We start from the raw sequence: 222366 nt of genomic DNA on the forward strand, positions 1-222366 counted from the left end.
TGATAGAAGTAATAGTAATGATAGTAACAGTATTGACAGTAGTAACAGCATTGATAGTAGTAACAGTAGTGATAGTAACAGTAGTGATAGTAACAGATAGTAGTAACAGTATTGACAGTAGTAACAGTAGTGATAGTAACAGCATTGATAGTAGTAACAGTAGTGATAGTAACAGTAGTGATAGTAGTAACAGTAGTGATAGTAACAGTAGTGATAGTAACAGCATTGATAGTAGTAACAGTAGTGATAGTAACAGTAGTGATAGTAACAGATAGTAGTAACAGTATTGACAGTAGTAACAGTAGTGATAGTAACAGCATTGATAGTAGTAACAGTAGTGATAGTAACAGTAGTGATAGTAACAGTAGTGATAGTAGTAACAGTAGTGATAGTAACAGTAGTGATAGTAACAGCATTGATAGTAGTAACAGTAGTGATAGTAACAGTAGTGATAGTAACAGTAACGATATTAACAGTAGTAACAATAGTAATAGTAACAGTAGTGATAGTAACAGTAGTGGTGATAATAACAGTAGTGAGAGTAGTAATGGTAGTGATAGTAGTAATAGTAGTGATAGAAGTAATAGTAATGATAGTAACAGTATTGACAGTAGTAACAGCATTGATAGTAGTAACAGTAGTGATAGTAACAGTAGTGATAGTAACAGATAGTAGTAACAGTATTGACAGTAGTAACAGTAGTGATAGTAACAGCATTGATAGTAGTAACAGTAGTGATAGTAACAGTAGTGATAGTAACAGTAGTGATAGTAGTAACAGTAGTGATAGTAACAGTAGTGATAGTAACAGCATTGATAGTAGTAACAGTAGTGATAGTAACAGTAGTGATAGTAACAGATAGTAGTAACAGTATTGACAGTAGTAACAGTAGTGATAGTAACAGCATTGATAGTAGTAACAGTAGTGATAGTAACAGTAGTGATAGTAACAGTAGTGATAGTAGTAACAGTAGTGATAGTAACAGTAGTGATAGTAACAGCATTGATAGTAGTAACAGTAGTGATAGTAACAGTAGTGATAGTAACAGTAACGATATTAACAGTAGTAACAATAGTAATAGTAACAGTAGTGATAGTAACAGTAGTGGTGATAATAACAGTAGTGAGAGTAGTAATGGTAGTGATAGTAGTAATAGTAGTGATAGAAGTAATAGTAATGATAGTAACAGTATTGACAGTAGTAACAGCATTGATAGTAGTAACAGTAGTGATAGTAACAGTAGTGATAGTAACAGATAGTAGTAACAGTATTGACAGTAGTAACAGTAGTGATAGTAACAGCATTGATAGTAGTAACAGTAGTGATAGTAACAGTAGTGATAGTAACAGTAGTGATAGTAGTAACAGTAGTGATAGTAACAGTAGTGATAGTAACAGCATTGATAGTAGTAACAGTAGTGATAGTAACAGTAGTGATAGTAACAGTAGTGATAGTAGTAACAGTATTGATAGTAGTAATAGTAGTAACAGTAGTGACAGTAACAGTAGTGATAGTAACAGTAACGATATTAACAGTAGTAACAATAGTGATAGTAACAGTGGTGATAGTAACAGTAGTGATAGTAACAGTAGTGGTGATAATAACAGTAGTGAGAGTAGTAATGGTAGTGATAGTAGTAACAGTAGTGATAGTAACAGTAGTGGTGATAATAACAGTAGTGAGAGTAGTAATGGTAGTGATAGTAGTAACAGTAGTGACAGTAACAGTAGTGATAGTAACAGTAATGATAGTAACTAGTAACAGTAGTGATGGTACTAGTAGTATAATAGTAATAATATAATTAGCTGCTGTGCTGCTTCTTTCTTAAGCACTGATGTAAGAATTCGTTATAGGTCCGTTAATAATTGTAATGATTTATTGTAAGCGTGCGGCGGCGGTTAACATTTCATTACTGCGCCCGTGTTTAAACTCTGACCTGTTGTTGTGCTAGTCTGCTATCTGCCTCCTCACAATTAGCTTGAAATCTAATTCCTGGTCTAACCTCGCTGCGCGTAGCGTGTACAGCAGCGTGGTATGAGCAGCTAATGTGATTATTCACACCCAATTACTCACTTGTAATCTCACGGTTGGACTACTGCAACTCCCTCCTGGCAGGAGCTCCCATGTCCACTATTAAACCCTTGCAGCTCATTCAAAATGCAGCTGCACGTCTGGTTTTTAACCAGCCCAAACACTGCCACATCACCCCACTGCTGCGTTCTCTTCACTGGCTTCCTGTAGCTGCACGCATTCAGTTTAAAACACTGACGCTCGCCTACAAAGCCAAAAATGGACCAGCCCCAAGCTACCTTCGTGGTCTAATCAAACCCCGCTCTGTACCACGCAACCTCCGAGCCATTAGTCTCGCTCGACTTGATCCTCCATCCAGGATTAGAGGAAGACAAGCATCAAGGCTTTTCTCTGTTCTAGCGCCGAAGTGGTGGAATGAACTTCCTCTGTCTGTCCGAACATCTGAGTCTCTTGCTGTCTTTAAAAAACGATTAAAAACCCACCTTTTTATTAATCACTTAAGCTGACTTGTACTTATTTACTAACATTTTGTTCCATTCTTTTCCATTTCCACAAAAACAAAAAACAAAAAAAAAAAGCACTTTGGTTCTAACAGGTTTTAGCAGATTTGTGTTCTTTGACTGTTGTTTACCTAAACTTGAGAAATGAAATGTTCACTATGGAAGCACTTCTGTAAGTCGCTCTGGATAAGAGCGTCTGCTAAATGCTGAAAATGTAAATGTAAATTAAATCTCCAAAACTAAAAAAAATCATCAAGCTTCAGCTCACGGTCAGAGTAAAAGCTAAAACCGGCACTGATGCTCGTTTTAAATGTGGGTATTTAGATCAGCACTGGGTCACACGAGCTGGTAAAAATAAACCATTAGATTAATGCTCTGGTTTTCACCCTGTTTCTATTACGCGGCCAGTGTGATGCTGGTAATGGGATTAACTCCCAGCATGCCCGGCTCACATTAGCCTCTCTCTAAGGTTTATGTCTGAGGAAACATCACAGCAGTCTGATGCTGGACGAGTGTTAGGGAGGCGTAGGTGGGGCGTTTATGGCCGCTGAAGCTCTGGGTGTACGCGCTGGGTGTGTGGGTGACCACAGGCTTGCTTAGCTTTGGCTGTAGTGAAGCTAAATGCACGTCCACTGTTCCACCTGAAAACTGCCTAAACTGTCCCTGCCCAGGCCAGGGCTTCTGCATGCACATATATGGTGTTAAAATACAACCTCATTATTCATGGTTCAGTCCTGCATGATATTCTTTGGGGTGTATGGGGTGCTATATTGTATCTACACTGTCATTATGTTACATACTGTGTACAGGGATGTATTTTTATTACATTGGTCGTACAGTTAAAGACTGAATGCCACATAGTGTAGAACTATACCATTGGTAGTGCATCAGCTAAATGGCGTGACTGCTCGGCTGGCCGATAGCACAAGCTGAGATTTAAACCCATGTCCTGAGCGCCCGGTAAGAAGGCTTAAGAACTAACTAGAGGCAGTGGTAGCTTAGTGTTTAAGGTCTTAAACTAAGTTGCCAAGTTGGTACTGTTGGGCCCCTGAACAAGGCCCTTAACCCTCAATTGCTCAAATTGTATTTACATTTACATTTCCATCATTTAGCAGACACTTTTGTCCAAAGCGACTTACAGTATACAGTCTAAGCAACTGAGAGTTAAGGGCCTTGCTCAAGGGCCCAACAGTGGCAACCTGTCAGTAGTGGGGCTTGAACCAGCAACCTTTGGGTTACTAGTCCAATACCTTAACCACTAGGCCACAACTGTATTTCGAAGCTTCTGATTCTGCTAAATGCCACAAATGTTAATGTAAACGTAGACGCTCGGCTGGCCGATAGCACAGCAGAGATTCAAACCCATGTCTCATGAGTGGTGGACCGTCCGACACCCTAATGCCCAATAACGAGGCATAAGAACTAATTATGGGCTGTGGTAGCTCAGTGGTTAAGTTACTGGACTAGTAATCAGATGCTGCTGCCAAGTTGCCACTGTTGGGCCCCTGAGCAAGGCCCTTAACTCGTAATTGCTTAAATTGTATTCTGTAACAATTGTAAGTCAGGCTAATTGGCCCAAATGTAAATGTAGACGCTCGGCTGGACGATAGCACGGCAGAGATTCAAACCCGTGTCCAGGGGTGGTGGGGTAGCGTAATAGACCACTGGACACCTGAGTGCCCGGTAACAAGGCATAAGAACTAATTATGGACAGTGGTAGCTTAGTGGTTAAGGTACTGGACTGGTAATCAGAAGGTTACCAGTTCAAGCCCCAACAACAAGGCATAAGAACTCATTATGGGCCGTGGTAGCTCAGCGGTTAAGGTACTGGACTGGTAATCAGAAGGTTGCCAGTTCAAGCCCCAATAACAAGGCGTGAGAACTAATTATGGGCCGTGGTAGATCAGTGGTTAAGGTACTGGACTAGTAATCACATGGTGTTGCCACTGTTGGGCCCCTGAGCAAGGCCCTTAACCCTCAATTTCTCAAATTGCATTCAATCCTCATTGGATAAAAGCGTTTGCCAGATGCCGTAAATGTAAATTTGATCATTACGCTCTGAAAAATAACAGCTCGTGGGTAAAATGTCCTGCTGAAATGAGATGACGGCCGTTTTGTTGCCACCCGGACTAATTCGCCATTTTTCTAACCCCGTAAACGATTCGGTCGATGCGTTATTACGAAAACGCACCTCTATTTCTTCCTCCGGGAGCAAAAGCATTTGGGTTTGAAATGCATGTTGATTACATTCATTAAATATTAGTGGATTGGGAGATGTACTCGGCGGCTTAGGGAAATATTTCTCAGAGCCTATTTTGGATTTGTTTCAAATCATTGATTTTCTAAATCAGATCGAGATGAGGGTGTTTGTCAACAGGAAGGACCGAGTCGCCGGAGAAACGTATAACCCGCACCAATCAGCCCTGTCGAGCGCCACTGGGTATTTCTCCTCGCTTTTATCATCATCGTAGCCTCCCCCGAAAAAATGAATTTCATCACTGCGGTGCTATCGCCGAGCTATTAAAAGCCACTTTTCCCTCTCGCGTTGGCATGTAATTGGTCCGTGGTTTGTTTTTGTTACCCGAGCGATGCCCCGCGGGTCCTCCTGCTATTTCCTGCAGATGAATGCGCTCGTTTCGGAGGATGTAGAACTCTGGCCTGGTCAGGTGGCGCCGATAACATCACCCTTGTTGACGCACATCAGCACACCCCCCGCACTCCCAGCCCTCATTCGCCCAAACGTTCTGGGTTCGTTCTGACTCTGTCTTTCTGGTGTCGATGTAGGAATGATGAACCATCCGCCCATACCCATCTCCGAGCTGGCAGAACACACCGACCTGCTCAAAGCCAACGACAACCTCAAACTCTCACAGGAATATGAGGTGAGTACAGAATTAACTTTTACTCTTTTTTTTGTGACTAAATATTTGGAACCAATACGTCTTTCATAAGTTTATTATGGGTTTATTATAAAATATGAACATTTATTCTGTTGGGCCCCTGAGCAAGGCCCCTAACCCTCAATTGCTCACATTGTATTCGGTCAGAATTGTAAGCGGCTTTGGATATAAAAAAGAACGTCCTCCAAATACTATAAATGTAAACGTAAGCTGAGTAATTAAGGTACCTGAGTAGTAATCAGAAGGTTGTCAGTTTAAGCCCCACCACAACTACTAAGCTGCCACTGTTGGGCCCCTGAGCAAGGCCCTTAACCCTCAATTGCTCGCATTGTATTCAATCATAATTGTAAGTCGCTTTGGATATAACAAAAAAAAACATCCTCTGAATACTATAACTGCAAATATAAGCTCAGTGATTAAAGTACCTGTGTAGTAATCAGAAGGTTTCTGGTTTAGGCCCCACCACCGCCTGAACAAGGCCCTTAACCCTCATTCAATCACAACACATTCAATCACAATTAAAAGACGCTTTAAATTAAAACTTACACTAAATACTATAAATGTAAATGTAATTATCATGGTAATGTTTGGCAGCAGTAGCTCAGCATTTAATGTACTGGACTAGTAATCAGAAGGTTGACAGTTTAAGCCCCGCTGCCGCTTGGGCAACACCCTTAACATTGCATTCATCACAATTACAAGTCGCTTTAGGTATAAACATCCACTTAACGCGGCTAATTTGTATGTAGCTCTGCTATGCTGATACTCACCCCCAGTAATGGGTTTCTAAAAAAAATATGAACATATGAAGATCTGTATGGCGCACAGAGGGTCACGCACCGTTCTCCATTATCCCCCGTCTGCAGACGCCACAGATCAGCCAGCAGAGGTCATAATTTCAGCAGTCCAGCCCTTTCTTTCCCCGAGCCAATTGTGTCTGCCTAGCTGAGATTTGAACTCGGCGCTCGAGTTCCTTGTTAGTGATTTTTGACTAGCTGGTGACTTCTCTAAGTATAAATGAGGCTAGTTTGACTCCAAACATTGATCTCTACCCAGAAAGATACCACTATCTCATTACCAAGGCTGTCTGGATGTTTGAATGTGATCCGATTAAAAAAAAACACACACACTCACACACAAGGCCTACTGGTGCAAAACAGAAGCTCCTTAAAGGGGCGCATCAAGAAATCATCCCAGTTTATTAAATACTAAAAAAATAGAGAATCTGGGTTATTTTTTACAGCCTCCTGCTTTCTGCCAGCGCGAAACACCGAATCGAATGCGACACGATACGTTCGACCGATCGCGTAACTCTCCTCCCGACCTCGAGTGCGGATCTCATTCTCGCATGATGCCGCCTGCACCTGAGCTCATTAGAGACGGACCCCTGATCCAGGATTTCATAAGGTGCACTGATTGTCTCCCGAGCTCGAACCCGGGCTCGAAAATGACTTTTCCCACTTAGCCAAACGTATCAAACAAACTCGGGTCCAGGACAAATGAGAAAGCACACTTAAGAGGCAGACGGAGGCTCGACTGATTGAGGCGAGTAAAAGATCGAGTGTGTTTTCACCTGCCGGGGAAAAAACAAGCTGCTGGAGCACGAGTGACACCGTTCACATTCGAGCAAGCTGTGCAAAAAAAGAAGCCCCTGCTTCAGTCTTAGCCATGTGATCAGACATGGATCCCGTCACCGCCTGAACAAGGCCCTTAACCCTCATTTGCTCACACCGCATTCAATCACAATTAAAAGTCGCTTTAGATAAGAACGTCCGCTAAATACTGTAAATGTAAATGTAAGTATTGTGGTGACATTTGACTAGTAATCAGAAGGTTGCCGGTTTAAGCCCCACAGCCGCCTGAGCAAGGCCCTTAACTCAGTTGCTTGCATTGTATTCAATTAGAGTTGCAAGTTGCCTTGGAATAAAAACGTCCGCTACATACTATAAATGTAAATATAAGCTCAGTGATTAAGGTACCAGAGTAGTAATCAGAAGTTTGCTGGTTCAAGCCCCACCACCGCCTAAGCAAGGCCCTTAACCCTCATTTGCTCACACCGCATTTAATCACAATTAAAAGTCGCTGTAGATACAAACGTCCGCTAAATACTGGAAATGTAAATGTAAGGATTATGGTGACGTTTGACTAGTAATCAGAAGGTTGCCGGTTTGAGCCCCGCCGCTGCTTGAGCAAGGCTTTTATCCCTCATTTGCTCACACTGCATTCAATCACAATTAAAAGTCGCTTTAGATACAAACGTACGCTAAATACTAGAAATGTAAATGTAAGGATTATGGTGACGTTTGACTAGTAATCAGAAGGTTGCTGGTTTAAGCCCCATCACTGCTTAAACAAGGCCCTTAATTCTCATTTGCTTACATTGTATTCAGTCAGAATTGTAAGTCGCTTTAAATAAAAACGTCTGTTCAATACTAGAAATGTAAATGTAAGCTCAGTGATTAAGGTACCAGAGTAGTAATCAGGAGGTTGCCGGTTTAAGCCCCATGGCCGCCTGAGCAAGGCTCTTAACCCTTATTTGCTAAAGTTGCTTTAGATAAAAACGTACGCAGAAGTCATCAGAAGGTTGTCGGTTCTAAGTCCCGCCACCGCTTGAGCAAGGCACTTAACCCTCATTCGCTCACACTGCATTCAATCACAATTAAAAGTCGCTTTAGATAAAATCGTCGGCTAAACGCCGCTAATGTGAATGTAAATCTGTTACGCCGACGCTCACCTGCGATCGGCCCTGAATCAATCACAGGACCTGAAAATGTGCACCGGAGCTACAAGGCTCGGGCTGCATAATAAACTGGCAGGACTGTATACCGCCACGTTATATTAGCAGAACCCGCGCCTCTCCACCTCGTCGGGTTCACGCTAGGATGAGCGCGCGCCGTAAAACACAGTCACGCTCGGGATAGTGATACTCGGGGGAGCTCTGGCATTTCAAACACTTACTGCACCTAAACGTGGCTGTGCCGTGCGGTACGCGCCGTTAATCAACCTCCGCTTTTTACATTATGGAAACGGAAAAAAAATCTATAATGGTGCGATTCATAAATGTAGCCGAGCACATCTGAGTGCTGCAGTGAAATGCATAAAAGCAGCTATAAAGCTATAAACATGTCCTCCACTGGCGTACCAGCCAACACCCCGGTGCCTCAGCCAGCCTACTGAGAAATAACAAAATGAAAACATGGTAACGTTCATGTTAGCGCACGTATGGACTCGCTGTGTCTCCCCGTCGCTTCCTCTCAAGAAAAAATAAACGACGGAATTAAAGGAGAAGTGTGATTTTAATTCTGTTATTTAGGTGATGAATGGCTGCTCGTCGGGGCGCCCGTGTGTGCCAGGCGCAGCTCTCTGCTTACTGACAGATTGGTTTTTAGTAGCAAGCTGTGCTGAAGGGAAAAGATGAAGTGTGTGTGTGTGTGTGTGTGTGTGTGTGTGTGTGTGTGTGTGTGTGTGGAGTAGCTCTTTAGATAGGGGCGTGTTCAGTTGTTCACTGTTCAAACGCCTGCTCATGTTCATTTGACGATCTGACTCGAGTTGATTCATTCATCTGAACAGAATGGGTGCGACGGAATAGGGACAGATTCCCACAGGCACACTCCAAGATCCTGTGAAAATATTTCCCAGACGTTTGGAGGTTGTTCTAGTCCAAACTTTTTCTGTTGGGGGCCAGGTGGAGTAAAAAATACACAAACACGGGGCCACAAAGTCTTTTATAATAAAAACAAATAAGAGCTCCTGATTACTAACAATCCCACTCGGTGGGTAGCACTGTCCCCTCACAGCAAGAAGGTCCTGGGTTCGATCCCCAGGCGGGGCGGTCCGGGTCCTTTCTGTGTGGAGTTTGCATGTTCTCCCCGTGTCTGTGTGGGTTTCCTCCGGGAACTCCGGTTTCCTCCCACAGTCCAAAAACATGCAGTCAGGTTAAATGGAGACACTGAATTGCCCAATAGGTGAATGGGTGTGTGTGTGCCCTGCGATAGACCGGCGCCCCGTCCAGGGATAGGGTCTCTCTCTCATAACTAATGCAATTACGACCTCTGCTGGCTGATTGAGTGCTGTCAGGGTGTGTCTCTCCGTACACAGTGCTGACTGTTTTTACCCACATGTACGGAGGCCCAAAAATTCTGAATTTTTACTTATAAACCAAATCAGTTATAGTCCATTCATGTCAGTTTCAGTTCAGTTTATTCATCAGTGCCTACAGATTCATTGTCACACTAATGACACTAATGAAATCTCTTGAGAAGTGAATGTGTACTCAGACACAGTCGAGCTGTAGTGACGCAGCACGACCAGCAGGGGGCGTTTAGTAATTACTGCACTCGAAATTGTTCTATCAAACCTTTAACCGGGCCTTATTTAGCCCCAATTTCAGCCGGAATTGGCACTACATGAAATGAAAACATCCTTCAAGGCCCAGAGCTAGGTGAGAGAAAGTGGAACAGAGAGAGAGAGAGAGAGAGAGAGAGAGAAAGCAAGCCGTCGGAGAGAGTGCGGCTCAGGATCATAATGGAATACTAAATTACCTCGACGACCAATAGAATATTTATGCAGAAATTCTCATATAGGGAGTGCGACGGCATTTATCTTGCAAGCGTTAAGCCAGCGAGATGCCTCCTCCTCCTCCTCCTCGCCCCCCTCATCCATTTCCTCCCGGGGGGGAAGTGCACAATCCTTTATCAATATTTCTGCTGCTATTATTCACTGTCGAGGGAGCGATCTGTCTGAAAGTCTCCAGCTAGACGCTCCACAGTATGCGAGTGCATTGCGGCGAGCTTTTAATTACAGCCTAACGTTTCTGTCATTTCACTTCACCTGGTTACCTGGTTTATCTCTGCGCCGCTCGCTTTGCTCTCGTATCTGATATGAAATGACGTAGCTCATCGTTTTTTCTTCTGTTTCTTTTCTTCTTCCTCACGCAGTCGATCGATCCGGGACAGCAGTTCACCTGGGAGCACTCCAACCTGGAGGTCAACAAACCCAAGAACCGCTACGCCAACGTCATCGCCTACGACCACTCCCGAGTCATTCTGGCTCCCATCGACGGTGAGCGTCCACAAACCCACAGTCCTCCAGAGTCATCGTTTAGAAATCAGTCACAATCAAATTAGGTCATGATTATTTATAAAGCGCTCTCGGGGACATCCAGTCGTCCTAGGTGCTGTACGGTACAATCAGAACAATGATAAAATAAATCAATGATATTACATAATAATAATAAAAGACGTTTAGCAGAATAAATGTATCAATGTATATAACACTAGATAGAGAGATAGATACAGACAGACAGATAGATAGATACAGACAGACAGGTAGAGACAGTCAGATAGATAGAGACAGACATACAGGTAGATAGAGACAGACATACAGGTAGATAGATGGACTATAGATAGACAAACAGATAGATGGACAGATAGACTATAGATAGACAGACAGATAGATAGAGACAGGCAGACAGACAAATAGACTATAGATAGATAGATAGATAGATAGATAGATAGATAGATAGATAGATAGATAGATAGATAGATAGATAGACAGACAGACAGACAGACAGACAGACAGATAGACCCATAGGTAGATAGACAGACAGACATAGATAGATAGATAGATAGACAGACAGACAGACAGACAGACAGACAGACAGACAGACAGACAGACAGACAGATGGATGGGTAGATAGATAGATAGACTATAGATAGACAGACAGACACAGACATAGATAGATAGATAGATAGATAGATAGATAGATAGATAGATAGATAGATAGATAGATAGATAGATAGATCATTGCATCAAATGAATCATATGCTTTATCCAGCATGACAGGGTTTGATGAGTTTAGTATAAAGAAACGTGTACAGAGCTCTGACCTCAACCCCAACCTGACCTGACCTCCCAAATACTCCAGAACAAAGAGTGCAGGCAAATATACTCTATGTAAAAGTATTGGGTCACTGTATTGGCTAATAAATCTATTATATTATAAGGAATGATATGCTTCCAACTTTGCAGCAACAGTTTAGGGAAAGTCCTTTTATGTGGCCTGCACAGAGTTCTAACCTCAGCCCCACTCAACAGTTTTGGAATGAACCGGAACATCAGCTGAGGCTTTTTCGACCAGGGTCAGAGCCCAGCCATAGAAATACTGTCATATTTTGACTGAATGGGGACAAATTCCCACAGTCTTGTGAGGAGCCCTCTCAAAAGAGTGGCTGTTGTTCTAGCTGAATAGATCACATAGAGGTCACTCTATGTGTTTAATACCATTTGTTTTTTAAATGGAGTGTCTGACAAGCTCGTGGTCAGTCTAGGTGCAAATGTCGGGTAACTACAACGTTAAAGTCCCAACAAGCTCATGGTCAGGTGATCGTATAGCGTAGTTGTTCCTTACAGTGAAAAACCATTAAAACACTTCTGTTTGAGAGTACTGACTGTATTCAGCACAGGTCAGGACCTGCAGGCGTGCTTTTGCTAGACTTGTGGTTAAAAGCTTCTCCTAATTACATTAATTTGAGCAATAATACTTATTTTAATGTCAAACAAACTAAAGAAGCCAATTTCAATTACCACCCGTGTCCTGGCTAATTGGCTGTTAGCGGCGTAAGAGAAAACGGTTCTCAGATTTTTTGGACGGCTGCTTAAAAATTCATTATTATTTTCCTTCTGACTCAGACGTGAGGAAAACTTTAATGTTTCTTTTGATTAAAGTTTGCCTCCAAACGATCAGCGCTGAAAGACGTACCTGCTGTTTTTCTTTCCAAACCAATTACCAAAAAAAGAGAAAAACGTCTCCCACTTTCTATCAGGAGCTGAAAAGCTATCGACAGTTTCCTCCTCCCTGTGATTGTTATTATTTTGGGTTGTTTTTTTTTTCATTTCACCTTGATTATTTCCCACGCTGCACTTCGTGTCAGACCCATTAAGCCGAGCTCTGACACGACGCAGCGGAATCATCCAAACACGCCGCACGTAAACACACAAATTACTGGAGTTAAAAATTTTCATTTTACACCGCGCTGATTCCGCCATTAGTCGCAGCAGCGGAACGACTGGAGCGCGTTCTCGTCTTTTGTTCGCTGATCTGTGACTAAAGATCTACGTGGCGCCGGCGTTCTGTCAGACGGAGGCTGGGACGCTTTTGTTTTCTCCTCGATTGCTCGTTTTTGCTGGAGTCTCTGTAGCGTGCAGAATGAAGCCAGTCGGGTGTTTCATTGCACTTTGTTTAAGCACCAAAACAACAGTTTGTTGCGGCGGCCTGGTGTTTGCTCTGTTCCCGCTGTATAATTAACTTTGTTTTATTTTGCTCTGCAGACATTAGAACTGATGAGTCTCCACGTAATGGATTCATTTCTTTATATGATCACATTTAGATTATTTGGCTGTTATTTAGTAACTTACTTTGGCAGAATGGGATCATGAGGACTTAATAACCTGCTGATTTGAGAAGATTTAGGTGGTTGGAAGCTTGCAGGGGAAGGTTGGATGATCTGCACTCAAATAATATTTCTGCCTCAGTCTGTCAACTGTGGGTCCTTCGCCAGGGCAGTAGGAGCTCATTGGTTATCGTACTGGACTTGTTCAGTTCCCTCTGTTGATATTTTAAGCAAGACCTTCAACCCTCGATTTTTGTGCTTCCTTGGGTCATAATTGTAAGTAATAAAAAGGTTCTAGGTCATGGAGATGGGCAGCAGGGCTCAGTTATAGAATCATGTCCTTCTGCCTTGCCAAATATGGCCATCAGAGGGGGCATGGAGGCACAGTTGGAACAGATGATGTGTAGTTTGCTCTTCGCTGACAGTCACCTTCACCTCATTGAGTGTTAATTCGCTCCAGGTGGAAGTGTTTTGATTTATCATGGTTTCTTCCTATTGGGAGCTGCCTTTATCCAGAGCGGGCCCCATGTTTGGACCTTCGCTGGGCACAAGCTGTGCCTGTTGGCGGGGTGGGGTTGCCATTCATGCCTTCATGATTTCTAAAATGTTCTGATACTTGAACCCATTAGAATGCATCATCAGATCCCGCCACATCCACACCTTTATTGTCGTACCTTATTGCGCTGTTCCTGCTGTTCCTGCTGATCCTGGATCAGCGTGCCGCCCATCTCGTGGTCCGAGGGAATCAGGAGCGCCGCTTTAGGGGAGATTTACAGCTAGCCGGAGGTGGCGGGCAGCTGTGGCTGAGAGCCTGGTCTAATTCCGGCTTGTAGCACCACCATAATCAAACCGTAAATCACCACGCTGTGTGCCGGCGGCCACCAGACGAGAAAGAGCCAGCGAGACCGAGAAAGAGTCTCGGCCGTGATGGCTTCAATTGAAGGTTTGAATTATTTCCTGTGATGGATTTCCACTCAAACTCCCCCCCCACAACCCTCCTGTCCGGCCCTGCCTCGGCTTCTCACCGGCTTCCAGCATCATCGCACAACAGCGTGCCGTAACGACGTTCTTAACAACGGCTGATCAGAGCATCCAGGTGTAATGTTCTCTGTTCTTCATTTCCAGGCATCGCGGGCAGCGACTACATCAACGCTAACTATATCGACGGCTACAGGAAGCAGAACGCTTACATCGCCACGCAGGGCCCTCTGCCTGAGACCTTCGGTGATTTCTGGAGGATGGTGTGGGAGCAGAGAGCCGCGACCGTGGTCATGATGACGCGGTTAGAAGAGAAATCGCGGGTAAGATCGGTTAAAGTCCCACGTCCATGTTATTAGTGATGTACAGATCTGTGCGTGTGTGTGTGTGTGGTATGAACTTCAATCATTAAATCATTTTGACGTGTGTATACCAAAATATTATAAACCCGCCTGTATTGTACCGACAGCCGCACTGACAGGTATTTGGAAACTGTTTAAACCGTCGAGCACAAATCCATTAACGTCTTTTAGGGATTTTTTTCACGTTGCGATGACAAGCCCCCCGTGAAGAGCAGAAAAGTAGTTCGGTTCACAGAACACACGGCTACACATTATCTCCGCCGTAATGTCATCTCCGGTTGACTGAGTGAGAAAAAAAAAGGGACGTGGAGGAGAAAAAGGAAGACGCTCGGCCTCCGACTGAGCTGACAATTATCTCTCACTTCCGCCCGGCTAGCGAGGACCATTTAACACGTACGGAGAGACGGACCGACAGAGAGAGAGATGGAAAACCGAAAAAAAAATGGAGATTCCCTCAGTGGGAGGTTTTCCTTTCACCAAAATCAGCCATCCAGAATCCCAACCTGAACCTTCCACACCTCATTTACCTGATCCTTCAGCTTTCAAACCCTCCTAACGCCCTCTTTAGCATCGCCTAATATTATCTGCCTAAAAGCGACTGTCTACTTACATTATATGGTCAAAAGTATTCGGACACCTGACCACGAGCTTGTCGGACGTCCTGTTTCAAATCAAATAACAGCAGCCGCTCTTCTGAGAAGGCTTCTCACAAGACTTTGAACTTTGTATGTGGGAATTTGTGCCCATGCGGCCTCAGTTAGTGTTCCAGTTCATTCCAGAGCTGTTCAGTGGGGCGGAGATGACGTCAGGGTTCTTTATGTCTTTACTGAGCTCGCTTTGTCCACAGGGACACAGTCATACTGAAACAGGGCAGAATAGGACCTTCCCTAAACTGTTAATGCAATTGTTTACACCTTTTAGCAGCTGTGTCCCAGTACTTTTGTCCCTATAGTGTATTTTCCTGATAAACAGTGCAGTAAAATAACGTGTTTTGGATAATTAGTCGGATCTTGTCGCTGGGACTATTTTCCAGCTTGATTGACCTTGATTCATTCAGGGTCGTGCCAGAATTAGACGCGTGTGTGTACGGACCGACGGGCTCTTGCTGAAACGTCTAGACGCTTGTCAGTCAGCTCGGTTTGCTCCCGACACGCCCAGCATGGAGGGAAGGGGAGCAGATTCAGCTCGGTTTACCTGACGGGCTTGTTTTTAGCCTCTGTTATCTGGGTCATAGGGTTTAAATACACATGTGGTTATAAAATCAGTACAGAAATTATTTTACAGTCTTCAAATGAATTAGTATTTTTAATATTATTATTTTATGGGCGGCACGATGGCTCGATGGGTAGCACTGTTGCCTCACAGCATGAAGGTCCTGGGTTCGATTCCCAGGTGGAGCGCTCCAGGTCTTTTCTGTGTGGAGTTTGCATGTTCTCCTCATGTCTGTGTGGGCTTCCTCCGGGAGCTCCGGTTTCCTCCTACAGTCCAAACACGTGCTCTGGTGAATTGAAGATACTAAAGACTGTGTTTGACAATAAACTTGAACTGATGGATCTTGTGTAAGCAGTAACTACCTGTCCTGTCATAAATGTAACCAAAGTCTTTAAAACACGTTAAATCCTTATAAATAAATAAAATCCAGTCCACAGGTAATATTCACATATTTCTGTGTTCCTCAGGTGAAGTGTGATCAGTACTGGCCGATTCGGGGGACGGAGACCTACGGGATGACCCAGGTCACGCTGCTGGACACCATCGAACTGGCCACCTTCTGCGTACGCACCTTCTCCCTACACAAGGTACGACTCGATACCGGAGCGATAATAAAGACACGACATGTGACAAAATATCAGAACATAACAGACCGGAACAGGGAGCAGCTCGTCTTTACGGATCCGTTTTGTGGCTCCTAGATGAATAGTTCCTACCAGAGGAGGTTTAGGTGTCAAACTTTGCAAATAGATGGCAACCATCACAAAGGACAAACACAGTTTTCTTGCCATGTTGACTGCACATACAATTTATAAACAATGAGTTTCCCTCCAGGATTCGTGATAAAATAGTTGTGCGCTCTGTAGATACTATCCAGAACGGTACCCTGTACTGCTGTGGTATTTGCTTTTTTTTAGCTTGGCGTCAGTTAAACAACGGGAACGAAACGGCCACAGGTTATGATGACGCTTCCGGTGTGAACACGGGACGATAAGCGATCAAAGATTCGGGCGACAAGAGGCGAAAATCGCTGCCGGTCTGAGCGTAGGGTTACACTGCAGCTCTAGCGTTATTACAGAATATTAGGGGCCTCTTTTGAGTAAATTTCCCTGTATTAAGCTTATAATAAATTAAAATATACCATTATATTTATTTATAATATTTTTCGCTTACATGCATCTAGTTTTTCTTCTTCACTGTAAGCAAGTCTCATGCCGTTTACCACGGAGGGGAGACGTTCGTGCCACAGAAACACCTCCCCCACTTTATAATACAGCGGGGGGAAGCTCAGATTATTAGGTTTTAACACAATAAAAACAGCGTTCATCTCAAACACACACACACACATCTCCACGGGGGCCGACGCCTGTCTGCCCTGCAGCCGAGGCAGCAACCAGCAGAAACACTAGCAGTGAAGTGTTTTCTGAAAGGCTTTCTAATGTCCTGCCCTTTATTTACATCACAGTCCTGCTAACACACACAAATGCAAACATACACGACCTCCTTGTCGTCTCTGAGCAGAGGGACGGGCGCTATAGGTGACTGGCAGCTCGGTGCGGCGTAAACACTCAGCGGTCCAGTAGGTGGAGGGTAAAGCGTGCAGGTCACTGAGCTTTATAGTTACACACGAGCTGAATACAAACACGGGAATCAGGATTTTTCCTGAGTCCGTTGTTTCTGGGAAAATCAGCAGTGTACACTGTATGGCCAAAAGTATTTGGACGCCTGATCATGAGCTTGTTGGACATCACATTACAAAGGCAAATGGTATTAAATTAAAGTGACCTCTATGTGATCTTTTCAGCCACTCTTCTGAGAAAGCTTCTCACAACACTTTGAAGCGTTTCTGTGGGAATTTAGGAATCCAGTTCATTCCAAAGCCGTCTTTAAACCGAGCTTTTCTTCATGTCAAAGGGCCTTCCCTAAACTGTTGCTGCAAAGCTGAAAGAATGATTTCTCTTATATAATTGATTTATTACCCATGTTAGTAATTGTTGTGGCTGAATCACATAAATTCAATAATTAGAAAGGGCGTCCCAATACTTTTGTCCATATAGTGTAGCTAGTGCACTCACACTCACTCACTGTCTTGACCGCTTATCCAGTCAGGGTTGTGGGGGGTGCTGGAGCCTATCCCAGCTTTTCAATGGGCGCAAGACCTTCTTGTTGTGAGACGACACACCGCAAACACATTAATGCAATTCTGTAAATGAATTCCAAACCTTCTGAATGGAACACAGTGCATGAATGTGCGCAAATTCCCACAGACATACTTCAACGTCTTGTGAGAAGCCTTATCAGAAGAGCGGCTGTTGAGGTCACTCTAATTCAATAGCGTTTGTTTTTGAAAATGGATGTCCAACAAGCTCACGGTCACGTGTCCAAATACTTTTGGTCCTGTAGTGTATTTCCTGCAGAGACCAGCTCGAGCAGACACAGCAGAAGAGAGATCCGGAGTGAAACTAGGCCGAGTCGGGCGTAATTACCTTTTTTATTTATTCATGTATTCAGCGCGGTCTCTGTCGAGCAAACTTCAGCACCGAGCTGCAAAACCTGAAGGAAATTCCTGCTGCACAGAAACAGAAATTAAAAGCTCTCGTGTTTCTTTCAACTCAAATCTTCTCGTGACTGGAGCAGCTTGTTTATTCTACAGAGTTCTGGATTCTGTGTATCTCTCGGTCGATTGCAGCAGGTGTGTTGGTGATGTGAACAGCGTCAGTCTGTAGTTATATATACAGTTTCATTCATTATTTCCTGCTCTGTCTTGCTCTCCAGAACGGTTCCAGTGAAAAGCGCGAGGTCCGTCAGTTCCAGTTCACGGCGTGGCCAGACCACGGCGTGCCCGAGTACCCGACGCCTTTCCTGGCGTTCCTGAGGAGGGTAAAGACCTGCAACCCTCCCGATGCAGGGCCCATCATCGCCCACTGCAGGTGAGACACTTACATCATTCACCCATTCATTCATTCAGTGCCTGTTTTATCCCTTGGTCAGGGTTGCAGTGGGTCATTGGGTGAAATGTCGCCAGTCTATCACAGGGGAATCGAACCCAGGCCCTTCTTGCTGTCAGGCGACAGTGCTGTTCTAGTCCAACCGATACCAGTTCCGGTTCAGGGCAGTTGTAGCCTAGCGGTTAAGGTACTGGACTAGTAAGCAGAAGGTCACTGGTTCAAACTCCACCACTGCCAGGTTGCCACTGTTGGACCCTTGAGCAAGGCCCTTAACCCTCAATTGCTTAGACTGTATATTGTAAGTCGCTTTGGATAAAGTGGCGGGGCTTGAACCAGCGACCTTTCGATTACTGGTCCAGTACCTTATCCTCTAGATTAGAACACTCCATAGGAAACAACGGCGCAATGTCTAAAGCTTTCTTGGTCACATGACTTGACTTCCATCATTCCGTGTTCGCCCTCAGCGCCGGAGTGGGCAGGACGGGCTGCTTCATCGTCATCGACGCCATGCTGGAGCGCATCAAGCACGAGAAGACGGTGGACATCTACGGTCACGTGACGCTGATGCGCGCCCAGAGGAACTACATGGTGCAGACGGAGGACCAGTACAGCTTCATCCACGACGCCCTGCTGGAGGCGGTGGCCTGTGGGAACACCGAGGTGCCCGCCCGCAGCCTGTTCTCCTACATCCAGAAGCTGGCGCAGGTGGAGACCGGCGAGCACGTCACGGGCATGGAGCTGGAGTTTAAGGTAATTCATGAACTGATTCATTAACTGTGTGGCCAAATGTATGTGGACACCCAACCATGCTAAGTGTGTTGGATCAGTGTTCCAATTCATCCCAAAGGTGTTTAATAGGCTTAAGGTCAGGACTGTATGGACCTCACTGTACAGTACAATGAAAATCCACTGATCACAAGAGCCGGGTAAGCCGAGAGCACAAACAGCTCGCTCAAGGGCCCAACAGTGATTGCTTATAGTCCTTTTGTCCTTCTGATTGATCACACAGAGCTCTAACCACTGAGGGTTCTTCACCACTATCAAAACACCGTTTGAGTGGAGAGCTGTTGAGAGCTTGGTGTTTCCATCCATCCATCCATCCAGTATAGTTTGTCAGATCATTTAGTCATAGCCTCATTCCACCCGAGAGCAAAACGGAGCCCTTCAGACGTTCTTTTGTGCCCACTGACACACACACACACACACACACACACACACACACAATCAACTCAGAGATCCTTCTCCCACACCTTTTCCTGCACTTGACTTTACATTACATAAGACACACATGTATATATAGTATATATAGTGTTTTCCTATATAGTTGTAATTTGTCATACTGCTGTATAATACTCACTTTCTTAACCGCTTATCCAATCAGGGTTGCGGGGGGTGCTGGAGCCTATCCCAGCTTTTCAATGAGCACAAGGCACACAGTAACACCCTGGACAGGGTGCCAGTCCATCGCAGGGCAGACACACACACACACACACACACACACACCCATTTACCTATAGGGCAATTCAGTGTCTCCAATTAACCTGACTGCATGTTTTTGGACTGTGGGAGGAAACCCACGCAGACACGGGGAGAACATGCAAACTCCGCACAGAAAGGACCCGGACCGTCCTGCCTGGGAATCGAACCCAGGACCTTCTTGCTGTGAGGCGACAGTGCTACCCACCGAGCCGTCGTGCCACCCTGCTGTATAATAGTAATTGCAATTATGTAGTCAATATTTATTTACTATAGCCGTGCTGGAGCTGCTGTAACACGCGAATTTCCCCCATCTTATCCTATAGAACTTATTAGAATAGAATAGAATAGAATAGAATGCCTTTATTTGTCATATATACATTCTTTCTTTGCATATCCCAGCTTGTTTGGGAGTTGGGGTCAGAACACAGGGTCAAAACACAGGGTCAACCACCGTACGGCGGCCCTGGAGCCAAGTGGCTGCACGGCAGAGCTGGGATTCAAACTCTCAACCTTTCCATCGATAGCCTAAACCTCTCCCCACTAGGCTACCACTGTTCATTTTGATTCGAGCCGCTGTTTTGGTGGCTCATGGTGGCCCAGCACCCTTTTAGGATATTGCCCTTTGTCACTTTGTCAACATATACATGCCAACAGTCTCGTAAACATTACAGATTTTGATCAGGACAGATTTTATTTATATAAAAAGCATATATAAATGGAAACACAGCCCACCAGTAGCTTTTCAAATGAGCACTTTTTGTAAGAGACGTGACCTGTATCGTACGTCTGCTCTGTGGTGCCATTATACCCCACCAGTCTGGCTTTTTATAACCAGCTATACGATGAGAACGCCGTGAGGTTGTGAGCTTCAGTTCTGAAAGGTTCGTGTCTTTGTTGGACTGAAGAGCTGTTGACACGCTGCTACGTGATAAAACCCATTAAAACCCACTCGCATCCGAGCGGCTCTTGACCTAATTGCGCGCGCCGTATTGCACTACAGCGTGTAATCGTTTGTTAAATTACCCTCGGCGGCGCAGAGAGGCATCTGTCGGGCGAGGAGCGGCGGCGCTCAGCCCTCATCTCCCGGGAAGAGCTTTACCCTGCCGTCCCCATACAAATGATGTGAGTGTAGGAGCGGGAGAGATTCGGTGTGCCTAATAACAGGAGGGAAGGAAACGGCGGGAGGCTTTGATTATTAGCTGATGATAATGAAAAGACGCAGGAGGACGAGCGGGAGGAAATCAGGACCTGCTCTTATTAAGAAAAGAAAATTAGGGAGAGGCTGCAGACGTACTGCTGTTGATGCTCTAAAAGGGGAACAGTCGTCCCCTCCAGCCCTCGTCATGTTGGCTAGTAAGCGTGGGAGGGTGAGAGTGTATAGTACTACAGTACAGTGGTGATGATTGAGGTCAAGGGGCTCAGATAAAAGTAGTACTGTTATAATTTTGAGTTGTGACATGACAGCTAATTTATTTCCACAAGACTTCATTATAGTAAGGTTTTTTATGTATATATTTAAACTTTAGGTGGTTTAATTTGATTTTCTTTTAATTTTTACCTATTTTATAACCTTTGTTTGTTCCCGGTACAAGATTCAGCTCAGTGTTTGTGTGTTAGGAAGCTCATAAAGTCGTCGTTGGGTTCAAATGGTTCGTAGCCGTGCCATTCATGGTCATGTTGCCCTTTACTTCTCTCCACCCTCCACTGTGATTCACTGAGCAGCCAAATCACTGCAGTTACTGTGTGTGTGGTGTGTGTGTGTGTACACACGCGAGACAGATTGAAGAGTGGGACCGTGGGTAATTAAATCTCCAGCCTAGCTGCAGTGAGGAGGACTGGGCATCCCTGAGGACTATTTAAAGCCATTCCTGGGTTACACATACAGTGTATCACAAAAGTGAGTACACCCTTCACATTTCTGCAAATATTTTATTATATCTTTTCATGGGACAACACTATAGAACTAAAACTTGGATATAACTTAGAGTAGTCAGTGTACAACTTGTATAGCAGTGTAGATTTACTGTCTTCTGAAAATAACTCAACACACAGCCATTAATGTCTAAATGGCTAGCAACATAAGTGAGTACACCCCACAGTGAACATGTCCAAATTGTGCCCAAAGTGTCAATATTTTGTGTGACCACCATTATTATCCAGCACTGCCTTAACCCTCCTGGGCATGGAATTCACCAGAGCTGCACAGGTTGCTACTGGAATCCTCTTCCACTCCTCCATGATGACATCACGGAGCTGGTGGATGTTAGACACCTTGAACTCCTCCACCTTCCACTTGAGGATGCGCCACAGGTGCTCAATTGGGTTTAGTCCATCACCTTTACCTTCAGCTTCCTCAGCAAGGCAGTTGTCATCTTGGAGGTTGTGTTTGGGGTCGTTATCCTGTTGGAAAACTGCCATGAGGCCCAGTTTTCGAAGGGAGGGGATCATGCTCTGTTTCAGAATGTCACAGTACATGTTGGAATTCATGTTTCCCTCAATGAACTGCAGCTCCCCAGTGCCAGCAACACTCATGCAGCCCAAGACCATGATGCTACCACCACCATGCTTGACTGTAGGCAAGATACAGTTGTCTTGGTACTTCTCACCAGGGCGCCGCCACACATGCTGGACACCATCTGAGCCAAACAAGTTTATCTTGGTCTCGTCAGACCACAGGGCATTCCAGTAATCCATGTTCTTGGACTGCTTGTCTTCAGCAAACTGTTTGCGGGCTTTCTTATGCGTCAGCTTCCTTCTGGGATGACGACCATGCAGACCGAGTTGATGCAGTGTGCGGCGTATGGTCTGAGCACTGACAGGCTGACCTCCCACGTCTTCAACCTCTGCAGCAATGCTGGCAGCACTCATGTGTCTATTTTTTAAAGCCAACCTCTGGATATGACGCCGAACACGTGGACTCAACTTCTTTGGTCGACCCTGGCGAAGCCTGTTCCGAGTGGAACCTGTCCTGGAAAACCGCTGTATGACCTTGGCCACCATGCTGTAGCTCAGTTTCAGGGTGTTAGCAATCTTCTTATAGCCTAGGCCATCTTTGTGGAGAGCAACAATTCTATTTCTCACATCCTCAGAGAGTTATTTGCCATGAGGTGCCATGTTGAATATCCAGTGGCCAGTATGAGAGAATTGTACCCAAAACACCAAATTTAACAGCCCTGCTCCCCACTTACACCTGGGACCTTGACACATGACACCAGGGAGGGACAACGACACATTTGGGCACAATTTGGACATGTTCACTGTGGGGTGTACTCACTTATGTTGCCAGCTATTTAGACATTAATGGCTGTGTGTTGAGTTATTTTCAGAAGACAGTAAATCTACACTGCTATACAAGCTGTACACTGACTACTCTAAGTTATATCCAAGTTTCATGTCTATAGTGTTGTCCCATGAAAAGATATAATGAAATATTTGCAGAAATGTGAGGGGTGTACTCACTTTTGTGATACACTGTACATACACACACACACACACACAGACTTGAAAGCTGAGACTCACCCTGACGTGATGTGACTCATCAGTGTGATATTCATCCCATACCAGGATTCTCTGACTCAAACTGCTGAAGCAGAAACTGGGACAGATTGTGTCCATCATATCAGCTCTGACTGTCATACGTGGGTCCAGGTCCCAGTTTGGTTTAGAATACCACAGCCTTAGGGCAGTGTGTGTGTGTGTGTGTGTGTGTGTGTGTGTGTGTGTGTGTGTGTGTGTGTGTGTGTCAAATTGGAATATATGCAACACGTCGTTTAGCCACTTGGTCCCCAGAGTTGTTTCCTTCTCTGGGCTCTGTAAAATATATGTTAGTTGTACGTTGTATGTTTGACTGTAGACAAACTTTAAACATTTAATAATAACAATAACAATATCAATAATCATAGATATAATAGTAATATTAATAGTAATAATAATAATATTAATAGGGCGGCACGGTGGGTAGCACTGCCGCCTGTTGTCTGTGTGGGTTTCCTCTGGGAGCTCTGGTTTCCTCCCACAGTCCAAAAACATGCAGTCAGGTTAATTGGAGACACTGAATTGCACTATAGGTGTGTGTGTGTGTGTGTGTGTGTGTGTGTGTGTGTGTGTGTGTGTGTGTGTGTGTGTCTGCCCTGTGATGGACTGGCACCCCCGTCCAGGGTGTTACTGTGTGCCTTGCGCCCACTGAAAAGCTGGGATAGGCTCCAGCACGAATTTAACAATTTAACAATTCAGAAAAACAATGTATGGCAAGATGAATTTGTTTAAATAAAAAACAATTATCCACTAAAATGTGCCATAATTCAGTTTATTCCGTACAGATGATGTGAGTAAAACTCTTAGTTGCTGCCCTGTTTGCCCACTCACAGCTTTTTTTTATTCTGTTGTGCTCATCTTCGCAGAGACTGGCCAACTCCAAGGCCCACACGTCGAGGTTTATAAGCGCCAATCTGCCCTGTAACAAGTTCAAGAACCGCCTGGTTAACATCATGCCGTACGAGACCACTCGAGTGTGCCTGCAGCCAATCAGAGGGCTGGAAGGCTCAGACTACATCAACTCCAGCTTTATCGACGGATACAGGTACCCTGCAGCTACAGAGCATTTCCTGTGGTTTTTTACCTCCAGCCTGACAGAGCTGCACATCGGCTTAGCTATATGCAGCATCTGGGCAGTACTGGTTATAATAATATATATATAAACTGGTTATAATCTGACCGCTTGGATGCAGAATTTCATGTAGTGAATGGTTAGCATGATGCGTATGTGCTGGTGTGTGTGTGTGCAGGCAGCAGAAGGCGTACATCGCCACTCAAGGCCCCTTAGCCGAGACCACGGAGGATTTCTGGCGCATGTTGTGGGAGAACAACTCCACCATCGTGGTGATGCTCACCAAGCTCAGAGAGATGGGCAGAGTAAGTGTGTGTGGATGTGAGGAGCTGTGTCTCTCTTATAGTGACTAAATAGCCGAGAACCAAACGATTAGCTCCATGCGGTTAGGGATAATGTTATTATTATTATTATTATTATTATTATTATTATCCATTATATTATTATTATTTTTTATTATTATTTATTATTTATTTATTATTATTATTATCCATTATTATTATAATTATTGTTATTATTATTATTATTATTATCCATTATTGTTATAAATATAATTATTGTTGTTTTGTTGTTTATTATTTATTGTTATTATTTTTTTTATTATTATTATTATAAATCGTTATCATTATCAATCATGATTGTTATTTTTATCAATTATTATTATTTATTTATTAATTGTAATTATTATTATTATTATTGTTTATTAGTATTATTATTGTTGTTGTTTATTTATTATTATTGCTTATTATTGTTGTTATTAATTATTATCATTAATATTATGATTAATTATAATTATTGTTTATTATTATTATTATTAATAATTATTGTTATTTTTTATTATTATTTATTATTATTTATTATTATTATTATTTTTAATTATTATTATTAATTGTTATTATTATTATTATTATCATTATTGTTTATGAAGACAAATAATAGGAGTGTTGCCATTGTAGTATATTTTATTATTATTGTTATTACACTCATAGTAGGTGGTAGTACCAGTGTTGTTATTATTGTTGTTGTTATGTTTATTTTATCTTTTATTTAGCATATAAATTTTTTCTTCATCAAAGCTGTGGCAGTACGAGTGTAAATATTTGTCATGCCAATAAAGCACCATTGAATAGAATTGAATAGAATAGAATAGAATTAGGGAAACATTACGAAAGTCTTAATTTCCTGTCAAACAGCACAAAATCAAATATTGCTTTAAAGAAATGTGTTTAACTCGGTTCTGTTGGTTTATTTCTGGAAGCTCGGCTGCTTCGTTCTGTCTGGCGGCAACAATCTCTGTGCATTTGCATCAGCTTGTGTTAATGACTCATGAGACTGGGAGTAACTGTGTGTGTGTGTGTGTGTGTGTGTGTGTGTGTGTGTGTGTGTGTGTAGGAAAAGTGCCATCAGTACTGGCCAGCCGAACGCTCTGCCCGGTACCAGTACTTTGTAGTGGACCCCATGGCCGAGTACAACATGCCTCAGTACATCCTCCGAGAGTTTAAAGTTACAGATGCCAGGGTAAGTTATCAACACACACACCTTCAACACACACACACTTTTTTTGGCTGCTCCCGTATTTTAGGGTCGGGCTTGGGACTGGCTCTGAGCTCTGGTGGGTCATTGGGTGGTGGATCATTCTCAGCACCTGACATGGTGGTGGTGTGTTAGTGTATGTTGTGCTGGTATGAGTGGATCAGACACAGCAGTGCTGCTGGAGTATTTAAACACCTCACTGTCACTGCTGGACTGAGAATAGTCCACCAACCAAAAATCCAGCCAACAGCGCCCCGTGGGCAGCGTCCTGTGACCACTGATGAAGGTCTAGAAGATGACCGACTCAAACAGCAGTAATAGATGAGCGATCGTCTCTGACTTTACATCTACAAGGTGGACCAACTAGGTAGGAGTGTCTAATAGAGTGGACAGTGAGTGGACACGGTATTTAAAAACTCCTGCAGCGCTGCTTTGTCTGATCCACTCATACCAGCACAACACACACTAACACACCACCACCATGTCAGTGTCACTGCAGTGCTGAGAATGATCCACCACCTAAATAATACCCCTGTGGGGGTCTTGACCATTGAAGAACAGGGTGAAAGCAAGTTAAAAAAGCATGTAGAGAAACAGATGGACTACAGTCAGTAATTGTAGAACTACAAAGTGCTTCTATATGGTAAGTGGAGATGATAAAATGGACAGTGAGTGTAGAAACAAGGAGGTGGTTTTAATGTTATTAACATTATCGTTGGTTTACTGGTTGTGTAGTAACAGTGGATCTAAGAAGGAAGAATCCAGTTTTCATGCATTTGTAGTTAAATATTCTGTTCTTAGCCCAAAAAATAAATAAATAAAAAGCAGATTTACTTCCCACCGAACCTCCAGCTGCTGTTTCCTCCATCTGCATCTATTTTAAAGTTTTTAAACGAACGTGTAAAGCTCTCAGCACGGCACATTCCTCATTTGCGAGTTTTAAACTGATGCTTTTCTAATTATCGTCACTTAAACGCTTTGTTGAGGTTTTCTCCTGGATAAAAACACGCCAGTCATTTTTCACGTCGCCCAGCTGTATCGGGAAAACACCCGAGGTGAGCGGCGGCGCGCTAGCTGCAGCCGGCGCTTTAATTACCGTAGAACCGCCAGAGCCGGGTGGAAAAGTGGGCGTCCGGAGGGGAGGGCTTGGAGGAAACGGGAGGATGTAGATGAGAGGCCGCGCGGCTAAGAGCCGGTCACGTTTTTAATCGTGCGATTCGACACACTTCTTCCAAAATTCACTTCATTACTTTTTCAGCGTTTTTTTGCTCATTAAAGTGTGGACGGGAATTTAAATAAGCGGGAGCGATAGAGGGGCGAGACGGAGCGCGTCGTGGCTGGGCTTTGATTTGGGCTCGAGTGGAAATGCGTTTGATGTGTAGGGCGAGCTCGTGCTCTCCTCCGCTTTCATTTAGCCCTCCGCCGCCAAACTGTTCCAAACACATTTCAGCAAAATTGTTGGAAAATATCGCAGCACTTTTCAGCTTTTACTGTCTCCGTCTGTCTCTTTCACCTTCCTCTAAATTGAGGAGTTGGACTCAGACCTCTTTTTGATTTCCCAGCAGGCTTTTCTCTTTTTTTTACCTGTTTTTCTTCTTTATATTTTTCTGATGGAAGTTTTTGAGAGAGTGCATTTATTCGCCCCTGTCCATTTCCCGTCAGTGCCCAGCTATCGATCACCAGCCTTTTAAACGCTGCCTGAGAGTAGGATGCCCAACCTTGTATTTTTGTATTTCCCTGAACTCACAGGCGTACACAGACAACATTACTGTTATACAATCTCATTCTTTTTTTTACTTGATTACAAAGTATTAATTTAATATATAATAATTAGAGATGCATGAGTACCGATACTAGTATCGGGTATTTGCCCGATACCGCGCTCATTAACTTCGCAAACGAGGCTCCGATACTAAACATCCGATACCGTGAGCCTAGTGCACGTTGCTGCGTTTTGCCTGGTTCACACTACACGACTTTTGCCCTGATTTTCGCTCGGCGACCGGATCGAGTTTTCTAGCATGTCAGATATCTGAGATGTGCGACTGGGAATGAGTGACATGTCGAACAGCCAATGAGAACGCAGGATACGGTGTGAGGGGAAACGCAGGAGAGGAGTGTAAACAGGTGGGACAGGGGGATAATATAGTTTATATCAGAATACATCAGCACACACACACGTTTTACAGTATTTCTGACCTGATCGTTCTCTACAAAACATAACAACAAAACACCAACATTGCAAAAATATTTATTAATCTCCAACTCACTACAGAACAATCCATGCTATTCGTGTTGCCAAATCCACTCAGATTCATTTATTTTTCGTCCTTGATTTCATCACATCAGTGCACAAACACTTTGATCACTCGCTACTTGTTGACGTGCATTTTTGGACGTGGTATCATTAAACTTCTCGTCACTTCTCACGTGTGTTTTTGTTTAAAAAAAAAACGGTATTCTAAATAGGTATTGGTATCGGTATCGGTATCGGCAAGTACAAAAATACATGTACTTGTACTCGTACTCGGTTGGGAAAAAATGGTATTGATGCATCCCTAATAATAATATATTGTAATATAGTAATATATAATAACCCTTTTTCCTCCTCCCTCCCTCTCTCAGGACGGACAGTCGCGGACGGTGCGGCAGTTCCAGTTCACTGATTGGCCAGAACAGGGGGTACCCAAGTCTGGTGAGGGCTTCATCGACTTCATCGGACAGGTTCATAAAACCAAGGAGCAGTTCGGCCAGGATGGTCCCATCTCGGTCCACTGCAGGTGAGGGGGAAAGAACAGAAGAAATAAATAGAAAAAATAGAAACATATAAAGAAATAATGGAGGTTATACAGTGGATGTGAACTAACCAGTAAAGGTTGTGCTGTTATATAAACAGTGCTGTGATATAACCAGTGAAGGTTGTGCTGTGATATAAACAGTGCTGTGATATAACCAGTAAAGGTTGTGCTGTGATATAAACAGTGCTGTGATATAACCAGTAAAGGTTGTGCTGTGATATAAACAGTGCTGTGATATAACCAGTGAAGGTTGTGCTGTGATATAAACAGTGCTGTGATATAACCAGTAAAGGTTGTGCTGTGATATAAACAGTGCTGTGATATAACCAGTAAAGGTTGTGCTGTGATATAAACAGTGCTGTGATATAACCAGTAAAGGTTGTGCTGTGATGTAAACAGTGCTGTGATATAACCAGTAAAGGTTGTGCTGTGATATAACCAGTGAAGGTTGTGCTGTGATATAAACAGTGCTGTGATATACAGTGTATCACAAAAGTGAGTACACCCCTCACATTTCTGCAAATATTTTATTATATCTTTTCATGGGACAACACTATAGACATGAAACTTGGATATAACTTAGAGTAGTCAGTGTACAACTTGTATAGCAGTGTAGATTTACTGTCTTCTGAAAATAACTCAACACACAGCCATTAATGTCTAAATGGCTGGCAACATAAGTGAGTACACCCCACAGTGAACATGTCCAAATTGTGCCCAAAGTGTCAATATTTTGTGTGACCACCATTATTATCCAGCACTGCCTTAACCCTCCTGGGCATGAAATTCACCAGAGCTGCACAGGTTGCTACTGGAATCCTCTTCCACTCCTCCATGATGACATCACGGAGCTGGTGGATGTTAGACACCTTGAACTCCTCCACCTTCCACTTGAGGATGCGCCACAGGTGCTCAATTGGGTTTAGTCCATCACCTTTACCTTAAACTTCCTCAGCAAGGCAGTTGTCATCTTGGAGGTTGTGTTTGGGGTCGTTATCCTGTTGGAAAACTTTTGGAAAAGTTTTCGAAGGGAGGGGATCATGCTCTGTTTCAGAATGTCACAGTACATGTTGGAATTCATGTTTCCCTCAATGAACTGCAGCTCCCCAGTGCCAGCAACACTCATGCAGCCCAAGACCATGATGCTACCACCACCATGCTTGACTGTAGGCAAGATACAGTTGTCTTGGTACTTCTCACCAGGGCGCCGCCACACATGCTGGACACCATCTGAGCCAAAGAAGTTTATCTTGGTCTCGTCAGACCACAGGGCATTCCAGTAATCCATGTTCTTGGACTGCTTGTCTTCAGCAAACTGTTTGCGGGCTTTCTTGTGCGTCAGCTTCCTTCTGGGATGACGACCATGCAGACCGAGTTGATGCAGTGTGCGGCGTATGGTCTGAGCACTGACAGGCTGACCTCCCACGTCTTCAACCTCTGCAGCAATGCTGGCAGCACTCATGTGTCTATTTTTTAAAGCCAACCTCTGGATATGACGCCGAACACGTGGACTCAACTTCTTTGGTCGACCCTGGCGAAGCCTGTTCCGAGTGGAACCTGTCCTGGAAAACCGCTGTATGACCTTGGTCACCATGCTGTAGCTCAGTTTCAGGGTGTTAGCAATCTTCTTATAGCCCAGGCCATTTTTGTGGAGAGCAACAATTCTATTTCTCACATCCTCAGAGAGTTCTTTGCCATGAGGTGCCATGTTGAATATCCAGTGGCCAGTATGAGAGAATTGTACCCAAAACACCAAATTTAACAGCCCTGCTCCTCATTTACACCTGGGACCTTGACACATGACACCAGAGAGGGACAACGACACATTTGGGCACAATTTGGACATGTTCACTGTGGGGTGTACTCACTTATGTTGCCAGCTATTTAGACATTAATGGCTGTGTGTTGAGTTATTTTCAGAAGACAGTAAATCTACACTGCTATACAAGTTGTACACTGACTACTCTAAGTTATATCCAAGTTTCATGTCTATAGTGTTGTCCCATGAAAAGATATAATAAAATATTTGCAGAAATGTGAGGGGTGTACTCACTTTTGTGATACACTGTAACCAGTGAAGGTTGTGCTGTGATATAAACAGTGCTGTGATATAACCAGTAAAGGTTGTGCTGTGATGTAAACAGTGCTGTGATATAACCAGTAAAGGTTGTGCTGTGATATAACCAGTGAAGGTTGTGCTGTGATATAAACAGTGCTGTGATATAACCAGTAAAGGTTGGGCTGTGATATAAACAGTGCTGTGATATAACCAGTGAAGGTTGTGCTGTGATATAAACAGTGCTGTGATATAACCAGTAAAGGTTGTGCTGTGATATAAACAGTGCTGTGATATAACCAGTAAAGGTTGGGCTGTGATATAAACAGTGCTGTGATATAACCAGTAAAGGTTGTGCTGTGATGTAAACAGTGCTGTGATATAACCAGTAAAGGTTGTGCTGTGATATAACCAGTGAAGGTTGTGCTGTGATATAAACAGTGCTGTGATATAACCAGTAAAGGTTGGGCTGTGATATAAACAGTGCTGTGATATAACCAGTAAAGGTTGGGCTGTGATATAAACAGTGCTGTGATATAACCAGTAAAGGTTGTGCTGTGATATAAACAGTGCTGTGATATAACCAGTAAAGGTTGGGCTGTGATATAAACAGTGCTGTGATATAACCAGTAAAGGTTGTGCTGTGATATAAACAGTGCTGTGATATAAACAGTGCTGTGATATAACCAGTGAAGGTTGTGCTGTGATATAAACAGTGCTGTGATATAACCAGTAAAGGTTGGGCTGTGATATAAACAGTGCTGTGATATAACCAGTAAAGGTTGTGCTGTGATATAAACAGTGCTGTGATATAACCAGTAAAGGTTGTGCTGTGATATAAACAGTGCTGTGATATAACCAGTGAAGGTTGTGCTGTGATATAAACAGTGCTGTGATATAACCAGTAAAGGTTGTAGACAGTAGTAATAGATATTCATACACAACAGTTATATAAAAACAGATGAACAATTTTATGATTCAATGATTTTGTGGCTTTGAATCTGTGTACTGAAATGTGGGTATACATGTGGGTATAAATGTGGATATTAATGTGGATATTAATGTGGGTATACATGTAGATATAACTATGGGTATAAATGTGGGTAAATGTGGATATAACTGGATATAAATGTGGGTATACATGTGAATATAAATGTGGGTAAATGTGGATATAACTGGGTGTAAATGTGGGTAAATGTGGATATAACTGGGTGTAAATGTGGGTAAATGTGGATATAACTTTGGGTATAAATGTGGGTAAATGTGGATATTAACTATGGGTGTAAATGTGGGTAAATGTGAATATAAATGTGGGTAAATGTGGATATAACTGGGTGTAAATGTGGGTAAATGTGGATATAACTGGGTGTAAATGTGGGTAAATGTGGATATAACTTTGGGTATAAATGTGGGTAAATGTGGATATTAACTATGGGTGTAAATGTGGGTAAATGTGAATATAAATGTGGGTAAATGTGGATATAACTGGGTGTAAATGTGGGTAAATGTGGATATAACTGGGTGTAAATGTGGGTAAATGTGGATATAACTTTGGGTATAAATGTGGGTAAATGTGGATATTAACTTTGGGTATAAATGTGGGTAAATGTGAATATAAATGTGGGTAAATGTGGATATAACTGGGTGTAAATGTGGGTAAATGTGGATATAACTTTGGGTATAAATGTGGGTAAATGTGGATATTAACTTTGGGTATAAATGTGGGTAAATGTGAATATAAATGTGGGTAAATGTGGATATAACTGGGTGTAAATGTGGGTAAATGTGGATATAACTTTGGGTATAAATGTGGGTAAATGTGGATATTAACTATGGGTGTAAATGTGGGTATAAATGTGGGTAAATGGATATTAACTATGGATATAAATGTGGGTATAAATGTGGGTATAACGTGGGTAAATGTGGATATAACATGTGGGTAAATGTGGGTATAAAATGTGTTAAACGGTGCTCGGGTGGCACAGCACCAATGCTGAGATCTAAAGCTCTCAAGTTTGAATCTCAGCTCTTACAAACACCTGATTGGCTGTGTGTCTGTAAGGGGCGGGACGATGGCTAAACAGGGTTCCTCATAACTGCTGCAATTACGCCCCCTGCTGCCTGATCAGCAGTACCTGGACGATAATACAGGGGATAATGGAGTTAGTTGCGTGACTGTCTGTTCTGCACACTTGTCAGATACTTTGGATATGACTAAATTGGGGCAAATGTATAAATGTATACAAAAAAGCTTTAACTGTTGTGAATGAAATTGAGTTCATATATTATAATATACCAGAATTTCTGATTAGTTGCTTTTTTGTCCCGTGATCCAGTGCTGGTGTGGGTCGAACTGGAGTCTTTATCACGCTCAGCATTGTGCTGGAGAGGATGCGCTACGAGGGTGTGGTGGACATTTTCCAGACGGTCAAAATGCTGAGAACCCAGAGGCCAGCCATGGTGCAAACAGAGGTGAGACTCTCTTAAAAACCCATCAGGTGGCTCAATTTAACCCAAATATAGACGGACCCGCTTGTTTCTACGTTCTTTTCATTCTCTGCTGTTGTTACTGCTTTACAGGACGAGTACCAGTTCTGCTACCAGGCGGCTCTGGAATATTTAGGAAGCTTCGATCACTATGCAACGTAAAAAGCCATCCTCTTCCCCGTACCCAACACCCCCTCTACAGCTCCTGAGCCGCAGGCACCCGCTCCAAATTCGATCTACATCGACTGTACAAAAAAAATATATCAATCAATAAACATCTGAAAATAAAATCAAAATAAAACCCGTCTGAAGTGATGGGGGGTTCCAGAATATCAATCAAAACAGTGATCCCAAACAGCTGGATGGAGATCCAGATCAGATCTAAAGGATCCTTTTATCAAAGTTGGCTCAGGCTGCGGGGCGGGACGGCTCTACGTTTATGTGGGACTGCTAACCTGACCTCAAGTGTTCTGATGTGGAGGATATTAATCACCTGTACATGGACGTATGTCTTCAAACCAATCCTGTAAAGATACACCAGACGTAATGGACCCAGCAGGCATCGATCGTCTGTTTTAACAATCAGTTCGACTGGAAATTGAAAGACTTGCTGGTTCTGAGCTCAGATCCCTCCGTGTTTACACTGGACACCTGTGAACTTTCCTAAATTTGTTAAACAGTGAAGAACCTTGAGAAGATTGAAGCCTGGTCCGGTGATGGCGGCAGTATCCTGAAGATGACCACACAAAGCAGAACTTTATTCCCTTTATTCTGAAATTCACTCCGTATCACTTTCTGATCCACGTCTAAAAGCAACTGAAGGATGTTGAAGCTGTTACCATTCACAGCAAGGCCAGTATCTCACAAAACACACCTTTAATCAAGTATTCTCCAGCGTTCGAGGCGTGTCCGGTCGTTTTGGTGCTTTTTCGGACGAGCTAGCCAACGTTTTCAGAACACGCCAACGTAGCTTCGTCTCAAAATCGTATAAAAGCGAAAGGCATGACTTTCAAAAGCGCAGAATGGATCGTTAATACCAATCAGACATGTGAGGACCAAAGGAGTATTTGTATTTTTGGATTCCTAGAGAGGCGTAGAACGACCACATGGACGACGGTTCAATTCTGTCTTTAATGACCACACCTGAAAGCCTCTTTCTCGTGAGCAGCAAGATTCCCGTGTCCCACGGTCAACTCCAATGTCCAATGTAGTTTTGGACCAGTTCTTTAAAGTTTGTCAAATCTGAACGATGGAATTTCTCCACATGGTCCTTCTGAAGCAGTGAAGATGCTCCTCTTAGCCAGAACAGAATTAAAGGACTCTAGTTTCCTCATGAACTAAATTTCTTGATGCTCCTTGTAGTCAACAATGCCAATATCAAAAATCTGAGCCTGAAGTGTCATGTTCCTCAAAAATAAAACATTGAGATATTCTTTTACTTCTGCTTTACATTCTGGAGAAATTAAGGTGATCCTTCAAAACTCCAAGAGAGTGGACCTTTATTACATGGGCTGCTTAGAAGGATTTGTGATGGATGGATGGTATAATCTTCAGCTGACCCAGCCAATTTAGATGTTCCAGTAACCAACTGCAAATTTCCATCCAAATATTTCAACCTGTTTGAGAACCACAGCCTGGTACTGGTGTTTAATAATCAACCGCTGGGTAATCAAGGTCCTTCATGGATACAGCAATGTAAACTTCACCATCCGGCCTCATTTTTGCTTTAAGAAGAACGTCTAGTTCCTATCTGGTAATTCAAGCAAGTCAGGATGGTTCCTGATGGGTCACAAAACCATTTCAAAGTCGCAAAACGGATATATGGACAAATACGCCATGGTGAGACCTTCACACGGGCTCTGGTTAAGAGGTTTGAACGTCCCTTAAAGCTTTTAATTTGGATCCCCACGTTGTTTCATGGGTAATTATGGACAGTCTGGATATCTGGATATAGCAACCTGAACTCGACCAATAAAAAAACACGGTACGACCTGACCTAGAACTTTCAACCCATTTCAGTCAAGCGAGACTTGAACTTGTGTGTGTGTGTGTGAGGACAGGAGGAAGCCGTGAAGCTTCTCTCTCTTCAGACTTTGGTTGAAACGGTGTGTGTGTTACTGGAGAACGCTTGAAGTCGAAACCTTGGATTCTTCTCGGAGCTTTCCATCGAGTGTGTGTGTGTGTGTGTGCTGCCGAAGCAGAGCCGTAGTGTAACTAACCGCGCTGTGGAAGGAGCCGTTTGTAGTCTTTCTTATTTCCAAAAAGCCTTATCGTTGTCATAACATGATACAGAAAAAAAGAAAGTAAAAAAGCGACGTGTATTATTCTGATTCTTGTAATTTACTTTGATTTCTCAGTTTAGTTTTGTAACAGAGATAACGTACTCGTTTTTTAATTCGGAGGGAGGCCGAGGCGATGCTTTTTGTTCGTTACGTTAAAAGACATTCTATTTTTTCACTATAGAAACGAAATGTCGGTGTGTGTGTGTATACGTTTATGCACACACACTTACACAGACAGTATATTTAAATGCAGAATATAAAGATGTACCCAAATCATGTATGAATATGAATAGCATTTTTTCTGTCTTTTTTTTTACCACACGTGAACGTTTATTCTTTGTTTTTATATAATCATGATTTAAAGAAATGCAGTCTGGCTTCTGATAAAGATGTGAGCCCATCGTTTTTTATATTCATTATTAATTTTTATCATCAGTAGTCGTTTTTATTATTAGGTTACAAGTATTACTTTAAAAAGTTATAGAATTTTAATTGAATTGTTTTTTTTTATGAAATTAACCTTGGAAAACAAACATATCTTGATATCTATCCCCTTCTTGTTTTTTAGCATTTTTTTTACTTTTGGATTAAAATTATGCATTTGTTAAAGTTGAACAACAATCCTAAACATGACGTGTAAATAAACAAATATAGAATATATGTATTTGTATAATTTGACTCTCAATTTTTGTCTTAATAATAATGAAATTATGGAAAAATGAAAATCGTTCCCTGTCACCGTAGTAAGTCTTTTTCATCTATTTTCTGTTCATCTTTATTTTATTTCATTTAATTTCATGAATTTTATTTTATATTGGATTATATTAAATTTTTTTTATTATTATTATATTTTATTTTTTTTATTTTATATTATATATTTTTTTATTTTCACTATTTTTCTTTTTCTTTTATTTTATCTTATCATATTTTATTTCATTTTATTTCTTTTTATTTCATTTTATTATTTTATTTTATTTTTTATTTTATTATTTTATTGTATTATTTAATTTATTTCATTTTATTCAATTTAATTTTATTTTATTTTATTTTTATTTCTTTTTATTTCTTTTCATTTTATTTCATTTTATTTTACTTCATTTCATCTTATTTTATTTCATTTCATTTAATTTTCATTTCATTTTATTTTTTTATTTTATTTCATTGCATTTTATTTTTTTTCATTTTATTTTATTTTATTTTATTTTATTTTAGATGAGCGCTGCCTGTCGACCACGACAAGCTCAGCGGTCATGTCATGAAGTTTGATTGTTTTCTTTTTCATAAGTGCTTTAAGCAGCTGGTTATAACCTACAGTAAATTACTTTAACATTTTCGTTCCCCTTTGAATAAAATAAATTAGGTTTGATAATGAAACTGGGAAGGGCTCGTGCACTCGCTCGGTGTAGAAGCTCATACACAGATCTGCTGGTGTAGCTCAAAATACAGAAATACAGAAATGTGACTTCAGTGATGTGTGCGGTCGCATGATTAATTCCGCTGCGTTTTTTCACACTGCCCGTTTCCTCCGTCCTCTCGTTGTACCAGCTGCGTGCTGCTCTAAATCTGTACAGGTACGTACCAGGTACTGACCATCATCACTTTAGTTCTGTTTTTATTTTTCCTCTGCGGATCTTATTAAAGATGAAGAAAGAATTCGGAATCTGAAATTCCAGCGCTGCCTTTGGGAACTGTTCAGCTCGTTCTGGAGAAATAAAGACACTCATAAAATGATAAAACAAAAAATGGACACTTGTATCCGGATGGCAGAACTCTTGGACACGACACGACGAGACTTTCTGATTCAGTGTTCGGATTCCAGTAATCGTAACAACACCGGCCAAACGCCATCGAATACCGATCCAGTGCAAAAAAAACACAAAACAAAACAAAGTTGAAGGTATTGGTGAAACAAAAAGAAGCCAAAATTAAAGTGAAAAAGCGCTTTTGTTTGTATGGAAGCCAAGTGATTCTGCTTTCAAACTGTTACTTCTAACTGAAACAATAACTGGTTTGAGAACCACTGTGTATGTAGATATGTTGACTTTGTATTAAAGAAATGTTGTCTGAAACTTCCTCTCACTGGATGTTTTTTCTACCACATCACACATCTCATTATTGATTGCTTGTAACCCACTGTTTCCTTTAGGTACAATGTTTGATTATTGAATAATTACAGTTGGTCGTTTAGATATAAACAAGTTACGTTCCGAGTTCAATTTGTAGAGGCATCCAGCATTGTAGTTAGCCTACAGCAGAACCACAATTTGTTTATGATTTTTTATGCAAGCCCAGGCAACACAACACATCTTACTCTCTTTAAACAAGGTGTAACATAAAGCCTCCACAAGGGGGCGTTCGCGTACAAGTTTATTTGATTATTATTATTTTTCTCTGCGACCCATTTTTTTCTGAAAAACCCTGGTCTACAGCATATAGCGCTGTACGCTAATGAGGTTTTCTATCAAGATGACTTGGTCTTTGTACATGAATCGCATTGGTTCATTTCAAATAAACAAAAATCTAGGTGCTCAGGTGGCGAAATCTTCGAGTTTGAATCTCAGGTCTGCTGGGCACCCCTTAGCAGGTGTCTACAGCAGAAAAAATCGGCCACTAGTCTGCTGGGTGGGAAAATTCTGGACTAAAATAAGAGGTTGGGGTCTTCAACGCTCTGTAGGGACCCTGGTTAGTAGCCCAAGGCGGCTGTACAGAAGTGGAGGAACGTGGAGATCAGAGCATGACTCTCCATGTGCAAGACCGGCCTCACACATGAATCCACCGAAGTACGAGCGAATAAGAAGAGGTTGGTGGACAACTGTGAGAGGAAGCGTGTGTCAGGAATATACCCTCCTCAGACGTGATCAGGGTCCCCAGCAGTTGAGGACTAATTGGCTACAATTATAATTAAAACTCTGTAATTGGTGGTGGTGATAAAGTATATATCGCATAGAGTTGTATTTGTGCTAGATTAGGCTGTGCTTAGGAAACGTTTACTTATAGTGTGGGATCCTGTACGCCACCAACCAACAGAGACACATCGCCCTTAAACTTAAAATACTGACTATTTTACATTTTGTACTAAAATAGATTTTAAACAGAGACGAACATTCGCATCTTTGCAAGCTAAGCAAGTTGATGGTTTAAATGTAGAGGACTTACTATGTTGAGTACTACTACTGTGTCAGTAGTCGTTTTTATTATTAGGTTACAAGTATTACTTTAAAAAGTCATAGAATTTTAATTCAACTTTGTTTTTTTTCTTATGAAATTAACCTTGGAGGAAAAACATATCTTGATATCAATCCCCTCTTGAGAATTAATTATCGCACTTCTGTGCACAAAACGAGGTTCATTAAAAAATGGTTTGAATGGCACCGAAAGCTCCGACCTCAACCCAACAGAACATGATAAAGTAAAGAATGTCATTTATTCATCAGGTGTCAATATTAATGCCCATGGTTTTGGAATAGCGTGCTCTATATGGTTCAGCCATAACATTAAAACCACCTCCTTGTTTCTACACACACTGTCCATTTTATCAGCTCCACTTACCATATAGAAGCACTTTGTAGTTCTACAATTACTGACTGTAGTCCATCTGTTTCTCTGCATACCTTTCATGCTGTTCTTCAATGGTCAGGACTCTCCCAGGACCACTACAGTCATTCTCAGCATTGCTGATGGAGTTTTTAAATACCGCGTCCACTCACTGTCCACTCTGTTAGACACTCCTACCTAGTTGGTCCTCCTTGTAGATGTAAAGTCAGAGACGATCGCTCATCTATTGCTGCTGTTTGAGTCGGTCATCTTCTAGACCTTCATCGGTGGTCACAGGACGCTGCCCACGGGGTGCTGTTGGCTGGATATTTTTGATTGGTGGACTATTCTCAGTCCAGCAGTGACAGTGAGGTGTTTAAAAACTCCATCAGCGCTGCTGTGTCTGATCCACTCATACCAGCACAACACACACTAACACACTACCACCATGTCAGTGTCACTGCAGTGCTGAGAATGATCCACCACCTAAATAATACCTGCTCTGTGGTGGTCCTGTGGGGGTCCTGACCATTGAAGAACAGCATGAAAGGGGGCTAACAAAGCATGCAGAGAAACAGATGGACTACAGTCAGTAAGTACAGGCAGTGAGTGTAGAAACAAGGAGGTGGTTTTAATGTTATGGCTGATCCGTGTATGTAAAGATTTAACTTACATTTTTTAGTGTACCTTTTGCTTCTGGCTATTCCTGTAATCCAGTTGTAATTCAGCGGCGGACCCCTGGTAATAAATTCTTTCTTTTATTCTGACCAGACTTCCTTCAACAGCTGTAATCAAATCTGGCAACTTGACAGAACAATCTTCGTAATGTCAAAATTTTATTCAGGGTGGAAATTGATGGCATATTCATTCAAACACGTCGTGTTCAACGAGGTTCTCACGTCTGCTTTTCCTAAACGCTTCAGACACGTACTGATGGAAGTTTTACATTCAGATTATTTCCTTTCATGACGAGGTGTTTGTGGAAGGGTTATAGAAAATAAATAATAAAGGTTTTTTTCTTGTGTTTGCTTTAAGGATCTGATCTAATCAGCATTAATGCACGTGTGTGGGATTAAACCAGCGAGGAGGATTAAAACCCACACCTGATACCGCTTGTTAGTGCCAATCACATGGCCCATTAGTTTCGAATTGATCACACAAATGCCAGGTACATTCATTGCCAGTAGCGAAACCCTCGAGCCACATTAATTAAAATCAGCATCGTGGTGTTAGACTGAGAATCATTTGTGCAGGATCTGTTCTCGCTTGGTGTGATATTAAAAAAGAACAAAAAAAATCAAATGTCTGCTGCTTTTTGCTGAGGAGGCTTTGAGCTAATAACACTTGCTATTCTGTCAGCTCAGTGTGAAGCTGTCCAAATGCCAGGGGCCCCTGCTGCTCGTGCTCGAACCGTCACCTGTTGCTATTTACGCTCCCGTCTCCCCCGGGCTGAGCACATGGCGCTCGCGCTCTGCTAATCGCACCCTCCAACCGACCACATCCTCTCCAACTGAAGGAACACAAGAGAGGAGAAACGCTGCTCATTTATTATTAGTGATGAAAAAAAAAATAGCGGGCAAAGCAGGATGAGGACACCAGCCTAATTACGCTCCGAGCCTGGCGCTTGCTCATTAGCGCACCGCTAAGCAGGGCATCAGAGCCCAGTTTGTGACAGAAGACCCGAAAGCCACAGGAATTTATAATAAATGGCAAAAGCAATGAGCGTGATTATCCACAGCCCGAGGCTCGGCTACAGTTGACGAATCAATCGCATCGAGGCTGGAAAAAACTAACGCTCGGATGTGAGCGCTGAGGTGGGCAGGAGGAGAGAAAATAAGGCCTTCAAGCTTTTTATCCATCAAATCACGCCGTAATTACCATGTTTAATTCAATACACACATCTGTTTTTCTGAGGGATGTTTTGAATACTTGCTGATCCTCTTTAATGAACCTTCTGTGCTGGGCTGTGTTCTATTTGTAAAATATTAGAAACATAAATGTTGTTTTAAGAGAGCAGCATGGTGGCACAGTGGGTGTTTTTGGAGCAGCAGAGCATCAGACCTGGATACGATGCTCGAGTCTGGTCATGTCTACATGGCTTTTCTCTGGGTTTTCTGCTCCAAACTGCCTCTAGATGTGAATAAGTAAACAGCTGAGTGTGTGATGCACTGAAATAAATCAGCACCCTGCCTGGGTGTCTTCCAGCCTCGTGTTTCCCAGTAAGAAACGGTCTGGAGAACATGAGGACCATTCATGTTGCTGCACAGCACCCACTTTCTAATTGTTTACATTATTATTATTATTATTATTATTATTATTATTATTATTTGCTAGCTGTAATGATTTGTGTTCATCCTATTTATTCAAATTGTCCTCCAGGCCACCCAAGGAGGACGGAGGTCCATGCTGAGTCTGGTTCCTCTCAGCGTTTCTTCCTGTAATTTTAAGGATGTTTTTCCACTGTCGCCCTCGGCTTGCTTAAAAATTGCTATACAAATAAATTTGACTTGACTTTACTTGACTCTTACAGCTGTAAGTGTCCTGCTGTTGCATATAAACATTCATTCATTCATTCATTGTCTATTGTATCACCGCTTTATCCGATTCAGTGTAGGAAACACCCTGGACCCTCACACACACACTTAGAGTATTTCTAGTAGCTCCAATTAACCTGACTGCATGTATTTGGCCTGTGGGAAACCCATACAGACATGGGAAGAACATGCAAACTCCACACAAAAAGGACCTGGACCCAGGACCTTCTTGCTGTGAGATGACAGTGCTTCCCACTTGTGCCGCCTGCACATAAACTTGTTTTAACTATTAATTTATTGCCATCCTTAAAAAATCAAAATATAAAGAAATCAGTTTTATGCCCAGGTGGTGCAGTGGGATATTCCGCTAGCACACCAGCGCCGAGATTCTGAACTCCTCTGTTTGATACTTGGCGTTGCCACCGGTCGACTGGGCGCCATCTAGCGGGCATAATTGGCAGCAGACACATCTCTGCTAGGGCTGGATGACCCGACTATGTGGGTGGGGTCTTCAAACGCTGTGTAAGGACCCTGATTGGCAGATAGAGAGACATCTGGGCAGAATGCATGGGTGAAAAAAGGTTCCGCTAAGGGCTGCATGCGGGTCGGAGGAGGCGTGAGCAGCAGTATACCCACCTCGACTGTAATCAGGGATCCTCCAGCAGCGGAAGACAAATTGACTACGCTAAAATTGGGAGAAAATTAAAGAAAATGCATGAATGAAATAGTAAAAAAGAAATCAGTTAATCTGCTCCATCTTATTCTTTTTTGTGTAAAAACAAAAGCATCTGAGTAGATATAAATAATACATGTGTGTGCTATTCTACTAATTTACCGTCAGATGTCTCCAGACAGCTAAAATGACATTTGGTTTTCTGCTGCCATCTGCTGGTAATATTTTGACATTGCATCGTTAACAAATTATCGTTTCTGCAATGCAATTGTCACATAACAAAGAACAAGCAAAAGTAATTATGCTCACTATTATGTAGAACATAAGGCAGTGATAGACAATGTAATTTTTTAGGAGGGGGCAGAGGCTGGGGGATTGGACATTGATTATTTAAAAAAATAATAATTAAAAGCAAAGCATGAGGCCAGGGTTGCCAAAACTGATCCATCGTAGTGCCTCGGCTACCCCTTTTCCCCAAACCTAGCTATTCACATCTTTATGTAGATGCCTGACTGGCCGACAGCACCACTGATGATTCAAACCCTGGATCCCAGCAGTAGTGGGTTAGTATAATTTTCTGCTGCACCAACAAAGAGCCGTGGGTAGCACTGTCGCTTCACAGCAAGAAGGTCCTGGGTTCGATCCCTAGGCGGGGCGGTCCGGGTCCTTTCTGTGCGGAGTTTGCATGTTCTCCCCGTGTCTGCGTGGGTTTCCAACGGGAGCTCCGGTTTCCTCCCACAGTCAGGTTAATTGGAGACACTGAATTGCCCTATAGGTAAATGTGTGTGTGTGTGTGTGTGTGTGTGTGTGTGTGTGTGTGTGTGTGTGTGTGTGTGTGTGTGTGTGTGTGTGCCCTGCGATGGACTGGCACCCGTCCAGGGTGTTACTGTGTGCCTTGCGCTCACTGAAAAAAAAGCAGTGAGTATATGGCCAAAAATATCTGGACACTCTTTCTAATTATAGCTAACAGGGCGTACAAAATAAATGACATGCTTTTGATGACATATGTTGATGTGTGTGGTATGAAATGAACTCCAGTGATCAACACTGAGCCCAGACCTCAATCCCATTTAAGATCTTTGGGATGAATTAGAACGTTGATCGTGATTGTGTGGACTTATTATAGCTCCTAAAGCCTTTCTGAACGACTGGCCTCCACAACTGATGCCCATGGTTATGGAATAATATGTCCAACAAGGTTATAGTCAGGTGTCCACATACTTTTTGCCATAAAGTGTATATTACATAACAAGTGGCTCATTTTGTGTTTCCCCTCACGGTAAATCTGGAGAAGCAGATGGGAGGCATGAAGGACAAAAAGCAAACCCAGTTACATTGTGCATTCTCATTGTTCTCTCCTCTCTCCTGTCAGCATCGCCTCTCTTGATCTTGATTTCTCATTCTCTCTGTGTGTGTCAGTCATTATTTTTTAATTGTTTGCATCATGAAGAATTTGGAATATAATTTACAAGACGAGTCTGATACAAATCCCCATCTCTCTCTCTCTCTCTCTCTCTCTCTCTCTCTCTCAAAATGAACTGCAGCTTCATTCTTCATTTAAATGGATGTAATTATTCAGCTCCATGTTGTGTTGTGCATCTAAAGCAGATCAGACTAGTCAATGTGAATCTGAATGCCAATGCTGCCCCCTAGTGCTCAATACATGCAACATCATGTATCGTAGAAATCCATTCATATTCTGTTTTATCTCTTTATCCTGTTCATGGTCGCGATGGGTCAGTATTCAGATTCACTGGGCGAAAGGTGGGAAACACACACCCACACACACACACACACACACCTTTTGCAATTTTAAGCATCTCCAATTAACCTGATTTCATCTCTTCGGAGTTGTGAAAGGAAACCAGAGCACCCGGAGGAAACCCACAAGGACACAGAGAGAACATGTAAACTCTGTACAAAAAAGACTCGAACCCAGGTCCTTCTTGCTGTGAGGCAACATCGCTACCCACTAGAAATACAAAGAGGTCAAAAACTCCTTGTTTCTACACTCACTGTCCATTTTATCAGCTCCACTTACCATATAGAAGCACTTTGTAGTTCTACAATTACTGACTGTAGTTCATCTGTTTCTCTGCATGCTTTGCTGGAGTTTTTAAATACAGTGTCCACTCACTGTCCACTCTATCAGACACTCCTACGTAGTTGGTCCACCTTGTAGATGTAAAGTCAGAGACGATCGCACATCTATTGCTGCTGTTTGAGTCGGTCATCTTCTAGACATTCATCAGTGGTCACAGGACGCTGCCCACGGGGCGCTGTTGGCTGCATATTTTTGGTTGGTGGACTATTCTCAGTCCATCAGTGACAAAGAGGTTTTCAAAAACTCCATCAGCGCTGCTGTGTCTGATCCACTCATACCAGCACAACACACATCAACACACCACCACCATGTCAGTGTCACTGCAGTGCTGAGAATGATCCACCACCTAAATAATACATATATTTTTATTTTTGATGCTTCAAAATCAGTGGCGGCTCCTGCCAGATCTCTCAGTGGGGGCAATTGTTGCGATGATGGTCAAGGTGAGCGAGTTTAACTCGGTGGTAGAATGTGACAGAAACAAATTCTAACAGGCCGCCCATGTTCATAATTTGGTTTAGATTGAAGATTTAGACCTCAGAGCATTCCAGATTGTTTTGGAGACTGTTTTGGGCTACTTCTGGTGGCTTCTAATTCATGACAAGGCTGTTTTTATGGTACTGGCATCCCCATCCAATCATGAAAACGTATTTTCTTTTAGCTTAAACATGGTCAGTTTGGGTTTTCTTCCTAATCTTTGCAAAGAGACCACTGCTCCACGCACTTACAGGCAACTTAGTTTTATTTATTTATTAGGATTTATACATCATGTTTTTTTACACGTCATGTTGGTTACATTCAGGACAAAAACGGTAGTTACTCTTTACACAAGATTCATCAGCTCACAAGTTTAATGTCAAACAGTCACGGATGATTTTGTGTCTCCAATTCATCTCACTTGAAAATCTTTGGACTGTGGGAGGAAACCGGAGCACCCAGAGGAAACCCACACAGACACGGGGAGAACATGCAAACTCCACACAGAAAAGACCCGGACCACCCCACCTGGGGATCAAACCCAGGCTTGTGCAAGAACTCATATTCATGAACATTTTTTTCTTGAACAGATAAATTAATGTTTAAATCATTCAGTGACAAAGAAGAACAAATGCAGGAATCATGGACATTTCTAAGCCCTACAAAGGTGTGTGAACTTTGCTGAACCTCAAATAAGCCTGGTAAAATGTTTGTGCTGGTGAAGGTTGCTAGCACAATTATATGAATACATTTTTTTCTCTCTTTTCTCTCTTCACTTTCCACTTTGTTTACAGTGGCTGCGAGGCAGGTTACAGCCCAGATGATACTGACTCAGACCTGTTATGTGTTTGGGAGATGTGGGGAAAGGTACTTGAAATAAACCCATCCAGACGACAGACAAACATCAACACACTCCACAGAGACAGCAACCACCGCCCTGGGGCCACCTCTACCTGCTGTGATAATACCCCCGTCCAGAGGGTAAATTCACACTTTTATATCTTCTGTGTTAAAACAGACTCATTTCTGATCAAACAGGGGCTTTGTGCGGCCAGTCTGGGACACAATCTCATTTCTTTTTCATGTAGGCAGCCGTTTCATCCGTACATGACAGCTGACGGCTTCATTGCACTGTTAGCCGGTTAGGACCCTGAATCCACAACAGTGCAGCATTTCCTCGGGTTCGATTTAATCTGTGGTTCATGATGAGAGTGAATCATCGCGCTCGTTGTTTACCATCATTGTTGTTCTGGAACACAATTAAAGACAATTAAAGTATAATTTTAACCAATATTACAGAGAAGAATTCAATAGCTGAACTGTAGTGCATGTCAGGCACAAGGTAAACCTGGTACATGCTTATGTTCACATACATGATCAAGAAAAAGTACAAAAAAGTGAAACTTTTAAAATAATACAGATTTCTATGTTAATTACTTAATAGAATGTGGTCTAATCTTCCTCCTAATCAAAATAATATTAATATTATAAAGTTAATTCTGCTTAACTTAAAAAAGTCTTAATTAAATATAAAATAATAATAATGATTAATTGATTATTCAGTGGCGGCACAGTGGCTCTGTGGGTAGCACTGTCGCCTCACAGCAAGAAGGTCCTGGGTTCAATCCCCAGGCGGGGAGGTCCTTTCTGTGCAGAGTTTGCATGTTCTCCCCGTGTCTGCATGGGTTTCCTCCGGGAGCTCCAGTTTCCTCCCACAGTCCAAAAACATGCAGTCAAGTTACCTATAAGTGAATGTGTGTGTGTGTCTGCCCTGCGATGCCCGTCCAAGGTGTGACTGTGTGCCTTGCACCCATTGAAAAGCTGGGATAGGCTCCAGCACCACCACGCAACCCTAATTGGATAAGCGGTTAAGACAGTGAGACAGTGAGTAAGTGATTATTCAATGGGCAGCACAGTGGCACGGTGGGTAGCACAGTGCCCCACAGCAAAAAGGGTCGGGAGTTAGACTTCATAACCAGGAACACATTTAATAAAACGCGTGGTAACTTGGTGGTTAAGCTACTGGACTAGTAATCATAAGGTTGCCAGTTCAAGCCCCACCTTTGCCTAGTTGTCACTGTTGGACCCCTGAGCAAGGCCTCTAACTGTCAATTGCTTGACTTGTATATATTGATAAATGTAAGTCGCTTTGGATAAAAGCTACTATATGGCTGCTATATGCCATTGGAGCAGAGAGGGTTAAGGGCCATGCTCAAGGGTCCAATAGTGGCTGCATTAGAGAGCTGGGATTCGAACTCAGTTGCTAGACCAAAGCTCTACCTGCTATGTTTGGCTCTTGGCACCACTGTCCTGGTGGACTTGCAGAAAAATCTGTCTATTAGCTCATACCTAGGGTCAATATAGAGCAGAAAATCCACCTTCTGCATGTTTTCAATGGAGTGTGAGTAATCTGAAGTGCCCGGAGGGGACCGAAGGCGAGTATCGTGCCGCCCATGTTTACTATTAAACATTAAAATTCAAAACAAGGGCCCACTTGAGACATTTCTATCCCACCCCTTCCTTCCTGTGCCCACACCCTAACGTCACTACAGAATCAGGACCTGGGACACAGGGGGCACGCTGTGTACGCAGTGTGACTGGAATGAGTGCGATCATTCAGGGGTCCTGCGTATAAACTCCCACGGGACGTCGTGTCAACAGACTCCTGAAGCCTTTCGCTACGCTTCATTAGCCGGGCACATATACCGAGTGTGTTCGGGTGCAGGATTTTTACCCATCATGCACTGCACTAGGAGTCCACTGAATAGGCACTAATGATAAGTACAAGCATTTTCGATCTAGCCTCAACGTTTCCACGCTCGGATAAATCCACGCTGCAATTTTAATCTCAATTGTAATGAACTAGCAGCTGAACTCAGGACAGATCAGGTCACGTCTGTAGACTGAAGCAGCGGCATTATTACCTTCATTTTTTATTTATTCTGTCATTATATACCTGAAAACACTCACTCACTCACACTTAGAGTTGCCTATACACCTTTTGCGTGTGTTTAGAATCAGAATTAGGCTTTACTGGCCAAGAATGCTCACACATACAAGGAATCTGACTTTGGTTACACGGATGCTCGCAGTGCACACACACGTTCACACATTCATAGCTGTAAACATTAGCATGTGCAATTCACATTATGGGTTAAAAGGTGCAGTGTTTTGTGCAATATAGAAACTATAGAAAAATGTATAAATATTTATTTTATTTATTTATTAAGATTTTATTAGATTCATCAGTTAACACAGTATTTTATTGACGCATTTTCTCCCAATTTAGCGTAGTCGGTTTGTCTTCCACTGTTGCGGGATCCCTGATTGCAGTCGAGGAGGGTATATTGCTGCTCATGCCTCCTCCGACCCTTTTTCACCCATGCATTCTGCACAGGCACCTCTCCATCTGCTAATCAGGGTCCTTACACAGCGTTTGAAGACCCCACCCACATAGTCCGGTCATCCCGCCCTAGCATAAAGGTGTCTGCTGCAGGCACTGACAGTTATGCTCGCTAGATGGTGCCCAGCCGACCGGTCATGGACAAATCTGTATCTTCAATTCACCTCACTTGCACGTCTTTGGACTGTTGGAGGAAACCGGAGCTCCCGGAGGAAACCCATGCAGACACAGGGAGAACATGCAAACTCCACACAGAATTTTGAATCAAACCCAGGACCTTCTTGCTGTGAGGCAACAGTGCTACCCACTTAGCCACCTTGCCGCCCTTATATATTAATATGAAATGAAAAGTGAACGTGAAATACCAATATATGCATGATGTGTGTCATTATATCAATAAAATGGGTCATTTGTAGATGTACAGTGTCCCGAGGATTAACAGTTCAGTAGTGTTCAATTGTAGGGTGGTAGGACGGTAACCCAAGGTGAGGACCCCAAGATCCATGTTGCTGTGCGGCATCGTCTTTACCAGTGGTGTCACCGTTTAATTTGTGCTGCCACAGTGTCACAGCTGGCAAAGAAGGTGCCTCTGGTCTGTGAGGAGTTTTGTATGTTCTCTCAGTGTCCTCACACATTTTCTCCAGGTACATTGGTGTCCACCTATCTGACAAAAACATGCAGTAGATGACTGACTTGCTCTAACTTACCCACATACAGTGACCAAAACAGCTTGCTTAACTCTAAGAGATTCGTGGTGGTTCAGTGGGTAGCACTGTGGCCTCACAGCAAGAAGGTCCTGGGTTCAATCCCCAGGTGGAGGGGTCCGGGTCCTTTCTGTGTGGAGTTTACATGTTCCTCCCGTGTCTGTGTGGGTTTCCTCCGAGTGCTCCGGTTTCCTCCCACAGTCCAAAGATGTGCAGTCAGGTTAACTGGAGACGCTGAATTGTGAACCTTGTGAAGTGATGAACCTTGTGTAATGAGTAACGACCGTTTCTGTCATGAATGTAACCAAAGTGTAAAACATGACGTTAAAATCGTAATAAACAAATAAACAAGAGACTAAAAGAGACATTTAAGTGAATTATGTAATATTTGTTATAAAACAACCAACATTTATTCTAATTAAACTTTAAGGACGTGCCAGATTTCTATCTGCTTTCTCGTGACAGATTCGTTCAGAATCCGTCCTGCGCTTATGGTCCAAACTTCTGCACCCGATCAGTGAATGTGTGCAGACCTCTCAGTGGAATGTGTGTTTGTGTTAAAGAATAAGGCGAGAGGACTCGTCTGGATCTGGGACACATCTTACTAATCTCACTTCTGAAACACATTGATGTCAGTTCATAAATCAGAAATATTCATGACGGCGCGCCGAGCGTTATGGAAGAGACCGGGCGGCACGCTGAGCTTCAGACTCAGAATATGGAGTTTAAATTCCCTCCAGATGTGGACTCTTTTTGAAGATGTTAGGCAGCAGTCTCGGACGATAAGATATGGTTAGTGTAAAGAAAGGTGGAATAGTGTGCATAAACCTGAGCAGGACAGCATGGTGATCATAACACAGCTACATGGCAGGAGTTACATTAGCTTCTCCCGTTGTAGACCTTGAGATGAGTAGGCTGGATAGACGCCATGGCTGCGGTGAGCTACAGCTGTGGGTTTTAATGACATTTTCGATCTGTTCCTACCTCAGGCTTCATCTTTAGTTGTGAGGCGTAGCTCATATTGTGGCACGAGAGAGTTAAATACCATCTCAAAGCCAGAATACTGATTAGAGTTTAATGTGTGTGAATAGTAAGGAAACATTAGATGAATCAATAGGTGGGGGATCGAAACGCTTTAAATACAATTATTCGGGGCGCTTGAGTGGCACAGTGATCTAAAGTGCTAGCCCACTATTGCTTTGATCTCAAGCTCTGCTATCAGTCGGCTGGGCGCCTACACAGACATGACTGGCTGTGTCTGAGGGCGGGAGGGGCGAAGGTGTTCCTTATTGCTGCTGCAATTGTGGCCTCCGCTGGCTAGCACAGAAGGAAGTGTTATGCTTCTAACTTTGAAGCAACAGCTTGGGGAAGGCCCTTTCCTGTTCAAAGCAAGCCATTTAAAGATATGAAGAAAAGCTCCGGTGTCCAGCACAGAGCCCTGACCCGAACAGCTCTGGAATTAACTGGAGCATCAACTTTGGAATTGGAATCAAACTTTTTGGAATGGGATGTCCAACAAGCTTGTGGTCAGGTGTCTGAATTTTCTGACCCTTTGATCTGCATGTCCCAGCAGAAATCAATAATGACCATTAAGGTTACTGGTTCCAGCCCAATAACTATCAGGTTTCCCCTATTGGACCCTTGAGCAAAACCCTAAACCTTGACACTTGTGAAGTGTGTTTATTTGAGTAACTCTAGCCTTTATTTCAGCTTGCACCAGTATAGCCGTTCTCCTCTGACCTCTCATGTCTTGAGTCTTCTCATATCTGTAGATCAGTAGTTTTGGATTACTTAAACCACAGAAATGATCTGTATCAGGATCAAAGCACGTTTTACCTTTATTGTTGACTGGGTTCAATCATTGCCTCTTATCACGAATTGTGAGTTTTGTCTGTCTTCCTAAAGTTAACATGGGTTTCCTTGTGGTGCTCTGGTTTTTAACCTTTTACAAATCATGCAGAAGGTGAATTTGCTACTCTGAATTGCCTCTATGTGTGAGTTTTCTCCCTGCCATGGATTAGAACCCTGTACAGAGCGTATTCCTGCCTTGTATCCGTTCTTGGCAGGATAAAGCACTTGCTGAAAATAAAAATGAGACGCTTTTTACATATTTTTCTCACTTTCACTTACTCACTTTCTAAGCCGTTTATCCTAACCAGGGTCGCAGGGGGTGTTGGAGCCTATCCCAGCTCTCAGTAGGCACAAGGCACACAGAAACACCCTGGACAGGGCGCCAGTCCATCGCCAGACACACTTTTAGCATCTCCAGTTAACCTGACTGCATGACTTTAGACTGTATGAGGAAGACTGAGCTCCTGGAGGAAACCCACACAGTCACGGGGAGAACATGCAAACTCCACACAGAAAGGACCCGGACCGCTTCACCTGGGAATCAAACCCAGGACCTTCTTGCTGTGAGGTGACAGTGCTACCCACCAAGGCACCGTACCACCTTCTTACATATTTTTAAAACAAGTGAATATTGTTATCAGGGTGCGAATTATAAAGTACCAACTCGATGCGGCAACTTTATATATTATCTAACTAACAACCCGCAAATTGTGGTTTTACCTCTTTTTTGGGGGGTACAAGTATTAATTAGGAGGGTCAGACCATGTATTTTATGTAACTCAAACGTGTGCATTTCATTTTGGTCTGTACTGTTTGTTCTACTGATGGTGGTAATGTGATCTTACATAAAGCTGTTTGGACCACAGTGCAACAGTGGTTTGTTGATGAGTGCGTGTTAGTGTTATGCATTATTAAAAAGCATTGATGGCAATATTTCCCAGAACCAATTTAATCTCATTTAAAATTAAGAAATAGCCAAATAGCAGAGTGACCAACAGCCGCAAATGACTGCACGACACTCATAAATCATCCTGTTTTGATTATATTATGTTTTAGCGGTTATTTGTATGTAAACTGAGAGTTTCAGAACAAAGCTCTTTACCACAGTGTCCACACACTCCCCCAGCATAGTGCAGACTTACTAAAAGTTCTGTCCAAAGCTCCCCCCATACCTCTTTATCAGAACCTATGGGAGGCCAATCAGATCAAAAACGTTAGTATTTATACACTAAAAAGCATTTAATTCCACATGTAATGCCACACTGAATACATCTTTAAACCGTGTGTATAAAATTCACACTAACTGTGAGCACACAAACTAATTTTTCTATTCTATTTCTTATTTAAAATGTAATAATTATGTTAATCCAATGTTGTGGCAATAGTATAAAGAAGATTTCTTTAATGCTGCTCTACAAGTGCGACCTCTGGTGTCTGGTCAGGGTGCCTACACTAGTGGTGGATGAATTATATAGTGCGTAGTGTGTCTCTCCATTTGTGATACGGCCCTCTGTGAGACTCTGAAAAGATGTCTCAACACTCCTTGGCCAAGTGTGGGGCAAGAGGAATGCAGTAGGGGGATTGGCAGGAAAAAGGTGGGGGGGGGGGCTGTACAAAACAGTCAATAAAGAAAGAATGATCTGTTCTATACAGCAGAATACCTCCATATTACAAAAAATTTTTAAAGATATGTAATCTTAATAAATATTGTATAAATCAGAATAAATAACGTATAAGCTTTGGTAACATTTAAATATAGTTAATATAGTAAATATACTTTTCTAAAGGTATATTAGACCCCTGCTGGGTCTGGTTCCTCTCAAGGTTTCTGCCTGTAATGTTAAGGAAGTTTTTCCTTGCCACTGTCGCCCTCTGCTTGCTCAACAGGGGTTTTTGGTCTGTTGGTCCTGGAGTCTGTAAAGTTGCTCTGAGACAATGTCTATTGTAAAAAGCGCTATTCAAATAAAATTGACTTGACTTGACTTGACTTGTGTTACATCACCAGAAAAAGCATTAAGGGTGGCACTGTGGTCTATGCTGTGATATAACATGGTCGTGTGCCTGAGGGAGGAAAGTTGACCAGGTTCCTGCTTGTTGCCATTGCAAATGTGACCTCTTCTACGTTTACATTATGTTCATGTTTTAAGCATTTAGCAGCATTCTTTTATCCAAAGCGACTTGCAGTACTATGACTGTATATTGTCTAAGCAATTGAGAGTTAAGGGCCTTGCTCAAGGGCCCAACAGTGGTAACCTGGCAGTGATGGGGCTTGAACCAGCGACGTCTTGATTACTAGTCCAGTACTTTAACCGCTCAGCTAGAACTGCTCGGATAATTTTCACAGACGAAAAAACATTTGTGTGTGTGTGTGTGTGTGTGTGTGTGTGTGTGTGTGTGTGTGTGTGTGTGTGTGTGTGTGTGTGTGTGTGTGTGTGTGTGTGTGTGTGTGTGTGTGTTATGACCTCTTTGGCCTCCCATACACCGTTTATAAGCCGTACAGCGTTACAGAGAAGCAGCTCAGACTCAGACAGACTCCACCGACTCAGAGAGGATGAGGAGGTTCAGCTCCACTAAACTAATGCAGTCTGGGAGAAGAAACATCTGCTGATATTTTAAGAGGTAACAATAATCCTGATCTCTTGGTTCTTTTTACTTTTTAATTGGACATCTAGTCAAGAAAAGAGAAAATGCAATACTTTTATTTATGTTCTGTACAGAACTTTATAACTTCATTATTAACACGAAGATCTTCTGACTTTCTATAAAATCCGACAGTTGCGATCTGCAGGTTTACATTAGTAAGTCTGTCTGTGACATTATGAATGATTATAACCTGTATATGTACAGCCATGAAGCTGGCAGATCATGAAGAACATCAGCTCCTAACTTCAGTCAGTAACATGTTGATGTAGAATAGTTTAATGTAAATGTATTTTTTGTGTGGAGGCTCGTATTTGTCTTGTTTTTTGTTTGATTACTTTCGTTTTTTAGATTTGTTTTCTAGTCCTAAAGTGGCTGTTTGATCTTTTTAATCTTTACTCAAACTGAAGACCACATGTCTTCAAACTCATTTTAGAAACGGTTCCTTCAGAGTTCTTTATGGATCCAATCGTTCATTTTGCCTCAGAAAGCTCCTCTGTGTTCTGACGTAAGAATCTTTCTGATTGTCTCTGTTATTGCATGTTAGTTAGTCACACTGAACACAAACTCACACATCCACCCCCTTCCCCAATATTTAGCTATGCTCAAAATGTACCCCACAATATAATGATGTAAAAAATTCCATTCACAAGCTTTGTGTAATGTTGGGATTCGTCAGTGGTCCTATAATCTGTTGATTATGGCAGGAATGTCTTAAAATTGAAGGGCACCCCCGTTCCCCATCCCAGTAGATTTGGTCCCTCCAATGTTAAATTCATGGCTACAGTCTTTTTTTCAGATCCTCAAGCAATACATGATATCTTACTCCCGCCTTTTGTGCCAGTGAATCGGACCCACTGCGACCCTGAACAGGATATTGCGGTGGTAAAACGAACAATAAATGAATTATTACATGATGGCAGTTGCGTAACTACAGGAGGGGCAAGGGGGGCAGGTGCACTGGGGCCCATGGCAGAGAGAGGCCCCTCCAGGACATGAACTCAACCACCCACCTCACTGCCCCCCCATAGGCTGCACGTATTATGCGTGTATTATGGCAAGGCAAACAGGAAATATATAGCAAACACTGATATATATGGATAAATAAAACATTATATTATATTATATATATAAAACAGATTCCATAATGACATTATAGATATATACTGTAGATTACAGATATATATAATGACATTTGTTGAGTGGGCCCAAAATTTCTTTTTGCACTGGGGCCCATGAGCTCCTAGTTACGCCACTGCATGATGGAGACGTGCAGTCAAAACACAGGATTAAAATGTCATTATATTTATCTAAGAAACACATATATCCAACACACAAACTATTATTGTGAATGGAAGTCCTTACTGGTTACCCAATCAACAGATTTACCTGAATGAATTTAGCTAAACGAACGCAATATTCATCTCAGCATCCCTGTAGAAGAATAAACTTTACCATCAAGGACAAGACGTTATCTTAAAGTTTTTACAGAAATAATATCACTATTTTAAGAAAAAGTTGTTGTCTCTAAATGGAGAAAACTTAAACCATTGGTTAAAACTAATTCAGACGGCAGTGGATGGCAGCTGAAACCGATTTACAAGTTACAAGAGAGCCCATAAATATGTATAAGGAACCTCAGACATCATTATGCTAACTAAGAAAAACGTTAGTACGGAGGCATTAGCATTTCAGGAAAACAAACAAACAAAAATCCCACCTTGATTGCAGAGACATGACAGGCACTTCATGCCTGAAAGCCTTGCAGTGTGTCTGATTTAATGCTTTCTGCCAAGAAGAGACAGCTACATTTTCTCAACGGTGGTGTTGAAGACGTACAATCTAATCATAGAAAGGTTTTAGTTGCAGTTATTGTTAGTAAAGATGATGGATCCAGTTTTTAAGTTAAGAAAGCAGCTGCTGTTTTTACAGGGATATATAAATGTTGGATAATGTTGTTTCTTAACTAAATATAACTAAGTTTTAACATCATTTTGTGTCTCTGTTGAGTTAAATCATGTTTTCAGTGATTGCAAATAATTTACTATGAAGAATATGCAAGTGTCTGCAGTTCTATTATTATTAGAAGAGACTGGAATGGATTTTTGTTTGGTTGTGCTTACAGTCTAATAATAATAATAGTAATAAAGTGCAGATTGCTGTAAAATCCCCACGATTTACTCATAATGAGATGTAGGGACAAGTACTAATGCTAGTTGCTCCTAGGGGGACTTTAAAATCTACTTTTTCTTAATAAAGGGAGTCTTTATATTCAGAGCAACTCCAAATCCATCCTAAACGGCTCCCTGTCGGACCTTATGTGCAGCGTTTGGCCGTCTAAGTCATTAGTTACTACTTAGGGAAATCATTTGGGTTCGACTCATCATGTAGTGTACTGCTAATGCACTGTAGATGTGCTCATGAGAACTCAAGAGTTACTAAAACGTGGCATCGTACATTTCCTAAAAATAAAAGACATGTGTTTGTTACTCACCTCTCAGCTGGGATTGTTTGTCTTGGGTTGCGCAAGTCGTCTATTTGCCCAAAATACTGAATGCCAGTGGGATGAAGAACACCGACAAATCTCCGTTTTTGTATTTGTTAGATACAGTTTTAGCAGATACAGTTGATGTTTTTTTATTTTTTTATTTTATCATTTTCCCCCCCAATTTTTTCCCCTAATCTAGTCGTGTCCAGTTACCCTGAATGCTCCTCTATACTGATTCAACCATTCACCGCTGACTGAGGACGCCTCTCAACTAACATACGCCCCCTCCGGCGTGTACAGTCAGTACAGACTGCATTTTTCACCTGCACGAGTCGAGTTCATACACTTGACCTTTGAAGGGCCCTGTGTATGAAGGGCCACACCCCCATCAGCATTATTCCTCAGCCCTGTGCAGGCGCCATCAGTCAGCCAGCAGGGGCCGCAGTCGCACCAGTTATGAGGATTTATGATCTGACTTTTTACCCCTAACCCTATAAACAACAGCCAATGTTTAAATCTTATATCAGCTTGTAGGAGTCAGGGTGGGGTTTCAGTGATTTCGGTGACTGTTCAGTTCTTCTGATTGAATGATTGGAGCACAACTTAAACCAAAAAAGCAAGCGTTCAGTCATTTGAAAATAGAATATTAATAATTCATATACTTTAGACAGCACTTTTCTTAAGCTCAAAGACACTTTATATATTTAGAACATACAAATGAATATATACACACAAAAGCTACACCAGATTAGAATGAGGAGGACAGGACTGCATGGAAAGGTAGATTACTAGCTGCAATTTGGAAGACTTTTGCTTGAAAGGTTTTGCAGTAATGTTCTCCAGATTTTGGGAGCCATAATATCAAATGACCATGCCCACCCCCCTCTCTCACTGACCAGAGTTGAAACTGAGATACAGATAGCTTAAAGATGCATGGCTTAAGGATCTAAGGGTCATGGAGTGCAGGCATGAAGTAATTCAATAAGTAAGAGGGTCAAGATTGTAAAGAGCTTGTATTGAATGGGGCTGATTTGAGAACATCTGAATGATAAATTCTTAATAATGCAGTTCTATAATGTTATTTATACTGTGGCATGGCCCCCAAATTCCTTGAATGACATCTCTGTGCCCATATATATATATAGAGCTAATGGACTGTACTTAGTAAACAGTACATGGAACAGCGGTCTCTTATACAAAGAATGAAATCCCAAACTGTCACTGTCTGTGAGATGTAATCCAAGAACCACCAAAAACACTGTTTACAGTCAAACAAGCTCAAAATCATCATGTACGGCACTTTTATATTGTGGTTATAAGCTGTGAGGGTGTAGTAGGTGGAGGAGTAATCGGTCGTGTCCGAGAGACTGAGAGACGCTTATAGTCTGGATTTAGCTCCATCTGATTTCCACCTTTTTGGACGCTCAAAGAAGCTTTAAGGGGAAGAAGATTCTCATGTGATGATGATGTGAAAGCAGCGGCGCATCAGTGGCTATGAGCTCAACCAAAAACAAATTTTGCTGATGGCATTAAAAAGTTGGTACGACGCTGGAAAAATGCATCGGAAGGTGACGATGTAGAAAACTGATGGAGTTTGTTTTTAAAATTCTTAATAAATAGAGTTAAAAAGTGCAAAAACTTTTTAAAAGAACCCTCGTATTTTTGTATTTGTTCCAATAATAGACACCGTGTAATCCTCAGACTGCCTGAAATGTAAACTTTCCACTGTTGAGACGGCATTTCAGAAAGCCGTCAGATGACGAGACTTATTTTCTCTCCCCGAATAAAGAAAAGTGGAGTGAAGTGGATGGGTTACGTAAAAGAATCCTCAAAATAAACATTTCACTGCAAGTAAACATTACTAATGCTGAGGAAATGCCGTGTGTTCCAGAGCGTTGGATGAGTTTGGTGTGGTTGAACTACAGTGGCCTGTACAAAACCCTGACCTCAACCAAACCATTCGCATTCGGAATGAAATGGAATTTTGGGTGTAAGCCTGACCTGGCACAAACAACCTAAATGGGTACAAATTCCCAATGACACATTCCGGAATCCTGTAGCGAGCCTTCCCAGAAGAGTAAAGATTGGAACAGCAACTACATATCAATGCCCACGGTTGTGCAATGTGATTTCCAACAAGCTCATACTGATGTGTCCACATACTTGCGGTCACGTCATGCATTTTAATGGTTTTTACTTGTCCGAGTGGTTTGTTGATGAGTTGGAATGTAGACAGAGAGGTCCAAACATCATGTAGTAACAGATAAATCTGATTATTGACTGTAGGGCTGTAACTTTACCCTTATCAGATTACTTGAGTGCATGAAAGTGCCTGATCGGGGTTTTTTAACTAAAATCTTTAACTAAAAGTACTTTTTGTTGCACTGATTAGATTTTTCTGTTTGTGTAAAGTCGTTTACTGTCCATTGCTTCACATTATTCAGCATTATTTAATTTCATTTAGGCATTTTCCCTTTTTCTCTCAGTCTAGTCGTATCCAATTCCCCTGGTCGTATCACTCCTCGAATGCTGCGGACTCCTACTCTGGCCACATAGGGCCATACTTACAGCATTTAGCAGGCGCCTTTATCCAAAGCGACTTACAGTACTGTTATACAATCTAAGCAATTGAGGGTTAAGTTCCTTGCTCAAGGGCCCAGCAGCTGCAACCTGGCAGTGGTGGGGCTTGAACCAGCAACCTTCTGATTACTAGTCCAGTACCTTAACCACTAGGCTACAGTTGCTAATTCTTAACTAATGCCCCCACCGACACGTGCAGTTACCAACCGCTTCTTTTCACCTGCACGAGACAGGTTCACACAGGGATCAGTATAGCGTACGGAGGGTCACACACTAAACTCCATTATTCTCCGTCTCTGTGCAGGCGCAATCGACCAGCCAGCAGAGGTCGCAATCGCAGCAGTCATGAGGAATCCCTCCAGCCCTCCCTCTTGGCAGACCTGAGCACTTTTATATACAGATTATATACAACTAAATAAATGTATCCAACTTTGTGCAAACAGTATAGGGAAGGTCCTGTTCTGCTACAGCATGACTGTACTCCTGTGCACAACGTTAGCTCATTAAAGGAACTCCAATGGGGCACGCTGAGCCTTCACCTTAAGCTTATTTAACACTTTTGGAATGAATTGGATATTCAACTGTGAGTTCTTGACCTCACCAATGCATTTTTGACTAAAGTGGCATAAATTCCCACAGGCACCTTACAAAATCACATAGAAACTGGGGCTGATTTGGCCTCCAAAGGGCTAAATACATATTAATGTGTATTGTTCGGCAATCTCATGGGAGGTATCCACATACTTTTGGCCGTATAGCGTACACTACTGAGCATCCTATTTGCCAGTTGTTCATTATTCTTGTGTGTTGTGATTAGCTTGACAGATCTGAAGTAAGGACTACAAGATGAAGCCATTACACATGATGCTTCATTAGGAGGAACATTAGAAGGAACCAGTTTGGCACCATGATGACATCCCAACATTACAGCAGCAATGCCAGCACAGCAGAGTTCAACCAGTCGACTGGCATCTGCTTCTCCATCAACAGACCTCCGTTCAAGTTCAACCACACCATCGCCTCGGCGTACTTCTCAGCCGTGTTCAGCGTGCTGGGTCTGAGCTCCAACCTGTTCGCCCTGGTGGTGCTGGTGAAGTCGTTCCAGCGGACGCACAGCCGCTCGCGCTCCTCCTTCCTGCTCTTCCTGTGCGGCCTGGTGGTGACCGACTTCATGGGTCTGCTGGTCACCGGCTCCATCGTGGTCTCCTCCCGCATCACCGGCTTCGACTGGATGCGCCTGGACCCGCACTGCCACTTTTGCAACTTCATGGGCATGTCCATGGTCTTCTATGGGTTATGCCCGCTGCTCCTGGGTGCATCCATGGCTGTCGAGCGCTTCGTGGGCATCAACCACCCGTTCGCCCGGTCCACGAGCATGTCCAGCGGCAGGGCGTGCGGCATGGTCGTGGGCGTGTGGGTGACCGCCGGCTGTATCAGCCTGCTTCCTCTGCTTGGCCTGGGTAGCTACCATATTCAGGTGCCCGGCTCCTGGTGCTTCCTGAACATCAGCTCGGTGCCCCTGGATATGGCGTTTTGCCTGGTGTTCTCTTTGGTCGGGCTGCTGTCTCTGGCTGTGTCGTTCATTCTGAATACGATCAGCGTGGTCACCCTGTTTAAGGTCTGCTGTGGTCAGGATGCCAACCAGAGGAGGAGGGACTACGAGGTGGAGATGATGGTGCAGCTCATCCTCATCATGGTCATCGCATCTATCTGCTGGTGCCCGCTGTTGGTAAGTGTGCCCACAGTGTAGGTTGCTTTGTTAGGTGCATTAGAAGCCTTGAGTCCTTGTAATATTTATTTATGAATTAATCATGTTATTCATTCAGTTTTACCAACTACTTCATCCTGATCAGGGTTGTGGTGGGTCCGGCGCCACCCAAAACAACACACAAGGCAGAAATACACCCTGGACTGGTACTAATATTGATTATTGTTTTATTTTAACACCCTCAAGTACAGTACGCCCAATAAACTATATGGACAAAAGTCTTGGGACACCCCTTCTCATTTATTTAATGAATCAATTATATAAAGGAAACTACAGTATATGCTTCTAACTTTGCAGCAACAGTTTAGGGAAGGCTCTTTCCTGTTCCATCATGACTGTGCCCCTGTACACAAAGCAGAATCTATAAAGACAGGGTTTGTGATATAATTTGTTTTTTTTTAAATGGGATGACCAACAAGCTCATGGTGAGGTGTCCACATACTTTTGGCCATGTGGTGTAGACACAGCAGGTAGTGTAGGTGCTGCACAGCCCTGTGAACCCAAGTCTTGCCTCCGCTTACTGTCTGTGAGGAGTTGTGTGTGTTTCTTTTAGGTACTGGACAGTGCTCAGTCCATATCACAAGGCAACACACACTCACCAATTGTACTCACTCACTACTAGTGGACCCTGGACAGTCCCCCTCCGACACATGTGCAGTAGCCGACCGCTTCTTTTCACAGTCCCCCTCCGACACATGTGCAGTAGCCGACCACTTCTTTTCACCTGCACACTATGGTTCATATTGAGAGCCATATCGTGCACAGAGGAGGTGCAGGTACAGGTGCCAATTGCAACAGTTTAAGGAATCCTTACAGCCCCCTCTCCCACGGACCAGCCAGTCATTGTCCATGTAGGCGCCCGGCCGGCCATTAGCAGAGCTGAGATTCTAACTTGCGAGCTAGAGATGTCAGCTCCGGTGGGCTAGCAGGCTTTACCATTGCGCCACCCCAGCTCCCAAGAAAGGGGGGATTTGGACCAGCCAGTCCACGTTCGGCATGATTTTGGGAGGTTGAGAAATAACAGTGAGAATTTGGACACAGTGAGAACAGGAACAACTCCTTACAGACAGTCACAGGAGGTCAAGATCAAACCCAGACCCTCAGGACCCATGTTTTTGTATGGCCACCAGAGGATGGTATATAAGACAAAAATATATAAGTTTAATATATACGTTTTAGTGAAAAACGTTTTAAATCAACGATACTAATGCTCAGCTTTGACAGTTTTGACTCCCCAGTAACAGTTTGGCTCATTAGAAGTCCTTGTACAGGAAATGCGCAGCGCTCAGTACGTGCAGTGACATTACCGTGTTGGGTGCTGATAAGACAGCGCTGGAGGAAACGTCTCTGGTGGGAGACAGCACAGGAAGTTCAACCCTCCAACCCTGTACAGAGACGGCTTTCACCCTGCATGTCCAACCAAGACCTTAGACACAACAGCTCAGGGTCGATGAATCGAACAAACATGTGTTACGTGTCTCAGAGGACAAACTGTGATGTGTAATCAAATATAAAAGTTCAACACAAACACAGCATGGAGACGCGTGTACTTAAATGGACATGCTTATATAAAATGCTGCATAATCCCAAAATACACAATGCATTACCGTCGTCCAAAGTATTCCTACCAAAAATGAATATGAAGTCGTAAACTAGAAGCATTTCTTTAAATCTATCTATTTCCTCGGCTGCTCCCGTTAGGGGTCGTCGGCACATCGTGATCCGTATTATTGATTTGTCACAGTTTTTACGCCGGATGCCCTTCCTGACACGACCCTCCCTATTTATCCGGGCTTGGGACCGGCACTACAAAGCACTGGTTTATGCATCCTAGCAGCTGGGTACCTATAGGACAATTCAGTGTCTCCAGTTAGCCTGGCTGCATGTTTTTGAACTATGGGAGGAAACCGGAGCACCCGGAGGAAACCCACGCAGACACGGGGAGAACATGCAAACTCCACACAGAAAGGACCCGGACTGCTTCACCTGGGATTCGAACCCAGGACCTTCTTTCTGTGAGGTGACAGTGCTACCCACCAAGCCACCGTGCCGCCCAAAGCATTTCTTTAAGTAAATAATAATAAAGGACAGTTCAGTGTCTCTAAAACCGTTTTTTTCACTTGGATTGGTGGGTAGCACTGTCGCCTCACAGCAGGAAGGTCTTGGGTTCGATTCCCAGGTGGAGCGTGGCTGTGTGGGTTTCCTCCCACAGTCCAAAGACGTGCAAGTGAGGTGAACTAGAGACACAAAATTGTCCACGACTGTGTTTGATATTAATGAATCTTGTGTAACCAGTAACTACCTGTCCTGTCATAAATGTAACCAATATCAGCTGTACTATCAGCCGGCCGGGTGTCTACACAGACATGATTGGACTGTGCTATGTATGAGGAGGGACGGTGTTAAAGCCCTACGATGGGTTGGCACCCTGTTCAAGACAGTATCTGCCTTTCCGGTGGAACCTCACCCACCACGACCCTGACCAGGATAAAGCGATTGATGAAAAAGCCTTTTGGAAACAAAGTGATTTCTGGGTAAAATATGAATATGCTGTAGACGAAACCACAGAAAGACTGCAGGAAAGTGCTTTAAGTGATATAGTTCAAATTTAGAGTTAATTTTTTACTATCAAATAATTTTAGTCGGCGCTCAGGTGACACAGCGGTAAAATACACTAGCACACCAGAGCTGAGATTTCGAATACATTGTACCGCATCTCAGCTCTGCCATCCAGCTGGTCTGGGCGGCTACATGAACAACGTTTGGCTGTTGTTCATCCAGGGAGGGAGTAGTCAGATAGGAACCTCATAACTGATGCAATTACGACCTCTGCACAGAGTCGGGAATAATATAGTCAGGGTGTGTCTCTCTGTACGCAAAGCTGATCCACGTATGAACTCACCTGGTGCAGGTGAAAAGATGCAGTCGGCTACTGCGCACGTGTCGGAGGGGGCGTGTGTCAGTCTCGCTCTCCTCAATCGGGGCGGGGGTCAGCACCAGTAGAGGGGAAGTGTAACGCAATTGGGGAAAAATTGGACGCACTAAAAATCGAAGGAAAAAGGGGAAAAAATGCATTAAATAATAATAATTTTAGTCAAAATACAGCTACAGTACATTTATAAATGTAAGGCAGTTTGCAGATGTAATATCTCACAGTCTAATCACATTTATTTTGTTTGGCTAACACTGTAGCCCTCTGACTTTTCAGTCTGTGTGGCTGGGAAGTAAAACTGCTGACCGGACCGTTTGTGAACTCGGATTGTTTTGCCGTTAGCATCACCGCTAACCTCAGAAGCCTTCAGGAAATGTGTGGACGTTTTCCAGGCACTGACTAACCCTGTTTCCCCCGGACAGATATACATCCTGAAGACCGTTCTGTCCACCGGCGTCGTCGATCAGCATTTCATTCTGTTTTGTCTTCGATTGGCCACCATCAATCAGATATGTGACCCCTGGATTTACATCCTCTGTCAGGAGTCTAGACTGAGGCGAGTAGATCCAGACGACGGATCCTGATCCGGTTTAAGCACTGAATCCACCCGTTCCTGAGTTAACCGTTTGAACTGGACTGAGATCAGACACGCTGCAGATGCATTTTTGAATCCGCACGCTAGCTGCTAGCATTTTAAATTAGCTGTAGTGCTTTACGGTAGACTGTAGTGCTTAACATCTTAAATAATACTCTATCATTCATAATCATAACCCATAATGCTTGTTTCCTAATCTTCAGCATGTGCAGTTGATGAGCATTTTTGTGTGGCTTTTTTTAATTAAAATATGTTATATATTTATATATTAAAATTAATTAATAATGTTAATAATGTTCATCACTACATGAGAAGTCACATCTAAACGAATATGCAGTCTTCAAACCCCAAACTGCAGCTAACCAGGTGACGCAGCGGCACACCAGCGCCGAGATTCTGAACTCTTCACTTTGAAGAGTCTTCAGTTCGTTGCTCGGCATTGCCACCGGTCGGCTGGGCGCCATCTAGCGGGCATAATTGGCAGTGGTAGGACGGGATGACCAGACTATGTGGGTGGGTCTTCAAACACTGTGTAAGGACCCTGATTAACAGATAGAGAGGCGCCTAGGGTGAAAAAGAGTTCTGCTGAAGTGTTTTGTGTGCCCTTTTTATTAAAATGTCATTTTAATACTGTATATGTTACTATTAAAATGAATTAATAATGTTAATAACGTTCTTCACTACATTAGTGAACATCTAAATGAGTATGCAGTTTGGTACTCGGCCCATTGTTTACGTTAGCCAAATTAGCATGTAACTGCTAATAAACTAGCTTGCATTCATCTCAGATAAACACATGTTTAGGTAGGGTGACCATACGTCCTCTTTTTCCCTGACGCGTCCTCTTTTTTGGACCCTAAAAATGCATCCGGTTGGGATTTCTAAATCACCAAAAATGTCCGGGATTCGGATATGTAGTTTGTTTAGATCCTGCATTGTACTCTCTTAAAAATGCCCAGGTGCAAATGAAAATTCACAGACGAATTACAGAAAGAAATCTTGTGTTTTTGTCTCGATCGGGTCCTCGGGAAGAAGAATGCACGACCTGCAAAGCTGACGTACGTGTCAGTGTTAAAGGTGTGAGTTCAGCAAAACACTAAACTGCACTAGCACACCAGCAACACTCCTCGGTTTGAAGCTCGGCGTTGCCATCGGTCAGCTGGGTGCCATCTAGCGGGCATAATTGGCAGTGCCTGCAAGGAGGGATACCCGGTATATGTGGGTGGTCTTCAAACGCTGTGTTAAGACCCTGATTAGCAGATAGAGAGGCGCTTGTGCAGAATGCATGGGTGAAAAAGGGCTCCGCTAAAGGCTGCATGCGGGTCGGAGGAGGCGTGAGCAGCAATATACCCTCCTCGACTGCAATCACGGATCCCCCAGCAGCGGAAGACAAATTGACTACACTAAATTGGGAGAAAAGGCATCAATAAAACAGAAAAACACAAACCTGCAGCTAAAGGAAAGAGATCGTCAGGTAAAAACTGGGTAAAACAGAAGATGCAGACTGTCGAAATAGCTCCACTGATGGACTATTTTATTTGTTATTATTTTTGTTTAGAGCTAAACACTGAATTGAAAGATTATCTGACCATAAACACATTTGTTAGATGTCTTGTTAGAGTAAAGTAGCTGTTTATATATTTAAGCTTAATAACATAGTTGCACGGTTATAGATGCATTTAAATACAGCGGTACCTTGAAACTCAACGTCATTTGGTTCTGGGACTGGCGTTGAGTTTACAAGGTGCTGAGTTTAAGGGTATTTTTCCCATAAGGATGTTTGGGAAACCTGTTAATGCGTCCATGGTCCCGTGGAACTGCATATATTTTAGACTAATGTAAAATAACAGGGTTGTTTTTTGACACTTAAACACTGAACATCGAGCTGTAACACTTAACACGAGCTGTAAGTTTAAAAGTGAAACACTGAGGAAAATCCAGATAAACACAGATACATGTGGAGCTTTTAGACTGAATCTGATGCTTATTCCACACAAATGCAGATTCGTCTCATATTCGCACTTTGATGTCGTTTTGCTGCCACGCTCAAGCCGAGCGCTGAACAAAGCGACTGTTCATTGTAAATTTGAAATTAAATAAATACATTTTTAAAAATAAACTGAACACATTGAATTTAAGGGAAACGTTGAGTTTAAGGGTACAAATTTCTCAACAAAGTGCGTTGAGTTTCAAAGATTTTGAGTTAAGGGGACGTTGAGTTACAAGGTGCCACTGTATCAAATATTTAAAGCCATATTTTATACACATTGCCATGGTGTCACGAATAACATAAAATCCCCCCATTCCACCCAGTGCTGGTGTACGTCTGGCCCATGCCGCCATCCTGCCAAGTGTTCTCAAAATGTGGTCACCCTAATTTAGGTTTTTATTAATTACTACCCAAAATACACCATAGTAGCTTACAGGTCAGCTAATTGACTGCTAATTTACAGTCACATCATCATACTCTTAATCATTTGCTTATTAAATGCTGTAGGCTCACAGTACTACTGTATATTAATGACACTATTAGAAGTGCACCATCATAACAGTCCACTATTTAGTGCTGGAAAACTGACTGTGTTTTGGCACTGACCCGCCCCGGATGAAAAGCTCACATAATCCCTCAGAAATCTGCAGGTCTGCACTTAAGTGCTGATCAACCCTGAGATGTTTCTCCTACCTTAAAACGTTCTGGCACTTCTTTGTAAATGTCTTTCCTGGTCTGGTGAACAGATTCATGCATAAATAGAATGATCTACCTGCCCAAATATGGGCAAAATACCTCAGGAGTGCGAACACTGTCCAAAACTGTGATGTACCTGTGTGCTGGAGAATGAGTGCATGAATGCTTGGCTGGTGATTTGCATTTGCATGTGTTTCTCTGTAGATCGACCTGCATGTCATGTAAAATAATTCATATCTTTGAGTGTCTTCTACACTGTATGGCTATAAATATGTGGACACCCCTCCTAGAGATTAAGTTTAGGTGTTTAAGCCACACCCATTGTACAAAGTGAGGTCCATCAATATTTGGTTTGACAGGTTTGGTGTTGAGGAACATCACTGGCCTGTACAGACCCCTGACCCAAACGCTAATTAACAACTAAGGACAAATTGTAACCAATAGTGAGTCAGGTCTTCTCATTCAGTACCTGACGTCACGAATACTCTTTAGATAGATAAATAGGCACAAATTCCCACTGGCACACTGAAAATTTTCTGGAAAGATTTTTACTGTCCATGGTTTTAGAATAGGATATCTAACCAGCATGGTCAGGTGTCCACATACTTTTGGCGGTATGGTGAAAGGTCCAACATTCTGCGTGTCCTAAGTGTCCCTCTCCATCTCTCCACGCAGGTGTTTATTGTACAGACGGTGCTGTCGGCGTCGAAGCTCCACGCCTCCTCCCTGCTGCTCTGCATCCGCTTCGCCACCTGGAACCAGATCCTGGATCCGTGGGCCTACATCCTGTTCCGCCGTGCCGTACTGAAGAGGGTCTACCCCCGCATGGACTGGTCCCGCGGCTCCATCATCAGCCTCTATCCTTCCCTCTCCACCTCTCTGCGCAGACTCACTCGCTCCTCTCTGGGGGGCGCCGCCAGGCTCAACGGGCAAATAGCCGGAGAGCTAAAGCAGGAAGGTTCTCCACTGCCAGTGCGGATCGTCTCGCAGAATTCCTAACTTCAGGAATAATATACACGATATGACCGTGAGTTTGATGGACAAGCCATTTCAAAAACGAGCTGTATTAAAACAGAGCGACCTGTATGTGATCTTTTCAGCTAGAACAACACCAAGACTGTGTGGAATATGTGAGATTCTGTAGGAATTTGTGCCCATTTAGTCAAAATAGTGTCAGTGCATGTATGGCTGGGCGCTGATGTTGATTGATGTTGGTAAAGAAAGCCTTAACTGATGTTCCAGTTCATTCCAGAGCTGTTTACTGAGGTGAGGCCAGACCAATGGACTTTCTTTATTGCGCTTGCTTTGTTCATCATGGCACAGTAATACTGAGACAGAAAGTTTAAAGTGTGTAATTTCCTATATATAACTGATTTATTACATCTTAGCCTGTCAACTGTTGTGGATGAAACATATGAATTAAAAAATAAGAAGGGTGTCTCAATACTTTTGTCTGTATTGTGTATTATTTTTTAGTAATGACATTGTAGAAAGATTGGAGCTCTATAAACTGCATGCATTAAATGGAGTTAAATGACTTTTATGGGCAGCACTGTGGCTCGGTGGGTAGCACTGTCGCCTCACAGCAAGAAGGTCCTGGGTTCGATCCCCAGGTGGGGTGGTCCGGGTCCTTTCTGTGCAGAGTTTGCCTTTTGTCTCTGTGTCTGTCTTGTGGTGCGGCTGGTAGGATGGGTTATTTGATGATGCTGAAACAGCTGACTAGTTTGTCCTGGATGTAGATATGAATGAAAGTTTTCAGGTCTGGTGTAAGTGTTCGTTTCATGCGTGTTTTTATGAAACCTCAGCTGTTACACCACATCCAGCAGATCCACTGATTTACTGAGTCACTGTAGTTCCAGTACAACTAGTGCACATCAGATTTCATTTATTTCGTCTTTATATGGTATTTATTTAATATTCCATGTATTTATTTATTCTTTATAAATATATACTGTGCACCATGGATCCAGTACGTTCCGCTGTCTGAACGTAAGAACTGTTTGGTATTGGTGGTAAACACAGTGAAAACAGTTGATCTTCTGTGGCATGTATTTATTCCTCACATAAATATGTTCATGCTGAAACTATTAGATCAGCCCGTTGTGTAATGCTGCTTTTGTTTGGATGCCATTGTGAATCTGCTGCTGCGTTTGTGAGGATGAATTAAAAGCAGAATGCACATGAAAAGAGTGAACGTCCAGAGAGGCATGTGTCCACATGTGGAACGAATCATTACTGTAGTCCGGTAAGCCATCAACATTTTTCCGCTGCTTTGCTTTGAAGATTTAGCTCAAATAAATCAGATAACTGTGGCCCTCTCTGTGACCCTCGAAATATTTGATAACCTCTTGAACGAATGTATAAATTCAGCCCCTGTGGAAACACCTCTGGTTAATAGATAAATATTTTATTGGTAACTGAGCAACATGAGGTTCGGGATGCTGTACACTGTCAGGTCGTCACATCAAGAGTAAAGCACAAATCCATTACAGTACGTAAATAAAACACAACCAACCAACCACACAATGGTGCAGGTTTATTTTTCCACAGCTCTGTGATTAGGATGTTCTACTAATATGGTATGAATCCCAGTACCCACAATTAAAGACAAGGTCTGATAAATAAATACAAAAATAAGTTTGTGAACCCTTCAGAATGCTTAATGCAGTCAAATCCTTATCCATGTTATCATATGACAACACATTTAGTCTTAACTATTAAACTAACAACACGCAAACTATTGTACATATAATGTCTATATTGAACACACTGACTCTTTCCCTCTATATATACGTATATGAACATGTGATATGAGCTTGCTGGACATCTCATTTTAATACCAGTGGCATTAATACAGAGTTGCCCCACAACTCTTCATGGCCATAACAGCGCCAATACATATAAACACAAAGGACGACCTTCATAAGCCAAAAATAACATGAACCGACTGCTAGACTAATAGAAAACAAAATTATAATCAAGCAAAAACCCAAATAAACAAAGATTTTAAAAATATTCAGTCATGGGACACAAGTTCAGACTGTTCTGTTGTGTGAAGTACAGAGTTAATCATGCAGACTCTGGAACGTGTGGAATGAATCGACACTGAGGCAGAATAAATACACACTGATGCTGTGGAGTTTATCGAACACTATTTCAAGAGCAATGCTAACAAAAAACAACCCTCAGTTTAAAAAAAAGCTGGGACAGGGTGTTAAATATGAATTAAGAAGCAGGGAATGTAACTATCTACTTGGATTTGTATTTAAACTAAAATTATATACATAATTTACATTAAAGACTAGTAACAGTCCTTTATGAGTCCATTCTTACCACATTAGTTATCAATTGCAAGGATTTTTAAAGAATTTCACCCCCTACAGTGCATAATAGCTTCAAAAGATTAAAGCAAGGCCAGTCTAAATAGAAATTTATAATGTAAAATTGGGAATCATTTATTATTGGGAATAATTTCACAAACCCTAAACCCCGTTCATCTCTGCACTGCAAATGTTAACGACATCCAAAGACCCAGCCAACTTAAGCAACCTAAGTTTACCTAAAATATGGATTGTTTAAATAATTCAGATTGTTACTAGTGTAAATTTTAAAAGCCAGGGTCTGTGGGGGTGTATTATTGCCCATGGTGTGAGTAACTAACCTGACCACCGTGAGGCTGCTATTAACACTGAAATATATTTATGCATTGTTAGAGCCACTAAATAAAAATCAAAATAAGGAGGGTGGAGTCAGGAAGGGGATCCGGGGTAAAAACTGCCAAATCAGGTATGCGGACCAGAATGATTTGCTGTGGTATCCTTGAAATGTGGGAGCAATTTAAGACAGGTCAAACAGAATTTATAAATTAAATTACACTGTTTCCTGATTTTATTAGAATTTTATGTCCTGTCCCAACTATTTTAGCTATATGATTTGTATGAGCAGTCAGGTACAGAAAAGTCCTTTAGTTAAATTACAGATGGAGAATGTATACTTTGATTAGTACTACAGCTTTGATTAGTTTATTCTTTAAAAGTTTCTTCCTTCAGTTGTGAACTGCAGCTACAAGGCTTATGAATCTAACAAATAATTCATCTCTATCTTAGCTTAAATACATGCTCACAATAGAAGAATATTCAGAGAAAGTCTTAGTGTGACAATATCGATATCAATAAGTAAAAAAATAAGATGAGCAACATTTATCATGACTCTCTAAACTCTGCCGTTTTTAACATCCCCCAGAGCTCCCCAGACGTCAAACAGAAAGACATCAGGGAAGGCGAAATCTCCCAGGACTGAGTCAAGAGCCTCTGCAAAATCATCTGGGTTTTGCTTGTCCTTGGCGGCCTCCACGATGGTGGTTGCTGCAGAGGACAAATAAAAATGAGGTTTTAGGGACAGGTGGAGAATCAAAATACTAACACAAAACATTTAATACATCTTCAGGCTTAACCCATTACAGTATACATTATTAGAAATTTTATTCAGATTTTTAAAAATGCTTTGTACTGCACATGAAATTTCATTTTTTTTTCTCCCTTTTTTAGCACTTCCAGTTGCCCGATTGCGTCATGCTTCCTCTCTACCAATGCCGATCCCTGCTCTGATTGAGGAGAACAAAGCTAACCCACGCCCCCTCCGACACATGGGCAGCAGCCGTATGCATCTTATCACCTACACTTTGACGAGTGCAGTGCAGCTCAGCACTGTGTACGGAGGGACACACCCTGAGAGCACGCTTTTCTTATCTCTGTGCAGGCGCCATCTATCAGCCAGCAGAACCAGTCATGAGAGAGAGACCCCATCCAGCTTAGTCCTGCCCATATCTGAACAACAGGCCAATCGTTGTTCATGTGGCTGCTCAGCCTAGCCGGCAGGCAGAGCTGGGATTCGATACGATGTATTCGAGATCCCAGCTCTGGTTCCAGCGTGTGTTTTTACTGCTGCGCCACCTGAGCAGCCACTCACTCACTTCCGTAACCGCTTATCCAGTCAGGGTTGTGGGGGGTACTGGAGCCTATCCCAGATTTTTAATGGGCGCAAGGCACACAGTAACACCCTGGACGGGGCGCCAGTCCATCACAGGGCAGACACACACACATACACACACCCATTCACCTATAGGGCAATTCAGTGTCTCCAATTAACCTGACTGCATGTTTTTGGACTGTGTGAGGAAACCGGAGCTCCCGGAGGAAACCCACACAGACACGGAGAGAACATGCAAACTCCACACAGAAAGGACCCATACCACTCTGCCTGGGAATCGAACCCAAGACCTTTTTGCTGTGAGGTGACAATGCTACCCACTTTTTAATACACAATGCAGGTTTTATCATCTTCTCATTAAAAGCAAAACTGCTTTTCCGATGAGGACATTCCGATGAGCTCTGACTCAAAACATCAGATAATAAATTAATTACATTTATTTATGAGATTCCAACTCCAGCACGAGAACTGGTTTGGGCCTGTCTGATAGCCGTACGTGCTTTAGCTGCGCTCCCAACATAATAAATGTCACCACAGAATGTGACATGAGCAGTTCATGACCTTGACACCATACATAGTGTCGTCATCATCCAAGTTAGCTGCCCAGACATTAATGATTCAGGGGTTGTCAGTGTATCAGGGGCGTATCAGTAATATTTATTTAAGAGTTGTAACCAGAGCTTACTGGAAGAAACCATGGATGAAGAAATGCTTCGGGACATCCTGTTTTCTGTTATTACTGATGCTGTCCATGACCTGTGGGAATTTCTGGCATTTGTAATGGCCTTTTATGGAAAGGATCTGACACAATCTGGTACCTGATCTGATAATCTTTTAAAAACCCTTAATAAGAAGCTATAAAGCTATGATGGTTTTCACTAATGATACTGGTCAGGTCATACTACAAGAAGCTGGAACAAAACCTCAGATTGGTACACTGATATGTGCTCTTTTCCTGTTGTTACTGCTATTAAGGAAGAGTGGAAAATCCAGGCTTGACTGATTTAGAATCAGCAGTTAAACCCCTTAATGGAAAGGATCTTACAAAATCTGAAGAAACGACATCTTACCGAGTTCTGGATCCCGAATGCCCATGTAGCTCTCCAGAAGATCATCCACCTGTCTTATAGCCTTCTCCTCAAACTCACTCGGCTGATGGGGGGTAAATAAGATAAACTGATGGTTAAAAGCACTAAGGAGGTTCAAATTCATGTTGATTGTTGATTTCCCAAAACTGTGATGAGCAGATCATTGACTCACCACTTCCTGGACAGTCGCTGTTCCTTTCGAGCGCAGGCGAAGAGTTTCCTTCCCACTGACCATTTTCCCCTCGGTGGATTTGGCCGACCGTGTCCTCTGACCAATCATATCTTAATAAAAATAAAGCACAAACTCAGATAAATGTTCTACATTAAACGATTCTATCATCTTTACATTTTTTGGCACCTTTGTTGAAGATGGGACAACGATCACCATAAAGGCTTTTGGGTAATTTGCTCAATCTAAACTCTAGACATATGAGTGAAATTACCTTTAAGTGAAGTAAATTTTTGTTGAGACAATTTTTTTATGTATTTTCTCCCTTTTTCTGTCAATTTTTAGCATGTCTACTTTTTACCCAATTGCATAATGCTTCTTTTCTACTGGTGCTGACCCCCGCCCCTGATTGAGGAGAGAAAACTGACACACGCCCCCTCCGACACGTGTGCAGTAGCCGACTGCATTTTTTTCACCTGCACGAGGTGAGTTCATATGCGAATCAGCCTTGTGCACAGAGAACCACACCCTGATCGCATTATTCCTCTACTCTGTGCAGACGCCATCAACCAGCCAGCAGAGGTCGTAACTGCATCAGTTATGAGGTCCCTATCCGGCTCCCTCCCTGTATGAACAACAGCCAAACGTTGTTCATATAGCCGCCCAGACAGGCCAGATGGCAGAGCTGAGATTCGATACGATGTATTCGAAATCCCAGCTCTGTTGTGCTAGCGTATTTTAGACCAGACAATTTTTAAAAATCATTTTATTTTAAATACATGGTTTGATGGTTTGAATAAAGGAGTAATGCTTAGATAAGGGATGTTTACTACCTGCTTTTTAGTCCTAATACAATTCCTTTTACTCACTCACCCACTGTCTTAACCACTTATCCAGTCAGGGTCGCGGAAGTGCTGGAGCCTATCCCAGCTTTTCAATGGGCACAAGGCACACAGTAACACCCTGGACAGGGCACCAGTCCATCGCAGGGCAGATACACAGATATACACACACACACTCACACCCATTCACCTATAGGGCAATTCAGTGTCTCCAATTAACTTGACTGCATGTTCTTGGACAGTGGGAGGAAACCGGAGCTCCCGGAGGAAACCCACGCAGACACGGGGAGAACATGCAAACTCTGCACAGAAAGCCCAGGACCTTTTTGCTGTAAGTTGACAATGCTACCCGCTTTTTAATACACAATGCAGGTTTTATCATCAGTGCTACTCACCGAGCCACCGTGCTGCCCCAGTTCCTTTTATTTAAAGGTGAATAATTTTGGCTCTATTTTTTTCCTGCACAACTTTAGTAGCATAAAGCGCTCGCCATTTAGCCAACAAGATGTACTATGTTTGTATTCGTAAGCAGGCTCTTATAGTCGTGTCTGCACCATGACTACCAGAAGGCTACCAGAATATCACATTTATACAGTTGTTGACTAGAGCAATGTGGACTTTAAATAAATATTAAATCTCAGCAAAAAAACAATAAGTTGCTGAATTATTAAGAGTCAGGCATGCTGGGAGATTTATTCAAATCGGCAATAGACCCAACTCGGTTGGAGCCGTGATCTATTAAGCTAGACATCTTCACAGACATGATTATCTATATCCGAAAGGTGGATGGCCGAAAGCACTGTAATAGATTGGTGGCTAATAACGAAAGCTCCTGTTAATGCAACTCTTCCACCCAGAAATTAGGACTAAATATGCTTTAACCGTGTTCAACCGTTTAACCGTGTTTCATCGAAGCACATGTAGCACATCCATGATTGTGAACGTCCCTGCTAAATAAGGCACCAATAAAATCTATCCTCACCCTGTACACTCTCTGTAAGACTAAATATGCACAGGACAGAGTCATTACTTGCATTTAGCCCATTTAGCTCATGTTCAAACTTCTAAATATCTAATGCAGTGATGGTAATCAAATTCCCTTTAATTATTAAGTGCAGTCATTTTCTGTCTGAGAGAGCGGGAGCACTTATTATCACGGCATGCATAATAATGCTAATTCAGGTTTGCTTTTCCTACCAACCCAGGCCGAATGATTTAACAGTATAAAAAGAAGTCAGGTCTAGTCTAGTCAAGTGTATTTGTATGGGCCTTTTTACACTAGACATCATCACAAAGCAACTTTACAGCATCCAGGATCGAGGAACAAAATAACCCTTTTAAGTAAGCAGGCAAGGAAAAACACATGGACACAAATTCCTACAGACACACTTCAAAATGCTGTGGAAAGCCTTCCCAGAGTAGAGTTAACTGTGACATCAGTAAAGTGGGCACCAACACTATACTCATGCTCATGGCTTTGAAATGGGACGTCCAACAAGCTCATGGTTATGGTTACACTTTCCTGACTTTGAAAGCTTGTTCGTTTACAGCAGTGTGACTGTAGCATTGAGATTTTTTGTCAAATAAATTACAGTAATTTTCGTCTCCGGCTTAACAGGATGTGTTGGTGCTGACATCCTGTCTACAAGCAGTGTTGACGCTGTAATCAGTGCGAGCTTTTGGTACCTCATTAAGGAAACATTTCCATTAGAGGTGACCTTTCTTTTCCGTCTTTCCCACAAGTCCACAGTGTGATCAATCTGAGGGAAATCTCATTCTTGTTTGACAGGCTCTCATTTCCTCATGAAGTGCACAATATTTCAGGCTGCACAATGAATAGTACAATGATTGTATGTTTGTGTGATTAATCTTTCCTTCATGGCCCATTTTAATCAAAGACTTGTTGTGTAAGTATGCAGATATGAATGTTGATTGGTTGCTTTAGAGTTTAGACTGTAAACACTGGTGCCAGAGTGCAAGGTATTAATCTGACCACTTGGTGGCACTGTGTGTCCGTTTGTGTTACAGAATATGACAGAATAGAATAGAATGGAATAGAATGGAATAGAATAGAATAGAAAATAGAATAGAGTGGCTGTATTTGTCATATATACAGATGCATACAGATATTTTTCCTCATATTCCGGTTTGTTTTGAAGCTGGGGTCAGAGTGCAGGGTTGGCTACTGTACACCGCTGTGAGGGTTAAGGGTCTCGCTCAAAGGTCCAAAAGAATTATAGCTAGGATTAGGGTTATAGCTAGAGTGACAATAAACTAGGATTGTGGTAATTGCTACAGTTATGGTAAATTTGGATTAGGGTTAAGATAGGGTTATAGTCAATTTTAGGGCTATGTTTAAGATTTTAGTTGTTGGGCAAGGATTAGGATTACAGTTATGATTAAATTAGTTTAGGATTGGGCTACGATTGCAGTTCAGGTAGAGTGTGAACTAGGCTTAGGGTTAGAGCTATCATTATAATAGCTATTATTAATATTGTTATGATTATTAAGTGCTGTTGCATCATAAACAGTGTTCTTCTATATCTTCTTCTGTTTTGTTCTTTTATTTGGTTCTTCGGGCATTGTAATGGCTCATTCCTGTGTCAATCCATTTTGTTGCTGGCTGTCCTCTTCCTCGTTTACCTTCTCTTCTTTCAAGCATTATTGCTTTCCCAATGAGTTGGTTTCTCTCATAATGTGTCTAAAATCACAGAGCTTCAGTTTGGTTATCTGGGCTTTGAGTGAGAGGTTTGGTTTCATTTGGTTGAGGACAGGGTACTCTCAAAAGTCTTTGCCAGCAACAAAATCGAAAGGCATTAATATTCTTCCTGTCCAGCTTTCACATCCATTAAGAACCACAGAGAAGATCATAGTCTGGACATTTCTGATGTTTGTTTGGAGAAATAAATCATTACATCTGCAGCTTATTTCAAGTTTCTTAATTCTTTATCTACCAAGTGCCGTCGTATCTCCTGTCTACTGCATCCTTCTGCAGTTAATAATTGATATAAATAGGCACTGTCCACCACTTTGACATCTTCTCTATCAGTGGTAAAATCAGTGGTCTTTCATGTTGTCATGACTTTTGTCTTCTTCATGTTGAGTTGAAGACCCATCTTTTCACTCTGTTTTATTTATTTTTCTTTACAAGGGCCTTCAGGTCTTCCTGATGTTCTGTTACAAGTGTGTTTTGTCGTCATCATATCAAATGTTATTGATGTTTATTTCTACCAATCTTGCATCCTTACGCCTCTTCCTCCAGTCTTGCTTCTCTCATTATATGTTCTGAGCTACACTTACATTAATTAAAATCTTAGTTAATAACCCTAACCCTACACCATTCCACCAATCCTAATTTTCCTATTAACTGCAACCCTATGCCAATCCTAAATGTAGTCCTTAACCTAGCCATAACCCTAGCTCAACCCTAAATGTAAACCTAATCCTAATTGTAATTCACTCACTCACTCACTCACTCACTCACTCACTCACTTTCTTAACCGCTTATCCAATTAGGGTCGGGGGGGTGCTGGTGCCTATCCTAGCTTTTCAATGGGCGCAAGGCACACAGTAACACCCTAGACGGGGGGCCAGTCCATTGCAGGGCACACACACACATTCACCTATAGGGCAATTCAGTGTCTCCAATTAACCTGACTGCATGTTTTTGGACTGTGGGCGGAAACCGGAGCACCCGGTGGAAACCCACGCAGACACAGAAAGGACCCGGAACGCCCCGCCTGGGGATCGAACCCTGGACCTTTTTGCTGTGAGGCGTCAGTGCTACCCACAGAGCCACCGTGCCGCCCCTAACTGTAATTCTAACTATTCAAATAAAATGTTGAATCAATATTCCTGTAACTAATATTATGGTTTGAATAATGAGTAAAGTGACGACATGGTGATGTTAACACACTCAAAGCTGATAAGTATTATAATAATAATACTTACCAAAAGCTTTTTTCGGCCCCACCAGTCTAAGAGTGAACGGCTCTCCTCTGGGCTGCTCCTTCAGCATTTTGGCAACTTCATAGTGCCGGCATCCCACAATGCTCTGATCATTAATGGCCTCTATATGATCGCCCACACATACTGACTTTAGCAGGTCTATGGTGCTGCCCTCTTTTATTCTCTGTATAATCAAACAAGTAATGAATACTATTCAAACATGATGTTGGGATTATTGGAAAAGAATATCACAAATATATCATATATCGATGCTAACTGCAAAAACCCATTAACATTCCTCTTTGCTTTAAAATAAAAAGTAGAAGTCCATTTTTCGTTATCTCTTCACCACACTGCAGAAATACAAAAGAGTTCCACTTTTCATGTCAGACGTTGCTTTGCTCTGTCCTCACCTGACATATTCGCTGACATATGTGATCTATGATCTGATTATCTTTGGCATAGCTGCATGCTAAGAATAACTGTAAAACCTCTTCCAGGGACATTTACTGCAGTAAAGCGAGTGGAGAAAACTGTGAGTTTTGCAAATATTGATCATAGATAAACTTTCACACCTATACTGTGACTAATTCCAGCTTGATCAAATGATTCATAGGTTAAACACATCATTAGGTTCTAGTTTAGATACTAATAGAAGATCTAATCTAGATCTATTTTATAATACAGTGAAACCTCTCAGAAGTGTGAATAATTAAAAGATCCGTGTCTTAGCTCTTAGTTCAGCCAGAACCTATTTTAGACCTAACAGAAAGCAATAACAACAATATTAGGTTATATTTCTATTACAGTGTCTACAAAAGTGTTTATAGCCCCATATCTTTCTGATTTCCCAAAGCCATATAGCCCATCACACTTACTTCCTACCACTTCTGTTATTCATAAGGGTCACTTAGGTGTTTTTTTTTGTAGATTCTAAGCTTCCAAAGAAGCACTTGTCATTACATGCACAATTAATGTTGTGTAGGAATGTTTTAGATTTGTAATTAACCAAATATAATTATTGTTTCATTTTTAAAAATCTGTTCATAAAAATAACCTTCAAATGTTGGACTATACATAAATTTATATATAAACTAAATGTATTATTATTATTATTATTATTATTTTGGGCATTACTCAGGTGCTTTTTTTTACAAATGTCAGGCAAACACATATGCTTCTGCCGTATCTCTGTATGACTGTGTATTTGTTCCTGTGTACCTTAATGAAAGCATATCCAGTCCCGTTATCAGTGATGGTGAGGCCGAGGGCATCCTCCGTTTTGGTTACCTCCACCTCTTTCGTCTCACCTCTGACATGGGCGAAGATGAAGTCCTCCAGGCCGATCTGGCCTCCCAGGAGCTTCTGCATGTCCACTTTGTGTGAGTTCAGGGTGCAAAAGAGAATCTGGGGAAATTGGGTAAGATAACAGGGTAAGATAATGAGGGACATAACACCCTGGTGACTATGTGGACACTAAAATTTAGGGTGCAAAAGAGGATGTGGGGAAATTGGGTAGGGTAACAGGGTAAGATAATGAGGGACATAACACCCTGGTGACTGTGTGGACACTAGAATCAGGATAAATACTTTATATCATACTGTACATAACTTACACATACACTTTATAAAAACACTGTAACTATAGATATTTAATTTAAATCACATTCACATTTGAACTATGCAAATTAAAAATTGATTTTATAGGCTTTTATATATAAATAAAGCCTCCACTCTTCTGAAAGGGCTTTCCATGAGATTTTAAAAGCATGTCTGTGAGAATTTGTGACCACTCAGTTAAAGGAGCAATGTTGTGGTCAGGCACACAAGTTAGACCAGAAGACCTGGCCGTCAGAAGTTCTTCCACACCAAACTTGTCAACTAAGTCAGCCATAATCTTTAAGTCTAGATCTAAAGAGTTATTTATTTACTCTTTGCTTTTTGATTTTGCTGCTGCGCCTGCTGGTCTGCTAGCTAACAAAGTGTTGGACCATAGGGTTGTGCTGGACTTCCCATTATTTAGAAAACAAAGTTATATAACACCCATATCACACTTGATAACCACTTGTTAATGGGTAAAAGCAATAGTAGCTTAGTGGTTAAGGTAATGGACTAATGGTGAGAAGATTGCTGGTTCAAATCCGACTAATGTCAAGTTGCCACTGTTGTGCCCTTAATCAAGACCAATAACCCTCAGTTGTAATTAATAAATGTAAGAGTAAATGTTAAGCCTGCTTAGCTAATTCAACACAGCCTGGCTTAATCTGTGCCACCCATATTAATCTTACTCTTCAACCTTAACGTCAAGATCAGACATTGACCTTACAATTTGTACAGAAACACCATGTCCTATCTAAGCGCTCAGACGCAAATTCATTCAGGCGGTTACAAAATATCCCAATATAACAGAAAAACGCTAAAAGACGTGTAGATGTAACTCACAGTATAAAAAAGAAATGACACCACTGTTAATTAAGACTATCGTCACTGCTCGTCATTATTTGACAATTCTCAAATCTGAAGTACAGAAAATACAGCTTTTCATGGTAATAACAGTATATCAGTAGTCAGAAATGGCATCTGAAGTCTGAGAGTGTGTGTACATGGGGTACTTTGCTGCATCAGGACCCAAATAATATTAATTACTGAGGGAAAGAAAAGCTGAACTTACTAGAAGCAAATTCCTGAGGAAAATGATAGCTCATCTACACAAGGTGTTTAAACGGGTTATGCAACAGGGCAATAATCCATAACACAGAATCAAGTTCACATCTGAATGGCTTTTGGAGTTGCCTTTTTTTAGTCCTAACCTTAAGCCAGTAAAGATGTGAGGCCTGAAACTAAATATTATGCTCGAAAACCCAGCAAGGTGTCTGATTTACTACAGTTTACATTACATTTCTTTAAAAGTTAGTTCAAATAGGCATTAAGTTTAATCTTTGTTCCTAAATGGATGAAATTACGTTTTAACTTAATTTAACTTAATTTACGTTGTTTACTTAAATGTTATGCAATCAGACAATCAATAAAAGATTAATTACTACTTCAAGCCACTGTATTATTAAGCAATACAATACTTACACAATACTTATCTCGGCCTTTTTATCTCAGCCAAACACATAATTGTTTAAAATTATTGGCTACCTCACAAAAAGACATATATAACCCTACAATGCTATCAGTATTATTTTACAGGAGCTGTGTTGGTGTAAACTCTCAAAAATTAGGGTGGTTCGGATGGGTAACAGTTGAGGTCAAACCATTTGAAAAATCAAAGGTTCTTTTTGCTAAATTGGTTCTATTTCTTTGCTTGTAAGATACTTTTTTTTTTTTTTTTTTTTTTTAAATAATTTTTACCCCTTTTTCTCCCCTTTTAGCGCATCCAATTGTTCAATTAGCATCGTGCTTCCTCTCTGTCTATGCCGAACCCTGCCCTGACGGAGGTGATTGAAGCTAACCCGTATCCCCTCCGAAACACGAGCAGCAGCCAGATGCATCTTTGCCACCCACACATTGACGAGTTTGGCGCCACCTAGCGTTGCATGCGGAGAGACACACCCTAAGGGCACCCTCTCCCATCTCTGTGTAAGCGCCTCCAATCAGCCGGCAGAGAACGCGATCGCATTCTGACAGAGAGAGACCCACATCCGGTTCTTTGTCCCACCCCCCATATGAGCAACCGGCCAATCGTTGCTCATATAGCCACTCAGCTTCGAACCGGTAAAGCAAGGCTGGATTCGATACCACGTTCTCAGAATCCAGCCCTGGTTGCAGCGCGTTTCTTTTTACCGCTGCGCCACCTGAGCGGCGCTTGTAAGATACTTTGATGGTCTCATAGATGGGCAGCATGTAATGTGGAGGCTAGATCTGGATATTAATAATAATAATAATTTTTTTACATATTGAGCAGATAAGAAGACTCCAGAATCATCACAATGAAAAACTCATCGGTTTTCTCACTGGCCTACCTCAGAGGGAGAAATGTTGAACACCTCAGCGATCTTGGCGTACAGCTCCTTTACGTTGGTGAAACCATGGATGCGGCCTGTAGGACTTCCATGAGCCAGCTGGGTGTGAAACACCAATTTCGGCCTCAGGTATGGTGGTGACGGTGGTGAGTCGGGTAAGGGTGGTGCAGAGGGCACCGCACAGCTTTCCTCCTCCTGGGTCGAGCTCGTCGAGTCCTGTGTTTGAGGGCTCATGGCCTCTCCGTTCTGCATCGGTCCGTCCTCACACTTCTTCTTTCCGGAGCTTTCCTGCATACTGTCTGGCCAGGATGCACGTAGTGGCCCTGTGCAGGGTCTGGAGTGGTGAATTAGTGATGAGGGTAACTAGGTAACAGGGACAGGTGAGCACTGTTGGCTCTGCTGAGAAGAAACATGACACTACTGCAGCCTGGGATCTTATTATTGAAATAAGAGACGAGGCCAGGACAACAAATTCGGCCACATACACCAGCAAGGCAAATAGTAAGTGTACGATTTACTTCAAGTCAGCTTAAAGGTTCCAGTTTCAATTCACTCCAGGTTAGTTTCACTTAAAGTCATTTTAAAGCACCAGCTCTTAAAGTACAGGGACCAATTTCAACTTTAAGATGCTAATTTCAGATCACTCTAACCATGTTTGTTTTCAAGTCCTATTCCAATTCATTCAATCCTTTATTCAATTTTTTATTCCTCAATAAAAAAGAAAGCTGGGACAATTCATTTGTTTAACTGACTGCAACACAATTACACATGAAAAAGCTTGGCAACATTGTTGGCATTTACATTTTTAAATAGGTAAAAAAGAAAATTTAACCTGAAGTACTGAAACTATCGGCACTCAGCAGTAGCCAGTAGAAAAGTTTGGTTCCAGTTTTCCCTGCTTTGCACATAATGTTTCCAAGCAGACCCATTGCCACTGTAGTCAGCAGGGGGGCTGGATGCACAGATTGGAAAGCACTGTTCGCATTTACTGGCATTATTTAGTTCTGATTACTTGGGGCCCAGCTGGTAAACAGTGGCATCATTCCTGTGTTGTACCCATCATAGACTCTTAGGTTTTGTCCATTGGTGGCATGACAGCTTTACTTTTATTTTTTGTTTGCATTACTGTGTGTAGCTGTTACAGGAACCCATACTGGATTTGAGTTTTGTCCAGTGGTGATGTGGCAGCTTTTTTGTGTTTTTGCTGCTGACGGTTTGATGGTTTCCCCTATTTGTTCACCGGTGAGCATTTGGATTGTAACTTGCTGGTGGATTGGGTAGCTGGCGAGGTTGCACACCAGGGCTTCTTTTGTTTCTTATCCAGTCACACGTGATCACATGAAGTACAGTTTTTTCTGCTTCAGTGATCCAGTGTTTGCCTGTCCTTTTACTTCCTAAGACTTGCTTTGGGCTGCACTTCGGTTTGGTTTTGACATTAATACTGTATTTTGTAAATTCATTAAGTTTTTATTTTCCTTTTTGTTTGTTTGGCTTTTCAGTCACAGTATTATTCAGCCTTGGTTAAGCCTCCTGTGATTGGGTTCACTGAATAAATGAATGAATGAATGAATGAATGAATGAATGAATGAATATGTATTTAAAACACAGGGTAATGTATTCAACACAATTTAGTTTAACTAGAGTTATGATTAGTATTATTATGTTTTTGTTTGTTTCTTCATTTCATTAGTTCATTTAGTGAACCGACTTTATCATTTGGCTCGACCCTGAACTTATGGAACTGATGGATAGAGTCCAGCTGTAATTTACCTTTCCATGAATCCAGTCATATCTAATGCTAAGACCGTGATAAACAATTCCTCGCCTTACGACCGTCTAACCTTTTTGAAATGATCATCTATTCATACTATTGGTTAAATTCCTCCTTTTGCACCAAATCGTTTTACATCAAACAGTCAGTTTTATCTCAACCTACAGTATTTACAGGTCAAGGTATCTGTTCTGTAAAGCTATCAGCAAAGTAAGGCTGATAGTGAGAAAGAAACCTTGAATCAGATCATTTATCACATTACAAGCCTTGAACACACCTGTAAAGGACATCCAGCAATAAATATGCCTGGTACTTTAATCAGTCATTACCTTTTACTACAATTCTGTTTTACTTCTTACAGTTTCTTTAGAACCATTTCAAATATCATATATTAATTTACTTTGTAAATGGAACTAAATAGAACTGATGTTTCTCTGCCAAGTTTAGGGGGAAAACAATTGTGTCCAGAGTGTCAGATCTAATCCAAGAACCAAAAAACAGGACTTCCATTAATCAGAAGCTGTAAGAACAGGGGTGACACCGTCCACAGTCAAGTGAGTATTACATATCAATGGATATAGTTGCTTCTGTGCAAATAAGAAGTCTTTGCTAATTCCTTTAAACTGGCTCGGTGTGTGTACTGTGTAGACAAGTTGCAGAACCAGGACATTCACTTTGCATATATGTTTACCTCACCATACCTATAGTAATGAAGCTTCAGTGCCTCATCTGTGTGTCCTCATCTCAGTAACTGTGCTGTAATCTGAGATATTCCATCTTTACCAGCTTCTCCAGTATCATCATCTCTTAAACACATTCAGTACAGCACATGCCGGATGATCTCAGTGGGTTGCACAAGGTATGAACTTACATGTAATATTAACAAGACAACAGCTGAAAAAACACTTGCTTATCCTAGATCCAATACACACTACCACTGAGATCCGGGGATCTGGGGTTCCAATCTTTGCAGTGCTATCTGCCTGCCGGGTGTCTGCACGGACATAATTGCGTAATGTTTGAGGGGCTGGATGGCCGATCCCAAGCCTGAATAAAAATAGAAGGGTTGCGTCAGGAAGTGCATCCATAAAAACTGTGCCAAGTCTGGTATTCGGACCAGATCCGCTGTGGTGACCCTTAGTATCCGGAAACAGACCAAAAAATGTAATATATTGTCACAGTTTATGAAAGATGCCAATCATGTTACTGTCATTAGTACAATTATTAATGTGTGAAAGCAATGTCATTACACATCTCATATTTTACCTTTCAATAATTACGTGTCAATAATTACAATATGATATAAATAATTATGGGCAATCTTTACCATGTGTATGAAATGTGCTGTAAATAAAATCTCAATGTTTTACTAACGATGGATATGGACATTTTTAATGTGCAGCTATGTTTAAGCCATTAACTGTGTGTCTTTGTTTTTCTCTATGTTGATGAATGACTAAAGGGAATTTGGCCAGTAACTTGTCATAGTTATAAATTAACGAATTTGTAAATGTTAAATATAATATGAATATGCGTTTATTTATAAGAATTTCTATGAGTGCCAATAATTATTATGGCTTTTGACAAACAAAAGTTTCACACAGTCAGTCAAGGAAAAAGAAAAGCTGCAAACACCTAAAAATCCACGACTGCTGTGACGTACATAGTCTTTACAAATGTAGGTTAACTTGTGACCTCAACTGTATGTCCTAAAACCACAACTATTACACAGTATTTCACCCAACTGTGTAAACAATATCCCTGGTTTATGACACACGTCCATAGTGGACTTATAGCAAGAACCTTTTGTGTACAAAACAGACTGTTAGTATCAGTGCAGTATGACAAACATTAGATGTCCTTTGTAGAATCATTTACTTAAAATACAACACTCATTTACATTGCCAGCCTGAGTGCACAATTCTAGCTTTAATTCATTATTCTTGTTAATATTATGTTATTATGTTATTATTGACCACTACTGCTAATAAAGAGCATCTTCATTACATGATGCCATCGCCACCATATTTTATAGTGGTGTGGTGACCATTTTATTGGAGGTTGGAAGATCATGTTATGAAAATGCAACGTCATTACTGACCGCTTAAAATGTAATTGAAATTGAAGCCAATTTGCAGGGTAAAATGGGTAAAAATAAAATCTGTGGCCAAAATAGGATAGAAAAGGGATAGCGCAGAACTGAGAACTGGCTGTCTTGTTATGGCAAGCTGCTCAAAGTGCTTGTGGCAACCCAATTCTCGGAAAAAGAGTAGGAAGAGGAAACGCAGACCAAGTCGGGGACCACTATGTAAGAACAAAGGTTTAAGGAGGTGAAGAGAGGTGTGAGTCTGTGGTTTCCTTTGACTGATGCCCTATGTATGGTGGATTCCAGCTGATTCCGATTATTTCTCTCTTTTAGTTTCATATTAGGTTTCTGTATGTTAAGTTTCTACATTTATGCATGTATGCGTGTGTATCTTTTTTACATTTTAAAAGTTAAATGGATATGGAATGCATTACTGTAATTTAAAGAAAATGGTTTAAAGGTTTTATTTGTCTGTATAACATTATAATACACTCAGGCTATTACATGGGTGGTGCAACTGAAGATGCAGGGAACTGTATTAAGGATATGTGTACAAATGGTGGAAATTAATAAACCCTTAACTATTTGTTAATATATGTAAGGTAATAGAGAGTTTTTTGTGCTCCATAACAGCTTTACTCATTGTTGTGGTAATTGTATTGCTTCTAGAAACTTTTTTGCTGGCTTTCCTCATATTTATATCAGACATTCCAATGTTTCATGCATATCTATGGAGTTCTGTCTTTGTAAACATATCAGGTTCAATAATGGGCAGACAGTGTGTCTGCATGTATGTTGGTGTTGTTGGACATTTCTTATTAACTGGTTGTTTGTTGGGATTAAGTGCCCAAAATTACAATGAAGCTGTAAATTCCTGAACATTGAAGGTGTGAATTCCTTATTCTATCTATTTCTTCATCTGCTCCCGTTAGGGGTCGCCGGCGTGATCCGCCTTATTGATTTCGCAGCCGGACGCCCTTCCTGACACAACCCTCCCTATTTATCTGGGCTTGAGACCGGCACTACAATGCACTGGTTTATGCCAGTACCTAAAGGACAATTCAGTGTCTCCAATTAGCCTGGCTGTATGTTTTTATACTGTGGGAGGAAACCGGAGCTCCCGGAGGAAACACACACAGACACGGGGAGAACATGCAAACTCCGCACAGAAAGGACCCGGACCGGACCGGACCACCCCGCCTGGGGATCGAACCGAGGACCTTCTTGCTGTGAGGCAACAGTGCTACCCACTTAGCCACCGTGCCGCCCTGTAAATTCCTAATCTGGGTGGCACTGGAATCCTGACCATGGATAGTAAAAGAAGAGATATTACAAATAAATATTACAAATAATCATGTTACTTTATGGCCCAGACGTGCATATATTACTTTTCTGCACAAGATGTGACAGTGAACGTGTATTTGTCGTCTCCATTTTAAGTATAACTGAATATAACCGTCCATAAGTTCTCCTGAACTTCCAATGTGACGTAGTTCATGTGATATAACACGATGCACAAGTTCTCACAAGTTTAGTTCAAAACAAGACACTCCGTATGTGGACATGTGAGTAAAAACACAGTATTACAATAATATTTAATCATCACAAACACCAGCCTACAAACAGATCCTACAGTCAGCCATGTGCTGCAGCCACAGCCCACATGTCTACCCGTCAGTCTCCATAAAAGGAAGTGGGTGGAGCTAAAACGTCGAGTGGTGCGCGTCCATTGGAAGCTGCTCTTGACATGCGATTTTTTTTTTTACCTACGCTGTCTCTGATTGGCTAGAAACACTTGGTCCGATATTGTCTCATTAATTTGCATAAAGGTAGGCGGTGCCTGTTTTCCTGTTAACTGCCGCCTCACTTTCTGAAAGAAAGTCACGCCACCTGATTCCCGATTGGCTCATGATGCAGTCTTAGTGTCATGATTGGTTGTTGGCTTACCACCTCTGTTTTAGGATTGGCTGGTAGCACGTGGGTTATCAAAACGATTCTGATTGGAGAGCGTTCGGAGCGAGGTCGAGTCACTAGCCAATCAGCGCAGGAAGTGGGGCGGGACGATAATCCTGAGTAGAAATAGCGTATATCGGAGTAAATGGCATAACGGTTACATAGGATCCATAAGCGGCGGATTGAGAAACCTGGATAGAGGGTCTATTCGGGGTGTTAGAAATTAATACCGGTCGCTAGAAAGGATGCTTGAGAATAAAAAGGAAAGACTGAAGACATTTCTAAGAAAAATCGACGAGAAAGCAATTTACGGAATCAAGCATTTGATGAAGGAAAGGTGAGTCCGTTAGCTAACGGCTAGCTGGCATCGCTAGCACCGGCCAACCGTTTTATTCAATGATGCATTCAAGATAGTAATAATTGTGTGTACATATATGTTTTCAATGAAAGTGTATCTCGTACAATACTCGTAATACGTTCCTATTTGTTATATTATCTTTAAACGTCTGCTGTCATTTCATATAAAGTGTGTTATGCCTTGATTAATTTAATCACCTTTAAGTTTGAGTTGAAATTATAATTATTATTCGATAATATTTGCTTGTATCGATACCAGCTGATTCTGATTATTATTATTATTATTATTATTTTAGTTTCTTATTAGATTTTGTGCTCCAATTTGTTACATTTATATTCATGCATAGTGCATCTTTTTACATTTCAACGTCAAATAGATATAAAATGCAGTACAGTAATTTAAAGGAAATCGTTTTATTTATCTGTATAACATTATAATACACACAGTCTATTATTACATGGGTGGTGCAACTGAAGATGCAGTGACCTGTCTTTGGGATGTGTGTACAAAGGGTGGAAAGTATTAAAGCCCTTAACTATATGTTAATATATGCAAGGTAATATATATTAATCCCAGAGGGAAAGTCAAGTATTACAACAGCTCAAGGTACAATAGAAAAAAGTATTAAGTAAATAAAAGACTCAGTTAAAAATTATTAATTAAATAGGCTCAAGGTGCATAAGAAATATTAAGTAAATATTGCAGTACAATGTTGGTAAGTAATAAATATATATGCAATAAGTAATATAATAGAAAAATTACAAAAGTGTCTTGGCATTAAGTGTCCAGAGATGTGCAATGACAAAAACATTTGTTGGTTTCCTCAAATTTATAAAATAATCCATTTATATCAGACATTCCAGTGTTGCATGCATATCTATATAGCTTTGTCTTTATAAACATATCAGACTTAATATGGGCAGACAGTGGGTCTGCATGTGTGTTGGTATTGTTGGACATTTCTTAGTTATTGGTTCCTGGGATTAAGTGCACAAAATTACAATGAAGCTGTAAATTCCTGAGCATTAAAGGTGTGAATTCCTAAGTAAGGGTGTTCAGCTTTTGTCTTCTGCTTCCCATGTGATTGCATTGCTTAGTGGGCTGATTGTTCACATGCAAATAGGCCATCCACCCTGTCTATGTAACTAATTAAATTACTAGATAACATTGCATAATGAATTTAATTCCTTGCAAGAGTTTAAATCAACCGCTGTATATTTGTCTGTATACACAAACACTTACTGTATTTTCGTATCCAGTGGTTGGCGTTCTATTTTTATACCCACTGGGTGTAGGTCAGTTGTAGTTGGTGTGTCAAGAGAAGTCGTGTAACAATTGGCAGTGCATGGAAAAACAGCTGACCATCTAATATTTCTACAACACATGCTTTCCATAGGCCCCAGTGGAAGTATGTGGCATCAGGTGGGTGTCTGTCAGGATCCTGTGCAGGGAGTTTGTGACTGTGTGAACTTCAAATTGGAAATTGGCTTTGGTCTTAATCCCAAAGAAATCCGAATTAAAGTGTTGAAGCAGTTGTTGCATTGATAGGCTGTGCTAGCGACAGTATAAACTTATATATATATATATATAGTACAGAGACCACACTGGAGCAGACGTAATTACATGTGTAACAACATACAAAATTACAGGGCTTTGGGCCACACATGCCTCACATTGCTTCATAGACTCAGTAACATGTTCATGATTTCTCTGACCTAAATTGAACCAAAACAGAAAGTTAAAGTTTGTGACCGTTTGCCTTATTGCACATAGGAATTTATATATATTTAAAAAGCTTGACAGCATAGACACTTTTATTTTGTTTTACTACTTTGAAGCTAGTTGATTTTGAGAGCTATTGCTTTTGCATGTACGTGTGTAATTCTGTTATGTTGACTCATTAAAGGTGTGATAGTTTACTGGTATGGCTGGTATACCTTGATGAGAAGCTTTCAAGTATTTACTGTAAAGCTGCTGTAAAGTGTATTGATAATGGCATTACTGATGTATGTTTGCCCTAAACATGCTGTAGATCAGTTACTTTCTAAAGCAATGAGAATTAATCAAGGCCTTTAATTAAACTATAATAATGCAATTTGTCAGTAAGGGTGTGATAATATATTGGTTATATATTGAACAGCAGACATATACCAATTTTCTTTCCAAATCATTTACATTTATGGCTTTGATTCAGAGCTACTTACAGTTCTTAGCCATTGAATGTTTAGAGCCTTGTTTAGGGGCCCAATAGTGGCGATGGGGCTTGAACCAGTGACCTTCTGATTACTAGTCAGTTTCCTAAATCAGGTACAGAAGCTCTACAAGTAGGTCAAAACCGTGAATTGTATCAGAAAATTATATCTGATCTGATGTTGTTTAAATATTTAATGTCAATATCCTAAAGTTTGTGTACCAGGTGGGTTCCCTAAATATACAGTCACATTATGGAAACCCATAATAATAAAAAGTCAGCATTTACAAAAATACTTAAATCTAATCATTTACTTTTATTAAGCTATTTAGTTATATAGTTAGTTATAAAAGTCATAACACTGTGTAAGTCGTTATATATTTGGTCCTACTGGACTCAAAAAATCATGATTTATGGGCTGTCAGTTGTATAGTTGACTGCCCATGCCGTTCAACCCCTATATATAGCTGTTTCAGGATCATGTGAGTGTTGGGTGGGAATTCCAGACATCACATTGCTGTCTGTCTTGACCAGTTGGATGAATGGTCTCCTCTGTATTGAAAGTCAGCTAGAGGAAATCAGCATGATGCATCAGGCCACAAACTTACACCAACCTCCCTTCTACTGAGGGGCCGGACATTGGTCACAAGTGGTTCCTTGTTGTGTGGCATGAGTCTGATTTGACCAATTCGATGGGTTAAAAGTCAGTCCACCACATAAGGGTTGCTTGTTTGCTCATGGGGTTGTGGTAAAAACAAGGGTGGTTCTTTAACACTTGAAGTTTTTCAACTGACACGCATGTTTAATTACATGTCGTTGAGTATTTACTTTTATATTATTGCTGTGGTCCACATTCTCACGCTCCTTTACCTTCCTCTTCTCCTCCTGCCTGGCGGCTCATCCTTCTGCACATGCCCAGACCATCTCGATCCCAATATAAATCAGCCAAACCTTGCACTCAAAACATTGACTATTTTTATGCTAATATGGCATGAATTTACAAACATTATCATGCTGTAATTTATTCTGGTTTCTTTGTTCAGACCAGCTGTAGTCACACCTTAATTGTGCTATTTGCAAAGGAGGAGATGCCAGGCTTACTTAACTCTCAAGAGGCTTATGTAACATTACCAGGAAAGACCTTGAGAAAGATTGATTATATCCTGGACTGGTTTTATCGGCAGAGGTGTGATCCAGTTTAAAAGTGATATTACCTACTTGCTTTATTGTACTACTATTCATAAATATGAAGGTAGTTTGTAGTGGTATATGTTTGTTGTTTACACTGGTTTGAATATCCTGACTTTGGTATCTATCTAAGCCCGGATTTGCCTTGGAGAGGTACCAAAGTCATTTTGAGATGAAATGAATGAACATCTGAATTGTACATGTAAGAAGTTTTACTAGCAGATAGATTCGTTTTTTTCTCTTACTTGGAATTTATGTTAATTGGGTTGTATTCGTTAATGCTTATTCCACTGCATTTAAGTCTGTGGCTACATTTTAGATACTGTTAGATTTATAGTTTATAGTTTTTGATTTATACCTTTGGATTTATAGTTTACTACTATTGGCTGTGGAGTGTTTTTTTGTTAAACAATATGTCAAGTGTTTGTGCAGTAAATAGAAAGCTAATATGGGAACTACTTTCAGTGCAGTGAACTGCGAGTACGGTTCGTCTTTGTTACTTTATCCACATTTGCCAAGATGCCTTCATTTTACATTTTAGATTGCATAAAGGAATACTAATAAATAACCATGCTTATACCTAGTACATACAGTTGCTTAGTTAAGTAACATGTAGTTTTGTAAACCTAGTGTGTCGCAGCCTTTTGGTCAAAGTGACGCCAATAAATTGAGGAAACAGGAAACAAAAAAACACCATGGCACCTAATTGAGGTAAGAGGTAAGTGAGTGTTAATGTGGGTGAATCTGTCTGCCAGTTAAACACTAAGGATGGATAAGGAAGAGTAGAACTGATGACTGAGAGTAACTATGCCCCACATACGTCATGATTACCCACATAGCCTTACTTAGTTAGGCTGATTGTCACATTTTTTTTGTTTTTTTTAATCAGTAGTCTGAACTCCAGTCATTGCCTCATCATGAAGGCATAGTACAGTCTGTATCACAGAACAATTCCAAACACAACTCAGTTTAGGCAGTTGTGAGGAATTAGTGTTTTCCAAGCCCCCCAACCTGGTTTAGCTTTTTGTTTGTTTACTCTTTGAGATTACAGGGGACTTTGTGGCATTGTCCTATACCTAACAAAGGTTGCCCTGACCTTTATCAGATCCTTTGTGAGCCTCTTATTGTCTTCTTTTTCTTTGGTCAGACGCTCTTTACATTCTTCCGCTTTGCTTTGTTTGGTTCCTACATGAAAATGCGCAAGGGCACTGCGTCGTTTTCCACCACCCACAGATCCTTGCACAGACTCCCTGTTTCCAAGGAAACTGCACAGTTGGAGACTAGTATGGCATTCTGGGTAAAATCTGCTATGTCCCTGCAGTTCTCATGCTCTTTAGAAGCTGATAGTAGCCGCTATAAAAAGGACCTTTAGACCCGATGGTTTGCCTTCACACTGGATTGTTACTCAACAGATATAGATAGGGCTGTGTCTTTAGTCCAGACTGTAACAGAGGAAGGACTAGCAAGATCCGCTGGTCATGGAAAGCGAAAAGAACCTTAGACGGTTGGAAAGAGCCGACGCTGTTGAGGAGGAGGAAGTGGGGAGGTATGGAGGATTCTGTTTGGTTTTCACGAGGTCTTGTTAAGTCGTTTCAAGCAATTGATGAGGGACAGCTGGTAGATGGCTGTTGTCAGAAACTTGTCACTTGAGTTTTAAGATATTGTACTATTAGCAGTGTGCAGTTTATGAGGATTTTGTGGTTGAACTCCCTTAACAAATCAGTGTCTGTATTTTCTAGTTTCTATAAATCCAGTAAGTAGGTTAATTACATAATGATGAAACCATTACCGAAATCTAAAATGATTAATCTGATGGTTGCATATTGGTGGAAATCACAACAGACCTGTTTGCACATTCAAACCTTGTTGTGTCTGATATTTATTTTTGTAGTTAAAAGCACAAGGCTAATATAGCTGAGGTGTAATGGAAGTCTAAATCAACCACGTATGTGCAAACACTTCATATTCTAAAATAGCGTTTAGGTTTTAATTAGAATTTATGATGTTAGATTAATATCTACACATCTTCCACCTGTCCAGGGGGAATAATTAGAATAATAACAAATTGTGTTTACTAACATGATCGGTTTTTAGCTGGGTGTTTTGCTAGAACAGGATGTGACAGTGTCCTTTTACAAATTTTGAATCTCAATTCAAATTAGTTTTCCTTTAACATACAGCTTTATTTAGTCCTGGAATCAAGCCATTATATGGTGCTGGCTATCAATATTTGTTTGCATTGGGTTACCACCAAAGTAGTGTTTAGCATGCACTTCCTGGTTTATCCTGTTGTTTTTGCAAGAAGATTTGTATTTTCAGAGTAATAAAAGCACTATGTGTTTTCCTGTGAACTGAAAGTTTTGCTGTGTGGCAAAGCTGGTGTTTCCTGATCACCCACAATGAAATCTTTCTTACTCGTTTCCGATCACACATCCCACAGTTCTGGACAAACTGAGACAGAAAAAAACAAGACATGCGAAACTGTACAATATTAGTTTGATGTTTTGCCAGGACATTGTGGAAATGTCAAAGATCTCCTCACATATCCAACTTCATCCTTCCAGCAGGGTACATAACAAGTCAGGGTTTCTGGTGTGTCGCAGTGTGCATTTGTAATCAGATCTTTGGTGTACTCTGTACTTGTGGTTATGGTTTTGCTATTGATATGACTGGGCAAGAGAGCTGACGAGTTCTTCTCATACCCGTTTCTGATCATTAACAGCAGTCTGTTCTTTAAAGTTCTTCCTCAGCTCTAATCATAAGTTAAGAAAGGAGTGCTACAACATGTTAAAGTATAAAAAGTCCATGTTCTCTCGAGGCATTGTCATTTCTTGATATACTTATTTGATATACTCAAATATCTTTTTTTACAAGCGGTAAATTGTTTTATGAGCCTAGATAGAGTATCTCTTAGTTATTTGTTTTGACATGAGATGTTCTCCCAGCCAGCTCTTCTTACCAGAGCTGTTAAGAGCATGGTGTCAGCTCATGAGGTTCTCAGCTGTTTAGTCCCCCCAGGCATCAATCTGCTTCTGTCCTTACATCAGGAACCTTTCATCAGCCATGACCCTAAGCACTTTATCTCACCAAGTCTACATTTAGGCTTTAGGCTAATCTTTTGCTGTCACTTAAGTGGGCACAGGCACCCACACATTTTGGAAATCCCTGGATGGAAAATAACACACACTAGTCCTTTTAAGGTCTAGCAAACACACAACTGACATTATCAGACATTATCAAATTCGACCATCTAGACACTAGCAGAGGGCTAACAAGCTACCACTTCCTCTAAAAATTACCAATAAGTATTCTAACATTTTAGTGTTCGTATAATAGTTCAATTTCTCAATTACATGTGTAGAATATTCTCTATCAGCAATGTACCTGACCAGAACTTTTAGCATAATTTTGGAAATACTCACTCGTGTAATTATAATATTTACTCATAACTGCAATTCATGAAGTCTTGTCACTGTAAGCATGACAGTAATTAAACAGTACATGTACACCTACATTTCTGAATATTACCTTAAGCTTTTACTCAAAAGAACCATTTGATTAAGCAGCTGATTATTCAAAGAAACCAAAGTAGAATGATTGAGTTATAGCCTATATTTACATTTTCAGCATTTAGCAGACGCTTTTATCCAAAGCGACTCACACAATGAGCAATTGAGGGTTAAGGGCCTTGCTCAGGGACCCAACAGTGGCAACTTGGTGGTGGCGGGGCTTGAACCGGCAACCTTCTGTTTACTAGTCCAGTACCTTAACCACTGAGCTATCACTGGCCCCGATTTCTCACTAAACGTTAATCTACAATACTAATTTGAAAATGTTGAATTCATTTTGTTAATTAAAAAGCACACTTATTAAGACTTACAAGCTGTAATTGAAACTCATATCCACAGAACTTCCAGTTGTTCTAGGGCCAGAATGACTTTTTTGCAATTTGGTATTAATGTTTACACGTTTTGGTTAATCCTTTTGTTTTGTAAACCGGTTAGCTAGGCTGTGTGACGTCACTGGATGAGGTTCGAGAAGTTTTGTGGGCATGTGTTTTACGGAAAATATGTTGGGTGTGACAGTTGTATCACATCTTACTAAATGTTGAAGATGCAAAACTAGCTTTTAGTCCAAAAGTAAAGACGCAAGCGTCTGACTTACAACCTGTCTAGGCCGATCAACTACATTCGGGTGTAAGTGGGAAAATGATCAAAATTATTTTCACTAAATTATTTCCTTGAAGGAAATGACAATAAAAAGCCTGTATTACAAAACGACACAGTAGCGTCGTGATGTAGGAGCAGGAGACGGGACCATTCACACCATTCGCCCACCTGATTTGGATCTTCTAAAAGGAGTAGCAGTAGGATGCACAGGAAGCTGATGCTTACTCCTACTTTTTCCTTGGTCTTAGTAATTTTCTTCTCTGAGGGCTTCAGGGGAGAGCTAGTCTATCATTAGGTACTGCTACTCCACCCTGAGACTAAATCAGTGCTTTTCTTTTTAAAGTCTGCACATAATCCAGAGTAATGATTTATTATTTTCATGATTGCTGTATTATTATAATTCAGAACCGATTAGAGCTATAAGTTTCATTTACATTTTCCTGTTTCAAATTTAGTATAGGAGGAAGTGTAACAGAATTGGGCAGTACTGATTCAAACAGGTTTATACCCGTTTGCTTGCTTTATTATGTGCTTTTTTTTTAGTGGTGTTACATTTCATCACGCGATGAGGTGTCACACCTTTCAGGCTGGGGACCCACCTCTTTTAAGAATGTGTATTTACTAAGAGGAACTTGCTTTCATTAAGCAGTTGTGCTGTAACAGGACTGTAGGAGCATTATTTCTTTTACTAGCCCTGACCTGGTTTACTATTCGGAAGAATATATTAAGATGTTTGGAGTTAAACTGTGATGGATTAACACCAGACTTTTGCTGGCTTGCTGCTTGAAAGGATCGCGGTGCTATGAATAGATCTCTCAGTTTACGATTATCCAAAAGACTTCAGAATCATGTCTACAGGTAAAGATGATTACTGATTACAGAGGTGTTGCATTTTTGGATAGAAGTACTGTAAAAATAGTAAAAAGAGAAAAATACTGCAAAACAGTAGTTTGTGTTCTTTTTCTGCTTGTGTCTTGTTAGATTTAGACTTTAGTGCAATAATGAATTTACACCTCACAACTAAAGTCATTTGGATTTCTGTGAAAGAACAATCCTTGAGGGGTATGCAGTATGGAGTTCCAACAGTTATTCCATAATCATCTATAAGTTACACACTGCAGCTTTAAATAACCAAGTTTAAACAATATTATGACATTCCTGGTATTGGAAGCGAGTGAGTAATATTGGCTTATTTGCCAATATGACGTCTGTTTCTTGTCATCTGGGTCACAGATTTATTGGACTGCGTGCCACGGAAGGGAAAGGGAGCCTTTTGAATGTCATAAAGATATGAGTCTGTGGTGATATGCTTATACGTTAAAGATTGCCTTTTCTTTATAAGGGTCAAATGAATAGCTTTTTAACTTTGTGTCAGGTGAAATGGCCTTGACCAAGGCCACAAAGATAAAATATGCCTTTAATGCTCAGCAGGTCCGGACTAATGCTTTTGTGCTGTAGTTTCTGTTTCACTTACTATTTTACACTTTGTAAAGAAAACAGTCCATCATGACTGCAGTACATTTTCAGTTCTTAACTTAGCAGTTCTCACTTAAAAAAATAAACCAGATTGTTTTTCCCGCTCTAACATGCCACGTCTCCCCTGCAGTTACCCAATGGAGAGCGGGCTTCTCCCCAGATCGAAGAAGGAAAAGTCGAAGAAGGTTGAGCCCAAGAAGGCCCTCAGCCTGGAGGAAGCCCAGCTTGAGCTGCAGCAACAGAGCAAGAGCCAAAGCAGGCTGGTCCTGCCAAGGTAGCCCACCTTCAACTGGAAAATACTTTTGTGTTTATTAGCTGTTTTGTCTTGAGCCACATCTGACATGTTTACTGTGAGTCACCTAATCCTGAAATAAAAGATGAACTTGAAACAGTATTGAGTCTCCCAGTGATGACTGTTGTTAACTAAACAGATCAATAAGTGTGGGCATAGATTGGAATTACAGTTCAGACTGGTGACCTTCTGTGTTCTGTGTTTGTAATTGTGCATTTTTCTTCTTGTTGTCGTCGGCAGGTCTCAGACAATCGGAGGAGACAAACTCCTGGAAAGAAACGACAGCATTAACTCCAGAAGTGTAAGCACATATTGATTAAATCTGATTAAATTGATTAAATCATAACCAAATCTAGACATGATTTAAATTCTTGGTTTTTAAATATATTTTTGTTTTCTTGCCACAGAGCTTCATGAAACACAACAAAACATTCCATAAACTGTTTCCCGACATCCCAGAGAATGAGGATTTATTACACGGTAAGGCTTAAATCATATGACATATCATCGTCATAATTTATATTTACTTTGCCCTGCACCTAATACCTAATCTTTTATTATCAAGATCATAACGACTTTGCTGTCAAGCTATGTTTACTTTTTCCTGTGCGTCCTGTATATTGCTAAGATGACTAATGGTAAAAAGCAGCACTGCTTTGTTCTGTGCTTTGTTTGCTAAGGTGGCGCTGACCTTTAGCTTCATTTTCTGATTCCCAGTGGGCTGATGGGAAGCCTGTAAAATGGTGCCGATGTTAAACACTTATATTGTTATGTAAGGTCTTTCTAACAGTGTGTCCTGTGTGTGTGTTTGTCGTGTAGCATACATCTGCGCCCTGCAGAGAGAGGTGCCTTACCATGGCCGACTCTATATCACAGATAACAACGTGTGCTTTCACTCATCCGTGCTGCTCAAAGCCACCAAGGTAATGTAGGCTTGACCTTGACTGTAAAACTGTCAGTGGTTAAATAATGTGTGTTTTCTCTACAGCAGGTTCACAAAACTTTGCTACAGTAATTAAGCACAAGTTCACCTGAACTGCTGCACTAGCTGGAAATATGTAGTGTTGTATATTCTTAACTAAGCAAGAATCAGCCATTCCTGCAGATCAGGGTTTTGGTTTGACAAATCCCTCTCAACCTTTCTGCACAAACTGTTTTTTACATGTATGAAAGGAGAAGTGTGCTAAGAAACTGAAACACTGTGCTTGTAATACAGTTAGGCTTTTTTGAGAATACACTAAGACTTATTCTTTAGCATTTTTTTAAAATCTCACTTTGTTTTCTTAAATAAATGAAATGTTGATTTTTGACCTGATTGGTGTTCTATGGAAAACATCAACACAAACAACATTTTTACAGCTTTTATCTGAAGTGTTTTGAAACTTCTCCTGAAAAGCCAAGCTTGGTTAAAAAAAAAAGGGAAGTGTGAGTGGAAAAACACTATTTGTGGACTTAATTTTTGGCCAAATGCCATCATGAAACATGATACACTGTGACGTATTAAATGTTAGCAGAATTACAGGATGAATATGCTATGTATTTGCTGAAAGGGAAGACTTGTTATGTAAACCATGTATTTGTTTGGGTTGCAGGTGGTGATTCCCGTGTCTGTTATAAGTGTTATAAAGAAGCAGAATACAGCTCTGCTGGTACCAAATGCCCTGTCCATCCGCACCACCATGGGAGAGAAGGTCAGTTAAGGTGTTAAAACTGCACTTAAGCAGAACCTAATGCTTTTGAAAACATTTTTTATGTAAGGGAAATAAAGAGCTACAGAATGGTTTTAATAAGAATTTGTCACTGCAGTGCTTTTGCCACAATTTTAAGAAAGTGTAAAACTTAAAAGTGAGTTTTACTGAAACATGCTTTTATTGTGCTGTGAAATCATTATTAAAAAGAGAAAGAGGGGGAATAAACTCATCTGCAGTGACCCCTGACATGCGTGAGCAGCCGAAATAACTATAAAACTGTAAAACTATTATTAAATATGTTTAATAATAATAAATGTCCATTTTCATGCCTATTCAGATTGTGTAATAACCTTTTTGTAACTATTACATCAAGTTATTTATTTAATACATATTAGATAATACATTCTTTGAAAGTCCTTGAAGGCCCAGAATTTAATTCCAGTGCTTCTGTATAGACCGTTTCAAATGAATATTCATGAGTCCAGGAAGTGACGTAGATGTTCCTAAGACACTTCCGCTTGGTGGTAAACAGTGCTCAAAACAATAGCGATTGACCACAACTGCTTCGATTCTTTTGCGCTAGTTCAGGTGTGATTTATTTGACAGTATGTCTAAATTTAAGTTAGGACCATGTTGTTCGGTTGGCGGATGTTCCCTCAGGCTAGGTACAAACTTGCTTTATGGTGAACAGATTTCCAAAAGAACGCACAGTGAAACGCTTGGATTGCTGCTGTAAATAGAGACGGCTGGATACCCACCATCAACTCTTATAATACATGTAATATATATTATTTCATAATAAAATATTGTGAACAAATGTACTCAGTTGAACGCTGTTCTCATGGTGTCTTGTCCCTGACGTTTAGCTTAAGTGTATTAAAATACGCAGGCGCTTAATATTTGTATTAATAGAACAGAATAAACTAACATAAGCCTTAAAAAGTTTACATTCCCCTTATAATACTGTGTAAAAGCCATAAACTTGTCACTATGTGGAATTATATTAACAGCTTAATTAGCTGTAATAATTAGCTTAGCTTAATTATTAAATGACACGCAGACCTGTAAAGAAACATGGTTCTACTTTTGTAATACAAAAAGTAAACATACTATTTATGAATTTATTGTGCTTACTGTAAAATATTTCATGTATTTCCAGTTAGGCTATACAAAATCATTTTAGCATTAGCTAACGTTCTAATTCAGATGAGAAGTAATTCACTGTGGTTTGTCATATTTTTATCATATTATAATGGCTCTTAGCTCAACAGACACAAAAGGGGAGATGACACAATAATTATTTTAATAATTAATTGTATGCGTCCAAGCTGCGGTATGCTTTCACTGCCTCTCTGGTGTAAACACACTCCGTTTCAACAAGGTAGTGACACACGGCTGGGTACGTTACCTCAGGCAAACGTTTTATGTTAGCGGAAAAACACGGTCTTCTTAAATTCTCCTCAAAAGGGGGCTGGTAAATATACTTGATGATCTATCATTAATTTCTGCTTATATCGCGTTTGTTCCGCGTTCGGGAGACTCGCAAAATACGAGCTCGTCATGTTGACTGCTGGATGGATGTTTAAAAATGGCGCTACCGGAAAAGCGAAAGGAACAGACATGCGCAGTAGCATTGTTATTGTTTACCTCATTGAAACGGTCTATAAGGGCTGAACTTTAATTCCATAACCGTACAATATTAGTAGTTCAGAATAGCATAGTAAAATGTCCTTGTGCTTGCTCTGTGTATTGCAGTTCTTGTTTGTGTCTCTACGGAATCGTGAAGGATGCCACAACCTGCTGCGCTCCGTCTGCGCAGAGCTGGACAACTGCAGTGCCAACAGCAGCCCACACTTCTCATCTGCTGAGAACAGCTTTGATCAGTGCAAAATGGTGGTGAGTTTATCCATCAGCCTCGTATAGGAATCGGTGACCAGCCTCTTTGTGGTCCTGCTATTGTTTCTCCTGCACATGAGCAAAGTCCGAGCAGCCGTATGTGTTTTCAGAACTCCAGCCAGTCCAGCCTGACTGACGCCTACGAAGAGCTGGATGGACCAGGTTCAGGCCTCGTAATGCAGCCTCCTACCGCTACACTCGATAAAGGTAAGAGTAAGGATGCACATGCACTGTTAGGAGCACAGTAAAATCTTATAATAATCAAATTAAGCATTTTAATACCAATAGTAGATTTTTGAATTAAGTTTCCGTGTGTGTGTGTGTTCTAGGCTCAGTGCCAAATGGAAGTCCTACCACCCTGAGGGCATCTCCTAGAGAGCAGGATGATAGTTCAACAGAGGAGTACTCAAGTAAGACGCGCACACGCACATACATGTACATACACAATATGATATGTTTAATGTACAGTTATTCATCATTGCTGATTTGCATGTGTGTAGGGGGTTCGTGGATGTGGAACATGACAGACAGGGCCAGATCAGTGCTTATCCAAAGACAAGCCACCAACCTCAACATTCTGCTGCTCATCTACCTGTTGCTGTAAGTCGATCTTTAACACCCGACGTTTAATTGATCTCCCTGTGAGGCTGTGTGGGTACAAGGAGGAATGGAATCGTAACACAGCCAACAAACTGTATGAAATCAAGCCACGACTCGACAGGACCCCTATCCGATATCCAGTAAAAAGACACGACCAAACGGTGTTAACGAGATGCCGTATAGGACATTCAGCCTTAACGCACAGACGCCTTCTCTTGGGGGAAGATGCGCCAAGCTGCCAGTACTGTGGATCACAGTTATCAATAAAACATATCCTGACAGAATGCCAAGCCATCAACGATACCAGAAAAATATTTTACAAAGACACTAATTTTGTATAACAATAATTTAATAATAATAATAATAATAATAAGACAATAATTTTGACCTCCCACCAGAAGTATGGAAATCTCATCTGCAGCCGTGTTCAAAACCCTCAAAACATCTTTTCCAGCTGACTCAGAACTGTGCCACATGTTTGGTGTTTTCCATGTTTGTAGATGTGTATTTTATTTATTTTGCTTAGTAAATGTACAATAAAAATATAGAAAATCTAAGCAAAATAAATAAAATACACATTTACTAAGCAAAATAAATAAAATACAGTGTCCTTGGGTGTCATGAAAGGCGCTTTTCAAATGAAATTTTATTATTATTAATATTAAAGACCTCTTCGAACACAATAACAGACAAAAAATCCTGAATTTCTTGAATTACATAAAGATTAAAAGCCAAATATAGAACAGCAATTTTAATTTAACTTAAACTTCTAATGCCATGTGCGTAGCCTAATTGAGCTGGAATGGAAATAAACACAAACAAACAAACAAACAAGAGCGTTAAAGTTGGACCAGCCACAATTCAGCACAGTTCTCTTAAAGAAGGAACATGAGACATAAGGGCTGTAAACAAGATGTCACACAAGATGTTGTAAAAAGGGTCATTACCATACAAGCAAGTGTTTTTGTAGCTTCAGGCTGTTACAACATATTGTTGGATTAAGAAAATTCAAAAGCGTAAAGTCGAAAGTGTCTGATTTGAATATATTTTCACTTGTATTTATACTCTCCAGAGTGTAAACAATAAACAAGCACTAGAAACAACACACACCACCACCATCACTGAGTAGGTGTGAGATGATATGTTGATTTAAACAAAAGCCTGTTTGTCTGATGAGATGTGCAGTTACGAATGGGCGGTCGGACCCTTTACCGATCAGAGTCCGGTGCACTTTTTAAATCTCATTAGAAGCTCGTTACTGTGCCTGGACGGTACTGTGCTACTTACTATTGTGCCCACAGTTATGCATGTTTATTTAACAGCAGCACAGAGTAGGTGCTGTACAGTATGTCTAACAGGACTGGATTTAGTACTTTAAATTGCCTATAGGTGTGAGCGCATGTGTGAGCGAGTGGTGCCCAGGTCATGTTGCTTACCTGCCTTGCAACCCCTCAGAGCTCTGACCAGGATGAAGCAGTTAATGAGAGTAAATAATGATTTTAGTGTCTTAATACCGCGTAACTTTTTTTTTTCCTTGCTGTGTAATGTTTAGTGAATAGAACGAGTGACAGGTGAGTTCGGTATAACTCAAAGAGCAGCATTTAGTCAGGAATTCAGAGCACTTTGATGTGCCCAGGTGGCCGAGACGGCAGATAACACCTTTCCACAGCAGTAACTAACCTAAATTTGGCCGTTCCACAGTGATTAACCCATTTTAACCCTTTTCCCTGAGGCATCGTGACTGACAGCTGGTATGCTGCTTTTCGGGGTTTTTAAAAGTTCAATTTCAAGCGAACAAAATTAAGCTGCATTTACGTTTACGATTGGTGTTGATGGATTGCGTTTGGTTTTACTATGACCGTGTATAACTCTGTATGACTCCGTGTGTTCGGCTCTGCAGTGTGGTGCTGCTCGTGCTGTCCTCTGGTTATATCGGACTGCGCATCGCGGCTCTGGAGGAGCAGCTCGCCTCACTAGGAGCCCTTCCAGAATTCAATCTACACAGCGGGTAAGCGACGCTAGAATGAGAATCAGTGACATCAAGCTCATTTAGACTTATTTTCTCATGGGTTATTTGGACAAAACGATATAAAAAAATATTTATTTTTAACTATTTTACTATTAAAATAGTATCTTTAAGGTATGCTGGTGGCACATCTGTTATGATAGCTCACTGAATATCAGACATATCTGGCTATTATTGGCTATGATTGGGGAGAGGGGGGTGTTTGGGATGGCTGGCCAAAGACCAAGGATGGATTGGCGCCCTGTCCGAGGAGTACTTCTAAGTACTTCCGAGGAGTACTGCCTAAAACTTCTTTCCCCGTGCTAAAATCATAACAGTAACGCACGGCCTCTCGTGGCTTATTGCTTTTATAAAACGGCGGTCAACATAAAATATAATAAATACAACAATGTTTAATTCATAAATGTATTTATCGTGTATAAACTTACAATAAAGCATTCTTCCGCGACGCAAAATAGTTCGATTAACAGTGTTGCTAGGCAACATGAGGGCGAAAATAACATTAATTTTTTCTATTCAGTGGCGTATTAATCTGGAATGATGTGAGGTGGTCATAGGTGTGCGTTTATCGGGGATTTTACAACGGCTTCGAACGCGGCTCAGCCAATCAGATTTTAGGACCGGAACTATCCGTTTTATAATGGATGTTAATAAATCATACTTTCAGCATTTAGATTTTTAAAATACATAATATTGAAACACGTCTTTGCTCAACATTTGCAGGTACAAGGATACATAGAGCTGCTGCTTCTGAAAGGAGAGATGTGTTTTCTGATGAGCACGAGGAGGAAGGACTGTTCCCGATGATCTACCAAAATGTCAAGTTCACATTTCGGCAGAACTCGCACCCCCTGCAGAGCCAAAGCGTCAGCACTAGGATAGGTGCTCTCAGCAAGAAGAAACCAAAGGGCTCCGCGAGACCGATCGGGCCGGGAGTCCGAACCCTCCCTCCCTCCCTGCTGAACCAAAGACTGGACTCGACTCTGAAGAGCTAGCACTAATCAGAGATGAAAAACAGTCAAGCTAATTATCAGTGTGACCTGGCGTTACACTTTGTGATTAGTTCTTTCGTTTGTTTGTTTTTTACTTTATTGTTCTGATTCTTACTCGAACTCCTCTTGTGAAGATGATTTTTCTCTCTTTTCTAATCGGAGGGTTGCAGTATTACTCCCTGCTTTGGCATGATACACTTTTTAAATGATCACTGCAGGGTGACCAGCCCTGTTCTTTTTTTTTTTTCATACTTCTCGATGTATGCGTGTCATCTATGCACAAATAATCTAGTCAGGTTTTTAAATAGGTGATTTGGCTGCGTACGGCTTTTGCACTGTGCTTGAGGAAGTAGTGAACGCTTATTCCTGATCGAGTGTTAAAAGGAACCTATTATCTTAGCAAGGACACGTAGGCGGCTTTGCATAGACGAAACGGAGAGATAAGACTCCCAACCAGCATTATTTTAAACGTTTGCATGTCTGTGCCAACCGGAAGGTGCATCGTGTTGGGTGAAAATACTGAAGAGACCCCGGAGCAGCCAAATGAGAAAAATACTTGATCCACATTTCAAAGAAATAACCCATGGTCCAATATATGCATGGATTTGTTTGTTAGTGTGTTTGTTATTTAAGGTGGATGCTTGACACGAGGCGTGTAAATGGCTATACATTACTGTATAATGAGACTTGAAGTGAAATCTGCACCTTATCGTGTACAGACTGTATAGTCGGAGGCCGAGTCTGTTGTTATTTATTCTGGAGGTTTAGGCTGTCGTTTAACTGCGTAATTTATATACAGCTGCTGTTTTGCACAGTCCTATACCCAGAAATGTGTTCTATCTAGCTGAAGGATTCATTGGTAAGACCAGTATGCGGAGATCAGGGATAAAACATCCTTGCCTGGTTCTAGAACTTGGTGGACTTGGGGGTAATGGAAGGGGAGTGGGGCGGCCCTCTATGTCCCTGGAGGATGGAGGAAAAAGTCTAAAAAACCTTCTGGAAACATTCATTCATGTACCGGATTAAACTGAATAGGACTTTTTGTACAGGTATCTTGGGCTGGTGTAGGTAAAATATTTGCAAAGTGCTACAGCTATGATATTGGTGTTCAATTTGAAGGACCTGCACAACCGATACACAAGGCAGCCGACTTGTAGTTTAAATAAAATAAGATCAGCAATAGACGGTGCTTTAGGGCCTTCAACTCAGGGTCAGGATTGTCTCAATAATGTGCTGTGTGTTTCTACATCAGCTACACTGTTGTTTCTTAACACCAGGTTAGGAAATGTCATGGGAAGTGTTTGTGTATTTTCCCAGCTGTCACAGCTCACCAAGGGCTTAAACATCAGCTTCTACTTGTGAGTAAGGTGTGCTTCAGCTGGGAAACACATTTGCCTTTCTTATTACCCTGCATTTTTACTCTGACCTTCTTCTGCTGCTGCTTCTGTGTAACTCAGAAAATGCTGGCTTTATTGCAAACGTGAAGGCCTGTAAGACCTGGACCCGTAGCGGTATGATTGTCTCCTGTTCACCGTCCACAGTGGCTTTCTGATTCACCATGCACTGTGGGTGAATACGGAAGCAGTATTGCACACAGACTCAGAGACTATAACATTACAACGTCAGTAACTTGATTCCCTTTAACCACCGCGGTGCACGAGGGCAGACAGAGTGTATCACTTCTGTTTGCACTATTGAAGGGTTTGTAAATATTTTTTTTTTGTATTAATATTGCTTTAAAGATTCTTCTCTGATTTATTTATTGAATTCTGTGTAACCCAGTCGTCTCTGTGAGACTGACTTCAGCATTGTTTGAATAAATCAAATGATGGTTGGAACGTACACATTGTTTGTTTGTGTTTTATAAACCTTATTTTATCTTGATAGTTGAAATGTTTTGGTATTTTTGCTTAGCGCATGAGGACAAATGCATACCAACAAGCAATTTAAAGCTGCAAATTCACCTACCAGCATGTATTTGAGAGGTGGGAGCAAATAAAAAGTGGAGTACCTGGAAGAAGCTTTAAAGAACATACAAAACAACTAACAGAGATTGAAACACAAATCCCTAAGATCCAAGTTTTCAGTAAAACTTGATTGTGATCTGTTATATTACTGTATTTTGATCAAAGTCACAGTGGGTCCAGAGCCTAAACATTTTTGAGAGGTGGAAGGAGGCCACAGTTCCCAGACATTTACATTTTCGGCGTTTAGCAGACACTTTTATCCAAAGTGACTTACAATACAGTTACAGTATATAGTCTGAGCAATTGAGGGTTAAGGGCCTTGCTCAAGGGCCCAACAACAGCAACCTGGCAGTGGTGGGGCTTGAACCAGTGACCTTCTGATTACTAGTCCAGTACCTTAACCACTAGGCTGTGACTTTCCCAGACAAAACCCATTATTTTACCCAAAATCGTCAAACTATTTTCTGCCCTAAGCTACCCCGAAACACTGGGCAGACTGCAGAAATCCACCCTAGACAAGGTGTCAATCCCTCACAGGGACCTACTCACACATCTAATTATTCACAATTTAGTAATCAACCCACCTACTGGATATGTTTGGTAAATGTAAAGAAACCTAAGCGCCCAGAGTTAACCCCAAACTGACAATGGAGAGAACATGCCAATGAGTGGTGGCGTTTAAGCCCAGGTCTCAAAGACACTCCCAAGATGCTGTGTGGCATCCAGACTACATGCTGCACATCAATGACAATGGTAAAAGGGTTGTAAGCTGAATGATGGAGCTGAAAACAATACAGCATAGTGACATCTGGTGGTCAAGAGGATGAACTGCAGCTCCATAATCTGCAGGCTCACAATCAGTCATGAAGTGTCTGACACAAAATCTGCCAAATCTAAAACTGGACTGGATGTTTTGGAGCAGTGAAATACTTCATTATTTATGTATCTGTTTACTTGTGATGATTTTATTTTATATTAAATGAGTTGGAAGATCTAAAATGTGATTTAAATGCGACAAATTAGCAAAAAAACAGAAGAAACTGAGACGGGGTGAATACTATTTCACATCACTGTATTTCTGTTCCTTATACTCTTAGTTTCACTGTGCATTCTGGCTAACTAAGGCTGCAGGCTAGCACATGCTTCCTTCCGTTCTTCTGCCGCTCATGCCAGCACCTCAGCTGTACGGTGATGTGCGACCTTCCCTACCTCAGACACAGCCTTAAGTCGTATCAATCACCCGACTAGGCTGGCCCAGAACTCCAGACTCGATGGCGACACACTCACACTGCTGCTAAACTCACGTTATCACTTAAAAATCCGGCCAAATTCACATATTTCAGCTTCTCCGTTCATCAGAAACTCAAATCATGCCGAACAAAAAAACAATTTATTAAACCAGATCAACTCAGATTTGAACTCATCTTTCAGCATTTAATATGGATTAACATCTAAATGTGGATGATTTTAAACTTCAGGAGGTGCAGCTCAAACTTTAGGAGTAGTTTAGCTGTCCGAAATGTTTTGGGGTGCTGGTTCGGCATGGCTTCTCTGGTTGGCACAGATCTGAAGTACACCTGAAATAAGATAAAGAGAAAAATAAACACTTTATATTCGGGCTGTAGATTTATATGGGGACAGTTGTGGGCTAGTGGTTAAGATACTGGACTAGTAATCCAAAGGTTGCTGGTTCAAGCCCCACCGCTGCCAGATTGTCACTGTTGGGCCCTTGAGCAAAGCACTTAACCCTCAATTGTTTAGACAGTATACTGTCACAGTAATGTAAGTCGCTTTGGATGAAAGCATCTGCTAAATGCTGAAAATGTAAATTTATGGAACGCTCTGGTGTGGACGGGAGAGTCTTAAATTGACATTTGCTTTATTATCCAAAGCGACTTAATATTACGGCTAAATACAGTGTGAGCAATTGAGGGTTAAGGGCCTTGCTCAGGGGTCCAACAGTGGCATCTTGGCAGCAGTAGGAACCAGCAACCTTCTGATTACTAGTCCAGTAACTTAACTGCAGTGCCTTTACGTTTCTTTACATTTACATTTACATTTTCGGCATTTAGCAGACGCTTGTATCCAAAGCGACTTACAGTTATGACAACACAATTTTGAGCAATTGAGGGTTAAGGGCCTTGCTCAGGGACCCAACAGTGGCAACTTGGCAGTGGTGGGGTTTGAACCGGCAACCTCCTGGTTACTAGTCCAGTACCTTAACCACTGAGCTATCACTGCCCCTTTAGAGAATCAATGTGTCAGCTACAACAACTGCTAACACGTGTAATAAATCAATTATACAGCATAGACAAAATCATATCCTTCCAACTTTGATGCAACAGTTTAGGGAAGGCCTGTTCTGTCATGCTCAAGTCTGTTTTTATTCTTTCATGCAACAACAAACCAAAAACCTTCTACAATTTCTACAATCTAAAGCTCTTTCTCAAACGTTTCCCCTTATAATTCTACATTTCCATCCTTCATATGATTGAAACAAAACAAAAATGTGTTAATTTAAGCCTCAACTGCTTAATAAAGGATATTTAAAACCTAATACTGTGTTCAATGGGACAAATAACACAAGTGGTAAGCGAGACTGAAAGACGGATTGATATTTACCAGCAGCCAGAGCCAGGATGGTGCCGATCCAGCCGAGGATGTAGGACCAGGAGAATCTCCACTCGATGTAGCGCTTAGCAAAAAAGTTCACAGTCATTCCGGTGTAGATAGCCAAAGCTAACAGCGCAAGGAAGCCTTTAAAAGAAACTATAGTTAAAACCAGGAGGAAACTAATACTTTAACCCTAACCCTAACCATACACTGACTGTCCACTTAATTAGAAACACTCAAGTAGTATTGGTACACTTCCTCAGATTTAATGCCTTTTAAAGCTTTGTACTCTTATGGTCAGAACCCCCACAGGACCCCCACAGAGCAGGTATTATTTAGGTGGTGGATCATTCTCAGCACTGCAGTGACACTGACATGGTGGTGGTGTGTTAGTGTGTGTTGTGCTGGTATGAGTGGATCAGACACAGCAGCGCTGCTGGAGTTTTTAAATACCGTGTCCACTCACTGTCCACTCTATTACATTAACATTTTCTGCATTTAGGAGACGCTCTTATCCAGAGCGACTTACAGAAGAACTTTTAGACACTCCTATCTAGTCGGTCCACCTTGTAGATGTAAAGTCAGAGACGATCGCTCATCTATTGCTGCTGTTTGAGTCGGTCATCTTTAGACCTTCATCAGTGGTCACAGGACGCTGCCCATGGGGTGCTGTTGGCTGGATATATTTGGTTGGTGGACGATTCTCAGTCCAGCAGTGACAGTGAGGTGTTTAAAAAACTCCATCAACATCGCTGTCTTCCACTCAGCACAACACACACTAACACACCACCACCATGTCAGTGTCACTGCAGCACTGGAGGTGGTTTTAATGTTATGGTTTATCTGTGTATATTTTACTTTTAAGAAGGTGGAATTCAGGGTTCACATCCCAAGTGGTGCTATCAGCCAGTCAGCCAGTCATGACATGATTGGCTATGTCTTGTCCCATCCTGGGTGTGTTACTGCATTGTAACCACTGATTCCAGGGAAAAACTGACTCACAGCGACCCTGACCAGGATAAAGCAGTGGTAAAACATGAAAATGAATAAATAGTTATTTTATTTTAGAAGGTAAATCTAAACCCTGCACTTCAATATTTGGCCTGGAGTACCGAGAGAGGTTCAGCTGTCGAGTAAAGTCGAATTTATTTGGACAGAGACTTTTTTTACACTGGACATTTGACAGATTCCAGGTTTAAACCCCCTCATGAAAGGAAGAAATGCAAGGAGGTGTATACAGTAGAAACTTTGAGATGAACCAGACTCGACAGGGACCTCCATCCTCCTTTTTGTCATTCTTTCCATTCATGAAAGCAGAAAAACAGTTTTTTGCTAATTTTGCATTTCATTCTGGCCAGGGTTGTGGTGGGTCCAGATCCATTACAACACACAATCAAACATTTTCATTTACATTTTTGCCCTTTAGCAGATGCTTTTATTCAAAGTGACTTACAGTACAGTGACAGTATACAGTCCAAGCAATTGAGGGTTAAGGGCCTTGCTCAAGGGCCCAACAGTGGCAACCTGGCAGTGATGAGAATTGAACCAGCAACCTTTTGCTTACTAGTCCAGTACCTTCACCACTGGCTACAACTGCTTGAAGGGAATTTCCATTCACTTACTTAGTAAACAGGAGAACCCAGAGAAAACCCAACATGGAGAGAACATGCAAAATGTTTTACAGACAGTGAACAGAGACATGAGTCATACCCGAGTCCTTTAGGCTCATTTTCAATTAAAGCTTGTAATTTGAAATTTTTTTAATTCCTTTATTTCATTTGTAGAATATTTGTTTAAAAAAATTATTATTTTACCAGTCAGAAGAAAGGTGATGCCTCCTGTTCTCACTCTGGTGTTCTTGGTTCTGTTGGTGAAGGCACTGACACCCAGAACAACACCGACAAAGCAGCTCAGCACAGACAGCAGCATGAAGGCCCGGGTGGCATCCCAGAACGCTGTGGGAGGCAGTCAGTAACTGTATAACTACAAAGTGCAAACGTTTGATAAGTGTACCTAATAAAATACCCAAGTATAAACCATCCTTCCCTCTGGGTCACGCCCCAGCTCTTACCCACGGTGAGTGTGTGAGCATGGCACTTGCGGTTGATGCAGAACCTCCAGAGACCCTGATTGGCGAAGTTCCCCGAGTAGCGATACTGCATCCAGTAGTCAGTCGCAGTAGAAACGATGAGGAGCATGAGGGCAGCCACGCCGCTCAGTGTGCCCCCTCCCGCTAATGTGTAGATCATGGAGGACAGGCCCAGGAGAGAGTCCGTTCACAGACCCAGAAAATGCACACCGTACTCCTGCAGAGCGAGAGTACAAAAAGAGTTAGATCAGTTATATAAGATCCAACACTCCACACTATGTAAAATAATACAGTTTTACATTCACATTTATAGCATTTAGCAGACGCTTTTATCCAGAGCGACTTACAGAAGAGCTTCCACAGTGAGCATTTTCCTACTCTAGTTTAAGTATAAGAGTGTTAGTAAGTACGTTGGTTCTCAGCTTAAGTGCTTAGTAAAGAGGTGATAAAGGTTTTTAATCGTCTTCTGAAGACAGCGAGAGACTCAGATGTTCGGACAGACGGGGGAGGCTCGTTCCACCACATGGGTGCAGGTACAGGGAAGAGCCTTTATGCTGGTCTTCCTTGAATCAAGCAAAACTAGAGGCTTGGAGGTTGCTTGGTGCAGAGCGGGGTGTGATGAGTTCTCTAAGGTAGCTTGGGTCTGGTCTATTTTTGGCTTTGTAGGTGAGCATCAGTGTTTTAAACTGAATGCGGGCGGCTACAGGAAGCCAGTAAAGAGACGCAGCAGTGGGGTGATGTGGCAGCGTTTAGGTTGGTTGAAAACCAGACAAGCAGCTGCACAAAATAATATAATTTCTGAAAATAAATGTACTGTGTAAATGATGCTTGGTAAAAAGATTAAAGGCGGTAGTATGTTTACAGCATTTAACAGCTACTTCTATCCAAAGCAACTTCCAACTATCAGTAAGTACAATTCAAGCAATTGAGAGTTAAGGGTTTTGGTGGGGCTTGAACCAGGGACCTTCTGATTACTAGTCCAGTAGCTTAATTGCAGACCTACCACTGCCCTACATAGTAGAAATGATCTGCAAAAAATCTGAACAATTCGTTTAATTCTTGACCCCACAAGCACTGGGGGTTTAGCATGGGAGTCTGCCATGTTTGAGTGATGTAGGGCATTCCTTGACATGAGGAATGTGAACACAACAAAAAGTCAGCCCAGACCTCTGGGAGTTTTTTTTCGTAGATGGTTTAGTACTTATTCCTGAAACCACTTTATCCTGGTCATGGTCGCAGCTGGTCCGGTTCCACTGGAAAACACTGGAAGCAAGGCAGGAACGCCAAACCATTGCAGGGCTTCGGCCACCCACTCTTGTCGGACGCAGTCAATCATGTCTATGTAGATGCCTGATTGGTCAAAAGCACTGCTGAGATTGGAACACAGATCCTTTTAGTCGTAGGCTAGCTTAATATACGTAGTGCTTTTCCACCTGAGCACATGAGCGAAAGCCAGACCCGCCGAAGCTTCCAAACGGGGATTAATCCGAGTTTGATCTCTTTCATACAGAGAAAGTACCAGAGAAAGTAAGCCGTCCACTGACTGGTCAGCACATTTCAAACGCATTCCATGATACCAGACTGGTCACTAATAAATGAGAGCGGGCATGTAAATACGAGCGAGTGGCAGAGCCAGTGTCGCTAATTTACAATTCAACATTCATCTGTAAAATAAAACCACTATTCATGCAGAAACAGAGAGAGATACGCTACAGCAGATACAAGAACAGAGAAAACAAACCCAGTCTTTGTATACAACTGATCTCCATATTCATCACAGTGTTTAGCATTCTGCTCTAAATCAATACATTATATATACAGCTCAGAACAGGTAGATTTTCATTGTAATAAAGATCAGATGAGAGATGTTATCTTATTAGACAGGTTAACACTCCTCATTTCTAATCTAAACTTATGTTCCTTCTGTACTCTACGGTTTATTCTATAGTTGTTTACTGGCAGATGCCTTTGCACCAGACCTTTGGGATTTTTTTTAAATAAAACAAGCTTTACCTTTACAAAGCTGTCAGATTATGAGAAAAAGGTTTGATGTTTACAATCAAGGGCACAGAAGATAGATCAGAATGAATTCACATTTATTTTTAAGAAAAAAACAATCCTCCATGTTCCTTCTTTTTCCCAGTAGTTCAGAGTGGAACTGGGCCCACTGCAGTTCTGACCAGGATTAAGCAAGTAGTAAAAATAAGTGAAAGGTCTTTTTTTGGGGGGAAAAATGGACACCGTGTGCGCCGGACCAAAGACGAAAAGGACCATCCAGACTGTTATCAGCAACAAGTCCAAAAGCCAGGGTCTGTCATGGTATGGGGGTGTGTCAGTGCCAGGTTCTCTCATGGTATGGGGGTGTGTCAGTGCCAGGGTCTGTCATGGTATGGGGGTGTGTCAGTGCCAGGGTCTGTCATGGTATGGGGGTGTGTCAGTACCAGGGTCTGTCATGGTATGGGGGTGTGTCAGTGCCAGGGTCTGTCATGGTATGGGGGTGTGTCAGTGCCAGGGTCTGTCATGGTATGGGGGTGTGTCAGTGCCCTTGGTGAAGGTCATTTACACTTCTGTGATGCAGCATTAATGTAGTAAAGTACATTGAGAACATGTGCTGCCTTCAAGACATCGTCTTTAACAGACATCCAGCATTTTTCAACAAGACGATGCAAAACCACCTGCTGCACACATTACAAAGGCGTGGCTGCAGAAGAAGAGGGTATGTGTACTGGACTGGCCTGCCTGCAGTCCTGATCTGTCCCCAATAGAGAACGTGTGGAGGATTTTGAATGTGACAACGATGAGCCCCCGTACTGCTGCACATCTTAAGACGTGTTTGCAGGAAGAACGAGACAAAATAAAAGCTGAAACACTAAATCACTTGGTCTCCTCGGTGCCAAAACGTCTTTTAAGTGGTGAAAAGGAACAGCGACATTACAAAGTGGTAAATGCTTTACTGTCCCAACTTTTTTGGAATGTGCTGAAGGCCTGAAATGCAGGAATGGAGGTTTATTAATAAATGAAATTGAGCAGATAAAACATGAAATATCTCCTCATCCTGTCTGACATCAAATAAAAGTCAAAGTAAATGTAAGAAACTCCGTGTTTTTATTTTATTTGCATTTTCCATACTGTCCCAACTTTTTCTGACATGGAGTTGTATTAAATTCAAGTCAGGACTTTGACTAGGTCACTCCAACACATTAGCATTAATGAGCATTTTGTTTTTGTTTGTTTGTATATTTTGATAAGCTTTTAAGTTTGTCTCAGTTTAGCTCACAAACAGATGATCTTACATCACAAAAACCTTATAACAGTAGAATTTATTTCCTTAATAACAGCAGTTATTACTGATCTAAAATCATTCAGTGTGATGAATACCTAATCATAAATGATCAGAAAGCTGGAAATTACTTTGCCACATCAGTGTACTAATTTATTCACTGTCTTTTGACCACTGCTTCATCCTGGTCAGGGTCACAGTGGGTCATATTCTTGGGTCGATAGACAGGAAGCACACTGGACACATACTTTTTCACACACATGCAGTTTGAGCAATGTTAGTAGCTCCGAATGTCTGACTGTATGTCTTTACTGTACTGTACTTGGCGAAGGAAACCGGAGTACCTGGAGGAAACCCACATGGACACAGGGAGAACATGCAAACTACACAAGAAAGGAATCAAACCCAGGCCCTTCTTGCTCAGTGTACTAATGTTTGTTTGTTTATTAGGATTTTAACGTCATGTTTTACACTTTTGGTTACATTCATGACAGGAACGGTAGTTACTCATTACACAAGATTCATCAGTTCACAAGGTTATATCGAACACAGCCATGGACAATTTAGTGTCTCCAGTTCACCTCACTTGCACGTCTTTGGACTGTGGGAAGAAACCGGAGCACCTGGAGGAAACCCAGACACAGGGAGAATATGCAAACTCCACACAGAAAGGACCCGGACCTCCCCACCTGGGGATCGAACTCAGGGCCTTCTTGCTGTGAGGCGCCAGTGCTACCCACTGCGTCATAGTGTCTCCCCAGTGTACTAATGAATGAGTAAAAAATGTAGGTAAGAGATGTAAAGAACATACAAATGATAGCAGAAATGCCCCAAACTGCCAAAGATTAATGAACAAACACAAACAAGAGGATTAAGGCATTGAAGTAACTTGCATTCTTTGCTGCATTTAAATTGACGGAGGAATGTGAGATCTGTAACTGATTAGACTTTTAATTAGGCATTTAAAAAGCTGCGTTTATTAGTTTTTTAATGATTTATCTTAGATCTCATAGTCTCGTTTTTTGTTTGTGAGCAGACACTCATTTGTGGAAACTGCACATTAAATAGTAGCTGTTCTTCATTTATACTAATGTAAGAGAGCAACTGGCAATTCAGGCACAAAATGACAAGTACAAAAAATCCAAATCATACTGCTGGAGCTCAATACATCGATCGATGACATTATTTGGACATCTAATTGCTTTGATGTCTTGTATTTGTGCTCTATTGCACAGAAATAACCCAAATCACAAAGTATATAGACGTAGTTTCTTTAATATAATATTGTTCGTAAATAATTTTTGGTGTTTTTTAAATTTGGATAAAAGCATCTGCTAAATGCCATAAATGTACATTTTAACCCTTTAAATTGTGACCCTAAATAAAACAGTACTAATAAAACACACATAAACTAACTGTAGCATCACTTCTGCAGAATAAAGTCAGGACAGTGTGTGTACTCACTGCGTCTGTAGTGATGTCAAAGTGAAAGTCTGGGTGTGTTACAGCTCTGTGTAGGTGCCGGTGGTCTCCCCTGATGCTTAATGTTTATGTGCTTGACCGGTCCCTGCCGATTTAAGCTTTTTACCCTCATCGGTCATTGTTAAAGTCACAAAGCAGAGAATGATCCAGCACAACATGTGAGATGTGAGGTAATCCCTCTCTTTCACTGTCAGCCTCATCATCACTACATCTTTCGCTCCCTCCCACCATCCATCCATCCGTCCGTCAGTCACCGGGTCGAGTACAATGACACCAGTCTTCTGCCTCGACTGCCTTCCTGACCATCTCAGAACGGTGCCACGGCTCATCTGACGCAGCCGTTTCTCACAGACCCCATGGGTCCCTTCATACGTCAACGGGTGGGTGAAGCTCCCACGGCCCGTTTACATTCCCACTCGTCGAATTGGAAGCAGGAAGAATGCAAATGTAAACATTTAAATACTTCTGCGCTAATTTTGCGAGTAATAATCAAGCTGAATCAGGCTTACATGAATACTGTTTTTATTCTGCTGCAAACATCCATAGCTGTAAAACTGTTTCTAGTTCTACAATCCATAACATTATGGACATAATATACAAAATATATACAGGATAATCAAGAGGAAATCAGAGAAATCAAAGAAATCAACTTAAACCAAAAGTACAGAAAGAAACACGTCTAGAAAAGCAAATACTCCATTATTACCCCTCTCTGAAAGAGATGAATCACACAACTCGTAGTAAGTTCCTCAGCACCACTAAGTCACTCACACTTTTTTTTTCCTCATTTTCATGAGGTTTTTACAGGCTGGAGTCAGATTTGAAACGTTCTCTGTTTTAAAGGACGTTTAAATAAAGGTTACAAACAAATAAACACCAAATGATGAGCAAAAAAAAAGACAAAGCTTCAGAATGACATTAGAAACTGTATTTACATAACCTGGGTTGCAATCACACCATGGATCAGCTTGAACAAGAAGCTTGTGCATGATCACGTACTGAAGTCCATACAGATGACCACCTTGAGTGTGACCAGCCTTGCACACTACATCAAGGTCAATACGGTGCTGTAGTCCATACAGCACGACCCCACAGCTCAGCCCATTATCAGCAGTCCCACAGGGTTTTGCCCTCTCACTTCCTATTCGGACGGCCTTTACCCGTTTTAGCCCCTTTACCACCTTTACCACCATTGCCACCTTTGCCTCTGTTTCCTCCTTTTCGGCCCCCTTTGCCTTTGTCTCTCTGCTCCCTTTGCTTGCCCCGCAGGTCTTTCTTCATCCGCCCATCCACCACACGGAAGATGCCCTTCACCCCCGGTGGACGGCGGATTTTACGCCCGGCGCCCTTCTTGGCCACCATGTAGGTGACCTCCCTCTTCTCCTTACCCACGCCGGCCTTCTTGTAGATGCTGGGCAAAAAAAACACAAACAGAAACAATGGTCAGAAATCCTGAAAAATAATAATTCAAGCAAATTATATATTTTACAGTGAAACAATAGAATTTTGTAATTCCCTTAGAATAATAGTGTCTGATGTTCTTTTTTTTTTTGCATTTTTCCCAATTTTCCTCCCAATCTTGTCGTATCCAATTCCCCGATTGCATTACGCTTCCTCTCTACCGATGCTGATCTCCACTCCTGACTGAGGAGAGCAAGACTGACACACGCCCCCTCCGACATGTGTGCAGTAGCCGACTGCATCCTTTTAACCTGCATGAGGCGAGTTCATATGTGGATCAGCTTTGTGTACGGAGAGCCACACCCTGATCAACGCATCATCCCCCGACTATGTGCAGACGCCATCAATCAGCCAGCAGAGGTCGTAATTGCATCAGTTATGAAGTCCCGTACGGCTCCCACGCTGTATGAACAACAGCCAATCGTTGTTCATGTAGCCGCCCAGCCTGTCGGATGGCAGAGCTGAAATTTGAACCGACAAGTTTGAAATGTGAGCTCTGGTGTGCTGGCGTGTTTTACCGCTGCGCCACCTGAGCATTCTATTGACAAATTTAAGGAAAAAATCGAAACAGACAAGTGGAGGAACGTAAGTGCAGACGATTCCACACAGGAACGATTTTGGCTGGAGGTGGCACTACAAAAAGAGCTCTGGAGTTCAAATCTCAGCTCTGCTATTGGCTGACCAGGAACCTACAGGCAGAACATGATTGGCTAACGTCGTTTGGGTGTAAGGGCAAAAGGGATTCCTCGTTGCCTCTGCAATCACGACCTCTCCTGGCTGGTTGATGCCGCCTGCACAGAGATCGCGATCCGTGTGTGAACCTGGCCTCTGTTTATGTGGGCAAAAAGAAGCTGACCCTCCTCGGTCAGCGTAAGAGCAACAGGGTAAGGGTAACAGCAGGATGTTTTGTGCCAAATGGAAAAAAATGTGCATTCTTATTAGTAGGTTGAATAAAAATGATCTGAATGTGTTTTAGTGGGAGAATGAGATCCTGTCGCTGACCTTCTGAGCTGTGCCATCTTCTCTCGTTCTGAAATATCCACCGTATTCACCACGGCTTCAGCTTTCTTCTTGGCCTGCTCCATCTTCTTCAGCGTCTGCACACAAACAATCATCACGAGTGAATTTTACACGTGTGCTCAGATTCCTCTCCGCCTCTTTCCTCCCAGCGTGTTTCGGTCCCTCACCCTTCTCTTCTTGCGCGCTTTAGCCTCAGCCAGTTTCTTAATGGGGCGGCTGTTGATCTCCTTCCACTTCTGCCTGTACTCCTCCACCATGTCTCGCGTGACTGGAATTGGCTTCTTTCTGTGCCTCTTCTCGTCGTCTACGAACCACATTGGGGCCTCGCTGGCGTCCTCAGATTTGGCAAATCTAACGCAAGTGTGATAAGTATGTTAATCACCACAACCAACAATCAGAATCTATTAAATACATGGTACAAGAACAGGGCATTTCACCTGTGAAATGAATCGTCTATCAGGTCCCGGCGTCGTTTTTTGGACGTGGAGATCTGAGCACCCAGAGCCAGACCCTCGGGGTCCAGAATCCGAGCACGTTTACCTGAACAGAAACGCAAAACTAATTTTAAATCACAGTCGACAGAATCAAAGATAAAACGTTAGTCTAAGATTAAGAAACCTTTGTTTGTAGTAAACAAAGGTTTTGTAGGCATTTGTAGCCTAGTGGTTAAGGTACTGGACTAGTAAGCAGAAGGTCGCTGGTTCAAACCCCACCTTTGTCAGGTTGTAACTGTTGGGCCCTTGAGCAAGGCCCTTAACCCACAATTGCTTTGGATAAAAGCGCCTGCTAAATGCCAAAAAATTTAAATATAGTAAACTACTGTGGCATCATAGCAAACACAGGGTCTGTCTGAAAACCTGGTGATCTCTCTATATAGATGCATTTTACATCGTACTACACTCCTGAGAAGAGGGCGTGTCTAAATCCTAAGCTTCCTTAAAATGCTCCTACTGAGGCGCCTTAATTCTGAGTGATAATTTGACTGAATGACGAGGGAGCGTCCGACGCCTCCTCAGCGTTGAAGGCAATCCCAGCATTCAGTGCGCCACAACTTTTCTCACAAAAAATGACAAACGTGGCGGACGAATGCGGAGCAACCAACGGAGTTCTTCTTATTACTTTTTTTAAATTTTCTATTTTCCCAACCTTTCCCCCCCTTATCTAGTCGTGTCCAATTACCCCGATTGCATCCTCCACTGATTCAACCCTCCACCGCTGACCGAGGACGCTTCTCAACTGACACACGCCCCCCTCCGACACGTGCTCAGTACAGACCGCATTTTTCACCCACACGAGTCGAGTTCATACATACCGATCAGCACTGTGCACGGAGAGCCACACCCTGATCAGCATTATTCCTCATCAATCAGCCAGCAGGGGTCGTAATCGCAGCAGCAATGAGGACCCATGATCCGACCTGCCCCTGACCCTATGAACAACAGGCCAATCGTTGTTCATGTAGCCGCCCAGCCCAGCCGGATGGCAGAGCCGAGATTCGATACGATGTATTCGAAAACTCTACCGAGGTACCTCACTAGGTTTTCGGGCAGACCCTTTTTTTTTTTTTTTAACCACCTCTTTATACTGGTCAGGATCTAATGACCATGCATCAAGGGACAAAATGCAAAATACTGTAAAATAAGTGTATATGATATCAAATCTAAATGCTATTAGACACCCAGAGAAGACCAATCAGAGAACAGTGTAGGTGTGATTAAATATTCTACAGAGCATCCTAAACCGAGCCCCAGTCTCCCCCAGTCTCAGCTACGTACTTATGCTCTCGACCGGAACCACTTGGAAGTCGTCTTCATCGTCGCGGTGGTCACTGGAACCAGAGGCGCTCTTCATTCTCGCGATTTCTCTGTTCACAAACGAAAATATGCTTTAACGATAAACAGCCGACAGCAAAAACAACAAACCGTTCGTATTAACAGGCCCCTGTAGAGGCTGTAGGGTGCAGCTAAAAATAACATTTACTGCTCATCATCGCTGCTGTCGTCATCTGAATCATCATCATCATCACTGTCCTCCTCATTTCCTGCTGCCTCTTCTGCCTCCTGTATGGGTGTGTCCGCCTTCACCTCCTCCTCCTCTTTATTCACACCAGGTTCTGCCTCCTCCTCAGCCTTCCTCTTTTTACCCTTACCTGAAAGGAGAAGGGATTTCAAATGAGGGCTGAGCAGCACGAACCCCAATACAGGTAGAGATTTTGCAATAAAGCTAGATCATTAACTTCCTCGATCTAAACAGTGGTGGAAATCTTCAATCAATACGGATCATAAAACAGGGATAAAATGTCCATTTTTATTATTAATTCATTTTTATTATACTGATCAGGGTCATGGCAACGAGAGCCAATGGGAAATAGTGGGTGTAAGGCAGGAATACCCAAGACAAGAGGGTGCCAATCCACCACTGGGCTTCAGCCACCCCCGTTCCCACTTATCCTAATCATGTTGTAACCCAACTTTAGGTCCTACAGACTAGCAGTAGGTTTAGAGATCAGAATTGTTATGTAGGGGTCTTCTTTGTTCGCGCCATTGTTCAACTGCATTGTTCAAGTTCAAGACTTAATACAGAATAATAAACTTAATACAAATACAAAATACAAACAATCTTGGCATCAGAATTACCTGCAGACTTCTTGTTTTGGAGCAGTTGGGTCTGTTCGAGTTCCTTCAGTGCATCTCTGTCTCCATCCAGGTCCAACTCAGCAAAGATATCCTAAGATCACACACGTCTGATTTTAAAATGAATGATCGATTGATCGATTTTAACACCGTATCAGCACATTGAGGCTGTTTATACGGCGGTACACAGGTTGCGCTGATTTTAAAACACGCTCAGATTCAATACTGATCATCTGTTTTGAAATGATTGTACTCTAAATAATGGTGTATGTGCAAGTCTCTTTTGATCTAGCTTTGTGGCTAATAAAGCATTTATAATAACGAACGGTTGTGTGCTCAGGTGGCACAGCAGTGAAACAGGTTAGCACTCCAGTGTTGAGATCACAAGCTCTTGAGTTCGAATCTCAGCTCTGCTATCAGTCGGCCAGGCACCTACACAGCCTACACAGCCTACACAGACACACGACTGGTTGTGTGTATGCAGAGGGATGCACAATTGATAAAAAGGGTTCCTCGTCTCTGGGGCAAGCGCCGACTCTACTGACCAATCAAGGTGCCAGTATCACAGATAGCAGTGCGTGGCTCTGCACACCCGACCCTGGCAGGCAAAATGGGTGCATGACAGCCTCACCCAGCCTCAATCAGGGGTGGAAATGGTGGCAGCAATGAGAGAGAGAGAGATAAACAGCACAATTTCACTTTTTTATTCCATTTAGTCATAGCCAATCTCTCTCTCTCTATTAATGAATGGAACTAGTTCTACCCTCTGTAATAAAAAGGATCTGTATTATGTACCAAATATAATATATTAAAGCCCGACACTGTGTGTTAGGTATCATTACACCCCTGCTACTCTCCGTAAGCTATACAGAGCTTCAGCCAAACTTCAGGTCTTGACCGATTAGAGAACTTCACCCACCTTGCTAAACCACATGCTGGTCTCACGATTTCTCCTGTTATCTTTTCCCTCCAAATCCACCAGCAGCACATTTCCCTGACCCTCGTCATCCTCTTTTTCCTCAGTGAAGGAAACTCTGGAGGAAACACAGGTACATGTATACCAACATTAAAATCAAATTTGTGTGTTTTCATGCACATGAGGTTTTCATGCTCAGGTGGCAGCATCCAAACAAGCTGTGATAAAGCAAAACATCCTGTCCATCTGTATATGTATATATATATATATATATATATATATATATATATATATATATGTATATATTAAGGGCTTTCTATAGCAGTAAAGTATATGTATATGACACAACGGTCTGATGCACTAGCCCGCAATTGCTGAGATCTCAAGAAATGATTGGCTATGCACAAACGTTTGTTTGTTTGTTTATTTATTAGGATTTTAACGTCATGTTTTGCACGTTGGTTACATTCATGACAGAAAGGGTAGTTACTCATTACACAAGATTCATCATGGTCATCCGAGGTTATATCGAACACAGTATTGGACAGTATTTAGTGTCTCCAATTCACCTCACTTGCACGTCTTTGGACTGTGGGAGGAAACCGGAGCACCCGGAATAAACCCACGCAGACACGGGGAGAACATGCAAACTCCACACAGAAAGGACCCGGACCGCACCACCTGGGGATCGAACGCAGGACGTTCTTGCTGTGAGGCGACAGTGTTACCCACTTAGCCAACGCGCCGCCCTTGCTGGTCAACGTCGTCTGCACAAAGATGGTAAATAATAGAGATCAGTGCGTGACTCTCTATAAGTCCTGCTCTCAGGGAGGTGAAAAGAAGCGGTTGGCTACTTCCTAGGTCAGGAAGGGGGTCTGCAGCGGTAAAGAGTGATAAGGGGAACTAGATACGACTAATTTAATCACGCATATTTATTCCTGCTGAGTTGTAATCCATTATATGGACGTGATAGCATAGGATGTGATTTAAATAGTTAAATTCATGCAAAGTTAGCAGGGGCGTCTCTGTGGACGGTGGGACGTGCCACTCACTTTTTCTTGGGAATTTTCTTCTTCAGCTGCTGCTCTTTCTCCTCGATCTCAGCCATGTCGTCCTCGTCCAGGTCCGAGGCCAGAGAGACAACGTCGCTCTCGGGTTCAGAGACGTGAACATCATCGTCCGGCTCCTCGTCCACCAGGGCATCGGCCGCCTTCATGTCCCCGAGTGCCAGTTTATCCAGGTCCTGCAGGAGAGACAGTGAAGAACGCAATATTACAGTATTCGGTGGCATAAACAGATTGGCAGATAAACTTGATCCGTGTCGAGTCTGAAGGAGGCCCTAATCTGATTATTTACGTTTACATTTTCTGCATTTAGCGGATGCTTTTATCCAAAGCGACTTAGTCCTGTAACAGCATATTGTTTAAGAAATTGAGGGTTAGGGGCCCTTGCTCAAGGGTCCAACAGTGACAACCTGGCAGTCGAATCACCACATGTATTCAACACGTGTCAAAACTGCGGCCACTTCTTATCACCTGCCAGTATTTTGTCCGCACACAGATGTAAAATGTATGGAGAGGCACGCTAAGCCCCATGTGACCCCCACACTACCACAAGCGCTTATACCGTTGAGGGAGCTGGCAACTCAGTGGCAGTGTACAAAACTGAAACCGTGCACCACAGCTACAGTTAATCTAATGCAAGTGTAGACAGCGCAGTACCTTGGCTTTATTGATGGTGCTAAGGGAGAACATGCTGGATTCCCCAGAATCAGCAATAGACACTCCAGGCAGGTCCATCTTCAGCTCCACTCGCTCTCTCTGCTTTTGTCTTTCCTTCAACAGCTTCTTCTTTTTGCTACAAACACAAAAATATCAGCATTGCAGGATAATTTATATTGTGAACAACAATAATACCACATTAGAAACAAATCAGTTCCATTTTATGTACAGAAATACACAAGAACATGTTGTGCTAGTAATTCTACTGAGAACCATGGGAAATCAATGCAAATTACTTATAAAGTGAAAATGCAAACACTGTTCAATTTAAAAACAGACCAGTAATTACACAGTGGTACATCACGCAAGCACAGTACATATCTCATAGGCGCTATCGGCTGGTCAGGCTTCCACACAGACAGGTGGCCGAACAGCCTAGACGTTCGAAGGTGCGCTTGTCAGTGCGCTCTCAGTGTGAGTCCCAAGCCTAGTTGTGTCAGGAGGAGCACCCAGAATAAAAACTGTGGCGATCCCTAAATACAGGACCAGCCAAAGAGGGGATGAGGGAGGTACCGCAGTTTATGATGCATATTTGCATTTAATTTGCCCTGGTCAAATCAGAACTGCATCAGGCTCTTCTACGTGAGAATTCATCTCCAAATCTCAAATTCTCTCTAACATGCGGTGTGTTTACAGCACTGGTAAATAACCGACAGTTTAATGTGTATTTATGTGGATATATTCTTGTTTCTTTTGGCTCAGCACTGAATTAATCGGTTCCCAGTTCGACTGCATATTTTTCCCCCAAATAGTACCTGTCAAATTCGTCCAAAATAAAGACACCCTACAAAGAAACGTGTTCTTAAACCTGTCCTTAAACCTTAAATTATTTTAGGTCTTACACTTCTTTGATTTCTACTCGTGTCCTCATTCCAAAAAGAATCTCAGAGATGCATTTTTTCCTATTTATTTATGCATTTTCTCCTTTTTATCCCGATTTAGTGTAGTTAAACTGTCTTCCGCTGCTGCGTTCAAGGAGGCACACGTACGCGTGCGCAGTCCTAGCAGACTCCTTCTGTACGCCCGTACTTCTGCACAGGCACCTTTATCTGCTAACCAGGGTCCTTACACAGCGTTCGAAGACCCCATCCGCTTAGTCCGGTCATTTCCCCACCCCGCAGACACAGTGGCCAATTTGAGTCTGCTGCAGGCACTGCCAATTGTGTCCGCTAGATGGCGCCCAGCCGATCGGTAGCAGAGCCGAGACTCAAACCGGGGTGTTCAGAATCTCTGTGCTGGTAAGCTAACAAAATATCCCGCCGTGCCACCTGGGCTCCCTGCAAAGCATATTTTATTATATTAGACATATATGTTATTTATCCCGAAATAGCCATTTATGAAAAATGTACCGTTTCAGGTCAGCGATCTCCTGTCCTTTCAGCTCAGCCAGCTTCTTCTCCATCTCCTCGTCCTCATCTTCCTCATCATCTCCTTTCTTCTCTGTGCTTCTCTTTTTGCTTTTCCTTTCAGTATCACTGTCGTCATCACTAGAGTCGAGGCTGAACCAAAATAAAGAGACACAGAAGCTACTTTTCACGTCCGTCTGACAGAACATCGACGTCTGTTCCTGTTTAGATCGACTGTCTGAAGTACCTGATCTCCTGGTCCAGCTGCTTGGCTTCCTCTTTCAGCTTTCTGGCCAAGAACTTCCTCAGCTTAGACCTCCACGACAACAACAGACTAACATCCGAACACAGATTGAAAACGTTAAGCCAAGATCAGAAATATATGCTGAAATCATGAAGTAAAGAGTTACAAATACAAACAAATACCAACCGGAGCTCCTTCCTCCCCAGGACCTTGATATCCGTGCAGCATTCTTTAATCTCAGGAGACGTAGCCGAGTGGGACTCCAGCACTGGATTATCAAAGGTGATCTGAGAGCAGAAGGGAGTAAGTCACTCAAACAGAGCTAAAGCTGGTGCACAGAGACCTGAAATTATCCCCTATTGCACCCAACATTAGTCCCTGACCTCACAAATGAACTTGGGACTACATGTGCATGAATTCCCACAGACGCACTCCAAAATCAGTTGGTTAGTTATTGTGTTTTGCCACCTTAGCACATATTCGGCTCTATTCATGTCATATACCGGTTACCATCAGAAACAATACTTGTGTGTCCGAATTACTGCCCGCGGGGCATTTGTGTCCCGTTACCCTTTCCGAAACGATCCTAGTTTGATCCTAGTCTAAAACACTCCACATGTCCTTTTCTCATAAAACAATTATCATTTATCTGCATTAATGTTCCTGAACTACATGGCAGCTCCAAAGATTTTATTTTATTTTTTTAAAGGGAAGTGTGTATTGTTTAATGTCAGAATACAAAATTTTGGAGTGTAATAAAAGGATGTGTTGTTTACAGTAAAGTAATAGGAATTTGTATTAATTTTATTGCACAGAGGCCGTGGCACCCCTGGATTACAGTGTTACATTAAGTGTTTTATGTTTTGATCATTCATAAGGTCCGGAGTCTTTTTGAAAGGGTTCTTTAGGTTGTTGTCTGGAGAGCTCATTGAAAAATGTTTTAGTGTTGGGATATATCACAGGTTTGCCAGACCGATGCGTTTTTCCGCTCATAAATGATGATAAAATATGTTTGTGTGTTAGGTTCAAGTGTTCACACTTCAAAATCTAGTGGAAAACCTTCACAGAGAAGAAGAGGAACAGGATGGTTTTGGAACAGGATGTCCACAATGAGCTCATGGTCAGGTGTCCACATACTTTGACCATAAAGTAAAAGTTGTGTTGCAAGTTACACATTTTGCAATTTGTGCTGCAATAAAAAAAAACCTTTAATGACCCACATTTTTTATGGCCATGAGCAGAACGTGCCAAAGTCGTCACATACTGTAACCAAAGACAAGTCTGAAACCCAGATCTCCAGAATCCTGTCTCCGAAAAATCAAGGGGTGTCACTAATAAGGACCGCTAAAATAAAGCTTTTATAACAGAACAATTAGTGCACTTTTGTGCCGATGTGTACGCTGCTCAGGTGCCAGCCTCTGCCATAAAACCAACAGTGTCACTGTATATTGTACTGTAGTTATTTAGATCGTACCTCATTGGCTTTGCTCAGGAAGTCCACCGGGTTCTCAGCTCGCAAAAACTCCGTAACTGAGAAAGTGTGATAGAGGGTCAGGTCCCCTTCGTCATAGCCTTCCGCCTAAAAAAAACAAACACACACAGAGCATCCCAGTTAAACAATGTATCGTGATCATTTGTTGACTTTGATACGTTATCAGGTTAGAGCTCTTACTTTGGGTTTCTTCACAGCTGCTAACTCTCTCACCGTCTTCACCTGAACCTCCACCTCTTTGAAGGCATGTTTAGGGTCAAAGAATTTATTATCAATCTTGTCTGGAGCCTGAAAACCTGATGAGAAAGAAAATCTCTCAAATTAGGAAGAACTATACAGGGTTTTTAGGCAAACATCTGTGCGTTCATTAGCAGAAACAGGTACGTTACTTTGGCAGACGACGAAGATTTCGGCAGACTCGTTACGGGACGCCTGTGGTTTGGTGGCCTGCACTTTTTTAAAGAATTGCTGGAAGATCCACATGAGGGGCTGGTAGTCCTTGGAGCGGAAGACTTTGGTGATAAAGGTTCCTCCTTTATTAAGGAACTCACAGGCCAGTTTCAGAGCCATTAGAGTGAGATGAGCTGAGGAGAGGAACAAAACAATTGCATCGTTATTCACTGTCGTTACTTAATATTTAGTTGTTATTAGCTCTCTCACCACTAAGTTGTTCATGTTTGGCTTTTATGCTGCTAAATTAAGCTGCCAGAATGGCTGACAGGGATGTTCAGAGTGTTTGCTATGGCATTTAGCTTGTTTTAACAGATTTTGTTCCTTCACCTTCATACACAATCATTTCTTTGACAGCATATTAGGCAGGTTTTCACTCATTACCTTATGTGTATATTTAAAATAGATATATGTACTAAAAGTTTGTTTAATAACAAAAACTAATGTGGGTACATATTTCCCCCTTTAAAAACTGAGCCACCGTACCGCCCTTATTTGTACTAAAAGTTTGTTTAAACTATTTGCTCCCCCTTCTGTTTCAAATAAACACCCACAACGTCCCCTAAAGCGCCTGGGTGACACAGCGGTGAATTACATTAGCCACCTACCGCTGGAACCCAGACCAGGATAAAGTCACTCCTGACTGTGATAGCCTTTACATGGCAGTGCTATCGTCCTGACTTGAACCCCACTGAACATTCCTGAAATCGTTGTTTATCATGCATACCTTGTGAGAAGGCGTCATGCTGCCAGTTAGCCCCCACGTTGGGCGCTCCATCGTTAAGCACCACGTCCACCTTCCACGTCTGCAGCTCTTTCCTGAGGGCCTGTTCAACAGACATGCGTTAGTAAAAGCAGCACTGTGTTTTAAGGAAAACAACCAAAGACAGGATAGTCGTATCAAATACCACAAATACCTGTCTGCACTTTTCTGTCGTGATGTCCTCCTGCAGGGTGACCACGTTGGGAATGGGTCTGATCGGAACCAGGTCCACTCCTGATCACGGGAGGAGGACAGGGAGTCAGAACATATAAATAAATTCATAAATTGAAGCTTAAAAGTGAAGCGTGCACTTACCAATGATGAGACTGGATACTGGCATGAACTTGGATGCCACTTGTAACCTGTAGCAAGTAAAATGGCACAGAAATGTTGAAGAAAACGAAATAAATGGCCAAAGGTTTGTGAGGAAAGATGTAGCGAATAAAACTCACCATCCTCCTGGAGCAGCACAGAGGTCCACCAGAGCCCGGGCTTTCTGTAGAAACTGGAATTTACGGTTCAGCTGGATCAGCTTAAAGGACGAACGAGATCGATAGCCTAAAAAAACACAAACACATATTTAAAGATCTCTTTTACCAAATCTAGACCTTTGGTCATGTATAAAATGGTTTGCATGTATATGGCATGTATATGACATGGATTGCATTATCAGCATTTTCTTGCCCTGTCACCGGTCATGCAAAACCTGAATGAAAAGAATGTTAAAACAATAAGAGATTGATTGCCAAGAGACAATAACAGTGGTAATAGTGGGACTTATGATACAACATTGCATGGGTCTGATGGCAGTTGGGATCTAGATTTGGTCACATTTATCCAGTTTGCACGATGTACTAATGTTAGTTAAATTAAACCATGCTGATTTTCGGCAGGTATTATTTGTAATAATGATAGTGTGTGTAATGTTTCAGTATTCATCCCTACTCAAAACCTGCTAATGTTTTAATAACATTTATTCATTTCCATACCACGCTTGATTATATTCAGGTTATAATATATGAATGCTTAGTCTCAGAAAGATTCTCATTTCTAAAAAATACATTTAAAATGTGATGCATAACTTATATGAAAATATAAACGTAGTTTATTTGGTGGTATGAATAAACAGATCTATTTAAACTGCTCTATACAGCATGCTTCAGTTAGCAACTGGCTAATCAGTTATGATCCGATAGATTTTACTATAAACACACAACATAGATTTAGAATTCTTACCCGTCTCTTTAGCCAGATGATAAAATTTATCCTTTCGGGTTTTTCCAACTTTTAACTTTTTGCCCATGTTGGCAGATTTTATGTGTTTTTATTGAAGAGTAAAAGCGGCGCTACTGAACCAGCACGAGCTCACACGTGCACAGCCGGGGCGCGTGCTAGTGACGCCAGTGACGTCATCGCACCTCCTCTCCCGAGGCTGTCAGTATTTTATTAATATTATTTAAATATTTATTTGTTTATTAGGATTTTAACGTCATGTTTTACAATTTGGTTACATTCATGACAGAAACAGTAACACAAGATGAATCAGTTCACAAGTTTAATATCAAACAGTCATGGACAATTTCGTATCTCCAGTCCACCTCACTTGAACACCTTTGGACTGTGGGAGGAAACCGGAGCACCTGATGGAAAAAACAAGCAGACACGGGGAGAACATGCAAACTCCACACAGAAAGGACCAGGACCGCTCCGGCTGGGAATCGAACCCAGGACCTTCTTGCTTTGAGGCGACATCGTGCTGCCACATAATTTTATTAATTTTATTACAATTAAATAAAAAAATTAGAAAAAACTAAATAAATTGATGAATATATATTAATTATTGATAGTAAGACATACTTAGTCCTACTAAGATTGTAGGTCATATAGTTTTTAAACATATGTGAATATAATATATTTTAAAAAGAAGCATAAAATGTGAATATTAATAAACCTATAAATAAATGAATGCAAAAAAGTTAATAAAAAGTATGTAGGCAAATAATAAAGAAAAGTCGATGTAAATACATACACACAAACGTACAGTACATACACAGTAAAAGAAAGTAAATATGTGAGATTTAAAATGTGAGATTTAAAAGTGTAAAGTAAAAAATAAAGTACCAAAGAAAATGTTCAATAACACCTGAATAGCCTAAATGTTTACACAGACAGTAGTGTGTCAATACCATTAAAACATTAACATTATATGAACAAATAAATGGATAGCAGGTAACCACTATATAAATGAAATAAATAAGTTATTAAATAACTAAAAACAAGGTAAAAACGCGTGAGGGTAAACAAAACAAATAAACCGAAACAACAATGAATAAACAACTGAGTATTTAAATGAATAAAACTGACAAACATGCATTAAAAGATATAAAATATAGCAATAATGAATTAATATGAACGTTATTGTTTTTTATGTATTAATTTTTCGATTTTATGTATTTATTTTGTTAATGTTGTGAGCCCCTCTTTAAACAAGAAGTGATGTAGATTGTTAACTTCTTGAAACACTTAAAATAATGCTATTTCTAATAGCATTTTATATGTTCTGCTATTGGAACCAGATTCCTTATATGATTTGTAATTCCTCTAGCTTTGTTTTTTTTTTCTTTGATATTTTATTAATTATTGTTGTTGAAGGTATACTGGTTATTGTTGTATTAATGTTAAAGCATATTTTTGGTAATATGTTCATATATATTAAGTGTACTGTTATGTTACTGCTTCTTTAAATTAAAATGTTAAAGTTATTTATTTATATATTTGTGTCATTATTATGAGGAGGATCAGATTACACACCTGTTTGTTTGCGCTCCTTTGTTGATAAATAAAACCAGATAAAAACTCTTATTAACAGATGTGAGAAACACATGAAAGTAAACAAAACAAATAAACATAAACAACAATGAATAAACAACTGTATATTTAAATAAATAAAACTGACAAACACGCTTTTAAAGATAAAAAATATAGAACTAATAAATTAATTTGAACGTTATTGTTTTTTATTCACTTAATTTTTAGGTTTTATTTGTTTGTTTTGTTAATGTTGTTATTTATTTATATATTTATGTTATTATTTTGAGGTGGATCAGATTGCACACCTGCTTGTTTACGCTCCTATAATTAACATATCAATGTCTGAGTAACAGAACATTAACTAAATGACTAAAAAAAGCTTTTTAACACAATTAAAAACGAATGAATAAATAAACTACAATGACCTGGTGTGTAAACAAACACGTGTGACGTCATCAGCGGTAGCCGGACGTTGCCGAGCTCTCTGTGGACGTTTCGAGATGAACATGGCGGCCTACATGAGCGTGTGTGGGAGATCCAGGCAGGTCTACAGGAACATCTCAGTCCTGTGCAGGAACAACATCCGTGTGTTTAATAACCAGGCCGATACAGTGAGGAACATCTCAGAAGATCTGAGGAGCAGGGTCAGGACATCATGGCTCCGTCACACCTGGAGCAGGACCACCGGGGGGTTCCATCCTGCAGCCGGGGATGCTCTGAGAAGATCAGGATGGTTAGTGGACCAGAGGAGGTGTTTCTGGGGGAACAGGAGCAGTGGAGCTCCAGGTCAGGATGGAGCTGAGAGCGGGGGATCTGATGGAGATGAGACCGGGGGAGATGGAGCAGAGGGCGGATCAGCAGCTCCACACATCACCGCTCTCACTACCATGATGGTTCCTGAGGTGTTTCCTCATGTTCCACTCATCGCTGTCAGCAGGAACCCCGTGTTCCCCAGATTCATCAAAATAATCGAGGTAAGAACGGTGGTGACGTGAAAAGTTATTTATTTATTAGGATTTTAACGTCATGTTTTACACTTTATGTTCCATTCATGACTGGAACGGTAGTTACTGCTTACAGAAGATTCATCAGATCAAGTTTTAATGTCAAACACAGTCATGGACAATTTAGTATCTCCAATTCACCTCACTTGCACGTCTTTGTACTGTGGGAGGAAACCGGAGCACCCGGAGGAATAATCCAGGTACACAAATCCACAAAGTTGAATCAGTTCATCTGGACACAAGTTTGTTGTAGAGAAACGTTTCGCCACTCAATCCAAGTGACTTCTTCAGTCTGAGCTGGTGGTGAATAACCCAACCTTATATGCCGTAATAGGAGCTATACTCCAATCATGTGTGAAAGGCACACATGGCCATCGGGCGCTATGCAAATCGGCTGTATATAAGGTTGGGGTTATTCACCACCAGCTCAGACTGAAGAAGTCACTTGGATTGAGTGGCGAAACGTTTCTCTACAACAAACTTGTGTCCAGATGAACTGATTCAACTTTTGTGTACCTGGATTGCTGAGCATGCATCAAGAGATCCACACAAATAGGACCTGGACCGTCAACCTGGTAATCGATCCCAGGACCTTCTTGCTTTGAGCCACCGTGCCACCCTACACTCCTCCAAAAGAGGATAATTTGTGCATCATCATGCGGTTTTCAAAGGATAGCTACAAAATAGTGAGTGGACAAGGACGCACAGTGTCCTTGATGCAAAGCACCAGTGTGATTGGTATTCCTCTGCCTGCTGAACAAACTGTTAAAGTAAAAATTTGCATACAGCCACTCAGGTGGCGCGGCGGTAAAAGACACGCTGAACACCGGAGCTGGGATCTCGAATACATCATATAGAATCTCAGCTGAGCGACCACTCGTTGTTCAGATAGGGGTGGGATATTAAAAGCCTGATAGGGTCTCTCTCTCATAACTAATGCAATTACGAACTCTGCTGGCTGATTGATGACGCCTGCACAGAGACAGGTAAAGAATGCTGTCAGGGTGCGTCTCTCCGTACACAGTGCGGATCCGCATTGCACTCGTCAAAGTGTAGGTGACAAGGGGGCGTGGGTTAGCTTCGTTCTCCTCAATCAGAGAGGGGATCGGCATTGGTGGAAAGCAAGAAGGACGCAATCGGGCAATTGGACGCGCTAAGAAAAAGGGAGAAAAGAAAGAAAAAATGCATAAAGAAACAAAAAAAAATTGCATACACTTGTAAGGAACGTGTAGGTTATGAGTCTTGGGCGCCATCACAAAACGGGAAGCTGCTTGATCTGGGATGATGCCGTGCACAAACAGGCAAACTTTTTTTATAATCAAAAGACGAGTGAAAACCATCTCTTTACTAAACACTTAAGCTGAGAACTAAGATGTACTTACTAACGCTGTTATTCATTAATTATTCTACAAAAAAAAAATGGAAACAGGTTTTCAGCAGATTTGTGTTACTTAAACTAGAGTAGGAAATGTTTACTGTGGAAGCTCTTCTGTAAGTCATCTGCTAAATGCCGAAAATGTAAAACCCAGAAAGGGTTGAAAGGGCAGCCTCAAAGGGTATGGCAGTGGAAAGCTTGCTTGATAATGGTCCTTGGATTGTATATCTGGTCATCCAGATGAATTCCGACTCAGCATAAGGTGACAGTTAAGCTTTGTTTCTGATTTTGTCATAGAGACCACTATCATAGAGACCACCGGTCTGCAGTGGTCAGTATCTATCAAAAAGGGTCCATGGAAGGAACAGTGGTGAACCGGCAACAGGGTCATGGGCGGCCAAGTCTCATGGTTGCACATGGGGAGCGAAGGCTGGTACGTGTGGTCCGATCCAAAAGAGCAAACTGCTGAAGAAGTTAATGCTGGTTCTGATAGAAAGGTGTCAGAATACACAGAGCATCGCAGTTGCAGGGCTGTTTTGGCAGCAAAAGGGGGAACAACACAATATTAAGAAGGTGGTCATAATGTTATGCCTGATCGGTGTATGTGGGCGCAAAGAAGTCACCATTTAGAACCAATTATAATTCTTAACAAGAACATCAGAGGACATGCCACAGAGTAAAATGACTTTAAAGAAAAGACACGATGTAGAACTGTGGAGTGGATATATCTCCTGAATGCTTATTAAATAATAAAAAGATAATAAAAAAAGATCACTATGTGTCCTAACCAGAATAGAGCCAAGACAGTGTGCATTCAGGAAGAAGCTTATTTACAGTTGTCATGTTACACTGTGTCCAGGTGAAGAACAAGCAGCTGATGGACCTGCTGAGGAGAAAAGTGCAACTGGCTCAGCCCTACGCCGGCGTCTTTTTAAAGAAAGACGACAAGTACGAATTAAAATAAAATAAAGTTTCATATCGAGCTTTTCTGGTTCTGTGTGTCTGTGTTAATGCTCAGTGTCTGTGGTTTTTATCAGTGACGAGTCTGACATGGTGCAGAGTTTGGATTCTGTCTACAACACCGGGACCTTTGTTCAGATCCATGAGATGCAAGATCTCGGGGATAAACTGCGCATGATCGTAATGGGACACAGACGGTAACGCTTTTACTTCATCTCATTTTAAATCCAGCACTTAAGTAATTGCATAAAAATTCTAAAACTTGCTTGTTGTGAAATTCAGAGAGACTCGTTCCAAAACCACCCAGGCCTTCAAACAGTTGACTTATTTTACTTAGCAAGTTACACATGGCTATTCATTTCCAACAGCTTTACATCTCTGAGCTGCACATCTGGCAACATCAGCAAACTAAATGTCAAGTTATAACTAATGAATTTATATTTTCTTAACTTAATGTGACCCAATTATGACACCTACATTATCAAATGACCGAATCCTGTTCATTTGAACAACATTTTAATGCAACACAACACAATACAATATAATAGACGAAGCCGACAGCACTGCTGAGATTCGAACCCTTGTAATGGGTTAGCGTAGCTTGTTGATATGAATTGTTTGATGGGATTAATGATGCTTGTATCAGGTAATACAAATTGGCAACATTTACATTCATAACAGTGAGCGAATCATATTGATGTCTAGGTTTCTTTTTATTATTTTTGTATGTGTGTCTCTGTCCGGGCAATCATTTCTGTATGGACTTTGCATGTTCTCCCTGTGTCCTTGTGGGTCTCTAAGTGCTACAGTTTCCTCCCACAAGTCCAAAGACTTGCAGTTAGGCCAATTAAACTAAAACCAAAAATAAAAAAATACAAATTGACCTAAAAGTGTCAAAATAGCTGCCTTTATTTATTCAAACGCACCAATTTAGCATGAATGGGTGCATCATGCTTCTTATTCTGTATGATAAAATATAAGAGAAACCGTAACAATAAAAAGGAGGATCGGCAGAATGTGAGGGACTGGACCCAGAACTGCTCTGATGAATGAATAGCATCATCATTTCCTTCTCTGATCATGTGCAGGATTCGAATCAACAAGCAGCTGGACGTCGAGGATGAGGAAACGCCCCCTGCGTTGGAGCTCGACCCCGAACAGTCCAAAGCTCAGCGCAGGAAGCCGAAGCGCGCGCGTAAGGACTCCGTATCTCTGGCTGATGAGATGACTGAGAGGGTGAAGGAGGCTGAGTTTGTGGTGGGAGCTGTTCCTCTACCCACCAACGAGGTGCTCATGGTGGAGGTGGATAACGTCGTGCACGAGGAGTTCCAGGTCACCGAGGAGGTCAAGGTACTGCTGCTTAGTCGTATATGAAGCTTGTGTTGTGTTCAGGAGTTAGTTTGGGATTAGTTAACTGGATCTTTGTGTGTTGTTTGTTAGGCTCTGACTGCAGAGATCGTCAAGACCATCCGTGACATCATTGCTCTGAACCCTCTCTACAGGTGACGCCGGATTTTGACCCGAATATAACAGTTTTGTATCTTGATTAAAGTTTCAGGTCATTTCTAACTGATATTTCGGGATTGTGGTCGACAGGGAGTCAGTTCTGCAGATGATGCAGGCCGGACAGAGAGTCGTGGATAACCCCATCTACCTGAGCGACATGGGTGCCGCTCTGACGGGCGCCGAGTCTCACGAGTTACAGGACGTCCTGGAGGAAACCAACGTAAGCATTCAAAATTATCCTTAACCCTTTCTTTAAAGACGTTTTGCCCCCCCATCCTATAATAGATTTAACGTTTTGAAAACGTTTCAGATCCCGAAGCGACTGTACAAGGCTTTGTCGCTGCTGAAGAAGGAGTACGAGCTGAGTAAACTGCAGCAGCGCCTTGGCAGAGAGGTGAGCGAAATCTGATTACAGGATCAAATTTACAAAAACATTCATTCATTCATTCATTCATTCATTCATTCATACTTCAAAAGGTTTCCACACTTTTTACACTCTATTTATTAACATAGCCAGTGATGCAGCGCTGCTTTCACATCATCACCACATGAAAATCTTCTTCCCCTTAAAGCAACTTGAGCGTCCAAAAATGTAAAAATCAGGACTATAAGCGTCTCTTAGACAAGACCGATTACTCCTCCTACTACACCCTCACCGCTTATAACCAAAATAGGAGTAAAATTGAGGAAACTTTTTAAAGATCCTTCATATTTTCAATACAAGCTTCACTCATGGTTCAGGGTTGCAGTAGGTCTGGCACCACCCAAAAACACTATGAGCATTGCAAATTAATCACAGGACAGCTCACACTCCCATATTGACCTACACATTTACAAATAGTGGCACTTTAAAGCAGCCGATCCAAATTCTGCATGTTTTTAAGAGTGTGAGAAAGCTGGAACCCAAAGGACACCCAGCAGGTGAGGGGAAACCTTACAAATCATCCTACAGACAGTGACTTCTGATAAATGTCGAACCCAGGTCTTTAGAACCCACTTTTTTAGCTGCACCACATATTTTTACATCATTACTAAATAAATCTATTGAATTTATGTTTTTAAATCTGAATTTATAGTTAGTTAGTTTCAGCCACAACAGTTGCTATCAGGTGTAATAACTCAGTTATATAAAGGAAATTCTGTGCTTCCAACTTTGCAGTATCAGTTTAGGGAAGGCCCTATCCTGTTCAAACTAACTCTATAAAGACATGAAGATTTAAAGAAAATCCAGTGGCCTGTACAGAGCCCTGACCTCAACCCCGCTGAACAGCTTTGGAATGAACTGGAAATTAATTGAAACTTTCTTGACCAACATTAGTGCCCAGTCATTTGACTGAGTGGGGATAAATTCCCACAGATATACTTCAAAGTCTTGTGAGAAGTTGAGAAGTGAGAAGATGTTATAGCTGAAAAGATCACTGTATTTGGACTACACTCTGTGTCCAAATACGTTTGGTCATATAGTGTATTTTATTTCACTGGCTTCATAATACTGGTGAAAACCTTAGTGGATCAGGTGCCACTGACATGAAGGAACATGTGAAACTCCTTACAGGTTGAGACTGGAGGAGACACAAGTCCCTTGGCTATGTGGCACCACTTTCCCAGAAAACAATAACAGTCTGTAGCACGTTAAAGTCTCTTCCGTTTGAATGATCTGTGGAACTACATGATTCGACGTCTCTGCTCTGTAGGTGGAGGAGAAGATTAAGCAAACCCACAGGAAGTACCTGCTGCAGGAGCAGCTCAAGATCATCAAGAAGGAGCTGGGGCTGGAGAAGGAGGACAAAGAGGCCATCGACGAGAAGTTCAGAGAGAGGCTGAAGGAACGCACCGTACCCCAACACATCATGGAGGTCATCAACGAGGAGCTGAACAAACTCAGTTTCCTGGACAACCATTCATCAGAGTTCAAGTGAGGAGCTACTGGGGTGAAATTGGGTTTAGGATTTTACTTTTACATTTCCATTTTCAGCATTTAGCAGACGCTTTTATCCAAAGCGACTTACTGTACTGTGACAGTATACAGTCTAAGCGATTGAGGGTTTGAGGGCAACCTGGCAGTGGTGGGACTTGAACCAGCGGTCTTCTGATTACTAGGCCAGTACCCTAACCACTAGGCTACAATGTCTCACAAATCAATTTCCAAGGATAAAGGTTTCAATGATCTTTTTATTTTACTTACACGTTTAACACCTCTTTATCCTGGTTAGGGTCACGCTGGGTTCACTTTCACCGGGAATCACTGGGCGTGGTGCAGCAACACACTTTAGACAGGAGGCCAGTCCATCTCTAGGCCATCCCCCATAAAGACACAGCCTATCATGACCGTATGTAGACATCCGATCGGCCGACAGGTTCACCTTTGTGGAGCATTATATTGTAAAAATCATTCAGTACAATAACAGAAGCAGTCAGAAAGAGGGGAATCACTTTTTACACCATTTAATGTCTCCTGGTGCTCAGGTAGTGCTGCAGTAAATTTAATAGCACACCACTGCTGGGGACCAGGGTTCGGATCCCATCCGTGCTATCGGCTGAGGTCCCGTAATAGATTGGCATCCTGTCTGGGGTGTGTTACTGCAAAGCGCCCAGTGATTCCAGGGAAACCGGACCCATCATGACCCAGACCAGGATAAAGTAGTTGTAAAAAGATGAAAATATAAAAGTAAAGCTTTTCTCCTGCTTTTAATAACCTTCAATTTGCCTCACAGCAAGAAGGTCTTGGGTTCAGTCTCCAGGTGGGGTGGTCTGGGTCCTTTCTGTGTGGAGTTTGCATGTTCTCCCTGTGTCTGTGTGGGTTTCCTCCGGGAGCTCCGGTTTCTTCCCACAGTCCAAAGACGTGCAAGTGAGGTGAACTGGAGATACAAAATTGTCCAGGACTGTGTTTGACATTAAACTTGAACTGATGAATCTTGTGTAATGAGTGACTACCTGTCCTGTCATGAATGAAACCAAAGTGTTACATTAAAATAAATAAATAATAAATAACCTTCAATTCTCTGTTGTTTTTTCCCTTTAGTGTAACGAGGAACTACTTGGACTGGCTGACCTCAATGCCGTGGGGCACCAACAGCATGGAGAACCTGGAGCTGTCCCGAGCTAGAGAGGTTCTGGAGGAGGATCATTACGGCATGGAAGACGTGAAGAAGCGCATCCTCGTAAGCTGATCCTCTGTCTCGGACATTACGACTCTTTACGTTGGTTTTCGGAACTCACTCAGTGACTGGTTCGGTCCTCTGTTTGCAGGAGTTTATAGCCGTTAGCCAGCTTAAAGGAAGCACACAGGGCAAGATCCTGTGTTTCTACGGGCCGCCCGGCGTTGGGAAGACTAGCATCGCCCGCTCCATAGCCAGAGCATTGAACCGTGAATACTTCCGCTTCAGCGTGGGTGGCATGACCGACGTGGCAGAAATCAAGGGCCACAGGTGGGTGCTGTGGAAATCTACTTATAGTTCATCACTGCTGATTTAAGGAGTTTTGTTCAGTTATGAGACCAGAGACCAGGGCAGTGATGGAACAGAGGAATGGGAAGCCACTGTTGGTCCCCTGAGCAAGGTGCTTGACTTTTAATTGCTTGTAATGTACAAAACTACAATTGCTTTGGATAAAGGCGTCCGCTAAATGTCGTAAATAAACCACAACGTGAAGCAAAGCCCCTTTTCCTAGGTTTTGTGCTTTTGCATCCTCAAAAATCATTAATATTAATTTAATTAAATATTATTTTAGCCATAAAGCTGGTTGCTTTAGTTGAATTGCACATCAGCTACTTTATATTGCTCCTTTTAGATTTTTTGTGGTCGTGTTATACCTTTTTTGATGTTAAGTGTAGTATATATTATTTGCACCATACAGGAGGACGTACGTTGGAGCGATGCCTGGTAAAATCATCCAGTGTTTAAAGAAGACCAAGACGGAGAACCCGCTAGTTCTCATTGACGAGGTTTGGTGATGTTAGAATTGCACTCATTTTAGAAATACACCGATCAGCCATAACATTAAAACCACCTCCTTGTTTCTACACTCACTGTCCATTTTATCAGCTCCACTTACCATATAGAAGCACTTTGTAGTTCTACAATTACTGACTGTAGTCCATCTGTTTCTCTGCATGCTTTGTTAGCCCCCTTTCATGCTGTTCTTCAATGGTCAGGACCCCCACAGAGCAGGTATTATTTAGGTGGTGGATGATTCTCAGCACTGCAGTGACACTGACATGGTGGTGGTGTGTTAGTGTGTGTTGTGCTGGTATGAGTGGATCAGACACAGCAGCACTGCCTGAGCTTTTAAACACCTCACTGTTACTGCTGGACTGAGAATAGTCCACCAACCAAAAATATCCAGCCAACAGCGCCCCGTGGGCAGCGTCCTGTGACCACTGATGAAGGTCTAGAAGATGACCGACTCAAACAGCAGCAATAGATGAGCGATCGTCTCTGACTTTACATCTACAAGGTGGACCGACTAGGTAGGAGTGTCTAATAGAGTGGACAGTGAGTGGACACGGTATTTAAAAACTCCAGCAGCGCTGCTGTGTCTGATCCACTCATATCAGCACAACACACACTAACACACCACCACCATGTCAGTGTCACTGCAGTGCTGAGAATGATCCACCACCTAAATAATACCTGCTCTGTGGGGGTCCTGTGGGGGTCCTGACCATTGAAGAACAGGGTAAAACAGATCAATAATTGTAGAACTACAAAGTGGTTTTAATGTTATGGCTGATCAGTGTATGTACTGTATATCATTTTAAACCAAACAGGTGGACAAGATAGGCAGGGGCTACCAAGGTGATCCATCATCTGCTCTTCTGGAGGTTCTGGATCCAGAACAGAATGCAAATTTCCTGGATCACTACCTGGATGTTCCTGTGGATCTGTCTAAGGTAAACCAGCACTTATTTAACCCAACATTTATTTACAATGTGCAAATCTTTATATGTCTAAATATCCATACACTGTATTTCACTTGGGAGGGATGGAACAATAGAACATTTTTAGTGCATTATGGAATCTCAAGACAGTCGGAGCTTAAGTTACGTTTCTAACGCGTTGTTTTTTTTTATCCAGGTTTTATTTATTTGCACCGCCAATGTGCTCGACACCATTCCAGAACCACTGAGAGACCGGATGGAAATGATCAACGTGTCTGGCTACGTAGCTCAGGAAAAACTGGCCATAGCAGAGGTATCAAAGAGCAGAATACTGTACTGTTTACACCTCTTCTATCTGAGGAACAGGCACGTCTGTGTGTCAATAGTTTACATACACCTGTAAGGGAAATGTACACTGTTTGGCCCAAAGTATTTGGACACATGATCATGAGCTTGTCTGACATCTCATTCTAAAACAAATGGTATTAAAATAGAGCGATGTCTATGTGATATTTTTTTTATTAGCTGGAGCAACAGCCTTGTTTCTGGGAAGGCTTTTCACAAGACCCATTCAGTCAGTAGATGTTTGTATGGTTGGGCTCTAATGTTGGTCAAAAAAGACTCCGTTGATGTTCCGATTCATTCCTTTAGCTCGAGACACGCCAGCCACTGGAGTGTTTTTAAACAAAGGCCTTCAAATTCCTCTGGTCACATGGATATCCGCCAGGTTGCTACTGTTGGGCCCTTAAGCAAGGCCCTTATCCTTAAATCGCTCGGACTGTATACAGTCCCAAATATAAGCCACTTGATAAAAGCTTCTGCTACTCCTTAAACATAAATGTAAATGAGTGACAAAGACGTGCAGTGGGATGAACTGGAGATACAAAATTGTCCATGACTGTGTTTGATATTAAACCTGAACTCATGAATCTTGTGTAACCAGACCTGTTTTTGGTGGTTCCTTCATTAAATCTCACCAAATCTCTGCATAAAAGGACAATCTGGGTGTACCTTGGGTCACGTGGACCACTGTTCCATGTACTTTTAAAGAGATGCAGATGCAATTTAGCCCTATTGATATGGGAACAGAGCATTCACCAGCTACAGTCGTGCATGTCCCTTACAAGAATATGTAAACTTTTGACTACATGGTGTAAACAATGGGCAGAAAAGTCAGCAGGAGACACTTTACTGTAGTCCAGATATTATATGTTGTTACATCGGCATGTGTCATTGAAGCTGTGATTTTATTTAATATAATAGAACCACCATGTTACATTTCCTTCTTGACCCCTTTACTCATCTTTATCAAGGATGTCGATACCTCTCACACAGACTTTGTATTGTTTTGATCCCGTTGTACGTGCAGACGTACCTGGTGCCCCAGCTGCGGACGCTGTGTGGTTTGGATGAGCAGAGATCCAGCATCTCATCAGAGGCTTTGAACATCCTGATCCGACAGTACTGCAGAGAGAGCGGCGTCAGGAACCTGCAGAAACAGGTGGAGAAGGTGAGCGTTACCTGCAGCTTTATCGGACGACACCACGGCTTGTTTATGGCAAAAGAAGACAGGTAGAACTATATGGTCAGCTGGATGTTAGCTTCTGTGTCAGGCTTCGGCCATTATCCCTTTTCCCTCAGACATAGCAAGTCGTGTCTGTGTAGGCACCACTGAGATTCAAACCTGGATCTCAGCAGGCTGGTTGTTAATGCCATTCCAAACCATGGCCAATAATATAAAGTTTCTCCACCTTTCTCACCATTGACCCTCCACTTTATTTATTTATAGACCTGTTAGCAATGGGTGTGGCTGAAACACCCGACCTTAATAATGAAGAGGCGTGTCTGCATACCTTTGCCCATATGATACATTCTATGCAATTTTCGTTCTCTGTGTGATTCCTGAATCCTTGCAGGTTTTCAGGAAAGCAGCGTTCCGTATTGTTAACGGCGAGGAAGACTCCGTCAGCGTGACTGCTGATAATCTCCAGGACTATGTTGGCAAACCTCTGTTCACAGTGGATCGGATGTATGACGTCACACCACCGGGCGTGGTCATGGGCCTGGCATGGACATCCATGGGTAAGTTTCTTTTAAACCGACATTTTCTTCGTGTCTTTATAGAGATTGCTTTGCCTAACTTCCCTAGACTGTTGCTGCAAAGTCGGAAGTGTATAATTTTCTTTATATACTTGATTTATGACATCTGTTAGCAATTGTTGTGGCTGAAACACATGAATTCAGTAATTAAAAGCGTCACAATACTTTTGTCCATTAAGTTAAGGCCCCACCTAATTCATGGCTGTGAATTTTTAAATCGTGTAGCGTTCAAGTGTCTCACGTTTACTGGTTAATTGCACTATGAGGCGTCCCAGCAATCCTACGGAAATTCAGTTAGCAGTCGCTTAGTCAAAATGTTCAAGATGTCGAAGTCTAAATCAGCTAACAACACGACTCGGGGAACTGAGTTTGGAAAACTAACAACCAATTCTGTGGATGCTGGGGGTGGGGGGTCAAAACATGGGCGAGAATTTTCGTCTTTGAGACAGAACATGAAGCCTTGCATCGTCGCTGGATGTTCTAGGTTTACATTCAGCTAGGTAGCTGTGCTGTGTATTGCAGCCTCTGTTTATTGTATCTTATTCTATATTTATGCTAACACCACAACATACTGTAATAGCACAATAAAAATAAATGACATGTCTGTGTGACACTCGTAACGTAAACATGAACTTGATAAATAATGATAAATAATTTGGCCGTTATGAAACGTGACCTCATCTGTCCTGTTTGTGATGTTTCCTTCCATAACATGTCAGGCGGCTCCACGTTGTTTATCGAGACGTCTCTGAGGCGCCCGAGCAGCTCGAAGAGTAAAGACGAACCCGCCGAGGGCTCTCTGGAGGTGACCGGGCAGCTGGGAGACGTGATGAAAGAGAGCGCTAAGATCGCTTACACGTTCGCCCGCTCCTTCCTCATGAAGGAAAAGCCCGAGAACGACTTCCTGCTGGGTTCCCACATCCACCTGCACGTACCAGAGGTACGACCGTGTTGTAAAAAGCAGAGTGTTTTGTATCTGCATCAGCTAATACATGGAAACATGTAAAATGGGGTGTTGCTGTGATGTGTTTGAAGTGAATGCAGCATCATCGGACTTGTTATAACCTTGTAATTGCGTGTGTTTTTTCTGACTGTAATCAGGGTGCGACTCCAAAAGACGGACCAAGTGCAGGCTGTACGATCATCACGGCTCTGCTGTCCTTGGCCACAAACACGCCAATACGACAGAATGTGGCCATGACGGGAGAAGTGTCCCTGACCGGCAAGATCCTTCCTGTCGGAGGCATCAAGGAAAAAACCATCGCTGTAAGTATCATGCGGGGTGCACGTCATACTTACAGCACCCTTGACAAAAAACAGACGAAACACCACGTCATTTGCTTACGTAGGTTTTGTACGGACTGATGTCTGTTACTGTAAGTATTATGCCCAAGGTACATACGAGGGATCTTCAAAAAGTTTCCACACTTTTATATTTTGGTTATAAGCGGTGAGGGTGTAGGAGGAGGAGGAGGAGGAATCGGTCGTGTCTGAGAGACGCTTATAGTCCAGATTTAGCACCATCTGATTTCCACCTTTTTGGACACTCGAAGCTTTAAGGGGAAGAAGATTTTCATCTGATGATGATGTGAAAGCAGCAGAGCATTAGTGGCTACACGCTCAACCAAAAACACTTTTTGCTGATGGCATTAAAAAGTTGGTACAGTCGTTTAGGTGGCGCTAGGTAAAATACGCTAGCACACCAGAGTGGGGTTGGATGGATGGATGGATGGATGGATACTTTATTCATACTGATGGAAATTAAGGCCTCAGTAGCAAGTTACATTGATCAAAAGTAATAGTACACACTATAAAGATTCACATTATACAAACAAGTACCTGCATAATAACAACACACTACAACAGCAGGGTCTGTGGGTACATACAGTGCTGGCCAAAAGTATTGGCACCCCTGCAATTCTGTCAGATAATACTCAATTTCTTCCAGAAAATGATTGCAATCACAAATGCTTTGGTATTAATATCTTAATTTATTTTGCTTGCAATGAAAAAACACAAAAGACAATGAAAAAAAAGTCAAATCAATTATCATTTTACACAAAACTCCAAAAATGGGCCGGACAAAAGTATTGGCACCCTCAGCCTAATACTTGGTAGCACAACCTTTAGACAAAATAACTGCGAACAACCGCTTCCGGTAACCATCAATGAGTGTCTTACAATGCCCTGCTGGAATTTTAGACCATTCTTCTTTGGCAAACTGCTCCAGGTCCCTGAGATTTGAAGGGTGCCTTCTCCAAACTGCCATTTTGAGATCTCTCCACAGGTGTTCTATGGGATTCAGGTCTGGACTCATTGCTGGCCACTTTAGAAGTCTCCAGTGCTTTCTCTCAAACCATTTTCTAGTGCTTTTTGAAGTGTGTTTTGGGTCATTGTCCTGCTGGAAGACCCATGACCTCTGAGGGAGACCCAGCTTTCTCACACTGGGCCCTACATTATGCTGCAAAATTTGTTGGTAGTCTTCAGACTTCATAATGCCATGCACACGGTCAAGCAGTCCAGTGCCAGAGGCAGCAAAGCAACCCCAAAACATCAGGGAACCTCCGCCATGTTTGACTGTAGGGACCGTGTTCTTTTCTTTGAAGGCCTCGTTTTTTTCCCTGTAAACTCTGTTGATGCCTTTTCCCAAAAAGCTCTACTTTTGTCTCATCTGACCAGAGAACATTCTTCCAAAACGTTTTTGACTTTCTCAGGTAAGTTTTGGCAAACTCCAGCCTGGCTTTTTTGTGTCTCTGGGTCAGAAGTGGGGTCTTCCTGGGTATCCTACCATAGAGTCCCTTTTCATTCAGACGCCGACGGATAGTACGGGTTGACACTGTTGTACCCTCGGACTGCAGGGCAGCTTGAACTTGTTTGGATGTTAGTCGAGGTTCTTTATCCACCATCCGCACAATCTTTCGTTGAAATCTCTCGTCAATTTTTCTTTTCCGTCCACATCTAGGGAGGTTAGCCACAGTGCCATGGGCTTTAAACTTCTTGATGACACTGCGCACGGTAGACACAGGAACATTCAGGTCTTTGGAGATGGACTTGTAGCCTTGAGATTGCCCATGCTTCCTCACAATTTTGCTTCTCAAGTCCTCAGACAGTTCTTTGGTCTTCTTTCTTTTCTCCATGCTCAATGTGGTACACACAAGGACACAGAACAGAGGTTGAGTCAACTTTAATCCATTTTAACTGGCTGCAAGTGTGATTTAGTTATTGCCACCACCTGTTATGTGCCACAGGTAAGTAACAGGTGCTGTTAATTACACAAATTAGAGAAGCATCACATGATTTTTCAAAGGGTGCCAATACTTTTGTCCACCCCCTTTTTTATGTTTGGTGTGGAATTATATCCAATTTGGCTTTTTGACAATTCTTTTTGTGGTTTTCCATTGAAGACAAATTAAATGAACATTTTAATATCAAAGCATTTGTAATTGCAATCATTTTCTGGAAGAAATTGAGTATTATCTGACAGAATTGCAGGGGTGCCAATACTTTTGGCCAGCACTGTATGGAGATGTTATTTCGGTATACATCGTAAGGCGGGTATAGATTGTAAAGTATCAGCTGTAAATTCAAGTATAAGTACAAGATAAAAAATTTAAAAACGACTTTTCATCTAGAAAATAAAGTAATTAAATATATAAATGAATGAATCTTCCACAGGCGAAGAGAGCTGGTGTGAACTGCATCATCATGCCTGCTGAAAACAAGAAAGACTTCTCCGACCTGGCCGAGTACATCACCGAGGGTCTGGAGGTGCACTTCGTCGAACATTACCACCAGATCTACAAAATCGCGTTTCCCGGACAGTGAAGAACATTACAAACTATTTTTATTAGCTATAATATCATCACAAGATCGTTTAGCTCAGAACACGACGGCTCACAGGGACGGACGTCTGTAGTGGTCACTTCTACCAGCCGTGACTGATGTGGAGTCGATGTCATCCATTATCTTCAGTACAGAATGCTGATGCCCTTGATGTCAGTGAGCCAGACACCAGAGGAGTAATCAAACCTGTAAATCTCAATATGTATGAAACTGTAACTATTGGGATGAAGACTTTGCTGCTGCGCAGCCGTCACACCGTTTCATTTTGTTACAGGTCATGTTGCAACAGCAGAAAAAAGCACTTAAGAACCTGCACGTGTGTTTTGTTTTGTTTTCCTGTTACTGAAGCATTTAATACAGACAGACGTGTTGATGCTTGGACTTTCCAGCAAGATGATTCCGAGCACACTTTATTTATTAGGATAGCACACTTCGGTTACATTCATCAGTTCAAGTTTAATATCAAACACAGTCCTGACAATTTTGTATCTCCAGTTCACCTCACTTGCACGTCTTTGTACTGTGGGAGGAAACCGGAGCTCCCGGAGGAAACCCACTTTTATTCATCGCTTAACGTCTGTGTAGTCCGGGTTTTCTCCCACAGTACAAAGACGTGCAAGTGAGGTGAATTGGAGATACAAAATTGTCCCTGACTGTTTCGTTTATTAGGATTTTAACGTCATGTTTTACACTTTGGTTACATTCATGACAGGAACGGTAGTTACTCGTTACACAAAGTTATATCGAACACAATCATGGACAATTTAGTATCTCTAATTCACCTCACTTGTCTTTTGACTGTGGGGGGGAAACCCACGCGTACACGGGGAGAACATGCAAACTCCACACAGAAAGGACCCGGACCGCCCCGCCTGGGGATCGAACCCAGGACCTTCTTGCTGTGAGGCGACAGTGCTACCCACTTATCCACCCGACTGTGTTTCACATTAAAAACTTGAACTGATAACCAGTAATTATCTGTTCTGAAGGTAAAGCGTGTGAAACATGTTAAAAATCCTAATAAATAAATAATGTCTGTATAAATTTACTATTACAACTAACTTATAACTTACACGACCAAACAAACCATTATTTTTATATGAACCTTGTTATTAAATACCACACATTTGATACTGGACCACAAGTTGGAGAAAATAATGAGAAGTGAAGAGCTTGGGTGCCAACAGAGCTGAACTCACACCAAATGCCTTAAAGCTACTAGAGCTTCAGGAATTTGACACTGTGCTAGTGCACATGACAATGACTAGTGGTGGCTTAGTGTTTAAGGTACTGGACTAGTGATTAAAAGCCCCATTGATGCCAAGGTGCCAGAAACCATTAATTGCCTGCAATGTATTTAGTCACAATTGTGAAGCCACTTTGGATGAAGCGTCCACAAAATGTAAGTCTGATTTCCTGTAAACGAGTGTTCTTGGTACCATTCTTATTTACTTTCTACCTTCTGGTTAGTGAGCAATGTCTTTATTACTGTGTTAATAACTTCAACAGGAGGTTATGGAAAGGTTTAACAGGGCAGTGATAGCTCAGTGGTTAAGGTACTGGACTAGTAAACAGAAGGTTGCCGGTTCAAGCCCTCGCCACCACCAAGTTGCCACTGTTGGGCCCCTGAGCAAGGCCCTTAACCCTCAATTGCTCATTGTGTTCAGCTCATTGTGTAAGTCGCTTTGGATAAAAGCGTCTGCTAAATGCTGAAAATGAACTTATACAGGATTTTCTTTTGCTGTAGTGTGAACACGTTTGCCCTCCTTCGTATATCCACAAGTGCTATCGGGGATCACAAACTGTTGTACCAACATGCTGTTTACAAACCTTACGATCCTGTGCTGGGCAGTTGGTGTCAGAATTTCAAAACGCTGGTACACGACGACCTGATATAAAGCTTCCATTTCATTTTCATACCGGCTAGGTCATATCAGAGCCAATCAAAGACTACAAGAGAAAGTTTAATTGGAAGCTCGGCATTACTTGCTGCACCCACCTATAAAAAAATAACCAATATACACAACCACATACACACAAATCGTTTTACAAATTTATTTATCGAATATTACAGGCTACTCCTTCTTGGCAGCAGCCTTTCTCATTGCAGCCAGGATGTTGCTGAGCTCTTCCCTCTTTCTCTTGGCACGGATGTGAGTTCCAACCTGCGCACGATGAAAGCACATTATTAATACACCAGTATAACCTACGCAGGTCCAGTACTATAGTACCAACATCGGAGCAAATACGCCTGAATGTGGCCACCCACAGACCCAGCGAGTTTACTCCCTGTACATCCAGACCTGAGCGGTGCTATCCATTATTAAAATCTCATTTACCTGATCTTATTAGCAGGTGATTATACAGAGAATGCAGAGACGTCACCATTTAACACCCTCTGGTCTCCTGCCCTCAATGTTTTACGTATATTTACACATTAAACCACCCTCAAGTCAACAATATTGCCGCCAATGATGTTCAGTTATAGGAAAAGGCGACTGCATGTTGATAAGAATAAGGATAAGGATAATCTAGGGCACATTGTACTGTTTATATGACAAGTTGTTCAATGTACAATCTTTTAAAACTGGGATCAGAGCACAGCAGCTTTGGGTCAAGGGCCTTGCTCAAGGGCCCAAACAGTGGCTGCAGCTCTACCTACTGTGTGTAACAACTGTTGCTTTTATCACTTATTATCTATTCACAGTGCTGGTTCTGGAGGATCCCTGCACATTTTATTACTTTTTTTCTACAACACAAACTCATTAAGCATCGGTTAATGATCAAGTCTGAGTTGTAGATTGTGAGCAGGTAGGTGTGTGTGTGTCCACGCTTCAGAACCAGGATCTAGGAACACCAATACAGATATTTGGTTCCTCTCAAGACTGTCTGGTTCGTCTTTCTCCCAGTAATTTTAAGGGAGCTTTTCCTTGCCATTGTCTTGGTCAACAAGGGGTTTCTGGTCTGTCAGTCCTGGATTCTGTAAAGTTGCTTTGAGACAATGTCTACTGTAAAAATCCCCAGATAAATGTATTTAATTTGTCTTGATATCTATACCAGGAAAATGGAACATGTTGCTCACACTATGCATCATCTAGTTGCCATCAATACAGCATTCCACAGAATCAGTCAGATCAGTTCTATAAAAACACTAAGAGCATGAGGACTGATGGCACGGTGAGAATCCACACTTACCCTTTTCTTGATGAACTTGAGGGCACGCTTGTCTTTGGACACCTTCAGCAACTCCATGGCACGCCTTTCGTACGGGGCAAAGCCGCACACCTCGCGGATCATGTCGCGCACAAACTTGCTGTGCTTGGTCAGACGCTGCACACAGAAAGGTCACCGTCAGAGGATCAATATTTTATAATTCTGTTTTATCACCAGATTTGACGAGGTTTACTACTTCTGATTAGGGAAATGTAAACAAACCAACAAAACCCTGAAGAAATCCTTTAAGAAGAAAGGCCAGGTCTGTTTAATCAACCTGAAATTAGGCTCGATATCATATGGCTGCTTTTAACAGCGATATTACAGTAGGATTAATCTTCTTTTCCATTATTTTAAGCAGTGGTAGATCAACCAGTGCCAGGCCGCCACCGTCAGGCCCTTAAACAAGCCCCTTAACCCATAACTGCTTGGACTGTAGCAGCCATTAAAGACCACAAATGTAAATTAGATTTGTGCAGGATGTTTTGGAGAAACACTGGAGACACCGTACGGTCACCAGGAGTCAGAACCGCTTAATAATAAAAATCTATTTCAGCTATTAGCGCTTGAGCAGAGCAAACTAAAGACATGCATGTTGTCCCACTTCATAGCTCAAACAGACGGTGGTTATAAATGAGTTAAATTCAAGTTAATGCTTCCCAGTTCTGAGGTCAGTTCTAAGTAAAATGCAGAAATAATCTATTAATCATGTGTACCATTATTTATGTTTAACATTCTAGGGTACAGCACCAAGCGATAAAACTTATAAACTGAACTAAGTATGTTTGTGTATGTATATGTGTGTATATATATATGTATGTATGTGTAGTTAAAGTGCATATAAAATTTTTATTTGTGCTATTGTATTAATGTTTTTATGTCACTGTGTAGCTTTTATGATTATAAATTTTTGTGTTTTTATTGTATTATACTTGACCGCATTGTAAAGCACTTTGTGGCTTGGTCCTAGAAAAGCGCTATATAAATAAACTTTACTTACTTACTTACTAAAAGATGCAGCAAAGTTAGATTTCTACATCATATTGTTCTACCCAAGTGGTTTTATTGGTAGGATATAAAGAAACACTACTAGTGGAACCTGATTTTGTCTCGTTTATGCATAAAGATTTGAAAAAAAAAAAGCAAACGGCAACCCGTCCTTACCCCTCTCCTGCGGCTGTGCTTGGGCTTGCTCACGTTCTTGGTCACTGGGTGGCCCTTTTTCAGGCCGACCGCCATAGGATACCGAACAGCCATTTCTGTTCAAAACAAGCCAGATTAGATAGTGAACATTTTTAAGTATGCATAACTGACTAAGCACACAAACATCATTGAATCATTACATCAGAACCTTTATTAACCTGGATACACACACACACACACCTGTAACTATAAGCTTTAAGTATGAAAGAAGCACAGATTCACCACTGGGGTGTAATTTATTTACATTAAGTGCCAGACATGTTAGTTTTATGAGGAAATTGAGAAATTTTATGCCATTTCTGTTTCATTAGTAACTTAATTCAGTTATAAAAGAGTGAATTTTATTTGTTTATTAGGTTTTTAATGTCATGTTTCACACACATGGTTACATTCATGACATGACAGGTTCATCAGATCAAATGTTGAATATCAAACACAGTCTTGGACAATTTAGTGTCTTCAGTTCACCTCACTTGCACGTCTTTGGACTGTGCGTGGAAACCGGAGCTCCTGGAGGAAACCCACACAGACACGGGGAGAACATGCAAACTCCACACAGAAAGGACCTCGAACACAGGACCTATTTGCTGTGAGGAAACGGTGCTACCCACCGAGCCACCACAGGTTTTAATGAACTTTGTATTCAAACAGAGGTCAGTACCGTACTGAGGGAGGTGGGTATGTCTAAAAAGAATCCCCTACATTTATAGTTCATGAACTTAAATCTGGACAAACAAGCAAACTGCACAAGAGCCAATAAGAACAAGCTCAGTAAATAAACCAGACAGCAGCATGTGGGATCAGATACAGACCGACATGTACTGTTAATATTATGATTTAATTATTAATAATAATAATAATCTGTATATACTGACGCGTTTTACTCATTAATTTCATACCAAAGTATCCAACACTAACTGCATTACCAACAGCTTCACTATATTAACCCTAAATAACTCAATTACAGTGAGTTTATTCCAGTTTTGACCGGATTTCTGGAGCCATGGTGACAGTACCAGTGTTCCCTCAGCCTCCATTTCTCACCCAATCTAACCTCATAATCACCGCTCACATAACTACAATAACACTCAAATACACTCCTACAGAAGCTTAACATGCAGTTGAGGTGATATTTACAGATATAATTACTCAGATGGCGCTGATACAGACACGATTACAATTTCTTTAAGGCTCAAACGATTCCTACCTGCTTTTCTAATGGCGTCCAAACCGGAAGGAGAGTTGTAGCGCGGAAACAGAGAATTCAAGGCGCTGTGCTACTGAGAGCCGTTACAAATAATCACAGCGCCTCCTGTCGGGCGGTATAAATACATCATACATATATACTGTACATACATACTGTACATACATATATCTCTATAACTATACATCTATCATACATATATACATACATATACATACTGTATATCTCTATAGCTATACATCTATCATACAAATATACATACATATACATGCTGTATATCTCTATAAATATACATCTATCATACATATATACATACATGTACATACTGTATATCTCTATAAATATACATCTATCATACATACATACATACATACATGTACATACTGTATATCTCTATAACTATACATCTATCATACATATATACATACATGTACATACTGTATATCTCTATAACTATACATCTATCATACATATATACATACATGTACATACTGTAAATCTCTATAAATATACATCTATCATACATATATACATACATGTACATACAGTATATCTCTATAACTATACATCTATCATAGATATATACATACATGTACATACTGTATATCTCTATAGCTATACATCTATCATAGATATATACATACATGTACATACAGTATATCTCTATAACTATACATCTATCATAGATATATACATACATGTACATACTGTATATCTCTATAAATATACATCTATCATACATATATACATACATGTACATACAGTATATCTCTATAACTATACATCTATCATACATATATACATACATGTACATACAGTATATCTCTATAACTATACATCTGCCTCCGCTGGTCATACACGGCTCCACAGTCAGCAGAGCCGAGTCCTGTAAATTCCTGGGCACGACCATCCAACAGGATCTTAAATGGGACAGGCATGGCACAGCAGTTATGAAGAAGGCCCAGCAGCGCTTGTACTTCCTGAGACAGCTTAAGAAACTTAGACTGCCCCAAGCTCTGCTGGTTCAATTCTACACTATCACCGTCTGGTTTGGCTCGGCGTCTCTGCACACCAAACGTAAGCTACAGCGTACAGTGAGATGTGCAGAGAAAATCATCGGCTGTCATCTTCCCACCCTAGAAGATCTACACTCCTCTAGGATGAAAAAGAGGGCAAGGAAGCTTATGGCAGACTCTTCTCACCCCGGTCACTCATTTTTTTAGAGGTTCTCATCTCAGCGGAGACAGAGAGTGAGAGCATTAAAGACTCGTACAAACCGCCACCTCCACAGCTTCTTTCCCCAGGCAATCAGCTTACTCAACAAGGACTACTCCCACATCCCTCCATTTTAATAAATGCTCATGGGTTTCACACAAGCTTCCCGCATTTTAATAGTTAATGCACATATGCACCTTATGTGTAAATAATCTCTATTGCACAATTTTTTATCACTACTATATTGTTTATTTTATTCTATGTATATATATACCATTGTTTATTGTTTATTATACGTTTAGATATAGTGTACCTTTTACTATTTAACTTGTATGTATGTTGACACCTGCACCTAAAGAAATTCCTTGTACATCTGCTACTTGGCGAATAAAAAAGATTCTGATTCTGATTCTGATTCTGATCTATCATACATACATATATACATACATGTCCATACTGTATATCTCTATAACTATACATCTATCATACATACATGTACATACTGTATACAGTATCTCTATAACTACACATCTATCATACATATATACATACATGTACATACAGTATATCTCTATAACTATACATCTATCATACATATATACATACATGTACATACAGTATATCTCTATAACTATACATCTATCATACATATATACATACATATACATACTGTATATCTCTATAGCTATACATCTATCATACAAATATACATACATATACATACTGTATATCTCTATAACTATACATAAATCATACAAATATACATACATACATATACAGTACAGTATATCTCTATAACTATACATAAATCATACAAATATACATACATACATATACATACTGTATATCTCTATAACTATACATAAATCATACAAATATACATACATACATATACAGTACAGTATATCTCTATAACTATACATAAATCATACAAATATACATACATACAGTGTATCACAAAAGTGAGTACACCCCTCACATTTCTGCAAATATTTTATTATATCTTTTCATGGGACAACACTATAGAAATAAAACTTGGATATAACTTAGAGTAGTCAGTGTACAACTTGTATAGCAGTGTAGATTTACTGTCTTCTGAAAATAACTCAACACACAGCCATTAATGTCTAAATAGCTGCAACATAAGTGAGTACACCCCACAGTGAACATGTCCAAATTGTGCCCAAAGTGTCAATATTTTGTGTGACCACCATTATTATCCAGCACTGCCTTAACCCTCCTGGGCATGGAATTCACCAGAGCTGCACAGGTTGCTACTGGAATCCTCTTCCACTCCTCCATGATGACATCACGGAGCTGGTGGATGTTAGACACCTTGAACTCCTCCACCTTCCACTTGAGAATGCGCCACAGGTGCTCAATTGGGTTTAGTCCATCACCTTTACCTTCAGCTTCCTCAGCAAGGCAGTTGTCATCTTGGAGGTTGTGTTTAAGGTCGTTATCCTGTTGGAAAACTGCCATGAGGCCCAGTTTTCGAAGGGAGGGGATCATGCTCTGTTTCAGAATGTCACAGTACATGTTGGAATTCATGTTTCCCTCAATGAACTGCAGCTCCCCAGTGCCTGCAGCACTCATGCAGCCCAAGACCATGATGCTACCACCACCATGCTTGACTGTAGGCAAGATACAGTTGTCTTGGTACTTCTCACCAGGGCGCCGCCACACATGCTGGACACCATCTGAGCCAAACAAGTTTATCTTGGTCTCGTCTGACCACAGGGCATTCCAGTAATCCATGTTCCTGGACTGCTTGTCTTCAGCAAACTGTTTGCTGGCTTTCTTGTGCGTCAGCTTCCTTCTGGGATGACGACCATGCAGACCGAGTTGATGCAGTGTGCGGCGTATGGTCTGAGCACTGACAGGCTGACCTCCCACGTCTTCAACCTCTGCAGCAATGCTGGCAGCACTCATGTGTCTATTTTTTAAAGCCAACCTCTGGATATGACGCCGAACACGTGGACTCGACTTCTTCGGTCGACCCTGGCGAAGCCTGTTCCGAGTGGAACCTGTCCTGGAAAACCGCTGTATGACCTTGGCCACCATGCTGTAGCTCAGTTTCAGGGTGTTAGCAATCTTCTTATAGCCCAGGCCATCTTTGTGGAGAGCAACAATTCTATTTCTCACATCCTCAGAGAGTTCTTTGCAATGAGGTGCCATGTTGAATATCCAGTGGCCAGTATGAGAGAATTGTACCCAAAACACCAAATTTAACAGCCCTGCTCCCCATTTACACCTGGGACCTTGACACATGACACCAGGGAGGGACAACGACACATTTGGGCACAATTTGGACATGTTCACTGTGGGGTGTACTCACTTATGTTGCCAGCTATTTAGACATTAATGGCTGTGTGTTGAGTTATTTTCAGAAGACAGTAAATCTACACTGCTATACAAGCTGTACACTGACTACTCTAAGTTATATCCAAGTTTCATGTCTATAGTGTTGTCCCATGAAAAGATATAATAAAATATTTGCAGAAATGTGAGGGGTGTACTCACTTTTGTGATACACTGTACATATACAGTACAGTATATCTCTATAACTATACATAAATCATACAAATATACATATACAGTACAGTATCTTTATAAATATACATCTTTTAAATCTATCTATCTATTCATACAAATATACTGTACATACATATATCTCTATAAATATACATCTTTTAATTGTATCTATTCATACAAATGTTTGTTTATTTGTAAATATTTGTAAATATTTTTAGAGTTTTTCTGACTTTTTATTATTATTGTTATACATTGTACTATTTTTATTTTTTATCGTCTATTTTTTGTACTGAGTGCTGTACTATCCCTTTGCTGCTGCAACAATGTGAATTTCCCCACTGTGGGACTAATAAAGGATTATCTTATCTTATTAGGATTTTAACGTCATGGTTTACACTTTGGTTACATTCATGACAGGAACGGTAGTTACTCATTACACAAGATTCATCAGTTCACAAGGTTATATCAAACACAGTCATGGACAATTTAGTGTCTCCAGTTCACCTCACTTGCATGTCTTTGGACTGTGGGAGGAAACCGGAGCTCCCAGAGGAAACTCACACAGACACGGGAAGAACATGCAAACTCCAGATAGAAAGGACCCGGACCGCCCCAACTGGGGATCGAACTCATGGCTGAATGACAATAAAGCTAAGTCTGAGTCTGATATACAATATTTTTTAAAAATATACCTTGTTTGGGGCAGTTGTAGCTTAGCGGTTAAGGTACTGGACTAGCAATCAGAAGATTGCTGGTTCAAACCCCACCACTGCCAGGTTGCCACTGTTGGGCCCTTGAGCAAGGCCCTTAACCCTCAATTGCTTACACTGTGTACTGTAAGTTGCTTTGAATAATATATACGTATACATATATACAATTATAATTCTATATACCTTATATCTAAATATCTTTAAACATCTATAAAGTATATGGGTGATTCTTCAATTGGGGGAACTTTTACGTCCCTAAGTTATAAATTTGTGTTAAAAATACTTTATTACAAAACAAATATTTTAGGTATTAAAAAGATCATTCATTGCATCACTAAAAAAATTACATACCAAAATAATTATGATGTTCATTTTTTATGATGATTTAAACATCAATAACTTGCTACTTTGGCCTTGTCCCCAACCCAGACTTTAAAACTTCTCTGCTCTAATAAAATGCTAAAAAGTGATCAATTCATTATAAAAATCACAATATGAGTTTTATAATAACTTAAATAAGTATATTTATTCAGCGTCATTACCACTTACATCAGTATGGCAGTACTTTACCAAAAAAAAAAAGAAATTTACACATTATTTATATGTATTTAAAGTGCATCTTGTACTAGCTGTTGACTAGCTTTAGCAAATCCATGGCCTATCTAGTTTTTTTCTTAAAAAAAGTAAAAATTGTCATTACCGCAACACGTCATTACCAACACATAATGACATTTTGCTATGCCACTTCGCAAAAAAAATATGAAATATTAAAATTCTATATAAGCTCAATTGTAGCCATCATTAAGTCTTTGCTCTAGCATTATCTTGACATCATTAAAACTAAATTATTCCTAATTTTATTTTTCAAAAGTTAAGATGGTCAAAAGAGCCCACAGTTGAAGATCTTATAGAACCCATATATCTATATGCACATGTTTAAGAATCACGGTTCACTACCGGGGTTAAATAATTGTTAATTTATTTATTGTTTAAATTATAAATACTTTATATACGTACATTTGCTTCAAAATCTATCTCTGCAGAAAAGCTTAGTTATACTATTATAATATTGAATATTTGAAAAAATGGAACTGTACATATACAATATTTTAAAAAATGATCCTGTTTGTGGGGTGTGTTACTTAGCATTGCACCCAGTGAGCAGGACGCACCGCGACTCTGCGCTGTGGTAAAACATGGAAATTAAATTTATTTATGTGTTATTTATATGTATATGTACATTTTGACCGTAACTTAAGTTTATTTCATGAAACTTCTGTTTTTAACACAGTTGGCGCGATAGAACTACAACAAGTACTAAGAACTACAAATCCCAGTGCTTTTGTAGTCCGACTCTTTTGGCGCCTTTTTACGTTAGCCCCGGCCATTTTGTTTTTGCACTTCTTTCAAATCTAGCCAACCAGGAGCGGCTTCACTCACTCACACACAACAAAACTGTCACTTTCATTCACCATTACAGAGCCGCAGATCTCAGATCAGAGCTCAGTCTGATCCACACGCCGGATCTTTACAGCTTTCACCCGAACCTGGACTCAACCCGGTCAGAGAATTCATCAGTTAGCGGCTGCAGGTGAGGACATGGCGACTGTAACCCCGAAACGCGCTGCAGCGGCGGCGGCAGCAGCAGAATCCGGCCGGAGCGCCTCATCCACCCCGCTCTCCCCCACCCGCATCTCCCGCCTGCAGGAGAAAGTGGAGCTGCAGCACCTGAACGACAGACTGGCCGTTTACATCGACCGAGTCCGGTCCCTGGAGCTGGAGAACAACCGCCTGTCTCTCAAGGTGTCGGAGCGGGAGGAGGTCGTTACCAAAGAGGTGAGTTTTGTTTCTCTTTGCTGTTAGCATGCTAAGCTAACGATTTAGCACAGCACTAACTGGCTAGCATTGTTGCTAATGCTAATATTTGAAACATGCAAACAATCGGATCATCTTCGATGCAAAGTTAATATTAGCACAGCTGATTATTTTAGGAAATATATGTTTATAATTTTAGCTTTGGACTGACCATGCTTTAATATGCTTCAGTTGTTCCATTTAACTAATTTTATGTTATTTATTTATTATTTATTTGTTTGTTTTAAAAACATTCTACTCATTTATACTTGCATCTAAATTATTTACTTATTTATTTGAATTGTTAACTTTGGGTAACTTGATAAACTGGTTTTAAAATAACTTAAATTTGCTTTATTTACCTATTTAAATGTGCTTAATTTGCCTTATTTGTTATGCTTTTCTTATTTATGTTAGTTAACGTTTTAATTATTAATTGAATTAATTTTATTAATTGAGCATCAGTAAGCTCTTGGTGGCTTGGGGAGGGGGGTATGTCTAAACAGAGTCCACTACATCTATACTTAAGCTGTATTAATGAACTTAAATGGATTATGCTTTTATATTCATAATTTATTTGAATATCTAACTTTGGTTAACTTGATAAACTGGTTTTAAAATAACTTAAATTAGTTTTGTCTATTTAAATGTGCTCAAATTTGTTCTAATTTATTTAACGTTTTAATTATTAATCACAATGTGTTCTTAATTGTTAAAAAATAGTTTTGCTTTTATTACTTGAGCATCAGTGAGCTCTTGGTGTATTTATGTGTCTGTGTATATTTATTTGTGTGGACTGGGGAGGTGGGTATGTCTAAACAGAATACACTACATTTATTTATTATTTATATATAAAAAGTTTAGCTGTATTAATGAACGTAAATGAATTATGTTTTTGTATTTATAATTCATTTGAAAATTTAATTTGTAGATAACTTATTAAACTGGTTTTAAAATAACTTCATTAACTTTAGTTGTTAATTAAAATGTGGGGGAGGGGGGTATGTCTAAACAGAGTCCTCTACCTTTATACTTAAGCTGTATTATTGAACTTTTGTATTTATTATTTATTTGAATATCTAACTTTTAGGTAAGTTGATAAACTGGTTTTAAAATAACTTGAATTTGTTTTATCTATTTAATTTGAGTTTTAATTATTAATTAAAATGTCTTCTTAATTGTCAAAAAATAGTTTTTCTTTTCTTACTTAAGCATCAGTAAGCTCTTGGTGGCTTTATGTACCTGTAGATATTTGTTTATGTGTGTAGGTGTACTGGGGGAGGGGGGTATGTCCAAAAAAACCCCACAGCATTTATACTTAAGCAGTTTTAATGAATTTATCTTGCTTATGTTTGTGTATTATCCACATGCACAGCGGTCACTTAAATAATATACAAGTCATGCATGTTGAATAAAGATAATCTGCATTATTTCACACAAACTGTAAATCTTTGTTTAGCATCAAACTGAAACACTCGAGTGGCTGATCTGGCTATTCAAGCTCTCCCTGATTTCACTCTGGACATTGTTTAATATTGACACAGTAGATCCTGATCTTCAGAGAAACAAACCCGTCCTAAACAGGCTGCAGTGAGGAGTTTAGGTTATATAGGAGCTTCTCGCACAGAGACTTTAAATCACACAAACGTCGTTATTTACTATTTGACCTGTTCTACATCAAAGCCTAGTGAAACACCGGCCCCACCCTCACTTATATAACTGTTTACTCAAGTCATTCGTAGAAGACAGGAGGGGGAAGGTACGGGCTAAGATTTTAGCATCCAGTAGCTTGTTTTTAAGGCTGAATGACTGACACTTTAACCCATTAAATTCCACATTTTTTTCTGTCGGAACATGTGAACGTCCTGTTTACTGACAGATGGCGTTACCAGACGGTTTAAAGTACAGTACATGATCCCTAAATGGGAATTATGGCGGTTAATGGGTTAAATAAAGTTGTATAGGGCATAGCTGGTGACTTTATTGCTTTGGATTTTTTGGGGGGTATGAGGAAGCATGCAGACTGAGGTTTCACAATGCTGACGCAGCGCGCCTGCTCGTAGATCTTACCTGTCTTATAAAAATGTGTGTGTGTGTGCAGTAGCAGCTCAGTGGTTAAGGTACTCGTAGTGATCAGACGTTCGCTGGTTTCTGAGCAAGGCCCTTAACTCTCAATTGCTTATATTGTTTACGCTCACAATTGTACGTTGCTTTGGATAAAAGCGACGGCTGAACGCTGTAAATATGTTCGGGAATAAAACTGGAACCCGGATGCATCGGGCTGCACACATGGCGAGTAATGAAGCTGCATCAGTTGACGAACCGAAGTCACATGTCTCAGCTACACACAACTACCAAACCTCACGATTTGTAAAACAGAGTGTAAAATATATTAAATGCTTACTTGTAATCTTTATACTTCTATTTTTAGGTTTTTCTTGCACCCTTATTGGCAGTAATTATTTGCTTGCCACTTTCTCCTGACTGCTGGAAAATATTCAGTGCTGAATGAATGACTGGCAAACACTCCTAATGCAACTCCAGCTCAGGTGTCATGTGCACTTGGCTCAGTTTGGCATCTTTTGACTCTATGGCAAATGGAGTCTGCGTGTGTAATGGCATTAATGCAGAGTGCTAAATGCACTTGTGTGCATGTATTTGCATTCGGTTAAACTTGCTCGGAGCTCTTGTGAAATAACGCAGCCAGGAACGCTCACACAGCTCCGGACTCGACTGTCTGTAAAACTGCCTTCTGATAGTTGCAGTTCGAGTGCTTTGCATAGAAATCACATTAAGCACGGTTACATTTCGATTTTCTGCATTTAGCGGACGCTTTCATCATCCAAAGCGACTTAAAGTAGCGTGACGGTATACGGTCTGAGCAATTGAGGGTTAAGGGCCTTGTTTAAGGGCCCAACAGCAGCAACCTGGCAGTGGTGGGGCTTGAACCGGCGACCTTTCGATTACTAGTCCAGTACCTTAACCGCTGAGCTTCCGCTGTTGATTATTTATTTGTTCTGAAATCTTTAAGTTTGCACCCGATTATATGTGACTCTTTGATATAAAACCTGACCGGTGGTTTGTTTTCGTTTTATTTCTCCTCACAAGGTAACTGGGATTAAGTCTCTGTACGAGGCAGAACTGGCCGATGCTAGACGCGTTCTAGACGAGACCTCTCGAGACAGAGCAAAGCTACAGATTAATCTGGGCAAGGCCACCTCTGAGCTCGAGGAGCTTTCTAAGAAGTAAGTAAAGGTTACGATGACTTTTTTCTGGCCCAGTTTCTAATTAGAAAAACTTCGGGAACACAGGAGCTCAGTGTATTTAAATTACTTACCATTTGAAAACCATTTGATCACATTTCTGACTTTTTGAACAGCCTTTTTACACAATTTTTACCTCTAGACCTATAAGAACGGGCACATTGTAAAATAAAAGCAGTAATTTATCAGGTAAAAATACTGAGGCTAGTGACTTTAAATGTTAATGCAGTCACTATCTTTATTAATCTCTGTATCAGGGGTGTGGTGGGCCAGAATCCAGTACACCAATGAACAGTACACCAATCCATCGCAGGGCTTCCTGCTGCCCAGACTCTAACTGGCCTATATGGACACTTCTGATCTTAATTTTGTTCGCTATGGGCGGCACGGTGGCTAAGTGGGCAGCACCGTCACCTCACAGCAAGAAGGTCCCGGGTTCGATCCCCAGGTGGGGCGGCGCAGGTCCTTTCTGTGTGTAGTTTGCATGTTCTCCCCGTGTCCGCGTGGGTTTCCTCCGGGTGCTCCGGTTCCCCCCAACAGTCCAAAGACGTGCAAGTGAGGTGAACTGGAGACGCTAAATTCTCCATGACTGTGTTCGATATAACCTCGAGAAGTGATGAATCTTGTGTAATGAGTAACGACCGTTCCCGTCATGAATGTAACCAAAAGTGTAAAACATGACGTTAAATCCTAATAAATAAACAAACCAACCATGAACAGAACTCCAATCCATCGCAGGGCTTTAGCCACCCCTTCTCCCTGACGCCCAGACTGTAACTGGCCCATGTAGACACGCGATATTCACACTTCTGATCTCAGTTTCATTGGTTATGTATTACTCATCACTGCATTTTAAACTCACCCTGGTTTGGTGTGTAGTTGTGTAGGTGGATAAGGCAGAAATTCATAACGCCACATATGACTTGGAAACCTTTAGCAGGCTGATGCTGTAGTTGTAATTTAGTTACGGGACATTAAGTAAAGTAAAAATGCAGCTATTCCGATCTTTTTTTTCAAGCCGTTGGTCGTTTTATGTGCAAGTTGGCACATGATGTGTACTGGGTTGTGTGAAATGTGTAAAATTGTGCCATGTGGTCAATTGCACTGTCATTTCCAAGGTCTTCAATACAGTATTTACATGTGGGTTGAATATAAGGGGCTGAAATGGATGCCCCACTTGAGTAAAACCCGACTGCTTGTAAAGCGCTCGTGCAAGTAAATCCGAAAACCTCCCCACCCGCCTCACCCACGTTCATTTTGCTCTTTCCTTTTGTGTGCGTCTGCAGCTGCAAGCTGTGGCACCTCCACGTCTGCTTTGTTATTGTTATTGTCTCCTAGTAACAGATGAAGGGCTTTTCTTCCGAATTTTCTGATCAGTTTGTATTGGAAGCTGAATACGAGTAGATTTGTAGACTTGTGTTTTAGCCTGACTAAGAAATAAGAAGTAAGAAATGTCCTGATTGGTTAATACAGCCGGCCTGTGTCGGTTGCTATTGGGCGTGCCGTGGTATCTGTAAAGCGCATGTGCCAATCGTGCCCTGTACGTATGCTTTCTGTTCATTTCACAGGCAGCCAAGACTCTCCAAATTCTCAAAACTATATTAGTAACAACTATGTGTGTGTTTTTATTTATTTAACATGATTATTAGGTATTAGTGGGCATGGCATTACTGACCTAAAGTTTCCAGTACCCAGGCAATCCGTGCAGTACGTCTGTCTTTCTAAATCCACATTTATTATTTCTTTTCTTTTAGACAGCAGCTCGTTCACCTGCCTGCTTGTTCTCTTGCTGTAGATGTTTTTGGTTGTCCCTTGTTGCTAGTTAACACAAGTGAACAGGAAACCCGAGGCTACGTGATCATGAACGCTTGCGTGAGGCTGTGACCACAAGGGAAATGCCATATGAGTATTACACGCTGGCGACATACTTCTTCGTTCTGATTTTACACGCCTGGCACCAGAGCTCTGATATGTAGGGTTTTTTTTCCTCTACCGTTTACATTCAACAATCTAATCCCAATGTATTTAAGGCCTGTTTAAAAGTGAACACTTTTTGGTTTGTATTTAAATGCTGATAAATGTGTGTTGTTCTAAATCTAAAATGCTTTCATTTATACAGGGTTTAGTTTCAGTTAAGCCCTGGTGGATTTTCCCAGTTTGGTCCAGATGTTCTCTGCATTTTTGTTTGTGAAATGCATTATCTGAAGTGACCAAATGAAAACTACCTTAGCAAAATGTGTTCTAAATAGCCAGGCCAAGGAATGTGTGTTTTATCACAAAATACTAGAGATGCAACGATTTACCACAATACAGTTAATGACCGATTCAAAAATTCTACGATTCAGATCGATTTGACATGTAAAAATGAATCGATACTCACTTTACACAGCGGAGGGCGCCGGCGCTATTCACCTCGCCTTGTTGACCTCACTGGCACTATACGCCTGGTTGCCAAATTCGGGTTTTTTAGCCAAATTGGGCTTAATTCAAAATTGTTTTGCATAGTTTGTACCTACCTTAGAAATAAAATGACATTAATTATTCAGATGAATAAAAGTTAAGCACAAATACAGGATTTTATTTTATTTTTTTAAGAGAAATAATAAAAGGAAACTTTGTCTTTAATTTCAGTTTTAAAACATCGGGAAAAAATCGTATCGTGAATCGCATCGCATCGTGGGTAGAGTGTATCGTTACATCCCTACCGACAGGATACACTCTACCCATGATGCGGTACGATTCACAATACAATTTTTTTTTAAACAAAATGAAATTGAAGACACATGACATTTCCTTTTATTTTTTCCTCTTTAAAAAAATATAATAAAATACTGTATTTGTGCTTATCTTTTATTTATCTAAATAGGTAGGTAGGTACAAACTATGCCAAATAATGCTTATTGTGTAAATCCAACATTATATAAATAAATGAATAATACAAATAAAGAAAGTATCCTCACATTAATAAATATGGCTGGAAAATCCCCTACCTGGCAACTTTGTGAAGTGCCGTCAACCAGGCGAGGAGAATAGCGCCAGCGCCCTCTGCTGTTTAAAGTGAATATCGATTCATCCTAAATGGATAATCAATTCGAATCGTGGCACATGTGCACCGATTTTTAACTGTCTTGTGGTGCATCGTTACATCTCTACAAAATACCAATGTAACCAATGAAGAATATTTTATCCCCAGCCTGGTCCATTTAAATCAGTATGTGTGAGACCAAATTCAGTGTATAACGACTAGCTGGGAAGAAAAGCAGAAATGTTTTTGTCTGAATTATGAATCACCACATTTCTCTGTAGCAAACAGGAAACGTTTAAAAGTTAATAATAATTCAGACCAGGCAAACGGAGAGGTATCTATGTGCCTTAATTCAGCACGCTTGAATACTGACATAGTTTATCACTGGTGTCGTAACCGTTTTACACCTTCCTGTGTATTCAAGCTATAAAAAGAAGGATGGAGACCTGGCTTCAGCCCTGGCCCGTATCAAGGAGCTCGAGGCCCAGTTTAACCAGAACGAGGCAGCTCTCAACACCGCTCTTGGTGAGAAGTCTGCACTCGTCGCAAATCTCGCCGACCTGAAGAAACAGCTGGCTAAGGTACGCACTCCAGTCCACTTCTCCTGTCTCAATTTGACTAATCTAGTAGTGAATGTTCTGTTAACGGACTGCTGTCTGCTTCAGGCTGAGGATGCTCACACTGTGGCTAAGAAGCAGCTGGAGGCAGAAACTCTGATGAGAGTGGATCTGGAAAACCGCTGCCAGAGTCTGACTGAAGACCTGGAGTTCAGGAAGAGCATGTTTGAGGAGGTGGGTTTTCATATTTCTCATAAGACCGTTGCGCTATAAATTGGATGAATTTTGAGATGAGGTCCTCAACTCAGAAATCAAGCTTTGGTAGCAGTGGTAGCCTAGTGGGTAGAGCTTTGGGCTATCAACCGGAAGATTGGCGGTTCAAATCCAGGCTCTGCTGTGCAGCCACTGTTGGGTCCTTGAGCAAGGCCCTTAACCCTGTCTGCTCCAGATAGGCCGTACGTCGGCTGACCCTGCGCTCTGCAAAGAAAGAATTTCATTGTAATGTACAACTGTATATGTATATATGACTTAAGTATATCTTCTACACAAGTATATATATATATATATATATATATTAGGGCTGTCGAAGTTAACGCGATAATAACGCATTTAACGCGATTTAAAAACATAGTGCCGTTAACGCAAATTCTATACAGGAAAAAATGGACCTATACAGGCAGTGAGTGCCATGTAGAATTACATCACGAAGACCCGCATTGTTATGTTTTGTACTTAACCACGAAATACAATTGACACTAGTTATGTGGAGAACGTGTTGTCTTTATTGCTTAATCCACAACTTGGAGCATCACACTTAAACATAACACGCCGTTACCCGCTGCTCACCTGATACACATATCAGCTCAGTGACGTACAACACACAGTGGTAACGTGATACGCAGATCACGTAAATGATATATATCACACGCATGATAATCATAAGCTTTTTTCTCTCTTAATTTTCCCTGACAAGTGAAAAACCAAAATATAGCAACCTTAACATTATGAGGAAGAATTTCAGAGATATTCCTTTGCAATACTTTATCATTTCAAGAACATGATACAGACTGACCAACACACTTAAGCCAAATCAGCATTGAAAATTGACTTTACTTTTAATAACCTTCTACAATGCTGGTGCTTCTTAAAACTGAGTATTTTCTTTTAAACAGAAGTGTTATTTAAATGCTATTAAATTGTTTTCCAACAAAATCCGCTCAATTTGGCGGATAACCGCCCAATCTGGCAACACTGGAACGCGTTATCATTATCGCGTAAACTTCGACAGCCCTAATAAAAAGGTATTCTGATATCCAGTTAGCAGCGTAGGGTTTATATAGCAGCAGGTAGAATAAGGTGAGAATAAGGTGCAAAAACAATCCAATATTGTGCAAAGATGCAAGTAATATAGTCACTAGTGTGAGTTGTCAGAACCCAGGGAACAAGGACTGTTTTGATTGTGAATGAGTTTTTGTGTATGTTAGTGTATGTACACCGATCAGCCATAACATTAAAACCACCTCCTTTATAAAAAAAAAAAAAAAAAAAAAAAGCGATTAATCGTGATTTAACTATATGAAATTCTGAGATTAATCGCGATTAAAAAATTTTATCGTTTGACAGCCCTTATATATATATATATATATATATATATATATATATATATATATACGCAAGTATATCTTCTTGTTCTTCTTTTAAGTTGCCAGAGTTTTGTCAGTTATGCAGTCTGTGTGGACAAGAATAAATACCACAGTAATAAATACTTTGTTCTGTGGAGTAAAACTGACTACGTGAATAAGAGGGATGGCAGAAAGAATAAGATGAGTTAAGGTGGGGTCTGGTGTACAAAGTAATCGAGGGTGCAGGCAGGGTGGCGCGATTTGCCATTGAAGCTTACAAGGCAGTAGTGAGGCTTGTTATGTTCTATGGCTTTGAAGAGGTGACACTGACTGATAGACAGGAGAGGGAGATGAATGAAGATGAAGAAGGTGAGATTGTAACTGGGATTGACGAGGATGGACAGAATCAGGAAAGGGTTTATTTGAGGGGAGACAGTTAGGGAGGTGAGATTCATGTTCAGAAGGAAGACGGGTGCTGAGGGGGAGAGGACTGGATGTGGTGAAGGAGGACTTGCAGGTGGCTGAGGTGACGGGAGCATGATTAAGACGGAGACGAGTGTTCCGCTCTGGCCAACCCTAATGGGAACAGCCGAAAGACGAAGATCTCCTAGTTTAGTCATTTCTAATTCCCCATCGTGAATCTGTTGCCTCTTGCACAAACCCCTGATCTGATCAAGGATAGCTTGTCAAAGGTCATTGACTGCTCGTGCATAATGATAACTAGTGAACAAGAGGGATGGTGGAAAGAATAAGATGCAAGGTGGGGTCAGGTGTACAAAGTAATTGAGCGTGCAACACGACCGGGTTAATAAATATCAAAGCATTAAATATGTGAGCGTTTGTGTGTGCGTTAAGGAGGTGCGTGGGACAAGAAAGCGCCACGAGAAGAGGATGGTAGAGGTGGACTCCGGAGCCAAACAGGATTATGAGTACAAACTGGCCCAGGCTCTGCAGGATCTCCGAAGGGAGCATGAGGAGCAAGTCGGTTTCTACAAGGCTGAGCTGGAGCAAACCTTCCAGGCCAAGGTACTTTATTTTACATTCTCAGATACACTTGCTGAAGTAAATGCATTATTATGTTTTTAAAAGTAGAAAAACAAAGTAAATAAAGTGCATGTTTACTGGACCTTTAATTCTATCTATTCATCTGTGTAGCTGGAGAATGCCAAGGGGTCTTCTGACCTCAACGACAAGGCCATGTGCTCAGCCCGAGAGGAGGTGCAGGAGGCTCGTGTGAGGATCGAGAGCTTGAGCTATCAGCTCTCTGCCCTCCAGAAACAGGTAGAACTTTTACTTCATACCTACTCATCTATCAGGTGTAGATCCAGGTTCCAATCTGGAGTTCTAGCCTAGTGGTTAAGGTACCAGACTAGTCATGTCAAAGGCTGCCAGGTTGCCACCGTTGGGCCTTCGAGCAAGTCACTTAAATGCTAAAAATGCAAACGCAATCTTGGCAGTGCTGGCTTCACATACAGGATTATCTATGTCTGAGAAGGGGGGTTAAGGTCCTGTGACAGATTGGCGCCCTGTTCAGGGTATTCCTGCCTAGCGTCCAGTGTTTCCTGGTAAAACCGGACTTACGGTTGATTGAAATTAATACATTAATTAAAATAAACTAAGGGTCAGAGCATAGGCAGTGCAGGATCAGAAATCTGAATGTACTGGACTCATGTGGTGTTCTATATTGCTAAATTACTTGCACTCAATTTTAAACAAATTAAAATGGTGATGTTCGGGGATATTGTAACTTTGACATGACCAGTTTGAAGCCTTATTTGGCTTACTGTCATTAATATGGTCCCACTGAATGGGATCTTTACCAGTCTGTCGATACTTTGCAATTTGCCAAAGCTGTGTAAACACACCAGTGTGTAGGGAGCCAGGGAGATAGAAAGTGTTACCTTCTGATGTGGTAACAACACCTAATACATTAAAAACCTTTAACATTTATCTTATTTGGCTGAAAGTAAGAGGAAAACAATTCTGCGGCCCAGTTTTTGGTTTAATCGGTGTGGGCAGCAGTTATCAAACATAACCGATACAAGTCCAGGAAAGCCACTGAGCTTGCTTTCAAGCATCCGGCTGCATCGATTCAGAATGGACTGTGTTGGCCAGTCACACTTGTATGATCAGGTGGTGTATTTAAGGTCACAGTGTGAATATTCAATGCCTGTCAAATGGTGCGCTGTTTATAATCAGTGAAGCATGGAGATTGTTGATATGAAACTGCAAAATTTGCATCCCTATTCTTCTTGCCCTGATATGAATGTCAGCCATTTAAGCCAATTCTTCACAGGGCTTTGCCCACCATGAGACATAGCCCATCATTTCTGTGTAGACACCCACCTGACCGATATAACCACTGAGATTCAAACCAAGGCATGGTACACCACTGACCACGTTATAGCTTTGAGGAATCTATTGCAGTTCCAAAAACTACCTACATTTCCTCACTCTAATCACTATACACACAAATAAAGAAAGCAAATCGACCCTCTACTCTGATGTTTAACGACTGCGTCTATTATTCAGTCATGATAATAGCCATAGCAGCTGACATGGCATTGAGAATTACATAAACAATCAAACCTACCTTTCCTGCCCTGAATATAACCACTGTGTAAGCATGACGTTTGAGATACTGGCTGCGTATTTTGATGGATTCACATGTACTAGAATAACAACCAGTACAAAACAAATGTGATGCTGAACTTGTTCTGCTTATGCTGATAACCATGTTGGTTTACTACTTTAGTAATGGGTCATTGAAGGCTCGTCAATTAATGGTCAACTAATAATAGTCATGGGAAATAGGCAAAATTTGCATCTTTATTGATAGGTCTAGGATTCATGGCTTCTTAATCACACCCTTTATAATAAATTATTTACACAATGTGCCAGATCGAACAGCATAAGCGCAATTTTGAATCCCCTAATTCGGCGAAAACTTCCCTCAAACTTGCCCTGATTCTGGTGCGTGCTGTCCTACAGGCCGCAGCAGCGGAGGAGCGCGTGCGCGAGCTGGAGGAAATGATGAGCAGCGAGCGTGACAAACACCGCAGAATGATTGATGGGAAGGAGCGCGAGATGGCCGAGATGAGAGAACGCATGCAGATGCAGCTTAACGAGTATCAGGAGCTGCTGGATGTCAAGCTGGCCCTGGATATGGAGATCCATGCCTACAGGAAGCTGCTGGAGGGAGAGGAAGACAGGTCAGTGCGGTCACAGGCGTCAACACTAATAGTAACAAAAAGAAGACCGGTGTGTGTTTGTTTTCACCACCCAGATTGTTGTAAACATTCTTAAGAGTACTCCTTATCTTTAATCGTCTAGACAGGGCTGATTTATTATTTTCACGTGAAAGTCACAGCACAGAGAATATATTTTTTTATTATTTATTATTTTTTTATATATATTTGCTTTGTAAATATCGAACATTGAGGCAATAAAATAAACAAATACAAATAACATTGATACCAGTTTAAACGTGAATGCTGTGCTGTAAAATCATAAATACTTTGTTGAAGGATTCTGTCCCTGTTCCTTACCCCTACTGACCACTATAAACAGAAGAGTTTGCTCTGCTGGCCCAGCCCAGCTGAGATCAGAGTTTGAATCTTGGCTTAGCCAGGGTGGCTAAGTGGGTAGCACTGTCGCCTCACAGCACGAAGGTCCTGGGTTCGATCCCCAGGTGGGGCGGTCTGGGTCCTTTCTGTGTGGAGTTTGCATGTTCCAAAAACATGCAAGTGAGGTGAATTGGAGATACTAAATTGTCCATGACTGTGTTCGATATAACCTTGTGAACTGATGAATCTTGTGTAATGAGTAACTACCGTTCCTGTCATGAATGTAAGCAAAGTGTAAAACATGACGTTAAAATCCTAATAAACAAACAAACAAATCATCCAGCCGGGCGACTACACAGACATGATTGGCTGTGGTTGGTGATCTATCCAGGCAGGGAGACGATTGATATGTTGTATTGTATTTTTATTTAAATAACTGAAGGGTAACGTCGCCATATCGTGTCACTTTCTTTAAGCAGTGTATGTTATTGAGTTTCATTACAGTATGATTGTGATTCTTTGTGGTGGTATTTATTTGTTCTGTTGAACCGGATATTACGGGTTCGTATCAGGTAACATGGAGCGAACGGTGAGCTTTTACTTCATGAACTAGATTAATCGAGGTTCTACCCTACCAATAGTAACCAGACTAACTTAAACACTTTGGACTATCATTTAATAGCTCAGTTTTATTGATTCTGGGTACACTTGCCTACTCATTTTTAATGTACAGAGTAACATAAGAATAGAATTTTAAAGTTTTGTCTCTAGATGGCGCTGCATGCTCTTTTATTGTACCAGTAAGCCGCTTCAGAGACAGTAAGATTAAGTAAGGCTGTGGGTACCCAGTAGCCCCATTACATTACCACTCAGGAGCCACAGAATGCGAGACAGTAATTATACCATTATAACCAATTATAACTGTAAACAATAGCAGTAGAGACAAAAGGAGAGTTTCTGATTTGGCCTGCAGCCCTTGTTTTTGGTCTTGCGATGCAATGGTTTTTTTTTTTTTTTTTACCTCTTATACAGCCTGCTTTAATATGCATGGTCACTGGTCCAAATGTATCTTGATGATTAGGTACTGTACAGGTACCTGAGGCTCGGATGGCACAGCTTTACAACTCGCCAGCCCACTACTGCTGAGATCTTGAGATTTGGAGTTGAAATCTCAGCTCTGCTCTCAGCCGGGATTCCTCATTACTGCTCCAATTTTGGCCTCGGTCAGCTGGTTGATGACGCCTGCGCAGATATGGAGGAACAATGATGAACTGTGTTGTCTGACATGGTGGAAAAAAGGAGTTGGCTACTACACATGTCAGAGGGTGTGTGTGTTAGGTACAGCCCTTTTCAGTCAGGGTTTAGGTCTGTAGTAGTAGAGGAGATATTTTTAGGTAATTTAATACAACCACACTGGAAAAATTAAAAACATAACGTACCAGTATGCAGTAAAACTGAGGTTTTTATCACGTGCATAAGGTCACCTCTTTTAATACACACTAAAACATCCGAAATGTGATCTTTCCCATAAATTCCCTGTAATTTCAAAATTTCCCAGCAGTCTGTAGTAAATCTGGTGGCCCGTAGAAGTGCTTGTACGATACGTCCGTCAGATTCACCGTGTTCCCCTTTCCTCCAGGCTGAACCTGTCCCCGGAGTCTGCCCCTCGGGTCACCGTCTCCCGTACCGTGGCCTCCAGCAGCAGCAGCAGCTCCTCCCGCTCGTCTCGTGTCAAGAGGAAGCGTGTGGAGGTGGAGGACGAGGCGATCAGTGCGAGGAGCGGTCCGATTCTGCGCAGCTCTGCCACCATGCGCGGCTCCGGCGCCGTCCGCAGTGCCTCCAGCGTCCGTGTGAGCCAGCACGCCGAGGCCACCGGATCCATCAGCGTAGAGGAGCTGGACCTCGAGGGAAAGTGTGTCACCCTGAAGAACAACTCCAGCAAGGTTCATTTTATGTTTCCTACATTCAATATTTAGGACTTCTAACCAGGGCTGTCGCGCTAACCGCAATTTTGAAATATCGCGGTATAGACCAGGCCAACCGCCAAGCAACCGCATCACCGCGATATTCACGTTTTTTCTTTCTTCCTTCTCTTTTTTTTTTGCAGGGTCTATTTTGTTTTATACGCTTACATTCGGGCATAATAAATGTTAAATAAATTCATAATGAAAATGAGCTAAGAGCGTCATTTTCCCGCAACCTGTTCTCATGCGTTGCTGCTGAGTGTCAGGCTTTGTGTTTTAAAATGTAAACAATGGCAACAGGAATTATAGGCAAGTTTATTAATGATTAAATTGAGTTCACACTCAATAAATACTTGTAATTTAGACTATATTTAAACAGCGTTGGTGTACTAAAACACTTAATGAGGGTTAATATGGCATTGCAGCCTGCAAATATTCTCTTGCTTGCTTGCTGGAATGATTTAAATGTATTTTTTCGTTGAATAAAAATGTATTGAAATGAATAATAACTTAAAATGTAGTATATATTATGTTAATTATAGCTACTAAATAGATAGTTAATAGTGGCGCAATAACCGGGCTAGATTTCCTCTGCTCTGTATTACTGCAACGTCGGGAACATCACTACCCCACTCAGATCCTCTCTAAACCACATCAGGTGAACATGTTGGTTCTTCTAGCGCGCATGATAACGCAGGAATAAGGTCTTACAGACTTTATTCTTTATTCTATTTTTTTTTTTACCATATTTTGATTAGATGTGCGTTTTTAGCCTAAACACTTTTTTTTCATTTCCCAGTGTATATCTAGCCTAGGCTAGAAGCTAAATTTAAACCTTTTTTTAATAGAGAAAAGACGCGCATCCCTGCTCTGTTCTGTATTTAACAATAAACACGCATTTCATTGGTCCTAAAGCTGTCTCATCCTCGTCTTTATAAAGCAATAATATACCGAATCATAGCCTAACAATAAAGCTTATTTATATAGCTCTAAAATCCAGATCAATTAAGTAATTTTCAAAAACCAAAAAAAAAGGGCGATATTACCACATACCGCTATATTGAGACGGGCTGAATATCGCAAGGGGAAATTCTTTCACCGCGACAGCCCTACTTATAACCATGTTTTGCGTGTGCGCTCCTTGGCTGCTTATCTGAAGTGCTTAGGTGTGCAGATCTGTTTTTATTGATGTGTTATGTCTGCATGCATATTTGCTTTTGAAGCAAATGTGAGGGAGAAAATTTCCCTTTAATGTTCCTTGGTATTTGCTCTTAATCTGCAAATCTAGTTTCTGAAATGTACAACAAATGGACAGCGGTATGTAAACACCTGACCAAAAGTGTGTTGGTCATTTCATTTCGAAGCTATGGCCATAATTTTGATGTGTGCCCACGGGAGTTTCATTTACATTTTTAGCCATGTAGCAGATGCTTCAATCCAAAGCAACTTAGATATACAATGCAGGCAAGTGAGGGTTAAGGGCCTTGCTCAAGGGCCCAGCATTGGCAGATGTGGGGTTGGACCAGCGACCTTCCAATTATTAGTCCTGTACCTTACCCACGGAGCCATCACTACCCATCGGTGCCCACTCAATAACAAACCAAACCCGATGTGGCTGATACGCCTGAACTGAGCAAATTTCAAGTCCATGCTGTGATTAGGTCGCAGGAGGCTGATCAGCGCACTGATACTCAGATTGCTCAACCTTGAGTGTGATATTGCCTTTATACAGCAGTTATTAATTATAGAACACATAATGGTTTCCTTTTTCCTTTAATAATTTCTTTGACTCGGTGAATGCAGATAGTTCTGGACTGTTGCCAGGCAACACCAGCGTAATCCGGCTGCTCCTTTGTACCGTGTCCGTTTATTTGTACACTGATTTATCATTCATCCAGAAAAATATTAGTCTGTTGACAGTCGCTTGTGTGATTCCAGTGAGTCAGGCTAGTCAGACGGTACACTGCTCGATCTTTTCCTGCTCTCCGTCTATGGTCTTCAGTAACTCTCTCCTTCTGTTCGTCATCTGTTGACCATTCCTGTTGTTGTTAATGTATGTAATTACCAGTATTACGCCTGTAAAGTAGTCCAGATTGAGACACCTACTGTACTTAATGAAGACCCCTCACTTTGTAAAGAAAGTCAGACACCAATCACCATCAAACATCTGAATGAACGCCCGAAGTTTAACAGAGAAAGACCAACATATGAGCGATCTTCAAAAAGTTTCCTCACTTTTATATTGTGGTTATAAGCGGTGAGGGTGCAGTAGGAGGAGGAGTAATTGTAGTAATCGGTCGTGTCTGAGAGACGCTTATAGTCCGGATTTAGCTCCATCTGATTTCCACCTTTTTGGACGCTCGAAGCTTTAAGGGGAAGAAGATTTTCATGTGATGATGATGATGATGATGTGAAAGCAGCGCTGCATCAGTGGCTACGCGCTCAACCAAAAAACATTTGTTGCTGATGGCATTAAAAAGTCGGTACGACGCTGGAAAAATGCATCAGAAGGCGACTGTAGAAAAGTAATGTAGTATGTTCTTGAAATTCTTAGTAAATAGAGTTTAAAAAGTGCGGAAACTTTTTGAAGAACCCTCGTATATGTCATACAAGCATAGAAACACTGAATTATGCCGCAAACGTCACAAAATTGATAATGTGGTGTTATAAAAATAAACAAACACCTGTAAAGTGGAGTGATGGGTGTAGTTTACATTTACATTTTCGGCATTTCCAGAGCGACGTACAGAAGTGCTTCCACACTAAACATTTCATTACTCTAGTTCAAGTAAACAACCGTCCAAGAATATACATCTGCTGAAACTCTGTTAATAAAAAAGTTTTTATTATTATTTTTTTAAAGAAACGAATGTGTGTGTAAGTAAGTAAGTACAAGTCAGCTTAAGTGTTTAGTAAAGAAGTGATGAAGGTTTTTAATAGATTTTTAAAGACAGCAAGAGACTCGGATGTTCGTACAGACAGGGGGAAGCCCGTTCCACCACTTGGGTGCCAGAACAGAGAAGAGCCTTGATGCTGATGCTCGTCTTCCTCTAGTCCTGGGTGGAGGATCAAGTCGAGCGAGACTAGTGGCTCGGAGGTTGCGTGGTACAGAGCGGGGTTTGATTAGACCTCGAAGGTAGCTTGGGGCTGGTCCATTTTTGGCTTTGTAGGCGAGCGTCAGTGTTTTAAACTGAATGCGTGTGGCTACAGGAAGCCAGTGAAGAGAACGCAGCAGTGTAGTTAAACGTCCCAGTTCTGCTATTCTGTATATCAGCACTCCTCCGGATGCCTTTTGTCCGTTCAGATGATTTGGTCGGAACTACCTGTTGTGTAATTGACATGTCGTACATTTTAACACAAGGTGCATATTAATAAATCCACCGAGTGCATTGTGTGAACTACCGAGTCTAAACTCCTGACCCAAATTCAAGTGGTAGCTTTGGAGTGCTGCCGTCTATGCTTTCAAACACAGACTTCTGTGCGTCATGGTTATTCTTCTAAAAATCTAATTTAATAATATTGTGTGTCATTTTCTTATAGGATCAGTCTCTGGGAGGCTGGAGACTGAAGAGGCAGGCCGGAGAGGAAGAAGAGATCTCCTACAAGTTCACCCCGAAATTCATCCTTAAAGCAGGCCAGACCGTTAGAGTGAGTGGATTTGGGGTCGTCTGAAAGGTCTTACAGGTAGATATCGGTGTGTAGGTGAAGCTGGAGCTAAGATGGGTGTGTTTTTCGTGTGTACAGGTTTGGGCTGCAGATGCCGGCGTGGCTCACAGTCCACCCTCAGACCTGCTGTGGAAGAGTCAGAGCAGCTGGGGCGCCGGAGACGAAAGCGTCACCTTGCTCGTCAATTCAGATGGAGAGGTGCGAACTTGTATTTTATGCATCTTTTAACTTTTAAAGCTTTTATGAGGCTTTATCGTTCTTTATTATTATTATTATTATTATTACTTTTTAGCAAAAGAGTATTAAATTACAATTATTTCTGTAGAATAGGCAGCATTAGTGGTTTTGTGTCGTAGTTTGAGTGTGAATAAATTCAGAATGAAATTAGAATAAAACAAATCAGAATTGATTATAAAGGCGCCCAGGTGGCGCAGCGGGATATTCCGCTAGCACACAGCGCGGAGATTCTGAACTCCTCGGTTCAAAACACGGCGTTGCCACCTGGGCGCCATCTAGCGGGCATAATTGGCAGTGCCTGCAGCAGACACATTTCTGCTAGGGCTGGATGACTTTAAACGCTGTGTAAGGACCCCGAGTAGCAGATAGAGAGACGTCTGGGCAGAATGCATGGGTGAAAAAGGGTTCCGCTAAGGGCTGAGCGCGGGTCGGAGGAGGCGTGAGCAGCAATATACCTGCAATCGGGGATCCTCCAGCAGCTTAAGACTAATTGACTACACTAAATTGAGGAGAAAATGCATGAATAAAATATGGGAAAAACAAACACACATTTGCTGATCTGCCCAGGTTTAGTGTCCTCAGTAGATCTGCGCTTTCATGTCCTAAAGTAACCCTGCAGTGAAGTGTTTACAGTGTAGTCTTTAACTCGGGTTCTTTTGACCTTATTCTAGACCCCCCCCCCCCCCCCCCCCCCCCCCCCAGCCTTTGAGTAATTTGATTGTGCAGAATGTGTTACGAGTAGCTCTTGTGCTCCGTACTTTGAATCTGTGAGTGATGGAGGGTGCTGTGAAGGCTTCTTGAACCTGTTGTGTCAATTAACCTGCATAACCTTGTTGTGTCGGGTAATAAAGTAAAACAGTGTGAGCTATGGGGAGAAGTTTAGTGGTGACTTGGGGTGCAACGTTACAATGAAAAGTTTTTAAACCCTGCTTGGATGGATCAACAGCAAGGTAAAGTGGTCTTGGTGGAGAGGTTTTGGTTGTTATGGTTTATATATATACATGTGTCTGTGTGTGTATATATAATGTTATATATATATTTTATATATATATATATATATATATATATATATATATATATATATACCGATCAGGCATAACATTATGACCATATTCCTAATATTGTGTTGGTCCTTATTTTGCTGCCAAAACAGCCCTGACCCGTCAAGGCACAGACTCCACTAGACCTCTGAAGGTGTGCTGTGGTATCTGGCACCAAGATGTTAGCAGCAGATCCTTTAACTCCTCCTCGTTTCTACACTCACTGTCCATTTTATCAGCTCCACTCATCACTTTGTAGTTCTACAATTACTGACTGTAGTCCATCTATTTCTCTACATGCTTTGTTAGCCCCCTTTCACCCTGTTCTTCAATGGTCAGGACCACCACAGAGCAGGTATTATTTAGGTGGTGGATGATTCTCAGCACTGCAGTGACACTGACACGGTGCTGGTGTGTTAGTGTGTGTTGTGCTGGTATGAGTGGATCAGACACAGCAGCGCTGCTGGAGTTTTTAAATACCGTGTCCACTCACTGTCCACTCTATTAGACACTCCTACCTAGTCGGTCCACCTTGTAGATGTAAAGTCGGAGACGATCGCTCATCTATTGCTGCTGTTTGAGTCGCTCATCTTCTAGACCTTCATCAGTGGTCAGAGGACGCTGCTCACGGGGTGCTGTTGGCTGGATATTTTTGGTTGGTGGACTATTCTCAGTCTAGCAGTGACTGAGGTGTTTAAAAACTCCAGCAGCGCTGCTGTGTCTGATCCACTCGTACCAGCACAACACACACTAACACACCACCACCATGTCAGTGTCACTGCAGTGCTGAGAATGATCCACCACCTAGATAATACCTTCTCTGTGGTGGTCCTGACCATTGAAGAACAGCATGAAAGGGAGCTAACAAAGCATGCAGAGAAACAGATGGACTACAGTCAGTGATTGTAGAACTACAAAGTGCTCCTATATGGTAAGTGGAGCTGATAAAATGGACAGTGAGTGTAGAAACAAGGAGGTGGTTTTAATGTCATGGCTGATCAGTGTGTATACGGTGAAACGGCGCTGGTGATAAGAAGCGACCCCAGGCGTGTGGTGATACGACTGTTCCTGATCAGATCAGGAGTTGGGTAACAGCAGCAGCAGATTCACCAGAGGAAATTGGAAATGACAAGATTGGGAGATAAAGGGGTACAAATCCCCGAAAGAATCTTTTTTTGGGGTAAAATTTGTACAGATTAAAAAAAGCAGAATGAACAGAATGATCGATCGGCAGCCCTGCGATTTATTTATGTAATATCTTTATAATCTCTAAATGCAGGATGAAATAGACACAGTTTATTGAGATAGGAAATGCCACAGAGTAAAAACCTTTTTTCACCCAACCTGTCTGCAGGAGATGGCAAAGCGCACCGTCACAAAGAGCATAGTGACCGAGTTTGAGAATGGAGATGATGAGAGTGGAGATTTTGGAGATGAAGATCTGTTTCACCAGCAGGTAAGTTCCATCTGTAGATGCAGTCTGAACTGATTTAGATGTGATAAGATGCATTAATACTCATGTTTACCTGGCATTGCATTTACACTTTCCTTCTTTCTTTCTTTTTTAGGGTGATCCAAAGACCCAGTCCAGGGAGTGCGCCGTCATGTAAAGGGAGCTTTAGTCGCCACAGTATATTCCTGTCTATTTCTTCATAGAGCCACTACTTTTGTATTCCCTGATCATGAGTTCTTATTTCGCTCTTACCCGTCTTTGCCAGAATATGACTGGCGTTTTTTTTAAACGGACCTCGTTTATTATTTTTTAAAGCCAGGTAATCATAAACTGTGTATTGAGGGTTTTTTAGTCTTGACTATCAAAGCGTTTTTCATCACTGGCATTTTTTAGAATCAGATAGAAGCCCATGTGTTCCAAATACATGCAGCTTCTCAGTAATCGAGGTCTTTGAATATACACGAACAGCAGGAAGTGCTGTTTCAAACGTTCGGGATCGTGTACCATCGTTGCTTATTGATAGTCAGATGTTTGTGCTTTAGGCAGGAATGAAAAACGCTTTGAGATGCGGCGCTTTGACTCGTTATGTAGTTTACTGTAAGCTGGAACTGACAGCTGTCGCTTCGCTTTTGTTTTCGCTTCGCAACGCGCGCAGATGGATGAACAGGGTGGAAAACGTTAGACGGGACACTGATCCCTTTTTAAAAAAAAAAATAATGAGCACAAAGTGCAAAATCATGCCGGATTTAACACAGCGATGAGTAATTTACATTTTAAAACTCTCTGCTCTAATACAGAACAGACCTTTTAACGCTGTGCGACTCGCTTCAGCTCTCTGGTTACTTCGCTTCATAGTTTTACATCAAATCATGCAAATAAAACTGCTTTTGTGCTGTGAGGTCAGATACACAGCAGAACCAGGCCTTAGGCTCAGGGCTGAACTCTCCGTTACAGAAGGTTAATGCGAGAGTGTTCTGAACGATCAGGATTTGGTTTCGTCTTGAGCTAATTCTTGGTCACGTCGTCCAGGCCGGACGCTTTAATCATAATGTGTGCGGATACAGAACGCCGGACTGACCGCATCTCTTTTTCGGACTGATAAAATGCTTAGGATTTAACTTTGCTTCAACTTCAAGCAATTGAAAAACAGACTAGACGTTTAAACCATTATAAATAATTCATAAGCATGATAGAGTTTACAGTGTTTGTATTATGTCATGAGCAGGAAACTACTAGAATGGCTGAGAAATGGTGCTACACCTTTACCCTCATTAAAATACCCAAATCTATAAGCATTCGTAAATATGCAGTTTGCAATGCTGAAATCCTGCTCTGTATAATATCAGGCTGTCAGGCTAACTGCTATTATACCTTGTTTGCTTTCAGTGCAAGTCACAGATACAATGAGTAGAATTTTAATACCTCACGTTACCTGATTTATTCCATATTTAAAAGCAGCCCGAACCTAAAACTCTTAACAGTATTAATATTTAGCATGCTCTCTTTTCCATACGAACCCAGCATTTCTTAGTGGGCTTAACAGTACGTCAAATTAGTGTAGAATGAAACTACACTAAACTGCATTAGTGTCGTTACTCTAGTATGAGTATAAGGTTTGAGGTGCAGCCTTTTTGTTTAAGGCTAGCCAAGTTCTTGTGTCCCAGGTTCATCAGAATATCTAAGTACCAACATTTAATCACAAAAATAAAAGAATGCACAAAGTTGTCGCTCAGGTGGCGCAGCGGTAAATACGCTAGCGCACCAGAGTTGGGGTTTCGAATACATCGTGTCGAATCTCAGATCTGCCCTCCGACCGGGCTGCACGAACAACGATTGACTGTTGTTTACAGGGTTAGGGGTAAAAAGTCGGATCATAGGTCCTCATAACTGGTGTGACTGCGGCCCCTGCTAGCTGACTGATGGCGCCTGCACAGGGCTGAGGAATAATGCTGATGGGGTTGTGGCCCTCCGTACACAGTGCCTGTCAGTGTCTGAACTCGACTCGTGCAGGTGAAAAATGCAGTCTGTACTGACTACGTGCCGGAGGGGGCGTGTGTCAGTTGAGAGGCGTCCTCAGTCAGCGGTGAATGGTCGAATCAGTATAGAGGAGCATTCAGGGTAACTGGACACGACTAGATTAGGGGAGAAAATTGGGGGGGGATTATAAAAAATAAAAAAAAGAATGCACAAAGTTAGGAAGGTTAAAAATCTGTCTCAGATTTCAGGACTGACTAAATAATAGGTTAAATGTTTAAAAAAATAATAATAAACTAAACTAATTTGCACCAATAGCTCAGCTGTCTCCAGTGCCCTCTCGTGTCGCCTGTATCAGACCAGCCCCTGATAATGCAACCCACAAAAATCATTTTCCCATACTCATGCTAAGTGCATGTTTTAAAGCCAGACGTTGTGCTTGGTTCGTACTTTTCCACCCTGTTTTTCTCTGATGCAGCTAGATGATGCATTTTAATGCTTAATAAACGTCGTTTTATTCTGTTCTCTTTTTATAAATGTAAAAGCGGTCGTAGACTTTACGCGCAGTTAATATTTTTCTACAGTTTTAATCACAGGGCGGGGCTTCCGGGGTTCCATTTAAAGAAAAAACAACAAAAAAAAGCTCTCAGCACTCACAAGTGCAGATTTCTCTTGTGTGCTCGGTGGCTGAGATCAGTCGGTAACAAAACAGCACAAATAAGTCATAATTGTTATTAATACTTTAAAAAGCTTTTTTTCCTCCGAGTTCTCCTCCAGCACACAACAGAGAATCTCAGCGGTGCTGAAACGCATTTCATATACATTTGAAAGTGTGATGAATTATTAAACATTGAATTATTTGCAGAATTCGATGTCGGATGCAGCCTGTTTTCATTCTGATTCCGGCCGTGGAGCCTGATTTTAATAAGCTGAATAATAGAGCTCTGCATATAGAATCATTTTCTCGGGATTTTTGAAATCAGGTTTACATTCTTAGTTTGAAGTTGAATTTTTAAAGACTGGTTTTACTCGAGTGCAGTGATTTATACGTTTGGTTTCACTGTACAGATCTCATTACAGCCAGTACTTGTGGGTAATAAACTCCTTTTTAAGTCTTTTATTCTAAGTGGCAACTTTTAAACACTCCACATCTGTGAATCAAACGGAGTTGGTTTTTAGGATTTACACTGGTCGCGAGCATTTCGTTTCTTCAGGTTTTATTAGACGTGACTGTGATGTGTAACAGATGCCGAGCGCTTCCTGTTTTCTGAGCAGCACTGCTGGATAATATAATACAGATATACAGTAATGCCCTACTGTAACACTGCCATCCGATGTGAAACGGCAGCGCCGACTTACTGATTAACGTTTGAGCCGAGTCTAATGTGAAAAGTAAAACTGTAATCAGGGTTTCTGAACTGCAGTCCTGTCGGCACACTGATCTCCAGCTAAGGTTGAGAAACCGTGATCTAAAGTGATTAAAACTGAATTCTTTCCAAAAAGAAAAAGAAATCTTGTTTTATATTAGGATTAAACTTTAAGAGTGGAGGCCAAATTTCTCATGACTTCAAACTTTGATTTTTACTTTTTTGTGATTTCAATTGTTTTGTATGCATAATAAAATAAATGTTTTGCATAAGAACGTTGGCTTACGTCTCTTATTCTTCTGTAAGGCTGAGTTAAAACTGTGATTGATATTGAGGTGGGTGGGACTTTATTAAGCTGGTGTTTGGAAATCTGTACATGGTTTTGTTTCTTACAAGCCAGCAAGCATCAGTAATAATACAGTAGTTTATAATTTATATTCCTTTCAGCCACTATTATATAGTACTACAGTTAGAAGTGAAGAACCTCGGTGCAGCTTATCTGGGTGAAGCCGACGCCGGGTACTTTAATGAGGAAACCGAGCTCTTTGTGTGATTCTGAAGTGTTGAGACAATCACGCAAGTGGTCCTTACTGAAGAGACTGACTGATGGATACGTGTACCTGAGATTCTGTTAAATGTCATCAGTTAACAGTAAATGTAAGCCATGTTCACCAGCAACCTGGTGCCCAGAGTTGAATCTTCGCCATTGATTTATGATTGCCTATGTCTGAGGGGGTGGGGTGGCCAAAGTGGTGTGATGGATTGGTGCCACGTTCTGGGATTTCTGCCTTGTGCCCAGTGTTTCTGGTCATTTCCCAAAAACATGCACAATGTGGATTGTCGGCTGTAAATTGCAAATGTTCGTGTATGTTGCCCTGGAATGGTTTAGTGGACTAGAAAGAGCTACTACAGAAAGAGAAACTGAAGTCTTTTTTTATTATTTTATTAGAATAATGCAGGGAGAAGTTGGTCGAACATAAAAACCCTCAATTAAAAAAAAAAAAGCATCACAGCTTAGCACATGCTTTCTACACTTTAAGCTTTCAAACTTTTTTTTTTTTTTTTCTCCCCCTCTTTCACCAGCCAGCTGTGGTTTCTTACAGAGTTTTGTTCTGGATTCCTTTGCCGTTCATGCTGCCACCACATGTTGGTTGGTTTTCCACCTAAAAATCTTATGATCGTATGATAATGCTTGGACAGATTGAATTGTATTTTCTTAATATAGAAATTTTGGTGTTTTTACAAGAATTAGGGTGACAGTGGCTTGGTGGGTAGCACCGTCACCTTACAGAAGAAAGGTCCTGGGTTTGGTCCCCTGGTGGATCGGTCCGGGTCCTTTCTGTGTGGATTTTGCATGTTCTCCCCGTGTCTGCATTTTGATTTCCTCCGGGAGCTCCGGTTTCCTCCCACAGTACAAAGACGTGCAAGTGAGGTGAACTGAAGATACCAAACTGCCCATGACTGTGTTTGACATTAAAGACTTGAACTTTCTTGAATCTTGTGTAATGAGTAACGACCGTTTCTGTCATGAATGTAACCAAAGTTTAAAACATGCCGTTAAAATCCTAATTAATAATATTTTCGGCCAACCTCCCCCTACCCTCTAAAAAATAACTTCAGTTTCTCTTCCTGTATTAGCGCTCTAGTAAAAAAAAAAACTTGATCATTTCCAGTTTCTCATAGTAGTTCCACTACCACATACATGATCCGTAAACCGTCTAGCACATGCCTTCAAACTCCTCAAACTGTTTAACCTCACTAGCCAGCTGGGGCGGCACAGTGGCTAAGTGGGTAGCACTGTCACCTCATAGCAAGAAGGTCCTGGGTTCAAACCCCAGGTGGGGCGGTCCAGGTCCTTTCTGTGTGGAGTTTGCATGTTCTCACCGTGTCTGTGTGGATTTCCTCCGGGTGCTCCGGTTTCCTCCCACAGTCCAAAGACATGCAAGTGAGGTAAATTGGAGACACTAAATTGTCCATGACTGTGTTTGATATAACCTTGAGAAGTGATGAATCTTGTGTAATGAGTAACTACCGTTTCTGTCATGAATGTAACCAAAGTGTAAAATCCTAATAAACAAACAAACTAGCCAGCTGTGGTTTCTTGCAGGGTTTTGTTCTGTATTCCTTTGGCATTCATGCTGCCACTTCTGGTTTGTGGGTTTTTTCTTCCCTAAAATCTGGTGTGGCATTGCTTGGACAGATTGGATTGTATTTTCTTAATATAACATGTTTATACATTATACATATGATAATATAATTTGGCTTCAACAAAAAAAATACAAATAATGGAGTAATAGTGAGCCAAATATCAGCCTCCTAGTTACAACCGACGCTCCACATGATTCCTGTGATTTCTCACGGTCACTATAACAGGTCAGGAGTCTAATCTGTCATTGTGTGGATTTAAAAGTCCATAAATTAGTGCATGTTTGGCTTTAAGAATACATTTCTGTCTCTGACTCTCTCTTCATTGTTGCTATTTGTTCTTCTGTCTCTTCGCTGCCTAATTTAAGCTGCCCACCTGCCAAATAGCAGGGTCATTACTGTCCTCTGTCTTGTTCTTGCAGCCTGTCACACTTTCCTCCACACACTCATTGTTTCTACTGTTGGATCCCCAGTCACACATATTACACTTTATATTTATCATGATTCAGATTCCTGTCTTCATCTCTTCCCTGTTTTTGAGCTCCTGGTTGACAGCATGTTCTGATCTGTCAGTTGTGCTGCTTTTTTTACCTGCGTGATCGTTCTAAAATATCAGTTTAATCTGTTTTACCGATTCCTTTAAGCTGTTCTAATGAATCGAACAGTGCAGTTCAACCAATTAACCAATGATATAAAACCTAAAACCACCTCCTTGTTTCTACACTCACTGTCCATTTTATCAGCTCCACTTACCATACAGAAGTTCTACAATTACTGACTGTAGTCCATCTGTTTCTCTACATACCATTTTAGCCTGCTTTCACCCTGTTCTTCAATGGTCAGGACCCCCACAGCACCACCACAGAGCAGGTATTATTTAGGTGGTGGATCATTCTCAGCACAGCAGTGACACTGACATGGTGGTTGTGTGTTAGTGTGTGTTGTGCTGGTATGAGTGGATCAGACACAGCAGCGCTGATGGAGTTTTTAAATACCGTGTCCACTCACTGTCCACTCTATTAGACACTCCTACCTAGTTGATCCACCTTGTAGATGTAAAGTCAGAGACGATCGCTCATCTATCACTGCTGTTTGAGTCGGTCATCTTCTAGACCTTCATCAGTGGTCACAGGACGCTGCCCACGGGGCGCTGTTGGCTGGATATTTTAGGTTGGTGGATGATTCTCAGTCCAGCAGTGACAGTGAGGTGTTTAAAAAAACTCCACTCATACCAGCACAACACTCACTAATACACCACCACCATGTCAGTGTCACAGCAGTGCTGAGAATGATCCACAACCTAAATAATACCTGCTCTGTGGGGGTCCTGGCCATAGAAGAACATGGTGAAAGGTGGTAACAAAGCATGCAGAGAAACAGATGGACTACAGTCAGTAATTGTAGAACTACAAAGTGCTTCTATATGGTAAGTGGAGCTGATAAAATGGACAGTGAGTGTAGAAACAAGGAGGTGGTTTTACTGTTATGGCTGATCAGTGTAGATCCTCATTCCATCTGTTTTCATCACACTAGAACATGTCACTCGGTTTTCAAACAATGTTTTTTAGTCCAAAGCGCAGCAGCAGCATCAGCTTTCTCTGCACTGGTCCTCATTTATTGTCCTACTTTTCTCACATCACTGGCTCGTACACCCACTGACCGACAGCCGCGTCCCACCACCAGCTTTCATCTTGTGTGTGGTCCAAATCAATAGCACAGACATGCCATGTTTTCTACCATCCACAGAAGCGTCCGCTTCTCTGGCGTCACATCCCAGCTGGGTGTTCTGTTTCCGGCTTTGAAACACGGTGTTAAAAGCTTTTATTTATTTATATCCTTGTTTTTTGCTTGTTAACTAAAATAAGTTATTCAACGTAAGGCAAAATTCAGACCTGTAAGGATTGCAGTACAGATTATTTAATTATTATTATTATATGCAATTAATATTGATTATGTTATATAAATATCAAATTCACTGGAGTTTTTGGGTTGTTAATGATTTGTGCAACTGTTCTTTTGCTCTGGCTGACTGGAACACATTTAAAAACAAGCTGAGAACTTACAAACAAGTTTATCTGAGGGGAGCTTTGCATGGGGATTCTGTGACAAAATAATTGGAATTCTTTCATTTATCCAAGCAAAAGTTCGTATTAATTTATACACCATCAGCCATAACATTAAAACCACCTCCTTGTTCTACACTCACTGTCCATTTTATCAGCTAAACTTTGTAGTTCTACAATTACTGACTGTAGTCCATCTGTTTCTCTACATCCTTTGTTAGCCCCCTTTCACCCTGTTCTTCAATGATCAGGACCCCCACAGAGCAGGTATTATTTAGGTGGTGGATCATTCTCAGCACTGCAGTGACACTGACATGGTGGTGGTGTGTTAGTGTGTGTTGTGCTGGTATGAGTGGATCAGACACAGCAGTGCTGCTGGAGTTTTTAAACACCTCACTGTCACTGCTGGACTGAGAATAGTCCACCAACCAAATATATCCAGCCAACAGCGCCCCGTGGGCAGCGTCCTGTGACCACTGATGAAGGTCTAGAAGATGACCGACTCAAACAGCTGCAATAGATGAGCGATCGCCTCTGACTTTACATCCACAAGGTGGATCAACTAGGTAGGAGTGTCTAATAGAGTGGACAGTGAGAAAACTCCAGCAGCGCTGCTGTGTCTGATCCACTCATACCAGCACAACACACACTAACACACCACCACCATGTCAGTGTCACTGCAGTGCTGAGAATGATCCACCACCTAAATAATACCTGCTCTGTGGTGGTCCTGTGGGGGTCCTGACCATTGAAGAACAGCATGAAAGGGGGCTAACAAAGCATGCAGAGAAACAGATGGACTACAGTCAGTAATTGTAGAACTACAAAGTGCTTCTATATGGTAAGTGGAGCTGATAAAATGGACAGTGAGTGTAGAAACAAGGAGGTGGTTTTAATGTTGCAAATGATTTGATTGTATTTTATCGAAGGCTATTTAAGGGTTACTGCAGGACAGGGAAGCACCGGGCGCAGGGCAGGAACCCCCAGGTCAGGGCACCAATCCATCACAGCGCTCCTTCTGTCACTTTTCTCAGGCACAGCCAATCGTGTTCGTATAGAAGTTCAGCTGCTAATAGAGGTGGTGGGGTAGCGTAACAGACCGCCGTGGCACCCGGGCACCTCCATAAAAAAAAGATAACCCTCCTAAATGAGTTTGCGCCTGCCTCGCTCATCTACTCGCTCCCCTGGGCTTTGGCGTGTCGAGCCACATTTTGAGTAGCTGTAAAGCCTGCGGTAGGAGGGGTGCCCACCCCCCGTGGCGTGTTAACACTGCACCCTGCTTCCAGCTCTTTTAATGAGCTTTCTTGTGTTGTCTTTGGCAGGAAGGAGCAGAATACTAATGCTAATCTGTACTGTAGCAGATGAGAATAAAGTGTTTAGAATTAAATGATTTCTTTTGTCACTCTGGTGCTTTTGTTCTGGAACCAAATCTGTTCTCATCGGGGGGTCAGTATGTTTGGGTGAGCGTGAAACTGGGGTGCTGGGACATCGGACAAGGGGGCAATCGATTATAGGGCACGTCACATGCACATCTGGGGAAGATTTAGAGCAGTCAGTTTATTTACTTCATGCTGTTGCATGACATTGGGAGAACATGCTAAACTTTACAACAACATAGACTGCAGAAGAAAATCGATCCCACGTCCCCAGAACCCTAATGTTGAATTCAGAAGTCAGTTTAAGACTTAACTGTATTGCATAAGTCCATTCCATTTGCATCGACGCTTTATCCTGGTCAGGGTCTCTGTGGGTCTGGTTCAAACCAAAAAAATCAAAAGCAAGGCAGGGATACCCTGGACAGGGCACCAATCTGTCCCACAGGTTCAGCAATCTCCCCGCTTCCCACTGAGATTCAAACCCTTAGTATAGCTAGCTTAGTATAGTCTACATCAGTGGTCCCCAACCACCGGTACCGGTCCGTGGGTCATTTAAAAAATAAATAATTAGAGATTGTTTTTATTACAAGAGAAATGAAAAATGCTTCCGTTTCCAACATCCTATCTTTGTGAAGCAGGATTTTCTACAGTGATGGCACTTAAGGAACACACTTCGGGTGTTATTGTCTCCCACTGATTTTCCATCACTGGTGAGTAGTATCGGTATACACTTTGTGTTTCTTATTATGCTTATCGTATAATTGTATTTTAAATCCCCCGTGAAATGATATCTTATATGAAACCGGTCTGTGGTGCAAAAAAAGGTTGTGGAGCTCTGGTCTACATATTTCGACATATAGGGTGTATTTTCGAAAACCTAGTGAGCTCTGCCTTGCTGTCTTACTGCCTACATGGGCAGCTGCCTCAGTAGAGAGGATTCCAACAAGTCAATGACTTATAAGGCGGTTTATTCGAACGCGCTATTTAGACAGTGATTCCATCGGGTTTCGCTTACTAAGCTAACACAGTTAGCATCTTGCCATTCAAACCAATGGGATGGGGTGGCACAACGCGCTAGCATGTCATATAACATCTCCCTCCGTGTACCGTAATCGGTTAAATTCGCTGACAGCACGAATTTGCAAATAAAAACACTTGTGCAAGTTTATACAAATTAAAGATCAATAATAATTTATTTATGTTTGAAAATAACTCGTTTCTCCGCACCGTCAGCCATGTTTTTTTGTTTTTGTTTTTCTGTGAGAGAAGAGCTGCCGCACTGAATGCTGGGATTGCCTTGATCGCTAAGGACGCTTCCGATGCTCACTCGTTCTTGAGTCAAAATAACATTGAAATTTTAAGATGCCTAACTAGGCAGCATATTAAGGCATCTAGGATTTCGAACAGCCTCCTTCTCGGGAGCGAGCGTAGGATGATGTAAAATGCGTCTATGTAGAGAGAGAGCTAGCTTTTCGAACACACCCCATGTCTACGTAAATATGTTTGTGGTCTGAGCAAAAAAATTTAATCCCACTCAGTGCAGAACTTGTTGGTGACGGTCAACCGTGTCAAGGATTTTTCATCTTCTTATCTTCTCACTTGTATTAACTCAGCTGTGCTCAGTACTGATCCTCCTCATAAATCCTGAGGGCAGGTCGGTATCTCTGTAACCTTGACCCGTGTGCTTCAGCGCTTTGCAGTGAGTGGAGTCAATGTTAATAAGATCACAGATTGCGGCCCAGATTTTTTCCATTAGCTGCTATAACTTTAGACGACACGCTCCACATGTCCTCTGGGATTTCTGACACATTCTCAGGTCGTGTGCTCAGTTTGTTCTGTAAAAATCTTGTTACAGAAGTCGATGCAGAAAGTCAATAAAGTGAGAAACTCTAAATACTAATTGCTCCCGGGTGGCACAGAGGTCTGTTATGCTCACTGTGACAGAGACCCGGGTTCACCCCGGCGGGGCATCTACACAGACATGATTGGATATGTCTGGGGGGGTGGCTGAAGCCCTGTGATGGATTATCGTCCTGTCCACGGTGATTCGGTTTTGAACCCAATCTTTCGGGTGGAAATGTTGTGACCCCGACCAGGATAAAGCGGTTAATGAAAATGAAAATGCTCCCAGTGACTAGTGTGTGTCACTGATAAATAAAAGAGAAACTGGTGGCTTTTGTACCAAAGCAACATACAATATAATCCACTCCCCTACTGATTTAAAAAATATTATTATATTATATACACTCATCAGCCATAACATTAAAACCACCTCCTTGTTTTTACACTGTCCATTTTATCAGCTCCACTTACCATATAGAAGCACTTTGTAGTTCCTTAATGGTCAGGACCCCCACAGAGCAGTATTTATTTAGGTGATGAATCATTCCATGGATCATGGTGGTGTGTTAGTGTGTGTTGTGCTGGTATGAGTGGATCAGACACAGCAGCGCTGCTGGAGTTTTTAAATACCGTGTCCACTCACTGTCCACTCTATTAGACACTCCTACCTAGTTGTTCCACCTTGTAGATGTAAAGTCAGAGACGATCGCTCATCTATTGCTGCTGTTTGAGTCGGTCATCTTCTAGACCTTCATCAGTGGTCACAGGATGCTGCCCATGGGATGCTGTTGGCTGGATGTTTTTGGTTGGTGGACGATTCTCAGTCCAGCAGTGACAGTGAGGTGTTTAAAAACTCCAGCAGCGCTGCTGTGTCTGATCCACTCATACCAGCACAACACACACTAACACACCACCACCATGTCAGTAATACCTGCTCTGTGGTGGTCCTGACCATTGAAGAACAGCATGAAACAAATGGACTACAGTCAGTAATTGTAGAACTACGAAGTGCTTCTATATGGTAAGTGCAGCTGATAAAATACAGTGTGTGTAGAAACAAGGAGGTGGTTTTAATGTTATGGCTGCCTTTTTCTTTGCCTTTTTACTTCATTTATCCCAATTTGTAACATGCAGAAGCGCTGACTGTTTACGAGACCTTGAGTTAATAAATCACATTTCTGAGGATGCTGCTGATTGATGTTTAATTAACTTACGATTCAAATTGAGCTGTTAGAGGCAAGAGTACTCTCGAACCCATCTGGAACATTGCATTTGGTTAAAAAGGAAGAAGACATACTGGCACAGTGAGCTATATTCCTCTGTGTGTAAGCGTCTGAGAGCAGTATGAAGTAATAAGGCAATGAAAGGTTAGTACGTGACATTTTTATATTTTTGAGAAACCTGCGTGATTAACATTTTGGATTCAGTTTTTTGCCTGTTAACCGGCAGCCCTGAGGATAACTAGACATCAGGGGTAATTAGTAGTGACAGGCGTGTTACCCCACATGCTATTTAAAACCATTACAAATGGTTTAACAGCTTTAACCGAAATCATTTATTCATGGTAAAAAAAAAACAGCTCAGCTGAAAACTTTATAAAGATGTACACCCACATGTACAGAGATCGTTTTTTAAATACTTTAATCATTTTTTACAAATTCAAAAAAGATCTACCTAGTTTTAGTAATTCACATAATTATTACGTGCCAACAATACAAATGCACAACAGCTGTGTGGTCCAGACATGCTCGACTTCTGGGTCCATTTGTCAGTTTTGATCAAAACAAGAGCGAGATTAAAACAACAGAACATTTTCTCCTCGAGTTCAGCATCTCATGCCTTTTCATTTAGAGATGACAAAGCGTTCACTACTTTGTCTCACGTTCAGAAAAACCAAAACGTTTAGTGCTGCAAAGGCACTGACAAAATTAAAAGTGCTTTTAAAATCACCTAATAAATCAAAAACAAAATCACATAAATAGTTCTAAAAAATCAGCTGATGGAGTGAACCGTTCATGCACATGCATCTCTTTAATCACACTTAAACCTATATATGGGTCCAAGCCCTAATCTTCATGATTCGTTTAGTTTGGGATTTGCATAACGTGAGTAATCGGGGTATTTCTTACTAAGGCTGAGGAATAAAAATCTTTATTCAGATCAGGCACTGCTGTTACCCGCAGCATGTCTCCTACCACTCCACACCAGCTCACGTTTTAGTGCATTTCTGAATGTAGGTAAATGCACCCCCACACACACACACTAAGTTCATTAATCTGTGGACTGCTTTACAATCTGAACATTATCAATTTAAGTGTCATAAAATAAAATAAACCAATACAGATTAACCTTTGTATGTATTAGGTATCATTTTTACTGTAACAGGTCATTGAGGACACAGCACGTTTCTTTAGCCTGTGGATATAAATAACGGCTGCCAGTGTCAATGTCTCCTCTGTAATAATGTGTTTTTTGTTCATATCAGCATGATTATCACACTCAAAAAAACTAGATGTGTCAGCACCGGTGTGTGTGTTTGTGTGTGTGTGTGTGTGTTATTAAACTTAAACTATAATGCAGCCTTCAAGAGCTAATAATGAAAAACACGAAGTCCTATGGAAGCAGAATTTATTTGGTCTGCTTTAATCCATCATTTCTATTTGTACATGCAAGGAAAGGGCGGCACGGTGGCTAAGTGGGTAGCACTGTCGCCTCACAGCAAGAAGGTCCTGGGTTCGATTCCCAGGTGGGGCGGTCCGGGTTCTTTCTGTGTCTGTGTGGCTTTCCTCCGGGTGCTCCGGTTCCCTCCCACAGTCCAAAGACGTGCAAGTGAGGTGGATTGAAGATATAACCTTGTGACCTGATGAATCTTGTGTAATGAGTAGCTACCGTTTCTGTCATGAATGTAACCAAAGTGTAAAACATGATGTTAAAATCCTAATAAACAAACAAACATATATGTAAGGAAAGCTATTTTCAGGCACCTCAGATGGAATGGTTCCAATGATCACTTTTAATTAAACAGTGCTTCTTATAATTTGTAACTCTTCTTCTTTTCCTAGGCCTTTGTCCCATTCGGTTACGGGGTCGGCTCTCGGCGGATCACGATCCGCGCATCAATTTGGCACAACTTTTACGCCGGATGCCCTTCCTGACACGACCCTCCCTATTTTTATCCGGGCTTGGGACCGGCACTACAATGCACTGGTTTTGTGCATCTAGCGGCCAGGTACCTATAGGACAATTCAGTGTTTCCAATTAACCTGGTGGCATGTCTTTGGACTGTGGGAGGAAACCGGAGCACCCGGAGGACACGGGGAGAACATGCAAACTCCGCACAGAAAGGACCCGGACCGCCCGACCTGGGGCTCGAACCCAGGACCTTCTTGCTGTGAGGCGACAGTGCTACCCACTAAGCCACCGTGCCGCCCTACTTATCATTTGTAACTAAAAAGTCAAAATAAGTGCTTACGCAGTTCAGATGCATTGTGAATTGTTTTCGAGTTAAACTGTAACTGCAATCATATTAAATGCTGAGCAGCCTGAAGATTCTTACATTAATTTATTACTATTTATAATCTCTTGTCTCTTTGTTTCTACTAAGTGTCTTCTCCGACTGCACACGTATGCATCTGGAACAATTACAGTGTTTTTATTACAAATATATAATCTACATCCATTTCACTGACTTACATGATGATATAAATTCAGTTGTTCGTTTATAAAAAGAATTCTTCAAGTTTTAATGTGGACACACTTCAGGAAGCACTCTTTCATATTGTTTCCCAGATAAACGGATGTGAGAGACCCACTGATTAAAGACTAGCTTGTGTTCCCAGCAGGGTTCTTTCTATCCTTTTTATACATTATAGACATGTTGCTACTAAGCCCAACTTCACTCAAACCTGCACAAAATAGTTCTGATGAAGTCTAAAACAATCGTATAAATTGTTACAAATGTCTGCATGACTTAAGTACTGCTGGCAAAGGGTTTTGAAAAAATGTAAATATGGGCCTATCTGTAAATTGTGCTAGACCACTACTGCTGGGATCCAGGGTTCAAATCTCCAGCGGTGCACATACAGACATGATTGGCTGTGTCTGATTGATGGTTGAGGCTTTGCAATGGACTGCTGTCCTGTTCGGTGTGTGTTACTGCATTGCTCCCAGTGATTCTGGGGAAGCCCGACCCACCGCTGCCCTGACCAGGATAAATTATGATCAATTACTGATAGGTGTGTTAATTACTTATATAATATCACATGATTTTGTTGTCTCTCAAAAAGAAGAAACACAAGCAGTGTATGCGGTGACAACCTTGGAGTTACGGTACTGGACCAGTGATCAGTAGGCTGCTGGTTTAAGCCTCCCCACTTGCACCAGTTGCTACTCTTGGGCCCCAGAGCAAGGCCCTTAACCTTTATTTGCTTGAAAAGTAATCAGTCAGAGTTATAAGTTGCTTTAAAAAAGTGTCTGCTAGGCCGCTCAGGTGGCGCAGCGATAAAAACACACGCTGGAACCAGAGCTGGGATCTCGAATACATCGTATCATATCGAATCTCAGCTCTGCCTGCCGGCTAAGGCTGAGCGGCCACATGAACAACGATTGGCCTGATTGGTGGCGCCTGCACAGAGATGAGAAAAGAGTGCTGTCAGGGTGTGTCGTGGGTCTGCTTCGTTCTCCTCGATCAGAGCGGGGATCGGCATTGGTGGAGAGGAAGCATGATGCAATCAGGCAATTGGACGTGCCTAAAAAGGGAGAAAATGCATAAAGAAAATATAAAAAATAAATAAATAAATAAATAAATAAATAAATAAATAAATAAATAAATAAAGTGTCTGCTAAATGATGTATGACTGAAGTTTTAAACTATTAATAAAATATATATGGCTAGAAAGTGAAGAGACACAGAAGCTAATGTACAAGAGTCTCATCTTACACTCTGATTGGCTGTTTCAGCTCCCACTACTACATGACTGATCAACATGAACTTCAAACATCCTAGAAAATATCAGGCTCTGTGACAGGGGGAATCCTGGCTGCTAAAGTGCTTACACTACGTAAGCAAACATATCAGACATGCACCGACCTTATTCACTGATTGAGAGAAGGCCCGGGCACATCTCAAAAGTTTGTTGGTTGATATTTGATAACAATATCTGGCCCAGTGTGCATTAGGATTAGCAGACATACAGTACTTAAACTGGTTTGTTATGGTCATCGTGCATTTGGAAGTTCGGGATTTGTGATTAAATTATCTATATCGATGATAAATGTTTCACTCTACAGTTAAGCTGCCTATAGATTTTTCTCAGCAGGTTTTCTCTGTGAAGCATTTGTCATAAGGTCTCGTCTCTCACACGTAATTCCCATTGAGAATTACTGACTGTGAATGAACGGACTGTCATTGGCAAGACGGGTTCTCCTCGTGCGGCCCCACAGATTGCCGTTTAGGGCAAAGGATCTTAGCGAAGGCCCGGCGGAAGCTGCTGTGACACAGTGGGTACAGGAAAGGGTTAATAGCAGAGTTAAGCCATAGAAGCCAGAACGTGACTTCATACCAGTGGTGTTCTATACACGTGCCGCTGCAGACAGCCCGAATGATCATGAGCAGGGTGTAGGGGGCCCAGCAAACTCCAAAAACACACACAATTATAGCCAGAGACTTGGCGATCTTCTTGTCCCGCGAGAGACGCGAATGCTCCGCGTTTCTTGACTGCACCTGTGCTTGAATCATGCGAGTCCTTAACCAGCAGCTCAAACCTTCTTTCTTTTTATTGACCGTCTTCAAGGACAGAGACACAGAGTTGCTGCAGCTGGGCTCTCCAATGGAGGATGGGGAGACCTCGTCTTCCTCCATCACAGCTGAAACGGTGGCTGGTTCGCTGGAGGAGACCTTTCTAGTTCTGACAAAAAACACGGAGGACGAAGGTGACGCAGAGACATCTACCACCCTCCAGCCGTCCTCTCGCTCGATATCTCGGTGGGCTTGCCGGCTCCTGTTTCTGCGCTGGATGTTGAGGTAGATGCTGAGGTTGAAGAAGGTCACAGAGATGAACGGTGAGAAGAATTCAAAAGTAGATGCACTGAGTAGAAAGTACCACGTGCAGTAAAACTCGGCGTAGCACTCATCGGCCGGGACGATGCTCTCGCCGGCCACCAGTTCCCAGAAAATAATGGCTGGACCGTAAAGAAGAAATGCCAACAGCCACACGGCCAGCATCTTTCCCACAGCGTGCCGAGTCATTCCCTGCTGTGCCCGGTACCTCACCTGGAAAACGGGGTACACAGGTATATCAGTATCTTTCCCGGGGGGGTGATATAAATGAAAGGGGGCTAACAAAGCATGCAGAGAAACAGATGGACTACAGTCAGTAATAGTAGAACTACAAAGTGCTTCTATATGGTAAGTGGAGCTGATAAAATGGACAGTGAGTGTAGAAACAAGGAGGTGGTTTTAATGTTATGGCTGATCTGTGTATGTTTTGGACCACCATCCCACTGGAAGATCCAGTAACAACCCATTTTTGATTTGCACTTAAAAAGAAGATGAAGATGGTCTATCCAAAGAGTTCTTTGAATGAGAAAATTAATTAGTTGTCCCACATCCCATAAAGTAATTTAGCAGATGATTGCATTAGATGTGTCTTCTTATTAAACTCATTAAGTGGTGTGGCAGTTCAATTTACAAACAATACTGTGAGAGAAGTCTAGATACCGACTGGGTTTTGCACTGCTTGGTCATTCCATTTTAGCTGTACGTGTTCATGGAATGTACTTACATTTCCCAAAATGTCCCAACTTTTCCCCAAAACGGGGTTTGTAGAAATGATTGAACTATTATGCAATAAATCATAAACTGGTAATCGATTAATTACTTAAATTAAAATCATAAATGAAGCTGTATGGAGCCTAATGCCTGGTAATCTCTGTGATGGATTGGTGTCTTGTCCAATTCGGAAGCTGGACCCAACGTGACCATAATCAGGATAAAGTGGTGGTAACATTAACGTTTTTTCAGATATGCGACAGCAGTTTAATACACCAGACCACAACGTCTGAGACTCAGGAATTAAGTCTAATATTTTAGTCAAACAGCCGGGCACTCAACACACTTGTGCTTAGTTGTGCATAAGGGTGTGAGGCGAAATGAGCCATCGCCTCTTTGTCACTGCAATGGCAACTACTACTGCCAGCACAAGGTGCACTATAATATGAAGAGAGAAATGTGATTGTCCATATGTGCTCATGCTCTCAAAATCTGCCACTGGCCAGCATAAAGCTGTGGCTCGCAGCTTCAGACCTGTCGGAGGAGGCATGTGTTAGCCTGCGGCCATCATCTGCTAGCATGGGTATTGTGTAGCTGGCAGTGGTTTCCAGAGTGCATGGGGAAATCAGGTGTATCCAAATTGGGACAATGCAAAAAATATCTATTATATTTTTTATAACTTAAGCTAAATGCCATGCAACAGTGTTGTTCAGGGGTTAAGGTACTAGTGATAAATAAGGTCATTTGGTCAAGCTCTGTCACCACCAACAGTTGGTCCCTGAGCAGGGCCCTTAACTCTTAATTGATTGCACTGTAATTGGTTACAACTGTAAGTCATTATGAATAAAATGCTTATGCAATCTGTCATAAATGTATCAGGACATGGTTGCTTCCATCCTGTTGTAACGTATTTAGTGCAAACCCACAAGATTTTCCTTTCCTGAAAGATGGTCTTTTTAGGGTTTTAGGGTCATGTTTTACACTTTGGTTCCATTCATGACAGGACAGGTAGTCCACCACAGACAATTAATCTACTTGTATCTCCAGTTCACGTCACTTGCATGTCTTTGGACTGTGGGAGGAAAGCAGAGCTCCCAGAGGAAAGCCACAACTGTTTGAAGTAAAAGACTAATTTTAATTCCTTTTTGCGTGATCAAGGTCTAATAATATTCTAATAATTGTAATGAGTTTATTTCTTAGCCTAACCAAACACACCCGACATTAATATTCACTTCAGAACCAAGATGCTGTCTGTGACTAAGTTGGTCGGGACTCATTGATTTAGAACTGTCTATAATCACTAGTTTAAGTGAACTACAAGTTTCAGTTCTACTTCGCTAATATTAAACACTATTCAAACATTGTGTATTATGTCTTTTACAGCTTTTAAAGATTTGAAGTGATAATTTATCATTAAATTAAATGTACGCATTCTTTTCTATATTTCAAATAGTTGAAGCATGATTACTTGATACATTTGGCAAAGTAGCTGCACTGCTGTTGTAGCTAATAAAAAAGGGAAGCTGGCAGCGTAGAAATTTTAGCCTCCAAATTCATGGACATTCTTAGTTTCTGTCAAAAAATCCTATCAATGTGGGGCTTGCAGGTGTATTTATAGGAAAGCTTCTTTTACTTATTTATCACGGTGAAATTCAGGTCTTAAACAACATACAACATAGTTAATAGTGTTAAATATATAGTATCCTTGCTCATTTTGTAATAATTTGTCATGTATTTAGTAGAATACACTGTGGACTGGAACACAGATGTAGATGGTTGGCTAGAGGCTATAAGAACCGCTTATAAAGGGAAAATTGTGCAAGTGATAGTAACTGAAATGGTGCCAGTTTCAGACATTTAGCTCCCCGGTGTATCGCTGCTGTTGCCTTGCTCTGGGAAATATTCATATTTGCAGGAAATGACAAACACAGTGGGCCGTGTGATAAAATCTTCACATTATAAATAGCACTCATCCTATAGCAGAGTTATAGTTTAGTTGTCGGCGCTGTGTGACCTGACTAAACTCTGACAGTGATAAGATAGTAGCATCAGAGTTAATTTGCTTGCTAGCTATGAAAAGGCTGGTGAATATTATCTCAAACGGTTGATGGCAGAGAATCTTACAGTTTATTCAGAACTGAATGCTCATTTAAAATGCTTTGCTTTACTTTAGGCTCACAGCTGGGCTTTTTCCCCCTGCTAAGCAGGATGGGGTTTCAGACTGACAGGAAATGATCAGCTATGCACCCTATACTGCTTTAGATGAGCTTCACAGCAGTCTAGTGAGGTATATTTAGAGTGAGGCAGTTCATTTAGAGAAGGATTTTACATTCATGGTAAACAAAAGAGCATCATTAATCATTTTATTTACTTCTGCTGTGTTGTTGCAATATTCCTGATTTACTTTATGATTTTTTGGCTCTTTAGTAACTTATTATTTAAAGTACACCTTATATTTAAGTGATTCTTACTGGTCTGAAATAAACACTATGGTGGTGGAGTTGAGCTTTTTGTGATGCTTCGGGTGGAAGTTGGGGTAGTGTAGAATACAGCACGTTTTATAAACTGGCCAGCAATTTTTGGTATCATTACCCTTCCATCAGGCCGAGGCTTCAGCCACATGAAGACCAGAACGACCAGGCTACAAAGACGCTTTTTTCCACAATCCATAATGCTCATGAACAATTGAACACTACTGAACTGTTAATGCTCGGGACACTTGTACATCTAAAACTGTCTATTTAATTTATATAATTGCATACACAGGACTTTAGCGTTCACTTCCATTTCTTATTTATATATTTTTCTAGTTTTTATATTGCACAAAACACTGCACCTTTTCAAACCAACAATGTGAATTGCACATGCCAATGTTTACAACGTTTACAGGTAAGAATGTGTGTGTTAAAGACAGAGTGAGCTGTGTGAATAAGATTGTCTTACTGTATTTTTCGTGCACTGCAAGCATCTATGTAAGCAAAAACAAATTCCTTGTATGTGTGAGCATACTTGACCAATAAAGACTGATTCTGATTATGACCCTGTTGTATTTTTTAAAGAAATTAAGAAACATTGTGTTGCGCTACTTAATTACAAGCGCCTAATGTTTAGTTAGTTATTATATTAATGCTCATGGTTTGGAAATGGGGTGTCCAACAAGTATATGATCAGCTGTCCACATACATAAAATAACTCCATGTTTTTTATGCAGATGTAGAGATGTACTTAGTCCTCTCAACCACTCATACGAGACAGATTCCCATATTTACTTCAAGATGTAATTAAAGTTTGCGCTTCCTTTGGATTCATGTGTTTGTTTGTGTTCTCTGTCTCGTTATCCATGTAATCCAATTTTACAGCTGAAAAAAGTGAAGTTTTCTGGCTGGAGTTCACCTGGGTCTTAGCATTCAGATGGCTGAGAGAGTTAATAAAGGAGCGCTTTTCAAATAGTGTCAGCGTGAGTCTCCTAATGTGTCTAGTTTCCTGGTTTCTTGAAAACTGAAATTTATCACAATATACCAAATACCATGTATCTTTATTATTGAACACAGCATCAAATTGTGTTAGTTTCCAGTAAATCCTATTCTGTCCCGAACATTTAAAAAGAAACCAAAAGTCGTGTTTTAGTACTTCTTTAAAAAACAAAGTTAAAAATAACTTACAAATAAAGACCGACATGCTATTTCCTGTTTTGAACGCTCATTATTCCCTCATAAAATTTTCCTTCTCAGTATATTTTATTGCCCCCATGCTGTTTGATATGCTTATGTTTGGAAGGAGCTCGTAAGTAAAGTTAGAGTTACATATACTGAACACATCCACAGACATGTTAGGATTGATGGAACAGTGGATGCAATGTCACTGTTAGACTTAGTGTAGTATCAGACATGCTCCAGACACTAAACAAAAAAAAGAATAGTAAAGTGATCGGTTTGTTTTAGTGATGCCTCGAGTGTCAGAACTGTCAGTAAGAACGTTTTCATATTTTGACAAGCTGTATGTGAGTACCAATTTTAGACAAAACACCATGATTCTCAGAAATCTTAGGCTGCATGGAATAAATTCAGATCATCCATCTATACTGTAACTACGGCAGAATAAATTAATGTTCCTTCTATGCTGAAGAACAATTTCCTTCTCATGTCACTTTCGTTGTTAGTACTAATTTTAGTTGACATTTAGGAATGAATTACCAACAGACCTATTTACACCTAAAACCTTGTAATACTGCATATTTATGCTGTCTGTAGATTACATAAATTAATAAATTGCAATTACTTGGAAATAAACTGGAACAAACATAATGATGAAATCAAATTGTCTGTCTTAGCAAAATGGTGACAAATAACAAAGAGCTATTCTGCATTTAAGGATTTAATAGCTGACTGCAGTAGCACATTTTATTTTATTTTCATCCAACAGATTCATCCTGGTCAGTCATTAATATCAGTTATGATATATCTGGCTGTTCTACCCAACCAAATTATTAACAGACTAAATTAAACAAACACTAGGATCTGTTTAAATCAGACACACGTACACTGATCAGCCATAACATTAAAACCACCTCCTTGTTTCTACACTCACTGTCCATTTTATCAGCTCCACTTACCATATAGAAGCACTTCGTAGTTCTACAATTACTGACTGTAGTCCATCTGTTTCTCTACATACTTTTTTAACCTGCTTTCACCCTGTTCTTCAATGGTCAGGACCCCCACAGGACCACCACAGAGCAGGTATTATTTAGGTGGTGGATCATTCTCAGCACTGCAGTGACACTGACATGGTGGTGGTGTGTTAGTGTGTGTTGTGCTAATACGAGTGGATCAGACACAGCAGCGCTGCTGGAGGTTCTAAATACCGTGTCCACTCACTGTCCACTCTGTTAGACACTCCTACCTAGTTGTTCCACCTTGTAGATGTAAAGTCAGAGACGATCGCTCATCTATTGCTGCTGTTTGAGTCGCTGCCCACGGGGCGCTGTTGGCTGGATATTTTTGGTTGGTGGACTGTTCTTAGTCCAGCAGTGACAGTGAGGTGTTTTAAAACTCCAGCAGCGCTGCTGTGTCTGATCCACTCATACCAGCACAACACACACTAACACACCACCACCATGTCAGTGTCACTGCAGTGCTGAGAATGATCCACCACCTAAATAATATCTGCTCTGTGGTGGTCCCCTGGGGGTCCTGACCATTGAAGAACAGCATGAAAGGGGGCTAACAAAGCATGCAGAGAAACAGATGGACTACAGTCAGTAATTGTAGAACTACAAAGTGCTTCTATATGGTAAGTGGAGCTGATTAAATAAACAGTGAGTGTAGAAACAAGGAGGTGGTTTTAATGTTATGGCTGATCGGTGTATCTGTCTCAGTAAAAATGTTTAGTATTTGACAAATATTTCTGCTTTAATATTCGTATCAAACGTTAAAAAATAAGCTTAGTGCTCATCATTACATTTAATATGATACTCATAAGTATTGTTATATATGTTTGAAAAAAGCACATACCGCTCTGGTGACGGAGAGAAAGCGGTCATAGCTGATAAGGACAATGTTAAAGACAGAGGCAGTGCAGAGCAGATAGTCCATCACCAGCCACAGCTTGCAGAGCCCACGTCCCAGCATCCATCGGCCTGTCAGAATATAGGGCATGTAGACAGGGATGCAGAATGCCCCTAAACAGAAAAGGACAATGACAGCACAATATGATGAATTGAGTTAATGAGGAGAAAGTTAACATAACACGTCAATCTTACACATATTTAGCATGAACGGTGAAGAGTCAGTATTATAACTGGAAATCACAAGTTTGGCTTTCAATCTAGAGGCTATTGAGCCAAAGTCGTTATTAGAGAGCGCTGTGATTCTACCACAAAGCATCTGTCATATCTGCAGTCAAACACATCATGTGGATAAGAAAGGAAAGAAACAGTCCCTGCAAATGCTCACACTAAAGACAAAATGAGTAGCACAGCTTGCTGATTTAAGAGCTGCCTTTCACTGCTGAATACAAAAAAAAACCTCATTAAGTCTATTCCCATGCATATGCACAAGCATTTACCTCTCTGTAGACATTTCATTTTTATTGAGGATGGTTGCAATTTCCGGACCAAGGAAGCATGGTTCCACGGTTTATTTATGTGGTGTACTCTTTTCAAACACAACACTGTTCATATTTCACTAGGCCATAATTCCCTGTGTGAATGAATACTTAGGCCCTGTTGCACAAAGATTAAAGCTTTTTCATAGAACATGTTTCCATGCTTAATATCAGCAAGACTCCGACAGTCCTAAAAGGCATTACAGCAGGGGGGCTTGGCACAGGGGACTGAAAGTGCCTGCAACTCTTCAAATAAATCAATATTAGGCTTTCATTATTTCTAACACCGCTGCTCAAAAGCACTGATTAAAGGTGACAATACAAAAACACGATTTGCATTCATTTAGCATCGTCTTAATCTGAGTCAGATTTTGTAGATCAAAATCATAAATCGTGTTCAGTTATAAAGGCCAAAGATTATATAAGAAAAATAGGGAAATCACAACGTTTAGACCATTCTCACTGTGCTTGTATTAATGTGTGTTGAGTGTGTTGAGTGTATGATAGGCTTGATAACAGCAGTAACAGAGATTATAAGTGAATACCCATTTTTCTCATTCATTTTTAGAAAATCCTTCAATCAAAAGTTCAGTGAAACTAATGTTTAATATAGAGTCAAAGTCAAACATTTGCATACACATGCACCTCCTTGTTTCTACACTCACTGTCAATTTTATCAGCTCCACTTTGTAGCACTACAATTACTGACTGTAGTCCATCTGTTTCTCTACATACTTTTTTTATCCCCCTTTCACCCTTCAATGGTCAGGACCACCACAGAGCAGGTATTATTTAGGTAGTGAATGATTCTGAGCACTGCAGTGACACTGACATGGTGGTGTGTGTGTGTTGTGCTGGTATGAGTGGATCAGACACAGCAGCGCTGCTGGAGGTTCTAAATACCGTGTCCACTCTATTAGACACTCCTACCTAGTCGGTCCACCTTGTAGATGTAAAGTCAGAGACGATCGCTCATCTATTGCTGCTGTTTGAGTCGGTCATCTTCTAGACCTTCATCAGTGGTCACAGGATGCTGCCCACGGGGCGCTGTTGGCTGGATATTTTTGGTTGGTGGACTATTCTCAGTCCAGCAGTGACAGTGCGGTGTTAAAAACTGTCTTATCCACTCATACCAGCACAACACACACTAACACACCACCGCCATGTCATTGTCACTGCAGTGCTGAGAATGACCCACCACCCAAATAATAGCTGCTCTGTGGTGGTCCTGGGAGAGTCCTGACCATTGAAGGACAGGGTAAAAGCAGGCTAACAAAGCATGTAGAGAAACAGATGGACTACAGTCAGTAATTCTGGAGCTACAAAGTGCTTCTTTATGATAAGTGAAGATGATAAAATGGACAGTGAGTGTAGAAACAAGGAGGTGGTTTTAATGTTATGGCTGATTGGTGTATATCTTTGCAGTCTTGCACTGACATTGATTTCTGCGTAATAATAAAGTTTTAAAAATATAACCAAATCACCCTGGTCAGCAAAATAAATATGGATCAACTAAAGCTGGATTGTCACCATATGCAAACAGAAAATTTGTCTATATTGTTAAACATAGTCTATGAACCACCAAAAATGTCTTCCATAAATTAACATAAGTGACACTGTTTACAGTCAAGCACGCTTTACACCACTATGGGCTTATAGGCCAACAGACAAGTAAGAAGCCCCTGTTTTAAAATCAGCACAATAAAACTGACTAATGTTTCTTGCTCATTACATAAAGAAATAGCAGAAGTTGGGGCTCCTTTTTGTAAAGCAGCCTATAAGCCACACATGTCATATACAAATGTATGTAAACTTTAATAATTTTGTTTTATTTTATATTTCCACCATTTATTCTGTATAATTTAATAGTAAATTCCTGGTAGATCAAGTTAAGTACGACTTTTGTAACAAACTGTGAGCAGAGTCACATTTTAGATCTTTGTTTTTTAATGTGGAATTGTAGGTAAGGTGGTTAAAGGAGCAATAACAGATAAAAATATTATATATATGGTCAGATAATGAGATGAAGAGTGAAAATGATTGGCAAGGTTTGAGTACGCAAGCTTTTTCTACAAAGCAAAGGTCACCTGTCAAAACAGCCATCATGTGTTAAGTAAATTCAGTCGTTCACTGGCAAAAGCTGCTGCTTTCTGTGCTAGTCACATACACACACTTTACATGGCCAATAATCAGATAGCATCAAAACCAGTCTGTCTCAAAACCTAGTGAGCCAGCATTTTACATCATCCTACGTGCACTCACGAGGAGATAAATGTCTCAATACTTAGACGCCTAAAAATGCTGCCTACTGAGATTATTCTGACCGATATTCCGACCGAATAACGAGAGAGCTGTGTGCTTCCTCACACAGGCATTCAGTAAGTAACTTTTCTCACAAAAAATTCTAATATGACGTACGGAAGCAGAGCGAAGTTATTTCCAAATGTAAGTAATTCTCATTCTTTCATTTTTCATTTTGATAAACGTGTTCAAGTGTAATTCATTTGCAATTTTGGATTTGTCAGTGATAATTTACTAATTTTTGGTACCCAGAGGGAGAGCAGGTTGTGACGCCTCTAACTAGAGCATCTCAATAATCTGCCTTCTAAAGTCAGCAATATTAGTTATGTGTGACAATTATATATATCCGACATCATTCTGATCATGTCATTTTCTGCTCTCTAATAACGCTCTGGCCGTCTTAACCCGCAACGTCTTAAGCCGCTGTGCAGTAATATGCAATGAAAACAAAACGTCAATTTAAGCTTTTAACTGGTACTTAGGAAAGGCATGAAGTAAAATGGCAAAATACAGTCGCTAATCTGTTGTTGTTTTTTATCTGAACTTACAGATTATTTGTTTATTTTTACGCTACACTTGCAGTATATGTTTTGTTTTTATTATATTGACTCGTGACTTGACTAGGACTCTAGCCTAAAGACTCATGACTTGACTCGTATTTTGTGACTTGTGAACATCTCTGGTTAGAACTCTCTCTACTTAGGCAGCTGCCCAGGTATACAGACCAAATGTGACAAAACTACCCTCACACACTGTGGATTCTGTAGAATTGATGCTTTAAACACTTTTATCTGTTTTTCTGTTTTTATCTGTCTTTCAGACATTCTTTTAGCCTTTAAAACAAAGCATTATTTTTAGCTATGAATTTGAAAAGTTAGGCTACTCACTTGGGCATTTGTGTGGGAGGCAGTTATGCACAAGTGACAAGTACAACAATGCTTGTGTATTTTTAGGCATCTCAGAATAAAGAGTCCGATCACCATGAAGAAAAAATTACCTTGCTGTCTTAAGACAAAGAAGAAGCAGAGAAGAAGCTTAAGTATCTGGTTAAGGACTTGCCTATGTGTGGAATTACCTTCAAAAATGAATAGAGACTGATTGACAGTGCAGGTCAAAACTTAAAGAAAGTTTCCATTAGTTTCCAAAGGTAATTTAAATTTAATAGAATTTGATAAGTAGTACAGTGTACCACATGAAGTTTATGTACATATCAATCATCAGTTCATACATTTCAATAAAAAAAATAAAAATAAACAGACGTCAGGGCAGTTATTGTACAACCCCAAATCAGAAACAGTTGGGACAGCATGGAAAAACACGGAGTTTCTTACATTTACTTTGACTTTTATTTGATGTCAGACAGGATGAATCTGATATATTTCATGTTTTATCTGCTCAACTTCATTTCATTTATTAATTAACATCCATTCCTGCAACACATTCCAAAAACATTACTACTTTGTAATGTTGGCGTTCCTTTTCACCACACTTAAAAGACGTTTTGGCACCGAGGAGACCAAGTGATTTAGTGTTTCAGCTTTTATTTTGTCTCGTTCTTCCTGCAAACACGTCTTAAGATGTGCAGCAGTACGGGCTCGTCGTTGTCACATTTTTCCTTTTTTGCACAGTAAAGTTTTAAGTATCATTTGTGCAGTAACTCTGTATTGTAGAGCTTGATGAAGGTTTGATAAACTAATCCCTCACCCATGTGGTTATATCAGCTATTGATGAGTGGTGGTTCTTGATGCGGCGCCGTCTGAGAGATCGAAGATCACGAGCGTTCAGCTTACGCTTGCACCCTTGGCCTTTACGCACTGAAATTCCTCCCGATTCCTTGAATGATTTAATGATATTCTGCACTGTAGAGGGAGAAATATGCAAATCCCTTCCCATCTTTCTTTGAGGTTCATTGTTTGTAAACATTTTAATCATTTTCTCACACATTTGTTGACAAACTGGATCCTCTGATCATCTTTGCTCATCAAAGACTCTCAGCCTTTCCTGGATGCTGCTTTTGTACCATGATTTTTCACCTCATTCCTAGCCCTAAATTGCCCCCGTCCCAACTTTTTTTGGAATGTGTTGCAGACCTCAAATGCAGGAATGGATGTTTATTAACAAATGAAATGAAGTTGAGCAGATAAAACATGAAATATCTCAGCTTCATCCTGTCTGACATCAAATAAAAGTCAAAGTCAATGTAAGGAACTCTGTTATTATTTAATTTGCATTTTCCATACTGTCCCAACTTTCTGATTTGGGGTTGTACTTCTATAAATGACTTCATAGCATAAACACAGTCAATCATGTCTGTATAGATGCCCGGCCAGCCATCAGCTGAGATTCAAACCTAGTAGGCAAGCACAATATATCCCTGCTCCACCCAAGCAAACCTAGAACTATTTATTTGCAATCTAAATGATTTGTGTAAATCTAACAAAGCAGTGTAGATTTGCGTACAATTAATCAATCAGCCAGGTAACATAATCCACTGTAAACTCTGGTTGTGACATGAGGTTACTAGAATGATTTTAAGAAGTCATGATTACTGGAAGAATGAATTGTGCATAGTACAAAGAGATCTTGGATGATCTGCTCACATTTGTCAGAAACCTTGAACTAGATGAGAAGTTTGTCTTCAGCAAGACAACAGCACACCACCAAAGCAACACTGCAGTGGTTTAAAATAAAGAAAACTGGTTTATTTGAGTCAGTCCTGAGCTTAACATGGAACATGAGGATGTGGAGAGACAGCAAATTTGCTGTATATCACCGGTAACCAAACCTATCTCCAACAGACCTGTCAGAAAAAGAGGACAGGGCCCAGATTGCTCTATCTGCTGTATATTACCTGTAACCAAAGTATCCCCACCAGACCTGTCAGAAAATGTATTTATTTATCAGGATTTGAAGAGCATGTTTTACACTCTTTGGTGACATTCATGACAGAAACGGTAGTTACTCGTTACACGAGATTTATTAGTTCACAAGTTTAATGTCAAACACATGTCATGGACAATATTGTATCTCCAATTCACCTCACCTGCACGTCTTTGGACTGTGGGAGGAAACCGGAGCTCTCTGAGGAAAACCACACAAACACGGTGGAGAACATGCAAACCCCACACAGAAAGGACCCGGACCGCTTCACCTGGGGATCGAACCCAGGACCTTCTTGCTGTGAGGCGACAGCGATACCCACTTAGTCATCGTGCCGCACCCTGTCAGGAAAAGAGGACTGGGTGCAAATCGCTCTATCACGATGGATGGATGGATGGATGGATGGATGGATGGATGGATGGATGGATAGATAGATAGATAGATAGATAGATAGATAGATAGATAGATAGATAGATAGATAGATAGATAGATAGATACTTTATTTATTCCGAAGGAAATTACTGGTCTCCAGTAGTTTAACAAAGAAGAGAAAACTTAAACAAATACAAAACAAGGTAAGTAAGTAAATAAGGTGCATTAATACAGCATATGGTATGCAACAGAAAAACAGCATGTGCAAATTGTGCATCTGGTACATGTGATAAAAGCAGTATTGTATCTATTCTTATAAACAATATATACAGATATATAATAATAAATATAGAGATAAGGATGTTGCTATAGTTATAAATATCTACAATGTATCAGTTATGGGTATATATATATATAAATATATAATAGAATATGAATTATGGTTAATTAATTGTGCATAATTGAGACTTATCCAAAAGACTCCTGGCTAAAAGAACTACCAACTGTGGCTCAACCAAGACTCAAACACTAATAATCCTGGCAAAACTGAAACAAACCCCGGGTTGTGACAATAAAAGTGGTTAGACAAAAATTCATTAAATATCCAATTAAACAATATGTATTCTCATCATTGTTCTATTAAAGAAAGACACAGTGGCACAACAATACACAATGGAACTCTATGGAACTCTATGGAACTCTATGGAACGGGCTACTTACCGACCAGAAAATCAGATATGGCCAAATTAAGGAAGAAATAATTGCTTTGGTTCCTGAGGCTTTTGTCCACAACGAAAGCAAGGATGACCAGAGCGTTTCCCACGACCACCACCACCACCAGGGTCATCATCAGGGCGGCCAGAAGCACCGTGGCACCGCCAAACGCGTTAAACTCAGTGCTGGAGTTCGTGTGTCCAGAAAAGCAGGTTACCATGATGGACTCTGGGCTGAGTGACCAACCGTTACCTCAAAGAAGAGCAGAGAGTCCACACTCATTGTTTATTCTTTATAAAACATGCTGGACTGTCGTTTTGGGAGGAAAGAGACCGAGTTTTCACCCTGTGAGCTTTCAGGAGGAAAGTTAACCGTTGGTGAAGCAAACGGTCGGTTACGAGGCTGAAGTACCAGACTGATTTCCATGTCAGAGGACCTCCACGAACAGGTAATGTCCGAATAGTAAACCTTAAAATGTTCTTCCGACAAACTCCTTCAGAAAAACTTCGATTTAAGTAGAATATTCATGTAAAATACAACTAAAACCGTCGTTTGAATTCACACAGTGTGTAATGTGAAGCGCACAGAAACCAACGGCTGACTGACTGAATGAGCGCGCGCTTTGCGGAGCGCGTGAGTAAAATTGTTCCCCGTCACCCACGCGCCTCCCTTACTGTCCAAGTGTGGCTGTGTCTCAAATCTACAGATGGACAAGATGGACCAAGTATTCCAGGTAAGGTTAAAAGTTTAAATTCTCTGGTAGGGGGCATTTAGTTCATTGATGTCTTGAGATTAGTATTTGGTGGTGTAAACAGATGTGTAATATAACAATCTTGGCATATCTTCCTAATGGACAGTGGTAGCCTAGTGGGTAGAGCGTTGGGCTGCCAACCAAAAGGTTGAGATTTCAAATCCCAGCTCTGCCATTGAGCCACTGTTGGACCCTTGAGCAAAGCCCTTAACCCTCCCTGCTCCAGGGGCGCTGTACAGCGGCTAGGGTGGCCACATTCATAGTCACAAAAAGGAGGGCATTACACCCCAAAAGGAGGACGTCATACCAGGAACAGCGGGACATGATACTGCAACACACAGAATGAAAACATAACCCGTATAACAGAGTTCTTGACCAATTTAAGCAAGAATTCTATAACAAATTACTGTTTCACTCACCAAATGTTGTGTCTACTTTTGATATTTAAGTCCGTTCCTCGCTGCCTCCAAAAGTTTACTATTGGCCAGGAATTTGTGGTACATCTCTGTACACCCTTCTGTGAGGTTCACACAAATCTGAAGTTCTGCCTTGACATTATCAACTCATATTATTATATTATTAACGCATAATTGACTCAGCTAGAGGTGTATGCAGAACACAGCGAGCGGGCGAAATGCAACCACCCAATCACAGACTAGCATTTAGAGGGCGGACCTTCTGCGATTGACCAGCGGTGGTGGGCGAGCCACGATAGGTAGCACTATGAGCAGTCAAATGAGGCTGTTAAACCAATAAAACACAAAGCATCTGTTTTGACATGTACCTGAGCCAATGACAGACAATATTGATCAAAAATGTAACCAGTTCACTCCAAAAGGAGGATTTTTAAGTGTCATTCCTAGCGTTGCATGGGCGGAGGACTGCCGGCAAAAAAACAGGACTGTCCGACCTAAAGCCGGATGACTGGCCACCCTATAGCTCTGACCCCAGCTTCCAAACCAGCTGGGAACTTATAGACATAAAGCTTGTATGAATGCACCCATTAAAAGAAGGAACATGAAACAGTGGGTCTTTTTACAATGGATATTGTCTCAAAGCAACAGAATCCAGGACCAACAGACAAAACCCCCTATTGAGCAAGCCGAGGGCGACAGTGGCGAGGAAAAACTCCCTTAAAAATACAGAAAGAAACCAGACTCAGCAGGGACCTCCATCCTCTTTGGGTGGTCTGGAGGATACTTTAAATAAATAGGATTTACACAAATTATACAAACACAGAATTAAATTGAACTGAAGGTTGTAACTAGCAAAAAATAATTGGAGTTCTTCATTGTTCAGTCCAGTCTGTGATAAAGCCCGTTATCTTGTCAAATGATCAGATCTACCAGAACTACCACCAACAGTAGGGTCTGCCTTGAATTATAAGCAGCTGGAACACAAGACAGTGTCATTGTCCACAGTCAAGTGAGCTTTACATAAAACTGGTACATTAACTGGAAGAGTTGAAGCTAAAAGAGAAAAAGGACAGACAACAACAAGATAGATGGCTACAATTAGAGAGTTTTTAAGAAGGCTGAAGGCCCAAACAGAAGACAGAATGCTCTGTAAGAAACACTATCCATATGGCTAATAACAGTCTGGATGGACGCTTTTGAACTGACTTTGATGGGCACAAGTCCTACTTTCCTTTTATCACCTCACCTGTTACCAAGTCAACTTTTTGTGTGTTGCTGGTTCCAAATTGTAAATGTCTTTATATTTACAAAAGACAAACGAGTTAACCAAAAACATGACTTTCCCTATGGGATTAATAAAGTTATCTATCTATCTATCTATCTATCTATCTATCTATCTATCTATCTATCTATCTATCTATCTATCTCAACGTCATTTATCTGTACTTTTGTCAGTTAAACAATTGTTTGTATTGCTTATATAATATATTTTGATAAAACTAAGTATTAAGACGCATTTCCTGTGTCATATGGTATTAGGAATACTAATTAAGAAATCTAGTCTATAAGGAATAGATGAGTGTGAGTGAGAGTGATGAGAATACCAAAACACCATTTGCTGGATGATTGTCCATGGACAGATATATAATTTTTAATGTACTTTACTATTATATTTATTAAGTCATCCTGATTGCAGAGAAATTTGTTTTAAAGAAATAAAACCACTGATGAGTAAAGAAAATAAAGAAGTAAAATATTGGTCTATTGAGCACAGTGTGAAGAAGCGCTTTGCTGTCCAAGGTTCTGAAACAACAAGTATAAAACCCTGAAGCTGAAACCCTGAAGTCATGAGCTGTATTGTTATTATGCGCTGCCTATAAACATAATTAAAAATGCCAAATATGAAGCTACTGCTGGTTTTCTAATAACAAGAACAACAACAACAATAATAATAATAATAGTAGTAATAATAATAATAGTAGTAATAATAATAATAAAATGGTAACATATGCTGCCATCAAGATGACATCTGTAAGTGCTACTACAGTGTGGTTCCGTAGTCACAGAGTGCATGTGTTTGACTGGCCTGCCTGCAGTGTAGATCTATCTTCTATTAAAAAATGTATGGTGCACCATTAAAAGAAGAATCAATCTTGTGTAAAGGACCCTTTTTCTGTTCCAGCATGACTGTGCCCCTGTGCCTAAAGGTGAGGTCAATGACCAGGTCCATCATTTAAAGAAAAGTGGTCTGCATAGTGGCCTGATTAATTAAAGACCTTTCTCATCCAACATCTATGACTGACCCCACAAATCCTATTTTAAAAGAATGGGCACAAATTCCCACAGACACACTCCAAAATATTATAAAAAGCTCTCCCAGAGGAGTGAAGGCTGTTACAGCTACAAAAAGGTGGCCAACACCATGTTAGTGCCCATGGTTTTGGGATGTTCAACAAATTGATGGTCAGGTGTCCACATACTTTTGTCCATAGAGTTTATCTACAGAATTATGCAATTTCAAGCTACAATGTTTTGAGATATGAAAATAAACTGACTGTCAGATTTTGTTAAAATGATTCCACGCATTATGCATTCATACTTGGTGTCCTGATAAGCATGAACTTCATTATATGCTCTGTCAAAGGCTCTGACTTCCTTCCCTGCAGATTCAAAAGAACAATTTGGTCCAATGAGTTATTTTTTAGCCATGCTCCTGGGTGGCAATAAGTGGTGATGCAGCATTACACACACCTTAAACGGTAGGCAAATTACAATTTGAAGTTACAATTCATGCACCACCTAATATAATCACGAATACATTGATCTGAACCACTTAAAATGCTGGAACAAAGTGGGCTAATATGTGACATTATTTTAAAACCTTTGCTGAATTTTTGTGTCTTCAGGTTTTGTTCATTAGTCACATCTGTTTTTGAAATAAATGCCACCCCAGTCCCTTTTAGAATCTAATTTACAACTAATTGGGAAGTGTTAATTATACATGGACTGAGAGGTTCCACTTCAATCCAATATTCTCATGAGGGAGAAAAGGCTAAGAGCACCGGTACATGTGGATCATTGGTCTGTGAGGAAAAAAATTGGCTCCAATTGTCCATCTTGGCAAACCTACCACATTATCAAAACACTTTTATTTAATAGGTTGTGGGCATATAACCAGCATGTTCTAAATGATCCAAAATCGACAGACTACTCATCTGTATGCCAACGTTTTTTTTAGACATTACACTGCAATTGCCCGTCATGTCTTAGAAAATGAGTACATGCTTTATTCATGCCGGCTTCATGCCATCTTGGTACATAATAATTTGTGTAATTATACAGCATGTCCTGTTTCTCAAGGGTTTCATACGTTTGTGCTGCTATTTTACAACCATTTGCGACATTTGGAGGCCAATGAAACAAAAACCTGCTTCTGAATGTCTCCAGCAGCACAAGCGTTTTAACGCTGACACTTTAATCCTGTATGCAAAAAATATGTGAATTGAACTTCTAAATCATAAAGATTGCCTAACACATCAGTCTTATCTTGCTTGTGTGTGATAGATTCAGACACATCTAACAGATTATTTATTCCAGCCAAGATGCATGGACACGGATTTATGTGATCAGACGCCTGTAGTCACCTATAAAGCTGATTTACAGGTTAATGTTTAAAAAAAGGCCTTTAAAAGTATGTCGCTCTGGTATTAGTGTATCAGGTGCAGCAGTGTTATTGGGATTTTTAAATCCTTAATGTCAGTGCCGGGGGGAGAATAGTCCTCCAGCCAAAAATTTAAAGCCAGCCCCAGTTTAAACAGCATTAAAAAATCCCAACAACACTGCTGTATCTGATACACTCATACCAGAACTACCGTATCACTATACGTAAAAAACTATAGTAAAAAAAGATTCACCACCCAAACTTCAGTCTGAAACCTGACCTGTAAAAACTTTCCTTTCTTCTTTTGTTCTTTCCCTCAAGTATTAAAAGTTCAAACAGAGACAACAGATGATGAAGCCAAGAGCCATGCATCACTTGCCAGATTCTTATTGCTGATATGAAACTGTGGCAGCTTTCTTCTGTTCTACTGCTGCAGCCAATCTTCTTCTAATCCAAACAAACACCAGCAGTCAAACCAGCCAGACAGAAATATTGAAATATCCCATTAATAGTTAAATATTTGGCAAATATTCTAGATAATAATGCCACACATTTGTATTTCTTAGTAAAAAATAAGTTTGTCGATTTGTATGAAACTATTTTGATATTCATGGTTAGGATTTTAGGGTTGATAAGAATGAGAAAGCTCTGGGACCGATGGCATATGGTTTTTCTCTGGTTTTCTGATGGTTTTTCCTCTGCGCTGCATCTAACAAAGAAAATGCTAATGAATGTTCACATTAGAAATCTACTGACACAAGCTGCCTTAGCATGATAATCAGGTTTATAAGGACTTATCAGTCCCCGTTATCTTTAGGTAAACAAATTACATCAGGAAGTCTGTGGTGGCATTCACCTTTATACAGATCACAAAACAACAATTAAATAGTATTTTTAAACCCATTATTGCAGATTTTGGTGCTTACATTTACAGCATTTGGCGTCACTTAACTAACACTGAAAGGGTATATCATCGAATTGACCTTTTTTTTTTTAAACAGATTTTTTATTCATCACACAAAACAGTACATACAAACTTCCAACATGTATGAGATGCATTTGTAATCACAAAAGAAAAAAAAGTGGTAACAAATAATTAAGAAAAGAGGTAGTTACAGTTCTTGCATTTAAAGCATTATTGGTAACCATTTTTTGTTAAACTTATCTGATCTTAGCTGTAATCTTGCTGTAATTTTCTCCATAATAAAAACCTTTTAACCATATCTTTCCATTGCACAATGTTGGGGGGTTGAGGTTTTAACCAACACACTGTTATCATTTTCTTTGCTACTAAAAGCAAAATTCCCAATAAATATATCAAGTCCCTGTCGGTCACGTTATCAGGTGGTATACCTAATATATACAGTGCAGGATCTACTGTAAATCTGATTCCTAAAATTTGATTAATCACTTTTTGAACACTTTTCCAAAATTCTGATAATTTAGGGCAGTCCCAAAATGTATGGGTCAAGTCCCCCACTTGTCCACAGTTCCTCCAACATAGCTCAGATGTATTACTATATTTTGATGTAACAGAAGGTGTATTGAAGTATCTCATTTATATTTTCCAGTCAAATTCCCTCCATGTTGGACTATTAGTTAATTTATGGCTTGCTATGAATGTTTTTTCCCATTTGTCATCTGTTACTATAATATTTGCCTCCAACTCCCATTTTTCTTTGACCTCTATATTATTATCTTCAGAATCCACCTGTAATGCTTTATACAGTTTAGATATTATGCTGAATTGAACTTTTTAATTATAAAATTGATTGAAATATTGAAATGTCAACTTGTTATAACATTTGTGTGTGATCAATAATAAGCTTCTCTAAGTTAGAAATCTCGATGCATTGAACATTGTTATGGACAGAACTTGATTCAACAGGGAGTACAAGGGTGTACTACCTTTATGCTAAAAATAAAATGTTAAAAATAATTTCCCATCTAAAACTGGTTGTAGGAGGTGGATGTGAGGTTGACATGGGTCTCTACCAAAGGGGAGATGGACATACTGTACCTGAGGGCTAGTGACTAAATCTGCTGTTTTATTAATGAGACTTGCCTCTAAACGTTGTACACTGGTATTCCAGTTTGGGTTTATTCACATAAAAATGTTTCTCACACTGCCACATTTTATTGAAGAGCTGTACAGATTGGCAAAGACTGAATCATTAATTGGTTCATTAGCATTATGTATATTTATTCATTCATTTTAATTAACTGCTTTGTTCTTGGTGGGGATGTGTTAGGCAACCACACTCGCCTATTTACTCCTTTACCCATACACTCACATTTAAGGAAATTTTGAACAGCCAATCCACTTTCTGCATGTTTTTGTGATGTGGATTAAAATCTAAGTACTCAGAGAAAACCCATGTGGATACAGGTAAGAAGCAGTAAACTCAGGTCCCCAGAACCCATGCTGCTGTAATGCCATCACCCCACCAGTATAATGTACATTTGGCAGATATGTTCCAATACAAGAGATTGCTCTGGTTTAACAGAAAGGCAAGCATACCTCTAAAACATCAAGTTATGCAGGAAATATTGCACAAAACATCACCAGGCAAATCATTTTGCAAATATCCTTAAATTTGAGTATTAGACATGGAGCAGTAGAAAAATCTGACAACATCTGATTTCTGTTCCTAGATAAATGTATGGGTTGAGAAGACGTGGTTGGTAAATGTTTATTTGAAATGAACTGCGAGAGCATAAATAATAAATAATGACCTTTAAAATGCTGTTTGATGTCGGGTGATGTGGGATGCTTGTTGTATTGCTTGTAAGTGATAGATTTGGTAAATCTAGCATGTCAGGGTGTGGGGATGTTTTGGTAATGTTCAATACAATAACAGAGATGTTTAGACATGAACTGAAGATTTCATAATTGATGTAACACATCCGGATCTTGTTTTATTTGCATACATTTATTTGATCTTCTCTGTCGTTCTGTATGTGCGGCGGTCAAAGCTGAGCAATGAAACAAGCAAAGATTTTGTTTTGTTGTTTTTACTATACAGTTGTTTTAGATGATGGTTTAAAATGTGAAGCTTACTCTGAGTCCACTTTGTTTTTCAGGCAAAGTGCCCACAATTATTTTTACACTATAACCTTACTTGGGATTCATTTTCAAAAAGTTAATGTGATATTATGGAATCTTGGGGTTTGGGATGCAACAATAAATGTAAAAAAAAACCCATTGATTTGCTTTGTGGATAGCGTGTCTGTGTAATGGCTTCAGCAGTGTAATCTTGTAGATTTATCAGATGTCTAACATGTTCCAATATCAAAGACGTGTTGCTTAATAAAATAAGAAGCCTCGATAGCTTATAAAACACTGAGCTGAGGAAAGTATAGATTAAAAACATATATTTAAATACACACACACAAACAAAAGGTGCATATGCACCCAAAATAAACTATTTAAAGGACACCAGTGTTAATTTCAGGAACTGCTAGAAAATTCACTCACTTCATCAGTCGTATTGTTTAAAAACTCGCTCATTCAGCATGCTAACCAAATACCACCATCTCAGTTTAAAACAATTCACAGTCAAATAAAGCTTTGTCAAAAATAATTCTACAAGATCTTACAAAACAGGAATGCAAAGAGATTCCAGTTTTACCTGCACGGTTTTCGATTTAGATGCCATAAAAGAATATTATGATATCACATTATAAAACCAGTATCCACCTGTTTAATGACCCTTAGATTACACAGTGGGTTGTTGCAGCATCCTGTAATTAAGTATCACTTAAAATAGCAGAAATGAAGAATACATAAGGTGTGAGGACTTTAAAAATAATAAACGGCTATGATAAGCATCAATAATGATGCCTGTAGTTAATATTCATTCATTCTTCTTTGTCACAAAATGTAGAAAAGGCTGCAGTAACGGCGAAAGAGGACGGACCATATATAAACACCCATCGTTTTCAGTCTCATGTTCAGGTTTGTAGAGCCCACAAACATTTGGACATATAGTGATCCAGTATCTGAACATATACAGTGGTGATCAAAAAAATAGCAGTCCAACACCATTAACCTGATAAATCACTGTTTTTAGTAGAAATGCTATTTTTACATAGCAAAAAATTTACTTGAAAGTGTAGTAATGAAAACAAAACAAACCCAACAATTAGGACATGCATGTCACTCATTCTGAGTAATCGAAGCATTGATTGAAAGGGGGTTGTTCAAAATAATAGCAGTGAGGAGTTTAAATGGTGAATTCATTCATTCTGCAGAAGAACGGGTGTCAATTTTGGCCCTTATTTAAGGTAGGAGCAAAATTGTTCTTTTTGGGTCTAGTGGCCGTAGACAGTATGTCAGACGACCCCCGAGCACTGAATTCAAGCCAAAGTTCACTGTGAAGACAGTAAAGCACGGTGGTACAAAATTATGATATGTGGATGTTTTTCATACCGTGGTGTTATGCCTGTTTATCACATACGAGGGATCATGGATCAGTTTAAATATATCAGAATACTTGAGGAGATCATGTTGCTCTATGTCGAAGAAGAAATGTCCTTAAAATGGGTGTTTCAACATGACAATGACCCAAAACATCTTGGTTACAGACAAACAAGACTGAGGTAATAGAGTGGCCAGCCCAATCCCCTGACTTCAATCCCATAGAGCAGTGGTTCTCAAACTGTGGTACGCGTACCACTGGTGGTACGTGAAGCAGCACGAGGTGGTACGCCAGATAATCTCGGAAAAGTAATTACATGCACCGAAAAAATAATTAATTTAATAATTATAAAAATGACACAAAATGTGGAAATTACTAATAAAATCTGTTTCAAAGTTCTTATAATTCTGTTTTAATAAAATCAGTTTAATTAAAACGAATGTGTTTTTAAAAATATTCGGGGCTACGCAGGCACCGTACTTCATTACGTCTATACTTCACGTTCGCGGTTTCCATCTCGAAATTTCAGAAAAGTTATCAGAAAAGTTATCAGTAAAGTTATCAGTAAAGTTATCAGTAAAGTTATCAGTAAAGTTATCAGTAAAGTTATCAGTAAAGTTATCAGTAAAGTTATCAGTAAAGTTATCAGTAGCTCTCTCGCTTTTATCAGAGCAGATCTGCGTTTGAATCTCACTGATCTCATTCCTGACATCACAAGGCTGCTCTGCTAAACACGCGCACTCACTGAAATGGTCAGTGGTAACTGCAGATATACTAGTGATGAGTCGTTCACGAACGATCCGATTCTATTGAACGGATCTTTGAAATGAACGAAAGGAACCAAGTCTTTTATTTCTGCGCAGTTCTAGACTGTAATCCACCCATTCAGCTTCACATCAGTAGAGGGAATTAATCGTAAATTGTAATAAGAGCTGTTTATTGTCGATATTCAAATCCGAAACACTTTCAGTATCACGGAGAGCGAGACACACACACACACACACACACACACAGAGAGAGAGATAGAGAGAGAGAGAGAGAGAGAGAGAGAGAGAGAGAGAGCTAGTAGTATAATGGCAAATAATTGAGAAATAAACTATAAACTTGTTTAATTGTGTTAAATCTGATTATTTCATGGCGCTTATGTTTAAAAGCAGAAACAAACACAGTCACATCTCTGCACAAGAGAGGATTGTTCTGAAACTTAATGCGATGCAACCAGTGTGTCTCTTCTCTGTAGTTTTTTTCCTTTTGAAGTAACTTTTTTTTCTCGTTTAAGTGTTGTTTGAATTAGGAATACATTTAAGACAAGGTAGCAAAATTTGATATTAATATCGGGGGTGTCTTATACAGTAGTTTACCCAGTAGCGCCTCCCGAAGAACGAAGAGCCATTTCTTTGAACGGCTCTTTAAAAGGAACCGAGCCAAAAGATCCGGCTCCCTTCAAGAAGCCATAATTCCCACCACTAATATATACACACACACCTAATTAATGTGTGCCATATGTGGTTCTGTGATGAGAAACATAGGTGGTACTTGGAAGTTTTGGTTTGATAATGGGTGGTACTTGGTCTAAAAAGTTTGAGAACAAACAAACAAAGTTTTGAGGCAAAACCCAAAATTGCAGAGGAACTTTGGAATGTCGTCTAATCATCCTGGACTGGAATACCTGTTCAGAGGTGCCAGAAGTTGTTCGACTCCATTCAACACAGATCTCAGAAATAATTGTTATGCCACTAAATATTAGTTCAGTAATTTAAAGTAAAGTAAAACCTCAAAAAAAAATTTCAGTTTATAGATAATAGATTTTTTTTTTGAGTTTTTAAAGAAAAATGCTGGCACTGCTATTTTTTTTGAACAGCCTAATATTAATTTTTCTTAACTTTCTGTAAAGGATTAACACAAACTGGCTACATTTAGTTAATGTTTTGATTTAGAATTGAAAGTGTAGTATTTTCAGTGCATTTGCATTTATGTAAATAAAAGTTATAATAATAATTTTCTGCTTTATTTGCTTTTTTAAAATCACTGCTATTTTTTTGAACACTACTGTATATCATTGAACAGAGTACAACACGATAAGTGGCTCTCAACAGTGTTCACACAGACAACAATACAAATTGAAAGATGAAACTAAGCAAAATATGATAAAGTAGGTACACTGATCAGTCATAACATTAAAACCACCTCCTTGTTTCTACACTCACTGTCTATTTTATCAGCTCCACTTACCATATAGAAGCACTTTGTAGTTCTACAATTACTGACTGTAGTCCATCTGTTACTCTGCATGCTTTGTCAGCCCCCTTTCACCCTGTTCTTCAATGGTCAGGACCACCACAGAGCACTGACATGGTGGTTGTGTGTTAGTGTGTGTTGTGCTGGTATGAGTGGATCAGACACAGCAGCGCTGCTGGAGTTTTTACATACCGTGTCCACTCACTGTCCACTCTATTAGACACTCCTACCTAGTTGGTCCACCTTGTAGATGTAAAGTCAGAGACGATCGCTCATCTATTGCTGCTGTTTTGAGTCGGTCATCTTCTAGCCCTTCATCAGTGGTCACAGGACGCTGCCCACAGGGCGCTGTTGGCTGGATGTTTTTGGTTGGTGGACTATTCTCAGTACAACAGTGACAGTGAGGTGTTTAATAACTCCAGCAGCGCTGCTGTGTCTGATCCACTCATACCAGCACAACACACACTAACACACCACCACCATGTCAGTGTCACTGCAGTGCTGAGAACGATCCACCACCTAAATAATACCTGCTCTGTGGTGGTCCTGAACATTGAAGAACAGGGTGAAAGCAGGCTAAAAAAGTATGTAGAGAAATAGATAGACTACAGTCAGTAATTGTAGTACTAGAAAGTGCTTCTATATGGTAAGTGGAGCTGATAAAATGGACAATGTGTGTAGAAACAAGGAGGTGGTTTTAATGTTATGGCTGATCAGTGTATAAAACATACACGGGCTCTTATGTTTAAAATATCTTGGCTACATTGGATTACAAGAACTGAACGAAGACGAAACATTAAAAAATAAAATAAAAAAGTAAAGTTATCAGAAAGTAGATTGTTAGTACTTTTCGTTTCTTTGTTTTGACCTGTTGTCCTTAAACAAGTAAGGCTGAGGGATTTTATATGCAAATCGTGTTTAGCTTTTCACATGAGAAAGCACAAGGTCCTCTCTGCCCCCCCCCCTCCAGAGAAAGAGAGCAAGAATTATATTGGAAAGGGTCGAAGATGCAGTCAGAAGGTGCATTAATATTCATTAGGTGGTGAAACAGGGAGCTTAAAAGAAACCTGAAAATAAAAAAAATGCACTACCTGGGACCTGCGTGCATTCACACACTACAGCACGATACTGCACCACTGCACTGATGCCTTTATTTATGTTCTCAGATATTATGTTTTTATGTATTCTTGTCACTTTAAAGAACACTAAATTCTGTATATGTGAATACTCTTAGCTGCTGTATGTACATACTTTTTATTCTCATATACACCGAGCAGCATAACATTATGACCACTGACAGGTGAAGTAAATAACACTGATTATCTCTTCATCACGGTACCTGTTAGTGGGTGGGAAACACGATGATTCTGACTGACCTTTTACATGTAAATCTTTTACTCAGCTACTGTATATATTGTATTTTTTATATATTCTATATTTTATATTCATACTTTATCATATTTTGCACCCTTTCATCTTTCAATTTGTATTGTTGTCTGCGTGAAGACTTTTGAGATTGCCACTTATCATGTTGTACTCTTCACTAATGATCAAGGAATCAGTCTCTTTGTCACTCTGCCTGTATGTCCATCTATCAGTCTGTCTATCCATATACGCTGTTCAAAAAAAGAACTGAAAAAAATACATGAAGAGGTCATCACATTTAACTCCTATCAGCACACAGTGTGATATTCTATAGTTCCCCCTCTACCACAAATAAAAGCAAGTCTGATTTTACAGATAAAGTAATTTTAAAATCTGAAATAACATTTCAAAAAAGGAAATTAAAAAGTAGCTTTATCTGTAGTGATGGATTTGCATATCCAGCCGAGCAATTAGAAACGAGAGGACTCGTCAAAGCTCAGTGAGAGTGTTTTAATGACTGTGTGACAATCCATTTGTTTCGAACGGATTACACAGAAAAAAGGCTTTAACACATCGCTTTGCAGCCAGCAATAACACCCTAACCAGCAACCCATATCCACCCACAGACTCCCCCGCACTCACACACACACATGCACACACACACACACACACACACACACTGCTGCGAGCTGAAGGCTGCTTTATACTACCATTCATACAGGTGGAAAGCTGGCAGATGAAAAAGACGATTGGTTGAGAGGTGACTGAAAGTGGGTGTTTTTTTATTTTGTTTATGCATTTTCTCCTCTTTTACTCCCTTTAGGAGCGTCCAATTGCCTGACTGCGTCATGCTTTCTCTCCACCAGTGCCGATTCCCACTCAGATTGAGGAGAACGAAGCTAACCCATGCCCCCTCCGACACATGGGCAGCAGCCGTATGCATCTTATCACCTACAATTTGATGAGTGCAGTGCAGCTCAGCGCTGTGTACGGAGAGACACACCCTGAGAGCACTCTTTTCTCATCTCTGTGCAGGCGC

The 222366-nt window shown here is 41.1% G+C and overlaps 10 protein-coding genes across 16 annotated transcripts in view; 5 read left to right on the top strand and 5 right to left on the bottom strand.

Moving 5' to 3' along the window:
• ptprsa (protein tyrosine phosphatase receptor type Sa) overlaps window positions 1-36192 on the top strand; it is a 265829-nt gene extending 229637 nt beyond the window's left edge. For all 6 annotated transcript variants that reach the window (XM_063012370.1, XM_063012365.1, XM_063012368.1 and 3 more), the window contains 12 exons: window positions 5316-5413; window positions 10369-10492; window positions 13948-14123; window positions 15842-15961; window positions 18150-18304; window positions 18787-19072; window positions 24202-24380; window positions 24586-24712; window positions 25800-25925; window positions 28566-28720; window positions 33131-33266; window positions 33375-36192. In XM_063012370.1, the coding sequence (XP_062868440.1) occupies window positions 5316-5413; window positions 10369-10492; window positions 13948-14123; window positions 15842-15961; window positions 18150-18304; window positions 18787-19072; window positions 24202-24380; window positions 24586-24712; window positions 25800-25925; window positions 28566-28720; window positions 33131-33266; window positions 33375-33443 (1751 nt within the window). In that variant the 3' untranslated portion in view covers window positions 33444-36192. The remainder of the gene's footprint in view (window positions 1-5315; window positions 5414-10368; window positions 10493-13947; window positions 14124-15841; window positions 15962-18149; window positions 18305-18786; window positions 19073-24201; window positions 24381-24585; window positions 24713-25799; window positions 25926-28565; window positions 28721-33130; window positions 33267-33374) is intronic.
• Window positions 36193-53373: 17181 nt separating this feature from the next.
• Window positions 53374-67978, top strand: tbxa2r (thromboxane A2 receptor). Of its 2 annotated transcripts, XM_063013076.1 has the most exons (4): window positions 53374-53462; window positions 59369-60280; window positions 63674-63807; window positions 67208-67421. In XM_063013076.1, the coding sequence occupies exons 2-4, from the start codon at window positions 59459-59461 to the stop codon at window positions 67338-67340; spliced, it is 1089 nt and encodes a 362-aa protein (XP_062869146.1). In that variant the 5' UTR covers window positions 53374-53462; window positions 59369-59458; the 3' UTR covers window positions 67341-67421. The 2 variants fall into 2 exon arrangements, with proteins under 2 accessions (XP_062869146.1, XP_062869148.1); XM_063013078.1 differs by lacking the exon at window positions 63674-63807 and having other exon boundaries at window positions 67208-67978.
• Window positions 67979-70744: 2766 nt separating this feature from the next.
• On the bottom strand, window positions 70745-81833 carry gipc3 (GIPC PDZ domain containing family, member 3). Its single transcript, XM_063013161.1, has 6 exons — window positions 81537-81833; window positions 78790-78975; window positions 77572-77752; window positions 72782-72891; window positions 72592-72673; window positions 70745-70896 (listed from the first exon to the last, which is right to left on the bottom strand). The coding sequence occupies exons 1-6, from the start codon at window positions 81828-81830 to the stop codon at window positions 70745-70747; spliced, it is 1005 nt and encodes a 334-aa protein (XP_062869231.1). The 5' UTR covers window positions 81831-81833.
• A 5528-nt stretch (window positions 81834-87361) lies between these two features.
• si:zfos-943e10.1 (GRAM domain-containing protein 2B) lies at window positions 87362-106067 on the top strand. Its single transcript, XM_063012510.1, has 12 exons — window positions 87362-87683; window positions 96859-97002; window positions 97261-97321; window positions 97428-97500; window positions 97840-97943; window positions 98613-98711; window positions 100467-100607; window positions 100718-100814; window positions 100937-101017; window positions 101108-101207; window positions 103108-103215; window positions 103957-106067. Exons 1-12 carry the CDS (start codon window positions 87592-87594, stop codon window positions 103970-103972), a joined length of 1116 nt encoding a protein of 371 aa, XP_062868580.1. The 5' UTR covers window positions 87362-87591; the 3' UTR covers window positions 103973-106067.
• A 1538-nt stretch (window positions 106068-107605) lies between these two features.
• lim2.2 (lens intrinsic membrane protein 2.2) lies at window positions 107606-115801 on the bottom strand. Its single transcript, XM_063013079.1, has 5 exons — window positions 115639-115801; window positions 110877-111111; window positions 110620-110760; window positions 108815-108949; window positions 107606-107769 (listed from the first exon to the last, which is right to left on the bottom strand). The coding sequence occupies exons 2-5, from the start codon at window positions 111052-111054 to the stop codon at window positions 107699-107701; spliced, it is 525 nt and encodes a 174-aa protein (XP_062869149.1). The 5' UTR covers window positions 111055-111111; window positions 115639-115801; the 3' UTR covers window positions 107606-107698.
• Window positions 115802-116173: 372 nt separating this feature from the next.
• ftsj3 (FtsJ RNA 2'-O-methyltransferase 3) lies at window positions 116174-129141 on the bottom strand. The gene is made up of 21 exons (XM_063012540.1): window positions 128999-129141; window positions 128215-128320; window positions 128078-128124; window positions 127917-127996; window positions 127727-127826; window positions 126939-127133; window positions 126730-126845; window positions 126532-126636; window positions 125244-125344; window positions 125061-125147; window positions 124817-124966; window positions 123408-123543; window positions 122739-122929; window positions 121690-121804; window positions 120774-120864; window positions 120118-120286; window positions 119913-120001; window positions 118575-118677; window positions 118305-118488; window positions 118120-118214; window positions 116174-117067 (listed from the first exon to the last, which is right to left on the bottom strand). Exons 1-21 carry the CDS (start codon window positions 129063-129065, stop codon window positions 116791-116793), a joined length of 2604 nt encoding a protein of 867 aa, XP_062868610.1. The 5' UTR covers window positions 129066-129141; the 3' UTR covers window positions 116174-116790.
• Window positions 129142-131079: 1938 nt separating this feature from the next.
• On the top strand, window positions 131080-146553 carry lonp1 (lon peptidase 1, mitochondrial). Its single transcript, XM_063012918.1, has 18 exons — window positions 131080-131547; window positions 133812-133900; window positions 133990-134109; window positions 135001-135262; window positions 135353-135414; window positions 135509-135638; window positions 135729-135812; window positions 137113-137333; window positions 138441-138579; window positions 138668-138846; window positions 139274-139361; window positions 140187-140309; window positions 140494-140610; window positions 141667-141807; window positions 142214-142379; window positions 143117-143337; window positions 143499-143663; window positions 146073-146553. Exons 1-18 carry the CDS (start codon window positions 131080-131082, stop codon window positions 146220-146222), a joined length of 2925 nt encoding a protein of 974 aa, XP_062868988.1. The 3' UTR covers window positions 146223-146553.
• A 1728-nt stretch (window positions 146554-148281) lies between these two features.
• On the bottom strand, window positions 148282-151968 carry rpl36 (ribosomal protein L36). The gene is made up of 4 exons (XM_063013475.1): window positions 151864-151968; window positions 150618-150712; window positions 149436-149570; window positions 148282-148405 (listed from the first exon to the last, which is right to left on the bottom strand). The coding sequence occupies exons 2-4, from the start codon at window positions 150708-150710 to the stop codon at window positions 148316-148318; spliced, it is 318 nt and encodes a 105-aa protein (XP_062869545.1). The 5' UTR covers window positions 150711-150712; window positions 151864-151968; the 3' UTR covers window positions 148282-148315.
• Window positions 151969-157756: 5788 nt separating this feature from the next.
• Window positions 157757-182183, top strand: lmnb2 (lamin B2). The gene is made up of 12 exons (XM_063013474.1): window positions 157757-158156; window positions 161283-161419; window positions 164887-165043; window positions 165128-165253; window positions 167497-167667; window positions 167797-167922; window positions 169633-169853; window positions 171847-172150; window positions 175712-175819; window positions 175916-176035; window positions 178469-178570; window positions 178683-182183. The coding sequence occupies exons 1-12, from the start codon at window positions 157920-157922 to the stop codon at window positions 178722-178724; spliced, it is 1851 nt and encodes a 616-aa protein (XP_062869544.1). The 5' UTR covers window positions 157757-157919; the 3' UTR covers window positions 178725-182183.
• A 12484-nt stretch (window positions 182184-194667) lies between these two features.
• On the bottom strand, window positions 194668-208695 carry LOC134331554 (histamine H3 receptor). The gene is made up of 3 exons (XM_063013022.1): window positions 208482-208695; window positions 201617-201783; window positions 194668-195605 (listed from the first exon to the last, which is right to left on the bottom strand). Exons 1-3 carry the CDS (start codon window positions 208693-208695, stop codon window positions 194739-194741), a joined length of 1248 nt encoding a protein of 415 aa, XP_062869092.1. The 3' UTR covers window positions 194668-194738.
• Between the last annotated feature and the right edge of the window lie 13671 nt (window positions 208696-222366).

Source organism: Trichomycterus rosablanca, chromosome 17 (assembly GCF_030014385.1).
Source record: "Trichomycterus rosablanca isolate fTriRos1 chromosome 17, fTriRos1.hap1, whole genome shotgun sequence".
Taxonomy (NCBI): Eukaryota; Metazoa; Chordata; class Actinopteri; order Siluriformes; family Trichomycteridae; genus Trichomycterus; species Trichomycterus rosablanca.

Bases quoted from the DNA above. Each gene is read 5' to 3' on its own strand.
- tbxa2r (XM_063013078.1), top strand. From the start codon at position 59,459: ATGATGACATCCCAACATTACAGCAGCAATGCCAGCACAGCAGAGTTC. The intron at 60,281-67,207 runs GTAAGTGTGCCC...CTCTCCACGCAG, and splicing joins TCTGCTGGTGCCCGCTGTTG to GTGTTTATTGTACAGACGGT.
- lim2.2 (XM_063013079.1), bottom strand. From the start codon at position 111,054: ATGATCTACACATTAGCGGGAGGGGGCACACTGAGCGGCGTGGCTGCC. The intron at 108,950-110,619 runs GTAAAATAATAA...TTTCTTTTAAAG, and splicing joins CATCACCTTTCTTCTGACTG to GCTTCCTTGCGCTGTTAGCT. The intron at 107,770-108,814 runs GTAAATATCAAT...ATCTTATTTCAG, and splicing joins CATCCTGGCTCTGGCTGCTG to GTGTACTTCAGATCTGTGCC.
- ftsj3 (XM_063012540.1), bottom strand. From the start codon at position 129,065: ATGGGCAAAAAGTTAAAAGTTGGAAAAACCCGAAAGGATAAATTTTAT. The intron at 127,997-128,077 runs GTAAGTGCACGC...TCCCGTGATCAG, and splicing joins AGTATCCAGTCTCATCATTG to GAGTGGACCTGGTTCCGATC. The intron at 120,002-120,117 runs GTAAATGTTATT...GTTTGTGAACAG, and splicing joins GACAGCAGCGATGATGAGCA to AGAAATCGCGAGAATGAAGA.
- lmnb2 (XM_063013474.1), top strand. From the start codon at position 157,920: ATGGCGACTGTAACCCCGAAACGCGCTGCAGCGGCGGCGGCAGCAGCA. The intron at 165,044-165,127 runs GTACGCACTCCA...TGTCTGCTTCAG, and splicing joins TGAAGAAACAGCTGGCTAAG to GCTGAGGATGCTCACACTGT. The intron at 169,854-171,846 runs GTCAGTGCGGTC...CCTTTCCTCCAG, and splicing joins CTGGAGGGAGAGGAAGACAG to GCTGAACCTGTCCCCGGAGT.
- lonp1 (XM_063012918.1), top strand. From the start codon at position 131,080: ATGGCGGCCTACATGAGCGTGTGTGGGAGATCCAGGCAGGTCTACAGG. The intron at 137,334-138,440 runs GTGAGGAGCTAC...TTTTCCCTTTAG, and splicing joins AACCATTCATCAGAGTTCAA to TGTAACGAGGAACTACTTGG. The intron at 141,808-142,213 runs GTGAGCGTTACC...GAATCCTTGCAG, and splicing joins TGCAGAAACAGGTGGAGAAG to GTTTTCAGGAAAGCAGCGTT.
- rpl36 (XM_063013475.1), bottom strand. From the start codon at position 150,710: ATGGCTGTTCGGTATCCTATGGCGGTCGGCCTGAAAAAGGGCCACCCA. The intron at 149,571-150,617 runs GTAAGGACGGGT...TTCTGTGTGCAG, and splicing joins AGCACAGCCGCAGGAGAGGG to CGTCTGACCAAGCACAGCAA. The intron at 148,406-149,435 runs GTAAGTGTGGAT...CATCGTGCGCAG, and splicing joins TCAAGTTCATCAAGAAAAGG to GTTGGAACTCACATCCGTGC.
- gipc3 (XM_063013161.1), bottom strand. From the start codon at position 81,830: ATGCAGGAAAGCTCCGGAAAGAAGAAGTGTGAGGACGGACCGATGCAG. The intron at 72,892-77,571 runs GTAAGTATTATT...ATTTTTATTAAG, and splicing joins GGGGCCGAAAAAAGCTTTTG to ATATGATTGGTCAGAGGACA. The intron at 70,897-72,591 runs GTAAGATGTCGT...TGTCCTCTGCAG, and splicing joins CATTCGGGATCCAGAACTCG to CAACCACCATCGTGGAGGCC.
- si:zfos-943e10.1 (XM_063012510.1), top strand. From the start codon at position 87,592: ATGCTTGAGAATAAAAAGGAAAGACTGAAGACATTTCTAAGAAAAATC. The intron at 97,003-97,260 runs GTAGCCCACCTT...TGTCGTCGGCAG, and splicing joins AGCAGGCTGGTCCTGCCAAG to GTCTCAGACAATCGGAGGAG. The intron at 98,712-100,466 runs GTCAGTTAAGGT...TGTGTATTGCAG, and splicing joins GCACCACCATGGGAGAGAAG to TTCTTGTTTGTGTCTCTACG.
- LOC134331554 (XM_063013022.1), bottom strand. From the start codon at position 208,695: ATGGTAACCTGCTTTTCTGGACACACGAACTCCAGCACTGAGTTTAAC. The intron at 201,784-208,481 runs GTAAGTAGCCCG...TTTTCTGTTTAG, and splicing joins CATATCTGATTTTCTGGTCG to GGGCATTCTGCATCCCTGTC. The intron at 195,606-201,616 runs GTATGTGCTTTT...CCCGTTTTCCAG, and splicing joins TTCTCTCCGTCACCAGAGCG to GTGAGGTACCGGGCACAGCA.